Consider the following 288358-nt stretch of genomic DNA (forward strand, 5'->3'; position numbering starts at 1 on the left):
AATTTTTGGCAGAGGAAATTCACAATAGAAATATTAACACAAAGTAGCTGGAATCTCTCTGATAACATTGGCTGAGGTGCCATGTCAGCCTCATGTTCCTGATTCCCATATAGGGAAGAATTCATTCATTTAGGGATGCGAAGGAACTGTTGTCTACCAATGAACTGTCCACTGCAAACACTTGCAATGATAAAAACTGCTCCCTTTTTTTCAAGCTAATTACAATAGTTTTAATAAGTAACCATGTTATTTGATTGCCTCTTCCTGCTGTAAAACTTCCTATTTACCACTTTCAAATTTCAGTCTTTCTTTGACTTGTCAGAGAATTTTTAATGCTGCTCTGTGGTGAATATGTAGGATGAAACTAGGTCACTTCAGTAACCTGGGGCTGTCTTTGCTCTGTCTCAGTGAACATTGTTGGGCCATGGTGAATGAATTATTATTTTCCTTGGCTGACAATAGGATGAATTATTTTAGGAAATTTTATGCCCATTTTAGACAGGTTATATATTGATATGTAGTCCCCTAAGATTTTGGAGAGAGAAGCAGAATACAGTTGGCATTTAACAGTAAAGACTACCTGGGAGAGTCCCAGAAAGATCAATCTTTGCTCTAGTTCTGTTCAGTGTCTACTTTTGTATCATTTTTATGTGAACAAGCAGACATATATGGAGGTAACCCTTGGGTCCTTCTACCTTAACAATGAACAGCTATATGACTGACATCAAGAGGACAAAAGGAAGCAAATGGAGCAAGTTTTTAGTCAGAATGAGCTCTTTGTACTTAACACCCATGAACAACATTATATATTCTGTGCAGAAGAAAAGATGGCATCCTGGGGTACAGAACTGACTTCATCTAGAAAACAATTTTGCTGTGTCCCTGCAGGACTGCAGCATTGCACCATATCTGAAACCAGCAATTTAGGAAACAGCCTCATCTGAAACACTCATGGCAGTGACTACTATGAGCAAAAGTAACTTTATTCCTGATGCTGGTTTCTTTTATGAAGGCACACATTAGGGTTTCACTCCTTACTTTCAAGGTGATTATATTCATAAGATGCTTTTGAATATGAAAGTTCTCAGCCAGACTTAAAACTTTAAGAGAAATTTTCTAGCACCATGGCAAAACCTTAGTGCTCTCTCCTGCATACATTTCTTACAGGCTGACCCAAGATGATGAAAAAGCTTCTACATGGGAGTTCCTCACAAACACTGCCAGCCCACAAGCTAGGGACAGGTCGTTGCACATCACCTGCAGTAAAATGAAAAATTACCTCCAAAGGACCTCTCTGCAGGTGCCACACTGAACTTCGTGCAGCTTGGTTACACAGGGAAAGTGCAGTATCATAATCATAGAATCACAGAATGTTAGGGATTGGAAGGGATCTCAAAAGACCATCTAGTCCAATCCTCCTGCCACAGCAGGAACACCCAGATGAGGTTACACAGGAAGGCGTCCAGGCGGGTTTTGAATGTCTCCAGAGAAGGAGACTCCACAACCTCCCTGGGCAGCCTGTTCCAGTGCTCTGTCACGCTCACCGTGAAGAAGTTTCTTCTCAAATTTAAGTGGAACCTCCTGTGTTCCAGTTTGTACCCATTGCCCCTTGTCTTACCATTGGTTGTCACCAAGAAGAGCCTGGCTCCATCCTTGTGACACTCATCCTTTACATATTTATAAACATTAATGAGGTTACCCCTCAGTCTCCTCCAAGCTAAAGAGACCCAGCTCCCTCAGCCTTTCCTCATAAGGGAGATGCTCCACTCCCTTCATCATCTTTGTGGCCCTGCGCTGGACTCTCTCCAGCAGTTCCCTGTCCTTCTTGAACTGAGGGGCCCAGAACTGGACACAATATTCCAGATGAGGTCTCACCAGGGCAGAGTAGAGGGGAAGGAGAACCTCTCTCGACCTACTAACCACCCCCCTTCTAATACACGCCAGGATGCCATTGGCCTTCTTGGCCACAAGGGCACAGTGCTGGCTCATGGTCATCCTGCTGTCCACCAGGACCCCCAGGTCCCTTTCCCCTACACTGCTCTCTAACAGGTCATTCCCCAACCTATACTGGAACATGGGGTTGTTCCTACCCAGAACATCCCACTCACATTAGCAGTTTCTTTGCACAAAATGCAATTCCAATACCATTTTAAATAAGCCCTTTCTTGTAAGCGTTCGATTTCTCACTGTCGTTTGGTCCCTTCGTGTCCTTTTCTAACGCAGCCCTCTCCAAGAAAGGCCTCGAACAGGAGCGTCCATCTGCCCGAAGCGCGGCCTGCCGCCCCAGCCAGGCGCCGAGCTCCGGCCTCTCCTAGCACGACGACGAGGCACAAACGCAGCCACCCCTTGCCCGTCACGGCGACGGCGAGCTCGGCGATGGAACCAGCCCGCCGAGACGAGGCGGGAGGGAACCCGGAGCCGCAACGCCGCCGGGCTCTGCACCTTCCCCAGGCCCGGGCCTGTCGCTGTGGCCGCCCCCGGTTGCTAGGCTACCGTGGTGCCCCTCCCGTGCCGCCCCTAGTGCGCGCATGCGCCTTGGCTCGCAGAGCGCCACAGCGGAGTGGAGGGGCTGAGAGGGAGCCCCTGCGTGGTCCCGGCCTGCTTATTCCCGCCGTCATTATCGCCAGTCCTTCGCAGCACGTGTCATTTCTAACATGGTTTCATGCCAGGTCTGCCTGAGATCTGAAAGAAGTGGCCAAATAGAGAAGAGAAAGCAAATTTTTATGGATTCCGGACTATCTCTGCCCAGCCTGAGGCAGCCCACACTGTTTTAGCATGAATAGTTGGAGGCTTCCCAAATCTGCGCTTTGATTGCTCGTTGCTGTGCTATGCTACAAATTAGTTTGTTTAGTCATGGCCAAAGCCATCCACCCACTTACAGCTATTCTTACAGAAAATAACGTCTTTTCCCTCTGACGCACATAATTTGTGTCTTCTGATAATTGTACATCTGATGTATAGAGAGAAGACAGCAATGGATAAGGGCTTCGACTTGGTCTCTGACATACTGCTGGAAAAAAGAGACAATGGCTTAAGTCGATGCGTGTATGCATTTTGCCTGAACGATAAATGAACAAATGGAAAGCTTCAATTGCACTATTCTCAGTTCATGAATGGCTGAAATGCCGTTCAAACGGACATAGATATACAATCATAAGTATAATGTTTTTGACTGTAACTAACTTGTAACTTTTGAAAACCAAAAGTTAAAAAGCATGTCAGGCTGTACAGATGCAGTTAAGATGCCCAAATTGCAAAGTAAAATGTGGCATGAAATAGTCTCACTGAATGTATTTTCTTGTTAAAGAGAACATTCATTTCTGCTCAGCAATACTGTGTGACTTCAAAAATTACATGTTACTTGTGCAGTTTAACAGTTTATTCAAACTAATAAAGCACACAGTTTAAAAAAAAAAAAAAGGTTGGTTGTGTGTTTGGAATTCAGATGCTTAGAGAAAGAATGAGCAAACATACAGCTATAAATCACAGGAGTCAGGAGGCCTGGAAGAATTTTCTGAGAACTTTGGGAAATACCTAGGAACTTTTATAAAGTGTATTGAAAATCTGAGGAGCTGAGATACAGGACTTCAAAGTGAAGTCCTATAATGATGGAATTATATATTTATATGTCTACCCGTATCAACGCGAGGTTCTTCTGTGTTTTTTGTTCTGCAGAAAGAGTGGTCTCTGACATGGCTGAAGATCGTGAGAGCCGTGCCGCCCATCTCGCCACACCACCGCCTGACCACCAGCTTGTGGTTCGCGTGGCCATTTATATGTACTTATTTCATAGATATAGTGCAAAATTAGGTACAAAAATTCAGCTCAGCACTGAATTTGCACATCAGGTGTGTGTGCCTGACACTGCGCTGGCTTGTCAGCTGCGTGGAGGTGGCTTCAGTTCCTGCAGGCTGCGGGTAGCTCTGGCCTGTGTGAGTTCACATGCAGGACTTTGGGGTCTACAGAGCCCCTCCTCAGAGCTGCCTTTGGCAACAGGGAAAAAAAGCACCACTGGAAAATCCTTTGCATCAGTGTATGGAAGGACGTAAGTTTTCATATGAAGATATCAAGAAAAGCACGTCCTGTTGTCGCTACGTGTAATCATGCACCCTTTGATTTGTGCACATTCCTGTAAGTAGTATCATACATATCTTCTCTCATATCTGAGACAGAAAGTATAATGTCTTGCGATACTATGTGGGACTGTTTCCTACAGAGTGCTCATGGAAGTCACATAGGTGGGAAGTACAGAACATGTTAAAATTATCTGTGGAGAAAGAAGAGCAATGAAAAATTTTGGGCAAATGTAGGTCACCTATTTGTGCAAGTTAGTTTCACAGTTCACTGCCTAACCTGCTTTTTTACCTAAGGAGGGTTGTATAGCTAACACAATATAAATATGTGGTACATAGATTGTGTTAATGCTATTTAAACACGTTCTTGAGGAATGACATTTCGAGTAATACAGCTAATTAATAGGATATGTACTGGACCATTAAAACAGTTAAATTAGTATAACTATACAGAATTAAGTAATCAGTGTAAAATGCCTCAAGTGTGCTTATAATTTTAGCAAATACTTAGTTGCATTGTTTGATAAATATCATGTGGCCATATCTTTTAATACTGCATTCTAATGTAGAGCTTAAATGGATTTTTGGTTGCTGTTAATTCTAGGAAATGGGTGTTAAAAAAAGTCTTCAAAAGCTATTCCTTGCACATGTCAGTAAGGTACTACTTCTACATGTAGTTTTGTTATCAATTCTAGTCATAGAGTTCTTGCTGCAGAGGCCATTTATATGTACTTATTTCATAGACATAGTGCAAAATTAGGTACAAAAACTCAGCTCAGCACTGAATTTGCACTTTATCATGAAAAATATAGTACAACCTATTCAGAGTTAGTGCTCTTAATCTTGACTGCGCAATTATTTTTCTGAGAATTTGCACGTCTGATCAGAGAACAGATCCAACTGAAAACTCATCTTGGAAAAGCTGGCTTTTTTTACCTCGCTCAGTTCTCTGAGAAGGCTTGCTGGAGGGCAGCACAAATGGCTGTACCAGCATTGGGCAGGGGCTGGGTGGTGGACAGAGCTGCTGCTTTTGGTGGCAGTGCCAACTTCTGCTGGCTTCAGGTGTTCTTTTAACGACAGCTTGGATAAGCAACGCCATAGTGACAAGTCAGGCTAGGCTGGTGCTGCTGCAGTCCCGTGACATTTCCTTCCTTCCCTCAGCCACACACTCGCCATTCTTTGCCACAGGATTTTTACTTGCCTCATTGCGAGCTTGTCTGGGTAGTGAAAGGGACAGAGAAGACTACATTTTTATTTCTGATTTTATTTTTTGTTAAATGCACCTTCCAAACTGACTTGTCAGAAGGTCCATATGAGCACTATGGGCACCAGTATTAGAGAGCAATGCTAAGCTGTGGGCAGGATTGCAGCATCTGACTTGTATTGACTTAAATTATCTTGGAAGTAAAACTGTTTTGCGGCAGTCAAAGCTTACCTAGGCCAAGCTGCTGCAGTCCTGCCTTCTCTTTCCTGGCTGCATATTCTTGCACCTTCTTCCTGTAGGCATTCACATCCATGGGAATTGCACTGGTACAGGGGTCAGCCAAAAACTAACTACTCTTTCTTCTTAAACAAGATTAATTTTCAAATGGCCCAGCTTCTGAAACAGCTCTCTTTCAGCTCACATAAGCATCCGATTGAGGTTGGTTTACACTGCCAAGGAATTGCAGTTCAGGGTGATGTGGTTTATTCAACTGAAGATCTTCTCTGTGGGATGAAAGATTATGGAAGTGAAAGCAGCCAGAGACAAGAGCTCTGCAGTGTGTGAGTTGCTCTGTCCTGTGGCAGATGCACTCAATCCCCCTCCAGCCAGAACCCTAAATTACTCCCCTGTGACATGTCCTGCCTGCTGGGTGGTTTCTCCTCCCAGTGTCTGTAGTTGTGGGCCTCTGGTCCACGTCCACTGGGCTTGAACCCAGGAGAAGCACGTTCCTCAGCTGCCTACCGAAATGTGCAGAAGAAGAGGATTGAACTCTGGGCAGAAATTAACGTTCACACCAAAACCTTGCAGCGTGTTCCTGCCTTTCCCAGCTCTATGACCTCCATCTGCAAGACACCAATGCTGTCAGCCACTGGGCAACGTGACAGGAGGAGGAGAGATTTTGTTGTCCTGGAAGGGAAAGTGTCCTGTGACCTGTGTACCTTCTTATGTACTACAGGTCTGGCTCTATTTCTGACCCACTGTCTATAGGCAAAAACTAGATACAGCCTTGAACATACAAATTCTGACAGCTTTAAATAAGTCAGATTTTTTTCTGAGAATCTATCTTGTGACCAGTGTGGCTTCCTGATCCTGTAAAGCCTCCTTTTAAAAAGTGCCAGCGGACATGCATAAACATGCTTATGCTAAACATAAATAAATTGCATATACAGTAAGTTAACTGTAAATAAGCACAGAACAGGAAGAAAAGGGAAAATCCAGCCTTGTTATCTGTATTTCTGGTATGAAATAACGCTTAAAAGTGAATCCGATTATCTGTGTCTAAGAGAGTTGTGCACTTTGCTTGAAAAGCATATAAGATATACTGAATTTTAAGAGAAAATATTTCTTTGTTTTTATTGTCTCGCACATACTAAAACACCGCTTTCCGTAAGGCTGTGTTATTTATAACTTTGTACTTATAAATAATTTCCATAGAGTTACTCTGAAAAAAATGCAAGATATAGTAAGAATAATTTTTTAAATGCTGACATTTTAACAGGAAATACTGTAAAATAATCCCTGCAATTGCCTTTTAGGCTACTCAGCCTCACAGACTGTATTTAGAATGCAAAATAGTACTGAAATTACAAACGTGGGCATATCAGAATTGATTTTTTTTCAAAACATGTTGCCTGAGGAAGGCATGTGCTGCCCTTCTGTTGCTCTCCACAGTCAGTAATACCTGTGCTTAAACCCATTAATTAGTGTTGTAATGAGTGTCTGATGAAGACCCTGGAGGCTTCAGAAGGAACCAGCTGTTTTGTTTTCAAGGAGCTTTGGGGAACTGCTCTCACAGGTCTGTGGCAACTCAGAAAAAATGTTTTGGCATTTTGAATCTGCAAGGGAGAACCTGTTTTGCATATCCAGAATCTGCTGTATGTGACAAATGTGACATGAATCTGACATCTGTGTGTGTCCTGTGTGTGTCACGAAACCATTTCTTTCATCAGTTCTAAAGGTGGCACTGCTCAATGGTCTCACCAGAGATGTATGCCGTAAATGATGTGACTGAGGGCCAAAAACTAGAGAGAGAAGGACTGACACAGTAAGAGCAAGACTGTAGTTTTTAACACTGTTTCATGTATATTGTTATTTTTGAGGCATAATTCTTTCCTGTCTTGTTAATTCTGGTTAGTTAGGGCGCCCACTGCTTGCGTTTGTGCTCATAGCTGAGGCTATTGCTCAGGGCAGCATGAACGTGGACACACGTTCCCGTCTCCCACTGCTGCTGCTGGAGCAGCATCCCCTGGCACAGGGACAGTGCAGATATCTGAGGATTCAAATTTCCTGACAAGATTTGCCAGAGGACATCTGTCAGAGCCCAAAGAGGTAACAGCTGCAACAGGGCAGGGTGGAAAATTTTGAAAGAGAGCGAGTACTGATAAGGAAAGAGGACAGCAATTTTTATCTGCCTAGGGCTGCAAAAAACCTTGCGTCAGCTCTGCTCAGTTGTAATACAGATTTTATTCTGGTTTTATTTAGTTTTCGCAGGGAATATTGTGATGTGCATGTGGGTTGCATCATTCTTTGTGTTATTATTGGCTCACCTAATTCAGTATAGTGAAAGGCATTCTAAGCAGAATAAATTTTAGAGTTCTTTTTCAAAATGCAAAGCACATCAACCTAATGAATACCCTTTGGAAGAGTCCTGTACCCAAAAAGCCACACAGTTTCACGCACTGGCCCCTAGCAAGTTGAAGACAGTATTTAGAGATGTGGAAAAGGTCATTGGTGCTAAAACACACACCGGAGGAGAGAAAGAAAGATAAAAAATAAAAGTGTTGCCATGATAGACTGAGGGAAAGCTACATAAATAGGTGCTCCCAGGATTCAGTGTGAAGGTTTGATGAAAGTTGTGATAAGTGCTTTTCCTTCCCCAAAGAGCCTTGGGTATTTACTGAATAAGCTCAAGTCTGTAACCTGCAGAACGTTAAAGGCTGTAAAACAAAGTAGTGCAAGTTCAACATAGAGACGACAGTGTTAATGATCCTCAAGAAGCTGTAGTCTCACAGTACCGCCTGGTGAGTTCAAACGGTGGTTTGTGGCCTCTCTAGAGTTCAACCACTTTGTTCAACTCTGCACATACAGAGTTTTTTTCCCAAATGAGCCTTAAAGATGTCATTCAAGATGCAAATTGGGTTGTGCCTGGGGTGTGCCATATCGAACAGTGATGACTGAAGACCAAATGACCTGCAAAGATGCCGGTGAGACTTCAGAGCTTCTTGTTTCTTATTACCCTCTTACTACAAGTGCTTCCTACAACAGCCTTGCTAAGAGTAAGCTCTCCTTGTGTTTCCTCAGAGAGCTCATAAGGAAGCAACATTGCTATTTCTTCATGATCAAATATAAATAGTTTTCACGCTTTTTTCCTGTCAGGGCTCAATGAGAGCTGGTTGATCCTTAGGGGAGGATGAGCTGGGACCCAATGGTGACCCCAGTGTAAGCCATGACCTCGCTGGTGGGTGCATCTGGTTACGGTGGGCAGAGCCAGGCCCTGTAACAGGGTTCATGGGCAGTCCCTGATCTGTAAAGCAAAGAACCAGGGCCAGGGACCATCTTGGGGCTCCTGTCAGGAGCTAAAGCAGAGGAGGCTGGAGACAGGACCAGAGAAAAGGCTACAACGTGGATCTGAAGTTCATCCACGGGGCAGGGCCAGAGGCAGCACTGGAAACAAGCTACAACATATGACCACAGGGGCCACCCAGGAGATGGGCTGCCCACAGCAGAGATCCACATTCTTCCCATCACTCCCGAAGAGAAGAATGCTAACCCCCAATAACCATTTCCAAAAGACGGCTCCTTGTTCACCTTCCTCCTGTTACAGTAGCAGCACAGGAATGTTGGGGTGGCTGCGGGAAGAGCCCTGGGTCAGGTGCGCTCGAACAGAGCTCTTATGTCTCAGTTCCCACTGGGCTTAATCCTCAGCAGTCACACTGAGGCAAGATACCAGCAAGAATTGGATTGAAAGTAGAAAGCTTATTTCGGAAGCAGCAACTCCAAAATCCTGCTGAGTTTCTACCAGCATGCTTTCTTGTCATTTGGGGAAGAAAAAAGAAAAAGTAAGCTGTTACACCCTTCATCAGAGGGTCACTGGGTTGCAGATTTAGTATGAAACCCTCACTCACTCCACTAACTTGACCAGCAGTTTTGGGACTGACTTCAATGTTTCCTTTTTTTTTTCCACCTGGTGTCTTCTTACATATAGCAGGATTTATTTGGTGCTGAGGAACCTACAAAGGAACTGTGCATAAGTGCTAAGAATCAGCCCATAGGCCTCTTTTTCAGCTGATGGATTTAAAACCCTCAGTTATATGATTTCTGGAATCAAACTAGATTTTCAATGCACGACTTGCCTGTTGATAGAGCTTTGCAGCATGGGTAATGTGCTTTGAAATACAGCTCCTATGATCTCCCAGCCATTATGAAAGAAAAGGGAATAAAAGCTAAAGGAAGTTTAAATAGAAATACCCACTGTATTAGGGAAAGGGATAAATGTATACGTAAGAGGTAAAGGTAGGAGCTGAGTTTCAGTGATGGTATCTCTGATACTGTCTCAGGAAAGTACAGAAGCAAAGAGCTGGATGTTTAACTGATGGGGGACAGCTTGTCCTCATAGCCCAAGGCCACTGAACAATTTCAGGCTTACTGGAAATACAGTCTAGAAAAGCATCATTTAGGCTGTATCCTGGGGTGAATCTTTTCCTCGTTCTTCAAGCTCACCTTTTCACTAGTGAAACCATTAAGCTGCTGGGTTCGGATGCATTCGGATCATCCCCCCACTCTGTTTTCAGGGTCCTGCCAGTGCTACTTCTAGCACACTCAAAACTCAGCAATTTAATTACAAGCCCATCTCTCGCTAGGGTGCATACGCTCTGTCACACCATCTGTTTCCTCTGTGAAGGCAGATGTGGATTACCTTTCATAGTTTTTGCTCTTTTGATTTCCTCACCTCCCCTTGGTCTGCTCTTAGTGTGTAGGTGTTGAGGCCAGTCTTCTGGCTGGAAATTTTGCTGGCTCCATTTTGACTGTTATCTGTCTCAATAATAGTGTCCTCAGTGGATGTCCCCTGATTATGTTGAATTAAACTATGAGGCAAGGGCATGTAAGTGTCCTGTTTTACCAGACTTTCTTCCTCCTGCTGCTAACTGCAGAGCTGCAGGGACTGCTAGAGGGCCTGACAGAAGACAAGGAGAATCTACAGCCCATACTCACTGTCATTTTTTCTGGAACTCTTTATGCAAGTGATTGACACCTTCACTGGGGGAGCTGTCACCTCTCATAATCCACTGGCATTTGGATGTTTCTAAAAAATCCTGCATGTTTCTGTGAGCTATGTCACCCTCTAATTTAGCAAATGTGTTCTCATTTTTTAATACAGTTTTATTTTTTTCTAATATGCTAAAGCATGTTTTTTCTGCTTTGTATATGGATCAAAGATTACCTGCGTCAGACTGCAGATATATTTGGGAGTTTGCTGCCCTCTGCAGTTGAAATCTAATATTAATTCCAGTTTACAAGAGCGATCCCTCCTTCCCAGTATTTTCAAAGACCTTTAAATCTCAGACAAGAAACAAGAAATGCGTTAATGACTATCACACTGTCCTGACTACAAAGTTTCTGCTCTAGCAGAAGGGAGGAGAAGTGTTCACATAAAATTATTTAACCTCTGGCTGTAAAGTTCATTGACAATCCACATAGGTAGTAAACCCTCACAGTCACCTCTTCAGCTCTCTTTTTGGTCAGTTCGTTCAGTTTCCAGTCTATAAACACAACACATCTCCCCTGTTCAAAATTTGAGCAGGAACTCTTCAGAAACTTTCCAACCTTAACAGAGAACTTAAGTGATTTGAGAGAGAGAGTTGAACATCTGTGTTTTCTGAACTGGACTATCTCCTTGTTTCATTTCTAAAATAAAGTAAGAGGACAGCTGACGATGTAAGATTGCTCTCCCCATACTACTGTAGTGGGTTTTGTCATTGCAATGTGTGGATCTTAGTACAGAACTGAAAGGCACTAAAACCTGCAAGTATCCGGCTGGTGTAGAACTGAATAAGAAAAGTAATTTTGATTTGATTTACCTCTACAGTACTGCAATCATGCTAGGCACTAAAATATCCAGAAAATTTAGATGCATCAAAGAATGTTTGGGACAGTTTACAAAAAAGTACAGTTAATATATCTATGTATTTTACCATTTTATAGATAACGCATATGAAATAGTAGGAGAGAAATTCATGTAGTTCTTAACACATCCTGCAAATACATACAGAAATCAATAAATAATTACATAAAAGGATAGGAATGGCACAAGGGAAGATAGTACAGATAGTTAAATTTTTTGGCGTGAACATTTTCTAAGTATGACTGGACAGTTTTGTAATTTTTTTTTTCAAATTGATCTAGTCAAGCGACTTTACTGAGGTGTTACAGTAAGAAACTATTTTTGACTGTCTGTGTAAGAAACCAAAATATTAGTTTCTACAATATTTAAAAGTCCTTCCTGCACTCTAGTAAAGGAACTGCATCCCATTTCAGAGGTAGTGGCTCTGACTCCTCTAATACAGCACATTTACAAGCTTTAGCTTTTTAAAGCTCTGTACTTGCAAGGATCTAATACGACAATCTCTTTTGATTTTTCCCATGTCTGCAAAACATACCAAAATGAACAAGTATTGTAAGTCTGATCCTCAGGGACTGTAAATCACTGTTCCTTCACTGAAGGCAATGGAGGAGCACTGATTTGTAGAAACAGAGGATCTAGCCCTAGATTTTAAGTGTTTCATAAACACTTCAACTGAAAAACATACATGATGATTCAAATAATAGTTTACTTTCTGCATATTATAGTTTATGCTCTTTTGCCCAATTTGGAGTACTTAAAGTATCAACAAATATAATAAAAGTACAATATCACAGTGATCAGCATGAAGTGGATCAAATTACTATAGTTTAATCACTCAGTGAACTGCCAGCTTGTTTTTGCCATCACACAAAAGCAATGTCTTAATTTCTTCCGACAAATAGGGATTGTTACTTATGCAGATGGTGCATAGATGAAACATGAGTGGTTAAATTTTGCCAGCTTGTATTTTTCCAAAGAGTGCTTAACACAGCAATCCTAAAGTTCACATAATAAAAAACTGTTTCCGTGCCGAGATCAAGGTCAGAAATTATAGCCACTGTCAATCCAGTTTCAATGGATTGTCTGTACGGTTAAGAATTTGTCATAAGGTATTTCAGGGAATCTTGGAGTCTTTCTGTTCACTAGAGAAATGGACATCATCTTGTTCGCATTTATTTTATCCCCTTCCTGTTCATGGGGAGGCTTCACAATCTCCAGAAGTGCAGAAGTGCTCAGGCTTCTTGCTCAGCATCTGGGAATCATGGAGCTCAGGTTTTGACTGTGCTATTATCCACTGTTAGACCTTGGGCAAGTCACTTCACTTCTTTAGAGTGTTTAAATTTTGGTGTTAATTTTCACTCTAGAAGGTCAGTAATACCTAGGTGACAAGTGTATTAAAAGGTTTACTTCTGAGACTTTTGACTTTGTGTCCTTTAAAAGCCCTTATTATGTATTATGTGATTTGACTAATGATGGGCACATTCAGAATTCATAAAAACTGTAGCTATAAAAATTATCTTCTGTAAAACTATGCTAGTAAATTAAAGTTTTTATTGTAATACATTCAGATTGTATGTTGAAAAAAGGATATTGCAAACCATTTTCCCCAGAATGCATCAGTAGAGAGTATAACCAAACCAAATACTGAAATATACTTTAGTTTGCTTGTTTCTTAAATTACTGTTATACTTCAGAGTTCCCTGCAACAACCTAAAAGAAAGATATGGAGAAATACCTTACATTCTGTATTACACATCTTAGTGACTCAAGCTGATGTTGGTTTTGCTGGTTCTGTACTACAAAATTTGAGTTACACACTTTCTGAGAGATCACAAAGGTTTGATTTGTTACTTGATTCCAGGTAGTGAATTTGCCATAAGCCCAGCATATGTGTTTTAGAAATTCAGTTTCACTTAGATCCAAGGTTCGGGCTTTGGGCATGTTCTCTGTTTTTTGATTTGGGAAAAATTCCTCCCTTAGGGAGTGCTCAGTGCCTGTTCTTTCATATAGGAAAAAGTAGTTAGAGGAAAAGAGTCTTTCTATCCAACACGGTGATATCAGTTAAAAAGTCACCAGCTGTGATAGTGCTAGGGTGTGTTGTAAGCCAGGCAGAAAGTTTCACAGCAGCTTAAAACTAAAGCCTATTAGAATCTGTCTGGTGCTATTTGCAGCTTAGGATAGACAGTGTCTAGAAAATTTCAAGCTTTGCTTCTGTTTGACTCCACTCACCTTTCTTTTGGAAAGCTGTCAGTAAAGACTGCCACAGAAATGAGGCCAAACTCTCCTTTACTCCCTTTATGGTCAGATGCAGTTGACAATGTACATCAGAAGAGGATTATCAGCTCGTTTGAGAAAGAGATGAGCTTGCTCCCATTACTTTAACACTTGACCAAGGAAAAGAAGGGAGTAGAGGAAGGAACAAAAAAGTCCTGAAGTGTCATCTAACTTGGAAGATTAGGAGGGAAAAGTAGTGGGAGCTCTTAAAACTGTCCCTGTGGTCTAGGGAGAAAACACGTAGGTCTGAGTAAACAGATAGAAGTAAGAGCTGGGAAGAATGGAGTGTTGGAGCTTAAAGGCAATGGTAAAGTCCTGTAACATAAGTAATGGTGAGAACTTTTGTATTGGGGGTCATGGCACTTTATTTAATGCCCTGGTAATATAGCAAGGGGAGCTCAAAAAGCAAGAGAAACAGAAAGTATTGATTTTGTTTGAATAACCCCGTGTTTTCAGGGCCTGGGAAGTGGGGACCTGATAGAAGGTCACCCCATATTTGCTTTCTTTGACATTTCTAGAAACCATTTCCAAGTGAAGTCCAAAGACTCCCCATGTAGCCCAGGCCTCCTTGAGACCTGGCAGCTCTCTGAAATAGTAGCTTTGACTGTGTGAAGGGATAACAGGAAACATTTCCTAGGCGTGCAGCACTGCAGCATGTGTTCACCCCATCTGACACCCCTTGAAGCCAGTGTACCTGGTCTACATGTGCTGCACTCAACATCAGGCTCTGCAGTCCATGCTCACCAAATCCAGCATCTTTTGGAAGCATCAGTCTTGCTATGAATCCTAGGAACAGTGGTGGGTGTACTTCTACAGAGATGTGCCAACAAGAATTACAGCAATGATGTTGTGAAGTGGTGGGTGCTGTTGATACCCTCAGGCCTGGATCAAGCACGAGACAAGCACCAGTATGGTGATACCAGGATGCTTGGTCCATCTGTCGGAGTGCTCCCTGGACAGGCTGGGGAAACACCCATTTGGCATTCCTGACCGTGGGAGCAGGCCTGACACTTATAGTATGATCAGCACAGGGTGTTTTTACACAATCGTAGCATGGTTGGAGTTGGAGGGACCTCTGGAGATCATCTAGTCCAACCCACTCACTAAAGCAGGTTCACCTAGATCAGGTTACACAGGAATGCGTCCAGGTGGGTTTCAAATGTCTCCAGAGAAGGAGACTCCACAACCTCTCTGGGCAGCCTGTTCCAGTGCTCTGGCACCTTCAAAGTAAAAAAGTTTCTCCTCACAGTCAGGTGCAACTAACTGTGTTTCAGTCTGTGCCCATTGCCCCTCATCCTGTCTTTGGGCACTACTGAAGAGAGTCTAGCCCCATTCTCTCGACACTCACCCTTAAGAGATTTATAAGCACTGATAAGGACCCCTCTCAGTCTTCTCCAGGCTAAACAGGCCCAGGTCTCTCAGCCTTTCCTTGTAAGAAAGATGCTCCAGTCCCCTCATCATCTTTGCAGCCCTTGGCTAGACTCTTTCCAGTAGTTCCTTGTCTTTCTTGAACTAGGAAGTCCAGAACTGGACACAGGTTTTTTTTAATTGTCCTGCTCCAGATGTGGTGATCAAGTGCAGGGCTGCCTGACAGGTACCCCCTGACAGCAACAGGCACACTGTCAGCACGAGGTATTATCCTTTTCCCTGGTCCCCTGCTTTGCTGTCCTTGCATCCTCCCTTCTCTACCCCCATGTCTTCCTGAAAAAGCAACCTGCCTCTAATTACTTTTCCCACATTGGCCCTTGTTTTGCTATATCTGTACCCAAATTTGGTATTTCTGATACCATTACCCAGGTGATCTTGGCTTTTAATGCAAATATTAATAACAATAACGACCTATGTGATGTTGGCTTTGCAAGATCATACTCCCCAAAATGTCCTCATCATTCCCCTCACACTCCCCAGTTCTCTGTGAAGCCCACCTGTAGCACACACCTCCCTGATATCCCCCTGTGATGTCCCACCATCCACGGTGGCACTGTCCATCATGTATGGCTGTGGCTTGCACTGCCATGGCCACCTCCAGCCCTGTCTCATCAGCAGCTCCCCACCTCCTGGGAGCCCTGTTGGCTTCATGGACCTCCAAGTGGATTAGGCTTGCCCAGCTTGCCTCCTTCTGCTTCTCAGGGTGAGTGGGTGCAGAGAAAAAGGCATGGTGAGCCCAGGAGTCTGCCCGAGGCTTGTCCTGGGTGAGGAAAGAGTCATCCTGGTTCCTCTGGGTGAAGAGAATTTGCCTGTTTGTTGTATGTTGGTGGGATTGTTTGCAATTTAGTTCCCGTTTGGGAGCTATGTCTTGTGAATAAATGGATAACCTTGCAGTCAATGTTATGAGATTTGCTACTTTTGCTGATAGCTCAGAGCTGGCTGCTGAGGGCAAGTGGGGCAGAGCCAGCTGAGGGAAAAGCTTTAGAAAGCCGAACAGCTGGCGGTTACTGAGGTGACTGAGGAATAGAAAGCAGTAAATAAGGATGTTCAGATGAAACTTGTTCTTGCTGAAGAGGTAATTATGTTTTCTAGAGGGTACACTAATTTGTCGATGTGGGTTTTGCTGGGTTCGGTGGTAATTTGCACGCTACTTGAAAGCTGTGCATTGATGTGAAGATGGAGGCTTTGCAGCTGAGGGCATCTGGAGGGATTTTATGTTTGACAATAGTTGCAGGACCTGCTGGGTAAAAAGAAGGGGCAGAGCTGAACTAGGTAAAAGGGATTAAACCTAAACTGTAAATAACTAATGCAGCCTATTAAGTGGACTGACAGTTGGCCAAAAGTTGCTGTAGCTGACTTGCTTTGAAGGAACAGTAAATAATGAGGATGAGGGATGATATAGTGGTACTGTGCAGTAGGAACAGGCTAGCAATTAGAGGTGGTGTTAGTATGGCACCAGAACAAAAGGAGCAGTTTGCCTCAGTTTTCGGTAAAGTAATACAGTTAAGTGCAGTAATGCAGTTAGAACACAGTTAAATGAGGCTAAAATCAAATTTTTCTATGAGGATGTTTGGAAGTGGATGTTTACCAGATTTAAAAAGCTTAGATGTGATCCTAAGATAATGGGAAAATAGCACATATGCTGCTAAACAAAGAAATGTGATTGAGATTGCTACGGACTTGTTTGTCAAAATATAGAAGACTTTATAACCAACTTTAAAATAAGAATGTGCGAGGACTTGCACGTAAATGGAAAACGAGGTAAAATGTGCTGTATGTGTTTACTAACTGTAGATTGGCTGACATGGGTTTTTTTATTAGTCCTCCATAGTTCAGTAAAGCACTTGATATGATGCTATGAAGTCAATCATTACATGAGAAGACATAAATTAGTAGAAAAATGTGGGACTAGTGGAAGGTGGATTTAAGGTGGAGCCAGACTCTTCACAGAGGTGCGCAGCTGTAGGATGAGAGGCAAATGACACATATTGCAACAAGGGAAATTCTAATTAAATGTTATCAGTGTATTTTTGCAAGCATGGATTTTTGGTACTCTTAAAATATTTTCACTGATTCCAGTTGCAGAATACTGAGAAAATTTGGGAAATACTGCTTATGTGTAGTAAGATGACTATATAGATCAGAAACAAATAAAACTGGAGTTATTGCAGTGGAACAATTTTGTTGATGCTGTGTAAAAAACATGGGGACATAAACATTTTGAATGGAATAAAATAATTAAATGAGGGTGTATTAGCTGATTACCACATGACTGGGCCACCAGTGCCGTGGGAAAGGCAGATACAGTTGTAAGATGACTGACAGGCACCTACTGCAGCCATTACCAGGAAAGATGAGTTCAAACCTGAGTAAGTCCCTCAGGAACTCATGAAGAGCTCGTTTCCTTGAAAGGACTTGATTTACTTAGTTTAGGAAAATTAGACTGAAAACCAAAATGTGTAATGTTTTTAAGTGCATCAAGGTAGTAAACTTCATAGTAGAAGAAAGTCTGTTTAAGATACAGGGTATGATGTTTGCACCAGAACAGATGAATATAAGGTTAGTAAACACTGAGGAAGGTTACAAACCATCACAGCATTAAGGTTCAGAAATAGCTTTACAGCAGGAGTAATAGAGCTGAAAAATTATCTAGGCCTTGTCTGGTGCTTGATTTGCTGTTAAAATAAATTATTTGATATGGCTGTGGGGGTGGCAGAGGACAAGAGTTGATGACTTTGGAACATAAGACTGGAAAGGACATTGTCTTTCTAGAAATATAAGCAGAGCAGTGTGATGAAAAGCTACAGTAAATCACTCTGATTCTTAAATGCCATTAATATTAAAAGGTCGTTATTTCTCTGAAGGATCTAAGACATCTTGAGCCACTGAAAAAAGTAAGAGGCGTTTATTATCAAGGAAGCTTAGACTCAAAAACTGTCTGCACCAGCGTCCATACAGCTGTCATGGCCTTCTACCGTGAGAAGTTGCGTGTAAATGGTTGTGTTCTGCCTTGGCCTAAGGGAAAGGTACCTTCAGCTGAAAAATTGCTCTGGTTGCTGCTTTTGACAGGAGGCAGACTGTATACAGGAATCCCTTTATCTGAAGGACAGACTGCATCTGAACTAGACCTGTTTTAACAGTTGACTCAGCCTTGTCCATTTAAAGCCATTACAAAGGTCCCATCCTGCTAAGGAGATAGTGAGCCCTGGTGTGTGTTTCTGCATCTAAGGAAAACAAAAGCACTTTTGAACATTAAAAAGAATTGTCTCCATTTAGTTTAAGCTCTGGGCATCTATCAGAAATTATTCTAAATATTCACTGCATTGAAATTTTCCCTAAACTTAACTGCTCTGCAGTACTCATGTTCTTATATATGTGTCTTGTTTGCAAGGTGTTGCAAGAAAGTAATTTAGGGTTCTGCTTACTGCAGAACAATGTTTAGATCTCTCAAAGAGAAGTGTGATTTAAAAGAGTTTGGTGATGGGTTCAACTCTATTATTTACTGCATGGGGGAAATATGCCAAGCCGAATGCTGCTTGCCTTCTCTCCAGGTGCCTGTACCCACCGCGGTGCAAACTTTCAGGATTCCTCTCTCCCTGACAACCATTTGTTCCGGAGTCTGTATTTTAGAGCTCCAAAGGCAAACTTTCAGGCATTCCCTCCCTGATGACTGTTTGCTCTGCAGTTTATATTTTAGAACTCCAGAGGCAAACTTTCAGGTGAAGCCTGATAACCGTATGCAGAGCAGACTTTCAGGAAACAAAATTCTCAGGAAAAAAAAAAATTAATGGAGTAGAATAGCAGGAGGGCTGGCTCAAGCTGGGTACCTGTGCAGAGGTTCCAACCTGACCGTAGAAAACCACAGACTTTTATATTTCTACAGACTATTCATACCATTATTCAGTCCAATAACAGTATTTCACTTTGGGGTCTTCTTGCTTCTCATTGGATCCTTTTCACTGATCTCACACGTGCATTTGATTTGTTTAGCTGCAGACTTTGTTTATAGTCCATAGCCTTGTAGGTGCTGTTTTCTCTGAATAAATCCTTTTCTTCTCAGAGAACTGCAAAACAGACCTTATCTTGCAAGTGTTCAGTGTAGTTTGTAGCTGCTTTTGGTAAATATGAGCAGAACTTTACAGCTTAAGATTTCAGCAAATCCAGCTTACTAAGTAACATGGAGAGAGTATATTAAAAATCATACAACTTCTAGATGATTCATTATATTTAGTATGCATTTACTTAAGCTAAATGATTGACATGAAACTTAAATTGGGCTCATCCACTGACCTGTGAGTAGTAAAACCATCACCATACAGGCAGCTTATTTGACAGAGACAGTTCAAAATAGGCTCACACAGGCTGTCATATTTATAAAATAAAGTGGTTGACTCGTAGTCAAATCGCACACAGTGTGAAATGTATGCACGAGGCTCCCTGCACCCACAGATTATCGATGTTCAGTGTGCCGTTCTGCTTCCTTGTGGGTTTCCTAAAAGGGGTTCTTGGCCTGGCTGCAGCTCAGGCCTTTACCTCCTCTGGAGCCTGTACCAAACTGCTGCTGGTTTGGCTGGGGAGGGGGGCGAGTGCATCCACCACGCAAGGATGACCTTCACATATCCTGTTCTCTATCTGAACACACAAAAAATTCTTGTTTTGATAGAAAATAAACGATCTATACTATATGTAACTGTACTGGTTTTGAAGCAACAGTCTCATGGGTAGAAATAAAAAATGTTGTTTTATGGAAAATACTGCACTAATAGCCCTAAAATAATAGTTCGCAATAGCTCTGCTTAAGAGTTTGTAGCCACTGCTGTGAAATACTCTTCTTTTTTAATATAAATACGTATGTTACTTGTATGTGGTAGCACTGGAGCCATCTTTGAAAGAGATAAGCATAGAATACAAATATGGACAAAGTGTTAGTCTGACACATTTGAAGTGTCATCTGAATAAAATAGCATAATGCAAGATTTTGGTAAGGGATGTGGTGATATCTTCAGCAGGATTAAATTATATTTATTTTCCTTTCAAAATAAATTATAAATGTCACAGCTCTGCACAGCTGAAAAGACTAAATTAATTAGCCTGTCACCTGAGAGCTTTCGCCCTTTCTGGAAGAGAATGAAGTGCTTTGAAAGAGCGCTGGAAAGGGCCCTCATCCTACTTGACCTTTCCAGAGATGCAGCAGACAGATCGATAGAGAAGTGACTGCAACGAGCTGGCACCTCACAGAGAGGGGATACTTCAGGGGTGCTGAAACAGGTTAGAAATACATGGAGGTCGACTGCTTTGGTTTATGAAGAGGCTCTCCTGTCTTTGTGGCTGCAGCTGAGGTAACTTCAAGCCACTTTGTCTGCCCCTTGACTTTATTTTTTCAGAAATTGTCTGCATATTTATCAAAATCAAACCCTTCTTCATTCTAAAACATTGGTGGCGTGAATTTGTGATAGCTAATCTCAGGGGGTGAACAACCTAAAGCAATCGAAAATGGCTCTCTGGGGCAGAAGTTTTAAAGATAAACCAGTCTTTCTGCAGCTGTTTTCCTAGTCTTTTTTTTTTGGCTCAAAATCAAAACTAAACAGCATCACCTTAGAAACCCCAAATGTGCCTTCACTGATGTTGGTAAGAATTGGTGATGTCTATGAGCACGTTCAGTCAGAGTGGTTCATGCACTGCTGCAAGGTTCATGCTCTCTATGGGATATTAATGCTGCTTTTTGTTCCTGTGCTCCCGGGTCAGATGTTCCCTTGTGGGCAGAGGAGTGTGGAAGAGTACAGAGAGGGGAAATTGCTGTAGTTGAAAGTGTGTGTGCTAGATTCTTGGTTTGAGGGTGAATTCCACCAAATTCATCTCCTCTCTGAGTCCTGTTATGTAACATTTGTCTTTTGACACTGAAGCCCAGTTGTGAGGAGTGATGCCAAATAGGAAATAATGTGTGGGTTGAGAGAGCACCACCTGAGACAGTACTCCTGAATCCCCTCTGATAAGCTTTCATGTTGGGAGCTTTTTAAAGTATTTAGTTATGGTGGAGAAGGAATCCTATTTTCAGAGCCTGCCCTGCCGCCTTCACTCGTTTCCCAACAAGCACATGTATGTATACTGATTTGCTTCAATATTTAGCTTATATCAATAGCCTCTGAAGAGCTAACTAGCCAAGAAAAAAAAAAGCATCAAGAACCGCATGGCGAAGCTGAGTTATTATGTCGATGAGAGCAGCCAAACCAGGTGTATTCCTCATAATCACTCCAAAAAGAGACATGAATACCAAATATGAGTCAATAAGCAACCTTTGCAATGTTTATTGGATTGTTGCTCGACAGCAGAAATACATAACTTGGAGTCACTACCTTTCTAAAATTAAGTCTTTCAGCAGCTCAGAAGCGTGTGTCTGCTGCACCACTCTGTCTTGCGATGTATCTGAATGGCAGATAAATGAGTGAACAAGATTCATAAATTGTGCCTATACCAGCAAATCAAATGGTGTCTGGATGTTGATTTATTAGTATAGTGTCTGGCTCCTTGGGTGGTTCAAACAGTGCTCTCCCAGCAGAAGTGAAGAATCATTCCCAATATGTAGTTTGAATGAGGCACAACTATTCTGGAGGGAAAGAGGTTTAATGCTCTGGATGTGGCTGGTCTGTAACAGCTGCTACCAGGGCCAGAGAATCGGCTTTGGCACTATTTAGCGTTCTGTGTAGACGTAGCCATCATCTCTGGTCAGAGCACTCTTGTAGAAAACAGGAGACAAGCTGAAGCTGATTGCAATTACAAATTCTTCCAGCTGTTTCCTAATGTGTGTAGTGATGAGGTCACTCACTTGCAAGACGATGCTCTAGGCTCTGGTCCTCGCTTTGAGGACTTTTCTGTATTGAAATTAAACAATTAGTATTGAAATAAAACAATTAGTGGAGATGAAGATAATGAATTCTTTCCACTAAAGGACTGTAGCTTACAGCTGATGTAGAGTCACAGTCTTTTGTGCTCTTTTTCTGGCTCAATTAATCTTGATTTTCCTTTAATATACATTGAATGGCTCGACCAGGAATAATGGACTGTCTTTACACCCATCCCCCTACAATTGCCTTGAGGCTAAACTTACTGGGTGTTTAGGCCAAGATTATATTGACCAGTTTAAAAGTTCAGTATTCCATGATTTGATGTAGGACAGAAAGCTGGTACAGGAGGCCTACAGACAGACCCATGTGTTATTTGTATAAGCAAGTACACTGTGAATGACATTTGTTGTGGCAAATCCCACTTCTGGTGTGATGCTGCCAAAAGTTTTCAGTCTTGTCTTTTGAGAAATGATGGTTGATGGCTACTGCCTTTCCAGGCATCAAATACTCCAAGGCAAACAGTGCTCATATTCAGAATAATATAGATACCAAGGGAGAAGGTTTCCCTGCTTTGCTCCTTTTGTGTACCCTCCTTGAGCAGTTTGTGTACAAAGCCCCAGTGGTGCATCGCTGTGATTTTTCACCTGTTCTGTCTTCTGCTTTTCCTTCTAAATAATCACTATAACTTTGAAACCAGCTGAAGGAGGTTTTGTGGGTGCTGCTCCCTAGGAACTTGTCTGACTAATTCATTGTTGTGCTTTCTGCTGTGCTCTTGCCCTTTGTAGGATTGTTCTGGGGGTGAGGAGGGCAGCACTGAATGGTTTTAATCTTCAATTCCTATACCTCTTTAAAAAACAAATGATGAAAAGAATTTTTAGAATTTGTGCCTTTCTTATCAGCCAGCCTTTCTATTTAGATATCTCTTTGGCTCGGACCTATGTTTTTTGAGATGCTGTTTGTTATATCTTTTGTATTAAAACTGAATTTTTACAAATGAATTAAACTTACTCCCTCTATCAGTGGAGGACATGGTCTTCAGTCATCTGTGGAAATTCTTCTGTGGAAACCAGAGTAACTATTAGCGCCCCTAAAGTCTAAGTTATTGCCTTGAAAGAGATCTTGGCAAAGAAAAGCGCTTGGTCGTCTGTGTGAAGACCATTAACTTACTGCATGAAAGTTGTTTAATATACCTGAAAATTCTTGCTATAGAGGTTTGTGCCTTGATCAGGTGAAATGGGAAATAATCTGAACTCCTGTTTTAAGTGTGGAACAGCTTGCAGTTCTGTCTAACATACAGAGTGAAGAAGCAGTGATACTTCCTGACCTGCTAGAGATGAAAACATTTTGTTTTGATTTTTCTGTTGGAACTTGACCCAGTGAAACAAATGATCCAATAAAATGTTAATAACTCCTCTAGGGTAAAATGTAACCAACCTAAAAGTCTAGAAGTTCTGCATGGGAATTGCATGAGTCAGTCACCTTTACTTCACATGGATGCATTTTTAACAGCATCTTCTGTATGTGCTGTTCCAGGTTAATTTTTGAACTAGCCTGGTTTTAACTAGTCTCCGAGAGTGAAAACAAAAGTCATGGTAGACTGTCAGGTTGTGGTTGGTATGCTAATAAAACTGTTGGGTTTTGGATCAAATGATCCAACATACTCAGGAGCTGCTGTTGCATTAGTGAACTTTTGACAAAGACAAAAAAAAAAAGGCAATATTGAACCTGGAGAGAGGTTCCTGGGCTTGCCAGGGGATGCAGGGTGGTCAGGTGCTTAAGAAAGAGATTGTTGGGCACCAGTGGAGTCGGAGAACAAGGCATCAGGAAATGCCAAAGATAAATGGGTACTTGATTCCACATGCAACTCACAGTTGCACATTCTCTCTTGGAAAGAAGGCTGGCTGGTCTCTCTCAGAGCAGAGCAAGAGCAAACTGGGTTCATTGGGGTTCATTGCAGCAAATTTGATAATGCTAAAAGCTTTACCCAGTTGTATGAGAAACAACCCAGAAGAATTTCCTAGATACTGTGAATTCTCACACCAGATGACTGCTCTGTCTTCTGTATTTATGGATTTGTATAAATAAAGTGACTCTCTCCCCCTCCTTCCCCTTCTTTTTTTTTTTTTTTTAATTTTGTTTGTATGAGTGGTGTTTTTTGTCATATCAGACATGTCAGAAATGCTGGACAATAGAAGCAAACTATATGGCTCAGTCCATATAGCTCAGTCCATTTAAAGGGAGAAAATGAGAGAATGCGAGAGGCTAAGGTTTGTATCCTGCTGCAGGTGATACTTACTATTCCCAGCTTGAGTCTGCCATGCCTATTTTCTCACCCAAGTCTCTGAAGTGTCACTTCTCATGGAGCACACAATGACTGTGAGAAAATGGAGGTCTTGGGAGATGCCTGGAACAACCTTTGTGGGCCTAGAAACGCTTTTCTTAATTTGCAAGAACCTTTCGCCATAAATAACTTGCCACAGACATATATTTAGGCATGTGACATACAAATGGATGGATACCTGCCCCACATGCTTGTTTACAAACAGTTAACAAAGCCAACAGGATGTTTAAATTGGATGTACAATTTTTTTTTTCAGGTTTATATACCTGAAGTGAATATGCAGTACTAAGATAACTCCAACAATCCAACAGGTGGTTTTAGATGGAGTATACTTAATTTGCCTCTTAGAATACAGGTCTGATCTTAAAAGCTCTTAAAAGCTATTCTACAAACCAATGTACTAATAAAAGCAGAAGAGTCTCCAAACTATCTGTCCTGATCTTGTGTGTTCATGAACTGGACTTTAACAGCCTGTAGTGTCAATTCTATTAAGCATTTGATAACAAAGTAGGCAGAGCTCGCTATGCAAAAGCTGTTTTCCCAGACAGATAAATTACCAGGCTAAAGTGCAAGTACGCTTATTCCGACAATGAATTAAAATTATTGCCTCTAAAAATTGTGCATCTGTCCAAAGCCGTGAAACATCTGGTTTCTTTTTTTGCAAATGTTCCTGAGCAAAATAAGTCGTGTATGACCATAGTATTACCTACATCTATCCTGGTTTGCTAATTTTTACAGTGTTCCACAAGAAATTGCAGCTCATTCTTCAGCTTCATTTCAGCAGCATAAAAGAAAAATATTTAAGCCCCTTCAGGTATTTAACCTCCTTTAGGAGCTAAAAGGAAGGACAGGCTTGTGGGTAAAGCACTGGTCAGAGAATTGTTCACTTGGCTGTAGCCGTCCTGTGTTACTATGGACAAATTAAACAGATTAAACACTTTTTAAATTTGGATTTCAATAATATTGCTTCCTTTCTGCCTTGCCCAGTAGGCTATAACTTGTTTGAGTCAGAGACCATCTCCTACAGGGTCTATACAAGATATGCTGATGCCAATTTCTAGGCAAGCAACAAACTAGCCTGTTTCTGCTACTGTTCCTTTTCTTGTATTTTTCTCACTGCTCATCATTTAAGATTTGTTTAGGTAAAACCTTTTGAACAGATAGACTTGGTGTAACCTGTTGGAATTCTGTTCATTTTTAGTGAGGAGTCGATTTGCCGGATCCTGGAGAGCTTACCTATGTAAATAGTGAAAAAATACATTTTTTTTTTTCTTTTCTGCAGTGATATGGTCTTTGCCTCTGGGAGAAGTTACACTCACTAGGGGAACTGTCTTCAGTTACCTGCACTCTGAGATTAGTATGGAAATTTGTTTTCTAGTCCTTTTTTTATCTTTTTTCATCTCTCTTCTTTAGAAATGCGTGTAATTTCCTATCCTACCTGTGTAACTCAGAATAAAGGAAACAGAAGATTGCTATGATATCCTCAACCTTTTTGGTTGTAAACCTTTTGAACATAAATGTAAAACCAGGAATGAATAATGAATTAAAGATGAGTGCATACCGGAGGACCTCTCCAACTCTAGAAGTGCAGTGTCTAGATCCTTCCTTCTAATTTCATGTGAAATTGAAACATTCTTTAGATCAACCAAACTTTGGGGCTTCACAAATGATCTCTTAGAAGTCTGACAATCTTAGAGGAAACCATATTTCTTGGGAACTTTGCTGATAACTGAAATCCCTTTCTACCTGATATGACTTTACAAAAAAATTTTTTTGTTACATTTTAAGGTCATAGAATCAGGTACGTAGCTTGTATTTCTTTTCCTGTTGTATTTCTCCTAGTTTTCCTCCTTCCTCTAGCAAAGCAGAACAAAAATCCAGCCAGAACCTTGTTCCAAATTATTCATGTGAGACTTACTAACATGACAAGGACATAGATGCCTTTAGGATTCTATGTTTCCTTTAAAGATCTTTTAAGTGAAGAGCAACAGCGATGTCCGTGAATTGGAGGTATTGCCCAATTTACAACAGTCCTAAATTTTCCTTCAGTCCTTCTTCTAGAAGGGCGTGATCTCCATGATGCCTTTCCACAGCACACTGCTTTTACTGAAGCCTGCCTACAGCGATTTTCCTGCTAGTATTATCAGAAGCAAAAAGAATCTTTAAGAGTATCAGCGGTTGTAATTTGCTTCTACCCATTTAAATTCAGAGGTCCATCTGGGGTTTTCGTAGGCTTAGGGGAAAATACTATTACTCTGCTCTGATTGAGATTTGCGGCGTGAAAGCATCACTCCACTTACACACTCCATACTTGCGTTTTACAGCCATTGTCTTGATTACTGAGCTGCAATTGATTCACTAGACAGCAAATTGAAAAATTATCTCCAGGCTTCTCTGTAATATTACCTCTGATAGCAGGTGCATTAGTCAGTGCTTTAGTACTAACAGAAGGCTGTCAGGCTGTCACCTTCTCTGCCAGCTAACTCTGACTGCTGGGAGAAAATCAAAGCCTGGGCTTAGGAGCTGCAGCCACTGACGGGTTCCTTCCAAACAACGGCAGAGTACAGGCTGGCAGGTTGGGAGGGAGGGAAACACTCATCTTACTACATTCAAGCAACTTGGGTGCCAGATTTGCCATATAAATAATGGTGATTAAAGAGCTCTCATGCCAAAGTTGATTAGAAAGAGGAATGTCCTTTTTATTTCGGCATCTGTGGGTTGCATGTGTATCTCCTGTAGTGAACTGTTGCTCACTTGTGTACCTTTGTCATCTTCATCAGGAGTAAGAGGCACACCAGAAAACTCAGGCAGTAGCTTTAGAGCAGAGGAGGTAGTAGTCTTCCACACAGTGTATGGTGAAGATGGAGGCCTCATTGCTACAGATGTTGTAGAAGCTAAAATGTAGAAGCTAAAAGTACAAATGATTTTGCATAGAACTGTTGTTATTATTATTTTAGTATGTCCATGGAAGATAGGAGGCTGTGAACAGCTTTTTGGACCACAGGGAGGATCATACTCAACTGTCTTGACCAAGTCTGTGCGGATTTGTGATTAAGGATGTAACTGAATTGAAAAATTGAGGCAAGGCAAGATAAGTTATGGTGTAGCAATACAAACTTTGCTAAGAAAGATGCCATCTGGAATTTCAGGAGGGATTTTGGTGCTGAAAGGGATGAAAGCTGAACTGGAAGAAATTAGATAGTGTGATAGAAAACCGGCATTGAGGTGGTAGTTGCAGATAGGTGGTAACCAGGGTAGAATTTCTTTCAGTTCAGTCTCTATTAAGACCTTTTTGAGAACAGTGGAGGCTCAGGCATGCTTCCATTGAGAGCCAGAGGGGAAGGAGTATAAAGTCAAGAGGCCATCTTTGTGCTGGTGGTGTACTTTGTGGTTTAATTTTAAAAACCAACATATTTACAAGGAGGAAAAGTGAAGGAGCAGTTCTGGGTCAGAGGGCTAGAAAGTTCTTGTCTCCTAAGAGCTATTTTGAAGCCACTGTTGAGCAACAGGAGAAAAACAATGTTTGCCTTCCTTCTTAGGGTCAATGAATAGAGGCTCTTTTTTTACAAGGGTATTTTTTTTCCTCTAGGAAAAAGGCTGTCATTGATGTAAGTGAAATTGTTGATTCTCTTGTGCAGTAAATTTTATGTACCAGTGGGCTTGCACGTGAATACATGCATTGCTCACATCTCATGGGGATTTCTAAGCACTGTGATTTCAAGGTGTACAAGTGGAATAAAAAGTCACACCTATTACAGTTTCTACAGTGTCCCTTTAGCCTCAAAGGCCATGCGCAGCTAGAATGTCTTTATTTAGATCTTACCTTTCCCCGTGTATGTGGGTGCGTGCATGTATGCACACAACTGTCTACTGCTCGCTGAGCCTCTTACAGCCACAAGCATCAGCAAAAAGTGACCTTCCTAAATGTAAGATGACATTGTTTTTATACCTCTGCTTGGCATGTCTGGGAGCCGTAACTGTAAAAGAGAGGAATGTCTGCTTTTCTCTCCTTCCCTTCCACTCCCCCGCCCAAAAAGGGCTTAGCAGCCCACTGACGAGAGGCTGGCATTAGCAATTGTGTAGTGACCCCTGGCTAATTTGTCAACTCTCCCCTTCCCTGGAAAGGAGGGGCTGACACGTGCCCTTGTGTTTTCCTCTCCCTCCTTCCACACTTTCTGCTTCCTTTTCTTGCCAGACACTTCGACACCCTGACTTACACTTACAGTGACTTTCTACTGAGAGCTCAACGAGTGCAAAAGGGCACCTATGACTTCCAAACATTGAAAGGCATAAAAGAGCCATGGGGCAGACAATCTAAAAATGAACAGGAACAGCAGAACACTGAAGGGCAAGCAGGATGGTGCAAAGCCATCTAGAAATATCTACATGTCCCAGAATGACTTTGCCTCACCCTGAAGATCTACCTTCCCGCCGCTCACTGTAGCTTGTAGAGCCCTGCCTAGATCTGTAAAGCATGCCTAAAGCCAGGCTTCACAAAGTGTTGGTGCATTGCCAGCACCCTCTGACATCCTTTTCGTGTAAGTTTGCTGCTGTATGGTGGAATATTGTTGTTGTTTGGCAACTTCTTGAGAAATACTCGGCTTTCTCTGGACTCCAGCTTATTTCAGCAGATTATGCTCCTGATTTTTCCAGTGGAAAAAAGCACACAAAAGAGAAAGTCTTATTGGCATTTATCCTTGTTTTCAGCTTCATGTTCTGTTTTATATTTTTCTTTCAGAGCAGATAGAAGCCCTCAAAAGCAGTATTAGCAGTTCTTGTGGAAAGTGGAGATTAACAGACCAAGGACACTTTGGGGCTGTTTATGTTCTGTTCAGGTCTCCTGTGTCACCAGCCACATGGCTCTTTTCCTTGCTTTTATATAGCTAGGCTAGAAATACGTGTATTACTGCTCGAAGTTTATTAATCTAGTCTCTCTGTCCTAACCCTTTATTTCTTGATGGAACCTGCCTAAACATGGGACTGGAAGACTTACTTGGCATAGAGCTGCAGGACAAGCCAGGCACACTCTGGCCAGGAAGGTGGAAGTTGTTTCACCAAGCGCGGCTTTCCCCTTGCTTGTACGATATTGCTCCTCTGCTCTTACGACTGAGAGTCTGTGTTGGTTTTCAGTTCTCCGGCTACATTAAGTGCTCCTTCCTCTCCCACCCAGTGGCAAATGTTCAACCGAAATGTTTAAAGAAGTCCAGTCTGGGAGAGGATTCTGTGGACACAATAATCCTAGTTCTTCACTTCATAGAAAATACCCAGGGCCCATCAGGGCCTGTCAGTGTGATGGGAAAGACCCAGAGTCTCTCTTTGCACTGACAAACCTTGAAAAACAGCCGTCCTTTGGGATGTTTTGGGATGTCCAAGGGAAAGCACATTTCTCCAGTTGTTTCAAACATGAGTAATACTGAATAAACATACTCTGAAACACAGCAAATGTACGTATGTAACAATGCTTAGCTTTATTTGTTTCTAAAGTCTAGCATGCAGTAAATGTGTACTAGTAAGACAGACCTGGTGACCTTAAGAACTTTAAGAAAATCAATACAGCAGGAGTTGTTGGGTCCTTATGAATGTGGGGTCAGCTTCGGGTTTTGTTCCTTTTTTGAAATGCTGAGTGCAGCTGCGGGAATACACAAGATGCTTCACCCAGACTCTTCCTCCAACCTTTTACCACAGGCTTCCCAAATGGTTCTGTAACCACAACGTTACGGATAGCACGAGATGCTCGGTGAGGCTTAATCTGCTTGCGAAGCAAAACAAGCTGTCTCCTACGCTCTGACAACTCAGCAGCTGCTTGTATGATGTAGATTTTAACCTTCATGGATTCCCAGATTAAAGAGAAGTTAATATTGTCCCAAAATTAATTGCTGGTGCTTAGGAGGACTGAGGACAGAGGATGGCAGCACAGCGCTGTCGGAGCTCACCCACACAAATCGTCGAGGTTTTGGCAGCACCAAGTGGGTGTAAAACATTTCACACACAATTGCTTCTAATTAAATGTACATATTTTTTTGTTTTGCTTCACAACAGGGCAAAAATAACTTCTGATTGCCTGGTGTGTTTTGGTATGTTTTAAATTGTATCTTATCGTTTGACTTAAGCTCAGGCAGGGAAGTTTAAAACCATGAGTCATGTGTGTAGTGTATGTATGCAGACAAAACTTGCCTCTAAGAGGTCAGTCACTGATCTTTTGCTTATTAAATACTATAAAATCACTGCTTGTTCTGACAACAACAAACAGGCTGTTTCTTAGTGTAAGGAAGAGTAAACCAGCGACTTTGGTACTGAGGCTCTGACCAGCTCTAGTTTGAGGGGAGAGTGAAGAATCTTTGGTACAAATCACAGTAGGGAGAAACGGACCACACGACTGGAGAGAGAGGAATGCTTCCAGGAGCCCTAAAATGCTTCATTTTGCATTTCCCTTTCCCCATGGAGAAAATGAGATAACAAATTGATTGCTATTTTACTGGAAAGGTTGGAATTTTACGGTGCTGAATCCAGGATGAAAACTTGCAAAACCAACCCAAAACCCACCGGCCCCTAATCCCCCTAAACCAAAAGCAGATCTACATCCCCCATTGAAAAACTGGTACAATCTTTATCCCTCTCCCACATTCCCAATTAAGTGAAATGAAGGTACTAGTCTCTAGGGATATGCATATGTCCAAAACATTATTCACAAACCCTCCTTGGTCTTTGAGGAAAACAATATATAGAATTACTGAAGGATCATCCAGAGTTCTTAGCACCAATAAAAGGTTTCCTGAATGAGTGTCAAAAATCAGCTTTTGTAAAAGAAGCGAGCTGAGCATTGAAAGGAAGCCTTGCCCATTTCCTCCATTAACAGGAGCAGCCTTTGTATCCCGTGTTTTGAGTGAGAGGTCAGCTTTCAGATGGCAGAACAAAGTTTCTGGGGCACATTGGTCAAAGCTCAAACAGAAAGGTTTTGTATTGTTGAAAATTGGTGATGTGATTATATTGTTTATATTGTGATTATTTATTACATATTGTTGTAAACGTGTGACATGATGCATTAATGTGGTAGCTTGAAAATCCCTGTAAATCTGAAATAACAAATGTAACTACCAAATGATTTTTATTGGAACTCTATAGAAGTAAAATATCATTTATTTATGACTTCTGTTATAATAAGAGGTTCTTTGAAAACAGAAAAAACATACACACAAACCCTGGGCCACTTTTGCAAATGCCTTTTTCCTCATTTATTTTATTTAGCACTTCAACAGTTCGCTTAGATGAGATGTTATATCTTGCTTTTACGTCAGTTGGTTTACTTAATCTTGTCTTGCTGTGCTCTTTTGGCTAATCAGGAAATGCATCATAATCTGTTTATTTGTGCAGATGAAATTATTTTATGTCTGATAATCCCAGGAGAGATTATTTAAATTCTGAATCATCTCCAGAAGTCTTAAGCAGTTTACTGGGAAACAGGAGCAATGTTTATACCTATTTCATACTGGTAATGATTTTAGATCAGAACAATACAAAAAGAACATTTCTGAGCTGAAGATGTAATATTCTGGAAACTTTTAAAAGCTTTTTAGATGTGGAAGAATTATTTCCACACTTGAACAGTAGAAGAGCTTGGTAGACTAACTCTACTGAAGTCCAATATGACTCAGAAGAATGGAGAGAAAAGATTGCTTCTTCCAGTTGACCGTCATGTCTATTTCTGATTTTAGTCTTCAGAATTTTTTTCTAGATTCATCACTACTTTTTTTTCCTTTCTCTTTTTTTTCTCAGCAGACAGAGTGTCTGAGTATAAGAAAATAGAAGAAAACGTCTTCCACCTCACCTTCTTTTGGATGGCAGCTACCTAGATGTTTTCATAAACGCAATAAAAATCCATAAAAGGACAAAGATCAGCTTTGAACAAGCTAATTTAAACTAGTAGAAAAGAAAGTAGTATTAAACAAGAAAAGACCTGACTGATAGAAGTCACAGCACACACGTACTGTACTTTATATTTGTGGAAAGAAACGGAAAGATTACTGAGACAGTCTTTCTAGTTTCTCCTTTAAACAGCAATTTGATAATCTCCTGCAACTGTGCTAATGTTATTGCCAGAACTTTATGCAGTTTATTTTGCTGATGTCACTTTTCTTATGAAGTGCTCTCTGATCTTCACAAATCAGATGAGGTGTTGAAAGAAATATTTGTGACGACCCATTTTCAGCAAATGAAGTATTGTGCCCCTTATGAATCCTTGTTTTAGAAAAGCTTTGTCTGCCAGAGGTTGGATGTGGGGTGTGCGAGATGCTTCTCCAAAACACACGTAAGTTGCAAATTGCATATAATGACACACATTATCCTTCCATTTCCACAGGAAAAGGTTACCCAAACTAGGAAAGCACCTGATTTTTGGCAGGTTTGCTTTGTAACAATTTGGTAGTTGTAACGTTGCCCTGGCTCAAAAGGTGGGATCCCCCGACCTGGGGAAGTGACTCTGTGACAGAAGGGGATGCAAGGGACACAGCCGCGGGCTGCGGTGTGATGGCATTGCTGGGGTCGGGCGGACAGGTGAATGTGGCCGCAGCCACCCGCGTTCCTTTGCTGCAAATAAGATTAGTTCCCAGGTGGGTTCGGTTTGTGCTGGGAGCCAGAGCAGCTCCCCAGAATTGAGAGAAGTGGTTTGAGACAAGCTCTGGAAGACTCAAAAATTGTGCCCTTAGGTTCTGAAGAGCAAGAAATGCTTTGAAATCATTATTCCCGGTGGAGGCTGTAATGAGGTTAGGTTAGACACAATGAGTAATTCTAATTCCGTATTGTCTAATGACACAATTTAAAATAGCATTTCAGATGCAGGCCTCCCGGGTAACTGGGTTAGATGAGTAATCCCCTGCTCTGATAGAAACTCTTCTACTCGTTCCCCAGACCCATGTCTTTTTGTGACTGACCAAACATAGATTTTCTGGGTTTCAGTATAGCAATCTGACTATAAGACCTTCCTTTGTTGCTGTATGTATAGACAAGATGTTTATTTGAGGGCAAGGCAGAATACAGTTTTGAAGAAAAATCTTTTGGTTGGGGAAGAAAAACAAAATCTTTGGAAATGATTCAGGGGAGAAAGAACTTTCTGAGCAGCTGTATCAAAAGATAGACAGAATATTTGTAGCATCCTAGCATATTGTCAGTAATGGCCTGGTGGCTTAGTAATTTTTTTTCTTACCAACCATTTGAAATCTTCTTCCTTCAATTAGTGTCTGAAGGGAGATCAATAAATAGTTTTCTCTTCCAAGTGTAAAGATGTGTCTAGACTTTACGATGGAGAAAGTAACGGTCTGTCCACAGCACTGATGAAGTGTCCACTCTTAACTACTGTAATATACACACAGGGCTCCCAGCATGACTGGGTTGTCCTCATACAAGGTGCTTTTACCTACACAAAAAGGCAAGCTTTTCTCTTAAGTCACTTGCAAACAAACCAAAGAAGATTAGTAGAAGCTGTGATGTTGGGGAGAAATATTTTACTGTCTTCAGTCCCAAGATGAGGGTAAACTTTTATATTTGGAAAAGGGAAGTATTTAAAACAAGCAAGTGTATATTTTGTGAGTATATTCTTTTACTTTCACTTAGCCCTAAAGTTCTGTGAAGTTAGCCAGTGAGGTTCTTAAAAACTTGAGCTCCTTCAAGCATTGTTCTGCTGATGCTGGTCATGGACAGTGAGCCCATGAGAGACATTATGTTCTAGCTCCCTCCCTTAGCTGTTCTTGTTTGGGCATCATCTAGAGCTTGTTCCTTACTGCTCTGCAGGGAATGGCTGGCACAGAGGATTAGGAAGACTAAAACTACAAAGAAAAGCTCAGGTGGTAATGGTTCATCCCTCTCCAAAGGAAAACAAGAAAAAGCGAAGGCACCTGGATCACAGATGCAGCTGTGTCATTAGTAAATTACAAAGCTGTGATGGCCTAACCTGTACTTGTTAAGTACATAGTGATGTCCCTTAAAATAGAATCCAGCTTTAAGGTGAGCAGACCTCGTAGTCATCCCTGCTGGAAGAAATTATGGAACCACCTCTGCTAAATTTGAAGGTAGTGCAAAGGTTGTAAAGTAACAGAGCTCTTTGCATGGGCAGAGAAAATTACTTCATATTGCCTCTTGTCCCAAATATTCAGGTAAGCATTTGTTGATGAACTCTTGCCTCTCCTTCCTGCTCTTAATTTCTGTTTGTCAAGTTTGTTTGTACAGGTGAAATTCAGCCAGGTCCTGCACACTGTATCTCTGTAATAACTGACAGGCCTGGCTTGCAGAAGGGAGCAGAGGAGGTGTGTGGTGTGGCCTCTGTTTTGCTGCCTTGGAGGCAAACTTGGTGTCTTCGAGATCAGTAGGTTGCTGCCCAAGGTTGCCCATCAGTTCTGTGGCAGAGTAAAGAGTGTCACATCTTCTGCTTGGAAAGGCAGCATGTTCCTTGGCAGGCTCTCCAGAGGGCTCATCCAGATTTGTGTCTGTGTGTCGTTGCTCTTCTCATCACCTCATGGTTAAAGCAGATGACTGACTTAGCCTACTTTGTGGGGTCAGAGATGGGGAATATTTAAGAGCTCCTTATTCCTCTCTGTTTGCCTTGGTTTTCTCAGCTTCACAGGGGAGATACCAGCAATGCTGAGATAGCCAAATATTTGCTTGCATGAGAACATATCTTAATTAGCAAAGTTCTTTGAAAAACTGTCTGTGGCAAGTGTTCCAACAGCAAGAGGAATCCTTTATGCTATAAAAAGACAGGAATTGTTTCCTCCAGTGTTTAGTCACCTCTCAGGATGTAGCCACTAATTTCTTCTCCTCCTCCTTTAGTACACACATTATGTAAATAATCCTAACAATAAGCTGTCTGGAGTATTTTATTGCTTAATTAATATGGTTTGAATATTATGAATAAATAAGATCACACTCAGATTGTGAGTATAGTAAAGTTAAGGGGATATGATCCAAGAAGGAGTTTCAAATCCCTTCGCATCTGTTCCTCTATTTTGTTGGATTAATTTTATATTCTAAATTAAATTATTCTTCTGAATCTGTTTCCTCTGATGTTCTGCCCTCCTGTCCCCCATCTTTTCGTCACCTGTCTGCTCAACACCTTTGCTGCTCTTTCGCACGGGGAAATAAAAGCCACTTGACAGCCCAGCTGGCTGAGCAGGACTGTGCTGTTCCCCTCTGTCCCTTGTGGGGCTGCTGAATGTGATGGGTTTGGAAAGCTCTGGGTTGGTTGGTCTCTGTTTTCAGATGAATGCAGGCTTTCCAAATGGCATTCACTGTTACTTTGATCCATGTTTTAATTAAAAACTTGGGAATCCAAAGTCCATTGAACTGTAGTAGGCTTACTTTTTACTAAAAGGCCCTTCTCTTCCTCTCAAACCCAAACACCTTCTAGGGACTTGTTTATTTCTGTTTAGTGAAGGAGAAACTGTTGTTAAATGTTCATGTCCTTTAGATGGTTCTTACAAGAATTTTTTTTTTAACTTTTGGCTACAGAAATGCTGATATAGCTACAGTTTCCAAGTCTCCAGGAAAAAATAAACTGCTTCAGAAAAAGGTCACAAGAAAACAATTTGTGTAGGCATATAAAATACTTATTTAGTAATAGAGATTTCATTTTTATTTCCTTGTGTTGTCAAGCTTCAGTGGAAGGAATCGCCCTTCTCTTAAGGCAGGAGAAGGGCCTGGCACATTTTGGACATTCCCACCGGGTGAAGATAACTGGGTTGCAGGTACAGGTGCTAAGGAGCCCCCTGTCCTCTCCTTGGTATAAAGAAGGGAGTCTTTGCTTGAAGCTGCTTCTTTCCTGACCCAACCTCACAAGGTGCAACCAGAGCCCTGACCCCTTCCAGGTGACCTCCTGGCTGCCTCCAAAATGCTGCAGCTCGCGTTGGGGTGCAGTTGCACCCCCCTGCCTCCCTGGTGTCCCCCTTGCTGTGAGCAGCTGTTGGTGCTGGGTCCAGAGGTCCTGGTGTCTGACTGCTTGATCCCTATTTTTCCTAAAATGAGTTGCTCCCTATTCCTAAATGATTTCTGCCCTCCTCCGCCGCCTTTGATAGGATCAAGAGTTTGTGGCTATTGTAAATACCCTCTCCTTTTCTGAGCTATGTATTTTTAAGAACCTACAGGTGTACAATTGTTAATGGGACTCGAGTGTTTCAGTTTAGTTGAAATCAGCCTGGCGGGTTAGAAAGTGCTTGGAGAGGCTCAAACTCATATGGGCAGACTGACTGCTTATAAATGGATTATAGCTAGAAATTTACTGTTTTTACAGAAGCATTGCCAGGCCATGATCGTAGTGCATAGTGAAAGATGAAGACAAGTTTCTCCTGGTATCCTTTTGGGTATTTTTTTGCACCTATTATTTCAATGTTTTTCTTATACTCTTGTGTTGTGGACTCTTGATAGCACGTAACTGCTTGTGGAGCAATCTGCATGGTATATGGCTTTTCCTCCTTCTTCATAGGACCGCCAAGAGAGGATGCAGGAGGCAGCCTGAGTCAGCTCTCACACGTTGAGAGACCTGTGCTGTGGTTGTTACTTCATGGTGATGTCTCTTTGAGTCTGCCTCCTGAACCTGGGATTACTTTTTCCCATTTAAGGCATATTAGCCATAATCTTTGCACTTCATTTTTTTTTTCCCCCCTGCTTGTGCTTATCTCTTCCCCTGCAGTAAAAGAAAGAGCAACGTAATGCGAAGGAAATCAGACCTGATTTATTCATGCTTGTATACACAGCATGTATTTTTTCACATACAGGTAAATGGAATTATAAAGACAAGACTTCGTGAATAAAATTTTGAGAAATGAGAGAGTTCGCTAGTAACTCATTTACCATGACAGGAGATGAATAGAAGTAATTTAGTCTCATAAAAGTAAAATTGGCTCATGTCTTACATGGGGGTGGGAGGAAGAATATTGCTGAGCGGCTGGAAAGCGGACTGCAGTTGAGAATTGGCAGCTGTGCTGAGTGGGTTTGCCTGGCTCTGTAACCTTGGGTGAGTCACTTTGTGTGCCTGGTGTACATGCTCCCTTCTGTAAATACAGATCTAATTCTTGGCTAGTTTGTGGAGGGTTTTCTCCTCTCTATATGAAACACCAGAAAGTAGGACTCCAGTGTGGTGCTGGTCTTTTGCTGTGTTTGAATAAGAGTTTTTTTGTCGTCTTCTTGCTGCTCCTGTGGCTCATGTATTTCGGCCTTCACATCTTTTCTGGGGACAGAAAGAGGGATGTAATCCTGAAAGAAAAGCAAATATCCTTTGGTTTTAAAGACATATAATAGTAAGATAAAAAGATTAGGGCCTGTGGGACTAGGCATTATCAGAGTTGGATGAAGTGTAAGATCATCTAAGGTACCTACTTCCTTGGACAAATAACTGGACTGAAGGCACAAATGAAGTGTGCTTGGGAAGTTTTTCCCAGGACTTCCCTATTACAACTACAAAGCAAAAGAAAGACTGAGTGAAACTATGAAAGAAAAAAAATTCCCCTGTTCCTACTGAAAATATTGTGAATGTCCCTGAGTTAAAGGATGGGTCAGGGCTGATCCGTGGTGCCGGCTGAGCAGCGGCTCCTTCTTGAGATCTAGGGACGGCCTGAAATGAGAGAGACATCTGGCAAGAATGAGGTGCATGACAAAGAATGCATGAAATGACCTAAAGTTCTTGCATAAATTTGCTTTGGAGCAATTTGGTTTCCCCATGGTGAAGGAGAAAGACAACAGGTTTTGTTGTGGTGTGTGTTTTATTTTCGAAGGTGAGGCAGAGAGAGAAAAGGAGGTCTGAGGGTAAGCTGGATTTGCTCTGACATGGCCTCTGGTTTTCCAAGGTTCAGGAGTACGCTTTATAAAAATCTGTGTGGCTATCAAAAATTCATTGGTTCCACATTGCAAAACAATGCTTGTTTAGTGGTGTGAATGGATTAAAAAGCAAAAATGTCTATTTTCTGCCTCACCAGGTCACTTTCGGCATTTTTCAGACTCTTAAGAATGCTAACCAATGAGACCGGCATTTTGGTACGTAAGAAGTCTTTGCTATCAGTCTTTTTGAAGCTGGGATATTATAAACTAAAATGGAGTTACTAAACCTTGTGTTATCAGTAATTAATATAATGACCATGTTTCTGTTTTCATTTTTGTGGGTTTTCTGGTTCCTCTGAGTGGTAATGATGTGCAGGCTGCCCTTTCTTAATGAATTATTTACACATTATTGCTGGTAACTGGAGACAGTAAGAAGACTTCTGCCTCTTTAAAACATTCCCCTAAATTACTCTGAAGATGCTGCTGTGGCTGTACTACCACACACATCCCTTCTGTGCTTTTAATCAGCTCATCATGCTGCAAATCCGTGAATAATGTTGTTTACAACAGTTTGGGGCTCTTCACTAAACACTACAAAGAGCTTTGGCCTGGGACTTGCTGAAGTCCACAGTGATTTCTCTAGACTGAGTACTAATCCTAGTGCTTTGCAGCCTGGGTTGTGATATACCACCGGGATTTAAAAAGCCTATTCAAATTTAGGAAGCTGTAAAAATGCTTGAAGTCTGGGTAGGCAGGAGAGAGATGTATGAGCTCAGGGAAATCTCCTGTCTGTCCTAACCTTTAAAAAGTCTGTGTGAATATCTCTAAGAGATTTACTTGAGGGAGGTCTACAGATACCTACCTCACTGCGCAAGGGCTGAGCTGGGGAGGGGTTCAAGCGGGCTGTGGGGTGTATATGGCTATGCAGAGAGCTGGGGTGATCACTAAAACTGCTGGGTGATATTTGTGTTGATGAGCAGCCAACACCCTGTGACTGTCATCTGTACAACAGGGGGGAAAAATGGTCAACTGGTAGGTTTTTGTCTGTTTCTTTTGTTGTTTTAACACGGAGTAAGACAAAAAGTGGATATGATGCATACTGCATTTTAATAAGCCCGGGAAGGAAAGCTGTGCATGAATATTTTCAGCTTTTCCTGGCAGCTGGGTCCTTTGGCGCTACCAGCACCCGCTTGAGCTGTGGAGAAGCCACAGAGCCCATGGACGCAGCGGGAGGAGGAAGGGCGATTTTGGAGTGGTGAGAGGACAGGAGGCCGGTCTGGAATGCAGGGTCCTTCCAGGTTTATTTTTTCTGGTTGCAGTTAGCAGGTCGTGGTTTCAGTGACGGACTCTTACGTTGGCTTTCCCAAGTTGGTGCCCTGCAGATGCAGAGCGGGTTGCTCTGCCTGCCCCACTTAGTGTGGCTGCTCTGGACACCTCACCCCAAAGAGAAGGAAGCCTCTCAGAGACAGCAGTGCCCTTTTCACCATAATTAGTTCTTGGCATGTCTGAAGATGGACCTTTTTTTTTTTTGAAGTGCGTGTGAGACACACCCGTGTTCTCTGACTCCTCCTCATCCGTTCTGAAGTATCTCACCATCATCACACTTCAATGTGCCTGGTTTAGTAGCTTCTGCTTGTAAAAGTCACATCTTGACCACCTTCCTTTTAACCCAATGCTTCCAGCAACTCATTTTGCCTTATGCTTTCACCACAGATCTCTCTATACCCTTTTCTCATCTGAATAATTGCCCAGAGATTTGCATTTATCTTGTATCCTATTGTAAATATTTTCAGGAAAAGAATGTGTCTGCATAACTTGCTCCACCTTTATTTTGCAATGTATTATTAATAACAACCATTTATACTCTATAATGCCATAGTGTTGTATTTGACAAGTGTACTTTTATTTTAATATATAATATTTATGGCATGCTTGTAAGTGTTCTGCAGCATATTTTATAAAATTAATGGAGTCTCACAAAATGGGAAATCACTGCTATGTCTGGCCATTAAATTTTTGCTGAGAAATGGAAAGAGGCTGCAGGATTTTGTATGCAGATTATGAAAGGTGGAGGTTTGGCTTTATGTATGTTGGCAACCAGTGCTGGGAGAAGGAGAGAAAAAGAGACTGAGATGTGATATATTAAAAGATTTGGGAGTGATGGGAAAAAGAAATCTTCAAATTTTGTTGAAGCTATTCATGTTACTGCATGCACACTTTAATTAAAGAAGCCAAACATCAGCTGAAGTCACTGATCTGTTTTTACTAGGTACAACATAGCTCTGAATGATAAGAAAATGGACAATTTGATTGGAGAGAAGAAATCTAGACATAGTGTTTATTTTCTGAAATAATCACATTTGAAAAATAGATCACCCACAGGATATCCAAAAAAAAAAAAAAAAGGAAAGAAGAGACAGAGCACCTTTGCTTTCTTTTCCTCGAGCATTCCCTAGGCTGCATCTGCTTCATAAATCTCCATGTGAAATTCTATGAAATTGTTTTCTCTGGGTGAAAATTTGACTTCACTAAAACAAATGGGAGTTTTGTTGTCAACTTAAATGGAGTTGGTTTTCTTGCTGCATAAGTTATTTTTAGAAAGAAAAATGCTCATTGATGCAAGAAATTTTCCCCAGTTAGCGCACCTTGGTGATAGTGTGAGTATAAAGAGAAAAGATTTAGTGCCCCAAACAAGTTGTGACCATGAGCAGCCAATTAATTCCCTGGTCAGAAAGTCTTCATACGCTTCAGTGTGAGGGTGTTTCCTCCTCCTTTTTGCCTTGGAACAGAAAGAAATGAGAATTAGATACTGAGATCTATTTTACAGTCTATCAAATCCTACTGGAGAAGTGGATAGTTATAAGGATTGCTTATATCTGTAAAAATATCTTAGTATAGAACACTAATAGAGTCTACATGTACTCTCACTTTTTCTTTTTTATTGAGAAATGTTCGGGTTTTGGATTAAAGTAAGATATGGACAATAGCATTTTACCGGACAAATGTATTCAATTTTAGATCTAAGAAAAAAAATCAGAATACTTCATTGGTTATTCAGTCAGAGATAAATATGAGACAAAGACGGCAAATTGAAAAAGAGCATTACTTTTCTCTATAGCCTCAATTTCCTATAATTTAATGTAGCTTTTCAGGGCTTTAGATGTGGGTGCAACACGAACTGGCTTCACTTGTAAACTTATTTTCTCCAGAGCTCTCAGGGTGGTAAATGTTGATGGTAGCAGCTGAGAGCCCTTGCAGAAATGGTGAGGGACACTCTTGCATTGCTCTGCTCGGGTCCTGCGGGGAGACCCTGGGGAGGTCTCCCAGATAACTGCTCATTATGTAGGTCCTGGCTTATCTTCTCCCCCTTGTTTGCATCTGTGGGTGTCAGGAGAGAGGTGATCAATAAGATGATAAACTCTCTTTTTTTCTCTCTCCATCCCCCCAGACTATGAAGGTGTGTTTTAATTAGTTTTCTATCTATCTGTATTCTTGCAATGACACTTACAGTAGAAAGGTGCTTCATGAGAAAAGGAGGAAATAATAACTTCTTATTTCTTTAGAGAGGTGAGTTTTTGTAGCATCTTTCATTGTAGTTTCTGCTTTCTCAGCCTGCTGAGTGTCCTCTGCTTTTTGTTCTTTTGCTGGTATGGGTTGCACCAGAGTTAAGTCACCAACATTGGTTGCCTGGGCTGTCCATGCAGCAGCTGTGCTGTGCCAAGAGAAATTGCTGCTCCTGCTTTTAGGAACTTCAGTCTTGTGCTTTTCTGTGCTTTTCTGTGCTCTGAGACATGAGGGAGTTTGGCACTGTGGAGATGGGAGCCCTGCTTCCACGGGGGGGGTTGAGTAATGCTCAATTGCTGTTTTATCTCGAGTCCTTGGTGCAGTTAACTGCTAGTGAAGCAGGTTTTGTTTGCATTGGGCAAGTTTTGATTTGTTTGTGCTGCTTCTAGTCTGTGTGGTTGTTCCCAAACACAAGGAACATTACGGTTAGAGTTGGATTTACACCATAACTAGCAGTGGAAAGTGCATGTTTGAAGCTACGTCTTGGAAATTTTCTGCCTGATGCAATCTTTCTTGGGCTGCAGGGTTTTCAGAGAAATGACTGGACTCCAGAAGGAGTCCAGCTGTTCTGATAACCTTGCTTCCCACATGGTGCTGGCATCACTCTATTCTGTAGCATTTCATGGCTGAGGTGCTCTGAGGGATACCTGGATTTGTTGAGCACTTCTGAAGATCTTGGTCCTGTTCTGATATGTCAGTGGGACTGAGGAGTTGTCTGTGGGGTGGAGGAGAGTTCAGTGACCCCATAGGATGGCTTCTGGGGCTCTTCGCAGCTTAGACCAGATACAAAGCAAAAGATGAAGGTCAAGTGGGTACCTGAGCCTCTGGCTGTCTGTATGGCATTTCTGGTCAGCAGGTGACAGTGGTGGTTAGAAAAAACTTCTGTAACTGAAAGATGCATTGAAACTGATGCATAGTTGCAAAGAACTATGGCTTTTCACAACTAGCAAATCTACTCCCCTAATCAGCTCTGCCCTCAGCTTTTCGTGTGGCAGCAGGGAATGGAGGATTTTTTCTTACAACTTGTGCTACGTGTCTCAGTAGGTTTCAGTTCACTCTGGACACAGCAGAAGCCATTTATTGACTAGAAGGTGCCACAGCCTTAAATTCATTGGGGAAGGCTTGGAAATGGTCAAAACCTCTCTTTGTTTTGTGATTCCGGTTTAAAAATCTGAGCCATTAGAGTCAGTGTTCAGCTGGATTACAGGCAAGGGAGCTGGGAGCACAGGCTTTTCGGACACCACCGCTGATCAGTGGGTCTGTTGTGGCACACCCAGAGGTTGGCCTGCAGCACCCAGTCACTGTCATAGTGGCCCATGGGTGGACGGGAGGACTGTGGGGGCGCCTATGCTGAGGGACACTGGTTTTGTAGGGACAGGCAGCAAAGGAGACTGGTGGCAAACTCCTCCTTACACAGAGAAAACATCAGGAACCAGTTGTCTGGTTCCTGAACCATGAAGAAGGAGCTCCGTCATGCTTGAGCTGGTGGTTTGAGTCTCTTCTCCTTCTGCCCTTCCAGGAGACAGCGTAGCAAATGTGTCTGGACATGACTCTTTGTGGCATTTTGAGCTGTTATGTTTTGTTTTCCCTGGATTCCTCCTGTGAAAGTTTTGAAGAGGGGCTTCCAAAGGGAAGGTTGATTATGGTGATTTTAATTACAGGGTGAGTGAGAGCTGGTGCAGATGGAGGAGCAGATACCTGAGAAATGAGGGTCAAACTGCTGGCTTTTGAGGTGCTGTTGAATGCTACCAGCCTGCTGGGCTCCAGCTGGATTCTGCGGCTGTGTGACTTGCTCCATCTACCACTTTGTGCATGTGTGCATGCATAAAACCAGGAGAGACCAAAACCCTGTGTTTTATCTCTTCTCACAGTATTCAGACAGGAACTTTTGAGTCTTGGCCACTGCTTCCTGGGTTTAGCAGGCTGCTTTTTGATGTATAGTCTTTCCTCCTGCATTTGAGATCAACCAGGCCAGACTAATCCCAAGATTATAGTGGATCAGCTGAAGGGCTGTTTCCATAGCAGATGCTGTCATATGAGTGCCGAGTTACTCTTGTGAATAGAGCAAGGCCATAGGGCAATGCAGATGGTGGGGCAAATCCTGTTAGTCTTGACTAATGGTCAACTCAGTCTTAGTTCCTTTTTCTCCTGCAGAAAACAAACCACACCAAGCATCCAATTAAGAGACCAAATTGGTTGAAATTCTAACTCGGGCCTGTTTTTACATCTCCTGTGAATAACGTGCTGCACTAAGGGTTGCATTTGTTCATGTTCAACTTGTTTAGTAGCAGTTTGTGTGGTCTTGGAGCCAGGTACAGGAGGGGGCTGCCTGCGTTTCCCAGGGACTGCACTGTGTGGCTGCACACCCACAACTGCACTGCAAAAATGAGACACCAGATGGAAGAGCTACCCTCAGAAATGACTGACTTAAGCAGGTCCAGTGAGTAAGTCCTTTGACAGATACTACTGAGACTGTTCAAAATCGGGGCTGTTTATTGCACTGTCATCTTTGGATGACACTTTCTACTAAAGAGAGAAAACAAGGTTATTTATGAGGTGTAGCTGTTGTTTCAATATTTACATGGCAGATCTTACCGATGTGTCCTTCTGACACAAAACGTACAGTTCCCATGACAACTGTTCCTCTCTTCTCCGGAGCACGGACTTACGATAGGGTTTCATTACATGATCGTGTAACGCTGGGCACTGTGACGGCCTTGTCATCTCCACTCCGATGTTCGCTCCTAAACGGCATTTAGCTGAAGCTGTTTGTATTGTGCAGAACGTGAACTGGACCGACTGACCTTTGCTGTGCTTACTGCCTGCCACCTCTGGCTTCCCAGCTTCCTGCTTTTCATTAGTAAGCTCACTTTCTACCAAAATACATCTGGTAGGATGAATTTTATGGACAAAAATGTCTAGGAATTTATTTCTGTGGTAGCAATTCTATACACTGACTAACATTTAATTAACAATAGCATCTTAACAAGTACACAGAGTACTAATCCATATCAAACCAATCTGTTGACAAAAATTCATGAGTATAGCAGCCAAACCAGACTATGCAGCAGATTCCTTTAGTTACTTCTGTAACACACTTAAGAAACATTATAACAAGTTGAACAGATATATTAAAAGACTTTATTCACAATAGAGAAATTTTTACAAATATAAGTTCTTAAAAATTAAGCATCTTGATCTATTATGTATTCCATAATTTCAGTTTATATAAAGATGAAAAGACTAAATGTACAACTCCAAAACAATTGAAATGCATGGTAGAAATGGATAATATGTATGATGAAATCACCATAGAAACAGTGAGCCATTGGGCATTGCAAAAATCTGTGTACAACCAACACGTATGCAATACTTACCTCACAAACAATGTGGGTGCCATTTAAAGTGATTTACCCCTTAGGACTTAACATATGCAGATTTAAATGCATTATTGTGCTAGGAAGAAACAGGAAAAATGTAGGCAGTGTGTTTATACAAAGATAATGCCCCCCCCGTCTCATCCCTCCTCCAGCAATTTCAATTGCTCTTATGAATGACTGGGAACACAAAGTGACCAGCACTGGCCACGTTCATGCAGCCAGTTCAGTGAATGGGAAATAAAGCACATGTTATCTCAGCAATCTAACAAGTAGTGGTAAGTACTGACTGTTTCAAAATGATTGTTCTAACTTTGGTGTTTTGGGGTTATTTAAAAAAAAAAAAAAGGAAGAAAAATCAATATATTCTCAGTTTATGAAAAGGTTTTTTTCTTACAGTTGGCAGATCTACATGTTGTACAATCTTCTCGTCTACTTACATTAGTTTACAAAAAGTACAGTATAGTGCAGTTTGTACATACAACCTGAATACCAATACCAGTCACATAAAATTTGTGCTCTTTCAAATCATTGTAACTCCTGAATTAAAAAAAAAAAAAATTTTCATACTAAATGTCTGTATTACAAGGAAACAGTCCTGATGCTTATAGTAAAGTAGATAGGACCCAATGCATATGTGAATTTTGTGTTTGTAGCCTGCTTTTTGAAACATGAAGAAGCTAAGAGGTTCTCTGCTATTTCTCTTCAGCTTGTTAAGTAAATGCACAATCACTAGACACATCTGGGAGAAGCATACTGTGGTTCAGAAAACCCTGTAAAAAGAAGCTTGCAAAACAGCCTTCTGTTTTTGTCTGAGCTGTTGTAGTTATTTAGCTGATATGAGGCCTGTTGCAGCACATGCACAACCATGTGGTAGGCAGCAGCAGATGATCCAATAAGGATAAATAAGACAAGAATCTTAGTTATTACTTTTTGGTTAAAAAGGGAAGAGTGGTGTGTGTGTGTTGTGGTGTGTGTTTGTTTTTTTTTTTTTAATTCTACAACTATAATTTCTGTGTGGTACTTGTAGTAGAAAGAAAAAAGATCCATTTATAAACACTGTTTTACTTTCAAAAAAAAAAGAATAATAAATAGAGTCAAGCAGTAAAGCAAAAAGTCTTAAGCCAATGCGCCGGTCCCATGTAAGCCAGGCTTTATCTGAGGCAGATCCACACACATTTGCATCCCTTCTCCTAGCCCGGGGTTGCCCAGGCTTGGCAGGGCTCCCCTGTTAAATTCCACAAACAAATGCACAACCCTGCCAGGCCCGTGATGGAAGGATCAGCATCACTGAAGATGCTCTTGCCTTGTCCCCTACGTAAATGTCTGTGGCAGCTCACGTGGCACATTCCGTCTTCTGTGCCTGCAGGGGATGCACAGAGGCAGCGCTGTCTTTACACACTCCAGAGGGTCAAGTTTATGGGTCAGCCTCCTGCTGCTCTATGCAATAACATGATCTGTTCTCTTGGCTTCTGCCTAAGAGAACCTACATTGCAGACTTCTGTCAGTGTAGAAGAAAATATTCTCTGCAATACCTAAACCAACAAATGTGCTTCCTCAGCTGTGACTAGCTGTGCTGGACATGTGCGCTATCTTACTATATACCTTTAAAGAAGATTACTGTTCAGAACTGTATTTATTTTGCTGCAGTCCAATCAGTGAATAATGTGCCTTCTTGGAATGGGAAATGAGGCGTTACACCCTACTCAAAACGTATGAAAGTCATCCTGTCACTAAAGAAAAACATAGGTAGACTTAAAAATCATGTAAACCACTCCAAACTACACTTAAGTAGAAGCAGAACTTAATTGTGCCTCTTTTTTTTTTTTTTTTTTTTCTTCCTTTGGTGATGCCACAAAGTAAAACATTTTTGGCAAAGCTGTTACCCTGCTTAGTAAACCAGGCCTCTAATCTGGAGAATATTTTTAAGCACACTGCACTTCTGCCACTTGGAAAAGATTCGGTGCTTTCAGAAACTTTTAGTTCTATGCTGAATAATTTCCTCTCTAAATGATTATCTCCTTTCAAGGAAGTTTTCTTCAAGGCATCTGAACATATACTTTTATTCATGTAGATACATTAAATTGGTTTGTGACAATAAACTACCAAAGTCTGTCATGCCTGAACCTATCTCAATTTTCAGGAAAGTCCCAGAAAACCAGATGAATTGTCTCTGGTATAATTCTCAGCTTCCAGAAAATGTCATTGAGTATTGTTCTGTCTTTTTACCATCCAACCAAATGAAAACTACCAGACTAAATATATCAAGAAGGTAAGACTCCCTTTCTTAGTAAGAAGTGACTACCTTATTTTACTCCATAGTAGCCTGACTAAAGACATGAGAATAACACCACTTAGAAAAGGGAGGAAACAATTTACTCTATTACAATATTCTAATCAAAACCTGAAAAACTAAGGTCTGCTAACTAATGTGCTAAATTCATAGAAACTAGTTTAATCTAACTTCAACGTCTACTGCAGTTTCAGAGTCGTGTCTGCATGAGATGAAAATATTCCTATGTAGACTTCATTGACAATGAAATACATCAGATACTTTACCAAGTAATGATAGACCCGCATAAGAAGAGGCTGTCACAGTCACAAGATTTGTCTTGGATGACACACAAATTAACATAGAACAAAATTAAAAAAAAAAAGCTTTCTATACTTAATTCAATATGGCTTTTTGCAACATGGCAAAATATTACAGCTTAAAGCAGACATCTCCTCACAGAGGAGAAAAGAATTTTGCAGTCAAATTAAAAGCATAACAGGAAACAAGTAATATGCAGACCCTCTGCTCTTTTGGCAAAGATGATACCGCAGCCTAACAAAACCTGGAGAGACGTCCTGTTTCTCTTCTATGAAGTGGTTCAGCTGGATAAGAGGAATGAAGTTTTATCATAATCAGTTGGGGTCCATTCATAAATATTTACTGTTAAAGAAAACAGACTGCAAAAGACTTGATTTAAAAATTTAACGGAGGAATTTAAAACCAAATCATGTGCCCAAGTCCTGGAACAAAACATAAGGAATGAAACAAAGTATAACTTAATTTTCATCTATTTCTGGTTTTCTTCATTATTCCCATCGTCTTTGTGAAGAACAGGGAGAGGATGAGCCTCTGTGTTGAAGACCCAGTGTTCAAATGGAAGAAGATCATCTTCAGAAAACAGTAAATACAAGTACCTGGCAAGAAAAAAACGAGGAAATGTGACCACATCAGGGAAGTGGAACTACAATAGTCTTCAGGAAAACATAAATACCCAGTTTCCCTAGATTAACGTATCAATGGAAACAGGTGACCACAAAACACCAGTAAGTCCCAGCATCACAAGGACTAGCACAGAACTTTGGGGCTACTCAACTCAGATTGGACCCAAGGGCAACAGCAACTGGAGACCAACAAAATAATGCCTCTGTCCTGACAGAGGACAAAGAAGTTTAGGCTATCAAGCTTAAATATCAGTTCACTTCCATTTCATCCTCGGTAATTTTATTACATATTGTTTTCATAATATAACCATGGTATTTTTTTTCCTCCTGAATGTCCACATATGTCAAGGTGTAGGAATGAAAATACTGTAGGCCAATTCTGTCTTACTTCTGAGAACAACCTCTGGCTTAGGATTTTTAAAGAAGAAAACTAGCACTAGACCAGTAGCCTGGGCAGCCATTTACTAAGACAGGGTCTATTAAACCTAGCAGTAACCAATAAACAAAGCCTTTTTATTTATTGACATGATACAAGGTGGTAGCTACAGTAGCATGATTACTGAAGTCTGCTTAGCAAATGAAATGTTATTTTTGCTCAATTAACATCCTTCCCTGAAGGCTTTTCTTGGTCTAATTCTGATAGGCCAATTTAAATACTTGAGTATTACACTTCCTGTTGAAATGGCATGGCTTCTTTCTGGCCTTTGCAACTTTCTCTTGCACAGCAAAAAAAAAAAAGTGAAGAGACTAAGACAAAACTTCCTTTATTCCATTAAAAACTTAGGAAATGGTGATAGATAATTAAAGCTTTTGTTTTTCCTCTTAACAGGCTATGCGAGCTTATCACGCAAGTTGACTTCTTTTTTGCTTTTTAGTTTTAAAATGAAAAGTATGCAATTCAAGCCTGATAGGTCCTCTGTCTAGTCAATTTGTTTCACCAGTGTTGGCATATACAATTAGATGCTATCAATGCCAGGAGATGTAATTTCTCAACAAAGACTATCAGCTACCTTTATCAGAAGTAAACTTAATTTCCAGAAGTTGTAGAATTTAGTTTGTTGATACAGAAGGAAAAAAAAGGCAATTTGGCTTCCCATCACCTAAGAAAACCCCTACTATTTCAGTCAGATTTTGTTACGTGAATGTCAAAGGTGTGAATGATAAATGCATCTGTAAAGATGATACACAGAACTAGTTCATACTAATGAAAGTCAACTTAACTTACTTGAGTGTCTCTGAAAGGAAGAAACTTTGCTGCACATCATCATGGCTTTCAAGATTGTTATAAACATCTCGAATGCCAGAATAGCCACCATCTACTCTGCAATGTTTTTCCAGTGCCTGAAGAGGAGGAAAAAAGAAGACAGTAGGATTAACAAAATGAATCATCTGTCAGTTTTTCTGTGTTTGACAATAAAACCAGCCAAAAAAACAAGTCAGAATTTTTTTAATAAAGAGATGAAAACTAGATAAAGCTCTAGATAGAAAACTCTTTTTAAAAAGACATGTCTAATTTCACATTTAGGAAGAAAAGCAAAATGAGAAATTAATAAAAGAAGTGACCACAAACCGTTTTTCAGAAGGAAAGATACATGCATATATGGATGTAAATACATATGTTTTTTCACTTAATTTTCTTTTCTCTCTCTTCAATAGGAATAACAATTACCTCTCTCCCACGGGCTTGTCAATCACCCATCAGATGGTGTCACATGCACCTTTCTTGGTCATATTTAGTGCTTAAGAATTATTGTGATGGAATTTAATGCCACAATAAGGACCAGCCTATTCCTTACCTCCTGTAAGTAGCTTTGAAAAATGAAAGGCTACTCTCCATTTTCTATGTAAGTTGTTTGGTTTCTCTTTGCAATTATTTCATTTTCCAGTGGGAAAACTCCGATATTGGGCTGTAACTGAATTTCTTTTCTGCGGTAGGTGCTATTTTTCTTTGATACCTTTCCGAAAAAGCTTTGTCTGTTACACAGGAGTAGACAGAAAGCCAGTGTGTGGTGGACATGCAACATGTCTTACAAATAAAAATGTTTTTCTTTAACTAGTTTCCAAACTGTGTATTCAGTTAAAAAGTGTAAACCAGATGATTGATTCCTATTTTACACCTAAAAATATAATTTATTTTCTGCCCACAGCAATGTTCTATAAGATCAGCTAATTTCGAAGGAGAAGAAAGATCCGATGAAGGGTGTATACAGAAGGGCAAAAAACATGTACCAGATGTTGGAAGTGTAGAAGGTATATAAAGTTATACTATTTAATAAACTTTTCTGCTTTTAGGCAGGCATTTGCATTAGAAAGGTGGTACCTATACATATGAGCCATAATTTCTTTAAATAGATGGCTATACAACATTTTACTTGAGCATTAGTTCTCTTATCACTGCTTTGTTTAAAAATCCTAATTTTTTTTCTTTATAATTGACCTATTTAACAAGGTCAAAAGTATTCTTAGCATCTTTGTTTTTCTTATTCCGTTTTATGATAATTCTCTGGTATCATGCAGTATAATAAAGGAGTGAAGAGAGACTAAGGTGATTATATTTAAAACAACTCATTATCCAAAAACAAATCCAGAAAACACTAAATTACTTCTCACAGTGAAAATGATGGTAAGCATGATGGATTACTACATTTACTCAGGACCACACTACTCTGAAACATGGTGCTTGCTGTGGAAACAGGTACTGGAGAATACAGGCAGAAATAACTGAAGTTTTATGAAACCCCTGAAAGAGAGATAGAAGACAACTAGTTCCTCCATTTCTGAAGTTATTACAAACATCACTGAAGTGACTACAGGATGTGTACGTTTTATTCAGGGAAAGCTGCTGCATTTCAAACCACATATGGCAAAAAGCTAGGAAAAGGCAGAAGATATCTAAAAAAAGCAGCCAGGCAGAATAAGCATTTTCTGATGAGAGATGCGACTGAAAGTCACTAATAAGTACTGAGGTATCCATCACCTCCACCTGCTCTAAAGGCTATTCAAGATCTGTGTTTTGCTGTGAGCAGATATCCTAAATGTCCTTGTTTTTGCTGGACTCCCTGTAGCCATCTGCATAAATTTAGCTTGCATGTCAGGCTCTCCATAGTTTTCACAGGAGAGTAAGCTGCCTATTGTATATTTAAAAGGGATTTTTCTCCAGGAGAGTTCCTTTAAAATGTAACAGGCCTATTTGTCTTTTCTTATGTGTCTTTAGGTTCTTTAATTTTCTTGGACATTTTTACTAAGTGACAAATATACTTAAGTTTAAACAAGTAATTTCCCCTGGCTGGTACTCCTTCCCTCTCGTCTACTTCAACCTGCAATGAATTCAAAATGCTGAATCTGTGTCTGGATTTTCAATGTCAAACACAAGATTATGTTTTCCAAGGCAGAGCAGAAGGAGAACTTGAAGGATAAGGCTATTATTCAAGGAAACATCTGCATTCTAAACAGGGTGACATAAAATAAAGGCAAATTGCATTTGGGGTTTATGTGCTCTAACCTGTGGTTACAGCCTTCTTTATGAGTTCAGTGTGGGGTGACGCTGTACAGGCACCCGAACACGCTACTGTGATGGAAACTAGGAGGTTAACTTGCCCCATGACAGCCATCTGGTGGTATCTGCTTGATGCAAACGTGAAGTATCTTACCCCTCAAAGCTACTTTCCACTTAACTAAAGGAACAGGATGTTCACGTGCGGCATTAGTACAATAAAAAGGCTCTTGGTTGTTACCCTCCTTTAATTGGCAGTAACGGCCTTTTGTGCCCATAGCTGCAGTTGCAGAGCACAGCGATGTTCACATTGGCAGTGGGGTAGTGGTGGGTGGGAAGAAACAATCAAACACATTTTAATGAGTAGTTCTCAGAATGTGAGGGTGGCTAAGATCAGTTGTGCTAGAGTGATGGAAAACATCGAGCAGAAAACTGGCTGAGAGTCTCAAAGTATCATAAAGGGGAAAAAAACAAAGGAAGTGCTGTGAATGCAAAGTATGTGCTGCATCTATAATGCAGAAAGGGAGACTTTCAAGAGCTAAGCTCATAATACCTTTCTGATATAACTCTATTTTCTCCAGCTGCTGAAATACATACAGAATGATCTTAGACTCAAAATTAAAGCAGCAAAGCAAGTGTCCAAAGAAAAAATGGAGAGGCTAGAGCATGGTTTTAGTTTGTGAAAGTTGAAGAACGAATTAGTAAATTTGTTTGGGAGTTTAGAAGTCATGTCCTGTAGAGCAGCCTGCTTTTCTGCTACACGGGAACCTGGAAACAAACATAACAGGTTCTGACTGCCAGTCTCATGAGCTGAAAATGGACATGAAACACCAGAAGAACAACTGGTTTTGGGCAACAACAAATGGTCTGCTGTTGCCCCTTTTTTCTTGTTTCAGTCTCAGCTTCCTCTTTGTTCAACAGGTGTTGGTCATTAAACCAACCACAGTCAGTGGTCAAGGACCTCCCCCAGGACACAAGGGTGGAGGGACCTGCTCTCTGGAGCAAGAGGGAGCAGGATTTATGAAGCAGTTGTAGTTAAGTTATGCCACATGCTGGAATAAAAAATAACAGCACCAGGTGGAGCTGTAGAGGCTACGAACATCAGAGAAAAAAAAAAAAAAAAGAAAAAAATATTTGAAACCTACAACGGACTTCTGCAAAGCTGTAAGTTTTTTTTTTTTTTGGTGAAACACACAAGTGCACATTAGGACGGTGGAAGACAGGCCTATACAGAATGGGACCAGCTGCATCTCCCACACATGGGCTCTAATCCACTGCATTAGAGCCAGATGAGAGTAACCACAGGAATGATGAACAAGGAACACATGGGGAGCACTAAGAAGGTAAACGAGTGTACAAACTTGAAATAAACACAAACAAACTGAACCAACAGGGTAAAGAATAATAATAAGCAAAACATTTCAATTGTTTGTAACAATGTTATCAGTGTGGGCAGCAACAATGAGTCAGGAAAAACATCTCCTGAAGAAGGAACACTTGGCATTGCTGAAGCCTGGTGGGATGACTTCCGTAAACAGCTATTGTAAATATTCCAACCATAATCTGCCTGGGAAGACTCCAGTAGTAAAATGTGTGCCTATGGGTGCTGTTAGTGAAGAAGAAAGTAAGGGAACAGCACTCTAAATTAAAGGGTTTGAAAAAAAAAATTGCTTTGGAATCATTAGCTCAGAAGCATATTGTTTCAAGGCTGATAGAGCCAACACCTGAGGGAAGCAAATAAAATGTCCTAAATAACTACAGTCTATCTAGCTGAATACAGTGTTGACTGCAGATATGGAATTGCTGTGAATATTCAAACCAGGAGGAGTTAGAGAGTAGAAGTATAGTTAATGCCAGCAGCTATTCTTTTATGGAAAGCAGATTTTATCATAAATTTCATTCTTCAAGAATATCTAATAACCAAACGTGAAACGCTCTTTTTTCACAACACTCAACAACATTTGTGCAACATTTGAGATACATCCAGTGTCTCACACAGTGAATATTGAATACAATTACAGATCTTGGTTGCTATTGAGGGAGCCAGGTAATGTGCAGATGTCATGTCACAGCCAGGAATACGGACGGAGTCATAGCCCAGTTACAGCTCTATAGTAGGGTCCTTCAGGGATGAGAAACTGCACGACACAAGTCTCCATGTTATTCCCTTAGTACAGAGCAAACTTCTACAACTAGTGGTGTAGGCCCATCCAAGAATGTTATAACTGCTACAAACAAGAGGTGTTGGGCAAACTGACCAACAGGATGTTTTTGAAATCCTGGAAAGCAATAACTCTGCAAAACAGAGGTAGTTGTGGGGTTTTTTTTTGTTTGTTTTTGTTGGTTGCTTGTGGTTTTTTTTCATTTTTCTTAAATATACGGAGCTGCAAAAATAATGCTCTTCAGCTTCCTGTACCTCCTGTAAGATCTCAGTTTACTTAGAAATTTCAAAGTAAGAGTGAAAGGCACACAATCTAGCAAGGACAACATGAACGCGAGGAGAAAATAAGTGAACTCTAGAGGCGTAATAAGGACCCACACCTGGAGGATGAGACATACTAAATCCAAAGGCTCCCATCGCTAACAGTAAGAGTGATTAACCACTAAATAAGGGAAACAATGGATTTGGCAAGCCAGTTTTGGCAGCAGAGACTAGCTGCCCTCTTAGAAGGCTTGTGCTAGACCAACACAAATAGCTGGGTTCAGCATGACTGGTTGAAGCTCACAGGCCAGTGGGACACAGAAATTTAAATCTAGAAGAGACTGTTATCATTAATGGAGTTCAGTCCAGATGACCTATGCTTTTTGAAAGTGACCTGTTTTTCAAACGTTCAGTACTATCTAGTACATCATCTTGGCCTTCATCACCTTAATTAAAATCACCATCATAAAATTATTGTTGAAAATACACTTTCTAAAATTTATTTCCATGTCCAAGGCTCAAATTTGACACACTTCTGCACTTTCCATTCACATGCATCAATACTCAACATCTTGAGCAGTACATCCAAATATGACCCTGATCTGAGAAGTATTTAAGGAGAAATCACAAGGTATTTTTCTAATATACAATACCAGCAATATTTGGTTTTGTCAAAATGACGTTAGTTCATCTGTTTAGTAAATGAATCTCTGTAAGTTTTAGTTGATATTGCTGATTTAAAATAAATATTTACTCTCCAACTGCTAAACCATATCTGGGTAGCATTCAGTAATAGCTCCCTTAACAAGATATTAGGATTTAATAAGAAAAAGGTCCAGAAGAACATCATTACCTCTACAGCTTCCCATCCCCACTGCCTGTACTTTGGGTCATGAGTGAACCGCCACATGTACATGTAGGTCTCTATGACTTCTGGTCGTAGGATGTAGTATTTTTCATTTTGTCTTGTAGCAATGGCCTCAACACCACCGTCAAATCTGAAGGCTTCTGGTCCCAGTTTCATGCCTAACCAATAGAAAAACACGTGCTCAAATTAACGCATTATAAAAGGTTTCAAGTTATGTGACCTACCAAATCAACTATCCTTTCAGCACAAAGCCAGGTTACCCAAAAGGTGTATAGTTTCCAAATGATACTGCAGCACTCACTGTTTTTAATATTTTGTAAATAATTCAGAGTGGGAGAGAGCTGTTCCTCATCAACGCCTTAAACAGCAGCTCCAGTTTGTACAGTGATGCTAACATTTGCATTCTGGAAGAGTTCATATAACTAGCAACATGTGAAATTTTGCTTGGAAGACAAGGATATTTACTTTTCTATATCAAACTGGAAAATACACTCTGGGACCTGAAATGCTGCCAGGGTTATTTTTATGAGAAGATGAAAGAATCCAAAGAAATTTCCTGCACAGAAATCCACTTTCTTTGTGCAATTCTATTCTTTGCAGCATTGTACCAACATAACCGAGAATAAAATAATTTCTTGTGCATAAAACATGATTCATAGCTATATTGATGCACAAATGAACAAGATCCCTCTCATATTTGTATTCGCCTATAAAGAAATTGGCAAAGTGAAAAAAAAAAGCTGTCATGTTAATTACTAGAGTGAGTAGATATGATTCAGCTGCACAGAAATTTTTCACAAAACAGAGCAGCCATTCTTGAAGTCACTCTTAGAGCAAAGCAGCATTTGCTCAGAGAGGATGAAGGGTTCCCACCATCAGACAACTTTCATTCAGCATTACACAAAAATACCGACGGTTGCCTTCACAAAGTCAAACCGTGAAAGTAAACTCCGCAATACGGTGCTTACTTGTACGATCGTAGGATTCATGGCAAGTCCTGGCAATTTCAGCACCCAGCTCGATGTGGTGGCCCGTCTTGTCGTTCGGTGCTCCGTCTGCTCCGAGAGCAAACATGCCTCCGGCAAAACAGGTGAGATGTCCCATCTTGTGTTCAAGCAGCCCACCCTTCCACTCAGCGATGTACATCAGCCCCCCGCTTGATTTGCGAATGAGGTGGGTCTCTATGGCCTGCAAAAGTACATGATTTCAAACCCTTTGGTACCATTTGGTGAAGTATGAAGGACAAAGTTGTGTCATATGTTGGTTGTTTTTTCTCCATATTGCCTTTGCTTATAAAGTAAAATGGATAGTATGAGCCAAGCACAACCAAACTAACGTAGATTAGCATGCATCGGTAGCAATGATTAATTTTGCTACAACTTTGAGCAAATAATACAGTACATTTTATAAAAATATTGGAAAGACCTAAAAAATACAGTTCCATTTTAAAGTCTTTATTTCTTTCCCTTTTGACGTTGAGCAATTTCAGTAATTTCACTTTTAATGGTGATTAGCCACCACTTCAGCTTCCATACTTCCCATTGTAATTCTGACGTAAAGGATGAGGTTATTGATAGAATTTCATGTCAATCATATGCAGACATAACTTGTAGTCAAAACGCCTGACTGAGTGAGGGCACTGAATGATGTTAGGCCTCTGAGTCTACATGGCATTCCCAAAGTCCAGTGAGTTTTCCTCCCTGGACTGAATACTTCTGTAGTTATCAATCAAGAATAGAGTCTGGAAAAAAACCAAACTTAAGCAAGAATAAAACCATACAAATCTCCGAGAGAGAATTAGAAGTTGGTGCCATTAGCAATGTATGGTCACTGATTACAAAATCCAGGAAAACAACCTCCCCTTATGAGAGGAAGAGAATTAAAACAATAGAGGAGATGCAGAAGAGCGCATTCATTGGAAGGCCACACAGAAAGCAAGCTATTATTCTTTACAGGATAATGGAGAGGAGACAAACAGTGCTATCATACATTCAGTTATCTAGCAGTACTCTGGTTTATTCTATTGAAAACCTAAGATCCAGAAACAGTACTCAACATGCATTATACGAGAGAAAAAACATGAATAAAATATCAGTACAGAGAATCGTTAACAAAAAAGCCAGGATTAAAAAAAAGATGTGTTATAAAGAGAAGGTATTGATTGTAGTTAGTTATTCTCATTTAGACATCTATAAAGGTTGTTTTTATAAGTATGAAAATCATCTGTAAACTACAAGCGTCAGCAGAATAATTGTATAAGTTTTACTTACTAAGTAGTTTTTTTTGTGCCAAGAACGTCACATTGAAAACTACACTTTGTTTTCTGCTAATATTAGTGCAAAACACTTAGTAAGGATGTTTTCTGCCCACCTCCAGACCCATTATTGGCTTGAAAAACTCCACCATCTCTTTGTTTCCTCCTTGATTGTGAGTGTTTAGCACTAGATCCCAACTGAAAAGCCTATCTACATTTTAAAGCAGCAAGAAATAATGAAGATTCCTTACTTTAAACAAATCCTGCATAATTTAACCTATAAAAAGAGGAATTAAGTATGAAAGGGGAAAGGTGGGAAAACAGTTTCCTTAAGCATCCAAACCACAGGCCCCACTGTGGAAGATGAAAGAACTACAGAGGCTGAGGAGGTGTCGAGCTAATTGGTGGCTGTGTATTCCAAGTGCATATAAAAAAGCTTTTCTGTCAGCTTGGGAAACTACTAGGGGTACTTTTTTTTTTAAAAAAAATGTTCTTTAAAACATGTCTTTTGTGCTCATTTGGGTATAGAATATTTGAATTTATAATTGAGGAACTGACAGAACAGAGTTCAAAGAACCTGCTACAAAATGTATTAATGTATAAACAGGCAAAATTTATGAGAAGATAGAAATAACTGGAAAACTTCCAGAATAATCTTTTGGAATGCTGTTTGCATTTTTATTAAACAGTTTATATTTTGTAATAGGATGCCTTATTGTGGAAAACACACAAGAGTTTTGTGGGAAATAGCTTTCAAACTACTTAGGCATTCTAAAAAAGAAGCCACCTGAAACCAAGTTCAGAAATGAACAACTTTTCATTTAAGTACATTTCATTAAACCTTTCAGCATGGTATCTCCATCTCACCAAATCACCAATTCTTGCAATTGATGACAACTCTACTGGTCACTTAGCTGTTGAGCCAGAATTCATTTAAAAAAGAAACAAATTTAAAAGTAGATTGATGACTACATTTACCTATATTCCATTTTTTTTTCAGTAAATAATGAAAGATGGAATGAGTATTACAGTACCTGACAGAAATAACAGTGACCATGCACCTTTAGAACTATAGTAACTAGACCAGAGAGAATTCTTGTAGTATGTAAATGGATTTTGTGATACCATTTAGTCTTTCAGAGCTTTTTCCCCCTCTTTTGCCTCAAGATTAAAGTTCAGGCTGAAAAAAGATGACTTCCACTTGGGAAATTTAAAAATTATTCTAACAAACTGGTACTAAGAAACTAAAAAAATTATGTTAGTTGATGCTAAGAATGTCGCAAAATAAAAATGTCTTTCCAAACTATGTCATGTTTAGTAATGCAAATCATCTCGGTTTTATAAATGGGTCCTATTAAGAACTAGTACATATGACTATTAAAAGTTTATTATGTGTCTTATTTAAAGCTATTTTTATTAGGTAATTGATATATGACAGACTCTCAAATTGCCTTGTCATACCTTGTTCAATCATGGGTCCCCGAGGGCTAGATAACACCTATACCAGTGTATATACCTTTATTAATGGTATGCTATGTAACTAATAATTTCTACCTAGACATGAAATCCAAATAAGCTTCAATATGTACAAATAACCTTCAGAAGCCATAAGCTCAAGTGTGCTGCACTTGCAAGCCCATCAGCACTCAACAAACTCTTTATTCTGGAGGACAGGAAAACAAACCCTGTAACTTGGTAAAGCCTAAACTTCAGTTGAAGTTAGATGCTTATGAAGTAATAGTTTGTAGAAGTTACATGATGTAAGCAAACTGGCACCAACCAAGCAGCTTTTGTAAAGTGTGAAAGGCTTGGGGGTTGGACTAGATGACCCTTGCAGGTCCCTTCCAACCCAAACTATTCAATGATTCTGTGATTCCCAGAGGGCTGGTAGCTCTTTTTGTGGCACCGTGTGGTGCAATGGCAGAGCTCACAAAACTGCTGCCAGGGACCTTTGGGCTGCCAAAAGCTTCAACTAAATCAGAAGTTTCTTCATGGGCCATTTTCAGTCTGAGCTAGACAAACTGTTTTGGTCAGGAATAGGTTCCACTTCTCCCATCACTATTCATCTGCCCTCTGACTGAGACTAGAGAGAACAGCCGCTTGCCCTGAAACAATATTCTCCAAAGCCTTGCTAACAAATTTGTAACATCAAAGTTGCATGAAGTTTGGAATAATTCCAGCATTGCATCCAAGTGTCAGACAATAATGAATTTGTTAGGTGCGTTCCAGTTGTTTCAGGAACTCAACATTAAAAAAAAAAAGTTACAAAAAATCAGCTTATTTAGAAGCCTCAGAGATGTAAATGGTTTTGATCTTAAAAAATGTAAAACCTGCATGAATAGAACATCTAAAAGAAACTCCTCAACATTAACTACTGATCAATGTATGCACTGAAATTTTGAACTCCTGTATCGATAACAGTATTTGCAGCATTAAGATGTGGTAAAACCTTCCTTTTCCCCACAAGTCAAAATGAACTATAGTTTAATTTCAGAATTTATTTCTAAACATTGTTAAAGCACTAATTCTGGAATGTATAATTGTGGTATAATGCATTAGTATAATGAAATATTTTCAAAGTAAACAATAACCAAAAATCAATACTCATTCAATTATCCATTCTGAATCTATACCCAAAATGCCAAAGTGCCATCTATCACCCATCTATTGGAAATTCACAAAACTGCTATTTGCATTTTTTTTAAATAATGTAATGGTATGTACTTCTGTAAGCAGCACATCAAAATATTTTTCAGTGAGTTTCGCGAAGGCTCTAAGTGCCATTAGGCTGGACTGAACTTTCTGAAAGACATTAAATTTTTAAATAAGATCGAGGTCCAGAGCAGGACTAAATCACTAGCTGGAAAACATGGACAAATGTTTTAAATGTAAAAAAAAAAAACCTTGAATGCAAAGTTGAGAAAGTACCAGGATGAGGAAGAAACCTCATCAGTTTAAACGAAGGTATAATAAGGGTATCCGAACTTAAGCAGTAGGATGGTAAGGTAGAGTTACAATCCCATAGGGAAATGCGAATGTTTTATCTGCAATGCTGTGGGTACAATTCTGGCAGGGAAATCAGGTTACTAAAAGCAGTTATTATAAAAGGAAAATAGGTAGTATGGTGACAAAGATCCACCCAAGTGAAAAGCTCTGTTTGGTGGAATTAATTCTGAATTTCATACTTAGAATCAATTTACTTTTATTTTGATATAACTATCTCCACACTTTAGAAAGGGATATGTTTATTTGAATTGCAGCTCTATTACAACTTGGTCTCCATCGACAAATAATTCCTTCCTGCACTGCTTGCAGATCAGGTGGTGTCATATTTATCACTACAGAGATTCTTATTTCATTTTACTCTAATGAATATTCTCAACATAAACCAATATACAGTATCTGCAAATAATAAAAAAATCTAGAAGAGGAATGTGGTCTTTGATTAGCTGAAAATACATTATTGATGGATAATTGTTTGGAGCTGGTACAGTTTTTCTCTTAAGGAAATCAAAATTTCATGTTACTGTTTTCCAGAATGTATTTCTGCAACCCAAATAGTAATTTCTTTCTTTCCATCAAGGTAAAGCAGAAAGACATAAAAGGTTGCAAAGATGAAGTGGCTGCAAGTGTATGTTCCCAAAGGGAGCAATAGCAGATGCTACCTGGAAATGACAAAAAAGAGAAACAAAACCCACACCAACCAACCAACCAACACCCCAAACAAATTGACTTTAGACTGTAGTGGACAAAAAAGGAGAGGGAGGAAGGGAAACCAGAGGAAAATAATAAACATTTGCCAGATATTTAAAGAAATAAATTTAATACATGTAAGGCTGATATGGCATATGGTTAGCAGTGTACCTGCAAGCTCTTATAGCCAGACTGACTTTTACGGCTGATACAGTTCCTGGCAATTTGTGTGTGTGTGTGTGTGTACTTTTATGTGAGGCTCTGCTTACAGTCCTCACTGCAATAAAGCCTTTAGCTAAATCACCTTTTTTTCCATCTTGTGGGAAACTATTCCCTCTATACAACAACTGTAAAAATGCTTGAGCACTCAATAAGAAACACTAACAGTCCCTTTTACGGTTTGAATTGTGACTCAAATGCACCTTGTATTATTACTCCTGGCATCTTTCTCATGAGTTTGCATGTTGAAATGACGCCCTTGCCTGTCTGTCACACTGGAAGAACTGCAGTGAATGAGACATTAGGAATTGTTTAGGTTACAGGATTGCACATCGCACGTGTGTGTAATCTCTGTGATTGACAGTACCAAAGAGGAACTCTTCATTTGTTCCCAACCTGATTTCCTCCCCCTCCTGCTCCCTTTCTTAAGCCAATATGTTTTGTATTCTCTGCTTATCGGCCTGTTCCTTAACCTTTACATTGTACTGCCAGACCTTACGCTTGCAAAATTAAGCAGAACTGGACCTTCCTAATAAATAACAGTTTTCCTCCATTCAGTTCTTCACTCCTTGAAGCTTTTCACACAGCTTAAACACCGTTGTCACCACCCTCCTGCCTCAGTCCCCAACTTGTTTTTGTGATTGGGAAGACCTTCATTTCTCCTTTGAGTTGTTTAGGACATTGAATGGGATTGCTTATAGAGAAACACAGAGGATGCAGAACTGGAGTCATCTCACTGTTCAAATGAGTAAAAAAACCCAGTCAACAAGCTTATTTTTAACAGGCAGTATTCTCTTGGTGGATTTGGCTGACAGGTAATAAAAATATTAACAGAGATGCCTACAGAGCACAGATGGAGGCTTCTTGGGAAAAATGTTCCGCATCTCAAAGTTGCTCAACTCAAAATAAACACGTGCCACAAAAGTTAACTCTGCTAAAGGAGCAAGGATCACGAATTACAAACCTCAAAATGCAAGGTAAAACTGCAGTTCTGCTTCCTCTAACACTTAGCCATTTTACTGCTCCTTTTACAGTACCTCTTTAATTATGATTAATCAATTTCAATGACTACTTCTGTTTTAACAACAAAAAACAGGTGTTTCATTTCCCACCTCAAGATGTCTCTGTAGCTGGAGATAAAACTGTCATAGTTACATATTTCCGTACCTTAATAAATCTGAAACTTCAAAAATACGATCCTAGTTCTAAATTTCCAGGGTTTATAATGTTTGTTTTAAGGATAATTACAACTCTGCAGGCTTCTTTACAACAAAGTGCTATAAATTATCTCAGTCCAAACTTTTAATATATTTTTCTTCCCCTAGGAATCATTTTCATAAACAGTATTTTGACAATTTGAAGCAACAGTGAGTATGAAAGAGAATTCTACCATGTGATACCTCCAATAATTCAAATGTATAATGTCAATTGCTTACTTATTTATTTTAGTATTTACAGCTTGTACCAATACATTTTATTGCTTCGAAGCAGCACACAGCAGGCAGGTCAGGATTATTGTGGTTTTGCATGCTGTGAGTTTTTAAGTCAATTGCCTGTTTTCTTGACTTTAAGTTACTTCCCTCATGTTTTCTCTGTTGAGTTCATCTAATGCAATGGATACTTTTCTTCAGCAATCTTCATAATTCACCAAATTTATCATTTATCCAAAATTCCAATGAGTTTATTATGAAAAGTTCAAGATTTGCATTGTTCTATTATTACAGCTGTTTTGGAGATGGCAGAGAAAAATTGCACTTTTTTTTTTTAAATTTCATATTTGTTTGTTGATTCTGTTTTGTTAAATATAATTCATACAGGTTTTAAATACGTATTACAAGATTCATGAATCACACAAAAGCATACAGTCAGAAAAACTAGGATGGAATAAGAAGCTCAAGCCCTTGTTAAAATTTATTAAAATATTTCTGCCAAAGAAAAGTGGCATCTTCTTATGCTGAGGTCGTCACTGCTTATGAAATCATGCTTTAAAAAAATCAAAACTGAATTCTGAATACAGGAGAACTTTCATTTGTATAAACACAATCTGTAAGAAACATTTCAAAAGTAATAAGGCACTTACTCGTTTTGGACTTAGGACATGTTATACATGGAGGTGCCTAAGTTTTTAAATTGGAAACATTAACAAGCATTTAACTACTATGATACCTATCCATCTGACCACTGAAAAGATGGTTAAGTTCTAGGGGAAAGCTGATCATTTACTTTTGTCTCAAAATGCTTCCCCCCCCCGCCCCGTATAGATCTATTAGTGTCTTTAAGAGCAACAATGCTCTTGCAGTAAATGTACTTAATGCTGGCTGCTACCAAAAGACTAGATTTATTCATATTCTTAAAACATTATTAATGGAATGGCATGAATCAAATCAAGTCACTATCAAAATGTTACCATTATGTATTTCCAGAATATGCTAGAATATTTATTGCTCCTGACAAGCTTTTCTGCTGTCAAAAATAGTATAAATAGTAAGGACATGGCTGCTCTGATGACAAGAGCAAATCCACAAGCAAAAAGGAGAAAATTTCTCTCGCAGGACATTTCTAGTTAAAATCTCCTCAAAGAGTTCCAACAACATTGTAGCTTGCTGTTCCTCATGACAGTCCATAAACAAGCAAATATTTTAAGAAGTACTTTCTATAGTCCAAACTACAGGCATCGTGCTGCTTAAAAATCTGCAGAAGCCTGTCTTTACTCTTGCTGCTTTCTGTAAGCAGCTGTAGAAAGTTGCAAGACTCCTGTCAAGAAGAAAAATATAATGAGGAGAATAAAAAGGAGCAGAGAGTCCTCTGGACGTCCTCATCTGTTAAGTGTAATGAATCTTGTGTTCCTACATAATACAGCTATACTATCGCTACGTGCAGAACACCAGTGCAGCTGCGTGATAAATATTTTAAACATGATAGCTGACAAAATATGTAAATAAACTGCCTGTTTATTCATTTTCACACATTTAAGTTACAGACAATACCCCCCCCTCAAAAATGTATACACTAGGAAGGCTGGGTCCATTGCACAGACTGTTTCATCCTGAAGATCTACTTGCCCAGGCAGACTTTTCCTATTATATATTTCCTTGAAAGCCAAGAAGTGCTCGAGTATTGAATATTCAATTCATTAAGAGACTGTTGGCTTTACCCAGTATGACAAATTATTCTAATTGTGTTGTTGCCATTCTGTCATTGTCCACATCAGTTATGTAGTTTTTAAGATCACTACGATCACTAAACAAACCACTTCAAGCAACTTAATGGAAACTGCAATCAGCACAGAGCAGCCACCAGACTGTCACCACCGTTAAACAGACCCTCATGAAAGCCTGGAGATGAAAAGGGCCTCTCTGCCAATATCATGCTTTCAGTTTGCTAACAACACTTTGTTCTCTCTCATTTCAATGAGAAAGGAGTCTACATGGATTTGTTTTATCTCTCTGAAAGGCTGAAATCTTGACAGCTCTGAAAAATATTTGCTACTTAATGCCGACAATTATATATACCAACTCCCTACCCAAACACAATCAAAATCATATAGCTTCCTTTGGCAGAGTACAAACTGAGTAAACAAAGGCTAGTCTCAAAAATTAGCTACGTGCCAAAAAAAAAAAAAATGATCCTATGTGTTTTCTGTCTGAATACTCAAAATCCTGGGGCCAAAAATGACTTTTGATACCCAGAAAAGGTTACTGCATTCCTCAATGGCTCGGTCCAGCCTAGCAGCAAGCTGGCTTTCAGGAGCTGCTGAAATCTGGCAGCAAACAGCTGTGGCATCGCTTCACACCACCTATTCTTCCTTCTGCTCTTCCCATGGTTTCCATTCCCACATGCTAGGTTCTCCAGAGATCACTACTTTTCTTGTTACAATCTTCTGAGCGGTTGTTAGCCAGTAAGAAAAATTAAACAATCTAAACGTCTGAAAGTAAACCACACTGTCTAAAGGTAAAAACTGCGGACTGCACGGGGCCACCATGGGCTGAACTGACCCGAGTTGCTTGGGAAGCGCTGGCGAGGGACTCTCTCTCTGCCTGTGACGTTCTTCTGGGCCAAGTTACGGCTCTATTTGCAGCCTTTAGATACGTCACTTCTCTAGAAATACACTGAGGAGGGGATGAAGGCAGCGTCAGAGAGACAGAGAAGAAAAATTTAAGATGCAGAAAGCTTGCAGCAATGGTCATAAATAAATGGAATGGGAAAATTTGGAAAAGATATCTGACCATCCAGACATCAAGTGTGAGACAAGCTATTAACGGGATTAGTGGGAAAATTGCCCTTCAACTTAGAAAATGAGGGCTGACACATTCAAGCGGGGAGGATTTGATGCAGTTGCTCTGACACCACTGTTGCTAGACTAGACATAAGTGAACCCAGAAGGTTCATTTTTGCTCTAAATTATCACATTCTCTTACTAAACCTACTCGATTGTGTCTTAGAGATCAACTGTGTTAACTGAAAAGAGCGAGATGGTTCCTGTCCTGGATACTTGCAAAGACTGATAGATTATTCTGTGGCCAATTACATCCTCCAAATGACTAAAAGCTAAATACACATTTGTTAAGTAACTGAATGTTGCATGCTATCCACTGAAACCAGTTTAAGAGGATCTCTTACTTCCTGTATTATGTGAAACAGGACATTATATGCATTGGTTTTCAAAAGAGAAAAATAACTTACATTAAAAATACATTCACTTGTCTTTTTGTGCAAATCCTGGAATTTATGAATCCCTCTGATGCCCTTATAAATACATTCATATTATACTCTGGTATACCCTTTTCCCATTAGGAATAAACTCTTCCTTAAATGGCATCAGCAAAATATGCATTTTATTCATGGCAAGCAGAAAAAGTTTTTAAATCTAGTTTGACATCTTAGTTATTGCTTTTAACTTAAGCCATAACACAATCTATAGATGCTACAAAAATTCAAATAGAAAGAACTCTTTGTTTTTAATATGAGTTACAGAACAACGTAAGAAATAACCCCAAAGCTTTATCTAAATGAATTTCAGCTTTTCACAGTGAACTGTAACTCACCATGTATTTTAATTTGTGGTTTCTGGATAGTGGAAGATATTGAATTAGGCATCAAACATTCACATCGCTTTTTCAGAATTTGGTGGGTCTGTGCTGGACCAAATTGCCAGGAATAATCACACCATTCCCTTTGGCATAGTCTTTAAAAGATTCTGAAAGTGTCAGGGGAAATTTATGTAAGAAAATACGAAGCAGACTCAGAATGCCCAAACCATGTAGGCTTAGTCATAAAGAAAGACTGCAGCTTGTGCAGACACTTAAATTAGCTTTAATTTAGATAAGTAAGGGATCGATAGCAATAAAACCCATATCAGGATGGATTTCAAAAGAGGTTAGTTACTCTGGTGAAGAACTTCGCATCTCAGTGGGGCTCAGCCAGTCTGCAGTTCCTGTGAGACGGCATCTTCCCTGCTCTTTTCCAAACAAGCTACATTACAGCATCGAGCTGTACCTCCACATGCTGCATGTACACTTTCAGTTTTGGCATAGAGGTACCTCGGTATAGAAAACAGAGAACACGAATGAAATATAACAAGAGAAAGTCTAGAGTCTTACATCTGGGTGGGAACAAGCCCAGGTTCCAGTATAGGTTGGGGAATGACCTGTTAGAGAGCAGTGTAGGGGAAAGGGACCTGGGGGTCCTGGTGGACAGCAGGATGACCATGAGCCAGCACTGTGCCCTTGTGGCCAAGAAGGCCAATGGCATCCTGGGGTGTATTAGAAGGGGGGTGGTTAGTAGGTCGAGAGAGGTTCTCCTTCCCCTCTACTCTGCCCTGGTGAGACCTCATCTGGAATATTGTGTCCAGTTCTGGGCCCCTCAGTTCAAGAAGGACAGGGAACTGCTGGAGAGAGTCCAGCGCAGGGCAACGAAGATGATGAAGGGAGTGGAGCATCTCCCTTATGAGGAAAGGCTGAGGGAGCTGGGTCTCTTTAGCTTGGAGGAGACTGAGGGGTGACCTCATTAATGTTTATAAGTATGTAAAGGATGAGTGTCACGAGGATGGAGCCAGGCTCTTCTCGGTGACAACCAACAGTAAGACAAGGGGTAATGGGTTCAAGCTGGAACACAAGAGGTTCCACTTAAATTTGAGAAGAAACTTCTTCTCAGTGAGGGTGACAGAACACTGGAACAGGCTGCCCAGGGAGGTTGTGGAGTCTCCTTCTCTGGAGACATTCAAAACCAGCCTGGACGCCTTCGTGTGTAACCTCATCTAGGTGTTCCTGCCCTGGCAGGGGGATTGGACTAGATGATCTTTCGAGGTCCCTTCCAATCCCTAACATTCTGTGATTCTGTGAAGACTGTTGCTCAGAAAATAGTGGAAATAGCATTCAACCAACAGCATGGCGAAATCTGGCACATATTTAGTGATCATTTGGCCCTCCTAAATACTGATAATGCTGGACAGACACGATGCTTGGACTTCTTAAAAGCTGCTAATAACTAAAAAATATTAAGATAATAGGTACTTTAAATCCAGTTACATACAGCAGAGCTCAGACCCTGTCGTTGATATTGCTGCATTCAGTGATGCTGCCGACCAGGTAATTCCGCTCCCACAGCTCAATCCCGTGCAGGGAGAACTGGCCACACAGCCTAGCGGCCATCACCACTTCTGCTCCCTGTCAGGACCTCAGGGTGCCTGTGACAACTTTTGTACCTGAGGAGCTTGTTATCTCAGCACAGCTATGGTGTGAGTTTAAACAAAGCCATGCTGTTGCAACCGCACGCAGACGCCCCTCGGCGCGCTCCTGGCCCTGTCCCCGGTGACCGGCCACCAGCAGCAGCCCTCCACCCCGGCCACGCTGCCGGGCAGGTCGGGCTGGCTCAGCAGTGACCCGACTGACGTGGGATGGCACACACGCTGGTGTGGCCTAAGGCAAGAGAGACTTCCCCACAAACTTTGCTTCAGCTGTGCTCCAGCCAGGGGACAGTGAACCTTCAGCCTTGGTTGGAGCAGCCCAGCACCGGCCACGGAGGCACTGGGCTCTCTCGGGCGCTGTTATCAGCTGGGATCAACGTGTCGCTGCTGCTGCCTGGCAGGACCGGAGACAACGTGCTCATGTGGCAATGTGCTCACGGTCCCACCGACAAGGGTGATGCCCTCACCACTTTTAAGATATTCCACTTGCGGCAGTTTCCAGAACAGCTGTACTAGCAAAAGCACATCTCTTTATCATGTGCGTCTATGCACTAGCACTTAGCTTGTGTAAAAATGTATTTAAAAGAAAAATCTGATGTTATTAAACCAGTGGAAGCAGAAGACTAGAAGCGGATTTGAGGTGCTTCAAAATGCCTTCCCTGGTAAGATGAATTGATACCGTATTATCAGACACTTTGTCCTCTCTTTTTGGCTGCCAATCTAATGGCTGAGCTATTACGCTATCAGTGTTCTTATGTTATAGACTCAAATCCACTCAAACTTAATTTAAAATTCACCTTTTGCTCTGAAGCTGAAACCATGTTAGCAGTGAAAATGAGGCCGACTGCATCCAAATCTGCACTTACAAAATTAAAGGCAGCATTTTCTTAGCAGAGGATACTTGCTCATCAAATTTACTACCACCACAGATCACACCCTCCCTCAAATCATCACGACTATTCTCTCTAATGAAAAAAAAGATAGTTGCAATGAGCCAGGGTTGTATTTTTTTTAATGCCACCACTTTTTGTGATATGGGAAGTAAAAGGAGACTTATGTCTCTTCCCTAGGGAGAGCACATTTCCAGATGTATGAAAGAATACACAGATATTGCTCAGCATCTCGAAGCTGTGTCTGCAGAGGCACTGTACACACATACACTTAATAAGAGATAAAAGTCCTGGCCCTAGAGAGCTCCCAGTCAAAACAGATGAAAGGATGGGGAAAAAAGAAGTAATATTATCCTCTTTTATATATATATATATATATATGAAAGCAAAGAACTGAGAAAGTAGGTCATTTGCCAAAGACTGGAAGGAAAGCCCATAAATACAAATTTAAACTTAATACTTCTCAAGTCTCAATCCGGTGTCACAAAACCATTATTTCTCCCCAAACAGCATATTAAGGAAATACCATAAATAACAAAGAAAACTGCAGACCAGAAGGATCATAAATAAAATACCACATAGAAATTTAAGTATGAACAATTCCTATTTTTGAAAACTTTCTCATGTGTCCAATTTGAATAACTGGCTGTTTCACAGAAGCTGGCAAAGATATGCCTCTTGTAACAAAAAGTCATTGTGCAACAAAACCTTCTACTTTCATTTATAATTATCTACCACAATATATTGATCCCTGTGTTGACCACAATCAAAATACTCTAATGGCTCAAATATGAGGTCAAAACACAAGAAAAGAACTCCCTTCTGGGTATAAGGAAAAAGGACAGAAGAAACATATTTTGAGAAGACTGAGGAAAAAATAATTTAACTTTATCTGAGAGCTACTTGTAGTTGCATTATTATTACATATTTTATACTTTTCTCCTCCATTATCAGAGACAACTGACTGTATTGCAGTTGGAAAAAAACCCCTACACTTCCAAGACTCTCCCCTTTCCCACAGTATCTGTATTCCTCTAGCATTTATATTTTATGAACTCTTTTTAAAAGAGAAACAAATTCTTTAAAAAAAAAAACCCACACTGTGGTGGCAAAGATATAAATCCCTCACATTGCCCCCAAAGCCTGTCTCATTAGGATTGTTATAGATTAGATTACTATGGAAAGGGAGATTTAAATATCTTATTTACCTGAACAGCATCATAATACATTTTCTTGCCTTCTTCATCTGTCTTGTCTGACATCAGCCACGCCTTGAGCAAATATTCATAAAAGCTATCCCCAAGCCCTCCAATGGAGACATGATCTAGAAAGAGATTCAACAGCAATTTCATCTTCAGCCTGGGCAATAAAATACAATTACAGTTTGAAACAATGCCTTTCATGATCTCTTCCTACAACAATCTTTAATAAATTTAAGCCTGGAACCTCAGTAAAAACTTAGCTGGTATATATAGAGAATTATTTCTTTAATTGCTAAATTTTTCATTAAGGTAAAGCACCATAGTTATTTAATGTGCCACAGTGTGCCACAGGAGTTCATGGCAAAGAAACAAGAATTTATATGTTTAACATCTAATTCATGTAGTCTATCCCATACAAAAATGTGGTAATCTAAGTTCTTTTTTATTCTAAAAACAGGGAAAAAAGTAGGAAGTGATCTCTAATAAAGGCTTTCCCCTCTTAGCATGCAGACATTGTTTTTATTTGTTATTTTATTCACTAATGTTTCACTTAAGTCATTTTATAAAAAAGGCCAAAATGTTTTCGCTCCATACTGTAGTGTTTAATTTCAGGTTATTTTATGGTATTTCAAAATGCCGACCCATATGTTTAAAAATAATACTACATTTGTGAACATCTGGCTGCTCTCAGAACTCAGCAGTAGTTCTAGAAGGGAAAAAAAAACCAAACAAAACCAAACCAAAATAAACAAACAACCACCTACTTTTCCACATCTACAGAGGATTATTGTTATCACACTGCTTTATTCTGCCCTGTGCTTACTGTGTGACAAGATCTCGTGCTACAGCTGCTGTGATTATTCAGCCGCACATGCTGAGGACGCGGCCCCGCAAACACTGACGCCACACCAGCCAGCCCGTTCAATACCAGTTGCACCAGTGACGGGAAGGCTGGTGATGCTCTCAGCTGCTTGCACAAGGTCACACTCACCTGCTGTCCAGGAGCCTAAAAGATTCTTGGCAAAATTTTAATGGGCTATCAAGATTTCAGCATAGATCCCCTAGACACAGGAAATACTACAAATACATATACATATATATATATATGTAAAGTGCTTCTCTAAGCTCCACTAAACTAAGAACACTAGATAGAGGTTTTATTTTTTAAGTTGGTTCTCCTGTTAACTATAAGGGATTTGGCATTTATTGAGTCTTCAGCGAAAAGATTTCAAAATGCTTTACCAGGACTACTCCTTCACAACTGCCAATTTTACAGTGAGGAAGGGGTCCGCTAATTCCACCTGAGACATCCAGGATGGAGATGTGGTTAACATGTACCACGCAGCAAGTGTGTGAGTCACACCACAAAATTCTGGGCATGAGAAACGCAAACCGCGCGTGGGGTAATCCGGGCTCGTAAAGCGAGATGTAGAAGGGTTAGTGGTACAGAGCTCACGATTTCCAATGCATAACTCTGATTTTAGCTTCAAAGTTATCCCTCTGTTGGTGGAATTCAAAAGAACACAGAGAATTTGTTTTTAAACTCCCCAGGATCTTCTCTTCATGGAATGCCTCCTCTTTCATCTACTGAACAGGTTGCAAAGCCATGCAAATGTAGAAGATATATCTTTTTTTCTATTCAAACTTTATTAAGTGTCTTTTTCCTTCACTAGCTTGTGACATCCAAAAACTAATTTAGTTTTCCAAGTATATCCTGTCTCTTTGCCTAACAAGTACATTGTACCATCAAATCTAGGTTATAAACGACCTCCCCCCCTCCTCCTCTTTTGAATATATTAAATTTCTGGAAATAATACACCATTTATTTAATTAAATGTTCATGATCCAAAAGGAAAAGAGGCTTCTTAAAAAAAAAAAAAAGCCAACATTTTCTGTGATCAAAGGCTGATCTTTGAACAGCGGCATTTAAATGACCTTTACGGTTTCCTAAATAAATTACCATAGAAACCTCTGACATTTGCAAACTAAATAGCACAAGCGCAGTTTCATCAATAATAAGCCCTGTTATTATATACATTATTGCAGTAGACAAATCCAATTGACGCATGCTGCAGCAAATCACTGTCAGTTTACTGTCAAAATAACAAGGGCTAAATGAATTTACAGGAACAATGGCAGCAATCCAGCAGTGTCCTTCACAGTCACAGCTTTGCTAGAGAAGAAATGTTCAGAAACTATTCCCCTCCCTCCTCACTTGATGTCTGAGAGATAATACTTCTGTCTTGTATCAATCAAGGGTCTAGGCTTTTTTTCCTGCTGTACTTAACTGGAAACAGCCTAGAAAAGCAATCTCACATAAAACATCTCTCAAGTCTTACATTCTGATCTAGTATGGGAAAAAAATAATAAATCAGTGTCTGCAAACGGAGGCAACTGAACTGAAAGAGATGCAACAAGATCGAATTTGCTTTTGCTGCTTCAGCATGCTGGGGGCTGACCCACATCAGCTTCTGAGCCCTTCATTTTCACATGCAGGAAGCTATTTTTTTGTCAATAAAACATGCTATTGTAAAGCAAAGCTGGTGTGAACTGCAAGTTTTCCTGTGCACACCAATAAAAAACGGCATTTAATGTGAATGAGGAGTACATGAGTTTTAATGCTTTACAAAGCTGTGCTAAACCAACACGGGTAACAAGTGGGCACACAGCTCTCAGACCTGTAAGTGGATGTCAAGAGTTTATACCACCACGCTAACTGGAGTCGATGGTTATGGACACTGAGCTGTCACCAGCATTATGGCACGGTCACCTGAGGGAAGCCTCACAGTGCAGTAGAATGGAAGGCTTTCTAAAATGACGGGTGGAGTTCTAATTCATCAAGGAAAACGGGCTTTGCCTCGATGGCACAATACAACTGAGCAGCACAACCTTTTTGGACATCTTTTTAATTTAGAGTGAGATGCAAAGCATTCAAAAATATATTTCATTCAATAAAACACTCACTCTTTGCCATTGTGAAAATTATCTATCCAGAGTGCAGCCAGTGCGATAAAGACTCCAGAACCTCACTTTCACCTTAACTGCACCCTAAACAAACTACTGCATTCAAGAACTTCTCCAGTTCTTTCCAATAGTATAACTAGCTCCAACACTGATAATCTACAGGACCATCTCATCTGCCTGTGTCTTTTGAGACCAAGAGAGCATATCTTGCTTGTTTCCTTTCAGTAACTTACAGAGGAAAAAATAGGACATTGAGTCACATGAACGGGATTGTGGCAGACTGAACCTAAGTAGGAAAAGTGGAAAGAGAAGAAATAGGATCTCTAGATCGTGGTTCTGCACACCATGATGTAGGCTTTGAACATGTTATGAAGGCAACGTACAACAAGAAAAGGCTCAGTCATCATGAAGGAGCTAAGAAGTTCAAATACTTGAAGCATTTTGTTATACTCTTTCCCTTCTAATTTTGGTGTCTCCAGTAATGGTCCCAAGAGGATTAATGCCATGACACAGTTCTGTTTAGTTTGCTCCCTCAGTTGTTGGCAGTAAACTTCAACAGAAGTCACAGCTGGTATTAACTTGAAACACTTTTTTTTTTAATCTTAAGCGAAGCCACACCATTCTAAAAATATGGAATTTGATTCAGATGATATGATAATGTTTCCTTAAACAGCTACTTTAGAGATCACTTTAGACTTTTGAATAAAATGCTTCTGTAGTCTACAAATTTCTTTCCAAAATGATACATATTCAGACATTTCCCCGCTTGCACAAGCAATACTCAAGGATCAAAGAAAAGTACATTAAAACACAGCAAGTAGGATTATTATGTTTATATTTGTAGTATTTTTTACATTGTATGGAACCTCAGATATAATGTGAGTTTTTACATCTTATAAAAGTACTTTATATATATAAAAATCCACATAACAGGGATTGAAAGAAGTTAACAACTGCAAACAGCACACTGATACACAGGTCATAGTAACAAAGAAGTGAATGACTTACGCTGGCCCCACTGGCCACTGCTGGGATTCAGATAGTTGGGGTAAAGGCCCTCTGGTTTATCCAGTCGATTTAGAACTTTTCGAATATTCATTACCTGTTGGAAGGGTACATAACACTGAGCACTGATGCATTTCCTGCTCCCCTCCCCCCCCAATAAAAGTGTCAGTATAAAAGTCTTAAAGTGCAAATATCCCTAAAAATTAAAAAAAAATAGCCTTATTCAACACAAATACCTGAATACCTCTGTGCAATCATGTTACCATTAACAAAGATCCTGACATCATCCCTTTGATGACATCAGCTTAGAACAGGGGTGTCAAACTCATTTTCACTGGGGGCCATATCAGCCTCGCGGTTGCCTTCAAAGGGCAGAATGTAATTTTAGGACTGTATGAATTTATATTCAGCCCTTTGAAGGCAACCGCGAGGCTGATATGGCCCCCAGTGAAAATGAGTTTGACACCCCTGCTCTAAGCTGATATGATCACGTAAATGAGCTCTTCAAAACTCCTGGAATTGCTGTGTCAAGTATCAGTAATGGAACAACACAAGAGAAGCAAGCTCCCAAGTTCAAGCCTTGCCATATCTCACCCATCCACAGGATACTGAAAATCACAGAGGGTGGTTGCTCAGCTACTTCAGCATTATATTCCTCATATACCCAAGTCAGAAATGGTGCTAAATATTAAGCCTCTCACTCAGGTCAGATGCAGAAGGGAACCGCCAGGCAGTTTTGCCTGGAAAGGAGGGCACTGCTGGAGTTGAGCTCCAAACAACCAGCGGGACCCCGCGCAGCCCCGGGCGCTCCACCGGCACCGTTAAGGAGCTGGCTACAAATGAGAGGACCGGGGAGACAATTACCATCCAGATGTTCTGCAGCTGGAGGCTTCCAGCAGCACCATCCATTGCAGAGCACACGAAATAATTTATGCTGAATTTTAACATTCACAGAAAAAGCAAATGTAGCAACTTGGGAGAATGATGATGGTGAGTGCCACAAACCAGAAATTGTAACAAAAAGGTACTGACAGCTTCATTATAACACCCCGAATGCCTAGAGATCAAGTGAACTAGCTGCTGAGAAAGAAGATAAATTAGCTACACCAAGCCACAGAAGGATTTCTGTTGTGGTTCACAAACTGCCTTCTGCATCTTGACATTGCATTGCTAACAGTCATTGCCCAAACGCAGACTGCAACCAGTCCTAGACCTATTTTAATGAATTCTTCTATGAATACTTCCATGCGAAGCTTATTGCAGCGTTTCTTCTTTATCAAGCGTACCAGCCCTGGAACAGCTTGCCTCGAAGGGCTCTGGAATCACAATCTCTAAAGGGTTTTAAGAACAGCTTATACAAGCAAATTTCCAGCATCTTGCAGCTATAGCTCAATGCCACTTTGGAAGAGAACCACAGGTTAGGATTTTTAACATACGCAATTTGATTGTCTTTTAATAGAACAGATGCTACACATTAATTAACCACAAATGTCAAAAGATAATTGAGCTACCTAGTAAGTTTGTTTCTGTCTGTTCCTGGGTGCTGCCACTCCCCACCTCCCCCGTTCATATTTGTTGAAGAGAAATTCTGTCTTTAAATTTATCCCTAAATGCGTTCAAATTGCCAGGAGTTTGTTTCACAAAATTTATTCCAGCGCTGACAATAGTATCACAGCAAAGTCATTCAATCCTTTAAGTTTGGTACAACTAGTATTCATTTTAGATTTGACCATTGCTTTTAAACCTGCTGCTAAACATTTGTCGCCTAATTATTAATTAGATTATTAGATAGATCGTATCAGTTTTAGCTAACATGGGGCAGTTGGAGTAAGAATACAAAATCAAAACAAGTGGAAGTTTTAATGAGAGAAAAAAACTCAAACCAAACCAAACCAAAAGATACAGTGTATTATATAGAACAGGACTTACTATTTATGCACGAAAAACCAAAGCAAAATTGCTTAGGTGGGAACTGGGGAAAGCAGAAGAGCTTCTTTCCATGGCTTAAGTAAATAAAAAGTATCCAGAGACAAAGGTATCAAATTCTGAAAGAATCAGTAAGCATGACAACTTTTGTCAAAGGATGTATTTTTTTTTCTCACCTCAAAGAAAGTTCAAAGGACATTTCTTAAAGGATAGTGCAATTGAAGGGCTTTCTGACCTTACTGATAGTAGTGATATTATACAGCATTTTGAAGACTAAACTTGCTGAGATCACACAAGGTAGCCATGGTGCTTTGCATATAGGCATCACATATTATCCCCAATATAATGTCAATTTTTGTTTTCACCACATTCAGGTGAAGTACTGAAGAAAGCTCTACAGTCTGATTGTTTAATGTGATACTAATTTAGAACATAAGCAGAAATGATATGTTTTATGGGCCTGGGTAAGTGCTATATACAAGAAGATGCATCGCAGTGATTTTGGAACAGATTTTTGACTTTATAGTACAAGAACACTCCAAGGTGATTAGGAAAACATCTACAAAATATCTACCTCCCGTGACAAATGCTTACAACTGAGGAAACCCCAAATCTCTCCCCAGAGATATTAGTCTCCCAATATGTGCTTCGTCTTTTACAACATGACTTTGACTGGACAGTCTAACCTTTTCAGCAAAGACAGGGTTTCCAGATAGGTGGCTCAAGTGTACGAACTCCAGATGCAAAGTCCCAAATTCTGCCAAAATGCTGCTGCCGCCAGACGCCCAAGGCCAATTTCGACCGATTCCACTAAGGTGGGGGGGAAGAGAAATACAGAAAATAACCATGAGCATCTGTAAGACAATGCAAATAAAATATAACTGGTAGTAGAGAAGATAATTCATTTAAAATGCACTTAATATCTATGTAAGAAACCACGCTTCGGCAGCCTTCCATGACTTCAGTGCAAGACCTTGAATTACTTTGGTCTGGTTCTGCTTAGGCTTGTAAAATCACTTACTGCAACAAGTCAGCCTTCTAGCTCATGAATAGCTCCATTACACGTATCACTGTACCAGTGTTTCACTGTATGATATTCAAGTTTAAAGACATTACAAAAACCACTGAGTATGAGAAAACATTCTCATACTTCACCTGTTTTCCCTGTATTTTAACACAACACTCTGCAATTCTAACTCTTCCTTCTACAGTGCAATTGTTTATTAACTTAAAATATCACATATATAGAGCATAGGCTTTAATTTAAAAGTAGTACATGCAGTATATCCTTCTTAATACCTGAGAATTTAATAGAGTAGGATATCTAGGCATTGTCTGTCTGAGCACTCTTACCAGGATGAGTAACTTCAGGTTTAATTAAGACCTAAAGACACTTCACAGCAAAATTAATCCCAGGTTTTGCGCTGAGAGTAGAGAAAAGCACATTTATTGCTAAATCCCCACTAGAAACTAATGCTAGTTGAGATTCAGGCTGAGAAGTCTGCTAAAGTTTCATTCCATAAAAGTGTTTTTTTTCCCTTGAAATTTGCAGCAGCAATATTCAGAAAAACCCTTGAAATTAAAGAAAAGCTAGCCAGCTTTCCAGATCATCTAGGTGAATGATGGTATGTTAGACAAGCATATTATCAGCATGAATGTTAGATATAAATATACTTATTAGGTACTGGAATGCCTTCCTTATTTTCAAGTTGTAAACAGCATTAAACACACATTAATACATATAAATAAAAATTTAATTTTACTTTAACACATGAACAGCCACTACAGTCATTAGTTAGCACTTGCACAATCATGAAAATGGGGTGTCCTTCCTGAGTTAAAATGTAACTCCTATTATGAAAACAAAACAAAACCAACAACAAAAACCAAAAAAACCCAACAAAAACCCAACAAAACAAAGCAAAAAGTCAGGAAACCCCATCTTTAGTTCATCATGACGGAAGTCCTCAGCTGAATTAAAATTTCTTCTACAAAAGGTCAAGTATCTATAACTGAAGTTTAACCAATATAATGAAATGAAGACTCTATGAAATTAATTTCCCCTCTAGCTATATTAACACATTAATTTGACATTTCTGCCACACACATAAAATAAAAACAAGTCATTAAACTTTTAAAGAAGAGTAAAGGCTACAAATAATGAGGACATTGGTGTTCTACTTAAATGCCGTGGCTTTAAACCATGCAACACCTTCGGCTGCCTGGCCTTGAGCTGAAGGCACCACTGGAACTCACTCAAGTGCCACCAAAAATAAACCCAGAACGTTACCTAGTGATAGGTAGACTTACATTGTCTCATTTCTGAAGAGCCATAGCATCTGTCAAATACTCCCTATAGGTATGCTACAGATTTTCCCAGACCACAAAGCACTGAAGTGACTAAGCTTATCTGAGTGCTGAGTGGAGGGAGAACTTGTGGAGCAAAAGGCAAGAGAACAGATGAGGCTCCCCTGGCTGACCATAAGGGTGTGAGGGGCTGGGACACGTGGAAGTCCTCTGATGCAAATGATTGCCCAAAATCCCAAAGGAGAAAAATGTTTCTAATCTTCATAGCTGCAGACAAAATCAATGACATAATGAAATCAGGGTACTGCAAAGAAGTACGCAATCCAACTTGGATATGGTATTTGTACGACAGAAACAGAAGTTTTATGGGATCTGAATATCTCACTTTAAGAGAAATCTTACGAAGATTACTTTTCACATTTGATGAAAAGAAAAGCGAAGAGAAAAACCCAGCTGGCTTACAAGCTGTCTGCACTTCAGTCTACTTTGGGTCAGAATTTTTCCAAATAGTGACATAAAAGCATCAGATACTACAGATCAAGGTGAATGCCGCAGACATGTCTGGAGACCTTTTATCTACAGACTGAAGAGCTGACACTGACACACTAGTTATTCACTCAAGAAACAGGCACCACCTCTGGAACACCCTGACCCAAGTCCTGCCTAACTGCTGATTTCTGGATGAAATTCACTAGAGCCATGAGACTTGAGTAGGGAGCACAGAGATTGTGCCTGGTGCTTCCAGGAGTGCTGAGGGGAGAAGGGAATCTGCCTGGAGAATATAACTTAGGACTGGAATTGGTTGGGCTTACTCCTGTTTTACCAGGGACCCGCAGCCCCAGCTTGCTCGCCTCACCTCACACCACCCGTCAAACCTCTGATGTCCAACAAGGAGAGGGACCTGCCCAAATGGAGGTCAAAGAAAAGAGGGAGGGCAATGCAAAGGCCACATTCCAGCTTTTTTCTTCTTCTTACCCCTCCCAGTTCTCCCAGGACACACTTCATGCTTCTTCACGCTCAACCCCCAAGTTTATGTGCCTTATAAGTGGAAATAAAGTAAAATTATTAGCTTTTTTTGTGAAAGAAAACATCATCCCCAACTGGAAAGGGCACATTTGCAAGGCCACATTATGAAATATTGCAAGATAACTTTCAGCAGATTAAACAAACAAACAAAAATCACCACCAGAACCTTTCTGCAACACTATGACATGAAAAGGATACCTCAAAGTCCAAGAATCTTCTACACCTCGTCAGGCAAAGCCATATAGACAGTGCCACATATTGTGAACTAGTAAAACAAACAAGCTGACACAACGCATTATGTCTAACATTTCTATCATAGATGTAATACACAACAAACGATTATTGGTGTAAGAGCATGTCTTCGCAAGCACTGTAATCGATGTTTTCTTTAATACTTCAAAGATATTTAATGTGTTTTTGTTTTGCCCATACCTGGCAAATCATTCGTACCCGTATTTGACAGAAGAACAGCAGGAACACAGAAATCCCAGGTTTGCCCACACAACTGGTACTCAACTCTTCCACCCACGGCTAGTGGTGAGAGCTGCCAGGACAGCACCTTGTGGGCAAAGCCAGACAGGGGAACCCCGGACAGGGCTGGCACGGCACCTGTGTATTTCCAGTCCCAGTAGCACCACAAACGCCTTCCTGTCCAAGTTCCAATAGAGAACAATTAACTTGTTGCAGGCCTATGTGGTCCCTATCTCCCCCAGGACAGCATCAACCAAGGAAGATAGACTCCTGCTGGAGTTCTGACTTTTCCACAGTGTCCCTTCTTTGAGAAAAGAAAATTATTATAATCTGGTTAAGCATCTCTCACACAATGTCTTGACAGCTGGAGACGGCAGCAAAAGAAACTTAAATCAGCTAGCTAGCCTATGTGGTGGTTTTTGATGTCTGTTTTATTCCTCTTTGTTAGGAGAATCTTTCAGTCAAATGCTAACAGCTGGTTAGTTTTTCAGCTGTGACAATGAACATGTAACTACTGCCCTTGCCTAATCACTGCCCAGCTGGCGGCTTCCCGCTCAGCTGAGCTGCCCTCTCTGAACACTGACTGGTACCAGCAATTACCTGGGGAGGGGATTTCTAGGGATGCTGACTTAGCAGGAGGAGGCAGACAGTGAATTAGTACCATCAGCAACTGCAGCATGAAGACTAAGCAAAAGTGGCCGCTCGAGTTTACAGTACGACAGGGAATAAAAAATACTCTATGCTGCAATGATTTTTTTTTTTTTTACTGTAACAAGTGAGATAATGAAGAGGTATAGCCTCAAGAGCTATTAGTTTGAGAACATTAATTTTGTCTATTTGCCTAGTCATATACAGCGTCAGCATTAATAAATGCTGATCTCCCGGCCACTTGAGTTCTGCCAGTACAGGAGGTGCATCCATTTGTATTGGAGGCACATGCGCATCATCTTCTGGCTTGAAAGTAGGAAAAGTGAGAAGACTGTGACTGACCATTCATTGTGTGAGAAACTATTAATACCAGCACAGCTCCAAAAATTTACTAATATGAAACAGATATTAAAACAAGATCCTAGCTTTTCTCCATGCGGTTCATCAGGTCCTTCAAAGGTAATGCATGTGACACACTTTCCAATCCAAACATCACAGAGATGTCCACCTGTAAAAGGGCAGGAGAAGACCAAACAATCTCCTTGCTCCCCTTGTCAATTTTTGGAAGACAGGACCAGTCCAACTAGTTCTGTGGTTCTTGAAGATTAACAGTCAGTTTGAAACCCTATAGTACCTAGGCACATCAGTTGCAATGTCTGTGGTTAAATTTTTCAAGAACAGAAGTTATTCTCCTCCCAACATTTTTGCCTTTCACCTTTGTAAAGAAACATACCCAGTGACCTTTAAAGCTGTGCTAGAGTGGGCAGTATTTCCTTACTGTACTTGCAGGCAGGAGCTTAAAATGCTCAACAATCATGGAATGCTATCAGGTAGGCTGATCCTTCTCAAGCTGACCATCAGACAAGCAATTTGTCTTGAAACAGGACAGAACAGCAACAGAGACTGAAGAGCACTGTTAATGTAAAAGCAGGAAGGAAACAGAAGGTGCATGAGGTATGAAATTCCCGGTATCACTATGTGCTGTGGCCTCTGCCAGGACAGGTCCCCATCTCCTAGGAGGATCAAGTCAGTGGTGGAAGTGTTGGAGAAGTGTGCAACACACAGAGGAGGCTAGAGAGTTATGTCTAGTTTATGTCCAAATCGTAGTCCATGAAACCCCACCAAGCACTCTCGGCTCAGTAAAAAAGGACACTGTTCAACACCACCTTCAAACTCACTGTCATGGCAACAGGATCAGCCCCTTTGTGGTGAAAACTCTTATACTTGTTCATGATGAGGCCAGAGTGATGATGGTTCCGGGGAAATACTGAAGTGAGTGGACACCGAAGTGAATGGAGCAGAGGGAGCAGGAGGAGTCAAGATGAAGGTGGAGACCAAAATGCCAGAGAGAACCCAGACACAGAGGAGACAATCTCATCTGCCTCTGGAAAGCAGCAGAGAATAAGCAAAGGCCAGTGAAATTGCCTCTGGGAAGATCAAGCTTCACTGTACACATTGAAGTCTGTCAGCTGCTGAGAAAAAAAAAATAAAACACCTCCTCCACAGGCTCTGAACACCACCAGAGACCACAGGATACTTCTTTTGCGATCTGATACATGAGTTTTGAACATCTCGATCTAGCGATACTATGTCTATTGATGCTTAAAATAATCAGAGTATCTTCTTCTCACCAGTCCATTCAGACTGTTGGGCTGCTTTGTTTATGTCAAATTCCTGCAGCATTTCTCTGTGGAAAAATACTGAATTTCTTTAGGACTTTACCGGCAGGGTCCGTACAATCCTTTCCTCACGGCTGTCTGCCCTGTGACACTTTTCACATTACTGCTGCTCTAAAGGGGCATCAGAGCTTGTGGAATCGGCACCCTGGGGCAAAGCGACAGAGCGGTAAGCTCAGGGGTGGGCACTGCCGTGGAGGAGCATGAGACAGGGAGGGACAATTAGCAGCCAAGCAGCTAACGATTTGAAATGTCACCATGAGACATCTCAAGTGTTTAAAGGTAATTTTTAGTGTCACCATCTAAAGCTGTACTAACACTGTACTTGTTATTGTAATCATTTCTGATAAAAAGTTATCTAAGCACAGCACAGATCTACATGCCTCTCACAACACACTAATGAATAAGCTAAACAATTCATGTTTCCTATTACTTTATGCACTAAAGCTTTAATTAATCAATTTCCAAGGGCTAAAAAAGCAAGAGGGAATACAGCACAACAGAGCAAGGCTAGAGATAATAAGTACCAGCACAGACTACTTTTAATCAGCTCCCCAAAGAAAAGCGAAAATAACAGGAAATGAAAAGTCATGAGTAGAAGTCTACAGTTCTGCCATCCATGCGATAATAAGTTAGATGGTGCAAAATAAGAAGGTATTAGAATGAAACTCCCTTCTGTAGCAACTGGTATAGCTCAGTGTTAGGGACAGTCTAAAAAAACTCCCAACACCAAACAAAAAGCCCCTCCACCTCAAAAAAAACCCCAAACCACAAAGCAAGAAAAACTCCAAAACCTCCTGGTTCTGAGAAACCAACAGAAACCACTTTTTTATTTTAAAAGAATCACTGGGGAGAAAAATAACTAAAAATTCTGGAAGAATCCATGAGAAACACCATTTATATATATATCGTCTTCCTCTCTGCCATGCCTTTTAATACTAAAAGACAAACTTCGTTTGTTTAGGTCTAAAGCTCATTTAAGAACTTTACATTTCACATTAGAGTGCTCACTGCCTTAAACTACCACAGACATGGCAATCAGCAATCTTGATCTATTTTGTTCAGCACACCTCTCTCTGAAACTCTGCTCCCAGTTTTGTATCACTTTTCCAACATTCAACTTTAAGGTTATTTATTTTTTTCTTCCTGCTAAGGATTTGCTATACTTACCCCACCCATCCTGATCAGTTCATGGACTTCAGATTTCAGTGATTTTCTATACTACATCAGAATTACTTTACTAATAACTGATATTCCAGCTTTGCTAAATCATTCTTGTGTCAAATCAATTGCATTGCCCAAGTGCAAATAAACATTATTAATTTCCTTTGTCTGTAAAATAATTTGTTACGAGGATGAGTTGTTGAAGGGTTTGCATTTGGAAGTGACTAGGTAACATGGGAACAGTGTGGAGAATTGGTGCTAGAACCCAGAACTTCCCCAGTTATTTCTTCTTTTTGATGCATGTGCTCTTTTCCTTCTGGCCCCACAACTGTCCTCTTGCTCTCCCAGCTGACTCCCATGTTACCAGATATTGTTCTCTCTACTGCTAGTCATTTGACATCTTTAAGTTGTCCCCACACAGCCTCAGGTGGAAAGAAGCAAGATGCTTTTCTAGGATGGAGACCCTGCAACAGCAGTCACCTCCAGTTCAGGTTAAGGACACTCACAACACAATCAAGAATATCAGTGAACTGAAATATTGTGAGAACAGTAGCTTCTCTATCAGAAGAGCAGGAGTCAAATTTTCAAGGAGAGTCACTGCTGTTCTTTTCAACAGGAAAAAATTAAAGTATTTGGTCTTTTCAATCTGATGAGGACTTTTTAGAGAAGGTAAAGATTAAAATCATCAAAGCAATGGATGTCAAGCAACAGGCTATATGAAACTTCCCAGACACTAATTCCCACTTTCCCACTTCCCAACATTACTTTTATAAAACTCTAGATTGTCCTAATCTCAATCTTAGTCCTTTTAAATATATCTGTATCACTTGTTTATCCAGACCACATTCATTCCTTACCACCAGATGGTAACTTTAAAAAGTTTTCAGTCTTTTACTTTTCTGATGTCAATTAGCTTTATTAGCTTCTCATGTCAAGAAAATATTTTAAGTGGATTCACAGTCATTTAAGTTAAAAAGTCTTTCAAAGCATTTAGTCACATTTATTGCGCTTGATATTGCATGTGGTACCATTAAATGTTTGAAGTGAGAATAAAAATCATTACACTAACTGCACAGCTCTGATATTAAAAATAATTGGCTGACAAGTTGCAAAGGTCCATTTTAAGCAGTTTTGTAGCTCCCATTCATTGCAAGAAGCCTATGCCAAAGGCTTTCTGAGTGACAGTCAATTATTTTTCCTTTCAGTACAGCTGTTGTATCAACAGGGGTTTCAGATACTGGACAACTTGTCACAAGACTTGCAGCTGCGATACTCGTCTGATATAACATTTAACTTACAAATGCCATAAATTACACTTGTATATGCATTTACAGATATGTATATCAATCTAAACGTGTACAATACAGAGACATCACTGTTGTTGAGGGAAATCTCTCTCTTCAGTATCTGCTTTCGCAGATGCTGTGACAGCTGTACAAAACACTACTGAAATGGCATTCTGGTTCACTAAAAGGGACAGCTTTTCCAGATAAAAAATCCTTAAGTCTTTTTCAGACTAGTGTTGCTAAAGACATCATCTGTTCTGACAAATGCTTTAAGAAAAGTATAAATGTTCCTTTTTTCCAGTCCGCTTCAATCTTCTCCTTCCTCTTTACCCACACATTGCTGTTTCATACAAATCCATTTGTTCTGGAATCAGATAAACATTTGTTTTTCTCAGTGCTAGTCACTATGGGTTTGATCCTTCCTCATAACTAACAGAAAAACTCCTGGTGGCTTCAACAGGCACTGATCAAGCATTAAAATCCTGTAACTGTCATTAAAATCACTGCAGAGACTACAGGTTAATATGAATACAGGGAATCCCTGCAGCCTGGCTGAAACGCCAGTATCACTGTATAAATCCTTCCCATTAATATCATTCAGATTTGGGAACTGGGAAGTGGTTTCCTTTCTGGAAATCACTACTACAGTGTAGAAAAAATACCGTTCTCATTTCTTTTCCCAGCACAACACATTTGCTTAAGCACAGTTTTATCCTTCAATGCCTATTAACTATTTCAAAAACAAGATTAAAGTAAATTCCTTAAAAAAAGAGAAGTACTTATTTATATACAATTTACAGATTCCTTTTCTCCCACTTTATACATTTATAAAAGATACATGTTATTCAATATAATCCAGTCAATTTAATGATAAAAAGCTATCCCTATTTTTCTCAAATGACATTAGTTTCAGGCATATTGCTAGGCTAGCGGAAGATATCCATGATATTCATCAGTTTCTGATTCTCAATGTTATGCTTGTGCTCCAAACATACTGCGATATGGTTTAATAAACATTAAATGTGACTTCATTGGATCACATATTTATAAATGAACCAGGTCCTTCATTGTTTGTGTGACCAAGGAAAACCAACCAATAGCTAGAATATCATCAAATTCATTAACTAACGTGATTAAATAGGACTATTTTCTGCTGTATAGCAGGCCCATGGAAAACCAAACCAAAACAACACAATCTCACACAGACCTGATTTTCACCTGGGAAAAATATCCCCATTACACTTTTCCTGTGGTAGGGTCTCTATTTTCAGTTATTCAGTTGTATTCCACCAAACCCAGAACTTCACCTTTATTCTACTTATTATTACTTCAAGTAACAAATACTTTTACAAAGGTGCTGCACATCTTATAGATGATATATTTACAAGAAACGAATGATGCTGACTATCTCAGACAGCAAGGCACAGCACAATACAGCTTAATTCTCAGTTATGCACTAAAAATTATGATCTGTGACAATCTGCTTATACCACAAAGAGAAGGAAAAAAAAAAAAGACTCAGTAAAGTTAGATTAGGCAGGAATTGTATTTTTAAAGAAAAAGGAATTTTGTTCCATAATTTTTTTGCAGTAATCCATGTTTTAATTTACCATACAATGCTATAGTAGTTTAAAGCAGTGAATATGATGAAGAAGGAAAGGAGTTTTACATTTAATTACTGAATAATTCAATACAGTTGAAAAAGGCTGAAAGTCTTACTCTACTTTGGCAGAGCAGAAAAATGAGAAGTATCAAACATTTCTTCTAAAAGTTCTTAAAAAAATAACCACAATCCATGCACTAACACTCATGACCACACTTAAGTCATTCCTTGGAGGATTTTGTAAACCAGATTATCAGATAATAAAAGGGCTGGCATCAAGTAGTCAAATAAGCTTTTCTTAACAGTAATGGGATTTTAATCAATACAATGAAAATAAGATAATAAAGGATGAAGTGAAATCCACATGAAAGGATTACTATTTGAAAAGAAAAAAATCCCACTCTTCTAGAATCCTGCTGGAGACAGTATGTGTGCTTTTTGTTCCTGAACCAGCACACACAGTTTCATTAACCGTGTTGAAAAGCTTCTCCTTATTAAACAATGTACACAAGGGAAAGTACCTTGCTATTTTTCTTTTTTTTAAATTATCAATGAAAACAATGAGGCTACAGTTTTATAAAGCATTTAAGAAAGTCAGGTGTCTGTCTCAATTCTAGTAAAACATTTGGTCAAAGTTTCTAAATGTTTTAAAATGCTTTTAATGACTTTAGTGCAAGAATCTGTATTTTAAGCTTTTTTGTCCTTTTTTTTTTTTTTCTTTTTCCATATTTAGAGTTGTAGACTGGAATAGTATAGCGTGGAGTATCTTGCAAGGATCACGATGTAAGAAGTGTCACACTTATTCTTCAATTAAAATGAAGACCTTGTTGGGAATGGAGTATGTCCTGAATAGATATGGCATATTGGTTAATCTTTTTGACAATTTTGAGACATAATCTCAGTCAAAATAAGTATTTTTTGGTAAGGTGACCAATTGTCTTCTGGGTACCAGAGAGACTTTGAACTCAAAAGCCACTAAAATAAACGATTTTTTAATGAGTAACTTAAAACAGAGTCTATCTACTCTATCAAAATTATTTCGTGACTTTTAGTATATTTCAAGTTTGGGAGTATGAGAGCAACACCCTGGCCTAAGTCAAAATGATCGGAATAAACACAAAAGTGGAGATGGCTCCCCTTTCTCACTCCTGTTTCTTTCAGGTAGGCAGATCACGGTGTCTTCAAGGGTCAGCAACCAGAATCCGAATTGTCTTTGATGTGTGGGTGAATGCAGGGATGGAATATAAAAGGCTGGACGCCCTTCTCCTCCCTAACAAAGAAAAACCTCTGCTACAGCTGCTGCCTCTGTGGACAGCAACAGGTTTTCTTCTAATCCTATGGAGTACCTAAGACATGTTTAGTCAATACATGACTGATTACAGAGAAACCAATCTGCCTTGCACAGAAAAAGCTATACAAAGGTTCATAAAAGGAAAAGAAGAAAAAATAAACCAGTTGTTTATTATAAACCAGAGGCTCAAGCAATACTGAAACATAAAGTCTCCCATATCAGAGGATCAAGTACTGATATGGTAGAGAATGACACAAAAAATACATGGAAGTGATGGTGATGCCATGGTTTTGTCCAATGTTTGTTTTCTCTTTCTATTGTGCCTAAGTAAGGGGAAATAAACGTAAGTGACACTGACCATATACCAGAGCTGCTCTGAGAAGACAAGTATTTTGCTGACTCAAAAAATGTGCATGGAAAAGATGTTTGGAGAATTCACAAAGCTACTACCTAGGATTAGAATTTGTTACAGAAGCATTCCAAAAAGCTTGGAGAAGCAGGGGAAGGCTGTTAAGTGGAAATGTAAACAAGGCACATCACAGAGTGTATGACATGGCTTAAATGTGAATTGAGGAATGAGGGTGCTGAAGGGTCTATGTTATTCACTCATAGAAAGGCCTTGACCTGCATCCTGTGCCAGACACTGACTACATTTCAAGAAAGACTGGGCCAAATTGTAGAAAGCTTAGAGAAGAGTAACAAGAATTATCAAGAACAGAGAAAGCATTGCCCCAGGGCTGAGGGGAGAAAGAGTGATCTTGTTAACAGATAATAGATTAGACATGACAATAGTTTTCTTCCAACACACATAAGGGGATAAATCTTGCACTGAAATAGTGAAGTATTTAAGTTCCAGGATAGACGTCAGAGAAAATAACACTCACCCCACAAAACTCCCAGTAGTGAAGACACAGAAGAACTAGAATCAGCTTCCTTGGAAAAGCATGGAATGTCCATGCTGCAGGTCTTGTAGGCAAACAACCCTCTGGGATAACTTAGGCACAGCTTAGGTGCTCAGTATTGGAACATATGGATTGATGACATGACTTCTGCCTTATTTTCTGTGATTAATTCATTTCTGAAACCTCCCAAAAATCTGATAAAGCAATACAAAGCTAAATCGTACATTCTTGATGAATTAAGCTTGTTGAAAAATGGCAATAAAAGTTTTACAGCATCCCGTCCCTGTGAGTTATAGGAGGAGGAGGGAAGCAAGTAAAGCCCATAAAGAGTCATTTTCTAATTTTTAAGGTATGCCTTAAAGTACCTGAGTGTATTATTTAGAAGAACCAGTCTATCATGCAAAAACCAGGCAGTTTAGCCTTCACTGAGTGGAGAAATAGAAGTGAGTTTGAACCACTATCCAAAGTTTATTTACTCAAAAGCAGGCTTGTGAACTTGTACTGCTCATGAAAGCCTTGGGTGCTAGTAAACCTTAACCATACAACAGGCTGAATACTAAAATGACAGATTTAAGCCTTTGAAGACAGATCCAAAAGCTACTGGCTGTTAAAACAATGCTGACTAAAACATAGTTAAGTGAAACTCAATTAATTTACAAAATTAATTCTGGGTAGAAGATAGAGAAAACAGGTTATTTATGGCCTCAGTAGAATATTGTGACATGAGGTAAAACTGCACATTCTAATGTCTGCTAGAAAATATTAATTTCAAATGAATTAAAATAAAAATGAAACACTTTTAAAATCTTCCTTGCTCCAGTAGATTTCATTACCTAGAAAGTATGCTGTATGACATGAAACAGACAACCTGAAAGGTCAACCAGAAAGACCACCAGATTTGCTGCACCAACCATGATTTGCTGGGATACATTTAAAACACAGAGGCCTCAGCAAGGCTAAGGGTTGAATCAAGACATTTACATTAATGGGCCTTTGACAGACTAATACTCAATTTTTTTATACTACACAGAAACCACACAACAGGAGCACCATTACAAGATATATAGCATATGGATACCATTAAAGCTCGACTATAATGAATACTTGCTCATTTATTTCTCTGAGCATTACTGCAAGGAATGTAGCAGCAGTTTCACAGATGTCAGCTGGAAACAGAAGCCTTTCATTTAATTTGCTGAAAGATTGTTCCCTCCTATTAACTTCCTCATAAAGATGTATCAGTGTTGTAACAATAAAAATGTAATTTTAAAGAGAAGTTTAAACCAATGAAGGCAAATTTCTGGAACAAACTGCTTAGCTGGCTCACAAGCCTCTTTTTATTTCCTTCTCAATAGCTCTCAAACTACCCCACCATTGCACAAGTGTCATTTTCTTTACCCTCTGCTACCTGGATTCCTACAGAGACATATACCACTGGGTTTTTATTACTGCTTGTTGGTGGGCAGCAGATTGCCTAATATAGAGCAAACCAACTATTCTGATCAGTCTTTAAAAACGTCATTGTTATACAATATCCCTTAAGCCAGGTCTACTCAGTTAACTTATAGTGTACTACAGTGAGCAAGGTCTGCTCATCAAAAAGCAGTAAACACAAGGTGACTCATTTTTTTAATGTGAGATTAGAGCAAGAACACCATGTATTTCGGATGCTGGCTAGGTGCATCCACCTAACCCAACACCTAGAAGAGAGCCCACATCAGCCCACTGGACTAAGAAGTCAGGTTGTGTGTTTTCCACAAAATGAAGACAAGCATGTGAGCTCATCCCCGTGTCTGCCCTTACACAAGTCAGCCTCACATGAGTTAAAGGTCAGTCACAGCAGAGCATGATCATGGAAGTATTGCTTGTTGCGCCATTCATTCTTAAGGTTGATTAGACAGGCATTAGTTCTACTATAGTAATTCCAAACTATATGGCAATATTAAGGATAAAAAAAAAAAGCAGAGATTCAGCCTACGCAGCATCCAATGATCACCTTAACACTGGCAGGCTTCAGTAGCAAGAGAGACACTTGAAACGCTCACCCAGCCAGAACACTGGTATGATCTGTAGTCCTCAATACAGGAAAGACACGAACCTGTTGGAGTAGGTCCAGAGGAGGCCACAAAAATGATCAAAGGGCTGGAACATCTCTCGTAGAAGGAAACGCTGAGAGAGTTGAGGTTGTTCAGCCTGGAGAAGAGAAGGCTCCAGGGAGACCTTATTGTGGCATTTCAGTACTTAAAAGGGGCCTATGAGAAAGATGGGGACAGACTTTTTAGCAGGGTCTGTTGTGATGGGACAAGGGGTGATGGTTTTAAAGTAGAAGAGGGGAGATCCAGACTAGACATGAGGAAGAAATTTTTTACAATTGAAGTGGTGAAACACTGGCACAAGTTGCCCAGAGAGGTAGTAGATGCCCCATCCCTGGAGAAATTCAAGGCCAGGCTGGATGGGGATCTGAGCAACCTGATCTAGTTGAAGATGTCCCTGCTCATTGCAGGGGGTTGGACTAGATGAGCTTTGAAGGTCCCTTCCAACCCAAACCATTCTATGAGTCCATGATAATGCCATATAGTTAGTTTGAATGCATACAGGATTTTTAGAAACAACTCATTCCAAAATAGCATAGAGAAAATCCAGAACAATCTCAGCAGATACAGAGTCTTTGGCAATCCTTATTTCTCCTGACAGAAAAATTCAGCATTTCTTTTACAGTTTCTTGCTCAATCTGAATATCATGCTGGCCATAATAGCATAAACCCAAAGATAAAACAGATGATCAGCTTTTAAAGTTATCTGTACAGGCAACTGATCATCAATCAGGAGATTAAAAAAAAAAAAACAAAAAAAAAGCTTTTCTTAAAAAAAAAACTGAACAGAAGGATTCAAGTGTTGTGGATAACATTCCATACCTTTTAATACTATGAGGAAAACCCACAGCTACAAAAAGCTTTGAGGCATTCATATATGTGATTGAATTCGCTTTTGGAGGATCTCTCAGACTTCACTACCCACCTCAGTTCTGCATCCATCCATCTTGTCAGGAAAGCTGAATGAATTATACTACTGCATATCACTTAGGGTTATATCTTATCCTACATATATACAAACTAATTCTGTAATGTGTGGTCTTTGTCAGTCGTAATATCTGGTAGTACATGAAAGTACAGAATGAAAGTATAGCTAATCTAACTGAAAGTTACAGCGTGATCAAACTGACTTACAGCACTGGAGTGCCTAATCCACCACAGAATGACTTCAAAGAATACAAAAGACTTCAAAATATCTCTTTCTCCAAACTGCTGCATTTCATGTAACTATTCTTATTTTGCTATGTGCAAACTGAGCTTTATTACTATGAATGCTCATGAATCTTGTGTTACATTGGTGAGTGCACAGAAAACACTTAGCAAATTCAAAAACAAAACAATACAAAAACTTAAGATAATGACAAAATGGTTTGAGGCAGGCAAAAATAATGAAAATATTAACTGTTCACAACCATGTGTCTAAACAGAAAGGAAAAAAACCCCAAATTTGCTATATTCTTTATTCATTTGATTTGTTTCAAAATGAATTGTTCAATATGACTGATGCAATAAACTGCATTGCTGCCCATCTTTTATTTTGAAATAAAGGTAATTTATTCAATGATTTTTTTTTTAATATGGAGAACAATATGGAATATTTCAGGATCCTAAAACCCCTGATATGACAAAGGCTGTGAAACACGAATTAGAAGAAGGCATAAAATGGTGAACACCACCATGTGATTTACAGTCATCAATGTCAGCCAACGAACCTCAGGTGATGTGTATATGCATGCTTGCGGGGTTTTTTTTCTCTTTTTTTGGGGGGGGGGGGGGGGGCAGGGGGAAGGGATAGAGCTTGGTGTCTCCTGGAGTTATGCATAAAGCAAAGTCAGTATCAGATCTGCCTGAATGTTACTCTCTACCTCTAAACCAAAAGAATCTCCTAGTAGGTCTTTCATAAAATTCCAAGGCTTTTATTTGATTAGAGCCTTCCTAACTCCCTTTTCCTCCAATCCCTTATATCTTTTATTATCGTTACGAAACAAGCAAATTTCTGCTCAAAAGCTTTGATTTGGGTGGCTCCCTGCTCAGCTTGAGCTGGATCTAACAAAAGACATCGATGACTTTGCTTTAGACATTTAAGACCAGGTTTGTGATCTCCACATGTCCTGAGAACAAGTAGGTCAAAGGTACTGAGCAAGTATCCACTCTTAGGCACTTCTGTGTTTAACTATAAAACATGGCACAGCAGGTAGGGAAACCCAGGGGAAACACTCAGCAGCTCACTCCTGAGCTGAACTATCCTGCTAATGAAGACGTCCACATTGATCCCTTGATCTTAATTATTCACAAGCCCTTAAGCCATAACATACCAAGCATCCACCTATCAGTAAGATCAGACTAATTTAAATTCTATAGCTAAGGCTTTTTTTTTTTTTTTTTAAAGGAAGCTATAACCCAGGGAGTTAAAGCACATGTGCAAGAAGTGAAAGACTTCTTTCTTCGGTTCAATTCTCCTCCAGCTGAGGAGGTTCAAACCCATGCCTGCTAAATTCCTAGAGAACGTCTTTAGTACTAGGCAAGAGCCTGTTCTGGCAAAGGTTGTCTGTGTTTTCTGCTGTTGAAATTGTGCCAAAGAACAACCAAAAAGACAGATTCACTGGGTTGAAAACTCCTGGCCTTTGGTCTCCCAGAACTCCTTCTCTAACACACTCCTAATGAACACTTCAACAACAACGAAAGCCCTAAAACAAGACAAGTAAACCCCCCAAAAGTCTTATGTAAGTAAAGCAGGTTTTTAAACTATCTGTTCACTGGCAGTGTAAGGATATTGAATACTTTTGGGGAGTTTCCAGAGTCTGATGTACAGAGACGCTTTGTGCTTTTTCCCCTTCGATTGTTAAAAATAATACTAAAGATAAACCTGACTGATGATATTTTGTCCACCAGTGTATTTTAGGAGATCAGATTTGATAGTTTCATAGCAAAATCAGTTAGACTGTTTAAGAGCATTTTCTCTCTTCAATTCCACTGCTAGGATCCCAGTTCTAATTTTTCATCAGTAGTATTTGATTTCCTAATAGACGAGAGGCACTGAGCATGGGGTGCTCCACAATAACCTTCATGCCTCATAAAGAACGCAAGAAGGGCACAAACACTCCCCCACCCAAGTCACTCTGTCATGCTATTCAATACACCCAGGTATTTTCTATTTTCCCTTTGTGTTTCTGAAAAACATTTATGGATAGGTTATGAAAAATGCAAACTAATATGACCATTACAGTAATTGCATTGGTTAGGTTTATTAATCTGTCACAATTAAGTCAATAAGAGTTTTAGTAACACAGTTGTATTACTTGATTAGTTTTGAAAGTGATTATCCTAAGAACTCTATTTAATTGGAAGCATCTCAATTTACAGGGTACATTAAATTCTCGGTAGCATTTTAAGATCATTCAACATATACAGGTCAATTACCAGTAACCACTGTTTCATACAACTGCTTCATGAGACACTTCAGTACAACACTGGAAAAGAATAAAAGAGGGTTCTAAAAAATACAACTGAACTTGAGTCCTGAAAGACACAACTGAACTTCAGTTCACATTATTATAGTGAAAGGCCATATCTAACATTGAAATTGTTAAAACCATTCTGAAATGGAAAAATATAAAAATTCGAGCAAAGATTAAAGAACAGTTGTCTACCTTAAAACAGATGATGATAATTTGTCGGGACTGCCAAATTACTGAATTGCACTAACTGCACTTATGCCCAGCTGCACATTAATTACCAGATTAGAAAGTTATAATTAATTTTCTTAATATCACTACACTGCTTTTCTTCCTTGAGTTAATAAAAACAGATTGCAATCAATCTTTGTTAATTCACACTGCAGAACAGAACTGCTATAGCTGTTTCCATATGCAAAAAGCACCACATGCCTAGTTCTTGCTGTATCTTCTGCCATTTTAATGAAATGTTGTAATAAGGCAAATAAATTATAAATTAGAATTTGAGTTAATATAGTTAGTATAAAAACTCCATAAGCTTAAAAATGAATTTTTAAAGAATCTCCTTAATGACAAAATTCAGAAGCGGATAGTATTTCAACAGATTTTCAACTAGAAAAGAGGTTTTACTTGTAGTTGCATTGTTGAAAGACTCCACTGCTGAGACTTTTTAAATTTCTTTGTCAGCTGACTTTGTCATTAGAAACCAATTAATGTTCTCCATACCCGCCCGGCTTTCACAGAGCACAAACGGAAGAAATTTTAAGAACTAATAAAGGAAAACAACTTTAGAGACACACAGGTTAAAGTTCATCAGAGTTCTGATCAAGACCATTCAGTTATAAATACCACAAAGATAACTAATATAGCATTCGAGCAGCATACATTATCCTGTGTCCATATCTGCATTAGTATCAAAAGGTGTTTTTGGAAGATGGAAAGGATTATTCAAGAGTTCTCATGTGAGGGAAGGAGAACCAAGTAAAATCAGTGCACATTTTTTCATTTTCCATTTATGCCTGAAAGATGTTTTATTTCTACAGCTTCACTGCTGCTTAAAAATTATTTCTTTTATCCCCTTGCTTTCCCTCCTTTGTAAAAGATATGAATGAGTGTAAAAATATGAGAATTATGACATCACGTTTTCCAAAGAGCAGTAACCTATTTTATTCCGGTGTAATAGAAGTCTTCACATGGTCAGCTTAGGTGTCAGAAAGGGAAGACTGAATATTCAATAGCAAATGAAGGCTGAAAATGTTTTTTTTTTTTTTTTAAATGTTTCTAAAGTCTTCCAGGTGATGGTAAAAACCAAGTAATTCTGTATTTGAAAGAACCTGGAGATAAGGGATTTTTAAAGAATATATAGCCTTCAGCAGCAAAGCTAAGTAGAACCTGTTTTTTTACTTTATCCATTCTCCCGAACTGCCCTAAGGGAGCCCAATTTGCCTTACACTGCTAAATGTTATAAACATATATATATATATATATATACACACACACATATAAAACATCTATATGTGTGTATAGATACATACACCCCCCAAATGTATATAAAAAATATGCCTAAGAATAGCTTGATTATCACTCCTTCCAGAATATTCAAGTACATTAACATATTCAAGATGTTAAGGAATGGTGTATTACATGATAGTACACTCGGAGTAATAGGATTTATGGACCAACTCATCCATAACAACTCTAGAATATGTCCCATTGGAGGTACTGCAGAGAGGCAGAGAAGCAGATCAACTACAGAACCTCAAAAACATCAGGAGGGAAGAGAGAAGGGGAAGGGGTTGAAAAACAGCCAGCCCAAAAGTCTCAGAAGACATATGTGGGACAATACCCAGTACAGCTCCCAAACATGAATTTTCACAAGCTATGTAACTGAAACAGCAGAAAATATACTCAGAGAAGTAACTCATAGATCTAGAAAACACAATGCATCCAGGATTCAGATTTGTCTTCATGGAAGACATGCCGACAAGGGCAGAATCACAGTTCAGCAGAAAAAACTTCAGAGGTGAAGATCACCACTGGGTGTGCTTCTCTTCCAAAATAAAAATGTATTAAAAGAGGGCAGCAAGCATGGAAAAGGAATAGCATAGTTAGAAAATACATAAATGAGAACAGCATCAAAGATGGATAACAATAGTTCCTGATTTACAGAAAACACACAAGCAAAAGGCACTGAGTGGTCTCAGAAACTTGTAATAAAAACTTCCAAATTAGGTCTGGATGCTGAAGAGATGCTAAAATAAACAACGTAGCTGTTTTCCAACCAAAACCAGAACGATTACATTGATTAACCTGTGATAATGGCAAGTAACAAGTATAGCACTATCAGTATCTGTATTTAATGCTAAGATTATTGTTTATAAACAAGGATGTGTTCTGTATTCAGCTGGGTGTATGAAGCTGGTCATAAACCTGAGAAAATCCAACTAATGATAAGCAATTATGCAAGCAAGGAAGACAATAATTCTTCCATCATTTTAAGATTCCTGAAAAGAAAGAAAACCCTGCAAATCTCACCAAATGCTAAACATAACAATTAACAAATAATAAACTTTAATTTCTGTTAAAATCTAATGCTAAATATCAGTCTGCATGAATGTTCATATTTTTCTGACATAATGGACTGATTTCTAGAGACAAAGCCTATTTTATGCTGATTTGTTGCTTTAAAGTTACTCTAAAAGATTAAATGGAAAACAGCAATGAAAGAGTATCTGATATGCCATGAATTTCAGAAGAACAAAAGATGCCATTTGTACTTGCAACTAGTCAGCTTAAAATTAAACATGCTTATAAAAATGTCACAAAAAACACTCATCAGCATTGGTATAATGAAACTGAAAACCACAAATTCAAGTTTCACAGTATTAATAAGATTATGAAATACTATAAAGGGAAGTTTAAAATTCAGATAAGTGAAACAGTTATTTGTGATATACATGACACAATGGAACTGCATCAGTTACAGGTAGGGTTTCAGCTGTCCAGCTGGAAGGTTGTAGTTTGGAGGAGGTTAAGGAGAGATCTTCTTATATAAGCCGTAATGAGAAACATATAATGATGAATAAAGATATACTTATATATACACACATATATCTATGTACATATTTGCAATAAAAGATGTACTTTGAGAAGTAACTGCTTGAGAGACTCCAGCGCAGAGCAACGAAGATGATGAAGGGAGTGGAGCATCTCCCTTATGAGGAAAGGCTGAGGGAGCTGGGTCTCTTTAGCTTGGAGGAGACTGAGGGGTAACCTCATTAATGTTTATAAATATATACAGGGTGAGCATCACGAGGATGGAGCCAGGTTCTTCTCGGTGACAAGCAATGATAAGACAAGGGGTAATGGGTGCAAACTGGAACACAGGAGGTTCCACTTAAATATGAGCAGAAACTTCTTCATGGTGAGAGTGACAGAACACTGGAACAGGCTGCCCAGGGCGGTTATGGAGTCTCCTTCTCTGGAGACATTCAAAACCCGCCTGGACGCCTTCCTGTGTAACCTCACCCAGGTGTTCCTGCTGTGGCGGAAGGATTGGACTAGATGATCTTTTGAGGTCCCTTCCAATCCCTAACATTCTGTGATTCTGTGAAGTATTGAAGGGAATTATTTTTTTTCAGTGAGAAAAAAATGTAGTCTTCTGTGAAGATGACAGATGAATCTGTTCGCAGTAATGATTTCAGAAAATATGTACTTAGCAACTCTTCACGCTCATTATTTTAGGACAATAAGAATACAGAGTAACTATAAACATTAGTCACCTATCTAAACTAGTGCTTCTTTTAGAACCTAAAATAGTCCTTACTTTTGATGCTAAGAAAAAATCTTGTTCCTCCAGTCTTGTAATGCTGAACAGGTATCACACCCTTATGCCAACAATTTAGTCAGACAAAGTATGGTGCTTGGTAGGTGTAAGTCCTTAGTATCCACCACATTATCAAGAAGCTTAAAGCAGAGTAATAAACAAACAAACAGAAACAAAACAAACAAAAATCCCAAACCAACCAACAGAAACAAAGTCCCCCCCCCCCAAACAAACAAAACCATAAAAAAAATCCCAAAACAAACCAGAAACAAAACCCATAACTTTCCATTTTGAAATTATTATTTTTAAGAATTAATTACTCAATGTGATAATTTAGCCAGGTAGAAGTATTATCAAGATGCTTAAAGTAGACTAATAAAAACAAACAAACAAACAACCGCCAAAAACCCCCAAAAAGAATTAAGAATGACCTGCTCAATCTGAGAATTTAGCCAGGTAGAAGTATTAAAGTAATTCCCGCTAAAATACACAAACAAAACACTATACAAATGTCTCCTCTCTCCCCTTCTCACGGTCATTTAAAGAGTTCCCTAATGAGAAAGTAGTGATGGGTTTTGCAGGCAAAATCCCACAAATGTACATACATGTATCAAATATACAAAGTGAAAAATTTGTGTCTTTACAATTTGTCCATTAGAAAATTCTTAGGTGAACAATCCCAACACAACTATAATTTTTAGCTGACATGTTTCCCTGGTGGAAGTGACTGAGAACTGCTAGTGCTCATTTATTTAGTCTGGATGAATTGATTCCCTTTCCTCTGAAGGAAGCCTCTTCCAACAATCACACTTGGTCTATTATAAGATTATCATTTACTGGACACAGATTAAAACCAGGACATACACATTACAAGCAATTGCAAGGGAAATTATCTTTAACCAGTGCAAAGATGAATGTGCCTACACTCAGGTGTTGGAGTTCTCATCACAGTCAACACAGCCAAGGAAAGGCAACCCAGCGGGTCAGGCACTGGGTATTTATTTCAGGGCAGGACAAGCTGCTCCTCAAACTACTCAAAGACAACTGCTCCTCAAGCATTGTGGTACCTAGCTCCTAATGTTCGTAACGGGAGCTGGCTCCTGCTGCACCGCTAAAATGTAAAACGTGTCTCATCTTGACCTGAGCCGCACCCTGCACATCTTTATGTACACCTCCAACTCTCAAATGTGCTTGGTAACTCAATACTAAGGGTTCTCTTGCATCTTCTAGGCAGCGGGAAAGTACATCATACAAATAACTTCTTGTTATCTGCTAGTATCAAGGTGATAGCAGCAGTTATCCCGCTAAAGCAAGAGCACAAGCAACACCAACATCTATATACTGATTTATAAAACCCTATTTTCAAGAAATGCCATTTCAAAATCTCACAGGCAGTTTTAACTATCAGGAAGGAAACTAAGGATCTGATGCAGCTTTCCCGTGCTTGTCACTACCCACCCTCTGTCACTGTGTTTCAGCAAGGGCCTGGTTCATTTACAACCAGGCTAGCAGAAAATTTGAAGTGCCTGGTTGGTAGATCCCACCTACTGGTACATGCCACAGGTGACCGGGGTGAACTTCCTGCTCCTGATCTCTCTAGGGCAAAACAGAGAAGAGCGCAACCTGCTTATCCTGACTCAAGTCGTCCCCTCCCACTCTTCCAGCACAGAAAGCTTTCAATAACTCCTTTATAATCAATACTCGCACCATTTCCCATTCTTTTAAAGCCATCAATACAAAAATTTGCGAGAGGAAGGTTTTGATGCTCTGAAGAGAGCATCTGCTGTGGAGGGGGGCAAAACCCACAAAGTGAAGACCAAAACTCTCCAGTAACCAGCTGGCTTCTGTGCGACTGTCTCGCACAAGGGTTGTTCTGTTTTACAAAAGAACACTATCTATTGTTATCATCACAGAGGTCTATAAAGTGTTTGCAATCATAACATTTTATGCTGAGGAATCACATTACTGTTATTCACATAGGGTTTTACACAGACTAGTATGATAGTGATGAACTTGTAAGTATTTATGCTCACATTACAGTGCACTAATAAACAGGGGGCAGTTAGTGTTTAAACTTTGAATCTGGGACCAGAATCTCTTTCCTTTGGCTATAAAGACAGTACTGGAACTGAGAAAGATATTTTGCAGCAGCAATAATAGATCCCAAATTCTTCCTGAGTTATTGCCAGAGGGCAGCCTCCCATGCAAGTTCAGCGTTACAATATTGAATTGAAGTGGCTGGTTGAATAATACAGCTTTACATCATGGGCTATTGCCAAAATAATATTCCCTCCCCACCTGCCGCCAAACAGGTATGTTCTGGAACTATCTTTTGGAATTTTTCTGGTATTTTTATAACAAGATTTTTTTTTCATTGCTTAATGGCAAACCAGACACCACCACAGGTCAAAAGTATCTACCCTGAAAACTGCACTGATGTGTACTGATACCTACAATCAGAAAATCTTAATACCACTCTCAGACCCATTTTTAAAATTTTTTTTGTGTGAACATGGAAGAATTATTTATAGAAAGCCAAAGGAAAAAATGAAAGTTGTTTGTTCTTTTAAAATGAAATATTAATTTACAATAGTTCATTTGATTCTTGCTGAATATAAAGCACTAGTCATGCAATGCAGAACAGGCTACTCATTTCAAACAAGGCAAAGACATGGCAAGCAGTTTGCTCACTGTGATGTTCTAAAACAATTAAATTGGTAATCAGGTGGCATACAACATGGTGATATCAAAATGTCCCAAACACAAAACTATTTTTTCAGGTTTAATTTGCAGCCAGTACTGACTCAAGAAATGCAGAGTTGTTTATGAATCACACAATGAATCAGCGGGTTAACCAGCAACCAAAATGGCAGTACTAAAAAGATGTACCCTTTGCTGAAATCTTTCTTGTCACCGGTTACTTATAAATTAGGACGGAATTCAGTTCCTCAATTCAAAAAGTTACTTATTTCAATTATTTGCCTAAGGTCTTGTTTAGTCAATAGAAAGAGATTAGTATCTCTAGAAGGCAAATTATTCTATCCCAAAACGTATGTCTAACTCCAGATAAATAATTTATAGATAGGTAAAGTTCAGCTAGGACTTCTCTCTTTGCATCCAGTGCTAATATAAATCCACACTGTGATCCAAACGCCTGAAGGACAAAGTCTGGTTTCAGTTGGCCAGTTTTGCTACAAGGGAAATTTCAGTGTTTAACTTAACATCCAAGTCATTCTTGTTACTATTACCACTTAAATTTATGATACCAGTGAAGCATTTACCAAAACTGCACACAAAAAGCCTTTATTAGGCATGCAAACTAGATTACTTTTAGCTTTTTCTTCTAAGGTAGTTTTGATTCCTTCCTCTAAAATTACGCCCAAGTTAGACAGAAGGGATAAAATTAAAGATTCCATCTAAAAACAACTCCTGCATGGCCCTACAATGACAAACTGTGCAGACAATGCAAGACTTTCCTCTTTACAAACCCTTTAAAAACCAAGTTTTTATTTTCCAAAGATAGTCAGAATTGAAGAATAAGCTTTATTTAGGTCTAGTATTTTTGGGTTTTAATTTATTTTAGACACTAGAGTTAGCAGAAAATTTAATTTAGCCATTCTGATGTAGGGCAAATAAAAGCATGAATCACTAACTCTCTTAAAGATAGGATCATACGTATAACTTGATGCTTAGGAAAATTTTGCAAAATAATGTAACATTCACATTTCAGGCATTTCTGATAGTATATGCAGGGGCATTAATTTGTCCAAAAAGGTTTAATGAATTTGTGTTTGGATCCTTTCTTTATATTTTCAAACTTTTCCACTCCATTAGGATTCCTTCACAAACGATAAAGGAATATACTTTTAAGTGCATTGATTATGGTATTTTAGAAGTCCCGGAACTCAAAGAGAACTGTTCTGTTATACGCTGACATCTACATCTTTTAAGAATACTAGAGTTCTTCTAATGAGGCAAGACACTAAAGACATTTTGAAGGCTATCTATTTCTCAGGGCACATGAGACCCTAAACATGTTCTGAAACAGGGAATTACTTTGAAACTTTAAAATATTTTCAAGGAAGTTTTGTTGCCTGAAGATCAACTTTTCATATCTCAGTGGTTGGTTTATCAGTCACATTTCCTCCTAGGTGGAAGGTGCTCACAGATGAGCTCCTTCAAATGCCTGCAACCTAAAATACTGCCTGTGCTCTGAAATACCAGAGCATATGCCCCAGAAGAGAACACCACCTGTGCCTGTGTCACCCGGGCAGACACCGTGTCATTTTAGCATAAAATCCCTTGCAAAAGTCGTCAGGCTCTGGTGGGCAAGCAAGACTGGTGGGGGGGAGCCATCCTGCTTGGTGCAACTGTCATGGAACAGGAATCTCACCTGGTGGTAAAACCTAAAGCATTCAAAATAAAATATTATGGGCATATTTTTCCTTGTTATTCTATTTTTTTCAAGTAACATGTGAGAAAAAAAGACTGTTTTTTGAGGGTGTGCTGTGGGTGTATCTTATTCTGAATCCACACGGTGGCTCTGAGGGCTCAGTAACTCCAAGAAGTGTTTGTTCGTACGTTGAACGCTTTGAGGCATGGAAAGGTCTGTGACATAACTTAAATATTCTATACAAAACGAGATAATGAAAACTCCAATAATTTAGAAAAAAAAAAAATCAAAAGAGGATCTTGCTTTAAAATCATGCTGACAACATCCCAATAGAATAAATACTGCAGTTTTGTCACTTCCATCCTCAGTTACCTACAAATGACTAACTACTTTGTTCATATAACGCAGCAAGTCCTCTATCTCACTTAGTAAAATATATAATATTGAATTCAACTCATGTCCACTGTTTATGTATAATCAATGCTAAAGTATAAAAGGCAAAAAGTCCTAGGCTGATACCTGATACAGTAAATATTTTATGTTTATGTCGAGTAAATCTTATCACACAAATTAATCCAATTTATTTCAAACTCCTCCTTTTTGACTTCTGTTAGGCTCCCCTGCTCTGACCTACTCCACCCATACCTCAGAGCTTTTCCTTCTGTAAGAACTTCCTGTGGTTCCTATATCTATACATTATTTACTTCTGTCACTGAGCCAGTGGAATGAGCACACTATCCCCCTCAGCCACCACAACATTTGAAACTGGCTGGACATCCAAAAACCCCATTTCTAGTTTGTTCTGTTTCCAGAAATAAAAAAAATATTTAGCCCAGTTGAAAACTTTTTCATTAAGGTAAGGCATTGAGTATTTTCCAAAGTTCCAGATGCACTTCAATGTTATATGATACATTGATTCTTCATAAAAAGCCAGGCACCTTAATGTCTACAGTATTGCTACATGGTAGCACACAAGGGATCATAAATAACCTTAAAACAACTATTCAACTGGTCAACATACAGAGAGCAAACATTTTATGGAAAATATATTCATTCATATAAGAATGCTTCTGGGTTGCTTATTAGAAAGTAGCAATGTGGTCTTATTGGAACAAATAGCGACTAAAAAAAAGGGGTGAAAAAGTGACAAAGAGAGACAATTTTCATCCAAAAGAAAAACATTGTACAGGATCTTATACTGAGAAGTTTACTCCTGATCGATCCAGTAGACTAACAACAAACTGGATTCTCCTCTCTATTTCACAGCTGGGTGTCATCCAATAAACACAGTCCCTATACAACTTCCTTTTTACAGGGGTAAAATTAAATAGATACATTAAAAGGGTTACTTGATCCTGCTAACATGATGCAAGCTGGATATCTGTTAAGATTACTGAAATCGATGAGAGAGTTATAATTTCAGATTTTTTAATTTCTATAAATCTGAGAGGTATATTACAGAAGTGCACAAGCAATTTGACCACTCAGTCATAAATTACTTGAAGTTTTTAGAGATAAAGGAAAACGAACATTTTTCCAAGAAGAAGCCACATTGTCATGGCTCACTGAGAAGAAAAATAAAGGATCATGAACTAGTAGTATTTTAAGAAGCTGTTATAGTTCCTGTTTTAGAAGTACTGAAGACAAAATACCTAAACAAAGGATTTGGGTGAGGGGGGAAAATAAATAAACAAATAAATAGATAAAGAAAAGTGGGTTTGCAGCTTGTGCTCCTTATCCCCAAAAGAAGACCAAAAATCTGTCATGCCACCACCGCTTCATACACTTTTTCCCTCTCCAGCCTCTCTTTGTACCAGCGTTTTCAGCCAGAAGAGTCAGTAAGAGCTATACAAACTGGTTACTCAAATAAGCAAGTGAGTCATAAAAGGAACTACAAATTTGGCAGTACAAGCAGAAGTGAGAAATGCTGAAGACAAATTGAAGATACAGAGCAACACCAAGAACACCAAAAATACGGAAATGCAACTGAAATGTTTAGAAAGAAAGAAAAGGAAATCCCAGTACTAACTACTTAAAATGTACCTTGGAGACAAAAGGAAATTTTACGAACGCACTCAAGAACTGGCTAATAATTTTAGCAGAACAATAGTACAGTGAACTTTTTAACATATTTGATAATCAGGGTTCCACAAATAAGACAGTATGTGTCCCACGGTCATTAAGTTGTAAGGAAAGAAGCAGGATGAAGAAAAATTGGAGAAGAGTACAAGACTTTAGGTGGATGCCCTTGGTATATAAGGACATACTCAGGAAAAATCACATATGTATGTCTACACATAGAGGCACCAAGGAGAGAGCAAGTCTGGCTATGATGACACAGGACGAGCAGAGAAAAACTATTTTGCAAAGAATATTTGCATAGTGAAACAAATATCCAGCTCATCTGCTAATCCAAAAATAGTAATTTAAAAATAACCACTGACACCCACAATCTATTGTGAGTGTTCTCCAATTTGAAGCATAAATCAAAATAAAATGAAATAAAATACTAATCAGAAATGAGGCATATTAGATCTGTAATATATGCAGGCTTCAGTAGCTTAGCTTCTCCTAAGCCTGGATGACAGCTTATTTGTTTACACACAGTATTATGGAAGAGTCATCTAGTGAAGGTCAAATCTAGACAGATGTGCAAGGATTCAGAATGAATAACCAAGAACCCAGCTTCTAATGTAACTTCTTCTGCCACAGCACATGAAGTTATCTCGGCAGAGATCCTTTTCCACTTTGGTGCCAGATAAGAAATTAATCCCTTTTGCATCATTACCTTGTAGTGTCTGTGGTTGACATTTGCAGTGCACCACAGCAGTTGTTGTGAGAAGCTGGGAACAAAACCATAAAGACCGATCACAGAATTTGGACTATTTGCAAAAACCATTGACATATTTAGTAAATAAGCAGGGATTTAGGTACGGGCTACACATAAGACAAATTTTCAGCCTAAATACCTTAAATACATTTACATAGACTATATAGAATAAGGTACTGTTGTGTTGCAATTACAAATGTATGCTAGCGTTTCATACTCTGAAGTTTTAGTAATGGCTTAAGAACAAATACCCAACAAACTTCAAGCTGTTTTGCTACTGAACTTCTGCAGAACTCATTAAAGTCTGCTGAGAAGAAATCATTAGCATGTGTGAACGTAACCGAAGTCCAGGGATCATCACTGGTCAGCAGCTAATCAGCCCTTCAACATCGAGAAAGTTCAGGAGGTGCTCACTCCCTCCTGCTCCTGCACACAGAGCTGCTTTTTGCCTCCTGCCTCACTTCTGTTCAAAAGGAAGGCAGATGATAAGCTGGTCTGAACTGACACACCAGGGGTTTCTGTAGGACTGGCTCTGGGGCATTTACTGGGAAGCCTGAAGCAAACGCAGTCAACCAAGCAAACATGCCAGTGTATGTCCCACTCTGGGGAAAAGGTGTACCCATAAATACAGAACAAGCAGAGAACAGTGGAAGATGCTGACTGTCAAGGAGGGAATCACGCAAAAATACACAACACAATGCCAACACACGTCCATGTGAAATTCTTCTTGATCCACTTTCTTGCAACAGGTGGTGCTGGGGTTTATTCGCAGCATGAAGAAAGCTGACGTGTCATTAAAAATACACAAATATACCCTACAGGTCTAAGTTTCAATATTCTTCCCTAGGCACTGCAAAGAAAACATTTTTTTTTTTTACCAGCACAGTATCAGCACCAGCAGGCCTGAGATGGACCAAGTAATTGCTGACATGTGTTTAGAGTCAGATACCAGAGGCCAGGATGACTGCAGGAGAGCACATGTTTCCTGGAGCAAACACACAGCTGCCTTCAAAGCACAGCTGGCCAAAGAAAACCCATTCCCCCAGAGAGGGTGCGAACCAGCAAGTCTCTTTTAGCAGGTATTACTTTCATATCTCGAAATGAAGGACACATTGATACTGCATTTGAGAACAGGTGAAAATAGGAGCACAAAGTGGCTGGAAACATTATCCTTTCAGAGCAGCACATGCCCTTTTGCTTTTAACCTGCCTATAACAATGCTAAAAGCCATGAAGGGCTTCAGGAAAAGTGATGAGCAACATACTGACAAAAAAGCAGTCAGTTCTGAGGTGAATAAATGTATTTCTATGTGCATTCTTGTGCATAAAATGTGTATCTACTTAAATTTTCCAATATAAACTGTAGAACCTAGGATGTTATATCAACTTTTATCTAGCTGGAAAGACAAAAACTGTGCAGCAGTTCTAATAGTTCTGTGGTGAAGATGGTTTCGACGTAACTTTTTATATGAGCTATATTTTATATGAGCTATATAGAAGCAGTTATTTTACCTCTTGATATTAAGCAATGCCCAAGGTATCCCAGTGGGAGTGTTGAAAGCAGGTAGCAATTTCTCTCCAAGCTCCACTGCCTTTTTTCGGAAAACCTGGAAGTTAAGAAGAAACAAAGTGTTGGAAAACGCACTGTTGCTCCCACTAAATTAATTTAGATAATACCATTATTGAGCATATAATATAAGTAATCTCAGCACAATGAAGTGTCCCTGTTTTTTTAGAGTGATGTCAGAGGAACGAAGCTGCGCAATCCATTTTCCCTTACACATGGTAACGGGGAACTCACACAGCAGGATCACACAATGACGATGCCCAGACAATCTGCATGTGGCACGACTAGCATCAAGGCAGAGACATCGGCACGGCCAGACCCACTCCAGTTTGGGCAGAGCTGCTTGTGCACTCCCTGTGGTGCCTGCAACGTGCGCTGGGGTCGGGGAGGGGGGACATTAGCTGGGGATGCTGCTGGGTCCAGGCTGGGTATCAAATACCAGATGGGTATCAATGCCATGATTACTCCAAAAATTGGAATATACCCCTACAGATAACTGAGACTTAACTGGTCTTTAGCAGGTAAAGAGTTTCAGGTTACATCTTAAAAAACAGAAGCGGAAAGACCTCAATTGCTTAACATGTGCCCACAAGAATGACAAACAATTTAACATTAGGAACTTTTACGTTCAGAGTAATGGTTACAAAGCTAGAACAAAGAGTATTTTGCTCTCCTTCAACTGCCAGCTAAACTCAGGTTACATTAACCTGACTTTTCAAGCTCTAGTAAGAGAGTTTTTAATTAGAAGCAATATTGTTCCAGCTTAAATATAGAAACCTATTTAGTGGTTTCAATATGTGGATGTTCAAGGCCTATTTGCTTGGAATTACACTGGGATCCTGTACAACACTGAAAGGGATTATCCCAGGTATAGTAGCCAAAATAGCAAAGTCACCTTTGTCGTTCTTTCTTTCTAATAATGGCTCCCTTCAATTTATTTTTTTCCCCTCAGACATATTTATGATGAATTTTTACTTATTTATGTACATAAATCAACTTGTACATCTGATGTATCTCATGGTATTGCCAAGTACGGTACAGTAAATTTTTGCAGAAGGAAAACAACACATATATGTTTATGTGAATATATAAATAAAGACATTTGCTGGTCAAAACAAGGTAATGAAGAAATCTCTTTCCACACAAATAAAATATGACATCTAAAATTCCATTTTCCAAAAGCCACTTAGAGTAAAGGCTTTTATTATCGAAAAATAAATGATCAGGAGAGAATATAAAACTCCAGAATAATCACATTACCATAAAGAAGCTCCAGACTACCCCACAGTTCATTCATATGACACAGATCTCCAGATTTCTGTGACAACAATCCAAGAGTCAGAATTACAGTACAGATATTTTGAGAAAGGTTAAGTAATTTGAAGTCAAATTATGGTTGGAGTCAGAAAACTTTTTCAAGTGGATTGCATATGAGCGCTGGGAGAAACTTGAAGCAAGGCAACAGGGAAAACCACTTGCTTGGAAATCCCTTCATCATCCATGTTATTTCTGACTTCTCAGTTTATCAGTTGTGTGGATTCTACTGAGACTTAGTTACGGATTTGTGATCTTTATCCATCATAGAATTCAGTCTCCCCAAGGGTTAAAACCTTGAGAGACACTCAGAGACAGCTGGTGCAGAACATAATTATCTCTCAGCAGATCTGCCTGAGAGGAGTGAGGGAAAGCAACCCTAGCAGGAGCAGGAGATTTCCCCTCCTGACCTTACACAGCCACATTTGTTCACCTTGGCCTGTTGAACCCAAACCTACGCTTCGCTCTTTCAGCACGAGAGGCCTCCTCAGCCTTTCACGACATATGGTGCCACCAACTCATCAGCTCACCTTGGTATCCCTGCCCTGAAACACTGAAGTATTAACAGGAGAGCGGCTCTGACGACCCTCCCAAGCAACGGGCACACAAGGACCTCAAGTTTCTGTAAAAGCATCTGCTGCACAGTGTAAAACCCTATCTTTCACCATATGTAAAGGGGGTAGATATTTTATGGATTGTGGTTAGAGGTGCCATACGTACTCATTTTAGATGTGTTTTTAAGGACAAGAGGAGATCTCTCTTTCAAAAAGCACACACGTTTAACCATGGAAGTGGCAGCAAGGCTGAGTAACTGCTGTACCTTACAGGCTGTGTTAATCCTTCCTCATTAAAAAGATCACATGCAAGCTCGGAAAGAGGTCTGTTACAATAATTGCTTCTGGACAAAAATTTGGTGTTTGAATTAAATATTTGAGGTACAGCAATAATGCTTTACTTTCAAATATTTCTACCGTCATATATTTTTTCAATTCTATTGTATTTCTTTTATAAATTAACAACCCAATTTCTTTCAAAATAAAATTGCCTACTTCATGGAAATGTCAAAAATAGTGGTTGTCAAAACATAAACATATCCAATACGAAGCAGCAAGGAAATATCGTTCCACATATGGATATGCAAGGAAAATGTTATTCACTCCTGATAAAGAGAGTCCTCTGAACACCAACAATAGAACACACTGAAGCTGGGCATTCCAACTTCTTTCTTGTCCACAACGAATCTCTTCCAATATAGTAAACTATTTTCTTATTAGGCAACTAGAAAAAGATAATTAAAAAATTATTTTTAAACCACCATGCAATTTTGGAACAAGTCTTGAGGTGAAGATGTGCTTCTCGTTTACAAGATAATTTCAACAGGTTATTACTACTGCATGCTAGTGATTCTCCTTCCCCTCTTAAAGTTAAAAAAAAGAAAAGTCAGCTATGGACACTATCCCATTTTATCTCTAGGGCTAATTTAACATGGCTGAACAAATGACTGGTAAATCACTATCTATTAAGTAGAACAGTATAGGCAAGAATGACAAGACACAATAAATAGCAACTTCATGCGGCAAAGTTATGCTCTTTCAGCAAGGGTAAAATGGTGAAGATTAGTAAAGGAACCATTGTATTTTTCAATTTGCAGCTGTAAAGGTTAAAAATAATACAAAAAGTGGGTGCTGTAATTATTGCACAATGTCCACAATGTTCACTGTATTTGTCTTTTGCAGTAACTTCTAATATTGAACAAGAAATAAATATTGCACAGAGTAAGGTTTTTTGAATAATAAAAGTAAATAAACAATAGAAACTTCTACTTAACATCTCTATTGCTGACATTAATTTCAACTTTTTGCCAAGCCCTAATCTCTCCCCGCTATCACTCAGTAAAGTCAAATTTTTTGTTAAGGAAAAGTATGACAGCTGTTATTGAGATACACAAAGTAAAGGCAGAAACGACAGAGCAGAAAAATGAGAAAACATTATATGTAATAAAGGAAAATATGTACAGCAAAATTTCCCATCAAATGGCTATCTTGAGAGGCTTGAGGACCTTTGCTGGCCTCTCCCATGGATGCTCAGCCAGCAGTAATGAAGGCTCACTTACACAAGGCACTCTGACGGGATCAGAGCTGGCAGAAGCCGTCACGGTCCCACGCCTGCACCCACCCTTCATCTCATGTTCCCACACCCCTGAGTTCTCCTGGCTGAAATTCTCACCTGCTAAAAGTCTACAAACCACTCCCAAGACCTCCACTGCTCTATCATTTCTAGATTGTGTACTTTTTAAGGAAGAGGGACTATGGAGTTATTTCCCTGCCATATCAGCTGTGCCTTTATCAGGTGACACAATGAGTGAGCCACACTATAATCAATCCCTTCTTTTAAATTGAGGATTCAGAGGAAAGCATTGTGGCTAGATTTAAACAGCAACCAAACCACTAAAAATTGCACTGACATTTAACTCGGCTGGATACTACACTACAACAAAGAAAACTACGATAAGTGCAGCATTGTGATTCAGGAAAGAAAATTATAATTGAAACCTGCCAGAAATATATGATCAGTATGTAACACTATAAAGTGATTAGGTAGGACATTGAATGCTTTCTCAAGCATTTCTCTCTAACTTAATTTTTGCCAGAAGACAGATTTTGGATGCAAGATAATCCTTCTTTTTAAACTCAAAGTATTATTAGCATTTTTTAAAACGTTTACATAAGATCTCTAACAAACTTGTATGATACTGATTCTCTCTGTGTGAAGGTCTTGTGTAATAAAGTCTCCTCGATGGAATAAATACACGGACATCTTCACACTCTGCAGTCCTACTCACAATTAAAATTGGCACTAAAGCAAATTAGACACTTACTATAATCATATAATAGATTATACAGAAGATAGAGTTACTACATTTTCTATTAAGATATCTATTTACTGTTGATTATTAGTTAAACTAAACTCAATGCAGCACCTTCATCATCCTTTGAGTTACCATCTCAAGTGCCTTATACAAACACAAGTGTCACACCAAACCCTGTCACCATTGCCCCAAGCCAGCAATACTTCCAACAACATTTGAGTACGCAGCAACACATAAACAAGAAATCCACCTCTCTGTCTGTTCGTTCCACAGGCAGCACACATAGCAAGCCAGGGAGCAAAAAATCATTTTCTCTCTCCATTAGATGCTCTTAATTATTTTTTAAATACATATACATTTTTGGTCTTCATAAGAGAGAACAAACTGACTGGGGAGCTTCCCTCACCCCACCACCACTGCCCAAGCTGCCTTTGCACAGCACCGTACCTGTACGGGTCATGATTCCCAAAACCAAGAGTCATCCACTTCCTCAGGAACTACAATCTGCGTCTTTCATTCTAGTAGGACTGCCAGCACTATTACCAAAAAAGGTAAGGCAAGTAACCACATTCACATACACAGTATGTTCAGTCAGCAGTTTTCCTACAGTAATTGTTTTTCTAATAAAAATTTCCTTATTTCTCTCAAATGTGACCTTAATTCAGTGAGGTACTCCTGCTCAGAAAAGCAGTTTGGGTACGGGTTTTTTCTTGTTCTGCTTACTTTGTGCCATTGATGCAAATGTAGAGGTTTTGGGTGTGAATCGGGACACAGAGACAAACTTTGGATGAAAACCAAGTTGTGAATTTAATGAACCAAGTTTTCCAAATAACCATAATTTAAAGCAGTTACTTGTATTTGCTACACAACCTTGTGTCATGCAGATATCAAAAGTGTATTTTGTAATTTTTTTTAATGGCTCTGGAGAAAAAGTATTTTTCTTTTAAAGGAGATTGTTGAAAGAGATCATACATCCAGAACTCCGTTGCTTGTGTTAGAAGACCCAATCCCACAATCAATCAGACTTTGCAGACTCTTGTGCCTATTATCAATTCTCATTAGGGAAAACAGTGTTCCAACAGAGAAATGAGGATCTGCCTGCAAAGATGCAACCACAGGACTCAGACCAGAGCTATCATTTGGTGAGCACTGGCTTTCATTATAGTGCAAGAATGTTATCTCCTCTGGATAAACAAAAACGTTTCCTCTAGCTGGAATGACAAATCCCTTGGAAAATGCTAGATTGCCCCATCATAGAGTTAATTGCTGTTGCTAATCAGGAAGAAAACACAGGAAACAAAGAAATATCTTAGAATTGCACACGAGGCACCTATAATTAAAAAAGAGCATAACATGCCACATTATAATAAATAAAAGAACAGCCAGAATTCTGCCTTAAAAAGTCTTCCATCCAAGGGAAACCAGAAGTTAAATTTTAACACCAGTGGACACAATCCTATTTTTTTTTTCTATTGACAAAGACATTTTCTCCACATTTCTAATTCTGTCAAATTAAGTGTTTTTCATTTTTGTTTTATATTTACAAATAAAAACTGACAAGCCACTAAGTGAGATTTATTGCTTTCTTTCCTGTACCTGACTGCCCTTCCCAGTAGCGTAAGGAATGAATATTTCAGTGCAAAAGCAGGAAACGAGAGCAGAAAAATGAACAGGGACAGGCTCTTTACTGCTCTTCAGAACACTGAATAGAAATCCTTTCAGTGTAACAAATGTTGATTTAAGTTTAAAGTGATCTGCTAACAAAAGAGAACTCTCTTAAAAGAACTTGTTCCAATATCTTCTTCCCTGAAACACAATCCAGGATTTTTGCTATGTTTGCATTTGTTTTATTTTTACAATGAAAGATTAGAAATGCTACAAAAGTTGGGGCAGTCCACCTGACATACCATAATACCTGAAACAGGGTAAGCTGAATTCTTTCACCACCTTCAAAAGCAAGCGATACGACACTTAGGTGTCATATTATTTGAAATAATTTCCTATAGCATATTTTCAGTGTTTATGACACCTGGATAAGTTACCCAGCTGCTGGCATTAATTCAGCAGCAAATACTGGTTTTGCAATTATGGTAACTTTGACACTAGCAGATGCTTTTGAGTTTAATTTCAGTCAGTCCTCACTCCTGGCTGAGTCAACACAGTTATGAATTATCTATGCTACAAGGTGAGGTGACATTTTATAACATTTCTGGAAACAACCGTTGCCATAAGTCACATCAGTGTGGTAGCCAGTACCAACAGAAGCAGCCCAATGCACTTCATTTTGAACCTTCACAGCTGTAGTAATATTTATTGTACACCCAGATCCAGAGTGCCAAGAGCATGTTCTGAGCACTTCCCCAGGAAACAGACTGGGTTCAAGACCAACTTGCTGCTCCAGGCCAGCCCCGGTCCTGCTGGACCTGAGAGGAGCACACGAAAAATGCAACACCCAACGCGTGAGCTCATCTCCAGCCCAGGGCTGCACCCAACCTCATGTCTTCCTACCAGGATACAGAAGAAGACAGTGCACTAAGAATGAACAGCACCACTCAAGGCTACACCTACAGTGGTCAAAGACAAGCCAGACCTAATCAACACAACTACTCCAGAGTCAGCATCATGTTTACCAGAACTCTAACTTTTGGGAGGGCTTTCTGGTTTGCAAGCATAGCATCAGACCCAAAGCACCTTCCCCCATCTGTACTATGTTGCACAAAGCTAATAAGCTTACCCAGCCCCCCAGACCAGAGGGTCACTGATGGCCGAACGGAGCAGGCATGGCTCTCCTGCGGCTGCACCACCCTGGAGCTCAGAGGCTTGGCTGCATGGGGGAAGTTGCTCTACAAAGGCATGGGGATGCTTCCGTGCTAAACGCCCTAAAACAGGAGTGTCAAACTCATTTTCACCAGGCTCCACATCATCCTCGCAGTTGCCTTCAAAGGGCCGAATGAAATATAAGGACCATATAAATGTAGTTGCCCTAAAGCTCCCACACTTAGTGCTGCCCCAGTCAAACCCCGCAACAGGGGCATCCCAGGCACGGTCAGCCGAGGCAGAGGAAAGCTGATCATGAGCTGGGAATGTAATTCAGCACTGTTTCTGTAAAAGCACAGTAAAGGAAAAAATCCGTGCTTTAGCTCCTTTACAAAGAACGGTTTGTCACACCTTCACACAAGAATTTTGACTGGACAGAGCTGCATTTTATTTTATTGAGAACTGAAACGAGGCCGGCCCCTCCTCCCCAGAGATGAGCAAACCGCAACTAGTGGGGTTTCCATCCCAGCAGGATGCCGGCAGAGGGAGCACAAGTTCAGTTGTTACACAGCACAGCCAAGGGGCATCTTGGGTTTAGGAGATGTCAAACATCCCAGGAAAAGGACTAAATTTTTTTAAAAAAACTTGGGTAAATAATCTCAGGTACTCTCTCACTAAAATTCTCAAAGCAGCACTAGTTTTCATACAAATTCCCCCCTCACACACATAAACAATACGACAGCTGTATAAAGCAGGAGAAACATTACATTTAAAAATAATGACAATCTGCAGCCATTCCCACAATCCTGCTTGACATCTACCATCATACAGTGCTGGGCACGTAACGTGTTAAAAGACAAATGTTTTTCAGTGGAGAGGGCCTGGAAAATACAGGTCCTGTAGTAAAAGGGGACTTTCTATTCCAATCTAAGGCTGAAACAGCCACAGGGTAGTATTTATAATGAGCTCTTCAGTACGGGAATTCAAAGCTTGTATACGACACATCTGTAAGAGCTGTGGGCATCAGGGAGCTCAAACCCTGCGAAAGCTCTTGGCACCCAAGATGATGTGGTGATTCAGGAAGGTGTACAGAAGTTTCCAGCTTTTGAAAACTGTGATTGTAGAAGCATGCAAATAACTCCACTAGAGAGATGCAGGCAGCTGGTGGTGTCTGAGAGCAAAAACTCTATCTCACCTGCAAACTACTAGAGCAGCAGGTGTCTTTTTCACAACATGAAAAAATGGCTAAGCTTTTAGATTTGTACTGCCATTCCCAGAATACTCCAGAATGCTCGTTACCAGCTTGTAGAAGCAAATCTACTTTAAAAAGATGCATATTATAAAAATTAGATTATATTTCTGAAAAGAAAAACCCAAACCCTTGTTTTATTCAATTAGCCTTTTTTGTTTCACTGATGGCAAGAAAATTAATTTTCTTTTCTAGCTGATTGTTGTACCAAAGAAGTCACATAGTACCATCAAGAGTCCCTCTCTGTAGAAAAGACTGTACAAAACTTAATCAAATGGAAGTAACTGGATTAGTGAGAGATTTCCAGATTTAATCCAAATGTACATAGCAACAAGCACAAAACCCCTCAAGTTATCAGCAGTAGCTAACTCATGTAATTACTTCAGTTGCTTTTTAACTAAAGAATTTTTAACTGGATCCATTGTGTTTCAAAATCTTATTTTAAGATGGCCTGTAATGAATGGTACAAACTAGCAGAAAGAAGGCAAGACATGAAACCAAGAAATACTTATACACATCTGACTTGCACTTTAGAATTGGAGTGAAGGAAGAAATTGCTAAATAACTGCAGAACTGAAAAATCATAAAGGAAGAGTTTGTTCCAGTTATATTTAGTTATTTCCTCTTGTGCTATTCATGTGTGTTTTAAGATTGCTCACATAGACATAAACTCCAAGAACTATTTAACAGGAAGAACTTTTAGATCACAAGAGAAAAAGTAGCTGCTAATTTATCTACTAATGTCAAGAAAGCATTAGTTTTTTTTAAAGTTTATGTGTCCTTCCACAATTAGCAGCTTATCTACAATCCAGTAGTACCTGGAAAGCTCATGAACTGACCATTTAATAATATATCTGTTGTGATCATTCAAGAAAATTTGGTCATGAATGTAGTAAACAAATTTTAATGATTACCTGTAATAAAAGAAATGTTATGAAAAAAGGCTTTTGAGAATTCCTCACCCCAAACTCAGAGCAGCCTTAATTTTTCAAGAGGAGCCATACACAGCATGCACAATGAGTAATGAGTTGGATTTGCTGCACATGTGCAGATCAACTGCACACTGGCAGCTGGTGCCTGAGACCCAGACCACAGGTAACAAGTGTCACACCTACAAAAGCTGCGCTCAAATCTTAGAGGTTCTAAAATCCCACACTACCCCAAGCAAATAAATTATGAAACAGCTTGGTGTCAGTAAACCAGTGTCAAAGACTTGGGATGCAAGTCTTGTGTCCTGTCAGCAACAGAAAGCCTGGAGTACCAGGTCTGCAGTCGAATGAAGCGCATGTTTCTAGCAAGGGCAGATAGCAAGCTAGCAGGCATTAAAAATGTCAGCAGCCCATGACAAAAGATCTAGTTGAAGTTTTAAATCTCTGTTTTTACCTGGTATCCACATAACTGGAACAGGATATTAACCCACTATGGTATGTCCTGCTCTGAACAACAAGCAGCACTGTAAGAGGCACCATACAACTGAAAGATGAACAGACACCACCACCACTAAAAATCTCCTTCCCAAGACCCCTCCATCCCTAGCAACAAACAAACAAACCTCAGACCTGCAGAAGTCTGATATTCAAACACTTGGATGCTGTTGAGAGACACTGTCAGCCCTAGAGGCAACTTGTAGACTAACACCAGGCAAGGATGTCAAGAGCACAAAATATGTCATGTATTTAGTGCTCAGGTCTTCTACAGTTAAGGAAGATGATACATGTATTCGAAAATCTATTGGATGTAAGTAAATACAAATGGAATTAAAAATATGGTATATACAATGGAAACTCATTACATTTTGAAGCAATACAGAAAACATCTGGATGTCATCTTAGAGGTTTGTGTTTTTCCTGATTAAGGAAACAGCTGCCTTAGTAAAATTACTCATATCCACCGGTAATGAAGAGTATCTTTTAGCACAATTCCTCTGTTAAGCCACAAGCATCTGCTTCCTAATTTTCTTTTTATTTAATCTTGTGTACACAGCCCAAGTGCTGTAACAACAAATTTAAATAGCTGCCTCGTTTTACATCTTGCAAGCTATCATATCTACACAAAGAACAGTGCTTTCCATATGAAACTCTCCTTTCAAGCAGGTGACCATGGAGAGGTGATTTGCAACACCATCTGTGTAAAAGGAGGGGGTGGAGGAGCCTAATAAACTTTGCATGGTGAATCAATAATTACATCCTTAACGCAGCATAAAGTGCTAACAGAAGATTCATTCCTAGCCTTGTAAATTCAGCGGTATCTTTTAATTCCAATACCATTAAGTGCATCAGAGTGATGCCTTCACTCAAAAGTACAGTCCTAGACCACAGTGGCAGGCACAGAAAAGGCTAAAATCACTCTGTGTACGTAAAGGACATTCTATTTGCTTTTTTAATGTTAACAGCAAATGGAGAGCTGTTTGTTTCAGCCAGCATTACATGATACTTGTAAGTTTGTTCCAGCTGTTAATGGAGTGAGTTTTAAAGGATGCTTATCAAATATACAAGTATAACAACAGGAACAGGATACCAAGAATGCCTACTTCAATTGTTCTTCTGCTCATTTTTATTCTAACTTCATTTATTCATTTTAATATTTTACTCCAACATCAGAATAATGGCTTAATGAAACAACTCTCAACAGTTGGAATCAAAAGGGTCCTTGGACAAAGAGGTCCACAGCTCAGGATCTCCCACATCCTGCCATCTTCCTTGAATGGACCAAATGGGTATCTGCAGAGCAAACCTGGTCAGCTCAACAAGCCAATGGAAAATACCTAATCTGTATTTTTGTTCTGGTCCCCCTCAAAAAGATGGTCTTCCTGAATCACCACATAGTCTCCATCTGACACCATCACAGGTATTTTAAATCAGGTATTTATGACCCTCAGAGGACAGTCCTCAAATGGTTAAAATTTATACTGACAATGTCCTCACACCAGGTAGGACAGATTAGCTCTTTTCCAGCCAATTCAGGGTTTGTGCCTCTTGGAAAGAGTTTCACCTCTTGTTGTAGAGCAATTGTTGCGGGTCTGCATGCAAGGTGCTTCAGACAGCCAAGGGGCTGTGTTTTCATGAAGCTGTGACTGAAAGTTCACAGAGTCACAGAATGGTTGAGGTTGGAAGGGACCTGTGGAAGGACCTCTGCAACTCATCTGGTCCAACCACCCTGCTCCAGCAGGGCCACCTAGAGCCAGTTGCCCAGGACCATGTCCAGAGGGCTTCTGAATATCTCTAAGGATGGAGACTCCACGATCTCTCTGGGCAGCCTGTGCCAGTGCTCAGTCACCCTCGCAGTAAAAACATGTTTCCTGATCTTCATAGTAAACCTCCTGTGACTCAGTTTCTCCTGAAAGTTATATATAAATGTTATACATATATTGTGACACAGCATTTGGGCATGTACAGGGCAGTGTCATAGTGTAGTCCTAAGTGACTTTTGTCCTACAGCTTCAGCAGATGCTGGAACAAACTATTTATCAACAAGAGTCTCCTAAAGTAGCGGTGGCTTGCTTTAGAACAAAGCAAGCAGTAAACTAATAATAACAACAACTAATAACTAGTGAATTACATGCAACACAGGTGACAAAAGGATTAGGGCAAGGAACAGAGCAGGACGAGAATCCAAACGGACAAGTTTGAATACTGAAGTTTTAAAAATAAGTCATAATGTCGGGCACAGAATTACAGTTTCAGGCTTTACACAGTCCTAATTAAACACAAAAAGCTTAAGGGGTATCATCTGCATTGAAGTTTACTCTAACGTCCTTTACCAGAGATCCTCTCTTCCTCTTCACACATAGGCAATTCCACTGACCGTTAATTTGATGTGTTCATCGACACAAGAAGAATAAATTAAAAACTACTCTCAGAGTGTTTCTTCTGTTCTTTAAACGTATATCAAATATTTAATGAGTATCTGCTGAAAATTAATGTTGTGTTTTAAGGCTGTCCCACGTTTAAGCAGTAAAGCACTTGTTTTAATCCTTATACTAGGATTGCAGTCGATAGAAATTTCCTTATTTTAGGATCTGAGATACTGGACATATCATAAATATCTTAAAAAAATAAAACCATCCCAAGTACAAAGACAGTGCCAACTGTCTCTCTGTTAGATTTACAGCATGGATGCAAGGAACTTAGGAACAAGCCATTTGATCCTGAAATTCTCTCATTGATCTTTCTCTGCCACTAGTAGTTACAGACTACTTCTGTTTCACTTTTATATATATATGGAAAAGGAACCAAGAGTTTTATCCATTCCAGCCCTAAAGTTTCAGTGGTTTCTCAGATTACAAGTAAATGTTAATAACTGTCACAACCACTAACATCATAGAAACTACTTCTTTCATTTGTTTTTGTAAATTCCATTAAAAACAATGGGATCGAGAGGTACCATTTGGGAAAATTCAGCTTGGATTTACAACTGTGCAAACACCTTAGCTTTGCTCCATGACAAGGTGAGTTTTGTAACACTAGCAGTTGCATTGGTGATGATTCCTAAGAAGTTATTTTTCAAGGGAGGGGAACATGATAAAATTTAGCACACTCTGCAGGTTCCTTTCTCCACAAGACCTCTGACACAGCATCGAACTGGCTATTTATACAAGTAATGTAACAAGAAAACTTCTTTTGTATAGCAGGAAAAGAAGATGACGGTTTCTTAGCTCAGTGCTTTTTTATTGTTGAGATTTCTCTGAAAGACAATAGTCACTGAATTGCCTGATGAATAACGGGCACGTTCAAAATAAGCCTAGATGAAGTACTTCTGTATTTTTCTTAAGTTCAGCATAAGAAATGTGAACTCTCTTGTAGTTCTTTTTATGTCAGGCAAACAGGAGGCTTCAAGAGAGAACTGTGATTTAAGAAGCTGCTTTTATATTGTAAGTTAAATCATCAGGCAGAGTGATTCAATTCCTTTCTGTTTACTGTAAGACTATTTCTCTTACTGGGCAATCCATAAAACTGAAGTGACTAAAATATAAGGAGGCAAGCAGACATTTCCAATTCCTAAGAGTCAGAAACAAGTGCTCTGACTGAAAAGCAGTGCTGCCTGCAAGTCATAAATTTATGAGCAATTCAACTGTTTCTCTGAATTCCCTGCAGTTAAACTTCAAAATCATTCCTACAGGTAAACAGACATAAGATGTTACCTCTGAAGATTAACATCATTTTTTAATGCAGTGTATATTTGGAGGAAATAATGGTTAGAAGTATTAACAAAGATGTCAGGTATGCATATTAGCATATATAGGTATCATTATACTGCTTTCCAACCCCCCTCTTGAAGCAAGTGGAAAGCAAAAAAGACATTACAGTCATAAAAAAAAAAATCTCGGTTTTTATCAAAACTCATGACATGGCTTTAGTGTTTTATTTTACTGTTTGACTGAACACTTCACACAGCCATTCCTAGAGAGAATACTTTGCAGGTTTCGCTACATTATTTTTATATTTGATAGTATGTAAATCGAAACATTACAGTACTTTAACTGTAATTTCAAGTTGGAACTAGATCTAAAAAGGTCTTAAAAGTATGAGTTAGAAAAGGGGCATCTTAGCACCAGCTCCACTGATGACTTCTATCGCCAACTGTCATAGTTCATCAACAAAAAACTGGTTAAGCCAGGAGGAGTTCCTCGCTATCTCAGTAAATCTTTACTTTTGGCCTAGGGTCAGTTAATAAGCGTATTAACTTAACACACAACCTTCAAGCAAATCCGAAAGGCTGGTGGCATTTAACATCAGAGTAGGTCTGCCTAGACATGCTGAACACCATCCCCATAGTGTCCTGCACCAGTGTGACAATGTTTACCCAGAGAATCTCAGCAGTTACTGATCTTGCCTGGAATCAGGAAGATTATTTGTTCTTCCCTCTAGAATGTAAATGAAAATAAAAGCAACTCTGGAGAGAAAGGACTGAGCAGAGACTGAATGATATTTGTAAGAGATACCCTACAAGTAGCAAATGCTGATGAGAAGGTTTGAGTTATTCATTGGTTTTGCATGATAAAAGGAAAAAGATTGAAATTTGTCTGTACACTATGAATAGTGGTTTTTTTAAGAACAAGTTGGGAAAAATAGCATTCTTTAAGAAATGGCATTGTGAGCTGCTGACTTTGTTCTGCAGCTGTTGGTTTGAAGAAAACAAAAAAGAGTCTTCAAAGAAAAATGGAGGAGAATGAATTTCACAGCATATCCTTTTCACATGATGATCCTGAGGATCTACTGGACTGTAAAATTATCTAGTCATGCTTGCAAAAATTAAGGACAACTTGCCCCTCAAGGGACAACATGACTTCAAATCACTAAACTGGACTGAACCAGCTTCCAAAAACAACTAGTGTGGTTATTTTGCTTAGGCTGCAAAAGCAGATGACTGCCTAAAGGCTGAAGAAAAGAAACAAACCAGACACATCTAGTTCTTCAGATTAGCTAGTTACAGAGCCCTTCTGGTAGTTCAATGCATCTGAATTGCAAGAAACTATGGAAATGGCCCTTGATGCCAGAAGGAAGATTGCTTTTTGTCAATTCAAGGTTGACTCCACTCCAGTAACACTGCTGCTGGAATCATCTTCCTTGTTTGCTCTAGAGTTTTGTTAGTTTTACATAGGGTTGGTTTTTTTGGATGTTAAAACAAACGTTTGAGCCTTCATGTAGCTGAATGACAAGAGTCACTTCCTACTCTACTGTCTAAATTAGCTACTATTTGAAGGAAATATCGAGGTCAGGTGGGGTAACATAAGCAACGAAAGGTGTTTCAGTGAAGAATATCAGAAGTGAACACATCAAGCAAAATCCAAATTCATCAGAATATCTTACCACTTCCTGACCTCTCCTACATCTTATGCTTTACTGGAAAATTAAACAGTAAGATAGCTGACCAGATAACACCTGTGGGAATGCAAAAGTATAATACCTGTTGACAAAAGACTTGCAATGTAAACAGCTAAGAGACTGAACCTGCTGTTTAAATACACCCTAAACTAACTTTCCTTGGGGAAAGCAAATAAGATTTATATAAATGACTGGCACTACGTATTACTCCTCTTTTCCACCTTTCAAATCTTCAAGTGATTTTGTTCATTCTCTTCTCAGTCTTTAGCTTAAGAAGATTTTGCAGTTTGCCCATTTCTGTGTGCTTAGCCCTATGCAACGTAGCACTTATATTCACTGACTTGAGGAAAACCAAGGATTTGTCTTTCAAATGCTTCGTGACAGCTCTGTTTAAGGGCAATCACCTGCCAAAAACCCAAATTCCCCTTGGCATCTGCTGTGCCGGAAGTGGCGCAGGTTTTTTCATGCGAACATCTTTTCCAAATTCCTTCTCAATCATTTGCACATCATGTGCAAATCCAGTCTACGTATGGCAGAGGGAAGCTTTTGGCACAGGAGAGGCAGGAACTGCACTAATTTATCAACCACAACATTTATCAATATTATTCAACTGTTGCATTTTTACAAACAAATGGCACACAAATAGCATGTGGATTCCCGCCACTTCCAAAGGACCTGGTAAAAGCTCCCTTCTTGCCTTTCCTTTCAAATCTTTCGGATTTCTGTTGTTGGAAAAGCACGAGCAACAGATCCTGCCAAAAAAAATACACAGGCCAATTAGCACTCTCCATATATTGATCCCAAGAGTTCACACTAACTTAAAGCCAGTAAATCTAGTTTGTATCTGTTTCAAATTTGATCTGCTGAGCAAGATGTATTGCTAAATCCAAAGGAGACTAAAAGGATATCTGTTTCGTCTGCAGCAAAGATGCCATTATCTGTACCTATTGCTGGAGGCGTGAAGGGCATCCAAGAATACCAATGATGTCTGCTTCTGATTTCAGGCATTCAATTTTTGCAATGATTTTCAGTTAGCTTGAAGCAGCAGGACTTGTATGCGGCACAAAATGGTGTTGTGTAGCAAATCTCTAATGTGATCCTTCAAACAGCAAATTGAATGAGGAACTTTCCCAACTTCATTATGAATTTCTATTCACTTCATCTGTATTTAAAACACTTAGAATTAATTAATGCTTACATATTTTTTAGTAGAAATAATTACAATTTTTGCAAAAAGATATAGAAGTAGAAGGATTCTCTGCCGAAGTCAGATTTGGGAACCTTAGTAGTTGCCAACAGAATTAAAAACACAGAAAACTTCTACTGGATGGTTTATGATTTATCTTTTCTAAGCTAATATGGAGAGGATGTTATCATCTACTGAACTTCCAACTTAATGAAAAACAACCTCTGGATCAGACTCAGTCTACGGAGACAGAGGACAGAATGGAATCTTACAAAAACCAGCTAAATGTTGTGAAAGATTTAGACAAAGAAATGAAGAGTTACTCCATGCTGAGAGTAAAATGCAGGTCCACACTGGTTTTACCTGTACTTTTTTGGGAAAAAAATTCAATATGATGATTCAGTAACATTTATTACTTATCAACTAATTGAACTTTTATGACATATCCACAGAGAGAATATACTTTCCCAAATATTTTATATAGCCTAGAATTAAAGGAGGGTAAATTAATGCTGATCTATTCCTACTGTCAGCACTGAGATATTTTTATGTTGCTTTCATTTGTAGAAATAAGTGAAATTGTTGGCTGTGAAATTATATGTAAGAATTATTCTTTAGATATGGATAGTATATTTGCAACAATCTCAACATTGCTTGCAAACGGCTCCACAGAACCACATATTTAACCATATATTGTACATTTTCTACTAACTTTGCAGAACAGGATAATCTCACTAACTCTTTGGGCAACATGCTTCTACTCCCTTTTTGTTCTGCTTTATTATTGCAATTGCATTTGGTGCTGCTAAATGATAGAACTGAATACTGAGATAAATGAAAGAGATAAATGTCTTGGAGACTGAATTCCTTTGCAGATACACGGTGACTCTGGACAGACTGTTAATAGCATATCATTTCTTCTGTACACATGCAAATAATTCTCTTTCCGCTTCTCAAAAGGAAAGCACCCACACTAGTATTTCTGGTAGGCATGCCCTCTCCAACTGTTCTGTAGAACCACAATCAAGTGAAGCTGTAGGAGCTGGTTGAGAGCCAAATCCTCAGAACAAACAAATCAGCTCCCTCTGCTTAATAATATAGCTCATGAGCTTATGTCAAACACACCGGCTGTTACAATCACAATCAGATATTACTTAGCTCTCATTATCATCCATTCTCCTTTCTAATAGTTTACCAGCTTCAGCATCAGACTACAGTAGGCTGGAGGTGAGCAGGGATTTTTGTTAAAATTAATGTAACGTGCAATAAAGCATTTTGACTTAGTTATTTCTAAAGTCAATGCATGAATGCAAAAAATGGTCAAGTAAGCTTGCCACGGGGAAAACCAATTTTTTTTTGTTGTTTCGAAGAAGCTCCCCAAACAAACTCCTTTCAGTTATGCAAAAGGAAAACCACTAAAAGTGAAGAATGTGGTTACGTACAGGTCAGAGTTCTAAACTCATGTTTCTCAGACCAAAATCAGGGCTCTGGCTCCCGGTTTCATAGTAGGCTTAGTTATGGCAGCTACAGCAGACCATCACCATAGCTGCTCTGTCCCCCTGCTGTAGATATTCACCATGATGACGGACATCTGAAAGAGAAACTGCTGAACTCCAGCAGGTAGCAATTCACTGAATGAATGTAAATTGCCACTATTTTCACTTTACCTTCACTTTAGAGTAGCCCGAGGGACTTTATTATGAGGCACAAAAATTGTTGTTGATGGCAGGTGATTGTGTGCCTGGTATAGAGGCTCCACAGGGCTTCACGTACTTAGAGCTGTGCATTTATACATGGTATCAGTAACTCCAAAGCAGAGAGGGAAGAGAAGGAAAAACAAGAAGCAAAATTTGAAATAAGTGCAAGTCTTAAAATCAGGATCTCTGTTACTATTCTTTGAAGTTTCCACAGCATTAGGTATGGGGCCAGCTTGAGTGGCAGAGTTGCACAGAGCAGCTGAGCATGTAGCATAGTGAGAAAGGGGACAGGAGCATCAGAAACGAGGAAGCTTTTGGACTACAGGGAACCTATTGAAGAGAGATGCACATCAACAGCAACGGTGTAATTGCACTGCAGGAACTTAAGGGACAGAAACAGAAGACTGAAGGGCAGACTGCTTGGAACAGCAGAGGAACAGTCTTCATCAACAAAAATCTTAGGAGTCAAGGTTATCTCCAGAATGGAAATGCATAGGGATTCTGTAGTATATTTTTATGCAGCTAGCACAGAAAGAGAACAGCATTACATCTATTACAGGTGGTGAAGAGACTGAAATACTAATGGAGATTACAGGCTCTGATTGTGGGAAACAGAGGAGATTTTCAATCCTTCTCTGTCCCTGAGTAGGTTGTTAAGTACTACAGAGTAGATATAAACCATTCTTTTATACACTATAATGATAGCTTCTTGCAGAAACTCAAAGTCTATAAGAGAAAAAGTAGCTCTTGACTTAGTTTGGCATATTACTGTCTAACAGGGGCCACATGCCCCAGTTCAACATGCTGTTATAAACAAAAGGTTCACTTTGATAATGTTAAAGTTTGGAAATCGAGAATCGAGAAGACCAGCTGAAACAAGCTTAGAAAGGGAGACCCAAATGAGTAAAATGCTTGGAAGTGACTTGAAGGACAAAAAATGAAGTTTAGAGTCATAAGACTGTCAAATCAAAAAGCTCAGATGACTTCTATTTTCTTTTGGTACAACTGTACAGAAGGTAATTAAAAGTAAATGTATACTAAAACAAATTAAGGAATACAAAAACTGGTAATGTCTGACAAGTTAAATGAAAAACTATTAACTCTATTAACTCAGACTAAAAGTAGTTTTTGAAGAACAATTTTTTAAAATTAAAAACCAAACCAAACCCAAACCAACCGACCAACAAAACCCAAATGAAACAAAAAAGAGAAACAGAAGGCCTGCTAGAGAGCCAGGAGGAACAATTAAGAGATGTCTGTGTAAAAGAGCACAGTGCTTGAAATAAAGCCATTGCAGAAAAGCTAAATTTGCCCCAGTGCTCAGTTTTGAAGAGCCCAGGCAGGTTCCCATGCAAGGACATTCTTAAAAGGACAAGCCTAATGCACTGTCTCTATATTGAGGCTGGACTAGACGACGTCTTGAGGTCCCTTGTAAGCTGAATGACTCCAGGATTTTATGAAATACGGAAGCTAAAAAAAAAATCATAAACTGATAAAAATGAAACAAATCATCAAGATCATTTCAGAGCTCTAAAGGAACTAACACATGACACCACTGAAGTACTGATGTATCACTTAAAGTGGCAACAGATGGATGGTAGGTGGCAAACAGGACCCAAATCCGCCAACAGGGCTGCAGAAAACTACAGGCAATTGCAGTCTGCTAGTTTCTACCAAACACGGAATTCTACTGCCAGTCAGTGAAGATGCTCAAGGAGGAGTTAAGTGGCATTCACACAGAAGTGATCAAGCTGATAACAGTACGCCTGGAGTTTCAAACAGCATTAGAGATCAAGCTTCCAAGACATAAAAGGAAAAGTCCTCTTGTTAATTACTGTCAAGTTAAGTGAAAGGAAGCGGGAGATAAAACATGCGGTCAATTATCACAATGGTGAGATAAGATCCCCAAGGCATCTGCACTGGAGCTTACACTCCTGATTTGCAGAAACAGACCAATACCTTTGTATAGGTGACAAACTTCATCCTCTTCCTATTCAAGATTGCTAAATGATGAATTATAGGGGTTTGATTTATGGAATTTAAATATCCTCTATGGAGGGAGACCTCCACAAGAAAGGTGAGAGAGAGAAAAATAGCTACAGCTAAATTCTGGAGAATGTCTTTGCACTATATGAAGTCAGCAATGTTTTGTGGTCAGCCTGGCAAAGGCAGCTCTAAATCAATAGCATCTGTATCATTATTTCACGTCTGCTCCTCATTAGTAAGACAGCACTACCACCACTGATGGATGGTTGTTTTAAGTGGGCAATGATTAGGTCTGAAGTCAGACAGGAGGCCAAGATCATCAAGTGAGGTTGAACAGTGGTACTGTAACTCCTATTCTAAATGCAAATATAGACTAATTATGTGATACGTCATCACTTTTATTTCCTCCTTTTTTTTCTTTTTCACTTCTAATTAACAGTTGGTAGAGAGTAACAGATGAAACTCACAGACTCCAGCATTTATCATCATGAAGAACAGTTTGTTGTTGGGTTTTTGTTTGTTTGGTTGGTTTTTTTTGTTTTTGTTTTGGTTTGAGAGGGATAGATTTGTTTTCCTTCTCACTGCTAGAATGTAAACAACAACAACAAAAAAGTCACATTTCTGCCTCACGCCATGGAGAGAAATGGCAATACGAACATCATCATCACTTTTTTTTGTCGTCGTCCAGTGAAGACAACTATGTAAAGTCCTAGAAAAGAGAAGGTTATATTATGCAGGAAGAACAGCTGCTGAAAATATTATAGCTCTGGGGAAAAAAAAAAGTTACTCATCCCATTCAAAAAATGGAAAAGCTTCAAAGGAATCTGGGAACTTACCAGCTGGACCTCAAACTCACATGTTCCTTATTCACTTCAGAGCATTTTGGATTTACATCTTTGCTACTCATACAAACACCCTATTTAATGTATTCCCTGACTGTGGAACCAACTTTCATGTAAACCAGTTCCCTAATTAAACACCTGTAGCAGTACCTATAAGAACCATCTATCAGTAAACCAGAAGGGCTAGTCAGATCGGTCTTTAGGCTTGTGTATTCTTTACAAGCAGCACCACACACCAGGACTTTCAGCACCAGGATCACAGTTACTCCCAACAGTGCAGATGACAGTGCTCAGAAATATTGTTTGTCATATCCATGAATTCCAAGAAAGGTCTTAGCTGCTGCTAGAGGACACAGTGTTGTCCTCCTCCAAAAGTTAACAAATTATTTCCTTCTACGACTACATTTGGAAGTGTGCCTTAAGGAAGAGGAAAAAAACCAAAATCATCTGGGTCTGTGAATGGGGATTTGTTCCATGCAATACTCCTGACCCTTGGTATACCAGAATTTTACATCAAACTAGTAAGTACCACAAAGCATTTGTAAAACCAACCTCTCCCTTACTAGATACCTTATTTTCCTGCACAAAACCAAAAAACCAACATGTACCAAGTTGCTTAGAAAAGGAATCACATGTCTACTAATGAATTCAGGTTTAATTTAAACAAAATGATCCAAGAAAGTTTGTAAATAAATCTGTCCTGTTCCTATGGGTTAAACTTACCATATTACAGGCTTGCCAGATGCTTTCATACAAATAAAGAAATGAAAAAAAAAAAAGTCAATACTAGCACTGCTTTAGAGAAGCCAGGTTTATTTTTAATAATGCATTGTAGCCACTGACTCATGGAAAAATACCAAGGAAACATTCACATGTAATATTACTATGAGGGACTTCAAACAAAAAGGTGCAGTCCTTCAAAAATTACCTTGAAATCAAGTTGTATGGTATTTGTAGTTATTTTACAAATGAAGTTGATATTTGACTGGAATTATTTCTACCTTAGGTTTAAATAGCAATCATAAAATACTAAAAAATGTGACTTAAAGTGTATGACACCGTTCTAGCACTTATAGACATTTCTTTTTAATTCTAGTAAGGCAGAAATTCTAGAAAGTTTAACATAGTGCATCTCATAGCTCTATTTGCCAAGTAAGCACCACAGTTATCAAGAGGAAAAGTATTCAATTTGTTCATTTTTAAAATTATTCACATTGGTGCCTTTATCTAAATGAACTATTATGTAAGCAGGATGTTTTAGGAACTACTCAGTAAGACAGGACATTCTTTAATCATGATTAGTTAGACTTATAAATGATTATGGAACATACAATATCTTGCAGCTTTGGATCATTAACCATGGAAATGTAATTCAGAAGTACAAACAATAATTATTTTCATCACTCCTCTAACTGAAACACAGCTTTCTTTAATTAAGATCTTGATAAGTGAGTACAGCTAACATAAGATTTTTAAATAGTTAATCTGATAAAGAATAAAATGAGCTTTTAAACTGGGAGAGCCTAATCCTCCAAACAGCCTGCATAGAGGCTGTTCCTTAGGAACACCCCCTAATATAATGGACTAAAAGATGATGACAGATATATTTTCTATGCGGCCCTCAGTCCTTTCTGCACCTGTCAGCAGCACCGGTGAAGGACAGACCCACACAATGTGGGAAACCTCACGCTGCTGCAGGGATGCTCTGTCCTCAGGGTGGCTGCATCCCGCCCCTTCTATAGGCAGCAGCTGGCTATTGCTTCAGTGTTTGGATTTAGGAGACAAATTGGGAAGTTTCTTCAAATTTGATAAAGGCAGAGTATTTTTAAGAGATCCCCAAGGAAGCACGGTGGCTTGCACTCTCAAAGACACTAGGGACAACTGTTAGTTTAGGAACACCATTCTCTCTCAGACAGCAGATGTCTATCTAATACCATGGACAGTGTCTTCCCTAGCCTACAAGAGGTCAAGACCCTTCTTAGTCATACACGTCATCTTCGTGTTGAGGAGCCCATTTTACTTTCGTTAATGAGTCCATTCATTTTTAGAATGGACATTAGCATCCAGTATCACCAATATTCGACAGCAATGAGTTCCACTTAATTAGGTATTGTGTGAAATACCATTTGTTTTAAATGTTTCCTCATTCCATTTGTACAATAGAGTCTTATTTAAACACCAGTGTTGCTACCAATCTAGTCCAGGGGATGGTGGTAAAACTTCCTCTCTAAAGATGAAGAAGTAGTTGAGAAGCAATGACTACATGTTTAGGAGAAACTATATGAACTGACTGAAAGTGAGACCACACATTAACAGACACAAGATATAAACCATCAACATATATATGAAACCAACAGCACTGATGACAAATGGTTCAGGCATTTCTTAGCACAGAACTGCCGCTTGATGTTATGGCTCACATGCAGTCCTCTACCAGCTCGCTGTCTGCCAAGAAGCATCCTCTGCTTCTGTCAGAAGCAGTTAATTAAAATGCAGCAATAGGTTATACTGGAAAAGTTCATTCCTGTTTGCAAGAAGTAGATCTGCAGTGGAAGATACACAACTATTTAATCGCAGAAGGAAGAGCTTTCAATTCTAGACACCCTTAGATATGCTTATTTCTGGTTGCTGAGTTACTGTAGGAGGACAAGCGATTTCCTTCAAGAGTCAGAGATGAAATGCTAAGTAAAACAATATTTAGTAAAGATCAAGAAGCCAGCTACCAAGCACCTATCAATTTTTTTCATTAAGTATGAATTTGAAATGGGTATAAGTTAAGTATGAATTTGAAATGGGTGTAAGTGCACTTTTTTCCCAGAAAATTATAAGACAGTTAAAATATGAAAAACTGTATATTTTAAAACATTACTGTCTTTTCAATGCCACCTACACTCAGGATAGAACCACAGTAAATAAACAGGTAAGTCTACTTAAAATGTAAAGATTGTCAGAGGAACATTGTCTCCTTATAACTGCTTTGTCAGGCTAATGACCCAATAGTACCTGCTAAGACAGCTTTAACATGATGATAAATTTTAACAAAAACCAACAAGCACACCATAGAATTTAATTTAAAGTGACAAGTTCAAAACAGAGCTTTCGACAGTATTTGGGAAATTTCCATATGAAAGAAAATTATACATCTTCAAGGGTTTGTGGGGTTTCCACCAGTATTTGCTTTGGATTTAAAGAAATCCAATGATAAATTCAACTTACAGTTAAAGAGTATTAACTTACGTTAAGACTACCATAAAATACTAGTATAATCCAGAGACAGGAATAAGACTTTAAATGAGTAAGATTAAAGACTTTTGAAGTGCCTAGCTAAAAAATTTAAAATATCACAGTACCCGTGACTTAGCACAGCCTTCTGCAAATATATTACACAAATAATTGCATTAGTCAAAGCTCTTAGATTACATTGCTTCTTCATCCTCGCCAGAAACCATGACAGACAATAGATATTAATGGGAAATTAATGCTTTAAAGACATTCACATGTATTGGTTTACCAGTTATCTTTTTGCTCTTAACATGTCTTTTCCATGTGAGCTGAAGATTCAGCTCAGGAAGGTCCACAGAAATATAGTTTATAGGAGCTAAAGAATATGCTCCAAAACAGTTTGTGAAGCAGGTACCTGATACACCAAATCTACTACTACCATGGCATAGGAACTCCATAGTTATACACTCCAGCATGAAGCCCAGTAACAATGTCTGGGTATGGTTTCAACTCAGGGGAAAAAAAAAAAAAAAAAAATCATTTAACACTTTAAGATTTATATAAAGCAACAGTAGGAGAAGCAAGAAAATCCATTGGGCAGGTCTCTGCTGTACAAGCCATTTTCAAAGTTCTAAACCACTTTAATTCTGATAAATAAAATTACTAAACTAAAAGTTAACTACTTATTTGGATTATGATATTTCAGATAAACCATGTGGAAATACCTTACCTCTTCTCCTGAGAGATAGTAAGCTGAAAGTAGTCCACCAACAAACCGAATGTTCACTTCAAATACTGAAATTTCAGCGTTCTGTTGAAATACACAAACATAGTTTTATTCCCTGCTACTTTTCTGTACACTTTTGCTTGGTTTTGTCTTTTTTTATATACATGCAGGTATTAAGCTACAACAACTGTAAATGGTAAAACACGGATGTAGGGAAAGCCAACATCAGTGAACTTTAGAGCATTTTAAAGTATTTCCTCTCTTCTTCATGACAACAAAATATGCTCTCCATTACCCTTAGCCTGTTTAACTTCTCATTCCTTCCACTTGGACAAAAGGCATTCTCTAAATCCACATATCTAAGTACGTCCTTGCAGATGATTCAGCGCTCGCACACAAAAAGTGCTCTTGGATGACAAGTCCCACACGACCTCACCTTGCACCATCTCTTGTCACACACTGCATGACAAGTTCTTGATCAGATATGTCATATCAAGAGTTTTCTTACTTCAGTCAAAATGCAGGCATTTAGTTGAAAAGCTGATCTACTTAAGTTTCTTAATTTTTACTTTTTTATGTAATACTACTTTTTACATTTTTGATTTTCTGTAGAAAAATGATACTCAGCAGTCTTCTAAATCTTTGGGTACATAAATAAGTTGTTTGACTTTTGTGTGTTCTGGGTTGTTCTTGCATCTATTGAGTTGTTTTTGCATTTTCTACCTGCTGACATACACTATAGCTATATTCAGTTTAAATCAATGCATGGTGGAGCTGCGGGATTTTCTTCCAAAGGGCTTGCAGGCTTTTCTCATTCAGCTAGTTTTTGTACTTTTCCAGCTTAAATGTTCAGATGTCAGTTTATGTAGGAGGGAAGAACTCGTGGTACTCTGATTAAAGGAAGGTATCTAGACACATTGCAGAGAGTTGTTCAGTGTTTCACCAGTTGTAAAGGTACAGACTTCAAAAAACACTCATAGACTTGCTGCAATACTTATCCACTCACCCTCAGGCATTTAACTTTTCTCCTCCAAAAACTACTCTGCACCACCTCCTCTAAAAAGTGAGGATATAATTTCATTCACATAATTGTTCTGATTAATATACAATTCTTATAGTATATATGTATTTGCACAGTTTTATTATCTACACGAGCACAGTTCAAAGGGGCAGTCAAAGTAAAGCCATCACACATCTGCCTATTGAAAAATCGCATCTGGCATCACGTATTAAGACCGCAAACTGAAAAAGTTATCTTCCTGTCTTACACTGTTCAGAACATCACATTTTTCCAAATTTATTTTAAACTGTACCAAAACTCTTCATTTTCTCCTCACTCACTGCTCTCCCAATACTGGTCTACTCATATTCTTTCTGAAAGAAACTACCAAAGGAAGAAAAGAAAAAAATATATATATAAAAAGGGGGCTGAATTTGTGTTTCCAAAATTAATCTGATATTTCTGCTTTCAAGTGTTCATCCTTGTCCCACTGAATCCAGCAAGAAGGTGAATGAAGTAACTGGAAACAGGTATTCAATTTTAACCAGTGCCATTTCTGTGCATTTTTTATTAAACCATGGAATATGGTTAACCTGGGGAGATGGATATAAAAACACGAGAATCCTCTAAAAATCGGAACTAACCAGACAGTACAGCTGTTCAACTGCTAAGCAGGCTACCTGTGTATGAACTCTACAATAACTAAATAAGTTTACCTTAACTAAATCCAATGCATAAAACAGCTTGTAGAGAACTGATCTGTCTTAAGAAAGGCTGATCTGACTGAAGAAAGGATCATTAAAGGAGAGATAGGGGCAGCTTCTCTTCCCCGGAACTTGAGCTAGCTGAAACTCCTATCAATATTATTTTTACTTGTGAACCTTCTTCAGAGTTCAGGTTCTTTCCATTTCAGCCTTGAGCCTCAGCACACGCCAAGAACTTCTCTTTGATGTGGGAAAGCTGAAGTTGTAAAGAAGTAGGTGTTAGACAAGGAAATGAATTAATCAGATATTCCAGCCACTTTTATTTTCTGTAATCATTGAATTAAATTAGTTTTTGATTTTGAATTGCTTGAAGTAAATTGAAGGATATACGAGTGGAATATTTTGTCTCTAGAACTTTACCTTTTGCCTTTCTGGATTTAATATGCCACTTAACTCACAAACCATTTCTATCTTTCAAGGAATGCAAAGGCCCTTTTAGAAAAGCTCAGTATGTATGTGCTGACATCTACTTCTGGAATTCAGTCAGAGACAAAAAGAATACTTTGAAGTAATGTGAATTAAGATTTTACTATTGAACCGCAAAGATTAATTGCACTGTAATCCTGAACATTTGCTAACGTGGTGATCTTCCATGACATTTCTTGAAGGTAACCATTGTTTTAATGTTATCAGATTTCCAGTACTTCACCTGCAGACATTTTAAACCTTTGTTCAAAACCCTCCTCTCTTACTAAAATGTTTAGACAAATCACTGAAGCAGATGTAATTAATGGAATGGACAGCCATTTCATTAACAGTAGATTTGGAAGCTATATGCTTAGTTATTCTTAAACACTTTATACCAGGCTAGTAGTATCTGCAGAAAGCACAGAAATGATAGTAATTTGCAAAACAGTTAAAGAATTTTTATAATTTCATGTCAAAAGAAACATTCATCTCCACATGGAAAGTTCATGTGAAGTAGTCTGTCAAGAAAACTGAACTTGTCCTAAAGTAGCAGATTTCTGCTACACCACTTTACCCTTCTTTCTAGTTTGATTTCTAATTTTTTTTCATTGTTTTTATTACATATTTAAGATGCCATACCCTGATCATTACCCTCTCTTCATATTTTTAATCATCATCCATATACGGTTTGCATAAATAAGTCTGCATATTTCTACTCAGCTGTCAAATCCTAAGTAAGCAACGTTATTTTTTGTTTTGCCTTCTGATCCAGCTGTACAGGAATACCTTATGATCCATTTAATGCTGCCAAAATAGATAGGGAAAATCTTTATCTGCACTTACAAAAGTTTCTACTTCACCAGCTGAAGAGGCCAGAATTCATTTTTTATTTCAAGTTTAGCCTTCTCTTTCAAACCATCACTGTATCATTACACAGCAGGTCTGAGAAGTGCTTGAATTAATTCTATTATACCTAATGGAACTTCTGTAAAGAGAAGTGACTAGATGTACTTATTTTTAAAATATTATTATGTTCCTTTTCTAAGATCCCAAGTATATAAGAAAGCTCTGGCCAACTGGATAGATATAATTTCTAATTTTACAGTCTTTTCATTAGTATTTCACTTAAACTGTGCGGCCATGTGCTGTGTATGACAATATCTGAAAATACCTTTGTTAGTACATGTCTGTGCTAAGCTCTTTTTGTTCCTATGCAATACCATCTTGCTCTAGCTGCTAATTTTGGAGGCCGTGCTTTTATAAGGCATTCTGAAAATATGTAGATACTTGGGAAACTGATACATGTATTGGGAACAACAGATTTTTGTTTTACTTCCAAGGGTTTTATGCTAATTGAAGTATGCGAGTAATTTGGTCCTTCATCTTACATTTGATTGATAATTTATCACTCATTATTTGATCGTCTGATAAGTGAATCATAAATGGGATAGTCCAAGTACCATACAAATTGTGACTGCTGCTCACTATACTTCGAGAAATAGAAAACCAAAAGCAATGTATGTATCCATTACACGGTGCAAGAGCAAAACTGTGACAACTTTATGGAATTTCCTCTGGTTTTCTTGATTAGCTTCTAAAGACAAAACTTTTTTAACAAATAGATGCGACAGCCTTTACACTGCTGGCTAGAGACAGACCGAAGTGAACCTATTTACATATAGAAAGACCGCTCTTTCAAACTCAGGCTATGCAAATAAGGAAGCTTCCATAATCAAAGGACGAAACAGCCCAGTTTTACCACATTTTGTCTTGACAAGAAACATGCTGAAAGAAGGGTTTTTTTAAGCAAGAGAAGAACCAATTGCTCAATACTCAGAAACACTCTACAAGCTGCAGAATCTGGTGGTTTTAACTAGGAAGCCTGTTAAACTATCTCCTTTTAAAGAAAGGGAGGCTGACTACCATAGGAATCTCCATCTTCAAATACCAACAAATACTAACAAACGGGGGTGGGGTGGAAATAATAAAGCAGTACCAAGAGTTACGCTGATTCATGTTACTCTACATTTGTATTTTATTTGCAAACTTATGACAGGGCCAATCCGATCTTATCTGCACCTCACCACATCACTTCCCTCATCCTTCCGTAAACTGGAGGAATAAGTCTACAACTGGCAAACTGCTGAAGCTTCAACCAGCTGTGGTTGAATTCAATGTTGAAAGCACTATTCAGACACCAAAACTACTGTCAGCTGGGCTCTCCTGAAGCCCTTGTTCTATTGGAGTCCAGCTTCCCAAAAATCAGTATTCACATCCTGGATCATTTCCTTAATGCATCTCTTTCCTGAAAGTCGTCCTCTCCACAAATTTGTAGATCAAGGCCAAAACAATTTCTGTCTATGTTTTCTTATGGGAAGTCAGCCTCACTTATAAACACAACATTTGAAATACAAACCAATTTTATTTATCTAGTATCAGCTTCCACCTGGCACTCATCAGCTCTGCTACTTGCTCTGCCATTCATCATTCAATTGGAGAAAATACTGTGCGCTCTTTATGTGGATGAACGTATTCACAATAATCAAGTCACCTTAATTTTTATTTGATAAAGAGCTTACTCTCTTAGTTTCCATAAAGATCCAAATACAGCCACAAATCCTACCAAATAATTTGTTTCAATCTTCTTTATTGCAGACTCTTTCCAAAACTTCAGTTCTCCTGTTCTTGTTTCATCGAGAGTATAATAAAACTTCGGTCACCTCATCAACATTTCCATCTATTGCTCCTATGTACAGGGAATACAGTGATTCCCCCCACACCTACACACCATACTGCAAACAGCCCATGTCCTGCAGGTTAACGAGCTGTGCAAGAGAAGGCCAGGGACCCTACACTGAACAATGATGAATATGATTCTCAGTATAATTCTGTAGATCATTCTAGACTAAAAAATGGACACAAAGGGCCCACATTTCAAGTGAAATGAGAGGGACTTGTAATTATTATGACTATTAAATAGTAATATCCCCCTGTCGAAGCACAAAGGTTGGAAACAACAACAAATCTTGGCATTTTTAAGCAGTCCAGAAAGTATAATAGAGATACGAAGAATACTACAATATCTCACTTAAAGCTACTGTAACTGCAAAGCAGTTTAACTACTTGCAATTGTGGAGAAAAAGTTTCATTGCTGTTCCACAGATGAAATCTAGTGGCAGCTTGCTAGCATACTCAGCTCCCATAGACAACAGAAACCATTTTAGCAGCCTTTTTATTGCAAGTGTCAAGGCCTGATTATTGCATAACCTGCTATTTAACCTTGCTCAAGTCTCCACATGGCAAACTGTAAGATCTTAAACAGGCACAAAAATAGAGTGTTGCTGAAGGCATTAACAAACTCTAGTAGCAAAAGAACTGTATTTAATAATACATTTCCAGGATCTCCTTTTAGCCCATCAAAATAACTTCTTATTCATAATCAAAACAAAATCAAGACACATTGAAGTCTGGCATTTAGAGCATACTAACAAGTTATGCTGAAAACTAATAAACGAATAGTCTAACAAACCAATGAACCATTTTCAACTGCTGGCTTTCTTAACCTGCCTCACAGACCCATTATACATTTATTTGAAGTCCATTTACTCACATATCCCGCATGCCTTTTTCTTTTTTTTTTTAATAGGGAAGCTATCCTGTTTCATATTGGAAACTTTCTAATTTTCTCACTTAAAGAGAAAAAAAACCCACTAAGAATAAAGCACCAAAAAATCATCTGCCTCCAAGCCAGAACATTAGGTGATGGAATGTTAAATATAATTACAAGTCAATTGTAATACCTACACTTTCAGAGCAGTAGCAACTGCCATGGGCCCGGACACATTCCACTAGACAAGGTTGCTCAGAGCCCCATCCAACCTGGCCTTGAACACTTCCAGGGATGGGGCACCCACAGCTTCTCTGGGCAGCCTGTTCCAGTGCCTCACCACCTTCATGAGGAAGAATCCCTTCCTTATGTCTCATTTAAATCTATTCTCTCTCACTTTAAAGCCATTACCCCTTGTCCTGTCACTACATGCCCTGATAAAAAGTCCCTCTCCAGCTTCTTGTAGGTCCCCTTACGGAACTGGAAGGCTGCTAGAAGGTCTCCCCAGAGCCTTCTCTTCTCCAGTCTGAACAACCCCAATTCTCTCAGCCTGTCCTCACAGGAGAGATGCTCCAGCCCTCTGATCATTTCTGTGACCCTCCTCTGGCCCCTCTCCAACAGTTCCATGTCTTTCCTGTGCTGAGGGCTCCAGAGCTGGATGCAGAATTCCAGGTGTGGTTTCACCAGAGCACTAGGGCAGAATGACTTCCCTTGACCTGCTGGCTATGCTTCTTTTGATGCAGCCCAGGATACAGGATTCTAAAAGTCTGTCCTGTTACTGACTGCCACACCACAGATAGTTTTGAGCTAAAGATAAATGCTGGAAGCATTAATAATTAGATTCAAATAATATTTGCTATTCTGGGATCTTGGAAAAGGGGTATATTAATCTATACATGGCATCAGAGATAAACGTAATTTCAAGTTTCTGTACTTCTTCCACTCTTTTCCGCTTCCCAAAATAGTAGACATATTACACACAAAACTTGTACACTGCATGAAGCTGCACACAAAGTTTCTTTAAAAGATAACCAAATGTGCAAAGCTAAGTACAAGGACTAAAATTAGAACTGGTAAGTAAGCCTTCAAGCTTCAGGGTGGCTTATAAAATCAGATACATTGACTGACTGACCTCTGTAAACAGCTTTGCTTAAGAGTGCTGGCAGGACACAAGACTGAATGCTTCTTTGCTGTCTTACTCATTCCCTTCTCTTTGTGCAGTTCCTCAACTCATTTTAGTACCTATCTTTGAGAGCAAATAACAAAACGCTCTTCATACTTGCCCCACAGGACAATGGCAACTCTTTCCTAGGTTGATCCATTGTGTGCAGTTAACAAGGAGAGGTATCTCTGATGAGACAGATGATGCACAATGAGTCAATGCTCACACAAAATGTCAACTAAAGTCAACTGAATTATATCCACATAGATAGAGCCATTGCACAGACTGCTGCCACTTTTCATCTGAAGGAGCAATCGTAACTTCCTGCCATCCTTCATTTTGACCAAAAATAGAGAAGGCTGAGGCAAACAAAGCAAAATCCACGAACAGCCAACATGAAGGCTATTTTAGGCTGGATTCAAATTCACCTTTGAGAAATCCTCTGGCAGAAGAAACCATGTTTCTCTTCTCCCAACAAGTTTATGGCTTCCTGCTCCCTACCTTGTTCCCATTCTTGTCCTGCCTAACTACACACACACCAGACAGCTGGTCCATGGGTCAGGGTATGAATTCAAGGACTATCCCACATACTATTTAATTGTTAGCACCTTGTGTTCTGGTTTGGGCCCCTGTTGTTCCAGCCAATGTCTAGGCACACTGTAGGCCACCACGTAGGCCAAGGACTGTTCCCAGTATGCAGTATGGCCAAGACTGTCCTTTTGATGGAAGGAGTTTAGCAGGGCTGAAGAAGAGGGGGGCAGATCAGTTAGTCTTTCAACCTAAAGAAGTTGGGGTGTGTTGGATGTAGAAGCGAAGCACCATCAATTCCAGTACTTAACAACTCCCAAGCCTTCACTGCTGTGCCAGGTGGCTCAGCTCCTCCACCATTACTCCCTGACTCTTGACTCCTTCATCTGCCTCATTACTCTACTAATCTCTCTTCCCAAGCATGCGTTCACTGTGGTTCACTCCTTGTGCTGCAGGGACCAATCGCTTTTTCCTTTCCAGTGTGAAGCAGAAACTGGGTGGTGGTACAGAAACTCTTTCAGAAAGCTGTGTGTGTGCAGGTCTTAAAGCAAATAATGAAAAAATAAAAACAGAGAAGCATGCAGTAGTGTGCAGTTGTAGCTAGGAAACAGCCAAGCTCCCTAGGGATCCTGTGAAAGACTGGCTCCTTTTTCCTTCATTGCAATGTGCTGATATATAACCCGGCCCAGGGCAGGCCTGGGCAGGACCACGCACAATTACTGCAAAAAGGGTGTGCAAACAGCAGCATGCATGCAGAGGTCAGACCAAATCCTCAGCTATATTAACGGAAGAGCAAACATACACCCCCACGGAGATGAAGTGATTTAACAGAAAACAGAACACACATCTATGATGCAAAGACCATGGATTTAGCCCCTGCTAAATGTCAACTCTTTCCAGAGGTATGAGTACATTTAAATCTCTTAAAATATTGACAGAATCAGAAAATGCAACTTAATTCATGAAGGACTACTCAGTTCTTCAGCAACGTATCAAACACAAGGAATTTCAGCAGTTATGAAAGAAAAAACTCCAAGCATTTTATATCTCAGTTATAAAATCACAAGACTACAAGCTCCAGCTATAATAAAAATAGCCTATGTGTGTTGTGCTCCAAAAGGGGAGGCTTCCAAACGTGTCCACTCACAAGCTTACCAAAATTCACAAGTTTGTTTAGAAAGGTGATTTTTACTTATCTAGAACTTTCCTTTGAAATCAAGAGTTTGCTTTCTTCAAAGGTAAACAAGAGTAACCCTGACAACTAATTAATTGATTGAGAGACTGAAATCTAACATGTGAAGAGATTATGCTATTTCCCATTAAGTCATCTTTATTTCATAAATCCTTTTATATGGATAAACTATTGCCTACTTTACAAAGTCACATTTGGAAACTTTCATGATCATGTGATGAGAATGATTGAGTGCTGGCCAAGTAGTTGAACACATACAACGAGGATCTGACATATTACAAACTTCTAGAGGAAAACTTGCTTTATCCAGTTGCATTGATGTAGAATATAAAAAGATTCTGCCACAGAACGCAGTCACAGCTGTTTTTGTAAAGAACAACTTAAAGGAAAATTAAGATTTAAAAAGCATAGTTCTAAGATTAAATGGAGAGAAAAACTAATCCTACTTATACAAATAAAGGCCAAACATGCTTCGTCAAAAGCTGATTAAGCAGTCACTGCCCAGGAAATTACCAGAAACATTAAATAGAAACATGTTTTATTCTACTCACAAGAAACAACACATAAGGATACATCAGTGCATCAGTTATTAAAAACTAAATCACTTTCATGGGAGCAAAGTTTTGAAAACAGGAGCAAGTAAGAGTGTACAAAACATTAATGCAGAAAATGTCAAGTAATGCCTGATACACGATAAATGCTTGAACACAAAAGAGAGGGCCCTGCTGTTCTTTGTGCTGAGTAATTTCCATCTTTATAACATACAAATAAAAAGCAGCATTTGAAACTAGAACTCATTTAAAGTGGAAAACTAAACAAGAGTACAAGTTGAGTAGCTTCAAACAATTCCGCCATTATACAAACTGACGTCAATTATTAAAGTTGGTGTTGCAGTTATTATTTTCATTTCCTCATTCCACTTTGGGAAAATTCACCTACTCATTACTGGTGCCAATGTAAAATTCAATTCTATATGACTATGAAGTATTATGAAAATAATTTTGTGAAGTGTTGAACTCAAGGCATCTATTTACAGGAATATCAGGAAAAATATATTGCTCCTGACGCATATCAGTATTATCTGCTGGATTGCTGCATTGACTGACTAACACGATACAAAATTTCAGGCCTTTTGAAAGACTTCATTGTTTTAAGCATTACTGAGAAAAAAATCAGTGCTACGTAATTTTTAAAAGTACATAAATTAACAGGAGGAGTTGGAAATTGTAAGCGATACCATCTAGAAGTTTCCAGTACAAAGTATATTAAGATTTATGTAAAACCAAAGATTTTAATGTTATTAACGTAAATCACTCTACAGTGCTTTATGATGTTCCTCTAAATGGAGCTCAGCTCTTCTTTTAAAGACAAGTTTGCTATTTTCTATGTTTTGTTCTCAAATTTTAAAACATCTTAATAATGCTAAGCTAATAGGACAGGAATTTAATATTATAAAAATTCCTTTAGGAAAAAAAAAAATCTCATGCACAATATAGCATGTCATTCAGACATCTGAAGCTACTCAGAAGCAGTTTAATATCCTGTATTTACATTATTAATGTAAACATAAATGCACACTAAATTGCTGCTTATATCAACTATATAACATCTACTCTCGTTAACTCCTCCTTCTTAAAATGATAATTAATTCTCAAGCATGTAAGAGAAGTTAATTAATCCTGAATTTTGCATAACATATTAGAAAGAGTACTTTGTTTTCAGAAAGTGTTTCTACCATTATGCCTGTCAACTACAAGAACTTTTAAGTGCTCAGTGTACCATGCCTACAAGGCTTTCCTACTTTACTACGCTAATCAGCAGAGGTTCTCCATTAGCCCTCTGTACCCAGCAATTACTATGCATACTCTGGCCCACAAAAAGACCAAAACCAGGACTGCTCAATTTAATTGAAGTTTTAGAGAGGTTCTTGCCTTTCTAGAATAAAGAATTTAATAATGAACATTGCTCTCAGCTGCATATTTGCCAATTAATGGGATGATTTGTACATGCAGTTGTGATGACCTGGTGCCTCATAAGACGAAAGCAGCTCAGTTTGTGCCAAGAGTTCAGTCTAACTCATGGGATTCAACTTTACTAGAATACACAAAGGAACTTAAATGGCATGTATGGCGTGTAGCTTTCTTTAAATGCAAGTATAATTTGTTAAAAATTTCACAAAGCAAAAATGTAAAGTGCTTACATAACTAAAAAGTTAATCCTAGAAGTGTCCTGATTTTTCTATCCAAAACAGCTGACAAGTTTGTTGTTTACTTTACAGTGGTAAATATCCTATTCCTTTTTCCTTCCTTCCTGCTCGTTGTCTCCTATCTATCTAAATATCTCAGATTGAAAAACTTTGTTTATTATGTTTCTGCTTCCTGTCTTGTTTTACCTATCAATGATCTAAATTCTGTAGCCTTGTATCATGCTTGCAATATTAGAACCCAGTCCTCAATTGGCCACTGAAGACTAAACAGAGAACTAAATGTTAATCAGCAACACTACTTACCACATTGAAATCTAAGTTTTCTTCAACCCACTCCTTGGCTTCCTTGAATTCCTCTTTCATTTCCATGATGTATAGTGTATCAAGGGCATCCACTATTGTTGCTCCCTGAATGTTACCTGAAATACATGAAGAGCCAGTAATTACTTTCCAACAGGAGGCTTTTCAGTTAGATCTCATTAATTTAAATTAATTCCAACTTCAAAATCCAGTTTCAATTAATCTAATTGAAAATTGGGCATATAATCAGCCAAGTGGGCATCTAGTAATTCACAGCCTTAGCTTTGATTCCTATGCCACAACACAGCATCATAATATTTAAGTATTTCTTCCACTAATTAAGTCTTGAGGTGTGGCTCTGATGCACTGCACTTTTAGCCATGATTTTGCATTTCTAAACACTGATGGAACAGTTCACCATAAAAAGTAATTCATAGGAGACAATAAACCTCTATAAATGGAGAAATGACTGTTTCTTCCAGTTTGAAGTGAAAAAAATCAGTTGTTTTTATACTCAATAATATACATAAAGTTTAAGAAACTGATAAGGAGTGATCACATTTCGGTTAAGCAAGCCCTTAAAGAAGTAGCCTCTCTGAAAAACCATTTTTTTGATACTGTGCATCACCATATAACCTGCACAAGACAGCACTGGGGGAGCAAAGGCAAAGTTGCACACAACTCAATTTTTCAGCTCAGGACAGACTGACAGACATTGCTTTCCAGAGCAAGTTCTGGTTGTTTGGAGAAGTTGCTTCCTTCTGCATCTGTTTTGGAGACAGATAAGTCAGTTTACTAGCTTTCACCTAAGGTTGTAAGATGAAATATCATCAGTATGTTCACTTTGGCATGGACTAAATGTTCATGATCCTGTACTGAAAGGGTAAGGTGGAGAGTCTGGGAGAAAATAAAGCCACTCAAATGACCTTCCCATGCTTCCTTCAAATTTACAATCACCTTTTTAAAACACCATTTTTGTCTAAGAAGAGTTTGAATTCCTATTTACTGAATAGTGTCAAAAACTCAATTTTGGCCACTTTACTCAATTTTGTATTTATGAATTTGACCACAGCAATCTTCATTATGAATGCGAGTTACTGTTAAGATATCCTTTAGAGAAGATGCTAGATACAAAAGTAAATATTTAGAATCGCAGAACAATTTAGGTTGCAAGGGACAGAGGAAGTCATTAGGTCCAATCTCTCACTCCCCGAGAAGGGCTAATGACTGGGGTGGAGAGTTGACTACGCATTCCAGAATTGATTGCACTGCGTGAATAACAAGACAGTAGCTACAACTAACAGTTACAGATCTTGATTATCATCTTGCCTCCGAAATACCTGATGAAAAAGTAAAATTAGTTTTGTGTACTTGTCAAGTATCAGAACTGAGTTATTCATATTGAAGTAGGAAATCCACTATTTCAGTCAACTCTTGTGTTTACTACCCTCAAGGTTTTCTGCTTCCTCATGGAATGGAGGAGTGATGGGAGACCTCCATATAGCAGGATTGACATCACTTTCTTAAGCTTCCAGATAGAAAATAATTTTCCATTTGTATCATCTTAAATAAAAGAATCTTGAGATTATTATAACACTTACTTGGTACATTTAACAGAACCAGATGCTCTCTCTGTTTTAGCAGCGGCTAATTGCATATACCATCCTTTTTAGAATGTCCCTTTCCTACTTTGATGGGAGTAATCTATATGTTTTCCCCCATATATTCCACTAATAAAACTGCAGCATACTTTGCTAAGAACATCGTATCTTCCCAGGGCTTATTTGGAGCTTGGCTGCCCTTCTCTCATATTAAAGGAAAAGTATTCCTTTAAACCTGGCTAAGTAGCCTGGTTTTTTTTCCTAAGCTCATGAGAAAGAGAGAATGATTGTGGAAAACTGCTGGAGGACATGTGCTCAAGAGCCCTACTACAAAGGCTCTGGAGATGTTTAGTAACTCTGTACAACAAAAGCAGCTCCTGGTGAACTTTTACAACTGAGCTTTACTTACGGAAAAATCATCTATAACCTGATTTGCTTGAGTGGATTGTGATAGGCTCACCATGCAATGACATTCTTTGTGATAATCCTCTTGTAATACAGCTAACACCACCTCTAAACAGCTGAGCTTTCAATTTTAAGGATTACTACTTGAGCTGCAACTCACTACTGAGTCAGAAGAAAAAGAGAAGAATTCAACCTTATTGAGAAATCGCCCTGGAGTCACCCACTTCCTATGATTTTTTGTCGTTGTTGTTGTTTTTCTGAATCTGGCCTGGACAGAACCAGAATCTGGCCTGCTTAGAGCATTGACCTCTCCCTGCAGGCAGACGAAAGGAAATGGGAGAATTTCAAGTAGATCTTTCTTTATTTGAGACAAATTTTGCTATCATTCCAATGGCTCCAGAAAACAGAAGAAATCAATTAATGTGACAATTAAATAATCAAGTTTGTCTCAAATAGTTACACTTCAGAGTCTTGATAAAAGATAAAACAACACAGAAGGCATTTTTAAAGGGTTGGTTTAGAGGCCAGAATTATGAATTGTGAAAAGTTGTTGTTTACAGTAAGTTAGCCAACAGGATAATCCAAACTTGAGAGTGTTAAGGAAATTGTGTAGCTGAACAGCTCATTTGTAACAAGTCAGACAAACAAAGGGAGGGGAAAAAAGGAAAGAAAAAAGAATTCTAATAAGTTAAATGAACATTTCTTATTATGGAATAAGATCAAATATTTCACAAGCCTAAACATACTATGCTTCTCAAAGCACAAGCACACCACAAAAATTATTAAATACAGTTATCATTCCTGTTAGTTCCTACACAATATTCCCAAGGAATTACACAGCATAGTCTACAAAATGCAAAGATTATTGCTAGGCAATTACAATACACACTCATATGACACAGAATATTTTGGCAGAAGGACTGTTTTGCTATACACCTGAGGTACTGCTCTAAATTTGATTAACAGTGAGCACTGGGTTATAAAAAGTGCCAGCAAAGTTGCAGTCACCATGGTAAAGTTTCATAGTTGCCCTAGGTAAAAGGAAGATATCACAAATAATACTGAATTCATACACTTCAGGTAATTACAGATATATTTTGCAGATAATACAAAACCCAGTATATTTAAGGTAGAGAAAACTGATTGAAATTTGTAGCATACAAGCTTGAAATGAGTAATTCTCATTATATAAGAGATAACCAGATGTACAAGCCTACCAAAGTGAAACATTACACGTGTCTACCAAAACCTCCAGACCAAATACTCATATATGTTCCATTTTACTTCCATTGTTAAACCTGCCTGTTTCTCGCTCTTCTTTACCAACAGCATTATTTATTCCATGTAAATGATTAGTAGAGAACGCATAAAATAACCTACAAGCTAGTTAACTGAAGAGAAAGCAAAAGAAATCAGTCAACCTGAAACTTCAAGTAAACTATCTAGCAGCATCTACAGAGCATCCTTTCCAGTTTAACACTTGAAACCTTCAGCAATGATCTGGAAAAAAAATAAAAATAACCTACTGCTAAAAAGATTTGTGGATGATTAACAAAGATGGCTGATTACTCAGCATTTCAGAATAGCGTTATATACAGCACAGAGCAGTCTAGATCACCCCTGGGCAGTACGCAGTGGTTCCATTTAAGCAACATGCTTTATAATATCTAACAATGCAAAGGTATGTGCACACAAATAAAAAAAGGAGATTACATCAGAGAATACGAGTAGCGCCTCAGGGGTGTGGGTGCAGAGCAGAATAAAAAAAGTGATCAGAGGATTAATAACTTTTTATGAGTTTCCAGGATGTCACTGCAGGGAGAACTGCTATGGATGACAAGCTTATTAGCACAGTGCTGTGACTGAGCTTATGTGGCCATAAGGGTTAATAATCACAACTGGCTTACAGCCAAACTGTTTGGAGGATGGGTAAAAAGAAATTTTTATTTGTCTAGCCCAGGCTTTTAGACACAACTTATATTTTTGCCAAAAGAGTCTCAAATAGAATACAGCCAGGATGCCAGAATCAATGTGTGTTGATGCACTTAATAGTTTATTTACAACTTTCCTCTCATCCCTTGTATACCAAGTGTGGTTCTCCAGAACATCTACATTCTTTGCCATTAAATACATTTGGAGATATATATACACACACATACATGCACACATATATGTGAAAGAGATGAAGATTTCTGATCTGCAAGCATATTATACAGAACATTAAATGGAGAAAAGTTTCAGATGTGTCTTAATACACTCTATAACAGGATGGAAGCCAGGCACCTTACTCTTTTTGAGTTCAACTCCTTTTCTTTTTCTGACCCTGTGTCATATTCTGACTTGAAGGAAACTGTGGGAAAGTATATGACAAAAATGGAAGATAAGGAAAGATGAACTATGAAGTGGCCTCAGGTCATGCTATACATCAGCTCCCTTGCTATAAGAGTTCACCATCCAACAAGCATCACAAACTAGCATTTCTTGTTTGTACATTACTGTAGAAGACGAGTAGAACGTTGGTTTTTTCTCCCAAAAACCAGTTAAAGTTTTGTGTTTCTGATATGAAGTATGAAAATGAATATAGGACATTCATATTTGTAATTTTTTAATGTGATGGAAAGTCAGCACATACAAATAATAATCGATATTCCTTCAAAAAAGTGCAAATGTTCAAAAATATATTTCTTCTATTATTGTCAGAAGTGCTTTTTAGGGCTACTTTGTACTATTGTGGAAAAAAAAAAATTATTCATAGCTGTGTTTGAATTGCACACAGCCCCACCCTGATCTTCTTAGACTCTTCATTGTTTCCAGCCAGTGAGGCAAACTTGTCTTTGTCACCTTCCAGTTATTTTGAGTTGAAGAAGCTCAGTCAAAGCAGATGCATTTTATAAGATCTTCCTCCAGTTTGTCAGTTCAGACTCAAAATTACAGCCAAAAATACAGATATATAAGCTGTCACAATCTTTTTTCTTAATCTGGGCATTATGCACAGTTCAGATTTTCTTAACATTAGGAATAAGACCAGATCCTTTGTAACACTACATACGCAAATTTAAAAAAAAAATTAAGCATCCATTTATTTTTCATCTCTATACACATATATATTGTAAAGTAGCGACTCTGAACTACATTATTCTCAACATATGCAAGAATACATACAGGTTTGACAAAATTAACATTTTGATTAGACCTGTAGGTTTCTTAGAGCATTGTTTCAAAAGCTGATTCAGATTTTAAAATAGTGTTTTCCTTTAAATAAAGTTCACTGAAAAGGTTCCTATTGAATATCATTAGCAATTTAAAGTGTCAAGAGTGATTAATTATCAAAGCGTGCTCTGCTAAAACATGAAACTCTTACTCAAGTACTGGCAAACCCTCAACGACACTAACATTTTTAATTTCAGTCCCTATTACCAGCTGGTAAGAGTGGGAAAAGAAACAATACTTTCAATTTTTTACAGATTTAGCTTTCCATATGTGTAACAAGAAACAATGCTGTGATATTTCTAGAATACTCTTTTATTCTCTATTATTTTGTACATTTGTGCATGTTAGATCCAGCTCTGGTGCCTTTGTATTTAATAGACCTTGATGAATTTTTCCTCTGTTGCTTGCCTCTGCTTTCCATGGAAGCCTTTGGCACCTGCCACACTTCTGGCACCCACACAGCTCAGCTACACATTTTGTTATGAACCACCTTCTTTTGTTTGAACATGCTGCCTACGGATTTGATATTTCCACCCCTTACAAAGGGTATTGTTCCCCACTAGGAACAATAAATCCTTGTTCACCCAATCTATGCCACCTTCTGTGCACCTCCATATATTATACTGAAAAGTTTTCAGTCTTTACTACCTTGAGTTCAAGTCCCCTGGTTCTGTGTATTAACTTAGAAACATATCCCCCATGCCATTATGTGCCAGTTTAAATTTAGGTATGTTAGACCTCATTTTATATTTTCAAGAGAATTTATCATCTGTCAGGGAATCCTTCTGGGTTCATGGAATCGCCGGCAGTCGGCCATTGCTGTAGCTACCTTGAGTAACTTGTTAGCGCTGCCAAACTGGCACTCTGGTCATTTGATTTTCCAGCGCTGTGATAAATAATCCCAGAGCATGGCCTCGACAGCAATGGATCCCTGCAAGAGGCCAGCAATAAGCCCTCCAAAATGCTTTTTTTGAAATTTAGAAAGACAATAAACTTACTTGTCTCCATACTGACCAGTTTTGAAAAAACAGCAGCTGTACAGCATGACCCTCTCACAAATGCTGTGTTGAGTCATCCATCTGCGTATCTACTAATGTTATTCTTTAGACAAGCTTCTATTAATTTAGTTTGGAAACATGTCAGGGTTACTTCTAAAACTAAGATCACATACTGGAATCCAAAATTCCAAGGAATCCAGCAGCAAACGTGAAAAGAAACAAGATGGGGGGAAAATTTTGAATTTAAATTAACCTATTGTTTAAATACAAGTACAATTAATTTTCTGGACCTATATTAATAAACTTAGTTTAAAAATACACATTGGTGTACACTGCAATACAGTTTTGAATATGTATTTTGGCAAGCTTTAAATGTCTTCATACATTTCAATACTCCGCAAAAGAAATTACAAAAATCAGTTCAAAGTGGGAGGAACAGGATCTTGATAAATTATAGTACTTCAGCTTTGCAGATTGTGAGTATTTATTAAATTCTTCCCATTTCCACTCCAGAAAAGGCCCTTTTTCCCCTTGCAAAGACCAATTATACAATGGCCACAAGTTACAATATTATTAAACTTGCAATACTGCACATGAAAGACAGTTACAGATAATTGAAAAAGCCCTTTAGTAACACTCAGTGCAGGAACCACTTCTAGGAAAAGCTCTCCAGCAGTGTAGCAATGCTCATTAGCTTTAAAATTAGCACAGAAGGCTTGGCAAGGAATAGCTCCTGGGTTAGGGGGCTGGTGGTGTGGTGCTGTAAAAAAAATAAATGGCAAAATTGCGATTTTGCCACTTTCTTTCACACTAGGAAGGTAGATCGATAAAGCTCCATTTTCACAACCATTATTAACGGCAATCTGAAACTTTAACCTTTAAAGTATTAAAAAATAACAGTACTTACTACTATTTTCTACCAAATATGGGCAGAGAACAATTAGTACTCACAGAAGAAGTCATACCAACATAGGAGACATGCCCTGTTTTGCTGATGCACAGGTATGGTGCAGATGTTTAGCTATTCCAACTTACTTGGTTAGTCTAGAAACAGTTGTACACTTCTTAGAATTACACTAATAAGAATGCTACAGAGATAACAACTGATGACTTTTCACTCTTGCCTTTTCAAAGAGTTATTGTAACCAAATCCTTTGTAGCTGGAGTAAACTAGAAAAAACTTACTTGCCAAGACAACATGGTAAAAGCTAATGTGGTAAATAAAAAGGAAATCAAAACATTACATGAGCGTGTTAAAAAGACTTTGCAATGGTCAGAGGCAAGCATGCGGCTTTGACTTGAAACAGAAATATTTCAGTTTACACGTTTCAGCCTTTCTCTAAAAGTGAATTATTTTCAGTGTGTACATGTGAGAGGAAGCAACTTTTGCTATTAACATGACTATGTCTACAGTCTACCAGTCTAAAGACTCCCTCAATTTATGAAATACACCCTCCACACATGGCTCACAGAATATCAGTAAGATCAAGGCAGGTCCTTGTCTTCAAAATTGTTTTCATGACCTTGGTTTAGGACAAATAAAATGCCATTTCAAAGAAGTTCCTCTTCCCCCAGCCTAACAATAATGTCAGTATAGCTGCCAAATTCAGGATGGTATTGCCTAACAGTCACATCTATGTGTAACTACACTTCTAAAAAGCCCATCTTATTTTTGTGTTTCAGAGGAACACATCATTACGGTTGTGTCTTGCCTTCAAGACAGCTGTCACTATAATCCATCTGCAAAATGCCTTATCATGCTAGCAAAGACTGAAGTATTTATACTTTCAAAATTAAGCTTAGAAGCAATATAATTTGAAAACAACTCTCCCCTTCTGTGTCAGGAGAGCTATAGTGTCTGTAGCCTACACAACATTAAGCACCACTGAGCCACAGCACTGGAACCTGCTGTTCCCAACAGTGAGGTACTTAAAGTCTCTATCCCATAGCAGACACTCCCAATAGAAGTACCGTAACTGCACAAAATAATTCATAGGAGGGGAAAGTGTTCAAAATTAAACAGCTGGCTAGTGAAATATGTTATATGTTACTGCTATTAGTACAGTCAGAAACTCGTATTTTTGAAAAACTGAGACCTGCAAGCAAGAAGAAAAGACAATCATGGCAAACTAGAGACAGTTATGATGCATAACAGTGAACTGAAGGTCTCACTTGATTTCTGAAGGTTGTGAGGAGATTTGTGGGACACAGAGCTGGAAGTAACCTATTCTCAACTAATTTAATTCAGAATTACCTTAAAAGCAGTTAACCTTCTGCATTTTTTGCTAAAATGCAACCTTTGCATTATTTTAAAAACATTAGAACCAGAAAAAAATATGATAAGTAAACGTGTTTGTCCTTTCACAAGGAAAAAGATGTTCGGGTATTTGACTCCCTCAAAAAACAAACAAATAAACGAAACATACAAAACCCCACACACACGAAAAAAAGGCAAAACCAGATCATCTTTTTATTGCTTTAGGCAAAAGAAGACATTTGTTGAATTCAAACATGAAGGAATACTTCAGATCTAATGATATACAGACACTATTACAGAAACAAGGATTTGTTTCTAAAAAGCAAAAGGAGATTATGGATTTTGGAAAGTGTAGCTTGTGAGACAGAACTGCTTGCAGATATACTGCTCTTTCATATTCTGTAAAGCAATTTGGCAGAAAGAGACCTAATGCTTATTTTGATTTGCCACCAAATTCAATAAGTGAAGATGTTTCTAAGGAAATCTCCTCAGCAATAAGATCTTATACTAGATGACGATGATGAGAAAGTGCTCTGCATTTAGACTGACTCTGCTTTTTACTCCTTTAAATGCAGTTTTATTTTCAAATTCAACACTTGTCCTGTTTCACACTGAATAACACCTGCAGTAACTTATTCTTATGCAACATCCACAGAACTCTGCTTAGCATTTCCAAAGTCAATACATCTACAGCTTTTTCTGCAAATCCATGCAATATCATTAAGAACTCAAACCTTGCAAATTTTTATACCATTTCTGATTCCAAATGGAACTAGGTTAAGCATTTTAATTTAAGATGTGCCATTTTGTTGTCCCCCAAAAAAACAAAACTGCACTAAATAGTTCTCCAAATATTCTTAAATTGCACAACTATCAGTCATCTCAATTAAGATAATTAAAAAAAAATATAGTTTTCAAGAAAACAGAAGCCTGACAACCCTGAAGTTCACCCATGCTACTTTGGTTTCATGTTAGAAGTCCAATGACTAACTATATAATAATTACCTAGTAATATTTTTGATGTTAAGCTGGATAGACAAACAGTGCAGCGAGATCAATGTAGACGTTGTATTTTCAAAATTATTTTTGTAATCACAACTGCTGTCTCTTAGCAACTTCCAAATATAGTTGAGGATTTGATAAGTGCTCTATTTACGCTGGTTTAGGAACTGTTTCCACTTCAAACTATCTTTTCCAAACATTCAACAAAATAAGTTCCTGTTAAAATCAAAATAATGTATTGATTTTGTCTCAGCTATATAAATTAGTTCATTTTTTCAGCTTTCTGTTTGGAAAACAGAAGCTATTTGAATATGAAGATTGCTGTCAAACAATTTAACTCTTAATTTTTCTGCAAAATTGAAGGTGATGACAGTCCATAGGACTGCTTTCACTTGCTTCCCTCAGAACACTGTTGCTCTTCAGCTGCTATTTATCCAGCCCTATGTTCCACTTAGACATTGAAAAAGTCTTGCCTCATTACACTGGATTTCTGCAGTTGTGTCTCTCCTACTAGAACTTTTCAGCTGCATATTTGTTTTACACTGTTAACTTGGGTGTTACTTAAGCATCTCCTGTGCAACCCTTAGAGCTGCAAATAATGGTTACGCTCATTAAAGAGAGTGCTTGATAAAGGAATCTGGCTGATATAGATTAACAAGTTTTTTTAAGGAATGGAAATAAAATCCTGAGAACTGTAGCCACCTTCAGCTACCTTCATGACTCGTAGAGAGTATCTTTTGTTCCTTGTACAGGATTTATTCCCTCCCCCCTTTATAGTTTTTGTTTCCTGCTTATTGAATGTGGTGTCAATGAGTTCCACTTCATAGGAAAAGTTTAAGGCAGGGCAGTATTTAATGCAACAAAACTAAATCTTTATCATGCAGCAATGACACGCGTCATTTATTGGCATTCAGAAGAGAATAAATAGAAGACATAGAAAGCATCACCTTCGTTTACTGTTACTTTTTATGATTAATATAACCAAGAAGCACCACACTGCATGACAGAGGGTAGAAAGAACATGTTTATCACCTCTAAGCTTTTCAGCTGATTTACTGTTTTATGCTAACGTCACTAAGCATGAAAATACCTTCTACTCACCAAATAAATTGCTTGAATGTCCTTGCTTAGATATGGGTTTCAGTTCATTTAATCCCCATGCGTAGCGCTTATAATTATCCCAGGCATGTTTCATCATCTGTAAGGAAAAGAAAGCAGGATTATAATGTTGATTTAGCAAGAAGTCACGGCAAATACTGACTGGCAAATATTCTCAATATTAAACATATTTAATTCAATGTTTAATTAATTTCATATTGTATGCATTAGAACTATGAAATACTCAATACAGAATAACACTGGCACTGTTTTCTGGGTGGCAGTGGGATGGTTACCATAAGAATTCCACGCCTGTCCCATCCACCTCTACCATTATCTGCACACTTATGATCAGGACACGCTCAAAAATAACTAAATTTTAAGAAGGGAATTTATTGTCATATATCAATTCAAGTAAGATTTTATTTCCCTTAAGCATACACCTCTGAAACAGAAGGAAGTAAACATTTTTAAAGAGGATTTTTCTCCTAGAGCATGAATTTTTAAGATCAAAATCAGGCTCACAGTAATTTTCAGATTCTGGCACACTTTCTTACCTAAAACTAGCTGGCTGAAACAAAAAATATGGCTAATAACAGAAGAAGGAAGCTAAAGTGGGCAGGCAGGACAGTTAGGAGACATTTTGAGGTTATGATGATATAATCTTCTATGACTCTAAATGCTACGGTATGCATCTGTAGCTACTTACACATGTCATTTTGCACAAACAGCCAAGAACTTCTACGACTAAACATATCAGTACCAAAACACATTTTGCATAAAGAGGTGCATTGCAAACAAATTCTGCTTTGGGAAACCGCCTTGGGGAGCCCAGCGCAGCAGCTCCGCGGTAAGAGCAGAGGACATCCACGTCAGAAGCCAGGACAGGGGATTGACTCAAGGATACCTCACATACTACCACCACCATCAGCCAGAAAGGGCCCAAAAACTCCTTTTTGGGAGTGGTCCAGGTGTGCAGCCAGGAGCCCACCTGTCCCTCCCCAAGCATGTGGCAAGGACAACGCACAGAGCTCTGCAGGCCTGGTGAAGAACCAGAACCACTCCAGCAGGCCCAACACCTCCCGTTACCAACCACCACCTCTAATGCCAGCTCAGGAAGGGCACTTCTCTAAGGGCCACCACAAGCTTCCTGACTTCACGTAACAGAAGGAAAGATTTTTGCCTCCACGGTGTCCCTCCTCCCCTCTTCCACAAGGCAGAGCAGCGCCAGGAATGCCAGAGGTCATCTTCTAGACAAAAAGTGACCATTTTAGACCTTTCCAAAGATATTGCTTCAGGCTGTCAGCTGGCAACACTGTTCTGCCCTTGCTTTAAGACCTCTTCTTGAGGCCATGTGTGTCAAGGATAATTCTGTTAAATAACAGTTATAATCCTAAATTTAAAAGCAACAGCCTTAGGACTCACTGATAATAGTAATCCTGCACTTTCTTCCTTCTTCTTTCCTTTGCTCAAATCACATAGAGAAATCATGTCAATTAAAAATCTGCATTAAGCCAGACTATAATAAATGACAACAGATTTCCTAGAGCACTGCTACATTTGTGAGAATAGATGTTTCTTTGCTATTTACAGAAGCATAAATGCACATCTATCCTGCAGGAAAGTTCAGGGATGTTAATCTGCTCTAGAGCCTTTACAGGCCCAGCTTCACAAACGCAAAGTTTGGTATCTGCATTTAATAAATAACTATTTTCAACCAGAGGGTTAGCAGCAGATCTTGGCTGAAAGGCAGTAAGCTGTGTGGGAATGCTCTTTGGCCATGGATGGCACCCACACACTGGATGGTAGAAGCAGTGTCCCCTGCTTGACTTCATTGCAAAATGGCTTAGGAACTCTCCAAGGACAGGGTATTTTATCCCAATGCAGAACTGGTAAGAGGCAGCCAAGTGGTAGACTTCATGTCTATGGGGCATCCCCAATCCCTGGCGACCGGGATCAAGATCATGTGAAACTGCTCATTTGGCCACAGTGTATTTTCTAATTTACCAACCAAAGTTTTCCAGTAATTTTGTGTATTATACAAGAATGATTTATTCTGCCTGGCCGTCATGTGTCAGACCTGCAAGCTCAGCTTTAGATATTAAAGCACAAATTCTCACAGATTTCAGCAGGCTAAATCACACCTGCATTGAACCTGACATTTGCTATGCTTTGTCAAAGCTTATTTTCTCATAAAATCACATCACAGTCTTTTATATTGTTTAAACTGGGAACAGCACACAGAAGGGGTATTTTAAAAATAATAAAATAATAAAAAGTTGTAATTAAGTGGTCTGGATCAAAGTGCCTAAAGGTGCATTATTACAACAAAATTAAAATTGCACAAGCCAGTACTGCCATGCTCCTTCCCTTCTCTACTCCTTTTTCTCCTAGCACTTCCCTGCTCCTTTTCTTGCATAAAAGATGCAGTGCTCATTTATCCCCACACAAAGTCAGTTCAGGAAACAGAAACTTGCAAATAAAAGTTTTGTTTTGAGGATCATTTTTGACCTCGTTCCCCAAGTCAGATTGCCACAAGTACCAGTTACCAAGTGGGAGAGGCAGGAACAGCTCCAGACCCAGTTCAACTCAACCCAAAACAGTCACAAAGTGCACAACACTACAAAAAGTCCCATATGTACTCAGTTGCCTTTAGTTGTTCCAACTGATAGATATTTTGATCATATTTCATCGTACATGCATGTGTGTGTTCTTAATTTCTGTTAAGAATCACTCCGATTACCTTATTGTTAAGTCAACCCCTAGACAGTAAGACAGGAAACTAACCCACAAACAAGACACACTATTATTACATGTTAATGAACAACCTTTTTTTTTGTTTGCTTGTTTTCCAAAATGTCCTCCCATTTTGCTGAGTCTAACTACACGGATACATTTGCCTAAATGCTTCCTAGGAAATTATAATGTGTGACTCCAAAAAGCCGAGAACACAAAACGTGTAACTCATTTGAAAAAAAATCTGAAGCGTTAAAGAAATACTTCAGTGGGAAAACCCCCCCACCAGAATCTACTGAGCAAAAGAGTAATCTATTTTGGTTAATCAAAGTTCTAATTTAAAACTCTTCCACAAAGTCTAAATTTAGATAAATACGCCAAGCCTAGCACATAAGTTTCCTCCAAAGAAAATGCACCTTTAGAACATCCTTGCTTTAGACATTTGAAGGTTTATGAATATAACATTGAACACACAATGCAACTCCAAAAGCAGTCAGTGAGCCCTCTAGTGTTTTCAAAGGACAGGAGTTATTCCAACACAAATATCAATGGCTATAAAAAAATTACTAGGATTCAGTGTTAACAGTACTTACTGTGCAAATAGCCCATAGATATGGTAGCCTAAAAAACCCACTTTCATCAGCACTACCTGCTGGACAAGTGAGTTTGTGCTTCTAACCTAGCAAGAAGCCTCAATTTCTAGAATTCAATACATCAGAAGTAATCTACATGCTCTCCCTCTGTGGATATTATTAAACTATATTAAATTTCTCACTAAATGAATTTCCTATTTGTTAACAGCTTTATTTTCTATGCAAGAATGAAAAAGTTCTAAAATAATGAGTAGCAATTTGAATAGATCCAGCCCACTGATAATTAAGCCTTTGCTTAGACAAAACTGGCACTGGTAGTTCAGGAATGAATTTTAACAGGTTTTTTGAGAAATCCAACTATCTTTGCAGTTTTCACCTTTCTGTTTGCATGAGACATCCCCAAATCAGTATCTCTACATTTTTTTTATTTCACAAAGGCCCTTCTGATCACGTCTCTGACTACTACAGTACAAGCACTGTTGACGAAATGTCTAAATAAAGATCGTAGCTACGGAGAACATCTGTATTTCAGCACAACATTACAGATCCTGTTAAAAAGATACATTCCTACTGATGAAGAGTCTAACAGCTTTTGACCAGATGGTTCCAGATACTCTCAAACTCCTCTACAGTTGAACTAATAAAATTATTTCTGTCATAGGCAGAATTACATTTGCATAGACATATTCCTCAGTCCTTCTAGTTTTACTAAGATATGTTCATTGAACTTCAAATCCTAGAGAAGCCTGACAGCTGACTGGGAAGCCCCATGTCCACATTAGCAAAGTCCATTTCCAACAGAGCTCTTCCTCAGGTCACCCACGATCAGAAGCAGCAGCTGAAAGCTTGACTAGCTAGCACTGCCTCCTTAGTAAGCTGGCTGCTTTTACATCTTCAGAAAAAAATTGGGGCACTGATTTTTACTTATAAAGTCAGAAAACACCAAAATATTACCCCACCTCTGTTGACAAATAACATAAGTGTGCGATGGTAATTGATATCAGCAAAGTCACTTAGAAGAAAAAGGTGAACGTCTGACATTGTGCACAAAAGGATCTGTGCATTTCTTTAACTCTACAGAAAGAATTTCAAATATAATTTTAAAATCCTTCTCAAGCCAGTGAACATTAAAAACAAACAAACACAAACAAACAAATTTGTTCTCCAGAAGCAGAAACAAAGATCTTTTCTACAGCTACAGTGCTGGTCAACCAGAAGATGATGATAATGCACCCCCATTTCTTGGTATTTTAGTTACTGCCGTTTTGCAAAGCACTCCAACACAATGTCTACAGAGGACACATAAGCCACTTGAAATGTGCAAAATTCAGTTCTGTTCACACAGGATTACCCAAGAGTTCAGGCATAAAACATTGCCAGAAAACAACAGTGATGCTGAATCAGCACAGTAATAGTGGTATTTAGATGGAAACTACTGCAGTACCAGGTGGAATGATAATAATAAGAACTTAATAAGGTTTATTTTTAGTGGTTACATACAAGCTGGGGAGACGTCAAAGATGACGTCAGGAAAGGAATTCAAGCACATTCCGTAACTGTGATATTAAAGGAAAAAAATTAATTGCATGAAATAGTACCATCCTGGCCTTCAACATGGTCATTTAAACCACTCAAAGACAAAGGAGGAAGGCAGAAGACTAAGCTACTGGCAGCCCAAGAAATGAAGAGAAAGTTTAAAAAAAAAAAAAAAGAAAACTGAAGAAAACCTAACAGTTTGCTAGTCTAATCTCTAGTAAACGCTCATTGCTAGATTAAATAATTTTCTCTTTCTCATTTTACACTGCTTTTTACACATTTAAGTTATTCTCACCTTTTAAACTTCTCCTACCAGAACTGTTCACTAAGTCTAGTCTCCCTGAATCCTTTCTCCTTCCTGTTGCTGGAACTAAAAATTCATTCTTTCACAGAATCAGCAAGGGAAATGAAGGAAGTCCCTAGAATTAGTAAGAAACCTCTATAGACATCCCACTTAAACTTTCCTCCTGTACCCATGAACTTTCATGGTTGATGACTATACTGGGTCTGGCCAGGATGAAGTCAGCATCAGCAGCCCATTTGGTGTGTTGAATTGGTGGCTGAAATAACGCTGGTAACACAGCAATGTTTTGGCTATTGCTGAACAGCACTTGTACAACACCAAGACTTTCTTCTTTTCCATCCTGACCCTTTCCTGCTTTCCCCTACAAGTAGGATGGGGGGGGTGGCCAAGAGGTTGGGAAGGGACACAGCTGGGACAGCTGACCCCAGCTGGCCAAAGGGATATTCCATACCATGTAACATCATGTTCAGCAATGAAAACTGGGGCAGGGGAAGGAGGAGGCGATTTCTTCGGTGGCTGTTGCAGCGACTGGGCACCAGTCTGCTTGTGGGAGGTGGTGAGTGATTGCCTTTGTTTCATTTCTCCCTGCCCCCTTCTCCCTTCACTTAATCAACTATGTTTATTTTAACTCACCAGTTTTCTCACTTTTGTTCTTCCCATTCTGTTGCTGGCCCACCAGGTGGGCCAACAGCTGTGTGGACATTGGCTGCTGGCCTAGGTGAACCCACAACAATGTCTCATAGGATCTCCGGGGCAGGAAGCTTGTGCCTACAACAAAACCCCCAGCTGGTTTCTTTGCTCTGATGACAATATTATATTAACCATTAGCAAAACCTCAAGCTTTAGAAAGCCTTACTTTCCATTCCCATCCCCATCACTGTTAACCAATAACTGAACCCAAATGAGACTCAGTGAATCAGAATCACAGAAGGGTTGAGGTTGGAAGGGACTCTGGAGGTCATCTTGTCCAATCCACATTGAAAGACCTATCCCGAACTGTTTTCACAGTCCCCAAGTACCAGGCAAATTGTAGTACAGCTGAAAAACTTCACAACAATTCCAGAAATCTGTTATTAGTAAATGTAACAGTACCTTTGAAGGCACTGTCACCAATCAGGATTTCTCTGTGAAAAATTGTATGATCTCCTTCAGGTGATTCACTATCTGTTTTGATAAAATCATGCTGCATATATAAGAGTTCTGTTTAATATGTTCTTACAGAATCTACTGCCTATCACAGTAAGTAATTTTTGGCAATACAGTCTGTCTTTTTTATTTTAGTTACCAAAAGTATTACATCTGTGTTCACCATCTTTGTAATGGTATTTAGTATAATATTGCGCTTCTAAAGAAGTATAAGTTATTAACTGAGTTTATTGATCTTGTATTGAATAATTTGCATCTTGGGAACATGAAATATTAGATGAATTTTTCTCTAGATCTCAATCCATAACACTTTTTTTTCTAGGATTAGGAAACACAACTATACTGTGAAATCATTTGACAAGTTCCCTTGTTTCGGAGCATGATCTTTGTTACTTTTGTCATTATTCACTATTATTGCTTTGGTAGTACTTCAAAATCTTTAATCTTTTATTGCAGTTCTGCATGTAATCACAACACATTCAGAAGTCGTTTCCATCTGGAAGTGTTTCAATCACTAATAACTACCTTGAATTGCCTTAAAAAATAAATTGGATTTTAAAAATATTTTTTATCAGTATATGCAGCTTTTTACTCTGTTCAAACTTGCTCTGTAGTAGAAATTCCAGGTAAAGATGTAGGGTGTTCTACTGCAGTTACTTTTTCACTGATTAGTTCATAAACTTATCTAAGCAGACATACAAATGTGACTAAGAGTGATACACATCTGCTTCTGTTTTTTCCAGTTACAGTCTACTGTTATGCTAGACTGCTGAAAACTTTAGTTTTAAGCAACTTTAAAAAACAAAGAAACAAAAAAAATCAGAAGACCAAGATTTACTAGAAAACTACATAAAACTAGTTTATTTTCCGATCAGGTTTTCTGTAGGTAGAATTGTATCTTGAGTTTTATTTCAAATTAACAAGTAGTAATTACAGTCAACAGAATTTTATACTAAGCTCTTCATTTTCAGTTACTATTTCATATTCCAGAGACAAAGCTATTAAAAAAATAATCTCAAATATCCAAAGAATGTTTACCACACTGGGTACTATTTACTTTTTTTCCCCTTGAATCCGACAGAAGAAGATACAAATGACAACATACTCTCTTTTTCTTTTGGCAACATAAATCTGTTTATCCCCTTCAAGACACATAAAATAAATCCCGTTGCTATGAACCTTCATATATATATACACACACACACATATGTTTATATATAATATAAATATATAACCACTTCTTATCTGTCAGCAAGAAGGTTACTGCAAATCAGGATATTGACAGATTTCTAGTGTTTATAACCTCATTTCCTAATGGCATTATCCCAAGTTAAAAGGCAGCTACACACTGTCAATGTTTGCTTAACAGTCACTGCCAAAGTGTCACCGTTTCTCATTTAGCAGGTAGATGACAACCACGCTCTGAAGCACACCCAGGCTGGAGGGTTCCTGTGGGTGCTTCTGACAGGGCTTCCACTCAGCCAAGTAAACCCCTCGTGGAGACTTTTGTATTTGTTAATGGGCCAGCCACAAGAATTCCCAGTTCCTGTTTTCCACTAAGCTGCAGCTAGAGATTTTGGGAACATTTAGGCATTTGCCATTTAGCACATGGCTTTGTTTTGCATTGTTGTGGGAAGGAAGGGCTCGTAACAACTCAGAAGTTCGTCTGAGAGCGATACCCACAGCACAGGGCACTGCTGCACGCTGAGCAGGGGAAATCCCTACCACTCTTAAAATGACAATAGAGCTAAGGCAGCCAAACTGATTTACAGGATTCTCCATTAATATTAAACATACACATCATATAATGAAATATTTGATATGGTTCTGTATTTAATGCTCTGTATTAAAGGGATATATGAGCAAACTCCTGCTACTCCTCAGCATTTCAGGATCCTACATATAATTTATTTCTTGCCTACAAAAACAAATTAAACCAGAAATTTAAGGTCTGCATATATAAAAGGAACTAAGAGGGAAAATAAAAACATTAAGGACTATTCTGAGGATTAATTCATCGTTTGTAATGCAAAGCACTTCAAAATCCTCAAACAGAAAGCCTGACAGAAATGCTAAATATCATTCCCAAAATGTTAAGTTACAGAAAAGGTTCTATTATATTTTCTACTCCTCACAGTAGCTTATAAGCCTCTTTAGTAGTGTATTAAACTATCCAACTAATATACATCATATGCGGTTCTGGGCATAATTTGTTAACCAGGGACAGATGTTGCATAGCACTTCATTCTGTTACACATTTTAAAAGGAATACATTATCCTATTAATTCTGTAACAAGAATTCTAATTAAAAGGTAACTAAAAAGAACAGGAAATTTGCAGGTAAGGTATTTTCTACACTTATCCTATTATTGCATATTTAATGCGCAAGCACACTGGAAAAATCAGACTACTTCAAGTAAGAAATAATTAATAAGAACAGCAGCCCTGATGCTTTGATATGTCTGCATCAAAAAGAAAAAAGAGCTCATTTGAAAATTATTGTATAAGATAAAAAAACTACTCAATGATAACAAGCTACATTTTACCCATTTTTCAGTCAGATCGTGTTGCTAAACAGTAAAGCACTTCTAAAAGTACAGTTTACTGAAAAACTGGAGATACCAGAATGCTTTACAGTTAGTTTCTAAGTGAGAGCTCGGCCATGGCGCTTTAACAGTTCATTTCTGTAGAAGCCACAGGGTGATAAGGCAAAGAAACTTGAAGGAAGACCAGAGTTCACCTCCATACTCCAAATACATTCAGCATAAGCTGATGTCTACAGTTTGCTTCTTACCTGGCCATCCCAACACCACCGATATAAGAAAAACAAACTATTTGTGCAGCACAGCAGCACCCTAGCTGAGGCCCTTTCCTTGGCTAAACAAAAACTAGGAAGGCAAAAGCAACACGTGAACCTCCTCAGAAAGAACGCACTTGCATTATCTGAAGCTGAAGGTCTAGCAAATGAAATTACCAATTTCAGGGAAAGAAAAATAATATGTTTCAAAAATCTTGCTCATATAGTTACCCAAATCTGTTATAACAGCATTCATACTACCTTGAACCATTCAAAACAGAAAAGTTTTATTTCAGTTTCAGATTCATTTGCTCAACTTCAGCTGTCTTTTCACCCAATGCATAGAAAGAAAAGAGATATGAAAGAAATCACTATTTCCTTTTAAAACTGAGCAGCTTGGATTATATATTTGTTTCTCACCCCAAGTAAGCTAGGATTTGAAAGTAAGCTAGGCATTTTAAGAGTTTTTCCTGAAAACATCTGCCTTGAAAGCATCAATTAAGGTGGTCTTGAACTGCTTTGGCCTCCAACTCTTAGTTACTAGTCGGGGAACCAACAAGTTCTTAGTAACTACACCAGTGGAAAAAAATGAAAATATAGCACTGAAGTATAGCATTATGGAATTGAACATAGCTGACATTAATGCTGAAGATGCTCTATTTTCAACTTGTTTCAGCTGCCAATGATATCTGTATACATACACGAGATGGAAATCTTAAAAGAACCATCCAAGTCATCAAGCTACAAACCAAAGTGCATTCTGAAGAATAAGCCATACAGCCCCCTCTTACAACTTAGCAACTGTTACCAAGATCTGCATTTCAGAAAAAAAAAAATGAAGCCTACAGCTTGTCACTCAAGACCAAAGCTAAAACCTCTTCAAACACTTAACAAAAAAGTGAGATGGACTCTTTAACAGAGAGACTGAAAAATTATTTCCTTATTACTAGTATTAGAGATAGATTACATTTCTTCATACAACCTAGGATTTCAGCAGTTTGGATTTTTTTTTCTTTTTTTTTAAATCTCAGTGATGTGACAAATTCATGATGTTCCAAATTCATGATGTTCCAGTGGGTTTTTTCTAAGGAGAGTCACTGATGGCTAATTCTTAGAGAACCAAATCACACAGATGTTTCACATTAGTGAAACACCCATTGAAAGAGAAACATATCGCATCATACGGTAATGTGCAAGAACTCAGGTCATTGTTCATTACTGACAGTAACCAGAAAGAAAGCTGAAGTATTTTCACTTCAAGCAGAAAAGCATAGCAGAGTTGTACAGAAAACTAATGTATTTCTTTGATCTCATGCAGAATTAGTAGCAGACTCTGAAGTTCATGCATAATTTGACTAATGTCATAAATGAGAAAGAAAAAAGAAAGCAATTTGTGGAAGTACTACTTTTATGAAGAATAATGGTATACATAGACTCATCCCACTCAGTGTCATTTTTTTTCCTGTCTACTTATGACTTGCTACGGTTTCCAAGAACTCCCAAGCTGAACAGTGTGAACAGTGAGGCTCCCACAACTGCATGATACAATCACGCTTTTGTTCTCTATTTTTTTCCTACTGTTCTTTAAACAGTTATTTGATAAGGTTTGCTTCTAATTAGATTATAAATTATTCATGGCACAGATTGTATCTCCTACTTGTTCGCTGGGTACCTGGCACTACATAGCTGTGCTGCTGCTGAAGTTCCCAATCTCAGCAGGGGTAATGTAAATAAAAAATAAGCACAGTGCTATGCAGTACGACACATCCAGATAAAGTGATTAACATCAAGGTTATTCAAGATACTGTTTCTAAGCACGATTAAAATGCACAAAAAGGAAGTAAGGTGGATTTAAGGAACCTGTATATTTTTCTTTCCCACGTTTTGAACTCGCTATCTCCTCTCCCATGCTTGAAAGTTTTATTCTGCCACTGAAGTCAGTAACAAACTTTTGTCCACCTTATTGTATGGAAAGTGTCAGTGTATCCAGGCCTATCCAGAATGTCTTTCAAAACAAAAACCAAACAGGAACAACAATGAAAAACAAACCAAAACAAAAACCAAAACAAAACCAAAACAACCCACCAGAAGTTTTTCTCTTGCAGAATGAGCCTTCATTCATCCCACAATCCTGCTTCCCTACTAGGGCACAGGTCCAGAAACTAAGAGGGACAAGAGAATATCCTTGCTGGTAAGAAGTTTTAGTAGTGATAGGAATGCCTGACTTGCAAAATTTCAGATGTATTTTCTAAATGCAATTTCTCTTTAATTGTATTTCCTTTTATTTAACTGCATTCTTTCGAAGCAATTACTTTTAAACATTTTTTTCACAGCAGGTTTTTTTTTTTTTGTTTAAAGAGAAACTTAAACAGTGAGCCATACATTATTAGTAGATTTGGGACTAACACCAACCTAGTTAAGTAGCTAGTAACAGTAAGTAAAAACACAAACCAGTTACATAAACTATTAGATATCAGTTAATGAGGAACTTACTAAGCTTGACATTATCACTGAATTCGCAAAGCACAGAGCATTTTGAACTTTCCAGAATACTGAGAACCCACAATAAATACCTTCCCCACCTTCAGGCCATGAGCTTTAGACAAGAGGTCAGACCAGACCTTATCAAATCCTTATCCATGTGACACTAATTGTCAGCTGTTAGTATTTTTCTCCTCTTCCCCTGCCCCAACTGAGTTGTTCCTTTCCACCACCCTCTCCAGCAGCCAATTAAAGAAGATGAAGTACTCCACTGCTAAAGCTCATTATTGTGGTGATGGTGAAACTGCACTTTCAGAAGTCAGAGAGCCTGTTCACTGAGAAGTATTTACATAGATTAAACTGATACGTGGTTGTTGCATGGATCAAGGGCTAAGTCTGCATCATTACTCCTACCCTCACAGAAGTTATCTTCAGCCTAATAGCCTGAAATTAGAGCAAAGGGATTGGATTGTTTCCCAACAGCTGAAAACTAGTTATACAGAGGTCAAAAGCAGATGACACTGATTTCTGACTTCTCCCTTCAACATCTTTTATCAGATGCAATGCAATGCACCCTTAACAAGCTCACAGGTGACACCACATTAGGTTGGGGAAGAGAAATCCCATCTGAGAGTCAGGGCTACCATTCACAGTGGCTGGAGGAACAGACCAGTAAGAACTTAATGAAATTCAGTGGGGACAAAGGCGAAGTCCACAGCCCCTGGGGACGGTACAGGCTGGTGAGGGCTGGGCAGGGGAACAGCTCTGCGGGGAAAGTGCTGGGGCTCTGGTGCACAGGGAGATGTACACATGCCAGCAGTGACCAGGCAAGAGGACTACAGCCTGTCCATCAAGGCATGGGATTATCCCCCTATTCTCAGTGCTCAGGAGACCACATCTAGATACTGTGTCCAGTTCTGGGCTTCCCAGAAAGATATCAATAAACTGGTATGAGTCCAGCGGAGGAGCCCAAGCTGGTTATGGGGGAGCAGCTGCCCCGTGAGGAGAGGCCAAGGGACGGGGCTGGCTCGGCCCGGGCAGAGGCGGCTCTGGAGGGCTGAGAGCCGCCCCCTGTACCTACATAGAAGTGGTGGAGGGGGCCAGAGAGACAAAGGGCATCAGCTGGAGCAAGCAAGAGAGGTTCAGATGGTGACAAGCAGAAGGCTTTTCCCCGTCGGCCAGTGGGGCAGAGGCACAGGCTGTCTGGGGAGGCTGTGCCGGCTCCATCCTTGGGTTTCCAGCCCTGAGGGGACACAGCCCTGAGCAGCCCAGTCTGAGCCAGCGCTGAGCCGGCTGCTGCAAGAACAGGGACCTCCTCAGACCTCCAGACCGAGTTATCTTGTGATCCCATTAAATACAGTGTGGATTGCACATATTTACCTAAATTTTATAGAGCAAGTAAATTGACCTGCTTCTCCCCATTGGCAACAAGGATGCAACTCAAATTCCAGCCCAAGATTGTGGCTGTCTAAAATATTCCAGATAAGAATTGAGTTGTTAAAGGTTTTTTTCCCAGCCTTCAGAAATATTTCAAGGTATTTTCTATATTGCATAAACTACTTCAGCTATGCAAAACACTACCAACTCATTTCTGACAGAAAGTTAAGAGCCAACTACTTATTGCCTTAGTATAGAAAGATTCAAGAGCAACAATTAAGATAATCAGACCTTGGTGAAAATGATGAAGACCCAGTGTCCTGTAGAAATTAATGATTTCTGCCCATTTCACATTTACATCTACTTATCTTGGTCAGGACTATCAAACAGGTTACCCAGGGCCGCATTTGATTTCAGAAGGAAATTATTTTAAGAAAGATTTCTTCAGCCCTCAAACTATATCCAGGAAACACGGGCTGTATTGTAGCAAATTTTTTGAGGCAAAAATTTGTTGTTGTAAATTAGTCATCACTCTCTGTACAAATGGTTAAAGAACCACTGCAACAGAAAACACGTATCAGTTATTTTCCTTTAGCCATATTTGAAATTGATATCGTAAACCTCAATATTATCATTCTTTGTGTGGCATGTGTTTTCTTCTTGAAATATTTATGTGATTTCCTGGACTGTGGATCCTGACACAACCAGTGCTGGTAAAGTTCCCAAATCCATGACACTCAGACCTTACACAGGGGTAAGGTCTAAGGTCTGCAACTACTCCTAGATTTATACAGTCCTAAAATTACATTCAGACCTTTGAAGGCAACCACGAGGCTGATGTGGGCTCTGGCGAAAATGAGCTTGACACCCCTGCCTTACACCTTTTGCTTAACCACTATCAGTTTATATGTGTTACAGAACAGTGACCAGATTTGTAAGTTAGCTTTCCAGTTCACATAAACACATCTGCAAAGAAGTAAATAAGACACTTGTCTTCATGCCCAACAGATGAAATGTACCTACTGGTATCTATAATTTGCTTCATTCAAGCTTGAGTTAAGGATGACAGCTTGGAAATGACACCTTTATACTGAAAGGTATACATATGCAGTGAATCCTTTTGTGGAAGGATAAAACTTAAAAACAACCTTAAAAATCTAAACAAATCTACTTCTATGTAGTAGAAGTAATTTAACCCTTAGCATCTCTTCCAGTGCTATACATAGCATATTAATGCTTTGCACAATATTTTTCTTACATATCCAAATGTTCCTCAGCAAGAAGCCTTTATAAATGAGATAGCAAATTGTACTAGTGTTAATATTTTATCAGCTCTACATGGATTTGAGAAGAGCTGTCACAGGCTTATGGAGAATGTCTGTGTTCATGCTCTCACGACAGGCAGAAGAAGTGAGATGCTCAGTTATACAAGGAAACAAATGGAACACCATAAAACTGGTATGCAATTAAAACAGCCAAGATGAATACTAGTGGTCTGTTCCAATCACCTCCTGGCAGTAGAGGATGCAGAAGAAAAAGAATTCAATTAAGAGGCATGGAGATATTTTCCTCAATGCAAAGGCTGAAAAACCAGCTCTACTTATTTGTAAGTGATCAAAAAGAGAACAAGATAAAAGTAAAGGCATACAGAAAGTAAGGGTTCCTCCTGAACAACTCTGTACAAGAAAAAAAAGAGAAAATTAAACACATGAATGTTAGGTTTGTTACTGAGAAGGCAAACACTCAGGAATCATTGCCAGAAGATACAGACAGTGACAACTTAATGGGATACTGAAGGATATGAGAAAGCGGATGGTCATAGTGGCCCAAATTTCATACTGCACTTCCTAAGCTGTTAACAAAAAGCGCTTCAAATGTCTTAAAGCTTTCACAGCACAAATGGAGCATAATTCTTTTGCGCAATCTGTAACATAGCTGATGGTATGACGACTTTCATGCAGTGCAGTGAGACACCTTTCACCCCAGCCACCCTGTAGAGACTTATTCCCACAATGGGAACAGTGAAGCCAGCTATAGAGTTAACTGACCTGCAAGCCTGAAAGGTAAGACTGTGGATGGGACTTATTTTCCAGCACACCTTATTCCTCTCTTTTAATTCTCTTGCTTTTTTTCTGGCAGGTATGTAAAACCATGTAAGTTTCCCAGATCAGCTCTGTTGATTCCACACTTTATTTCAAGTTCCCTAAAGGAGATCAATCAAAGTCTTTATTGCACTTAAAACTACAATGCAGAAGAGACAAAGTCTTTGCTCTCCCTCAAACTGTTTTGGATAGTTCAGCCTAAACTATCCAAAATAATCTAGGGAGTTTGCTGCAGCTGATTCTAAGAAATACCTCAAAGATAAGCCAAATTACGTAGCAAAAATGAAAACAAAACATCCAAATTGTCATATTAATTTCAAAGAAATAATACCTATGTCAAGTCACTGAGCTACAAAGACAGCTGGTGGGGAAGTTCCCTGTTGAAAATCCAACTGTCCATATTTAAAAAACAGCTCCCCCTCACCTCACCAAAAACAAACAAAAACCCCAAAACATATCAGTTTCACTTGTTGTGGATAGAAAGCTGAATTTGAGGAATCTTTCCCAGGAAGGCTGATGGGTGAGAAGAGCAGGCAGGGACTGAGCTCCCCTAGCAGCCTGCTTGACAGGTCCTGTCAATTTTCGTTTCTGGTTTACTTGCTGTTCCATGAGCAAATTTTGTAAATTCTGAAGATTTTACTTTTGGGTGAAACATTTTTCGAAAATAAACAAACTGTTCTTTTGTCTCACATTTCTTCTCTAAATTTCAAAATTTTCCACAAGAAATGTTCTCTGTCCAGGTTTGGGCTTGACCCTTTTTCCAAGTCTATCCTTTTCCAGCTACCAAATCCCCTAATCTCCAATGCAAGTGGCTGTGGTTATCACAATAAAAAGACTTTAGGAAAACCCCAGCCACATTTCTACTTATGTAAACATACAGGTATATATAAACTATATTATTCTGCAATCTTTTCTGGGGCACAGACGCAAAGAGTTACAGACTACAAGACTTTCTGTATGTCAGGGTAGCGTGTGAATGGCACGCCCAGGCTTGTGGTGACTCTAACAAGATAACTCCACCACCAAGTGCGAGATGCTGCAGATAACAGAGGAGGAGTAGTGTGTATGCAGATGGCTCACCCTGTCCTGTGGCACCACTAATGAGACAGTAACATGAGAAAAGGCAGGCAGGCACTAGAGATAACAGAAGGGGAGCACCAGCTTAACAGAATTTACCAGTCAAGAGAACTGAGGCCAGCAGGGAAAGGGAAACAGTGGGGAAAGGGAAACAGGGCTGAGATATTTAATTGGGAAGCAACAAGGATGATGAAAAGAACTCAGAAAGGGAAAAATGGGAGAAGGAAATATGAAGGCAAACAAATCAGGTGTTTGAGGGCACACTGTCAACACATCTTGGAAGAGGACAATAGATCTGTTGATGGTGGAACCTGGGTGCTCTCCCTTCTGCCGGTGAGGGAACAGCTAGAGGGGACCTCCTGAGGTCCTGAAAACGTAGGGGATAGAACAGACCTTTCCCCACATTTATAGCTCATTAACAGAGCATTTGGGGTAATACTAATGTAATTCTATTTAAGACGCATAGGAATTCTGTTTGTGCCACTCTGAAATAACTCCAGCATCTATCTTCAGAGCCTTTTTTTGGTGGTTGTTCCTCTCTCAAAAACAGATTTCCCTCAGTACAAGCCAGACAACAACTATTCCAGTTCTCGTAAGATTCCCAACACAAAAAATAACTGCTAGATTAGTGTCTAAAACTACAGCTTCCTATCCCTAACAAAAGTTTAGCAACAGGACAAGCAAACAGAAATACTTTCTATGACTAATGTGAGTGTTCAGAGTTTGAGAGTCAGGGACTTTCAGAGCCAGATGTGATGCTTGTATGATTAATAATTCCTGGTAGAGTTTTCTTTCATAAAATTACTCAACTGTTTTCTGAACTTGTGTCAACTTTCGATATTCACAACATCCTGCAGAACGGGCTCTACAATATGTGTAAAGAACAGATTTGTTCTGATTTTGCCACCTAGTAGTTTCATTTGCTGTGCCCTGTATTTGACAAATGGGAATATTTCTCAGAATAGGCTTAAGTAACACCATAAATACACCATAAAAATCCATGTTTTATTATTACCTCTTTCCCCCAATTACATTACTTTCCTAGAGAACACTGAACCTATATAATCCTAAAATTTTGAAACAAAGTATGCTTTTCTTATGTATTTTTGTAAAGACTGTTGTAGTGGAGAATAGACTGACTGTCAGAGATGTGTAATTTAACATCCTTCTAAATATCTACTATTCATGTATTAGAAGGAACTAAAGTACTTTAAATCTGCCTTAGTTCCTGCATCCTAAAATGAGGAAGCAGTTCTGATCTTCTCTGAAATGCTTCATAAAATCCATCCATAAAAATCCTACATAAAATAGCCATGTGTTACGATAGCATCCAGTTTCTACACCATGTTCATGGGCAGCAATCTTTTACTCATACTGACATGGAGGTTACTGGCCTATGATCTGTCTCCATACACTTATTGATTACACAATCACATTACAGAAATCCAGAGCTTTTAAGGCTTCAGATATAATATTTAGCATGTTAAACTAACATCCCTTAGAGATGACAGTTTAGGACAGAGGTTTCAGTCCTTCTAAGGATATTGTCTTTCTCCAGAAACATAAAGTTCCCTTTTTGAGCACAGAAGTTGAACATAAAATCTATTTAAAGAGCTTCTCACAGTCTTCTCAAAACTGCAATATGTTTAATTCCTAGAACTTACTCTTTCATAAGCTCCTCCTTTGAAAACAAAAGGGGAAGAAATAGTTGTCCTGTAGTGACCACTTGAAAAGAAAACCACAACAACCACCACAACAAAACCTCCTGACACATCCATAAGTCTGTCTTGTTTGCACACTTTCACAAAATGCTGAATTATATTTTCCACATGCACAGGAGATGATTGACCACACATAGAGAGCTCATTGGCACATCATGACTTGGTTCCATCATGGCATTTTTTTTTTTTTTTTTTCCTTTGATTGTTTAAAACCAGGACCATTTGGAAGGTCTTGGCATCACTTGTTTACAGTAGAACACAATGTATCTTAGTTGTATTCTTTCCTGATTTGAAGCATGTCCTTAATAGCTACTTAGTAGCTTCCTCTTAGCTACTTAAAAATACTGTAAAATACCTCACTGCTCTTAATTTTTAGCACTGAAGTATTGCTGGGACATATCTAGATATACACCATTTTGGAGAAGTAAAATGAAGTATTTTTCTTTAAAAGGCATGGTATTAATTTAGAACCCAAGCAACCTAGAGTTCACTGTGGACAGACATTAGGAGATTTAATTTAAGAGACCACTGACTTTCACTTCTATGTAGTTCATACACTTATCTGACAAGTGAAGACGTAACAAGGTGGATTGACGATGGCAGAGCAGTGGATGTGGTCTACCTTGACTTCAGCAAAGCATTTGACACCGTCTCCCACAGCATCCTCACGGCAAAACTGAGGAACTGTGGACTGGATGATCGGGTAGTGAGGTGGACTGCAAACTGGCTGAAGGAGAGAAGCCAGAGAGTCGTGGTCAATGGGGCAGAGTCTGGTTGGAGGCCTGTATCTAGTGGAGTGCCTCAAGGGTCAGTTCTGGGACCAATACTATTCAATATATTCATCAATGACTTGGATGAGGGAATTGAGTGAACTGTCAGCAAGTTTGCTGATGACACCAAGCTGGGAGGAGTGGCTGACACGCCAGAGGGCTGTGCTGCCATCCAGCGAGACCTGGACAGGCTAGAGAGTTGGGCGGGGAAAAATTTAATGAAATATAACAAGGGGAAATGTAGAGTCTTGCATCTGGGCAGGAACAACCCCAGGTTCCAGTATAGGTTGGGGAATGACCTGTTAGAGAGCAGTGTAGGGGAAAGGGACCTGGGGGTCCTGGTGGACAGCAGGATGACCATGAGCCAGCACTGTGCCCTTGTGGCCAAGAAGGCCAATGGCATCCTGGGGTGTATTAGAAGGGGGGTGGTTAGTAGGTCGAGAGAGGTTCTTCCCCTCTACTCTGCCCTGGTGAGACCTCATCTGGAATATTGTGTCCAGTTCTGGGCCCCTCAGTTCAAGAAGGACAGGGAACTGCTGGAGAGAGTCCAGCGCAGGGCCACAAAGATGATGAAGGGAGTGGAGCATCTCTCTTATGAGGAAAGGCTGAGGGAGCTGGGTCTCTTTAGCTTGGAGAAGAGGAGACTGAGGGGTGACCTCATCAATGTTTATAAATATATAAAGGGTGGGTGTCATGAGGATGGAGCCAGGCTCTTCTCGGTGACAACCAACAGTAAGACAAGGGGTAATGGGTTCAAGCTGGAACACAAGAGGTTCCACTTAAATTTGAGAAGAAACTTCTTCTCAGTGAGGGTGACGGAACACTGGAACAGGCTGCCCAGGGAGGTTGTGGAGTCTCCTTCTCTGGAGACATTCAAAACCCGCCTGGACGCCTTCCTGTGTAACCTCACCTAGGTGTTCCTGCCCTGGCAGGGGGATTGGACTAGATGATCTTTCGAGGTCCCTTCCAATCCCTAACATTCTGTGATTCTGTGAAGTGTTTCGTGAAATAGCAAACCTCTGTGTATTTGAAATATGAACTGAGGGCTAGTACAAAGAAATGTGTGTCAAAATCTAAATTTGACTCCTCTACACAATTAAGGTGCTACTCTCTAAAAGGGAAGTGGAACTTGTTCTAACAAGTAAATTACCTTCTAAAATAGCAGTTAAAACACAGGATGCTATGTGGCCAGGGGATGCAGATTGGACAGAATTAGCTTGACACTTAAATAAAAAGCTACTGGTCTAAAACATCTTAAAAAAAAATCAGTTCTGTGAGATCAGTTAAGTGAAAGTTAAGCCTATCACTACAGGTGGAAACTTCACTAAGTTATGAGTGATCAGCATACCTAAGGATGGGAAGATTTGCTTTGTATCTACAAGAGAACTCTGTACCTGGAAATAAAACCCTGTGCCCCACACTAGTACAACTATCATGGATTTTGCTGCCACAATAACAGCTCTTAACCAGTAATGGCTAGTCCCACCCCCCCCACATTTCCATGTAGTTACCAGCATGTCAGGTTAAGCCTGTTTACAAACTTTTAGCTGGCATGGTTAACTGAGAGTTAAAAATTTACCTGCACTAGCTAAGGAAGGCAATGAAATGCTGATGTGGATATTGAAGGGGAAATCTTATTGTCCCATCTGTCACTCATAAAAACAAACACACCAAACCTACCAGTGCCTCACCCTGCTGAACAGAAGAGACTTATTTCCTTGTATTCTACTTGTACTCACTAATGTCCTGTATTCTTTTAAGGCTGTCATTTCTTTAAGGAGAAATCAGCTTTGAGCCTAGTCCTTTTACACGCACTAGCACAGTAGCTTTGAGGAAAGCTGCTAGGCAGTGTTTTCATCTGCTACTGACTCTGAAATAGGTCACTAACCATTGCTCCAGCTAAATTAAAGCAGAACCCTCTAGAAGTGTCACACGAGTCAGAGCCCACAGCTGAAGTGCTGAAGCCTGGAGCTCTTCATGTCCTATCCAAGAGCAGTGAGACATGGCACGAAAGCCTCTGGGCTGTGCAATCCAGGAGGAGAGAAGGCTTTGCTCTGGTGCATGGTGCTACTGGAGCTGGTCTCATATCAGAGCCTCTGGCCAACTACTGAAAGCCAGAGAGCAGGCCTGTGGTTGGGCTCACAAACACATCAGTGTAATTAAAATATGCCGCAGCTCAGACTTTCAATTTTTCCATGCCTACACAGAATCACAGAATGTTACCTTCTACCTGATGCCACCACTACTTGCTCACAGATAATAACCAGAAGCCACAGCAAGAAACTATCAAGTTTAAATACTGAGAAAATATTTCACATTTTTTGAGGAAGTTTTGAAGTCAGCATCAAATGTACATACCTGCTTCTAAAAGTCAATAATGCCTGTTGGTGCAAACCAGTGCTGTAATCAGACTGCAAACTAAACCCAAGGAGGTGTCAAGCAAAACAAAAAAAGAAGGGTCTGCAGGAGAGGCAACACATCAGAAATACATCTGCATTTGAAGATTCCCAGCAGTATCAAATAAATTCAAATTCAAAAGTTACGGTCCTCCAAAACTCATGCCCTAAAAAACTTGTTTAATATTTGCAGTCTGGCGTTTTTTTCATTGATTTTAAGAGAAGTTGCTTACTGCAGTCCTCAAGAAGAGCAATCCCTGTGGAGTAGCATTTGCCTTGTTTGCAACTGACAGATGTGGCCATAAACTGCAGTGCCCCAGTTCTTACCTGCTTCCATGCTCAGTACTGAAGAAGAAATATTAGAAAGCTTTAAGAAAGCATTGGAAAAGCCAGTTTCATGTCATCATGTCACAGGTATCCTCAAAAGGTAGACAGTGGGAGAGTTTAATCCCTCATCCCAGGTGGAGGGATCCGCTGGTGATTCCCTATGTGTACTTGGGATCCCCTATTCTTCTTGGGAGCAAACCACTGTAATCAATTTGTTCATGCAAGGTATAGTTTTTAAAGATCAAAGTGAAATATTGTTTTAGTCCACTTTATAAAGCAAATAAAGGAGTACAGTTCATCATATGATGAAAGCTTCAAGAAAAAGTACAAATATTCCAGTCTGCATTCATTTCCAGAAACATTTGGCCCCTGCAGCCCGAAAGGCCTGGCACCAAGTGCACATACATCTCTCCTACAACCAACACCAGCACATGTGCTCTGCCTTCAGGGAAGAGGATTTTTCAGTGGCAAAGTGTGTGCTGAAAAAAAACACTGGGTTTTTGGTAAATTTGTCTCTAGCTCTGATTTGGCAGAGCCACGGCTGGCTAGATTTTTAAGTGTACTGCCTAAACCCAAGGGAGAACAAAAGAAACATGGGTTTGTGCTGATTTAGGGAAAGTGACTGTATATATCTTCCAAAGTTATAAAGACATAAAAATTATTTGGTTTTCCTCACAATACATATTTTCAGTATTTGTCTGTAAAAACAGAATCAAGGAGGTTTAGGGACAGATGCTAAAAGAAATGAAAATTCTGCTAGGAAAAAAAAAAAAATTCTAAATTCACCCAGAAGTACCATTGAGGTCATAGCCACTTCAGTAACAGTAACCACATCACAAAAGCTGGAGAGCATGAATGAAACTGAGTGGTGTCACAATGTTAGAGGAAGTAACTATGTGGATTAACTGTACAAATTGTTATCAAATTCCTTGTATAAAAAGCTGATCGAGAACTGCTGATAAGGGTTTCCAGTAAGCTATAAAACAGTGAGTACAATTTATTTTAAAACATGTTGTGACTTGCAAGCAAATGCTGTTCTTATCCAAAGAGGTCTCTATTTAATTAGTAGTAGCAGTTCTGAAGATCAAAAATGTTATTTCTGCCCAGCAGCCCAAAGGGTAAAAGGTAAAATATATGAATAATAAAACATTTAATCAGACTTCATATGATAAAGTCATTAGTACACCCTCATATACAGCTATATAGTATGTTTCAAGAAGTACTTTTCATCATCTGAGCTGCAAAACACTTCCTCCTTACCCGCCAAAATGAGGCCTTTCTCAGGTTTCAGACTCATGTACAAGCCATAATGGCTGTGAAACATCCCTGCTAATTGCAGTAAGAACAAATACAGACAAAAAAGTGTGCTACAACCCTATCTTTACCATGTTTAAAAATATGGTAAAACTATAGTTTGGCTCTACTTCTTTGGCAATAATTCCACCTATTAAGGTATGAGCTTTATCTTTGGTCTTTTTTCATTAACACATGTATGTATATATACATACGCACACACAAAGCTTCCTCTACTTCATTCCAAACACTCTTCTATATGCTAGTTTCTTTACTGGCAGATCTGTGATGTTCCCAGTTATTAGTTTTCAATGAAAGATGAGCAAGTTTTCCTTCACATACTTTCATTGTTCCTTATCCTGTCAGAAAACCCACAAAGTTTCTCTCCTCCTTCTATATAACATTTTTGGGGAATTCAGTCAAGTCCTTTGCAATTTTAAGGAAAAGATAAACGATGAAATTTAAGTGGAGTGTTTTTTGGAGGGTGGGGGCATGATGGTGATAGAAAAGATAACACATAAGTTCCCAGTTTTGACTTAAGCATGTACAATGCCACTCAGGATGTTTCCTGTAAACAGCATATTTGAAACTGGATATTAAAGCACAGCAGGAATATCCAAGAGAAATTATGAATAAGTTATTTTTTTTCTGATTAGAGCACATTCACAGCTCTTTTTACAGCCTGCAGAAGTTCCCCACATAACACAGGACTAACAGCAACGTGAAGTTACCAAGTACAAGAGAATCATTATTGGTGAAGCTGCAGTAAAACCAGCCAGTTCGTAGGAAAGTGTTTCTCCATGTGGACATAAGGTAGGGCTGGTAAAACAGACACTAGGTGTGTTTGACATTGAGGTAGTGGATCAGTGTGTTTATTTGCACTGCACTGTTCACACAAACATAGGGGGCTTTTAAAGATGTTTTTGAGATGTCTTCAGTATCAGCCGCTGGCCTTGTTCTTTCCTCAGAAAACAGAATATAAACATTTTTCAAACAGTGGCATGAATCTGAAGTGGATAAGACTTCTCGTGGCAAATAAAGAATAAAATAGGCATCACAAAAATACAGTGTTCAGAAGGGAATAGAAAAAACAGAAGGGAAGAAAAAACATTAAAAAATCCCCCCATCCCAGAACACACTAATGAGTAATTAGCACAGCAGAAAGCTACTATAAAGTCACTCTGAACACATGTAACATCTTGCAGCACTATTATGTTTTTAAAACAACTTTGTAATAGTTGTGTCCTTCTAGGTTCTCATGATCAAGACTACGGCACACAAAGAAAAAGCTTTCTCAGTGTCCAGCACATACAGATCAGAATACTATTCAGCTGAAGTTTCTTTACATGTGCAAGAGACCCAAATGGTGCGATCTTCAATAGCCGAGACTACAGAACCTGCTTTACATCAGAAAATGAAATGCCGAACTTTTACTTCAAGTCACAGATCAAAAATGTAAACGTGGAGATGCGGCCACTGGTCAAGCTTTGGATTGCTCAACAAGATTCCAAATAACTTACTTTCTTGATTAAATGAAACCTCCATACACAAACTTAGTACAATATTTAGGGAAAAAACCCACTAATTAAAGTTAAAACAAGCTTGACTCCTTTCCTAAACTTAAAGGCCCTTTCCACAAGCTTATTCAGCTCCCACCAAAAGTACTCGTGTAGATTTTATGGCTACCTTTTCATGTTTTTGCTTTAAGGGCCAAATAAAAACTATGGGTGACCACTGTTCCCATAACAAACTATCGTAAAGTTGGGGCAAAAGGAAGGTTATATAGTCCCTGCTATAGCTGGAAAGAGCTTTGCTTCTCACATCACAAAATCAGAGTAGGCATGTCAAATTGAAGAGATACTCATGTATCACTACCATATGGGAAACCTACTCTTTTAGGAGTGACTAGCCAGTTTGGATGCTGACGATGAAGCAGTATAAAGAAAGATTTCATTTTCAAAACCAAGCTTCTGTAAAGCCAGGCCTCTTTGTGATGTCAAAAGTGACAGAAAATCAAATGCTGAAGAGCTGGATTCTCATGAATTGGTAGTGCAGTGCAACAGTACAAGCCTACTGTAAAAATATTTATATAGTGCTGCTGTAAATAAGTCACACAAAACAGATGGAAATTTAATCAAAAACCACAAGTTTGTAAACTAGCAATAAGTATTTACTAATTTTAAGTGCTTACAAATGAAGCTAGGCCCTTAAGAAAAAAATTAAACAAACTCTCTACAACTACCGGAAAGGAGGTTGTAGCATGGAGGGTGTTGGTCTCTTCTCCCAAGTAGCAAGTGACAGGACAAGAGGAAAGGGCCTCAAGTTGCACCAGGGGAGGTTTAGATTAGATATTACGAAAAAATTCTTCAAAGAAAGGGTTGTCAGGCATTGGAACCGGCTGTCCAGAGAACTGGTTGAGTCACCATCTCTGGAGGGGGTTAAAAGACACATAGATGAGGTTCTTGGGGACATGGTTTAGTGCTAGATTTAGGTTATAGCTGGACTTGAAGATCTTGAGGGTGTCTTCCAACCAAAATGATTCTGTGATTCTAAACCTAATTCAGTGGTACCTATTTGAGTTATAAGCAAACTTTGAACTTCTCAACTTTGACACTATATTAGCTTTCATGTCCTTAATTTTGTGTTTGCAATGTATAAACATCAGATTATTTATATTTTGATCAGAAGTACGCAGAGTAAAGATGCTTTAAAGCAGCACATGATTCTCCAATGGCAGGTCTCCTAGCCCATCTCAGTACACTAGTAACCCATTTACATCCACTAAAGTGTCAAAAGCTGCAACTATAAGTTTTGTTTTCCATCAATAGCTTGTGTTTCCAAAATTCTAATTGGAATTCCCTATATTAAACATAACTGCTTGTCCAGTAAACATTTCCTCATTTTTAAAGATTTCAAAATACCCACTGGGCTAACGTGCAGTTGTCTGCTGGGCTTCCCTACTGAAACTGAGAGAAGTAGCACTGATGCAAATCAGCCAGGAAAGGCTACGTGCCATTTTCCTCCACCACCCCACCTCTCACAATAAAATGCATGAATGAGAAATGTCTAAACCTCAAGTCTATTTAAATGCTAGACAGGGGAATTAAAGATCCTGAAGGAAATTAGTAATAAATACCCCAGACTTTAGGGGAACAAGCTTGGTTTGTTCAGGGACCTGGTCTGCAGGATCCCATGTGAGAGTTCCCCATAGGGCAAAGGTACCCAGGAGACCTCACTGATCTTCAAGCATGAGAATGGCCCACAGCAGGAGACCAGGGTGGCTGCACGGGGAGCAGCCAGCTGAGCCGGAGACCAAACCCTCAGGAAAGCTGACGGAGGGGCAGCAGCAGGCGCTGCCCCATGGCAGTGCAGAAGTGCTGCCATGCGCGAGAGAAGGTCAAAGCTTGGCTGGAAGCTGCCACGGGACAGGAGTGGCCTCTACAGGTACATCAGCAGCAAAAGAAGGATCAAACAGAAAAGGGACCTGCTGCTCGACAGGTTGAAAAAAACAGTGTCAAAGGATAGGTCAAAAAAAGGCTCAACCACTTGGTCTTTTTTGCTTTGGTCATTATTGGCCAGGCATACTCACGGGGCTTAGTGTCAGGGGCCTGGGGAAAGGTGTCAGGTAAATGAAAACAAAGTTTGGGATGAAGTACTTAAGCACAATGGACATACACAAGTCCATGGGACTAGATAAAATGCTTCTGATGGTGCTGAGGGATTTGGCTGATGTCATTGCAAGGCCTCTCCAGATCACTTTTGAAAGGCCATAGCGACCAAGGGAGGTCCCTGGTAACTGAGGAAAAAAAAGCAAGAAGGAAGATCCAGGGACCTACAGGCCAGTCAGGTTTATTCCAAATCCCGAGAAGAAAATGGAGCAAATCCTCCTTGAATCTATTTCCAGGAACATGAAGGACAGAAACACCTTTGTGAACAGCAAGCATAATTTCCCAAAGGCAAAATGTGCTCAACCAACCCAGTTACTTATTATGATGAAGCCACTGCCTCAGGATAAGGACAGAGCAGCAGGCACCATTTACCTTGACTTTGTAAAGCACGCTTTTTGATGCAGTCCCTCTTAGCATTATGGCAGCTGAAAAGGTATGGACCAGATGGCTGGTCAACGAGGTTGATGAAAAAAAGTGGCTGTACTGACAAGCTCAAGCCAGCAGTAAACAGGTCAAAGTCCAGCTAATGGCTAGCTATGAATGACATTTCTCTGGAGTTAATCTGAACAACAGAGCAGAATACACCCTCACCAACTTTATGGGTGACACCAAACTCCAGCAATCAAGAAGCTGGAAGGTAGAGTTCTCACCTGAAGGACCTCAACAAGCTGGAGGAGTTAGCTGACAAGCTTTGTGAAGCCCAAAAAAAGCAAATGCAAAAATCTTATACCTAATGTGGAATAATTCCATGCCACAGTACATGATAGGAACTTATTACAGGCTAGAAAACAGCTTTGCAGCAAATGTCCTAGGGGTGCTGGTGAACAACCTGTTGAACACAAGTAAGCGAGGCATCCTTGCAGTGATGAAGGCTAACTAGAGTGGGCTCCATTACCAAAAGTGCTTGCTAGTGATGGAGAGCAATGAACACTTTCTATGTGGCATTCCTGATGCCTCAAATGGGGGCCCTGTTCTTGATTTTCAGCTCTGTAGTACCAATTAGAGATTAAAAAAAAAAAATTGAGAACACATGACATACAAGAAGAGATAGATGGAGTTGGGTTTAAGACTAGGGAAGAGAAGGCTTCTTAACGACTTAGTTGGTACCCAAAGAGAAAAGGTGGCCAAGTTCTTCTCAGTGGTGTGCAATGAAAGGAGAAAAGCCAGTGGTCATGAGTTGCTTCAAGAGAAATTCTAACTAGATAAAATAATAATTAAAAACTACAATAAGGGTCTTCAGACAGTGGAATATATTTGTCCAGAGGAGCTGCAAAACCTCCTTCCACAGAGATTTTCCACACTTGAGTGCACTAGACTCTGAGCAACCTGATTTAATTTTGAAGTTAGCCCTGCTCTAAGCAAAAGATCAAGCCTTCAGAGGTCCAGCAGTGTGAATCTCTTTCCTTCTCAACAAGAACATCATAAGATAAGCAGAAGGTTGGGAGAAAGAACAAACAGGACTACAGTGTGCATAAATGCAGACCAACCATGTCTCCATAATGCTTTCGGATGGCCAGGCTGCATATGAAAACTGTTTCCATGAAGTCTGAAAACATTCTCACAGAGCATCAACTTTCTGCAAGGTTTAGATTTATATAATAAAATATAACTAGAGCAAAACTGATTATTGAAATACAAGGATTTATTTGCTCCATCCTAATGTTTTTTATTTTGCTTGCAGCATATGTATAATTATATTTTCAATTTTCAATTTAGATGACTATTTGTAAAAAACAAGCAAGCAACCAACCAATGTCTTCTTTTTATTTTTTTCTAGGTTTTTATTCAGATGAGAGCTTGCCCCCCAAAAACTACAACTCCAGTTACAGGCAACAGAATTTACCATTTACCAACTGTACAATATATTGGGCCCTCATGTAAAAACTATATGGAGAGAGATATGGATACATCTCTGTCTCAATATAGGAATCCAGTGATTTTTTTAAAAGAAACTGCATGAAGACATTTACAGGTTTTTCTTCAGAAAGGTTATTTTTTTAAATGCTCTTCTTGATCTGTGATGTCACTTCAGCCCTTGACAAGATCACACACACTTCTGTGAAAAGTCATTTCAGGTTCAGTACCATGCTTACTCTAGAGCTTTACAGAATAAGACATAAAAATATCTGTCAACTTGCAGTTTGTCTTTACACAGCATAGTTTTCCCCGTGGTGATTCTTCAGACAATCTCACCAGAAAAAAAAGAAAGCAGCATGCAGCTTTGAAGTATTATGACTTTTAAAATATGCCATGTGTATAACTCTTCTACTCTTTAAATGGTAATAAGGTTTTCTGTTCCATGATGACGGGGGAGAGGAGGAGAAGAAATCCATCACTGCAAATGATTAACATCTATTTCTGTTCTTTAAGCTTTAGTTTGAAGAATCTAGTATTGCTATTTAGGTCCAAAGCAACATTTAAAGTGCAATTCTCAAAATCGCAGATGGGTGGAGAACTATAACCACAATAAAAAGCAGCAGATTTCCCTACAGACAGCAGTATGGGTAAAGCTTTATCATTAATATCACCATTCAGTGCATCACCAGATGTCAGTGCTCAAAGGCAGTGAGAAAACTGACAGTGCAGTTAAAGACTGGGTCTGCATCTGTGTGTGTGTATCAGTGAACAGTAAAATTACCATCTCCTTAAGCACTACACTTTGAAAGCAAACTGTTTTTTTAGCTTGGTATTCTTTTACACAAGCTACTTCCTATTTCCTTGGAGAAAGCAGTCCCTGAACAAAAGAAATTTCAAAAGGCACAGAGATGTTTATTATGCAGTTGACTAAGCGAAAGAAAAATACACAGATACTTTAAAAAAAAAAAAATAGCCTCGCAGTGGTCTGAATACTAATTAAAGAAAACAAGCCACCCTGATCTAATGCAATGTTTTAAAAGCACATACCGACTTTGAATAAATAATTGAAAAAGAGGGTTTATGTTGCCAAGCAATAAGATCACCCCTGGAAAAAAGTAACAGACATTTGTTCCTTTCTACTTTATTCATTTCACCAACACACAGTACAGTCTCTAGCCTAAGTGCCAGCAATATATATACTCACATAAGTGCAAAGCTGCATATTTTAACATTAAAATTGCAACTTCTGTTTCTGCCCAGCATTAGAGAAAAAAGTTGACTCTTCTGAAATAATTTTTGAGATGTGCACAGGAAGTCTTGTAATAGCCAGATGTTCCACAGTCATCAGCTCTTCCACTGCACGGCATCATTTTAGTTCTCTGCTCAAGATAGCCTACTGTCTCTTCTGATCTTCATGTCTTTTCTTATTAGAGATTTGCATTAAAAAAAGGCCCAAGTTTCTTAAAAGCCAGACTTCCATTCATTTGCTTTATCTCTAAGACAATTTAAAAGCCAAGGTACATATAGTTTCCAAGAGGGAGTGGGAGGACAAATTAAAGTATATTTTACGCTTGTAGTTACCTTTGCACAAGAGACTGCATATCTCACTGCTCCCACAAGGGCTGTGAATGTTTAACTTTAACAGTTATAAGCATGTAACATCAGGTTATGTGCTCATCCAATCTGTTTGGAAAGACTTTGAAATTAGAGGCATCAGAATGAGCAATACCTGTATCTTTGTAAACACCAGCTATAAAATCCAATCAGCTTACTGCAGAGAGTTATAGCAAGTTGTCATATTATTCTGTACAAGCATTTCTTGGTTACAACAGAGTTCAAACTGAAGATTTCAAGATGCAAGAAAGGCAAAATGGGAATTTTACTACTGTACTTGCCTTCCTTCAAAACAGCACTGGACCAGAGCAGTTCATTTCACTATTGCTTAAAAAGCTGACAGCTCATGACCTAAGCACAGAAGCAGGGAGTCTCAGGTTTAGCCTCCCCCTGTAATAAACAGTGTGATTCACAGCAGTTCAGTGGCAAACCACAGCTGCCCATGTGCAGCCATGAACCAGGCTCCAAAACCAGGGTTTGAACTGACCTTAGTGAGCTGACATGCCCAGGCTGGAGACCGGCAGTGTGGGTAGGAGTGAAGATAGCCTTCATCCAGCACACAGCAGCAGCCCTGGTTTAGTGGGGAAAAAAACAAATCCAAGCCAGGTAGCCAAGCTCCGCTCTTTACCATCACACACTGTGATCTTGTGCGAGTCACTAGACCCCTCTCACCCCTGGAAAACCAAACTGCTTTCTCACAACGATGAAGGCTTCTGGACTCTGCAGGAAAGGCCACCGAGCACTGTGATACAACAGCGGCTTAACCACAGTTCTGTAAAAGGTTTCATTTAATCTGGCTCGGGCAAGCATGTGCTTTATTACTCACCAATTATGTTTTCATGACAGACTTACAGACTCGATTATAAAAGTCATGGAAAGCAGAGAAAGAGATACTTCTTAGAAGTATGCACACATTCTTTATATCCCGTGCTTAAAAACCAACAAAACAAACCCAAAACACATACAAAAAACCCCCACCAAACCAAACAAGTAAAAACAACCCTAAACAAGTTTTGTGGATAAAGGAGATTTTCACACAAAACAAGGAACTGGTACATTGAGTGTCTGGTATATTGCGTATCTGGTACGTTGCCCATATTGCTTAATTTATAGTTCCACCTAAATAATTATTTTCTTCATTTGTAAAATTACAGTTCTAGAAATAACTTAGAAACGGATGACAAAATCCTTCAAAACCGAATGTCTGAAACATAGTTTACACAGAGATGCATCTGAGTAGTGGAGATTGTTACCAAAAAAAGTGTTTTATTATCTTTGTACCATCTCAGGCAGCAGTTTTATGCCAGAGAAGTATTGCACTGTTAGACAGCAGCAAACACTGTAAAGACACTTTCCTGAAGTATTAGACTCTTATTCTGCCAAATAAATTAGGAAGACAATTTTTTTATTAGTAAATAAAGGAACTACTTGTTAAGATATTCTATTTAAGATGAAAACCACAGAAATGTACACCTATGCCGGCTCCTCAAGCCAGTAGTTTTTTTAAAAACCAAAACCAACCAAACAGAAAGTTAACACGCTGAACAACTCTTACAGCGGCATGCTTCAGACAGCTTTAAGAAAAGGTCTGTCCATACAACAGTCATGTATGTGCTTCTGTAATGACACGAATTACCTTCCACAAGAAGTGCTCCCTCCTGTCTATCCATGATTTCCTTCTCATAGTCCTGTGCCTTCATTAGCATTCAAAGAAGCTATCAGAGCCTGGCTGTCTACCACTCTTATTTTCCCTCGAATGAGATAAGACATTTTTTGGCCTTAGCGGTAGATTTTAATAAACAAGTGGAAATTTTCTGCTTCAGTTTGCCCACAGAACTACAGCCTTAAGCTACTGTGCTCACCAACAGTATGATTTACTCTGTTCCTTTATATTAAATGGTTGCCATAGGCTGCAATACTAACATTAAATACGAAATCATCACCATGAGAATATAACTTTTGCCAAAACGCAGGAGACATTCCATTTTAAGCTTTACCTTACATCTTTACATCACCTTATTTAGCTTTCACGAAAAGAGCCCTATGTGTCTGGAATTTAGGTTTTGCCTTTACATAAAAGGCGCATGTGGGTTTACAGTTAAAGAATTAATCGTGTGCTTGATTTTTCTATGAAAGCCAGATGTTTTCCACTGAACATTTAAAGCCTTTTCATTTTCCCCATAATTCTGAGGATCCAGTTACATAGGAAATTCAGTTAGTTTTGGTAAATTTACCTGTTGAGAACGTAGACCAAGTTTGAACATAATTAAATATTCTTCTTAGCTCACAAAAAATAGGTGTAAGGCTGAAAAACCCCATGATCTAGCAATGGGAACACACCCTATTCTGGTCAAATGTGCACACGGTCGCACACTGAGACATCCCTCCATCTCATGACCAGTGTTCAAATCAGACTGGCATTAGCCTGCATGGCAGAAATTTCAAGTCACTTGACTAAGAACAGGCTACCAGGTTCTCAAAAAAAGGCAGCTGAAGCAACTCACCTGGAACAATGTCCTCCCCTAAAAAGACCTGAAGGGCTCCCAGCAGAAAGAACATTAATTTGGCAAAGGCATATCCTGTTTTGTGTCTTGCAGACAAAGAGATGCCTCAGACCCATTCTCCTCCACTTTGCTCTCCTTTCAAAAGCAGTGGCTCAACGGGGGTCCACTGCTTCCACTGTGCTCAGACCTCCACTAAGCCATTTTGGCTCCCTACCCCACCAGGCCATGATCCCAACAAAAGCAGGGGTAGCTTTTCTGCCTGGTTGGCAGGTTGAACTGGCTCTGCAGAGGGTCTGGCAAGTGACACAAACAAGAGGTTGCTTAATAGAGTCACTGAATCATACTCTTAGTAATTCAAGATGAAGATTCTCTGGGGGTTGGACTAGATGACCTTTAAAGGTCCCTTCCAACCCAAACCATTCTATGATTCTGTGCATCTTGCAGTGCCATTATCCCTACATAAGCAATTTAACTTACTGTTTTGTGACATTTTAGATGCCATAAGATAACCTGTGCCACTTCACAAGAGCACAGGTCTCCCAAACCCAGGGAGAACATCTGAAAGCTCTGTAAGGATGCCCTTAGGGGTATAAGATACCAACCTGTCTACCATATTCGATTCCCTGTATTTAGGCATTTAATTCATCTCCTTCCTATCTTTTATAAAACAATTTAAAATAATTAACTAAATATATTTAACCAACAGTATTTATCAGGAAGGAAAGGACTGCAAAAAACTCAAAAATAACTAGAGAGACGAAAATACTGAAGATTATAGGTAGGTAAATAAAACTTGAGGGGCAGGGGGCAGCCAAGATTAATTTTAAACTCCTTTGACAAACAGAATGACAGCTACAAGATGCCAGCATTAAGGACACAAAGTGCTTTCAGAAAACTTCTTTCAAAATGCATAGCATCATCAGAATGTTGCAAGGAATCACCACATTGCTTACTCATTACATGTCAATTTTTTTCCTTTCACTGTATCTTGTTCTTAAAGAAATGTACCGTCAGGGAAGGTGGCTTTTTCTGTTTGAAACTAAAACCACTCAATACTTCCACAGCTGCATTTTAACTCTTTCCCTCCCCCTCCTATGAAGGCTCCCACAGGCTTTCTCCCAGTAAAAGCACTTTGAATGTTGGTCTACAGGAGCTGGGGCTTCAGTAATTCCTGCCACTGTGTTTCTTTTCCCTTTTTGTGTTCTGAGAAAAGGTACTGGGAGGTAATAGTTTCCTGAAGCGCAGCACCTCAGCCTGCTAGAGAAGGTTATTACAGTACATTGAACCTTTGCTCTGCAAATGCCACATTGTGGAGATTCAATTTTAATGGAGTAGCTAGGCCGGAAGATCAGATACAAGCTTCTAAAACAAGGATACTGAAAGAAGTTTTGTACCTCCTTCATCCACATAATACTGTTCCCTCACCACATCCAAAACTAGCACCAAGTCAACCCTTCCATTAAGGTCTTCAGCTCACCAACTTGACAGAAGATTTGTCAGAAAACTATCCAGTTATTTTGCTCTGGCAGTCTTCTGCTGGTTTAATAAGCTGAAGAAGCGGACAGAGGGCTACAGTGGAATTAATGCAAAGTAGGCAGTGGAAGAAGGCAATCAGAAGTTGTAAGAAGAGACCTCCCCTCCTCTTTTGACAGCAACAAGTATCAGTGAGTGCACCTTGTCTCATAAAAATCACCAAAAGGGAAATAAATCTCCCCCCAATCTGGCCCTGGCATCCCCTGAACCACAGCATCAGGATACCAGGCGGTAAGAAAGCAAGCAGTGGAAATGTGCAGGAAGGTACAAGGGGCCAACCACTCTTCTTCAGCAGTGAGCCACCCCCTGTAATTTTGCCATCACTCCTCCTCATTACTGGAGAGTTCTGATTATGCCCAAGTGCTGCTACGTCAAGTACATATCAGATCTCTGAACAGCGCTTTATTTCCATGCTCACAAGCTTGCTTTCCTCCAGATACTTCTGAACTTCCCTGCAACATTACCGAGACTTCTTGCTTAACCTAATGGCTTACAACTAAACTGCATAAAAGCCACCACAGAAAACAATTTAAAAAACCGAAATGAACACTGAGGACTTCAGAAGCTCCAGAATTCACACTGCCAACCCCGATTCAGTTCTTTATAGGAAGACAGTGTGAAGTAATATTCAGCTGTAGAGTCTGTTTCACTGACTTGAGACCACTGGCCTGTTGAGCTCAAAGGACCAGTGCTCAGGAATGACCGTAGAATCAATGAATAAAAGTTTCCTCTCCAGGACCTCCCATAGATGACTGCAACAGTTGAGAGCTGTACAACCGCATGTTCTTCAGACATCGATTGTGGTTTACCAAGGAGGCTTTTATCCTGAAAATGTGTCCAAACAGCTCCAAACAATAACGTGCACAGTTTCCAAGCTAGCCACCTTGTACAAGAGCAGCATAGTTGCATTAGTATGGTGCTCCACCAACACCAATAGCGAGCTGTTCAGTAGGATTAATTAGCCTGGGCAGAGCACTGCACTAATGTAATTATATTGCTTCTAGTACCTGAGCTAGCTCATTCATCGTTTTCTACTCTTTTCCTCTGAAATAAAGAGTTCAATTTTTGCTATTTTCTTAACACCTAAATAATTCAATCACTTTTTTTTGAGAGAGAGAGAGAGAGGAATGAGACTTGGAAAATATTCAAAGTCAGTTTCCCCTAATCAAAACAGTGCACCTCCTGCCTTCATAGCTTGTCCCCACTATTGCCATCCTCTTCTAATCACTTCTTTTGTTCATATCAAGCTGCCACCTTTTTCAAACTGCCTATGCACCAGCAAGTCTTCCCTGGACATGAGAAATAATGATGCCCAGCCACAATCAACAGTGACAAGAGCAGAGACTGGAAAACTTTGAACTTATTTGAGTGGAAAAGAGTCATCATTGCCTTCCGCTCACCCTTTTTTTACAGATGGGGAACAGATACCACAGGAGGTACTTGCTCAAAAAAGGGGTCACCTCTCAAATCAGTGAGTGGAAGAGTAGGAATATAAACCACAACCTCCTCATTCACAGTCTGGGGCTCCTATCAAGACACAGAAACAAGAGACCAGTGTGAGATGTACCAGGTACCCAGACTCTGCCTCAGCTCATGGAGACACCAGAGCATCAGTGGAACTGCCCGAAGAACTCCTCTTCTGACAAAACACAAGCATGCTGGTATGCTCAAAAGCGGCTGTGCCTCTTTGCTCAAGCGTTCCTGAAGCATCCAGCATGAGCGAGATGCTCAGAGCAGGCAACACAAGGTCAGCCAGTAAAAAAATTCAGCAACCACAAGCAACTGACAGCGGTTTTACAACAGGAAGCGCCTCGCTGCCAGCAGTACCACCAGACCCTCTTTCTTTTGAGTTTGTGTATAACTCATCATCAGGAGAGAAACAGAGGAACATCGCAGCACTCATCAGTATCTCTGGTCTTAAGCCCACACCCCTCACCCGTACAGGCACACCTGCACACAGGCAGGCCCTGCGGGTGTTACATGGTGAGACTGTTACCACACACACACCTGGAGAACAACGGTGTCATTCTGGCAGAGTGGAAGGCAGTGACAGCAACATGACCTCCACTTCTCCGTGGTTCCACAAGTCTTCTGCTTGCTTTATACGCTTCTAGCAACTTATTTTTTCTAGTTATTTGTCATACTATGTTGGTTTTGATACTAAATAAAGCCCAAGAATCTTTATATTCCCACTTTGTTTCACCTTTTTTTAAATACAAAATGTATGCCATAGAAAGAATTATTAACATTTCTATAACAAAGCTCTGTTAAGAAATGCTAGAGTCATGGCATTTTATTGTTTTGTGATCGTAAATGTATTAGTACAGCTAGACTTCTAAACACTGATTTCAACTTGAAATTTAAAACAGGTAAATGAACAAAATATCTCTAAGCTCTCTCTTCCCTCAAATTTATATCGGCATGCTCATGATACACAGCTCTTCCAGGACAGAAATACAGGGAAGAACAACCCTATTTCTTGGCATTCATTTCCTTTAAAGTAGCCCACTTTGTCTGTCAGAAAGATGCACAGGAATAGCTTCAAATTTTGAGTTCTAGGTATACAAGGGCAGACTCAAATTCCAGGCTTAGGGTATGAAAGCAGAAAGATTTTTTTGTTTGCAGCTCCAGCATGCAACCACCAGGCACAAGGAGAGGAGCTTTAAGGAATAATTCCAGTTTCTGTGCATGTACAGGGTAGTACAAAAGTTAACACTTCAAAAAGTTACAATTTAAAACTAGTTCTAAAAAGACTGCAGATTAGAATTCCAGCTTGACAGTAAATTATCAACATCAAAAAAGTGGATAAGAGTTTGCAAAGACAGAGAGAGAAGCAACAAAAGCCAACACATGAGACAATGTGAAGCAAGTTAACACAGAATAGGAAACACCATTTTACAGTCAGAGAGAATAAAAAAAAAAAAAAGGAAGCATTTTTTAAAAAAAGAAAAGTCAAACCAATCAAGGTTCTGCAAAAATGCAAGAGCAATTAAGTAAACAACATGTTACAGTCACATACTGAATCAGGAGGAAAGGAAACTACCAGAAACAACACATTGTACTGAGGAATTATACTGAGATATGAAGGAAAAATAAAGATCTAGGAACTAACTGCAGTGTCTCTGTCATCTCCTACACTTACACGGCCAAAAATCTGGTTTGGAGAGTTACTGTGTTGTCAGTGGCTCCCCTATAGCAGCTGAAGAGAAAGAAGAGGGATGGAACGGAAAGAGAAAGAAAAATCGAAGAGATACTGGGGTATGTTTGTATATACAAGTACATACATATACAAGCATACAAATACATGCTCATGTACCCATATGTAATAAAAGATAACTCGGACTAGCTGGCACGGAGCGGGACCAGCAAGAGCAGTATACTTAAGTTTTATCTTCTTCCTCCTGCTTATTTACTTGTTGCAGTCTTCTGTACTACAGAACCATGTACATCAGGTCTGGAGCCTCATTACTTCTAAATACTTCTACACGGCAATTCAAGAAGGCTGGGAAAAGAGTTTGCTGGTATTTGTAATTGTTCTGTATGCTTCAGGGAGGCTCTGTGACTAAAACAGAAGAGAACATAGTCTCTGCACACCAAGATGCGGTCTATACCATGCACTCCTCAGAGTTTCTCCCCGCAAAATACCTTTGTATTGGTATTTACTGCTTATGACCGCTGCACATTTTGCTAAAATAGTTAGACTGATGCAAGGACTCCAGAGCACAGAACACAACTTGAGATTTGTGACAGCTTATCATCTGCTGCTCCGTGTGATGTCAAGGCTCACTTTTCAGACCGCTCCACACAAACATGCAATAAAAATAAATCAGCTCAAATAAAGCTACCAATGTTTCACAAACACGAAAATACTCAGTAGTTAAAGGCTCACCCCATCTCATTTCCATCACTACAGAACAGGAAATATATACTACTAATTAATTCATAAACCCTAATCTCTGAAGGCAGCTGAAATTGTCAGTTTGATAAATAAACTAGACAGTAATGATGGGAAATTAAACTATATTATCAAGGAAATTCTTCTGTCAGAGGACGCTGTCAAGCTCTATTCACGACAATCTTACCTATACAGAGTTCGGATAATTTCTGTAAGGAAGGACTTAGAAACAATACCTGAACCAATAAGCAGCACAAGCAAACAAGACAGTTCAGGGAATTTGCCAAAATCCATACAGCTCAGATGCCTCACCGCTATTACCTAAATCGACCGCATTTTGCCAAACGCCCTCAACCCTTTAGACGGCTGATATCGCAGAGCAGTGAACCACGCGAATCCGAGACCGATCGCGACATTTCTGAAGCGCTGCAGAACCTGCACACCCGCACCTCGCACTTGGAAACGCACCCGGTCGCCCAGCGCAGGACGTACCGGGGTAACTCCTCCTCGGCCACCAGCGCGGCACCGGCTCTCGCCGCCTCTCGCATCCCGGGAAGACACTCGCCGCTCACCGACCGGCGGAAGACCGTGGGATGCCCCACGGAGCCCGCAGGCGGACCCGCGTCTCGATGGGGCCCCCGGACGCCACTTCTCCTCCCTGGCGCCGCTACTTCCAGCCCTCGCCCGGCTCCCCCGGCGCCTGCCGGCGCTCGCCGGGCTTTGCTTCCTCTCCGCGTTTCGGTGCAACAGCTGGAGGAGACCGGTAACGTCGTGGGGGAGGCGCAACCGGCATGGAGCGCGTTCGGCGCCGGCACCGCGGGGACCGCAGACAGCGCTCGCAGCCGCGCAGGGGCGCGGAACGCACCGTGGGCTGCGAGGATGCAACCGCGGGAGACGCAACCGACCTCCACGGCGGCTGCCGAGCAAGGACCGGCCGGAAAGACCCCCTTCCGCAGGGAGGAGCAGGAGACACGGCTCCCCGCCATCCCGCCGCCAGCCCGAGCAGCGACCTGTTGCCCCGCGCGGGGGTGCCGAGGCGCGTCCCCGAGAGCGGGAGCGGGACCCGCCGCCGCCACTCACCTCTTTGATTTTGTCCCTCCTCTGCCGGACGGTGGGGTCGGCGGGCTCCTGCCCCACGGCTCCGACGGGCTGGCGGAAGAGGCGCTGGGGCAGCCCGGGGGCGCCCGCCTCCTTCCTGCCGCGGGCGTCCTGCAGAAGTTTCTCCTTGTCCTGGCGGATGTCCCTGCGGATCTCCTCGGGCAGCTTCTGCAGCGTCTCCTTGGCCTCCCGGAGAGCCCGCTCGTGGTCCGCGCGGATCCGCTCCAGGCTGCCCGCCCCGCCCGCGGCCGCCGCCGCCGCCCCCGAGCCGCCGCCGAGCTGCGGCGGGGCGCGGGGCTGCCCGCCGGGCGGCGGCGGCGGCGGCTGCAGGGCGGCCGAGTGGAAGAAGACGCCGCTGAGGAGCTTGGAGGAGTCGGGCAGGAAGAAGATGGCCCCGAAGCAAAGGGTGATGAAGGCGCTGAACACCAGCAGCAGCACGAACTTCTCCGTCAGCCGGAACGCGCCGGGGCCCGCCGCCTTCCTGCCCCCACCGCCCGCGCCGCCGCCCGCGGGGCCGCCCAGCGCCCCCGGCCCCGCCGCGCTACCGAAGAGCGGCAGCAGGCTGGCGGCGGGCATGGCCCCCGCGCCGCCTCAGCGCAGAGCAGCGCGCCCCGCCGCCGCCGCGCAGGGACCGGACCGCACCGCACCGGACGGCTCGGCTCGGCTCCGCCGCCTCCCCGCCTCGGCGGCAGAAAGTTTCCCCGGGCGGACGCGGCAACTTTTCGCGTTCCCGCCGCTCCGCCGCTCCCCCGCCGGCAGCGCTCGGCGTGTGCGGGGCGGGCGCTGTCAGCTCCAGCCCATGCTGCCGGGTGCCGCCGCGGGTGCCGCTCCCCGCTCCGCCCGCGCGGAACTGCCGGGCAGCCGGGGGCGGAGCGGGGCGGGCCGGGGCCGCCGCTGGCCCAATGGCGGAGGGGGCGGGGCGCGGGCGGGGCGGGCCGGGCCGGGGGCGGGGTGCGGGCACGCCGCTCCACCTCCCACCCGCGCTGCCGGACCTCCGCGGCTCCCAGGGGTCAGACGCGGGGGGCGCTGCCCGGGCGGCGCCCGCCCTGCAGAGGGGGGAGGCGGCGGCGGGCCCCGCCCGGCCGGGGCGGCGAGTGCGGCCCCTTCGTCCCAGCGGGCGGCGGCGGCAGCCCGAGGCGGGCGCGCGGCCCCGGCACGTGCCGGCAGGGCAGGCACGCGCGCACACGCGCACCCACGTGCACGCTTGTGCACACACAGGGGCGTGCGTGCACACACGGGCACGCACGGCGACACGCGTGTGCCCCCACGGCGGCGCGCGCGGGTGCTTGCACGTCGCGGGCGCGCACACACACATGCGGTCACAGGCGCTCACGCGTGCACACGGCTGGGGACGTGCGAGGAGAGGCGGCAGCACCGCACCTACCCCGGTGAGCGGGACGGGCGCAGCGCGGCCGGGTGTAATTCCCGACCCGCCGTTGTAGGAGGAGCCGTATTCTTTGTAAGAGAAACAGGGGTTTTAATTTAATTCTGGGTTTTTTTGTGCAGGTAAAAGGTACATCTTTTGCAAGGAAGTAGGGGGAATGTACCTTTGTGAGCGTGACAATTCGACTTTTTGTCTAGGCTAGTGCAAATGTAAAAAACAATCTGTTGGTGCACAGACGTGTCGTATTTGATAGCTGCATCGAGCTCCTCAAGCCTTCTGTGAAAGGAAAAGTTTTTTTTTAAAAAAAAAGCTACCAATTTATGATTTTGCTCGTGTTACACAGCAATGCAATAAACAGTGGGGATGGAAGAAGCAGGGAAGAAATAAAATGCTGGATCACTTTAACTGAAGAAGGGAATCCAGCCAACGCTCAGGGGTTTATCTCCAACTTTTTTGGAACACACTTGGAGCCTACCTAGACTTTGACAGCAGCTCAGCACCGTAAACTTAAACATTTCCTCCAAAATGTGAACTGCAGAGTCTGAAAGAAAACAGTGAGGTGTGTTATTCCCAGAAGTTGCAATGCTGAGGTTGGTTTGTTTGTGTATTTACATGACTTTATTTTGCAAGGGAAAAAAAAAACGGTAGAGGGAAGTCTGTGCTTTAAAGAACGGCAGGGAGAAGGCATTGCATAAGCTGTAAAGATGGGATTTTGAAAATGGGCTTGGCATGGGCCTAATTCTGGTCCCAGTGGAATTAAGGAGAGTTTTACTGTTGACTTAATAGGAATAAAGTAAGGCTGCTGCCCAGAGCTTTTCTAAATCCCATTCTTTAGAAGTTAGAATATGTAATAGATTAATTAAAAACAGGTTTAGAGAAGACAGTTACATAGAAATGTTGGATTGAGTCCTGCAAAGCTCCCATAAGTATATGGGCAAATGCTTCTGTAAAATTTCAGGATTATCTGTGAAACTGAAGGATCAGGAGCCCAATTTTGCATCCAGTGAAATCAGTAATTTCCTTTAGTTTTCACTCTGGTTTTCTTTTAAATCCTATTCTTTCCTGAGTTGCATTTCCACACATTTAGATGTGAAACTGTTCCTTAAACTAAACAATAAGCACTCCGATTTTGACACACATTTCCCAGAAATGTGCAATGTAGCTTGATAGCTGTGCCAAGATAAAAACTGTTTAGGACTGAAGAACTCAGCCTCCTTGGAAAAGATAAGAATCTATGCTGCTATTTTTTTTTTTTAAAGCAACTTTTAAGGTAGCAAATACGGAGTTTAGCTATTATTGAAAGACAGTTGACTAATGACAAAGCTTCCTAAATGGTGAAATACCACTCTCAGCATCAGCAAGCATATTCTGCTTCAATCGCTGTGTATGTGGGCGTACAATATTTTTCACAAATTGTCCTCAAAACTCATCACTACTTATGCGATAATATTTTGAGGCGGAATTTATTGCTGGAAGAAGTGCATTTCTTCAGTATCCTGAAGTGATTCCTGAGGTTGCCATATTTCTATAGCACTTCATGAACAGATGCAAGAGTTGAAAATACCATCACACGGGGTTCTGCTCCTGTGTCTCCAAAACTGAAGCCCTCTGAACTCACCAGCCTCTTGCCTTCTTTTGGTGTCCATTTGGTGTGGTAGGAAAGGGTTAAATGTGAATCCATGCCAGGAATTTCACTGCCACACTCATCACTGGTTTTGGGACATCCTGCTCATTTCCTGAGCATGAGGGAAGCAACAACCAGTATTTTCTGCGTGAAGGCAGAAAGTGTTACATTCTCTAGCCTCTGTGATGAGATGATCATTCCAAGGTCAATAATCTAGGCTCTAAAATGGAACTCCTCATCTGAACAAGACCCTAAATTCTGTATGCAGAGCTTCCCTGTTGTTAACACCTAATGTTACAGTTACCAGTAAAATCGTATGGGAAGTATGCAGTGGAACTATTGATGTGTGTAAATTACTGGTGTGCAGAGCTGTTCACAAGATGAGGGCTCTTTTTTTTTGGTCAATAACTTACACAATACAGAACTGTACAAGATATTCCAAAGAACATGAAAATACAGGAAGTATCTGAAAAAAATCCCTTCAAATGCAAATAGTAGAACCAAGGGTCGTACATGCTCAGTTTCAACTGGCTGTGTCCAACAGGCAATGCAGCTGTAAAGTTAAACCATGTTGATAGGTGCTTGAATAGTGTCAAAAAATCCAAATAAAGCACAAAACGTGAAGCCTGGTGTTTGCAATAATCTAGCTCACCCACCTGTATGAGCGCTTGCACTGGAAGAGCCTCTTTTGGTACAGCTTTGTCAGCACATCCACCCAGTGGAACCATTGAGCAGACTGACGCTTCGGGTTGTTTCTTTTTTGTTTTTCTCCTGTTTGAGCTGCGTTACTTCCTGGATGACATCAGCTAAATGGGAAAAATACCCAAGTCCTCAGGCAGTTGTTTTGCTACGCTGGACAAGGCTGGGTCAGGTCCAATCCAGTTTGGCTATACCAACAAAACACCAGTCTGCATCTCTCCCACAGAGTGAAATGCTTCTTCTGTGGGTTCAGCTGCAGGATCAAGAATCATTTTCCAGCAATCATGCACAGGTCAGGCATTTATAGAAAGGAGGAACTGATACATGAAGGGTGGTGAGAGGGAGATTTTCATAATCAAGAGATAAAGCTCTTTTCTGTAATAAATGTTCTGAATGTGCAAATTTGCTGCATATTGACTGAAAGGCCTGGAAAAAAAACAAACGAACAAACAAAACCCAAAAAAACCCCAAACTCTGCTATTTGTTGGGTTTTGCCTTCTTTTTTTTTTTTTTTTTTTTTTTTTTTTTTAAATCAGCTACACCTAATTTGCCAGGTTTCTAGCTTTACATCTTGCCTACTGACAGAGAATTAGCCTGCATGGTTTAAAAGATACATGTAACAGGTAAGGAGAGTATTAACAGTTGGCCCCTTTTTAGGCACATTCAACTGAAGCAGAGATAATGACCCATACATCTTTTTGGATAGTGAGTTTGTAACAATACCACTCCCTTACAAGGGATTCCCAATGTTACCTTCTGGTTAAGGCTACTGTAAAAAATTACTTGACAACTTCCTTTTGAAATGCAATGCTTTTGTCCAGCTGTCCAGAGATACTTTTAACTGGCTTGCCTTTGGGAATGTCATTCACAAACCCAAGTTAGACATCCCGCTCTTGGTAGAGTTAAGTAAGTAATGTGACAGACTTAGGGTTCCAGGGCTTACAAGCTGGATTTATAACACTCAGCATGCTGTTTGGAAATAAGCTTTGGCCTTTTGAGGACCAGATGTGTATGAAATGTTCTCTGTCTTTCCAATTTTGTTACTTGGCTGCAGTTCTCAGTTCAGTATGTGAGGAAAGTGTGATTCACAGCTGCAAAAACTTTGCTTCATCTCCAGTGCTATGAGGATAAGGGACTACCTCATGCTTTTCTTTAAGAGCTCAGAAGAGAGAAGTGTTGACCACTTACTTAAGAGTCCTGTGGCTAGAGCACTTGCTCAGGAAGTTGGAGATCTGTGTTCAGCATGTTTTGTAGTCTCAGGGGATTCAAATTATCCTCTTTTCCCTTGCAGTAATATCCTGGAGAACAGGTACAGTACCCATCACCTTTCTTTTTGCCGTAGTAGTGCTATGACTCAGGAGTGCAGGACTCTGAAGGCAAAGAGAAGAAAAGTTTTGCGTAAGGAGCGTTGCTCAACAGCCCTGAAGTGAGAACACTTCACTACCAGGGAAGCCTACAGCTTAAGAGCTAGGGCACTAATCTGAGAAGTGGGAGACATCAGTTTATTCCCTCCACAGTGAGATGGGTGTTGAAGATTGATCTCCTACTTGAACATGAAAAACAGAAGAAATGAAATTAAATTTTATTGCAGCCTTTCTCAAATATTTCCTCTAGTTAAACACATGAGATGAATGTGGCTAATATCCAAACTTTATAAATACTGTAGAAATGTACCGGGAATATGAAGCTGTAAGCTTGCAGAACTTCTTACTCCACTCCTCCAAGTCTTTTTCTGGCATGGCCCATCAATGCTAGCAAAGGTCTCTTTCCTACCAGTATCTTTGGAATTATTCTTCCTAACTCCTTCCATCTCCACCTGAGGGAGGGGATCATTCATGTCTCAAAATGAAGGCTCTGTAGTGCAGGCGGCTTTCAGTGCCTATTGGGAAGGTTCGCTGAAGTGTCCAGTTAAGTGTTCAGCTAATCATGCAGCTAAGGGCAGAAAAGCTCTGCCCTTTCTCTCTTCTCCAAGACTTCAGAAGATGCAGAGGACGAACTGCAAGAAATGCTGCCTGAAGAAAATATTTGACTCCCATTCTGTACAAATATGAAAGATTAAAAGCATTTTCTTCAATGTTGCAAGAAGCCTGAGTCTAGAATTTGAACTCTGACCACTTGGAGGATCGTGTTCAGTACTAGCATGAAGCTATCATAGTCAACCCCAGATGGCATCTTTGAGAATATCTCACTGAAGTTACTCCTTGATTTTAATCTTTTTTTTTTTCTTTTTTTTTTTTTTCTGTTATAGACTCTTTACAGTCCCTCAGAGCAAGCAAACAAGACCATGGTGTTATGTGTGCAAGGGGGAGGTAGGAAAATAAAGGAAAAAAATAGAGCCGCAAACTTTTATCCCTCTTTCCGGAATAGTTTATCAATGCTGACATCCTTGGAGATAATTTGAGCTACGGAGCTAAGAAGCAGAAGTTACCGTTTGTGGTATTTCACCATATAAGATTGACATAGACATCTCATATAATTATTCTCATAGCAATTAAGGATTAAGTTGTTTTGAGAGATCTCATGAAATTCCATCTGGACCTTAGATCTTTAAGAGTTTATTAAAAATCATGCCAGGTACCTCTGTTCTCTTCCGTTGTCCCTCAGAATTGAAGAGGCTGCTGTTACATAGAGTTGATACATTCTTTTACTTCCAGTCTCCCATTTCTATGTGCACAAGCCCCAGAAAAGGTAGAAGGCCACCAGACACGCCATGTATTGAAGCGACAAAGCTCAGTGGATTATGAGTGACTGAAAGCAATTTACTACTGTGCTTTCCTTTCGTCTTAATTATCTCCAATAGCAGTAAAATATCTTGCACCAGCACTATGACTGTAGCAACTGCTTTCTCCCAGCAGTGCTTTCTTCACTGTCATCACGTTTGATTACTGCACTTACAGGTATGAACTTAGAGTTTATTCTTATAAGATTAAACTAAGACAAGGAGGCAAAATTTTGTGAGAGTGCCCTTGGAAAACAGACTTAATTTCCTTTCCAAGGTGGCATCATTTTTCTGAAACAGAGGAGAGATGTGCTGGCTGAAAACCAGACACGGCCGTTGGAACTGGATTTTGCAGCCATTCAGCAGCTGTATTTAGCAGCCAGATGATGGGAAAAACTGGACATCTTGGTTGCAAACCAGAACTAGCTCTTTTAGTATATAGCCCCAAGGAAAGGTGGGTCGAGCAGAGATTGTTCACTCAATAACCCTGCTACGGGATAAAAATATGCTATAATAGATCACTGAAATTATCAAGACATCTTAAAACCAAAGAACACTGTGAATTACTAATTTATTTCTTTATATTAGGAGTGCTTAGTTTGTACAATATTTTAATTCCATATTTAATGGCTCCTTGGCTATTTCATAAAAAACAAAGCTGAAAATGTTCCTGAGCTTTTATCACCCCAACCACATGTGATGCCATGTGGATTATGTAAATTGCCCTCATGTAACAGCTGAAGTGGTGTCCTTGTGCCTCTCTTCCCAATGGTTATTTCCCTAACCAGATGAATTAATTCTGCTCAACAGCACATTTTAATAGAATGAGTACAGAGGTGGCTTACTGACTGTACCCTGACTGACTGAGGCATTACTCCAAATTTATTTTTGAGTCTATTTTAAAGCTGCTTTCTCTTTCTGTAGGTCTTACATAGCTTTGGAGTTATAAGCAACAGAGGTTATGTATTTAGTTATTTTCTTAGTTGATCTTTCCTATTGAAAATATTCCACTGTTTACCGGCTCTGTGGTGCACCTTTTTCTGGTGGTTCTAATTAGGACCATTACACCTTTCCCCTTCATGGACTTTTGTCCAAAATTTTTGTGGCTAGTTCCATCATTCCTTGATGGATTCTCTTACTTCAAGCCACAGAAGCTTTTTGGTGATGGAGAGTTAATCTTTTTTTGTTTTCCTGTCTGTGCCGTGTGTGTTCTGACTCACCTTGACATGTAGTGCTAATGGGTCAGATGTGTCCAGCTACCACCTGACTGACTGTGTGAACTTTTTTTTTGGTAAAATCACTCCCAGAGCAGTGGCTCTCAGACGCATACAGCCAGCTGGTGTGTGTGCGCACAACACACACGTGTCTGCTCAGATCTTACACAGTTGTGAATTATTTGTCTTCTCTAAATGAAATGCAGGAGTTTCAGCCTTGGTTGAAATCTGGTCTTTTATCCTACTAAAACTCCCTTGTTTGATTTATTGCTTGGGCTAAATGATGCAGAAAAAATTGGAGCTAATCTGACCTTTGTTCTTGCTGTTTGGCTAAACCAGGATCTTATTGAAAATCTAGATAAGAAAAATGACTTTGCCATTTTTGTCTCTATGATGGTGAGCCTTAGTTTCCTCATCTGTAAAATAAAAGCTAACCTGTTTCACAGTGAGACCTAATGTATGGAGTTCGCTTTGATATCCTTAGATGAAATGTTGTTTTGGGGTGAAAAGTTTTGCTTTATTTTCCTTAGAAGTTAAAGTCTTCCTAGTTTTCAATGTTCGGTTACTAATCCAATGACTTATAGTATACCACTGGCAATCTGTCCTAGGCCAGTTCTGGTTCATTTAACTTTTTTGGCTGTCTTCCTGAAGCACAGGTCTCCTTTCTCCTCCACATATGTCCGATTGTCCCTGAGCCTTCTGCTTTATTGACAGCTGTGTTCCTTCAATGTCATCTGATGCTCTGGTCCATTGCTGCGAGCTGAGCTTACAGAGTGTGATGCTTTCCTGAATTCGAGGCATCTTTGAGTGCTTTATGTCCCTCAAAAGCACCAGGCAGTATGGAATCCCAGACTCAAGAATGACAAGAGTGAATTAGCAGCAGGCAGCTTTTGGACAGGTAGAATTCTATTTAAGATGAAACTCAGGAAAATATCCAAGGCTGAAAATGAAATATAATTATCGAGTCAGAAGGAAATGTTTCTTAGGGGTAACCCTCCTGACTCAAAGAAGATTCTGAAGACTGAAGAATGTATTTTTTGCTTTCGAACTGGTCTCTGTGGCATGAAGGTCTTCATGCATGTGGAGTATTTTCCTAAGAAAAGGATAAATATATGTAAATCAAATCTACAAAGTGGGGTACAAGTGGGATAAGGTCTTCCAAGCTTTTCATAGTTTCATACCTCTTTGTATGTTTCTCTAGCTCCCTTTTATACAGTCTCTTCCTTTAATGTCCCTGGGACCTGACTTTGTCTTGAATAAACTTACAGGGCAGCTGCAAACATGGAAAGTGAATAGTTAGTTTTCGTGACAATGGTTGAATATCAATATGTTTAGATAATATATCTACCTACCGTGAGAGGTAACTATCTGGTATTTTCTCAAGTTAACTAGTAACTGGCTACATCTGAAAAATATTCATGGTCTGTTCCTTATTTTTGGCTCATCATTGGCATCAGCTACTTTACTCAAATGAAAACAGTTTGGCATGTCTTTCCGCTTATGTATTTGAATCAACAGATGAGAGGCGGCAAAATAAGTTAATTGTTAACGTATGTACATGAACACAGAGGACAAATTCCAAACAGAGCAGAATGAGGCATCTGGGTAAGGTTGTCATGCTCCTAGAATCACCCATTAAATATAGGTTTGCCTTGTTCCACCTTTTTTTCTCCAAAGGTGAGTGCAGAGGCAGTTTCTTTTCATGGGCATATACCTTACTGTTTGATCTGTATTAAGAAGACATCGATTTGCAAACTGCTCTGAAACAGACCTTTAAAATTAGGATATCTTTTTTTTCTTTTTCAGTAAGGAGTATTTCCTGATAAACAACAAAATTTACCACATAGCATTTAAGCAGCTGCAAGTAATTAATTCTTCTGTCTAGTTGGAGTGGAAGAATAAATTCATCCTACCCAGCAGGCAGGGAGAAGTCATGTTTCTCTTAAGGGTTTGGGCTGGCATGACCTGTCCTGTGCCTTCTGCGAGAATTGGAATGTATTGCTTTTGAAAAAACAGATGGGGTTGTCTTTAGAGATGTTTATCAGAAGCGGTTTGGTGTCATGCTGTCTTTTACTACAACATCGCCATCTCTCTTCAAAGATTTTCTGTCTTGTGTTACTACATGTTTACTTCTCTGTTTCAGTTCATAGTGACGATTTGATAGTGCAGAATTCAGGTGGCTGGAAAAATTAATAGTCAAGTGTTTGCCTCAGAATGTTAGTGGAAAACCATTTATATAACACTATTAAAAGGTAACACTCTATTTGCCAAAGTTGTATCAGAATGTTTGAAAAAGTTGAAGAGCTCTGAATATAGTGGAAAGAAACTTGAGAAATGACTTTCTGACCAAGGCTGTGCTGCTTTGTTCTGTTTCTCAAAAGAGTTGTTGTCCTGGGGAAGGCTCATGCTGACTTGTCCTCTCACCAGCCCTATCCTGTTAACAGTTCTACTGGTGCTGTAGAGAGGCCTCCACAAGGCATCTCAGGGACCACATCTTTACCACAAAGGTCTGTTTGAACCTTTGGCTGTTCACTCCATCACTGATGTGTTTGTGCCACATGTAGCCATCCTGTGGTCTTACAGGAAGGTGACAGCTTCATATGAGCCATTGCCCATCAGCATCTCATAGCAAAAGCGGGAGATTAGGAGCATGGGCTGGTTCCAGACTTTCAAGCTGCAGCCTTGCCTACAGCGTGTCCCTATATTCAACTGTCCTGAAGGACCAACCAACTGGAACTCTCCCATTCTTTTGTAGCCTGCACAGAAGACAACATCCCCCCCAGCCTGGAGCTGGACCTATTGACATATCCTGCAAGGTTCATTGGTCCAGTAGTTCTCTTCAATGAGGGGAAAACAGAGGCCTGACCCAGAATAATTCAAGATTGACAAAACAAATATGGATGATCGGTCCATGGAATATGGACCATATGGTACGTGGACTGCTGGAAGAATGACAGTAGAGAGCAGTTCTTAGGGCTGCATGTGTGTGAAAGGCAGAGTAGGGAGTAGAAAGCAGGCATTTAGGAACCAGATATTGTCACGAGACATTATTTATTGCCAGCAAGAGTCACAACCTATCGTTATTGTCTGGGACAATACATCTTTGTAGTTGTCTCTTGCACTAGCCAGAGGCAAGAAGTAGACCTTAGAACAGCTATCCCTCACCTCCTCTACACACCAGCATTTCTTAGCTCTAATGACCTGCAATCACCCAGATGTTGACCAGGATGGTGCACAATGACCAGGGAAAATACAGACATGGTACAAGCCTGTCAAAATTATGGGTGAGGTCTTTCATAGAGCCAGTTCTGTTACCATTACTGCTGTTACACACTGCCTAATTCCATCCTGTTTTAGTCAATGGGATTACTTACCGTGATGTGGAAATAATCTGCGTAATGGAGAGTCAACTGTGTGCTCTGAAACCCTGACTGACAAGCTCTGCATAGGAGCTGTGCTTCTCCCTGCAGCTCAATCTGTTGACAAGCATGGCTTGGAGTTTAAGCCACCAGGGCAGCAGGTTTGCTGCCATGTTTGTCTGTGAAGTGGCTCATGAGTGGTTAATGCAGTGAACTAAATACTAAAATGCATGCCTAAATACATAACTAAAGCAGACAATGTTAAGAACTAAGAAATGTGAATGAGTTGCTTTAGGCTAATACACTAGCCTAAAATGAGTTACTCTACTGTCCTTCCCAAAACAGGATGGGTGGATATGGAAAGTGGATCCATAAATAGAAGTTGCTGAGCTGTGTCCTGTGTCAGACCTGTCTAGTGCTCCTTATCCTTTGCTTTCCTTTAATTTTTAGCTGTGGAGATTTAATCTGAGCTGCCCATCACTGAGATGGAGAACTAGACAGGGTACCAAAGAGAGCCTAAGCATTTGGGAATAAGGGAAGTAACCAGCTTTAAACTGAAAGAATTCCAGCCAGATATTTTAATAATAAAATAATATATTAATAATCTTTTAAATAATTAGAAAGATAGACTTCTCTTGAACATCTGTTACTAACCCAGTCATACGGTATTTCAAATGTTTACCACTCCATTGCCAGTTTTTTTTCCTTTACTGTGGGTTAGATTGATACTGATGAGACTCGTGAGGTGGTAACTGGCCGGTACTAAAATTTCTCTCTCATGCTATCCGTACAAACCTGACAGAGATAATATGTCCTGCCTGAACATTTCCCACAGGAACAAACCAAAAGTAGTAGGAAAGAACATAGTTCCCTGATGGAACTGTTGCTCAGCAAGGTATCACTAAAGAGACTTAAATGAGTTTTGGTTCAGTTTAGGCTCTTCCTTAAAACAGCTTTTCAGGATTAAATAAACAAGCCTTGCATAATTGTAAGTAAAGTACACCAGATTGCCTTGTCTCCAAGCAGGGTACTGGCCTCTCATAAGGTATCCTTTTTACTCACTTTTTTCTTTTCTCCTCCCACACATCCAACCATAAAGCAATAAACTGCAAAAATTTTTTTTCATTTGGTTTTGTTTGCTTTTAATGAAAAAAATAAAGAATTTAAATAAGTTAAACTATACAGAAATCTCTTAGTTATAACTTATCACTAAACACTCTGCTGTGGACACTATTCAAAGGTATAAAACTGTAATGAATGGACAAGCAAATATGCTTGTATTTTTCTTTTTTTAAGTGCAGAACTCAGATGTTTACAAACATAAATCTAATCCTGCAATCAATTATACTCAGGTTGATTATAGTCATCAAAAGGGATCCTGAGGTCAGGCTGTAGTGCTCTGCAGACTGAAAAATTGTGTCTCAGTTTCACTTAATCTCAAGTACTGAGTCAGAGGCATCTGGCTCCGTTTGGGTCTTGATGAAGATGAATTTTCAGGATGTAGTGCAATACAGGACTGAAATAATGTTGAAAATTGAAGAAACACATGAAGAAGAGGAAAATTTATGCTTGACCCTTTTCTGAGTGGTTCTTAACCAAGTCCTGACCTGTGATCCCACTAAATCTCCAGCTTCTTCCTTGTGCTACTGCAAAACCTCAGTCAATGTGGGATGCAGTCAAATCTAGGTCTCAGAAAGTATTCTACGCTACTTCTGGCTATTTTTAGGTTGGTATGGACTCCTTGATTCCATAAAGGATCTGAACCTTAGTGTCTTAGAAAAATCTGTCTTCTAAGGTGATATTACCAGTTTTTAATATGGATGTTAAAATCAGTTCATGCTTCTTTTCTTTAGTTGTTGTTTGTTGTTCTTCTTGCCTATAATTTAGGAGGTCAAGACACTAAGTAGTCCAGTAAATATGTGTTTAAAATATTTTGTTAACAGAATTTTTTGCTAATAAATGTTGCAAAAAACCCCCTACAAAGCAAGATAAATTCTAGGTAGTCAAGCTTTCTCTTTCCTCTTCTGACTGCTTGTAAACAAAGACAATTAAAGTAATGGGAAAGGATACACCCTCGAGGAAGGCTACCCTGAGTTAAGTGAGGGCCATTTCCATGGACTCCTCTGTAGTCAGTGTAGAAAGATAAGCCCTTTCAGACTGATAAAGTACAGCTACTTTGGGCTCTTGTTCTGAATCTCTTCTGAAAGAAACGATCTCTCTCCATCAGCAACAGAGAAAACTCCTGGAGCTTATAGAGTAATGCCTGTGATAATCACCCAGGAGCAGCAGACAAGCACCAGTGGTTTCTTCCAGAGGTGTAGGAAAACTCTAGAGATTTTAGTTTTTTTGAATCAGACGGGGAAGCAGGCAAGTGAATGAGCTGGTATATAATATCAAGAGAAAGACCACTCTTGCCTGACAGCAGAATGTGCTAGTAGCTCTCTATCCTTGTGCGTGAGGCATGAACTATTAGTGAAAAGAGGCTTTCCTCTCTTACAGTCCTCTCACAAGCACTAACTAAAATATTAGGACTTGTATGCAGTTTCTAGTCACTGCATTAATGAAAAGTAACTGAATTGCACTGTGACAGGTTCCTGTCACAGCACTGGTGTAAAAGCTGTGGTGAGATGCACTGAGCTGCAGTTTGTTATCAGTGTCCTTGTCTGTAGTGCTGGTGGTTGATCTTTTTCTTTCCCCAACGGTATATATCTGTCCCTTATTGGGGATGAAACCTATAGCCCTGACCATCCTTTGCCTTTCACCTTTGCAAGGATTTTTTACCTGCGAAGTGGTAACAGATTATCCATACTCTCGTCTGGCAGTGCCCATGCCTGCTCAAATGTTCACGCTAGGTACTGAAAGCCTGCGCAGTTAGGCTTTTTTAAAACTGATGTTAGAAAAAATAGAGTTAGCCACCTGATGCCTTGCATGTTTTCCTTTCCCCTCAAGCCGCTGCTTGTTATATTACCCTCACGGAATAATTTCTTTCTTACAAAAGCCATCTCCATGTGACTCAGGCAATCAAAAGCATTGTATGTGGAGAAGCTCTTTCCGTGTGGATCACTGTGAAGAACTGGCATAATTTAACACAACCAAAGACAAAAACTTCCTAGCTTACTGAATTATAATATTTTTGTAGTTTTCACATGAGTGTGGGGGAAAATCGTGATGTGTTGCGGCTGGCATTAACACAAGTGTCTTTTCTTTCAAATGAGTGGATTTGCAATCGAAGGCCTCCCACTGTCCTTGGGCTTCCTTTAAGGCTACCCTTAAACACCCTCTCTTTGCTTGTTCAGGAAGCTGTCATTAAACAGCAATAACCTTTTATTACTGAATTTAGCTGGATTTGAATTGGTGACCTAGAGATTAAAATTTCAGACTCTGTTACTAATTAATGGAGTAATTTGAATCCCTGATGGACTTATTATTTAGTACCTGGACTTTGATATTTTCTTCTTTCATTTCACAAAGGTGATTTTCACATGTCTTTTGTAATTCGAAAGCTACCATTTATTGCAGAGCAAATTTAGTATGTTTATTCATCACTTTGCTGTGATAAGCACTAGTCTTCTCAGCCTTTATTCCTGCAAACCTTCAGTCATGTTCTTGAGAGTTAAGTGTGTTCCTAAAGGCCGTGTTGAGGCAGGAATTTATCAAGCTAAGCTCCCTCTCCCAAGTTTTCCCTTGAGGAAGTACTATATTCTGGTCTTGCATTAGGTGTGAAAAGGTAGAATAGATATTAGTAAAATATGTCTTTGCTTATTTGTAATTATAACAGCTTTATATGGAACACAATGTGTAATTTTCAGTTGAACAAATTATTTTTCTAGCATATGAGATGCTCAAACTGCAGGAAACTAAGAATATCTGACACTGTTTCATTGGAAACCAGTGAACAGCTAAAGAGGTTTGGACTGAAAATTGGATTTAAATGTAAATAACTCCACCTATAGTATAATAAGTAAGCTCAGGCATCTGAAGGTCAGTGGCCTAAGTAATTAGAAAATAGTATTTGGAGTTTGAAAGTAGATTACTAGAACTGTGCAATTTCTTCTTCTGCATATCAACAGTGACTGAAAGAACCAGACAGCTGAATCTCTGAGGACTGAACTGTGAACCCATGTAAACATTGCATTGACAAAGTTCAGCCCAATTGCACTCTTTAACAAAATCTTTATTTTGTAGTGTAAATTTTTTTATATATATTATAATAAATGCAATGTTTGTGAAGTAATATATTTTAAAATATTATTTTAAAATAATACTTTTAAAACTCAGAAATTCTTTAGGAATAAATGTTGAGCCTTGTGTGAAGTTTCTAAATACCATATTAATGAAAAGTAACTTAATTTCATCCTGGTAGGCTCTAAGCAGAAGACAGCTTTGCAGAGTCAATTCTGCAGCTGAGATGATGCACTGGGAACAAAACCCAAGGGCAATTCTGATGTCAGTTTTGAAACTTGTAGCTAATCAGTCAATCTGTTTTTCTCTTGCATTATAGGTTTGTGGGAAGAAAACAGACTTTTATTAGAAAGGCTTTTGGTGGGTGTTTTACTTTAAGACTTCACCAGCTCTGTCTTCTGTTTATTTTGATTTACCTTTCATTACACTACCATTCTGAATGAATCATAAGGAAGCTTCTTGTTACCAAAGTATTCTAGTAAGTCTTAGGTCACAGCTTTCAGGTAAGGAAAGTTAGATCTTTTACAGTTTACATATCTGCAATTACAGGGACCAGATCTTTCGCTGTCAGGCTTAATATAGCCTGAACAATATCACAATATCACAGAGGTTAAAAAAAGCTTTACCGGATAAATTATTGTTTAATTTTCCTTGCTATCCTAAATGACTGTGAAACGTGGAAAGAGCAAGCCCAGGTACATCCCTGGAGCTCTTCCCAGCTCACTGATTCAGGTGTGAGCTGCAGGACGTGATGCTTTTGCTCACAGTTCACTTCTCTTTTCTGAGGTTTAGTTTCCAAGGAAATCACAGCATCTTTGATGCAACACTAGCCAAGAAGCAGCACCACTACGAGAGCTGTTATCTGTATCTTTAATGACACATACATCTGTATATAGAGGTGTGTGGTTTAAATGCAACCTTGCAGTAAACAGAAGTCCTGTCTGAGCCAAGTCTTTTTTTTTTTTTTTTTTAAATTTTGGAGTGGACTCTTGAGGGTTTTTCAGCTGTTCTGTGACAATGTAATTAAAAGCAGAGCATTGTTTAGGGCAAATGAGACTGTCTTCGTGAATAACTTATATTCCACAAGAGCTGACTTTGTGTCAGCACATATAGAACACTCAGAAAATAGAGTGATGGATGCCTCATTTGCACAGTTTAAGATTAGTGGATATTCTCTTTTTTTTCACATGGGTTCCTTAACAGGAAAAATATGTCTGACCAGATGGCTAAAAAAGAGATACTTCAAAGGAACAGAGCACAAGGGAAACAAGATGGCACCAGAAGTGAAATGAGAAAGCACTTGCTGGTCTAGAAGCAGTAGAGTGGAATTGTTTTGTGCCTTTCCTATGTGTCTTCCAGATTTTTTCACCTATATTTCATGGATTTTGTTTACTATGTTGCCACTGTACGAATCCCTCCAGTAGTAGCACAACCCCCTTCAAGTCAGAAAATAATAATTTCTTAAATAAAAACACATTTCCTATTTTCCTAACATGTTTTGAATGCATTTTTTATTTTTATGAAAGTAAAATCTGTTGCCAGATTAATTTTTCAACCTTTCCAACCTGCCAGAAATATAAAAGTCCTAGAGGACAATGGAAGATGACAGAATGTCTTTATATCTTTTTTTGGAAGGAGACAGAAGTTGGAATACATAGCATTTTTTAACAAATTTGAATGAGATTATATAATGCCCTTTGGATTTTCGATCTACATTTTAACACAAATTTTGGAGCAACTTAAGAGAGATTTTCATTCAGAGCAGCTTTCCTTCATGTTAGGTTGACTCCAGTGCATGAGGGGACATGATCTGGAGGGCCTTGTAGGTGCTATGCTCCTACCCAGTATGGGCATGTTCCATGCAGAGCATAGTCATGTTCCTTACTCCTGAGTCTCGAGGTTTTAATATAAGAAGGTATTAGTAATTGAGACTACAAAGCAATTATGCTTTACTTTTTGCAGGTTGAAGGGACACCATGCCTTTTTGCTGTAAAAAAACCCATATGCTTTTAGCTATATGACATAACTCTGCTTTCCAATAATTGCTTTATTTCCAGCAGCACTGCAGGAGGAACAGAATCCTCTTTTCTAAACTGTAAGAATGATTTATTTCTTACAGCTACAGATCAGAAAATAAGGCAGGAAGCCACGTCTTCATTTCTGTCTGCCCACAGGTCAACAACAGCGTGTTAGTGAATGCATTTGTCAATGCATTATGGCATAGCTACCCCATCGTGTGGGTCGGCTGCTTCATCTCTCCATCCCCACCTTATCACATATCTGATTATAGGGTAGACAGTATGGAACACCCCATGGTTCGCCTTGTGGCCTCTCAGTGCCTGCGAACAGTGCTGTGGGTCAGTCTGTGTGCTTGCAGGCTGCAGGAGGAAACGGGAAGGTGCGACAGGAGCAGGTCTCCTTCTCCCAAGTGAGAAGAAGCAGGCAAAGCAGTATGTCTTTTGCTCCTCCAGCTGCCTCCTTGTTGAAAGACCTGTGCAGAAGTTGGCTACAGACCACCTGATTTCCATCGCCAGGACAGCATTCGCCTTCTTCTCTCATCCTGATAGTGAAGCAGGATCGGGGCCACGAAGAGGAGCTCTTCTCTATCTGTGTGAAGGGAATTTTTCTGCATCTTTAGCAGACAGCTGGGTTAGTGACAGGTAAAAATGACAAATTACAAGGCTAGTACAAGGAGACTAGTCTTAACAAGAAATTGCAGAGATCACCTATAATTTTTACTGAGCAAAACACGTGCTATTTTATCACTTTCCAGTAATGGATCAAACTAATCTCAGTTTCTTTTTGGGAGAGGGAGACTTAGATGAAATGGTATTTGGGTAGAAGTGCATTTAATAACATTTTATGGCATATTATTTTTTACAACAAGCATAAAGCTTGTTACTTTTGCTTCTTCACCATAAGAAAAATGACATTCTCTTTGAACACTAAGTCTACAATTCCGGCACAATATTTTTACCTCTGTTCGTCTGCATTTTTGAAGCAGGGATGAGGTGAGGGAAGCAGACAGCTACGGTTGAGCTGACAATGTACCATTTGAGCACTTGGGAAGTTCCAACTGAAATTAGAGCAGTAGCTACTCCTACATTTATACAGTCCTAAAATTACATTTGGTCTTTTGAAGGCAACCACGAGGCTGATGTGGCCCTCAGTGAAAATGCGTTTGACACCCCTGAATTAGAGGGCAAAACTTCACCCAGATCTTTCATAATAATACCTTGCCCTGCTAATAGGCTTAGCACTCTCTTCATTGCCCCATGCAGATCACTGCATGTACTCTGAGTCAATCGGTCCAAGGAGAAGCGGTCGTGATTCGGAGGTATGGATCCCTCTGAGATGAGTGTTGTCACTTTCTGGACTGAAAAGGGGATGAAGCATGTCTGCTCACCCCTGAGGTCTGCACATGTGCTCCTGAACTTGCCAATGAGTTTGTGCATGTGTGCCTGGAGCTTTGCTCAGAAGCTGGATCACTATATGGATGTCAGGGCAGATTCGGGTCCCCCTTTTTTGCCATTGGCCTCCCATGCCCTCAGTGTGCATGCCTGATGTTTTCTGGTCTGTCCGGCCCTGTGACCAGGCAGTAGTTAGTGAGGTGCACTGCTGTACTCTGAGGATGTAACTGGGGCTTTTTGAATACCTCTTCCCAAAGCTGTAGTGAGAACCGAGTCTGAGCCCTGGGCCAGGTGGCCACAGGATGGGCTGCTGGGAGCTACGGCACAGCATTGAGCAAAACGTAGGGCTGAAGCCAGAAACCTTCCAAGCAAAGTGGGATGGAGGAGGCTGAGGAAGGATGTGAGCAGGCAGATTATTTGCAGCCGGAGGTGAGAACAGTAGTGAAAGTGTGGCAACACAGAGGCAGGAGTGTGGAGGTGACTAGGATGAGGGCCGTGAGTGATTGCGAGCGTTTGCTTGTGGTAACAGGCTTTGCACCATGGTCACCTTGGCTGTGCAGTGCTCAGTGTAAGCTAGCTCCAGTCTGCCCTATACTGCTCCACGTTACAGATGGATCACTGTTTGATGAAGGCATAGATGTGTGAAAGCAGGGTGTGATGTGGGGAAAACCTGCAGCTGAAGGGAAGTGAGTATGCAGAGAGGAGACAGCCAAAATATCCCTATTTCCAGTGATCTCTGAAGTTGTCCCCAGACACTTTTAGGTTAAAGAACTGCCATTTACTTGGCAGATAACCCATGGAGGTACCAAACTTGACAGAATTAGGAATTACCTGTTCCAAGGATGACATGTCCTTGTACAGGTTTTGGGAGGCATTACATACACAAGTGCCATCCCTAAGGATCATTCATGCATGCCTGCTTGTTCGACTGACAGAGCACTAAGACAAATATGTTGTTGTGGTCAATATGAGAGAACACCGACACTCAATTTCCAGCTGAGTTCTTCCATACCATTTTTAAAGCAGAACATACCGTTGATTGAGTGTAGTGGCGTGTCGCATAGATGTGTTTTTCTTTTTCTTTTTCTTTTTTTTCCAGATTTCTCCCTTGAGAGTCCAGTAACAGAAGCAACAAGTAGTTTACTGAACCCTGCACCAATTTTTCCAGCTTTTAAGCACTGAAAACTTTTTACAGACAGTATTAACTTAGTTTAAATGGAGCTGGTATTCCGTGATTTAATTAAACCAGTTCCCATATCTCTGTCACTCTTAGCTTAATCTTGTTAGGAAAAAGTTTATGCTAACCCTAGTGGCTTTTAGCCACTTGCAAGAAGTTTAATTTTTAAGTTGTATAGGGAGATAATTATTTAGGGAGACCATATAAACATTCTTGAATTAGAGGCTTGCCCAGACAAGGAAGAACATAGAGAACCATTTAGGCTGCACCTTTAAAAATATAATAGCTATTACATTTTTAGCTGGATGCCCTGTGTGGACATTCAACATTATTTGTAGGAAGGGGCAACAGAAATTTGGAGCAGACCATCAAGTTTCTGCTGCAGGATATCTTAATTCACTAGATTTATGGAAAATTCTTAGCAACATGTGGCTAGGTTGTAGGCAGATTTTTTTTGTGAGTCTCAATAGGCTTCAGGTGAGAAAGAAAAAGGCAGTGGCCCTTTGCCTGTGCTGGAAATCTCGGAGAAAATGACTATACCAGGTCTGGACCTCTGAGATTCCCAGCAAGGACTTTGTTTCTGGTTTAATATGTGTTTCCTTTCTTTCCTAGGCCATTTCATACTGATTTACAAATGCAGTGGGACTTTCTTAAGGAGATTTTTACAGGAACATCACAGCATGTCAGCTTTTTTTGTATACATGTCAGTTGTTGCATTATTCTGGTGAGTCTGGAAAATTCTGAGGGCTTGATTCACAAAAAAACCTCACTGGTGTCCATCACTGTGATGATGGTAGCAGCTGGTAGCAGCTCCTTCATCTTCAGGTGTGTTGCAGCACAGCACAAGGACTCTGCACACTGTGTTAGAGCCACAAGATGGGCCAGCAGAGTCTTACAACTGGGAGGTGTTGAGTCAAGGTTTCCAGACACGGTGATTTAATGTATCTATCATCAGCAAGCACAAATTTCAACCCACCTGCTGTAAAAAAATCACCAACAAGGGCATTAATGCCAACTTCTTTATGCTTCTTGCTCTTCCTTGAGCACATCAGCCTTTAGTAGGCATTAAGATTTTTCAGTTTCTATCTCTCGTGCCCATGGATGTGAATTACAGCACTGTAATTTAAAATAACAAACACGCAGTATGCAGTCTAAAATAATGAGAAATCTAGCACAACTGTACGGGCAGATGGTTTTATAGCCCAGCATTCAAAAGAAGATAGAATGCTATTCAGTCTTGAATTAAAAAAGGCAGGGATCCTTTGAGTTCATCCAGCTATTGGGCAGTCCTCATTACAAACAATGAGGTCCGTATCTTTGCCAAAGTATTCATGTCTTTCTTCAAAACAGATGAAATTAAATTAACACAAAGATTTATGAGTTTTGAAGAAAACTACTTCCACAAAACCATACAGCAAAAATTGATGCTAAGAGAGTGACTAGATCTCTTATTTGTGATAACTGAAAATACATATGACTGCATCATTTGGAGGTGTTACACTAATTTTGCTTTAGATAGACCTTTGTTCAATAAAATAATTGTAGAACAGCGTGTAGCATCTGATTAGTTCCAAGAAAATTAACTTTTTCATTATCATTTCAAAAGAGTGAGCAGCCAGCAGTGTTTCTCCTGTCCTTAAGAGGATACCAGGAACTGAGAAGCAACAAGAAATTAGAAATCAAAAACCATCCCTTGAATTTCCAATGAGCCTTAGCCTTTCAGTTATGCAGAGGACAGTTACTGCATTTTTTTACCCTCAGCGAAGTGCAGGTGAATCATAACACTAAAGAACTTGTATCTTTTTCTGCATTATTCTGCCAGGCCTGAGCTCTTGATTTGCAATATCATAGCCATCAGGCCTTTTGGCTGAAGGCTGAGGGAAACTGCTGATTAAAACTTACCTTCCCCAGGACAGATTGTCTTGCTTACATAATTGATTAATTGTCAGAATTCAATTTCTGTTCTCTTTTTGTGATAACACTGAGGTAGTGACACGTGAGTAGTCTAGGTGTTACAATGCTGAATGCTGGCTGGGGAGGCACGAGTTTCTCAGTTCTGCTCCAGATTTCCCGTGTTGCCTTGTGCAAGTCATTTAATCAGTCTGTGCTTTACTTGTTTGTCTAAGAAACCTGGATGGTAAGCAGCCCCTGGCTTGTAGCTCTTGTCCAGAAAAATACCTGGCAATTTAGGATCCTCTAAAAGCTGTGGCCAAACAGAAAACAATGGACCTGAACAGGCCCATTAAGCTCCTTTCATTCTACTGAACTGGAAAACAGGAAAAGGCAAACGATTAAAAGGAAGGTGATCAGATTTTTTTTTTTTTTAGCGATAGGCAGTAGCACATTTTATTTGCTTTTCTGTGGTCACATATAACCCAACTTTATTCAAATGACTCCATATTGCTTTTTAATCAGCCTTTACAAATGAATTATTCAGCTTTTTTAGGCATTGTTCTACTGAAAGCTTTGAGAAGAAATCAGCAAGTAGAAGAAAAGGTCTGACCTCTTCCTATTTACAGTACTATCTGTTCATTCTTCCTGGTGTATTTCTTATGCTGAATGTGTTTTCCTTTTACCTTTAAAACTAAATTTGAAAGTCTTCATTGTCAGAAAATATGGATTTATTGCCAATATGCACAGCAATCAAGGAATATAGCTTCTCTCCTCAGTAACAATTTGCTCTCTTGCACAAGCGTAGCACATTCCTACCAGCCTCAGCAGTGCCGGGGCCCTTGGTGAGTTAGGTCAGTGCCCCATCACGAGGGGCACTGTAATGCCAAATGGTTGAATTCCTTCTGTAGCTCTTAATCGCATTAAGAAATGTAGAAACCTTTCTTCCTAAATACATTTTCCTCTCAGGAATTCTGATGTGCTGGATGTATTCCTACTGCCTTATGGCCTGATCTGTAGTTCAGTGGGAGACAGACTTGGTGGGAGTTTTTCCACTGATTTCATTATTTACTTTGTTTTACTTTGCATTATTGACTCATATACACTTCAGCTCAGAGCCTTAGGCTAAATGGTTCTAAAATGTGAAACATCTTCCATCAGGAGCACCACATCTTCAAGGAGAGAGGAGATTTCTGAGACCAAGAATATTACTGTGGACCTGAATGAAGGGAAAACAACAATCTATACTTTTCCTGCTTATTCTGCACATTTTATACCTTCCAGAAAAGGCATATGAACCCAGATTTACATTTTTATTTAGCCATCCCTTAATTTAATCTCTCCATTCCTCAGTAAGTTAAGCACAGAAGCTTTTCTCATGTTTTTCTGCTACTTGAGCCTTCCCTCCCCTGTTTCTCCTCAATCTCTGCAGCAAGCTAAACATTGGCATCTGCTGCTCCAGGAAATGTTTTGTGGTTTTCCTAGTATCTGCAGGTGGCTGCACTTGGCTGCATCTCCCAGCCCTACTGCTTCTGTGTTTCTCTGATAAAAAGATATAGAAGTAATAGCGTTCAGAAGTAGCATGGTTTGGAGAAAGAAATACCTGTTTGGGAGTTCATAGCTGCCAGACGTTTTACCTCCCATGAAAATTTTTGAGATTTTTTTCTTTTTTTCTGGTTTGTACTGAGAGAAAAATGAGACCTTTTTTTGTTCATTTACTTTATTTATTTATGGAGTGGAAGCGCTAGCACTGAGTAGTAGCTGAGTATTTGAGGCATTCACACTGGGTATTGAAAACCCTAATAACCTACTTTAGCTGAGGGACAAGACCCTTTCCTACCCACACAGAACTATTTAGTCATTCTGGAGCAGAGCTCTCTTCTATCTCTAAAAATGACAATGAAAAACCTGCCCTCACCTCCTCCTCCACACCATGGGAGACACTGGGAGATCTTTCCCAGTATGTTTCTGCAGCAATTATGCAGTTCTGATAAATCAAAGCAATCAGGCCTCTGAATTTGTTTTCTGCCTCTAACGCTGGTTCATCCTATGCCTATGGACTGTTGCTTGACACATTTCTGTCTTTGCTGCCCAGCTGCCTATAAAGCAGGGCTAAGACATCCTCAGTTTCCCTGGGATCATTGTAATAACTGAATTTTGATATAAACATATAAATAGATGGGAGAATGCTAAATATTACTCAAATGAAGAGTACAGCTGCAGGTATGACAACAGGTTCTGGGCTGAATGTAATTCCATTTTAAATAAACATGTATTTATTGCTTTTCATTACTTTGTTTTCCGTAGTGGAGTAAAGATGGTAAAACTCTTCATATATCATATGGGTAGATAGAGGTAGATATATAGATTCAAGTATGTGTTTGTGTGTATTTGTTCAACTTGTGATGGTTCCTTGTGGGGTTTGAGCAACTGTTTTTTTTCATCCAAAAAGTGCAATGGATTATTTTAGACTGGGAAAAATAAATACTCTCAATCTTATGTATTTATTTCCTGGACAGCATACTATGAAGCTGTTATCAGCTAAGGTCTAAATATTCCTGCAGTTTATAAATCTAGGTATTAAGTTTCTGTTGGTCTTTCACATTCTGTTTGCAGTTCAGCTTAGAGATATTGTCATTTACTCGTAGTTACAAATCTAGACACGACTTTAGGATGTGATTTTTAAGGCTGGGTTGTACAAAAAGTAAATAGTAACAAAGTCTGTGTAAATTACAATGCATCTGTGTAAATTACACAGGCATTAGGTATTTCTCTTTTCATGCAGTTTTGTTGCATTTGGAGGCTTTATATTGTACTTTGCACTAAAAGCAGAGAGAAAGTTAAGGCAGTTTCTGACTCTTGTGTGATCAAACATGCTGTGAAGCTTTTACGAGATGAACCATTAATACTTCGTTTTTACAGTTCCATTTCCTGAGAGAGAAAATGTATTTGTTTCAGGAGTCTGTGCATCGTCTGTGCTATTACACCTAAGGAGGGTGGCCAGATCCCCAGGTGATACCAAGGAACACCTTCACTCTGATATTGCACCACTGGAGTTGTCAGGAGTTTTGCCTTTGAAGAAATACAGGCATGGAGGTGGCAGTAAGCACAGACTGTGCTCCACTGGTCCACTGGCCATGCCTTCTGGCCGAAGAGCCTCCTAAACTCATGGGGTATAGCTTTACAACAGGTGAAGGGAACTGAGATGCCAGGATATTACCATGTTTTCCCTGGCTTTACTTACTGCATTGAGGATGTCAGCTGAGCTGCTGCGGAGGTCTCAGGTCAACTCACACATTGTGTTTCCCATGTGTGAATTCATGTTGGTGATTTACACTGGCAGGCAACTGAAGGCACCCAAATATCTGGTGCATGGTAAAATACTCCCAAGCATATTGCCTTTACCCTGTGATTTTCCCCAAGGAAGACAATGAGCTCAGAATGAGATGCTAAAGCCACTGTAGCTGTAGCTTCTCATAATGCAGTTTGGTGGCTTGTCTCCTTCCCACAGTGCTTCTGAGCTGCTCACGAGCTGTGCATTGATGAAAAAGAGCTTCACCCGTGTTCCCACCCAGAAGCATTGTGCAAAGACAGTTCTGGTAATGCAATGAATTGCTTCTTCCAGTAGACCCAAGTGGGTATTGGCAGACAGGTTTGACCATACAGTTGGCCAGTTTGGACGCACTGGTTTGTTGTGCTTTTTGAACAAGTTGCTGCAGTGTGATTAGCCCCAGAGGTATCATGAATTACAGCGTCTGGTTCTGCTTGGCAAAATAAAGGTGGCCAATGGTTTGGATTACAGATTCCAGAATTAAATATGTTAAACTTTTTGTCTCCTTTTGATAATCTGACAATCCTCACACGCTTTTCATACTGTGTTTTTTTGCTGACCCACCTTCTTTCAGCATCCCCTTTTGGCCTCTGAAATGCTTAGGGCAGGAGAAAGTGAGTAATAAATAGAGCAAGACTCTTTAGTATTGTAAAGATGTGAAACTCTTTCCATGTTCTCATGAGGGCATCATACCCCATGATTCATAAAAAATTCCTGTGGTTAGTTCAAGTACTTAGGAGTTTACTTCGTTCCTGTTAAAAGTCAAAGGCATGTCTTTAACACCTCCAGTGATTTTAATGGAGGCGGCTTCAAAACTTAATAAAATACTGTATTATTTCAAAATTTCAGAGTATCTGGTTCTGATTATGAAAGGTTAATAACATTTTAAATTGGAACTACAAAATATTAATCGTGCTTCCTCCTTAAGTCAAATGCACTTTATGTCTGTTTCTATGGTGATGATAATTAATACAGAGGGAACGGTAATGAGCCCAAACAGACTGGATCCTGCAGTGAGGTGAGCAACTCCTAGGAGGACTGAGGGTCCTTAGCTCCCGTTGGCAATAGAGAAGAACGTCTCAAAGGAAATACACTGCATTTTGCAGGGTCACGTCTTGCAACCTTTGCCAATTAGGAGTAGAGTCTGTTGTACAGTATGGAATAATCCTATTAAAAGCAACCAGATGTGACTCCACAGCAAGTGGCAGCACCAAAAGTAAAACATCAGTCCTGTGAGGTACAACATTATCTTGGTTCCTACTGGAGTTTGCACATTTAGTGCTTGCCAGCTTAGATGCTTACCCATATAGCACCCAAACTGCTTTTCGAAGTATCGCTAAATGATCCCCACAAAAGCATTCCAATGTTAGTGGCAGAGAAGTAAAAATAAGCAGGATAGGAAATACAGCTAAAGTGCCATTCAGGAAGCCAGGGAGGAAAAGTGGGTTTTACTTCTGTTTTCAAACAACTGATAAGTGAAGATACTTCATGAATTTGTTCTCTACCCTATTCCTTCCCTTCTCTTCCCCCTTTGTCTAGCCATGGCTAGAATTTGTTTTCAATCAAGTCTGAACTAATCTCCTAACAACAACAACAAAAAATCAAATAGGAAATAATATTTCCTATTTGAGTGGATCCAGGAAGTTTGGGAGGACATACAAACAAACTCACTCCAAATATTTTTATATGTCTTAGATACATATCTGCTAGAAGCTCATTTCTTCTTCCTCAGAAAACAGAAAAAGGGTGTTGGATAGTAGATGTTCAGAGGACCTTGCCTTAGGAGTACTTTTACTTTAGTTCTCTGTTAAATGAAACCGTGAGGTTTTTAATATGTTGATGATAACTGTGTATATGCTATTTAAATCTAATTTATGTATGTTGTATTTTTGACAAATCACTTTGTTATATGTGTCTTTCAGACATAAATGGACCAAGGGCACAATTTAATCAAAAGTGAAATCTGATTTATTTAAGAAAACGCTGCACAGAAAATCATTCATTAGAGATTTTAATCCTTGTGTGGCTGGAGAGTTCCTCCTATTTCCTGCGAGAGAAGCCTTGTGCCCCAGGTCTACCCTTCAAACAAGTGTGAACATAGCTCTTTTATGTCAAAGATGAGACTCCTTACGTGGATCTGTTGATGGGACAGAGTAGAATATATAGCTGGAGGTGCAATTTTAGAAAATTATGTTTCTCTTCTGCGCTTCTGCTGTAGAGTACAAGCAGTAGGAAGTGGCTCTGTTATTCACAAGGGTAGGTTAAACTTAATTCATCAAAAGAACTTAATAGAACCACCAGAAATATTAAGAAAGCTTGTTACCTATTAAAATGAAAAAGACTCATGTTTTATTTGCTCTTTTAAATTTTGGTGTAAAAATACAGGTATAAAGATATGTGATGGTCGGAAAATATATTTTTTCCTTAAACAGACATTTACCACCTCAGTGAAAAGGAGGATGGGCATTTAAAAGCATTTAAGCAGGGTGTTTATCACGGGCACTGAAACAAAAGTCTGCTGAATTCTAAACTATAAACCTGGTCAGGAATTGACTATCGGACTGTGCCTTTTTAACACTCCTTCAAGTGATACAGTCTGCCTTTGTGACTATCCATGTCTCACAGAAATAAAAAATGACATAGGCAGCTCTGTAAGGTTCTTGCACAGGAAAAACAAACACACAGTTAAAACCTTTTAAACACGGTGACATCTTTGTTAGCTGCATAACCTCTGCTAACAGAACTACTCAACACTGGTTTTGCAATTGCCTCAAACCTTCGGTTTCTCGATGGAAAGATCCAGAACAGAAATCCGTGCTTCCACATGTCGTGGGAAGCCAGGGCTGGGACATTGGTGGTGCTGGCAGTCGTTGAGCGATGGCATTACCAGTGACAGGTAAAGGAGACAACAGCATACCAATTTGCTTGTTCTTTTCTTTATTTTATTATTTTTTTTACAAGCCTCTAAACTCCATATGTAATTAAAGAGACTTTTCATATTTAATAGTATTTGTCGTGTGTGTCAGATAACACTTGTTAAAAGTCATCAGCTTTTCATTACCAAGATCATTAGTATTATTGGAGATACCATGCCTTGAATAGCTCTTCACTTGTTTATCACTACTGCAAATTGACTTTCTAATGACTGATTCAGTTATAAATTCACCTTTTCAAGAACAAACCCAGAAGTATCTGACTTGTTGCTTACCTTCTGCTCTCTTCTGGAAGGTCATATTTTCAAATACGTACCATGCTGCACGATGTAGCAGCTTTTTTGAGCATCCAAATTTTGCTGATTTTCCTATCTGTTCCCCCTGCTGTGATAGGACACCTGGCAAAAGAACCAGATCCTGTTTTTTCCTGCATGTGCACACTTTGACCTGCTAACCTTTGCATTGCTACCACTCTGTGTGATGGAAAGGACAAAATTGTGCTGGGCTGGCAGGCAGGAAACCGGTCTGCTCTGTACTTTCACTTTTAATTGCAGACTAAGCCAACGAGTTAGTAGGAGGCACCAGAGTGGACTCCACTGCTCTTTCAGAGCACAAGGGCAGGTTAAGGAGTTTGCTTAGTTTTTGCATCTTCATATACAAAAAGCCATCAATATGAATTTGATCTTACACAAGGCTTTAGGACAGACAGTCTTAGATCTTAAAAACAAAAGTAAACCAGTAGGTCATTTAGTTTCACCTCTTATGAAAGCCAATGTATGAGCTTCTTCCAGTTCTTTAACCACACTCACATCTTAGACTAATGCATAACTTCCAGAAGATATCAAGGAATGGAGGGCACAGTGTTTTCCTTTTAATTTGTTGCCATTACTCATTACCTTAACGCTATTTATTTTTGCTGGTGTAATTATTGCTCTATAGTTTCTGGACTTGAGAGAGCACCTCTGCACTGAGAGACTGATTCAGTCACTATTCTTATGTGTGCCAAGTAAGTGCAATGTTCCCATCACCTGCCAGTGTAGACAGAAACGGCTTAAAGAAATACTTTGACTTTCAGGTCTACTCCATCAGATTTATTGCTTATACTTTCTTAGATTGTGAATTGTTTGTGATAGGCCTGTGTAGGCTTCATTTAACAAACAAAAACCCCAAACCAAACGACCACCACCACCACCAAAACACACACAAAAAAACCCCAAACTGGAAATTCAGAACCCCTGTTATGATACAAGATATTACAGATACTCGCTGTACTCACTGTGTTTGCAGTGAGTGCCCAGGTTGGAATGTAGGGGCAGGGGAATTGCCACATGAGGCATGACATGAAGAATAAATCATTAGTAGGAGCCTCTGGTTGGTACAGCTATGCCAATGTATTGTAGATGCAAAGTGTGTCCTCAAATTTGGCTACACTAGATGACAGTTTAATGACAGTACTGAGCCAGCTTTAATTTTTGTTGTGTTGTCAGCAGGGACAAGGTTATCTACAGGCAGAAGACTACTTTTGAGGGAGAGGGTCAATTCAGAAAAAACCCCAGAACTTCACCAAAGCAACACTGTAGTCAGAAGGTGATTGTTAGAGGCAAAATAATTCAACTTGGATGTTCAGCCCATTTCCTTGGTGTGACTGTGAACTGGAGCTGAAACTTCCTGGAGGCATCCTTGCTCAAGGTGAGAGCCAAGGCAGAGACATCAGCCAGGCTTGTAGCTGAATCCAGCACAGTGCTAAGCACTATGGTCCTGACCCAGTAAAACTGTCAGTACCAGACTTATATTTATGGACCTTGGTAGTCCTCTGACTGTGCAGGGCAGGGCTATGAGCTTTGACTATGTCAATGTTTGCTGAGGTTGTGTTGGTGCTGCCATCACTTTCACCTTTCACAGGGGGTCTAGGAAGGGAAGGGACTGAGGGAACCTTCCCCCAGCACATCAGAAGCAAGTCAGTTTGGGGGAAAGCTGTAGGGAATAAGGTCTGCTAGTTAGTTTGCTCACCAAGAGGGCTGGGCATTTGGTTTATGCAGTCGTAATCTTGGCAGTACAGAAGAAATTTCTTTCTCCCTTTGTTGCCAAGATGTAGTCTAACTTATGCACAAAGACTCTCCCCCTTCAAAGGACTTTGCATTCAAATCCAGGTGAACATCATTTGGACATGAATTGCATTGGATGATCAGGTAAGCTGTTATCTCACACTGCTGTTAAATTATCTCATTTGGTTTTGTGTTTAAACCAAACTCTGTGGAGAACTCTGGTATACTTCCTATATCCCTACTTCATATATTTCATGGTGAAGTGAGATATTAAGACTGTTCCAGGAAGATCTGTGTGCAGGTAAGGTTTTGCTGTATGTAAGCAGATGGAACTATACGAATCCCCTGAGGATATAAAAGCTTGAGAGTAAGCTATCAGTGCAATCCAGAGTGATTTGACAGGCATCTCCTGCATGAGGACTGAGTGTTCAGTGTAGGGAAATGGAGGTGCATTGGTGGATTTTCAGTCAAAGGGCACATAGAGTGGGAAGGTTACCTGCTTTGTTGGGTTACATTAAAAGAATCACAGGAGTTAGTAGTCACTGAGGTAATTGGCCCACAGAAAATGATAAAACAGTATGAAAACTTCGGCCTTTGCAGTGAGAGCAGTGATTGTTCCCTTTTACAGGCAGCAATTACTCTGTATGGAAGAAGAGAGTGCTATGTTTCCTCCTAACAATACAAAATAAGATGTGGAAAAGTTACATGACCCTGGTAATTTTCCTTGGAAAAATACAAATGATTTCCTTAGTATCAAATAGTGAACATGTAAATAGCTAGTAATCAGAAGAGTGCTTTAATAATAACAGCCAGTTTAGATAGAATGAAATAAAATACCTCTGACAGTGATAAATCAACCTGTTACAAGCTTGCTTTTAGTGGTGCCAGTGGCTTTTTGCAAGAAAGATGGCAACAGACATCCATGACAAGGATAAAAATGCACAGGCAGAATGTGGCAACTGAAAACAAAAAGCTGTAATGCCATAGCGAAGGTATCTACTACCACCATTTGCTTCCGTGGGTGGAAATAACTTGTACAACCTTGATTAGTTTTATTATCACAGGGGAAAGAACTGATACCCTCTAGGGTGCGTATGTACTTGTGTACGATCACCATGCCATGCGCAGCTTCATATGCACTTGTGTACAATTGCCTTCTACAACAACAACAACAACAACAACAACAAAAAAGGAATTGCTGGCATTTGCCATGCATACTGTTGAAGTCCCATGTAATCCCAGTAGCAAAGGTTGAGAGTGGGATTCAGCTCCAGAGTAAGATACCTAACTGAAGGTGTCAACATGTGAACTTGGTGGGTAAAATACCTATATTTAGGTGTCTTAACCTGGAGACAAATCCTGCCCCTTCAGTTCTGACACAAAGCAACCAAAGCTTGATCCTCAGTGTTACTAAGAAGCTCCAAGTAACAGTCATGATATTTTAGAAAGCAGACACAGTTGCATGGATCTTTGTTTATAAACTGATGGAAACTGAGAGGATGATGGGGCAGCTTAAAAACATGGCAGCTAATAAAAAAAATTAACAATAATGAAATGGAACTTTTGTTGCTAACTCCTCATTTCTTAAATACCGTGAAAAAAGAAGTTATGTTGATGAGAATTTGCTCCATATTATAGTCTTAACAAGTAAAATGCTACAATAATGCTGGGAAATGGAAGATTTTAGCTCCCATTTTATGAGTCATCTGAGCTTTCAGAGTAATGAGTGTATATTAACATCTACATTGCTTAGGGCTGGATGGAAGTTTAGATAAGTGACCTTCATATCTCATGCTTTAATGCTGATGATTCTCAACTGTACACTCATAGTACCATCTGTAAGAAGATGTAAAGGTCTTTTTGTCCATATCCCTGCCTTTGTTTGGAGTTGAGGAAACTTATTTCCCCTTTGACTTGTTATCTTTGTTCTCTTCTTGTGCAGGGTAGGTCTCTAGTTTCTTTCTGTGCTTCGGAATTCTTGTTTGCAACACATTATCCCAGATGCCAAAGTCTCCTCTTATAAATCTGCTATGACTGCCTCATTCCCCTCTGCCTTCCACCTTGCATACTAATTTACCTTTGTGTGACCAGAGTAAGAAAAACAGCAGGAAAAAAACCGAAGAGTTGCGAGGGCATTTCTGTAGGGATAACTCATACACTCCGTGCCGGAGGGAAAGCAGAACACACTGTCTCTTGCTGAAGAACGAAAAATCAAGAAATATTTGATTTCTGTAGGATGGCCTCACTTCCTCTTTTGGAAGGAAGGAAAGAAGGAAAGAAACTCTCCTTCGACTCCCTCCAGGAGCTCTCTGGGGCTAGTACATCCTCCATGCTTTCTCTCTTTGAGGGACGAAGCCTCGGGGCTTGTGGCAGAAAGCCCCGGGGGATCCCACTGCCTGGCCTGGCCTGGTGCAGGGTCCCCAGCCTCAGCCACACTCAGAGCTCAGGGGCCGCCCCCTCGCCCCTCCTCGAAGCAAGGCATCGCCTGTGCGAGTGGCAAGGTCTTGCTTGTCCTGCTGAGTGGTTTTTCATTTTCACTCGTAACCCAGCTCTTGCTCAACTGCTCTCTTTCATCTTTCCTGCTGGGAGCGTGCTGGTATTTGTGACTGTGCAAAGAGCAACACACTGGTTCATTTCTTCTACAGATTACTAGATGACATTACATTCCCCACACTTCCATCATTTTCCATACAGCAGCATACATGTAATGGTACATCCCTTTGCACACATATGTGCAGATGATCATAATCTCTCCTGCATGATCAGATGATTTTGCTTCCCATTTTTCATGTCAAATTTACTCTTCCTGCTTCGAAATCTCTCAGTTTCAGATATGTCTCTCTTCCCCTTGTGCTCTTTTTCCTCGTTCTCTCCACCCATTTTTTTTTTTTTCTGTTTGTAAAATACTGTCAACATGTACAAACTGACTAGTGTGAGTTTATAGTAAACTGAACTATTCTGGAATAACTTCCTTCACAAACAGCCTTCCAGACTATTACAGAATAATTGTCCTTTTTCCAAGGCTGCACACTATGTCCTCAAATCTTGAAGAAAGCTTTGGGCAGGATTCTCATTGATTTGTCTCCAGTTTAATTACAAGGAAACCCAGAAATGTCTCTGTTGGATAATATGCTTATCCTGATGTGAAGCTTGTGCAACACTGGAGAAGATGAATTCCCCATTACTCTCTGTCAAAAGGATCATCCCAATTATTTCTGATTTTGCCAACTCTTGGCCTGTATGTATTGATTTCTGTATCTTCTCACTGTCATTTAATTTTGTCGTTAAAAATGTAATAGCCTTCATAAATTTGGAGGTGTTTAATCTCTCATAAAAATAGCTATATTGTAAATGCTACAAGTCAGTGAAAACAATAACATTTTGTTATACTAGCACAACTGCATCCTTAAATGATCATAAATTGACTTGAAATTAGCATAATAATTCTATAAAAGCAATAAGAATTTATAAAATGAATGTGAAAGAGGCTTAAGTTAAGCATAAAGCAGGAAACAGATCCTACAGCAGAACTGGAAAATGCTTGGTGGCATGTTAAACAGTAGCCGATAAAGTAATGACTAGAAAATCCAGGATGTGTTAATGCAATGAATGACTGTTGGCTGAAAACTTAATACTATGTGAAGGATTAGTGGAAACCATCCTAGCATACCAAGAGCATATTAAACACATTACTTTTCTGTTAGGATGATTTGGATCTGTTTGATATACACATTTGATTAAGGCGTTCTTTCTTGTAAGCAGCAACAGGCAGGCAGGCTGAGGCACACAGCGTTCCTTTAGAAACCATCACACTCCTCCTCCTCAGTGCTCATTTCTGTGTGATCTGTGCTGCCCTGCTGGGCTCCCTCTGTGAAGTTCCTTTGGTACCGTACCTGACGGGATGTGCATGGAGACACAGCAAAGGAGATCGTGTATCTCTAGTAACTGGGAACATGCACTGGGTTCAGGGACCATCACTGCATCTCCATCAGCTTTCATTCCAGCGACACAAACCAGAGTTTTGCTCTAACATCTGGAAATCTCAAGAAGCTGGTGCTCCTCAGAGGCTGCTGCCCAACACTCCGGTGAAACTGCCTGTGTGGTGGCTGACTATGAGCAGCACCCTCAGTCAGCCCATCCCAGCCCAATGCCTGAGGGGGAGCTCCTGGGGGAGCCTTTCTGCCAGACCAGGACACTTCTGTGCCAGGGCAGACAGTCCCTTGGGAGCTGTTGAGGCAAGTTTGGGGGAGCAATGAGGCAGCTCAAGTAGGGAAACTGCTTCCATCCTCAGCTTTTCCACTGTGAGGAACATCAGATATGCGAGACATGGCAATTGGGAAGGAAAAAAGGAACCAAGAAGATAGGAGAGTGAGGATGAAGTGTGAACTACGAGGAAAGGAAGGGGAAAGTACTGACAGAAATGGGAAAGGGAGGAGGATAAGCATAAGGCAAAGGAACATGGGAATAAAGGGTCTTCACTGGTTCCCATTCTTCTGCCAATGAGGAAGGTCCCTCCTGTGACGGATCCCTCATCTTCGGTCAGCTCCCTGCCACAGGGCTTTTCTTCTCTCCCTGCCATTTTCCTAAACCTAGTCTATTTTTTCACTTATAAAATTCATTGTTCTACTCATTGCTATTAACATTATCAGCAATACCTCTTTTGACTAAGGTGGCACTTAGCAACCATACACAGGTTGAGGTCTCCTGTGGTAAAAGTTGCCCTCTGACGTCTGCCTGAGGCAGAAAGGCATCTGAGGAGGAGGGGAGGAGAGGGAGCGATCAGAGATGGTGGGGAAAGCAGAAAGAGGACTAATGTGGTATGAGGAGCTGAAAACACCAGGTATACTATGTTTTTGCCAAGCTAACTCAACACTCTGAGTTTGACCCTTTTGGAGTGTTATCCTGCGAGTGTCAGGGATGCTTGATCAACCACTCAGAAACAACGGCCATGGCCACACGAGGCTGGTCCTGCGGGTGACCCTACTAGCCTGACTCGGGGCGTCCGCCCTGCAAGGCAAAGCGCTGCCCTCCTGAGGGGGGCGCAGGTCTCCTTCCAGGGCTGTCTCCTCACTGACTTGACTACTAGGCTTGCTAGCAAAGACATCCATTGTGAGGAAAAGATTCGGGTTTTCTTTTTATTAAAAATGATTAAAAATGTAGACCCTCTGCTTTCAGACCCATTGCTCATGTTGATCTGCACTGGACTGCTGACGCGAAAAGCAGATGCACTGCTTGCTGTAGGCACATCTGAAAACAGAGGCTGTGTGCTTTGCCCAGGCAATCCCATGAAGGAAACTCAAAGGGTAAAGCTTTTTAAATTTTTATTTTCCTTTTGTGTTTGCTGCTCTTTTACATCAAATGATTTTGCAGCTTAGATTTTAGCGAACGCTGTTCAAGTTGGTTGCCAATGACATCAGATTTAATCTAAGCATCAACTGGAATTTTCTAAACCAGCTAACTTTATGATACAGTGATTTTTGTTTTTCCCCCCAGGAGTTGTGAATGTTGTCAAATAAGGGAATATTTTACAAATGAGTTTGGGTAGAATAGGAGATATATTTATTGCAATGTTCTTTTTGTAATAAAATGTAAATAGAAATTATAGCTAGAGTGCTTTTGAAATGGTTTTAGGAGTCCACTCTTGACAAGCAAAGATTTTAATACATATTTTTTTTTTCATGGTGGTGAAACATATGCATCAATCACAGTCCATTGAGAGCAAGACAATGGCTTTATTTGGGATCAGAACATTACATTCGTAAGCAGGCTGTACTTAGTTTCATATTGGAAAATATTACTGGAAAATCAGAAAATCTTCATTTTTGAAAATTGTATCTGAGTTTTAGCAAATCCAATCTTACATTTTGTGGAAAAAACCCAGATCCGGCAGAGGTGATTTAATGTTCCTGACACTTGACTTGCTGCTTTCAGAAATTATACAGATTTACAATATGGGGAAAGCCACAGTTGCTCTTGGCTGTGCCAGTTTAGCCCACTCCTTCTCAGAGTTTCTCACCCCCCTTGATGGATGGCTCTGCCGTTTGCTTGGCTCCCATTGATTGTAGCCTGTTGCACTGAGTCAATGTGAAATGAGTCCCAGCTTCCCTTGGTACATCCTACATAGCCTCAACATGAACATCTTTGTCACCCGTAGAGGGGAGGAAGAGATGGGGAGCAGGGACCTGGAAGTTGGAACCATGTTTGTCCCCCCAAGGTAGACAGTCCTCATTCATCCGTCAGAGCCCTGAATCCCAGGTACCTGGCACAGCTATGGATCTGCCTCAGGCAGCTCTAATCCAGATGAAAAATGGTATCTGGAGGTTTTTGTCCTTGAAATTTAGTCAGCTCTAGATGATAGAGATATATTGATTGCTATCATAATGAGGACAGAACAGCTACATGAAATGTAAGAAATGAAAACGTGACAGTGCCTGGGGAGGATGAATCTCTGTGGCAGAAAGCAGGATATGCTTGCCCCGATGAGTGCCTCTCAGTAGCATCCAGTAAGTCATTTCAGCACAGAGTGGGCTGGAAGGGGACACTTGCGGCAGCCGAAGGTCGTGTGGGTTCTTCATACCTGGCCCTGGGCTGCTCCTCTGAGAGTTTCCCTGCAGTTGGGGCTCTGCTCCCCCTCCCCAGGCAGGTTTGTGCTTACTGGGCATGATTTAGTGTGGGTATGGAACTGAGACAGGTTTAATTTGGGGGTTCACTGCCAAACCTGAACCAATTTTTAAGCCAGCTGTACAGAACTGATTAAACAAGAAATGGAAACCATTCAAAGCTCTGTGAATTTGGCAGAAATTAGCAACTTTGGCTGAGGGTTACAGTGGGGTTTGGTCTAATTCAAACCTAAAGCTCACAGTGAAATTCAGGAGGCTTGAATCTATGCCGAGGGAAAGGTTTGCATAGGTCTCTGCAAATTGGAAGTGTCAAGGTTTCAACAGCTCTGCTTGATAGGTGAGTAAGGAGAGATTTCCCTCTGAAGTCTGCATCTCTCCTGGAATCCAGAATGAATGTGTCATAGCAACATACCACACTTGATAACATATCTTGGTTAAGCAGCTTTATCTGAATGGGTTGCTAATGACATAAACAATAGCAATTCTAAGTATTGATATTATATTGACAGGCTGTGAAACGGTTTGGTGATTCATTCTCCTCAATTAGCTATTTTCTGCTATGCACTGTAAATACTGCTATTGCTGATAGCAAACCAAAAATAACTTAAGAAATAAGAACCGTCTTGGAGGAACTATATTTGGGGCAAATATTTGTGGTTGGAGCTAGGTATTGTACTACTTGCAAATAAGTTAAGGCTAAAACTGGTCTTTTCCGTGTAGGAATTGTGTTTTCATTTCTGTGCAAGTATTTGTTAGTTATAATTAGTTGCCAAATTGCTTGAATAGTTGTTAGGTACAACAGTTGTTTGCGATTTCTTGCAATGAATATTTATGATGTGCAAAAATTTCTATCATATGGTATTGAATTCAGCCTTTAATAGAGTAACTGAGACAAAGTAAGCAGAGGAGAAAAAAACAAACAACAAAACCCAAACAACAAGATTTTGAGAAGTGCAAAACAAATATTGTTCACACACTGATAGTCATGCATGCAGATAGCAGTAGGTATTTGTGTGTAAAGCAACCACTTTCCAAACATTCAAGTTTACCAAGAATTATTTTCAGGATTTTTTGTGAAAATGGTACCATAGGTAGCATGAGTCATTTATAAAAACTGTTTAAATTATGAAGAGATGAACACAAATATAAATCTGAGTTACTGAGGTGGCACTTGCATTGAAGAATTAGAGCTTTGGGTTTTCACACCAATATTGAAAGGCCAACACTCAAAAAAAAAAAAAAAGATATTTCAGAACATACCCATAGACTCCCATTTTTTTAAATTAAGATTTCCACTTCATCTGCAAAGAACTCTGTTCTGTAGCTACTAATGTACCACTGGAAAATACTAGTGCATGGAAGAGAGGCTATGGGAAGGAGAAGAATTTATTGTCAGTGAGATTAATGGAGTACAACTCAGTACAGTTTTATTGTTCTGTAACACCAGATTTTAACACCTGATCTGAGCAACAGTCACAAATGGCTGGTTGACTTATCTTAGAGTAATTTGTGGTACTCTTTTAATATTTATCTTGGTCACGTAATGTTTATTACCACAGTCCTATCTTTCCTTTTCTTATTTTTGGTGCACTTACCTGCAATGTTTCAGTGTAGCTGGTGAGCACTCACTGAGCCACGGCGCACTGTGGCAGGACAGCAGGTATCACCACATCCTCTCATTCTGATCTGGGCCTCACACCTGCACATTAATCTCGGTTACACTTCACAGACATTAATAATGACAATTTAAATAGTTTAAAACTGAGTAATGAGCTCACCTGAGCACCTTTGTAAGAATGTTTATCAGTCATTAGAGAAATAGTCAAAAAAGTGAAAAATTAGCATGCCATAAGCTGTGTAATAAACCCTGTAAGACTAGATATTAGGAAGATGAAGCTGCTCTTTCACTACGGCAATATATATCTATAATGAGATGCAATTGCTTCTTAGAAATGTGCCACAGATTAATTAGTTTCAGAATAGTGCAGCTTGGTCACAGTACCTTAAAGGCTCTTGAAACCCATGATAGCAAAGTAAAGCGAGCATACAGGAGAGATACGGAGAAAAGCAAATAAACTTGGCACTTAATATTCTCATATTATTGGGGGACGATTTATCTTTAATAACTTTTCACTCAAAAATCCTGATAGGGTGTTACACATGTGACCTTCACCTGTAACTTTGAAATTCAAACAAATAAGTTGGCAGAATACGTATTTCTCAAAAAAATATGTGCAGTGTCTGAAGACCCTGGATGGAGTAAAGATTGTTTTCATTTGTCCTTCTCCTGCTTTATGTATAATGTTTAAAGTCGTTCCAATGTTTTAAACCAGATGTTCTGGGCCAGAATTATTCAGCTGTTGCGCAACTTAAGTTAAAGAGAACATGTGCTGTGTGTGCCTGCATAAGTAAGTGCTATAGTGTGCCAACACTTTCTCTTTTTTGTTCTTGTATTTTTTTCAAACCATCTCCCTCAGGAAAACAGAAATGCACGGGACTATGTATAAAACACATGACAAAAAAACCCCAAACCATGCATGATGCATTATATAATGGGAAGACATGGTGGTGTAATATAAGGAGTTTATCAGTATGAGATGCCTGCATTACTCAAGAGAAGCAAAAGCCAAAGCTAAGTTATGTAGGTCATCCCAAAAGATATGAAAAAACCTTTATTCGGAGACTGTCCTTTGTTACGTGATACATGAAAATAAAAAGATCTCTAGATGCAACCTGAAATTATCTTTAGATCACATAAACAATAATGTAGATCCAAACCCCCACATATGCCATGATGTGGGAGAACGAGAATATTGGAATTCAAGGCCAAAGGAGACAGAAGAATTCATTGGGAGTGAGGCAGAAAGACAATGCCTAGCAGAACAACTGGATTTTTGGATCATTAGATATCTGTATATCTCAGAAATTTGTAACTGATCCAGAATGATTCTGTCCTGGAAGAAATGTATGCTTCAAGGGAATAAGAAGGAAGTATTTCATTGTCAGATCCTTTAATTTTTTTTTTTTTTTTTTTTTTTTTAATGTAACCGTGCTTTTTTTTTCCTGAGTGATTAATAAAAAGAGTGCAGGTGGTATCACAGGCACTAAGTGAAATTATGTCCTGGCTATTGCTTTTATGCATGCTTATATTATTGTTCGAAATCTAATTTTTATGCAATCCTGAGTAACTACAAGATCATTTTCCTTTACCTTCAGCTGTGATATTTATTGACCTATAAATTACTCCTATAATTTTGTTTCTCTAGTTATGCTGTTGTGACAGCACCTTTTGGTTACAATAATCTCACTAATAGCTGACAGTAATGTGTATTGTGTACATGTGAACTTGAGGCAAAAGCATGACTTGCATCAGAAGTGATGACATATTAAATCCTGGTAAAATCAGTGGAGATAATTACATAGACTTTTCCTCACAAGGATTTCTCAATACTTCTCTGGGATAGATTGAGATGTGTATTACCTGCTCCACCCTTGCAAAAGAGTTGCAATAGGAGATTCCAGTGGCTGTGGGGGTTCAGTGGCTGCTCCGGAATTTATGTAGGGGAACACCCCCTTAACTGTATGCGTGCAAATGCACATAGCCAGGGAAACAAGCAGGAGCATCTTGAGCACCATGTGCTGTCACAAACCTACAATGTTGTTGGAGTAGCTGAGATGTGGTAGGACAACTTGAACATCTGGAGTGTGGTGGTTAGTGGATTTTATTTTGCCTGGAGGCTGGTAACAGATGGGGTACTGCAGTGGTCTGTCCTGGGACCTGTCCCATGTAGTATCTTTGTCAGTGATCTGGAGACGATGGACTGCACTCTCATCAAGTCTGCAGGTGACAGAAAATAGGGGGATCAGCTAATGAGCTCAAGATCAGGGCTACCATTTGCAGGGGCCAAGACAGGCTGGAGAAACAGGCCATCATGAGCTTTATGAAATTGAGTGGGGACAACTGCAATAGTCAATAACCCCTGGAGACAGGTGGCCCTGTGAGTAGAGGCTGAGGGACTGGGCCTGTCTTGGCCTCAGGAAGAGACACCTCTGGGCAGACTAACAGCAACTCTCCAGCACCTATGGGGAGGTTGTTGAGAAGAAGGAGTTGGACAGACAAGAGGCATTGGCTGAAACAAGCAAGAGAGGTTCAGTTGGGGTAGGAGGAAAAGGCTTTTCCCCATTGAGCCAGTGGGGCCCCATCCAGCCTGAGTTATCCCATGATAATTGACTCTTGACTCTCTTGTTATATGCATGATGCAATCACAGTCCTGTCAGCTCTTGCTTTGTAATCACAAATAATATGTTGCTGACTGCCCTCTTGTTGGATGACTTAAATAAGATTTCAGTGCTGTTCTGCTGGTTACTATGTGTACTTTCAGGTCTAGGCTCAGTAAGGTCCCTGAACTTTAGAGCCAGGGCCATGGCACACTCATATCTTAGGTGCCTTGGAGCCTGTAACACAGTGTTGTTGAAGGATTCACTACTGAGCTCCCACTAGTTGGATAGTCACTTGGTTAACCAAGAAACCTGGTGTAGGACAGGTAGTGCTGCACATGCATACATATATACATGCATGTGCACCACTTAGAATTAATCAGTGGTAATGTTATTTTACACTTTATAAGGACTTTAGCAATCTACTTATGTCTGATGTTAGAATACACTAGATCCTAGCAGCAGATCTTCCAACTGATTTCAGCTATCAAATCTTGAATCATGGCTAAAACTGTGTAGGTTTGAAACTTCTCAGCTATTTGCTCTTCAGTGTTCTTCCCTATTGATATACCCATGTTTCAGTGAATGCTCTTGTCACAAATTGAGAGCTCAATAAAATATAATGCCCTATAAGAGTACAGATTATATGAAACAAAAATTTATTCCATGAGCCCAAGGGGATAATTTGCATTTCTTCTCTTCCTTCTTTCTCAAAATATAGAGCTACCAATAAATGGTATGTAAAGGAGACTAGAGCAAACTGAAGATTTAAAAGTTTGCAATTTATTAACTTGAGCATGAAAGTACAGAAAATAGGCAGGACTCAAGTTAGTTGAGAAAGAAGTCTCAAGCTATTGCATTAAAACATGGTTTGCACTAGTCTAATGAGTTTTCTACTAAATGAGGCATGAAACATACTGCCAGAATATAAAATCAGTAAAATACCCAAATTACCGTACAATGTCATTATATGTTTTATTTTATTGGGGAGCTGGTACAGAACACATTATCTTTAAATTTACACAATCTGCAAAATCAAAAAAGAACTTTTAAAAAAATGAATATACCATTTAGATAAATTGCTAATAAAAAAGAGATCAAAACCTACTGAAAACCAGAAGAAAAATATACAAATACAACATTTGCAAGAACACATGAAAATAATTGTTCAGTGAAGATGTCAGTTCAGTGTTCTATTTACAGTTCTGGTTTATTCAGACTTACAGAATAACACACACAAAAGTTGGATGTATAACATCGCACAGAAAATACTTTTTCTAAAACCGTTCCAAATAATTAAGAACCGCAATATCATTAATGTTAGTATATGTCAAATACTATGCATAGATTTGTTTCAAAGATGAATCTTGATTATTTTAGAATGCTATGTCTTGTAAATATTTAAAGAAGGAAGACTGCTTTCCTCTAGTAAGGAATTGTGCTAAGTTGCAAGTGGTATTTTCACATGACTAAAGGAGCTGGTGATTAAAATAAATTAAAAAAAAAAAAAAAAGAAGAGAAAAATAATCTCAAGTTGTTTGTTCAGAGTCCTATTTCTGTTTCTATCCCTAAGGGACCTCTTTGTAACTCTAAGACAATTGGATGCTTTCAAAATAAATGGGATTTCTACTACATCTCATGAGGCTGGAATTCTTTTGCTCCAGTCTCCTCAGACACAAGGGTAGATTGTCTGCTGAAGTGTTCTACCTTTGACTACTCCTGAATTCCATTTTTCAGTGGTTTCATTACAAACTACACCCAGAAGCTTCCTAGAATTGACTACCAGTCAGTGTACTGCATCAGTTACTGCAATGTGATGAATTTAATCTTCATTTATCCTAAATGCCAATAGGCAGCTCTGAATCTTTCCTACATGCCCAAACATTGCTCTAAGCACAGGCAAAGCTCTGCCTGTCTAGGCTGGTTCACCCTTTTGCATAGTTTTGCTGTTATCTGTTGTTAAAACAGTTGTGTTTCTTCTCAACTCACTGTTTAACAGATGACTGTCCATCGCCTCCTCAGCATCCCTTTATCTGCCCAATGATACACTGACATTGACAGACTCTGCATTCGTTTTTAATATGTCCCAGGTGTCTTCCTTCTAGATACCTTTGGAAATAGAGTGCTGTTGAACTCTGTGGCCAGCTATAACATCCTTTAAAAATTAATTTCCTGCTTGCCTGGTATTTTCCTGATTTATGTGCTTCTGAAGGCATTTTGATGCCTTCTTGTTCATAGGTAGTTTTCCAGGTTTCACATCAGTATGTTAAATTGGAAATAGGATTGAGGGTCTGTAGTTTGGCCTTACCAATTAGTAATGTTTTTCCCTTCTGGGGAAAAAAAATATCCTGTCACTTTCAAAGTCTGTAATCTGATTTTTTCTGTTATATGGGTTTGTCTTAATGGAACACTTTATCTTGGGAGAGGATGCCGGAGCCGAAGAGCTGGGCAAGGACTAGGGCTTCTCTTCTCTGTGAGGGGATTCCAGAGAGTGAGGGAGCTGCCCTCTTCTGGGCTGGGAAGAGGGAGGAGGATTATTTGGGTTAAATTATGAGGGGCCTGGCAAAATGTCCCCTCAGGGAAAGAAGAGAAGGGAAAATGTGTTCTTGTGAACCTTCGTGGAGCTTTTAAATTAAATTTTGTTGCAGCTTTAGCCCTATCTTATTTTTGGCTGCAGCTTGCAAATCAGGTCCTGTGTTACTGGAAAGAGCAATGTTTTTATTTAATATCTAATTATTCTAATGTGCAGTTAATATAGGTAGTGCCAGTGTTGTATCTGCTGACCCCATGTACATGCTTTTGCTAACAGTGCAGTTCGTGTCAGTGCCACCCTCATTTGACACCATTTTAAGAAATTATCAAGTCTGCATTTTCTTTGACTACACAAACTGCACCTTAACATAAAATCCTGATAATGGTAATTGTTTTTATTGGCACCCTATTTTACTTCAAGGTGGTCCAGAGTCAACCACAGCACAGACTGCCAAATATTTTTCAAAATCTTTGACATTTGTGGCATGTGGTTATTGCTATTGGACATTCTCTCCTATATTTATTTTTAGAGCAAAAATGTGATTGGCACATAATCTTTTGAGTCTAAAACCAGCCTGCTTTTCTCTTCGGTTTGCCTCAATTACTTCCTTTGTTCTATTCATGAACTAACTGCAGAAGGCTTTGTTTATCACTGATAAGAGAGTAATACCTCAGCAGACACAGGAATCTCTTAACGCATATTTCTTTGGTCTTCTGTTTCTGCATTCTCTTACATAAATTGCAGTCTCTTCTAGTGTCAGAGTTTCTTTTTTCTCTGACCTTCTGGAGATGATACAGATGTCCATCCAATACAAAAATGATCAATGTGGCTCTGGGGGAAACCACACTGGAAAATGTAAGCAACTTCTCAGATACCTCAGTGCAGGAAAAGCATCTGTAGGGATGAGCCAGTGCTCTCTGAGCACAATGATTTCCATGCCCCATTGGTTTTGATCTCAGACTTTCCATAAAAGACCTTTATAACTGAGCATATGTTGAAGAATATTGTCAGTGCTACAGTTCGCTGGACTTTCAGTTCTGATGAGGCCATCATAGCTGACTGTTGATATTTAACAGTGCAGATTCATCATTTTCATTTATTTTGTTTGAGATGTAGCTAAAAGCGACTGACTGTTTCTCAGTGTGAATAACTTCTCTCTGCTTTGGAAGTCCTCAAGAAGCATCATATCACAGCATCTCACCTCCTTGGGCATGTGCTGTTTGTATTTGTGAAATGCTGTTGTTCACTAAATATAAGGAGTTCTGAAATTTGATTTGTCTAGTTCTTCCATCAGCTGTACTGCAGCCATTGTTTCTGAGAAATGGAAAGCTGTTTTCATAATTTATTTTTATAGTTTTACAGAAATTCTTGACTCAGAGACTCCCCAGAACCTTGTCCAGCTTTTGTTATTCTTATTGGAATAAAGTTTATTGATTTTATGTGCAATATGCAAAAGCTGTGACTTTGCTTTGTTCCTTTTACTGAAGTCTTATGGTGCTCATCTCTCAATCCTTGAACTTTGCCTGTGCAAACGCAGGGTCTTTCAGACAGACCTCTTCTCTATGCCGGAGAAGAGGTCTGGCAACAAATGCCCAGGCTCCGCAGACTTTGTGCCTGTGGGGGAAATGGCTCAGAGAGCTGGCCGTGCTGGGTAGTAGGGACTAAATCTCTTGCCCTACAGCTTCTTCCTTCTGTACTTCCCCCAGTGAGATATGAAAGGAGATAGCCTACTGTTTACCAGAAGTAATTTTGCTCAGGTATAAGGGTTTGGACCAGTGAAAGAAGGTATCCCCTCACTTGGCCAAGTGGTGGGGTGTCTGGCTCAGTGGGTTTAAGAACACTGTCCTGCATGAAGCCTTCTTACTTCTCTGTGTAGCAGCAGGACTTTGTCGTCTACTAGCCAAAATCCTAATGGGACTACTCCAGATATGACCTCCTACATCTTATTCTTCCCTCAGAAGCCGCTCAACAACAATTTAGGAAGGAGTTCATCCATTTGTCTTTCCAACCCTGGCAGCTATTAAAATGTGGGATGCAAAAGGAAAACTCCATTAAAGTGTTCTTTGTACATTGATTAAAAAAAAAATTTGCAAGTTTGGGAAGATTATTTTTTGAAATTAGCTCCTCCAGCAGAAGTCCTTTTATTTTTTTGTATGCAGGTGTCTTAGATGGTAGATAAGGCTGGTTCACTTTTGCAAAAATGTTCAAGATTAGTTAAGCTGGTCCTGGTGCAGGTTAATGGATTTCAAATACAAAGCCTCAAATTTAAAGAGCCTCCAGGCTTTTCCTGCACTGTGGTTTAGAACCAAACTTGTTTTTCACAAAAGCTTAATTTTGAAAGATAACTTTCTATTCAGCAAAATGTAAATTGCACTAGGTAATAACAATAATTGTCTATGAAAAATGCTTCTTCATTTGGCACTGTTTAGCACATTCTAATGAATTGTGGTAATAAAGGCATCTTTCTTGTGCTTTATAGTATATGAAACTAATGCCTTGAAGGGACAATACAAAGCTGGTTGCAAGCAGTATCTTCTGTAAACATTTTTAAGGTAATTACATAGCAGACCATAATGAATATCAATCAAAAAGACAGATACTATGTTTTTCCTCTTAGGTAAGATTAAGACATGTTTAGGTTCTAAATAACTATAAGCATTTTAAAGGAAATATTTTTTATTGGTGTAAGGTTAAAGTTGAGTAGCTAATGGTACTGAGCATTTCTCCAAAGGATTAAAATTAATCATAAGTCAAATTTTGTAGTTAACCATTAATGGGAACACAGGGGAGACTACAAATACACAGGTTATAATATTTTTTGCTCCCCTGCTGTATATTGTAGTGGGAAATGGTAATTGGTGGGGAGAAGTATACATGACCTAGAAATCAACATTTGTCTCTGCAGGCTGAAAGGGCATTAAAAGCATAATGAGAGAGGAGAAGCAAATGGATGGGAGCAGGATCTCACTCTATTTCTGCACTATTCTTTTACCAGTAGACAGTATTCCATGGTGTAGTGAAATACAGCTGGAGTCAACACCATGGGAATATGCAAGTTGCTTGTTTATAAAGTTCTGTGCATTGCACAGTTAAAAAGTTACTGCAAGTATTCTAAGAGCCTTGAAGTTATTTCTGGTGATTTTAACAGTGTAAAGACTTAAAACGAATTTACAAACCCAGAGTATGCTCAATGGGTGTGTGTGTTCATAATATATCATTGGTAGGATATTATTCAGTGAACAAAATAGAATAATGTTATTCTCTTCCAAATGAGAAAATAGAAATATGGGAATTGCCTCAGGGGATCAGACCATCAGTCTAGCATTTTGCCTAGGAGTTGTCAGTGCTAGCTGATTAAATGCCTAATCCTCTCTCTGCCAACAATGAAACAAATTCTTAAAGAAAAACTTGACTATTCTTATAGAATCATAGAATAATATTTTTGTGTAATTATCATTACATAAAAATTGCCTTAAAATATATGTAAAATTGGTATTATATTCATGGCACTGTCAGGAAATCCCACAGAGGAGTTAAGAGAGGATCTTTTGGAGGATGATTAGATTCAGTGGTGAAACAGAAGCGAGGAACGGAGCAGCGATGGGTGCTGGAGCTGCCTCCGCATTTGTGGGGAGGCATGAGTGGCCTGTGGGAGAAGTAGGAGCAAGGAGTGTGAGGGAAGCAGCCTGCATTACTCTCAAATTACTCCTGTGTTATGATTGATTTCTTTTGAAGAAGTGTATCAGGAAGCTGTTCTGAGGAATAATGCATGCATAGTGACCGCTGCTTCATTATCGCTTGTTTAACAGTGGGCTTCAAACCAATGAAGACCTACAAAAATGAAAGCTATTTTGAAATAGGATGTGAAATCTGCACTACAGGAATATTATTCATCTTTACAGAAGTTCCTGGCAACTCTGAAGTATGTTCCTATATATTAATAAACTAGCAAAGAAGTAGAACTAAATGAACACCACGCTTTCCTGAGTTTGAACATGGAATCTTTTTCTTTTCTCAAGGTCATTTCCATTACTGACATTTTAGCTTAATGCAGAATTGACTGTGTCCCACCAAAAATTCTATATTTTGTAATTAAATCACCAGCAGGCACAGTGGTGTTTGGATATATTTGGCAAGGAGTATTGATGCGGATTTCTTGCTGCAACAACATGCATGTGTATAAAGTTCAGCAACATGAGTTCTTTGTCTCTGAACATTGTACAATCAATATTCTATTACTGCAGCGTGAGCTCTGCTGCATTGTAGCTAAACTAGTGTGTAAGACTCAAGAATGCAATGATGGAAAGAATCCTAGTTTCTATATGTAAAATGCATGTAAGTTCTTTATTTTAGGTGTAACAGCTCTGTTCCAGTACCTGTTGCTTCAGGTACTACTTATGTACTTTCATTAAATAGGAGTTTGTGAAGTTTAATTTGTTTTCCTTGGGATTTTTGTCAGTAATAACTTCAAATAAGCATCATATTCTTCTTGACGATTTTGTTCTTTCTGTTTGTTTTGTTTTGTATGATGAAGATGTCTACAGCATCAGGTGGTCCATCATACAGGCTTTGCTACAGACTGAAACTCTTTTCTGGCTAAAAAACCAAATAACCTCAAATGAAGAGGTTTGGGGATGAGAGGGTTGAGATGCTCCCTAAGAACAAGGGGAAGGGTGCAAAGCTGTTAGAACACAGATTATTTAGGTGGCAGGCACTGCTGTGCATTATCCCCATGGACAAGCCAGGATGGGCTTTCTATAAATTCAACGTAGGCAGCTGCCTGCAGGAGCAGAGTGCTAAAGGCAGCAACTTCTTTCCTCATTTCTTTCCTCACCTGATGACCTCTGCTGCTGCTGTTGCTGCCACTGCTGGGATGGTGCAAGGGAGAGACCCCTGTGAGCAGCAGAGATTGTCCTGGTGCCCCTTCCCGTGCCTCCTGCTTCCAACAGGGACCATGCCAGTCCCTGCCCAGCCTCCCAAAGGTGCATGGGGGGCCCATCCAAAAAGCCAGGGGTGGAGTTAGAAGGGCTGCATATGTAGGTGATGCTGGGGTTCAGTCTTTCCTGGAGAAGGTATACGGGGGTCTGCTGGGAGGGAGCATAAAGTGGGGGAGGCAGAGATAGAAAGAGAAAAGCCTTCACCTGGAGTGCCCTGGGACTTCCCACAACCCTTGTGACCTCTTTTGTCCAAACTCTCTAAAATCTCTAATCCATCCAACTCCTTCTGCCACTATTATTGAATTGAATTTTGAATTTATTTTGTTGTTTCTTTGGGATGGAAGTCAAGCCTGTTCAGACAAGTCCTGATTTGATTCTGCTTGCTTTAACCACCTCATTTGTGAGGGTGTTTCATTGATGTCTCTGAACGGGTGCCATGCTCCCTCCCAAATCCTGAAACAAAAATTCAAGGAAAGTGTTTGTTTGTTTTTTTAAATTAGTAGGGAATCAGCCTATACATGCCTGTCACTCAGCTTCAAAGTGTCAAAGCACTACACCATAGGCTTAGTATTTTAGTGGAGTCCCCTTCTAAAACCAGAGCCTGCAGAGAGGGGGAAAAGGGTTGGTTTACTGTGTGTGCCATTTAGAAGACAGCATTCAGTGCTCACTGCTGCCCTTCTAACGCCAGGCAAGTATTGCTGAAGGCAGCACTGCTGCTGCAATGTTCAGCTGCTGGAGAGTTTCACTGATGACAGAACTCGTAAGTGGTAAGGCTGAGACAACCTTGAAAGGCCGTGGAGTCCAATCGCCTGCCCAAAGGCAGGATCAGCCATAGCTGGACAGTTCCCGACAGGAGCTTGTCTAACTTATGCTTAAAGCCTCCAATGGGAAGACATGACAAGGTCCTCCCCTATGCTGCACTTGTGCTTTACTGTACCGCTGTGGCTCAGCAGAAGCATTCGCTTATGCTGATAGCTGATAGTCATGCTTATAGATCTTATTTGCCAATAGTTTATACACGCTATTTGCCTTTTTTCGTGACTTTGTGACATTGTTGACCCAAGTTCAGATTGTAATTCATAACACCAAATCTTTTTCTCTACGATGACTGCTGAAGTGGTTATTGTGCACTCTGTATTTATGCAGTGGATTATTCCTACTTAAGCACAGACCTTTATTTATTTGTCCTGACCGCAATGCATCTTTTTCTTTCTGGCCATTTTCATATTTGGTAAGAGGCTTTAGAATTCTAATCCTGTCCTCTGGTGTGTTTGCAACCCTTCTTGTGGCACACCTAGCATGTATTCCTTCATCCAAACCACTGGTGCAAGCATTAAATTGTGCAAGCACAAGGCTGAGGGCAGACCCCTAGGGAATCCATTAGATTTACCTCTTTGGTGTGGTAGCACACCTTCTAATCTGTGTTTGCTTATGAGAGTCATGCGAGGCAGTGTCAACAGCCTTACTGAAATCAAAGTATTTCAAAGGTAGTGTTTCTCCCTTGTCACAGGAAGAAAGGATATTATATTGATTTGATTTGTTCTTGACTGCTATTTATTTCATTGTTATTTTCTAGGGGTTTACACACTGATTATTTCCTTCAGTTTTTTTTCTAAGAAAGATGAATGTCAGCATTGCATTTGCTTTATTTTCTGTAATATCTCTCTGTCCTCCATGAGCTCTCAGTGACAACTGCTAATGCTTCTGAGATTGTTTAGATATTTCTTTTTCACACATGAGAGTCAAATTCATTAGGTCCAACTGATGTGAAACCAGCTAATTTATCAAAGTATTTTCTAGTCTGTTCTTCTCCTGCTGCATCTGAGTTCTTACTCCTTTGTTACTGATGCTAGTTATACTAACTGCCTGACACGAGAGTGGCATTTTTTTCTTTCTTGACAACAGTGGGCCGTAAGTGCCTCCTTGCCATAGATCAGGAAAGCTTTCCCTGGGCTTCCATTTCGATATGCTTGTCTTGTCTTGCTTGTGATATCTCATTCTGGACCTTGGTCTTTAACATTTTCCTTTTGTCTACATATGTTCTTTCAAACTCCTTTGTATCAGTTCTGCCTTCCTTATATCTTATCTGAATCTACCTTCTTTTAGTTTAAAACCATTACCATTTGTCCTGTCGCTACAGGCCCTGCTAAAAAGTCTGTCCCCACCTTTTTTATAGGCCATTTTTAAGTACTGAAAGGCTGCAATAGAGTTTCCCCAGAACCTTCTTTTCTCCAGACTGAAAAATCCCAAGTCTCTCAGTCTACCCTCACAGGAGAGGTGTTCCATCCCTGTGATTATTTTTGTGACCCTCCTCTGGCCCGTCTCCAAAAGGTCCATGTCTTTTGTGTCCTGAGGGCTCCAGAGCCAGACACAGTACTCCAGGTGGGGTCTCACCAGGGAGGAGTAGAAGGGCAGAATCACCTCCCTTGACCTGCTGGCCATGCTCCTTTTGATGCAGCCCAGCATATGGTTGGCTTTTTGGACTGCAAGTGTGCATTGCTGACTCATGTCCAGTTTTTCATCCACCAGGACTCTCAAGTCCTTCTCTGCAGGGCTGCTCTCAATCATTTATCCATGCTTGTGTTCTAGTCAAGTGAACTAGTTCACTAGATCTTGTGCAGCAATTAAATCAGAATTATAATAATTTTAAGACTTCCTTCTCCTGCCTATTCACTACATGTATTACTATATGGACAGCAAAACTCATTCCTTGTAGCTTCACAATAAATAAACCCATTCCCTAGATCATGAGCCCTTCTCCTGATTTCCTCTATGAAGTACTTGTTCATAAGTGTTCTTGGAGCTGTGAACTCCTTTCTTTTTGCCTCCTTTTCTTTGGAAAGGAACATGGCACAGTGTTTCTATGCTCTTCACAAATGTGAATCCTAGAGCCTTTTCCCCTAATGCAAGGTGAGATTTCCATGAAATGACATGACCAAGGCTCCAAGAAACCTGCTACCCTGGTGAGAACTGCACTGACCTCATGGATCTCAGTGGCTCTCTGAGGCTGTCATGAGAGTAGCTAGGTTTATGAATATAGAAAACTAAAACATAGGTTACCAAAGGATCCTAAAAATTGTGAACACGTTTTTAAAATCCTGAGACTCTGCTGTCTTACAGCACAGAATTACTAACATTTAAATAGGCAGGAAAGGTATTAAAAGTTTTGTTAGCACTTGTTTGATGTGATCTACCTAAATAAGTTCATTTCACCCCTCCCGTGCTCACGCTGCAGATAATGCTTTTCTACCATACTGTCGTCTTTTTATTTTTATTGATTCTCTCACTTTGCAGAATCACTGGGTGAGAGAAAAATACCTATTTGCAATCTCATCAAGCAAACAAATATAATTATAGCTATCTGGTGTTTTCTTACTTGCAGTTGTCTTATCTGTCTTTGCCTTGATTATTTTCTTGTTTGCTAAACATAAGTTTAAGAAAGTGAACTTTAGGTGGGAACTGCGCCCCCCCCGCCCCCCAGCAGATGTTAGACTAAATGCTTAAAACAAATAAATTATAACAACAGGAAGATCAAGACCCCAAAACTCTACAATTTTTAGCTGGAGATGACCTTTATGTTATATGTCTGTACTATCTGCCACAGTGCACAGGCTAGTCTGCAAGGGCCACTGCAGTGAAGTTATTTGTTTTATGTAGGTTTCAAGCAACTATCAATGAGCACAGTGGTAGTTTTTCAAAATACTTCCCAAGGACACTATGGCCACTTGTAATGTATTTAATGAAAGAGGCCAAGGATTGCTCTCTGTCCCTCACAGAGTGGTTCTTCTCACCATATCTAACCTCACTTCTGCCCCAAGATGTGTTTGTTGTGTTCAAAGTATCTACATGGACTAGTCCCAAGCATCTTCCAAATGATGCCTGTGTATTAGCTAGGAGAATACTGGCTGGTATGAGACACAGCCGTGCCAGGAGCACTCAAAATAGTTAAACAGAACAGACATATGGGTTAGGAAACTACTTCTATACCGACTGCTTTTTTTTGCATATACAAATCCAATAAAATGTACCTCATCAAGATGCTGTTAGTTATTCAGTGGCTTTCTTGCTGAATGGGAAAGCTGCTTTCATTGTTACAAATGAAAACTTCATTTTAGATAACTTTTAAAGCTCTGGTTTTCCAAAAGTTTTACCTGATGCATAATTGGAAGACGATTTTCCTAGAAAGTGAAAAATTTAATGACAAGTTTCTATTTTTTTAATAAAATTCAACAGTAACAAATGTATATTTCATGACAGCAGACAAATAAATGTTCGAAGAACCATTGATGTTTAGAACAACAGCTGAATATCAAGAGAAAAATGGAGACAGCTGCCAGCTTCTTCCCAGGCCATGTTTTAAATGAGAATAGACAAAACACTAAAAAATATGCTGTTTTGTTTATGCAAGGCAGTGGAATAAAAATGGCACATTAGATTTTGCATTTCTATCTCTTTAACCTGAGTGATTCAACTCCCAGATTTGGGCCAAAAAATAAGTTTATGTGTAGACTTAAATGAACAGATGAGGTATTTTTCTGGATTAAAAAAAAATATATTTAGCATTTCATATTTTTAGTTTGAACAAATTTAAGTTTTTGCCATGGTACCACTGAGAAGGACATTTTCTTGTTGCAGAAGGGCATGGAAGATACAGACCAGAGCTATGTATTGCCTGGTGCAGCATTTTGTTCTCAGCAGTTGTTTTGATTATGTGGGACTAAAGCTTAACAATATTGGTGGAAATGAGTGCAAGCCTGAAATGAAGGACCAGCAATTAAAACAACTTCTTCCCCAGCTGTGACTTTTTCTCTTGTGGCATATCAAGCCCATCCATTTGTGTAGATCAAAAATGTTCTCTCCTGTTTGGTACTACTCAGCCTTTCTCTCCTGCCAACGTGACTTTGGGCCCTGCCTTGTTCTGTTGGTGATGATAGTCTTGATCATCTGCTGTCCTGCATCTCCCTGGACATGAATATCTGTGTATATTGTGCTGCACTGTCCTTGTGCTTAAAGAAGAAAACTCACATTGTTGTTTCATTTTTCCAGTGGTGCATTCTCCTTCATCTGTGACTGAGAATCTAATTTTTGCCACCTGTTTATGCCTGAGGGTATTATGAATTACGGTTGCTGGTTGCTAAAGTTAAAGCTATGTGATGGGGCTTGAGCCAGTCTGGAGGTTCAGCAATGCCTTCAGGGCAGTTTGACCCCCTTATGCTCTGTCCTATTTTCCTCCCTATTACCTACAGCTCTACACCTTGTGATCCTGACCTCTCTGTTGAACTGGCTCTGTGCTTCTTCTCATCTTGCTCCAAGCCAATGCAAACTTGCTCAACTAGTAGAAAATCAACCTAGTGAAGAAAAAAAAGGCATTTTTTTTTCTTCTTTGTTAGTGCATTGGTTACTTCTTGTTCAGATGTGCTCTAGAGATAGCATGGTAGGAGAAGGAAAGATGAGGGGGGCAGGAATGTGTGTTTGCGTAGGGACTTGGACTTCCTTTTTGATCACAACAAATATTAAATGGCCTCATCTGCATCATGTAACCCCATATTCAGAACTGACTCAGACATATGCACAATTTACTTAAGAGTAAGACATTACAGTGCATCAGCTGAATGTCAGTAAGATAAAATAAACTGAGACCTTTGTACTATCTCCAGCTATTTGAATAATAACTCCCTGATAAACACAACACTTGAACTTTGATCAAATTCCCTTGTTCAGTAGGTTATTTGGAGTTGTAGCCTTCAATCAGCAGAAAAATCGATGGATGAATTCCAGCCTGCGTAATTCGGCTAACAACCTTGTGCTTTAACTTAGATGCCCCTCATACTTAGTCAGATAAAATTTGTCACTGGAGACATTAGCCTCTTTCCATTGATTTGGGAAGGAACTTTGACCTTTACATCTGGACCACTGAAGGCTGTGCAAATTAGGTGCCTAAGGCTGGGTGATTGGATCCTACTCATTGAGCATTCAAATAAAGAGAGTTCACAGAAACAGAGAAAAGTTGAAGTTGGAAGGCACCTCTGGAGATTGCTTAGTCCAAAATTGCTGCTCAGGGCAGGGTCATCTAGAGCAGGTCAGGGCTGTATCCAGTCAAGTTTTGAATATCTCCAAGGAGGGTGAGTCAACCACCTCCCTGAGTAATCTTTTCCAGCATTCAATCACTCTTACAATTAAGAAGTTTTTTCTTATTTTTGAATATCCTTTCTTGTATTTCAGTGTGTGTCAATTGCCTCATGTCCTTTTACCGGGCATCACTGAGAAGAGTCTGGCCCTGTTTTTTTTTACTCGTTCCCATCAGTTATTTATATACCTCATTCATAGGATCTCCCTGAGCCTTCTCTTCTCCAGGGTAAACAGTTCCAGTTCTCTCAGTATCTACTTGTATGACAGATGCTCCAGTTGTTTAGTCACCTTTGTCACCCTTCACTGGACTTGCTCCAGTATGTCCATGTCTCTCCTGTACTGGGGAGCCCAGAACTGGACCCAGTGCTCCAGATGTGTCTCACAAGTGCTGAGTAGAGGGGAAGGATCACCTCTCTCAACCAGCTGGTGATGCACCTCCTCAAGCAGCCTGGGGAGGATCTTGACCTTCTTTGCTGTAGGGACACTTTGCTAGCTCATTGTCCTGGTTTAAGCCCAGCAACAAAGACCACAATAGCTGCTCACTCACTCTCCTCAAGCGGGACAGGGGAGAGAATTGAAAGTGAAGGGAGCAATTCAGGAGCTGAGCTAAGAACAGTTTAATAAGACAACAACAAAAATGACAACAACAAAAATTACAATTATAATGACAAATATGTATATATAAAATAAGTGATACTCAATGTTGTTGCTCACAAACTCTGATTGCACCAAACAGCCAGCCCCAGAAAGGAGATAACACTCGGATCTCAAACAGCTGATCCCAGCAGAAGAGCAAAACAGCAAATGGCAGAAAGGCCAAAGGCTAACTGCAAAATGGTAGAACGGCAAAAGACTGAACTGCAAACAGAATGGAACTGAACTGGACTCCCAAATCGAACTAACTGAACTAACTAGCCTAAAGAGCCTGATCCTGCTGTGTACCATACATGACACTAATGGTAGGGAATATGACCAACCTGGATGTGACCAACCAGCCAAAACATCAGGAGGTTCTTACATTCTTTTCATGCCAACTGCAAAACATGGCTAGCTACTGGAAAGAGAGGTTAGCTCTTGTCAGGTAAAGCATGGGAAACCCAGCATGTTATCATGTTATTCTCATACTAAATCCAAAACAAAAGACCATGCTAGCTACTAAGAAGAAAAGATTCTAAGTGCATGGGAAATTATCTTGACTTCAGCTAACCCAGCACACTAATGTTCAACTTGTTGTCCACCAGGACCCCAAGACCCTTCTCTGCAAAGCTGCTTTCCAGCCAATTGGTCCCCAGCAGGTGCTGATGCACAGGGTCCAGTAAAGTCCCTCTTCTATGTCAGGAAGTTATTATTGATGCACTCCAGGAACGTCCTGGATTGCTTGTTTCCTGCTGTACTGTCCCTCCAGCAGATGTTGTGGTTCAAGTCCCCCATGAGGACAAGGGCCTGTGAGGCTTCTTCCAGTAGCCTGAAGAAGGCCTCATCTACTACTTCTTTATGATCACATGGTTTGTACCAGAACATCAATAACTTAGCTGAGATAATAATTTTAAAAAAGGTAATTTCATTGTGGTATGAAAACATTTTAGATGTTTCCAAAAAGAATAATTCTTTGCTAGTCATAAAAAAAAATTATAAAAGAAAAACCGAAGAATGAAATATGAGTGGAAAACTGGTCCTAAGAAGCTATGTCATTATAATATATCCTTAGTATATCCTAACAACATTGTTGGCTAATAATTAAGAAGAAAACTTTCCAGGGCAAGAAACAAGTCTTCCTTTGTGTTTTGTATGGGAATTGTATTGATAATGTAAACTATTAACAACTGTTCGGTTAGCTCAGCAAAAATGACTGACTCTACAGAGTAACTTTGTGTAGACTCTACTCGTCCTTGAATTTTTTCACATTTAAATATTCTGTGTATGCAAGATCATCTACAGAGGACAATGCAAATACATGTGCAGTGCATAAACAGTGTGACATGATAGAAATGAAAGGCAGGGAACTCGGATAAAACCCATCAACTCTGATAAAGATGGTAAGCAATATAACACAGGACAATAGAATTAGGCTGGTGAAATACTGTCTAGGAAGATAAAATTATTTGATAGGTGGGACGTGGTTAATGAGCCAAGGCTTTATCATTGCAAAACTAAAATATTAGGACAGGGCAATGGATAGCAGAAAGTAGGACAGCAGTGACTGAGAAATCCTAGCAGCAAGGTTTTTAATTCTTCCCTGTGGCCCTAATAATTCTTGATAGATGTTGCTTTGAGATTCATGCAGATTTGAAAACTTTAGCTCTAATTGCCTGGTTTGTGTGGCTTTCTTTTATTTTAGTCTCCAGAGCAGTGACATTCTGTCAAACAGGGAGCTCAGTGCTGTGATGGATTGGCTGGGGCAGACCTAGTTGCTGTGGTTTGAGACATCACTGTCGCCAGCCCCGCCCCTACTCTGCGAGCTGTTCTTCACCCGTCTGAGGTATGGGAGCACCAAATGTAGGTAAAAACAGTCGTTTTGTGTCTGACTAGAGGTCTGGCTGTCTCCACATCCTGCTCTCATCCACAGCCAAGCGCTGGGATGGATATGTGACAGAGCCTCACTGTCGCTGGTCACGTCCCAGGAGGGACAAGTTTGCACTGGCATGTCAGGCTCAGCTGCAGCCAGGGCTCCTTCATGCCACACCGTGGGCAGGGATGTGCCAAGGATGGGCAGGCAGCGCAATGGGAGATATTCTAGTCTTTAAAACTCATGAGCTTTAGTTTAAAACTAATGAGAGATTCAAAACCAGCCTCCCTGAGGAGAGCAGACCATGAAAGGAGATATTGCTGCAAATGAAATGGCATGAGTGACATCCTGTCACTGCAGAAGTCAGTGATAAATGGCCATCTCCTTACCTATAAAATCTCAAAAGAGCACATGTTAGTGTGTGGCTAACAACCTGGGTCTAAACACATGCAGGGAGGAGGTTTTAAGTACCTCATTTCTTCCATATAATTAAAGAAAACTGTTTTTCTTAGGTGTGTAAAAGTTAGTGGGACTGAAGACAAACAGTTTATTGTATGGGATGTGTGTTAAATTGGTAGAACTGTGCATTTAATTTTACACATATTAATCTCTGTTATGGAAGTGTAGGAGGCCTGTGTTTCTTTAAAGACAAAAGCGGTATGAGTACCATAATACTGTGTAATGATGAAAAAAGCTGCATATGAGTTGATTAGGGCTCCAGTTAAACATGAAGGTATCTATTTTGGTAAAGCCTAAATGTCAAAAGCATTGAAAGTTCAGTTTGGAAAAACACCTAAAGAATATGAATATGCTTTCCAGCCACCGAAGCTGACTGCAAACCCGAATTCTTGGGACTTCTTGTTTCCAAAAGTGCTAAGCATGTCATTAGGACCAGCTCTTTCTTTATTTTGGCTCTAATCTTGGGTATTTTTCCAACACCAAAAAATACTGGAAATCAGTAGGAGCTTTTTGAAAAATAGAAGCCAATCCCAAAGCTCTTTCTCAGTTTTGGATGAAGACTTAAGCTTGTCATTTTGCGTGCTCTCAATCTCTAGCTCACTTTCCTATGTTGTCACATTGTATTGCTCTCATTATGAAATTATGGAAGATTTACAGGGAAGTAGTTTGCGGGTTTGGGTCTAGGAGACATTTTCTCACATGGTGAGAAAAATGGAGGACAACTGGGGAAGTGGACACTGGAAGTACCGCTTCTGGTAGCATTTAGAAATATAATAGATGTTAGTATACATGGGGAAATTCTTTAGGAAAGAAATTATAAAAAGCAATGGTAATGATTTGTGTAATCATTATATACTTATTTGGAAATAACCGGGTAGTGATTACGCAAGTCCTTTATTTCTGTTTTGATAATACTTCTCAGTGAGAGTATAGAGAATGACATAATATAGAAAAATAAGTGCCTGGCTGTGATTTAGCCACAGTATCAAGTCCCTCCATGCAACCCAGTTCAGGAAATGTCAGTCATTAGAGGACTTGGTGAACGTGAAGCACAAGGACATTCCCGTTTGTAATTCCGTGACACAGACAGTGTTTCACAGCAGCCCCTTATAGCTACAGCATCATGCCCAGAGCAGATGGACAACAACACAGCCAGCTCAGGTGCCTCGGCATTGGCTGACTGGTTCATAAGTTTTAGCTTTGCTTTTGTCTACTGCAAATTAGGGACACCTATAAAATTACCATAGTCTTCTCCAGTATAAGTCTACAGAGCATCAGGTAAAACTCTGAGCTGCACAACCTGGCCCTTGGTGTCTGCCTGATTACAGAACTATCCTTGAGTTTAGAGAATATGGCAACAGGAAAAAAGGCAGAGGCTGTGTGTTATCATATGTAAATGATTATCGCAGCTATAACCCATGTACATGGTGTAAGGGCTGAACATTTCTTAAAAGTAGGGATCAACGTAACTATTTCCTCTGCCCTCTCTTTGGTAAGTAAATTAGGATTTCTATGTCCTCTGATTTCCAAACTAAGTCTTACACAACACTGGGAAAGGTTTGCTGTTATGCTGACAAAATGTTCTAATGCGAGTGCAGATTTATCAGCAAAGGGAGATCACTTATACTGCTTATACCAATTCCCTGAAGAAAATAACACTGGCAACCTATCCTGTATCCATGTTTTTGTTACTATAATTAAGCTTGTGCTTGGAATTTTTTTTTTGGCATAGGAATGAGCACAAAATAACACAGCTTCAACTGATAATCTATACTGACATTTAAGTTCTGCCTTGGAGGAAAGTACTTCTTGCCCTCCTACCTTGACTTCTTAATCTAAATTTCTTACAAATGTAGCGTGAGTTACCACTGCTTCCTTGCAACTTTATTTTTGGTGATGGGTGCTGACTTTTCTCATTTTAACCTTCAGTAAATGGGAAGTGAACAGAAGTTAGGTCTATAGGGACAGGAAGGAAGCATCATTTTGCCTTATTCCTCTGTACTACCAGTCCTAACATTTTCTGTCTTTCTGCTGCTTGTCTCAGCTGTGATTAGGAACATAAGATTATTACAATGTCTGCGAAGCAGAAATAGAGGAGGCATATTTAGAGGCAAAAATGTTTCAGAATAAAGAAGCAGCAGCTTAAAGATACTTACTTTAACCTGCCAGTAACTTTTATTTGAATGAATAACTTCTCAGTCTTCTATTACCAATAAGGAGACTGTTAGAGAAAGTAGCAGGACTCCATCTAGCAAAATCAGGACAGCATGTTCTCCTGCCCTTTAAGATCAAACATAGATTAGTCTCCTGCATTTGCTTCACCCCTCTGTGTAAATATGTAAAAACACAGACTGGATTATTAAGTTTACCTTGTTCAGTCACTCTGGTGACACTGATCATATGCCAGCCTCCTGGAGTTCTGTAAAAGATAAGATTAGTAAGGAAATAAAGTTCAAGGGTGAGAGCTTTGGTAAACAACCAAAGCCAAAGGAAGTCCATTGAGGTGAAATTGCTTAAAACAGACATGTCAAATAACCATTTAAATTTCAGACCTTGTATTTATAATGCAAATAGGCAAAGAGGAAAAACAAGCCAGGCAATGTGTCCCTAATTCAGATATCCTAGTGAATGAGAAGAACTTTCATGAGACTTCTCCTAAGCTTTCCAACTACTGTGCCCTTGAGACCTTGATCTGTCCTTCAGCTGGCATTCTGCCTCTGGGCTTGGGCTTTTGATCACTTGGACAACTTTTACCTTACATAGGACTGGCTTGGGCAGGGTGCTTGCTCCTATCCTTATTGATAATCCTCTCTAAAAAGATAATGCTAATGCTATTGCATTAAGGAGAAGTGAGACTGCATCCTTCCCAAGATAGGAATAGATGGTCTTTCAGCCTTTTGCTTGTGCATAACCTTTTGCAGAAGTCAAAGGAGTTGCAGGGAGAATGACCATGACTGCAAGAGCTGTGGGAGCACTATGAGTTGTAGCTGAGTCCCTGGAATTAAGGGAGAGAAAAAAACAATCTGGCACCTTGACTGGGACTTGGCTTTAGCAACTGCCACGCTCCCTCATTCACTTTGCTCCTAGTTACCTTCCCCATGAGTTGCTTTTCTCTTGAGTAGTTAAGTGCTTTGCCCATTGACTAGGTTTAACTTTAAGAACATTGTGTATATACAGATTTCTCAGGACTGTATAGATTCTGAATTTTGAGAGTAGCTTGGTTTTGGATCTCAGGAGCACAGACAGAACCAGCTCTTGTTGCTGGCAAGAGTCTTCCAGAATTCCTACTGGTTTAAAAGGAATTGGGGATCACTGGAGGCAAAGAGGAAAGAAATCTGGTCTTCCTTTCCAAGCTATAAATCTGTAATTCCCTTTGATCTTTTGCTCAGCATTTGATTAAATGTTTGGATGTAGACTGGACTACCTAATCAGAGGAGGTTTGCAGCAGCTCCGTGGTGGTGCTATGTGCTTCAGTCTACCTCTGTAAACTTGCAGACCAGGATACAAGGACTTGGTGGTGTTATCATTCACAAGCAAGAAGCTATTTAAAGTCAGTTTCATCCTTTTACAATTTTCAGAGGCAGTTCTCCAGGTTCAATAAATTCTGTATCAGTTCATTGTACCGAAGCAACACTGTAAAAATAGTCTCTCAGAATTAATATTTACAGTTGTGGTTACAAGGGGGAAGTACCTTATACTCATTACTTGATTTTTGTCAGCAGATTGTTTCAGTCTGAGATGTACTTTAACCACAATCTCAGACCTAGATAACCTAGATGTGAACATTTCTCAAACGTCAGGATGTTGAATCCCACTGTGACTTTCACAGTGAGTCTCCTTTTCATAATGAGTCAGACACTCATCTTAAAGATATTCCCATATATGAAAAGTCCCAGATCTAACTCCCTGCCTTGCTGTTACTTGTACAGATTCAAATCTAGCTCTTATAACTGAGAATTAGGATGCACCTATGCTGCTGAATTAACCCCACAGCGTTCCCAGGCACTTGCTGAAATAGTCCCTGGCACTCTTTTCTTAACTAGCATTTTCTCAAATGGTTTCCAGGCGCAGTGTGGGGCTTAGCACACACCAGGGACTGCACTTGCTATGGAAGTTCAGATGACACTGTTTTGGAGGCTAAGAGAAGTTAGTAGAAGAGACATGGCTGCATTATGCCAGCTGATTTCAGAGCCAGAAAACAAGCCCTGGCACATTTCCTTTACTGGTATAGATACAGATATAGATAGATACAGATATAGCCTCAGGGTTTTCAACTTTAGCTCTGTGATTTGTTAAAAGTTTTTTCCTTTGGATAAGACAGCAAGATGAATCACTTTATCTGTTCATTTATGACTTGGAACCGGGTAGAAGCTAAAGATCTCATGATAGTTTCCAACAGAAAAACAGGAAGAACCCACATGTCCCAGGTAATGTTTTCTGTCTTGGTTGGTAGTATTTGAAATGCAAACTACTTTTCTTTAATCACAGTGTTATTACTGCTGGGTTCTCTACATTTTAGAGCAATATGTCATGTTAGAAGGGTGGCAGGCCAATGAAAAATTCTATTTGATTATCTTTTGTTCAAATCTGTGCCCACTATTATTTTATTGCTGTTTTTCTTTTGTTTGTTTTTCATAGTATATTTGTTTCCAAAACTAATATAACCATGTTTCTGAATGATCTCATGAAAGAACTGTTCTTAATGCCCATTACCCACTGATGTTAAGCAAGAGGTGAAGACAGTTTCTTTCTCATAAAGAGATACTGTTGAAACACTGGAGGAGGTATCTGCATTTGTACCTCTGAGGGATCACAGGGCCAAGCAGAAAGTTTTAGTATTTATGTCGATGAAGTAGGGCAGGCAAATTGAAATTCACCTTTGTTATTCCACTGCAAATTTGGATTGTTTTATGTAGTATCAAGTGGATATTTGGAGAGACATGTCAATCTCAGCAACCTGTGGGCAGCTCAGGACCATCTCCCTGAAGGCACTGGAGAGGTTTGTCCCTGTTGCTTGAAGCTGATGAGGAGCGTGCCAGGAGGGTGACACTTCGGTGTAGCTCATTCCACAGTGGAGGGAGAGCTGTGGCAGGCTGATGTGAGCCCACGGTATGAGTCCTAGGAGAATCTCAGCTGATCAGATTACAAGGCCCCCTTCTCCTCAGTTACAACAGTGTCAATCTGAACTTTCAGGACATTTATACTAGTGAATAGAGGGGAAAAAACTGGCCCATAGCAAACAGGAAAGTTTTAGGTCATGTAGTCCATTTCTCTGTCAATGCAACATTATAGCTCTTGAACATCAGTCTTGAGCAGACGAACTGGCTCAAGGAGGAGTTAGAAACCTGCGTTCGGTCGGGAGATTATGATCTGGTGGCATTAACAGAGACATGGTGGGACAGCTCACATGACTGGAATGTGGTCATGGATGGCTATGTCCTTTTCAGGAAAGACAGGCCAGCCAGGCGTGGTGGTGGAGTTGCTCTTTATGTGAGAGAGCAGCTACAATGTATAGAGTACTGTCCAGGTGCGGTTGAGGAGCAAGTTGAGAGTCTGTGGGTGAGAATTAAGGGGCAGGCTGGCAGGGGTGACACTGTTGTGGGAGTCTATTACAGGCCACCAGATCAGAGTGAGGATGTTGATGAGGCCTTCTACGGGCAGCTGAGCGTGGCCTCACAGTCACAGGCTCTGGTTGTTATGGCGGATTTTAACTACCCTGATGTTTGCTGGAAGGACTACTCAGCCAGCCAGCCTCAGTCTAGGAGGTTCGTCCAGTGCACTGACGATAACTTTCTGATGCAAATTGTGGAGGAGCCGACTAGGAGAGGTGCGCTGCTGGATCTCGTCCTCGCTAACAAGGAGGGTCTGGTTGAAGCAGTAAAGGTGGGAGGCTGCCTTGGTTGCAGTGACCATGAGATGGTGGAGTTCAGAATCTCCTGTGGTGGGAGCAGAATACCGAGCAGAATTGCAACCCTGGACTTCAGCAGGGCCGACTTTGGCCTTTTCGAACAATTGCTGGAGGAAATCCCGTGGGCAAGGCTGCATGAAGGTAAAGGGGCCCAAGATAGTTGGTTAGCATTCAGGGACTGCTTCTACCAAGCTCAAGATCAGTGCATCCCGACGCGCAGGAAGTCAAGGAGGGGAGCCAGGAGACCTGCGTGGTTAAACAGGGAACTGCTGGGCAAACTCAAGTGGAAGAGGAGAGTTTACAAATCATGGAAGGAGGGGCTGGCCACTTGGGAAGAATATAAGGCTGTTGTCAGAGGATGTAGGGAGGCAACTAGGGAAGCTAAGGCCTCCTTAGAGTTAAACCTGGCGAGAGGGGTCAAGGACAACAGGAAGAGCTTCTTCAAATACATGGCAGATAAAACTAACACCAGAGGCAATGTAGGCCCACTGATGAATGGGGTGGGTGCCCTGGTGACAGAAGATACAGAGAAGGCAGAGTTACTGAATGCCTTCTTTGTCTCTGTCTACTCTGCCGGAGGCTGTCCTGAGGAGCCCCGTACCCCTGAGGCCCCAGAGGAAGGCAGGGCAATGGAGGAGTTTGCCTCAGTTGATGAGGACTGGGTTAGGGACCAGTTAAGCAATCTGGACATCCATAAATCCATGGGTCCAGATGGGATACACCCGCGGGTGCTGAGGGAGCTGGCTGAAGTCATTGCTGGACCGCACTCCATCATCTTTGCCAAGTCTTGGGAAATGGGAGAAGTGCCTGAGGACTGGAGGAAAGCAAATGTCACTCCGGTCTTCAAAAAGGGCAAGAAGGAGGACCCGGGCAACTATAGACCGGTCAGCCTCACCTCCATCCCTGGGAAAGTGATGGAACACCTTATCCTTGGTGCCATCTTAAGACATATCAAGGATAAGAGGGTCATCAGGGACAGTCAACATGGCTTCACCAAGGGGAAGTCGTGTTTGACCAACCTCATAGCCTTTTATGAAGACGTAACAAGGTGGATTGACGATGGCAGAGCAGTGGATGTGGTCTACCTTGACTTCAGTAAAGCATTTGACACCGTCTCCCACAGCATCCTCACGGCAAAACTGAGCAAGTGTGGACTGGATGATCGGGTAGTGAGGTGGACTGCAAACTGGCTGAGGGAGAGAAGCCAGAGAGTCGTGGTCAATGGGGCAGAGTCTGGTTGGAGGCCTGTATCTAGTGGAGTGCCTCAAGGGTCAGTTCTGGGACCAATACTATTCAATATATTCATCAATGACTTGGATGAGGGAATTGAGTGTACTATCAGCAAGTTTGCTGATGACACCAAGCTGGGAGGAGTGGCTGACACGCCAGAGGGCTGTGCTGCCATCCAGTGAGACCTGGACAGGCTAGAGAGTTGGGCGGGGAAAAATTTAATGAAATATAACAAGGGGAAATGTAGAGTCTTGCACCTGGGCAGGAACAACCCCAGGTTCCAGTACAGGTTGGGGAATGACCTATTAGAGAGCAGTGTAGGGGAAAGGGACCTGGGGGTCCTGGTGGACAGCAGGATGACCATGAGCCAGCACTGTGCCCTTGTGGCCAAGAAGGCCAATGGCATCCTGGGGTGTATTAGAAGGGGGTTGGTTAGTAGGTCGAGAGAGGTTCTCCTTCCCCTCTACTCTGCCCTGGTGAGACCTCGTCTGGAATGTTGTGTCCAGTTCTGGGCCCCTCAGTTCAAGAAGGACGGGGAACTGCTGGAGAGAGTCCAGCGCAGGGCCACAAAGATGATGAAGGGAGTGGAGCATCTCCCTTATGAGGAAAGGCTGAGGGAGCTGGGTCTCTTTAGCTTGGAGAAGAGGAGCCTGAGGGGTGACCTCATTAATGTTTATAAATATATAAAGGGTGGGTGTCACGAGGATGGAGCCAGGCTCTTCTTGGTGACAACCAACAGTAAGACAAGGGGTAATGGGTTCAAGCTGGAACACAAGAGGTTCCACTTAAATTTGAGAAGAAACTTCTTCTCAGTGAGGGTGACGGAACACTGGAACAGGCTGCCCAGGGAGGTTGTGGAGTCTCCTTCTCTGGAGACATTCAAAACCCGCCTGGACGCCTTCCTGTGTAACCTCACCTAGGTGTTCCTGCCCTGGCAGGCGGATTGGACTAGATGATCTTTTGAGGTCCCTTCCAATCCCTAACATTCTGTGATTCTGTGATTCTGTGAAATAAAAGGCCTTCTACTCCTTCTATTTGGAGGATTTTCCATTGTCAGAAGTAACTTTAATTTGATATTTTTAAAAAAGTTGACTTCATTTTCTTATTTGCCCTCGTGTTATCCTGGAGCATTGGAGTGTGTCCAATGAAGCGCAACAAAACTGGTGAAGGGTCTGGAGCACAAGTCTTATGAGGAATGACTGAGGGAACTGGGGCTGTTTAGCCTGGAGAAAAGGAGGGTCTCAGGGGAGACCTTATTGCTGTCTACAACTACATGGAAGGAGGTTGCAGTGAGGAGAGTGTTGGTCTCTCCTCCCAGGTAACAAGCAATAGGACAAAAGAAAATTGCCTCAAGTTGTGCCAGGGGAGTTTAGATTGGATATTATGAAAAATTTCTTCACTGAAAAGGTTAGCAAGCACTTGAATAGGCTACCCAGGGATGTGGTTGAGTCACCATAAAAGCTGTGTAGATGTGATGTTTAGGGACATGGTTTAGAGGCAAACCTGGTAGTGTTAGGTTAATGTTTGGACTTGATGATCTCAAAGGTCTTTTCCAACCTAACTGATCCTATGATTCCATGGTTCCATAACTCTTTCTGCACCATGCTGTCGAAAAAGGAGACAATGGATCCCAAACCTACTACATCTCAAATCTGTATTCAGTGCAAGATCCAGATTTCACAGGCTAGTCTGAAGTGTTGGGATGCAACCATGTCCTAACTGTGTCATTATGCAGCTTGTCAACACATAGTTAGCTCTTTCTCATCTTCCTATTCTTTTTCAGTTCCCTATCACGTAGAATAAGAACATAGAACACACAGGATGTCAGACCTCCTCAAGCAAGGTAAGTGGTATTTTAATTTGACTCTGTTTATTGAGGAAGAAAACACAATGGTTTAAATCATGAGATTAATAAGAATATTTACAGAAGTTTTCAAATTTGGATTACAAACATTCTCCCTTTCATTCTGACATTCTTCTTTATTCTGAGTGCATATTTCTGAATGGCAAAGACAGTAATAAACGAATCTGTACTCAGCTGGCAAGGTAAGCAGGATGTTATCAGAGAAATGACCAGTGTAAACTAACATGCGAGGATAGTGGAAAGGCAGAGTTCTTCACTGTATATTATCAAGTCGTCCACCTTGAACATCAAGGAAGGTTTGCACTGAGCAATGCCAATACCATTGCAGAGCCCAGAGCTTCAGTTTTCACCAGCAGTCTGATGACAGAAGATGGGACTTGAACAACAAAAGCATTTAACATTTCTCTTCTGAGAAATAGTCAATCTCTTTTAAGTATTGTGCTTAATTTGCTCAGTCTACTTTACAGTATTTGCAGACACCCAGTGGCAAGCCAGAGGTGCTCCATGTTGAGCCATGTATTGATAAAAGCATGGTAATGAGCTGTGGATATCTGCTTTTTTTTTTTTTTTATAACCAACAGGTCTTGAAAAGCAGTCTTGTACTAAATGCTAAATGCCCATTTTAAAAGAAGTGTCAGTGGGTACCAAGTCTCTGGGTGCTGGCACACATGATGCTCTCGCCTACTGTCATTGCATGCTTGGGCACCTAGAGATAATTGGTTTACTACCATGCTGTGGAAGAAGCACTTAGACATGTTTGTGTTTTCAGTGTTGTATCCCTGTTGCCTTTCTGTAGTCTTGTCTGCACATCTGAAAAGGTGTTTGTTATTTTTAACTTGCACTCTAGTTATGCTAAGATAAAAATCCAACCCAAACCAGGCCCCTTGCTTTCATCTCCAGGACAAGTATGTAAGGTTATTGCTGTACCTCAAGTAGTTCCTCACATCCTATATTTCCAACTAGGTTTCAGGCAACTGCAATTCCTCGCTTCTGAAGCCCTGTGATATTTGACCAGCATCCTTCTTCATACAGAGCCATTGTCATTAGCAATAGAGAAAAGCAGTAGAGAAAGGTTTTTGAAATAGCCATGTGAATTATTTTGTCTAATCTAATCTCACACTTCACTGCGAGCAAACCTAGATAAGCTTCCCTCAAAGCAGTAGAGCAGAACCCATTGCCAGCCACTGTGAAAGGGTGTCAGTGTGGGTGCAACAGCCTGATTGACAGTCCTGGGGCTCTTTGAAAGACGCTGTGTCCTTCCATCCTTTGCCCTCCAACTATATTTCTAAATATTGTCTTGCTCCATTTACCCATGTGCTGGCTCCTCTTGTTGAGTTGGCTTTGGTGCTGTCAGGGCCCTAATGAACTGTATGAAAGAGGCTCTGGCTTTTCACATCAGGTTCTGCTAAATAAGGTCCCTGCACAGCCCATATGCAGCTCTGAAAGCTGTATGGCTACTGATTAATCCCAACATTACTTCTTCATCTCTGATTCAGTTGTCTCCCAGTGCTGAAGCTTTCAGGTTGTTATGGAGGGAGGTTAGACATTCAGAAAAGTGTCCAAGGTGAAGCACAAAGCACTAGTTTCAGTGTTGCACAAGACACGCACACGTACAGTTTTCAGGAACACCTCCCAAAGCATTCGGTGAGCCATACATTGGCAGTGCAGGTGACTCTGGACTCCACCAACCTAGTTTCGTGAAGTCAGATGCTGAGGTTCTCCCTTAGATCATGCCACTGGGTGAAAAGAGAGAGCAATTTGCTCATATTTTCATCTGTCTTCTTTTGTTTGTTTGCTTTTCCTCCTCTTCAGTGACATAAATTGATGGTCTCTGGCAGGTAGGTAATAGCATCAGGTAGAAGTAGTATCATCTGATGCTCCCAAATCCTTTGATTATCTGGCAGTAGTTCAAAGTGCAGCTCTATGCTGAAAAATGATTCTAAAAATGGCACTGCGGGGTTCCGTGCCTATCATCTCTAAATTATTTCCATATCAAGTGTCTTCTGTGAGCAATGAAAAAGACACTTAATTTTGTTCCTGCCTGTCATCCCCCATGAACATAACCTGAACTTTAAGTTCACACTGGATTCTTTTTTTCTTCCATGTAGTTGACAGTAATGGAGCACTCAATGGGCCAAATTAAGCCCTCGGTTATCACAGTTATACTATAACAAGTCTAGTGTCCTAGAACTGGACCTTCACTGCCACCTGTAAAACACTGTATTTCTGCAGTTTTGCTCAGGTGACTGGAGCCTATTAAACAGCTCTATTGATGCAGGACAACAAGAAATACAAATCAGCTCCCTGTTTCTTTGCTGCTTTTGGTATGTAAACAGAAGTGAAAAGCACACATTTTTATTTTTTTCCTCTCTAAAGTGGAATGCACAGTGTGCAGGTTTGTGGGGGGAAAATTTCATAATTTTTATGCAGTATTTTTCAGATCAAAATTGTACTCTGAAGAAGAATAATGATACTTCCCATATGACACAGTCTTAACTAATTTGCTTTCCTTTTTCATGTTTTGTGTGTCATTCTTGCTCAGTTTGAACTACTTGTTCTTGTTTTTCTTGTTATTCTTGTTCTTTTGTACTCTTTTTGTACTCTTGTCACAGAATATACACTCCATTTATGAATACACCTCTCATCTCTCTGTAGGTTGAAGAACATTTGCTGTTCAAACTGTTTTGCAGTTTATTTCTTTACTTAAAGTACTAAAATGTGTTTTATAGATACATACATACAGCAATGTATATATTATAGATGTAGCAAAAGTGTGCATGCTGCAACACCTTTTTCAAATAGTTGCTTTCACAAATTGAATTTCCAATATTCAGAAATGGTGAAACTGGTAGCAGATCCCATTAGTAGTACTTCAGCAGTCAAAGAGGAAGTGCATGCCATTCAAAATAGTCTTTTTTAAGTTGTGGATAGTTTGATCAGATTGTGGAGAAGAAAGAATACAAAACTCTTAAAAATCAAGTAAATCCTTGTTTTGAAAAAAGAGTCTGGTTGACCTCGTCTGGTTGCTGACTTGCCCCATTCATGATGGCCAGCTAGACTAATATGTGCTGACTAGGTCTGCCGAATTGCCTATACCTAAGGATGCATAGAGGAAACAGCAAAATGCATCCTGAACTCTGGCCCCAGAGACGTCCACCAGTATGCTTGTATACAAGAGAGACAAATGCAACATACAAGCATAAAAGAATAAATGAAGTAATTTCAGAAAATCATGCTTGCTTTGAATTCTAGAGGTTTAGTTTTGTTTGCTTCAAATAATCCACTGCAGACCTTCCATGGTGGCCTCCAAACTGTCTAACTTCCCAAGCACTTCTTTGAAGGTGGGTCCGGGCTCCCTTTAAAGCCAAGAGATGAATTCCTGGGTATATTTAGCAGCATTTCCTTTCAAGCAGATCTCTGAGGAAGTGGCTGTTGGATAACATTGCCCAGCGTAAGGGGGGGAAGAGGACAGAGATTGATTGCCTTCTATTAAGGTCGCTGTGTAGCTATGGGGCCCAAATTTGTACAGGGGCAATGTTATCAGAGGGACTGTGCTGCATATTGGCTGGACAACTTGATGTGTAGAAAACCCACAGAGTTTGTCAAAAGGAATGCAGAGGAACGGTTCAGGCTTCATTCTGCAATGTGTTCACAGTGGTTTAGAGACTACAGAAGAAGAGGGATGTTAAGTCTGCTGTCTTCCTTACTCTGCCCGAGCACATGTCCATCACATCTGTGGTGATGACAATAGTATAGGCATCTGTACGTCACATTTCAACTATAGAAACTAAACTGACAGGACTTTGTTATATAAATGGCTGCTGAGGGATGTTGTTGATGGAAATTAGTTCTGCCACTCCTCATGTAACATTCTTTGTAATCATTGCTCTTCCAACTGGCGCAAAAAAGAAAAGTAAAAGGGAAACTGAAAGGGTCTATCCCCAAGTTACTACAGGAGATGGTGTGGAGTGTTATGAAAATGTTTATGTTCTATGCCACTCCTCTGGCAAAGACTTGCATAACTCACTGGTGTCCCTATCACCCATGAGCAAAGCACTCATCCCAAATGCATGGCCATAAAATCTTTATAGTGCCTTGAAAAATGTGGTGTGCTATAAAGTTTTTATAACCATGCATTTGGGATGACCACATTAGATCATCACATATTTTCCCCATAAAGATTTTGGCTTACTGATGCTCTATGCCAACTAACCTTTACAGATGGTTCCTAGAATAGCTAAAAGATCCCTGCTTTGCTTTTTGTTGTCAGCACAAATTTAATGTACTCCTTTTGTTTCATTAAGTCCCAGAGTTAGGCTGCAGGGGAAGTGGAATAGTGCAGTCAATACACGACTGGATTTGCTTTCTTGTTATGTCAATCACATTGTCTCACTCCATTATTAAACATTTATGCTGTGGTAATGTTTGCATAGTACAGCTGATATACAAGCCCAGGCACAGCAGCAGTGTGCATGGGGTGCATATCATGGGATCTGGCTTGTACACTATCAGCCCTTGGGAAATCTATATCTCTTAGAGGTTTCATTGTGTAAAGTGCTAATATATACTAAAAAGATACTTCCTATCTCAATTTTTGTTCACTCTTAGTTGTTTCCTTGGCTACTTTTCAGACAGATGAGTTTGCAATGCTGCCCCTCTGTGACCCTCTGAAGCCAGGGCTATGCAACCTGGAGTGAAAAAAGAAATGAAGGAGCCCTCTGTTCATGGGTAGCATGAATTTAACTTAACAAGTTATTACACTGCACCCTCTGACCATATTCCACTATCTATAAAAGGGGAATAACAATGCTGAGTCGTTTTAAAAATTGGGTTGAGAAAAGTTGCAAAAGTGCTTCTTACTAGATTGAATGCAGGGGTATATATGTAAGTTTAAGATCAGGCAAGGCTTTTGGACAGTAAGATGGTGTAGAATATATGAAGAGGTTAAGAATTACGTGAAGAAATGTGCCTATTTTAGTAAGCAGGACATGCTTAAAAGTTCTCTTAATGTCTGAATCACTTTGAAAAATATGAGCGAGGAGGTGTGCTGAACATGATGATTTTTAAACCAGTAGTCTGGATTAAGGTATGAAACCTTGAAATATAACAACCTTTAAAGAATATCTCTGTGTTTAAAATCAAAATTACTTCAAAAGCAAATTAGGGTTAGTATTTTTTTAACAAATAACAGTTTCAGAACGAGAATAACTAAATTATTAAATAAAGAGAGGAAGGCACTGCAAATCTAGAACAAAACTGCTGGAAAAACAGTTTTCAGATTCAAGGCAGGTTATGTCGGGGACAAAACAATATCTGTATGAAAAGTATCTGAACCAGTCTTTTGGTCCAAATAATGAGCACTCCTCAGCTTTTACCCATAGCTTAATGGATTATATTGCTTTAAATATTAGTGTTGACTGAGGAGACAGGGCTATAAATCAGTGCCAAAGTGCTTTAACTAAACAGGGTAGAATAAAGTTTCAATCCAGACTTCTAATATTTTCTTAGGTTTTTAAAAACCATTATTTGTTTAAAACATTTTTTTCTTGCTTATTTATCCCCAGGTTTGGTCCCCTGCTAGTAGGCAATTCAGTCCACAAAGAATTGGTTACTCCTTGTCTCTAGAGCACTCATTTAAAGCAGGTTTCAGCAGTTTTTTAGAAGTCCCAGATTAACCACAATTTGTGATTTTATGCTTGATGATCATCAGTATGCAAGAAAAGGAAAATAATGGCATCGATTGTCACCAATTCATTCATTGTCATCTGTTTCTGACAGCAGGAAGGATCTGAGTTACTTCTATACGTTTTCAGCTGCTGAACAAATGGGAAAACTTTGACACTCCGCAGTGCTAACTTACATATGCAAATGGTGTCGGTGTAGTCCATTGGGTGGAATACAGAGTAGAGGAATATTTATGCATGATGTATTAAATGATTATCACTTTCTCATGTGGCATAGGTCCAGTCACCAGGTAGCTAACATTTGGCTGTGTTTGAATGAGTTACAGAAGTGAAAATTTGAGACTTCATAGATTTTAGGCAGGGGACTTCAAAACTTTCACAGAATTAATAAAATGGAAGAGAACGTCATCCATTGCTGTATGTCTAATGCTGTCTGGTGCTAAGGACTGTCTGTAATCGATGTTGGAGTCTTAATGAGTAGCCCCTCTGCATGTTTATTTATGCTTTCAATCTACTGTTTATATGCATCTGGTAATGGTGAAAAATGTCTTCCAGGTGCAGCATAATGTAAATGTGGAAGACGAAGCTGTGTGGGCCAGAACAGAGTTTTGCAGCTGACAGCTGCACATGTGATGTCCCCTGCTAGAGTAGTTTAATACAGTCCACAATCAATTAATTACATTTACAGTTTGTGGAGAACACTGCAAAGACTGTCAGGTGCAGTAAAAAAGTAGTTTTGGAAAGACATAGAGGGAAATGTGTATATTGCATTCTTAAAATAGCTGCTACCTGTATTGTTGGTATCTTAAATTAGCAGAATGAAAAAATATATGTGACATCATGTGCTCTTTTGCATCTTCCTTCTTTTGGCATTTGTGTTAACCCAAACAGTGAAAATAATTTGGGTGCAGTTCTTCTCTGAACAATATCTGGAAGAAAAGAGCATTTTAGAGTTCACTGCTTGTGTCAGTGAATTCCAGATCAAATCTGATCCAATTTACACAGAACATTTAAAGACTACCTAATCTGATGTAGGTTTTTATTATGTATTTTTAGATGGACATGACGTTACACATCACTGGAAATTGAAGAACCTGAATTCTGAACCTGGCAAAAAAAAAGAATTAATATGTGGAGTAATATTCTTCCTTTTCCCACCATATTATTTTTTGCTTATCCATCAACATCCTTTAATAAGGAGTTTTGCAGACAAAATGCCTTGATCATTCTGCTTTGACTTAGTTAACTTTACTGGCTGCTTTGAAAGGAAGAGGACACTTTCTCCTACAGAGAGCTAGTTCTAATGTTAAAAGAGAAGTTTAAATCAGGACAAACAGCAGACAGTTTTCAGGCTTTGCAAGAATGCAGCTGAGCAACTAATCTCTAAACACGTGTAGATTTATGCCTCCTTTTTAAACAATTTCCAGCTATGCAGCTTGATCTGGCAATGGATAGTATCTCTCAAATCATTTCAGTGTTGACCTATACATAAGAATGATGGGTTTGAGATTCACTCTAGGACTTCCAAATACATTGAAATCAACCCCCAGTCTGCAACATTTCCAGAATTACCTTGTTTGTGCGTGGGGAGTGCAGGGATGCAGCACAGGGAACCACTGCACCACGCAGGGACCCTGGATTTCTCTATTCCAGCCCAAGCAAGGCAGAGAGCAGGGTGTGCCAGAGCCTGGCTCAACTGGCCGACTTGGATATTGGCTGCTTTGTCAACAGTTGTTTTGGCTAAACTGTCTCCAGTAGAGATCTGGCCTTGAACAGCTATTGTGGAATGACTTCTTTCAATTAGCTCTCCAAAGAGATGCTTCATCCCACAGTGAGAGCCCATTTGTGTGGTTTTAGAGCAGCCTGAACTGTCCCTCTCCCAACACTTCCAGTGTAGGAAATGCCCAGAAATAGCCTAGAGAAGCTGTTGTGCCTATAATTCAAACCCAAACTTATTTCATTCTAACTTCCAGACTCGACAATCTCCCGGCTTAATCTGATGAAAGATGGGACAAAGAAAATCAAGTGTTTAATACTGTTCTAATGGTTTTTGAAGTTCGCATTTGAAATACAGTTTGAATCAATATCAAAACAATGAAAAAAATAAACAAATCTCCAAACTTCCAAACCCTTCTGAATCTCTGTTTTACACTAACTCATGGTCAGTCTTCAGGCTTGTTGTGGGCTACAGGGTCTAAATCCTCTCGGTTTAAGCCAGTCTAACATTTTCCTCATTCCTCTTTTATGTTTCCTCCATTCATGCTCCTTCCTGTGCCATGGCTTTTACTTTTGTTTTTTTAAGATATTAGCCTTGGTACTCAGTTATATTCAGGGACATAACAACACTTTCATCCACTCAGACCTATGACAAACAGAAATGAAAAAATGCCCCCTAGCAACTAGCTGCAATTTGCCATTTACTGTGCACTGCAATAATACATTCCTGTCACTGTGTAGCATTTTGTGTGATTCTAAATTAAACCAATTAATGCGATTGAAGGTGATGTCTGTTTATAAAGCAATTATTCATAGTTTGCTTCTCTTATCTGTCTCCAGGAGTCTTTTTTGCAGGTAAGAGCATCTCTTGTTGCAAGGAGGGCTCCTCCCTGTGCTTTTCATAGCTGGCATTTGGGGAGAAGGCGGCAGTTTATTGCTCTTAGTGCATCTGATGTAAACATGCCTTCAGAATCTGGGATGGCCTGGATGCAAAAGCAATATGTAAGCAAAGACCCTTTCTTAGTGGTTTCTGGTTGCCAGGGCTCCATAAAAGCTCATTTCTTGGGGTTAGTAGCCTAATAAATTAGATAGGCCAGTTCAGCTTCTTGGGAGCTATTGAACTGAGAGGCCTCCAGGCACATGTTTTATTTGTACCTGTTTAGCTGTGGGTTTTTTTTTCAGGTATTTTTGGAAGAACCAGGAGCTAAAAATTCCTTCACAGTTTACTCTCATCTCCTCAGATAAAAGCTGTGTTTCCATAACAATCATGTTTCCTTGGTCCAGCCTTGTTGATAACAATTCGTCCTTCTGATTCTTCCCTAGAGTTCTTTGTTAACTTTTTTTGGGGTGCCCTGGATATTATTTTTTGCTTAACTTTTTAACACTCTCCCCATTTTGGTTATCCTTTCCTCCATGGGAGTTCAATATATTTATTTCTGCAATTTGGGATATAGAACAAAAGTGTCCTGGATAATCTCAAGGCACTGCCAAGCGCTAGATTATTTTCCTTCATGTAGACTGTTTTCCTTGTCTACATTCTATTTTGAAGATCTACAGGATGAGAAATTAACCCATCTGCAAAGTACTGTGCTCATCAATGCTTCCCCTTAAAGAGTAGCAACTTCACTAATCCATTTGGTTTCTTGAGGTTCTTGTATTAAGCAGAAACTTGTTATATATGGATTTTTGAACATCCTCCAAATGAATATTTCTATTGGGAACCCCTCTGATGTTATTATATGGGTGACAAATCAAGAAATTGCTTTCTGTAACACGTTAAAAATAGAAATGGATGCAAGAACTGCCTTAGTTTGAGCAGCAAGGTGAAGGGAAGTGTGTAAGAGAAAAGCAAGCACAATGTAATAGTTCCCTAGATCATGCTCTAACACATTCCAGCTCATAGACTTCCTGAACACATCATGTCTTTGGTATTTTCTTCTTTGCCCAATCCCTCTCTAAACCTATGTGAACTTATTAGCTTTGTGTATTCTGCTGCAAGTAATTTCCCATCTCTCTTCCTCTTTCACAGGGAGTGTTTCTACCACGCTTACTTTTAACCTGCCACCAGTTCTGAGCATTTGTTCCTTGTTCGCTTCTTCACAGTTTCACAGATCTCTGTTGCAATGCACCCTCAGCTGGACTCTGGATATAAGACTAGTGATTGCAATTGTTCCTTGTAATGGGAACTATTCTGAAACTGACTTCAGGCAACTTCTGTGACTGGCTTCTTGTTGTTTTGCTTCTCTGCTATCTTTTCTCAGCTCCTTTTTGATATGGGGAGTGGGACAAGAACAGCACACGTTATTCATGAAGATATATATATGCGGTGGCACACCAGCGTTAACCCTGGTAGGCAGCTCTGCCTCACGCAGCCTCTTGCTCACTTCCTTGCAGTGTGATGGAGAAGAGAATCAGAAGGGTAACAGTGAGAAAATTAATGGGTGGAGATAAAGGCAGTTTAATAAATGAAGCAAAAGCCATGTGTGCAAGCAAAGCAAAACAAGGGATTCATTCACTACTGCCCATGGGCAGGCAGATGTTCAGACATCTCCAGGAAATCCAGGCTCCATCACGTGTAACAGTGACTTGGGAAGACAAACACCATCACTCCAAACTTCCTCCCCTTCCTTCCTCTTCCCCCAGCTTTATATGCTGAACATGACCTCACATGATATGGAATATCCCTTTGTCCAGCTGGGGTCAGCTGTCCCAGCTGTGTCACCTCCCAGCTTCTTGTGCACCCAGAGCCTACTTGCTGGTGGGGTGATGTGAGAAGCAGAAAAGGCCTTGACTGTGTGTAAGCCCTGCTCAGCAATAGCTAAAACATCTCTGTGTTATCAACACTATTTTCATCACAACCCAAAACATAGCATGATACAAGCTACAATGAAGAAAAGTAAGTCTATTCCAGCCAAACCCAGCACAGTTCTCTAGTACTTTACTCATAAATCTGAACATTTGATTTGTTTATTTGGCTCCTGCTCAGTGTCAGGTTGATGTTTTCTTTAAATTATTTATTATAAGCTGAAGATCTCAATCTGCTTGGGAGTCAGCTCTGAGCCCTCTCCTGCAGATGTAAAACTTAGATTGTTTTTCCCTGCTTGCATCCTTCTGCATTTATCTATATTGAATTTCATTGTCAGTGTTTACTAGAAGCTGTATTAAAACACCATGAACAGCTGTTAACTATTAAACCTGTAAGTGTGTGCACCTTTCCATATCAGAACCTATCTTTCATGGTGGAACCTGCTTTTATATCAGATTGACTAAAGTGACCTGAAAAATGTAGAGTACTTAGATAAATTGTTCTGAGTTGCATAATAATAATGTTGGGCTCCATGAGGGATTAAGGTGGCAGAAACTGTGGAAAAGAATATAGGTACAAGAGCCATTATAGGAGAGTTGTGATACTAGGAATATGGACTTGTCATAGGAGTATGGAGTATATGGCCATGCAGTTTTCTGGAGATCTGGATGCCTTATACGTTATTAGAAGAAAACATAGCACTGGTTTTGTGTTGTGTTTTTTTCTCTTATTAATCCTGTCTGTTCATACTCCCTCATTATGTGACTCAACGTGGATGTGAAGGTGGCTCATTGCCCATAGACATGGAGTAGTGCTATGGGATGTTGAGGTTCTGTGATTAGCACTCCTGAATGCATTGTAGGCACGTTTGCAGGCTCTGCTAGTTAAGTCAAACAAACGCTGCATAAGCATGCATGCCTAGGAGATTAGCGGCCTCCCACTTTGTTGGACAAAAGCTCCTATAAACACCAAGATGTTAAAAACTCTGTCTGTGTGGCTCAGCTTTCCCATACACCTGAGAATACCTCCGATCATAGCAGAGTGGCATTTGGCCTTGAAAACGTGCACAATAAATTGGAGTTTGTATTACTGACATGGTAAGAGCTTGACTGTACAGACTGACATGGTTTGTTGCTAAGTTCTCAGAAGGAGATGCTGCAGATATTGTGCTCAGACCTACTTATTAACCTGTGTCTCTTGTTGACATGATGCACAATAAGCAGTTATGGCATCTCATCTTAGGGCCTCTGACGCCATGCAGTCTTTCCATCTCAGTCTGCAGTCCTGTGATTTGGGAGTGTATGCAGATGAAATGAAATCTGCAGTGCTGTGGTGGATCTTCAAGCACAAGAACATGCAGTAGAGTAGTGAGTTTGAACAGAGGGGGAATAGGGCGTTTGAGCATCTCTGACTTGTGTGTAGTGCTGTGGATTCACCTGCTTTCACATGACTATTAGAATAAAAGTGTTAAATAATTTGGTTTTAAAACAGTAGATTGCCCTAAACTGAAAAGAAAAAATGATCACAGCTGCCAGGATATTCTCTAATACTCTGGTGTCTAGTCACTACTGCACAAGAAAAATCATAGAAGTATGTAATAAAGAGGATAAAACTGGCCACCTGTGGGTGCCATCTGGTGGTGAATACTCTGATCCTAATCCAACAAAGCTTTTGAATGCGTGCTTGTCTCTAAAGCATGAATTCCTCTCCAAAAAGTGTGGGTGTGTTACTAAGCCCCACACGGACGGGTGGGCATGTTGGAAGAATGAATCCTCATGCAGATCCTCCAATGGTCATTCTCTAAATATTTGTGCTTCAAATGAACTGAGGTTGGTAACAACCCTGAGGAGGATAGAGCACTTCTTGCGTATGGGGGGACTGAGGAAGCCCTATTGTAAAGTCCCAGGACATACAGGAAAGTATGGAAGTGCTGCAAATAGAGCTCAGCTGTTTTCTTTCTGGTACTGTTGCCACAAATACGTATCTCTGTTCTTGTGAAAACTCAAAATAAAATTTGAAAGTGTTTGGGTTGTAATTGCACAGATGTGTGCAGAGGGGGCCATGCTCAGAGCTGCGTTAGCACAGCACTGTGCCTGGGTTCATACGTTCTTCTGCAGCCCATGAGCTCAGACACCTACTAGCAGGGGCTCCTGGTTTTGATCATAGGTAGTAAAGCTCAGAGCTCTCCACATCTGTTTGTGGAGACCTGAAAGTCTAAAGAAATACCCAAAGCCTACAGCTAGCCATCTCACATCTGTGCTCAAATGGTAAGGAATAGAGCAGACAGGAAATGCTGGTGCTTCTTGTTTCTCATCAGCATCCAGTCGAGGAGGGACTCCACTTTCATAAGGCTGCCCAGGGAGGAGGTGAGACACAATCTGCAGCTGTATAAGATAACTTACTGGCTTTGCCTGAAGCTACTGTCCACCCCTTCTGCTGGAAAACATTGGGAACAACAACCTCTGTCATCTGGAGTGGTCTGGAGTTGGCTTCCCACCTCCCTCATCCGTTGCCTGCAAACTCAAAGGCAGCTTTAAAGTGCTACCACAGAGGCTCTAATGGAGAGCTTTACAGCAAGGCATGAGATTTCTTACCTCATATAAACCAAGCAGAAAACTATGATAAGATTAAAGCTGAGGAAAAGACTCAGAATTTCCTTTCTTTCTCTACCAGTAAAACAAAGTTTTATCTTAATTTCAGCCCTACGTGCACAAGTTTAGTATTCAGGTGAACAGTTCTCCTGAACTGTATTATCTTGGTACTGTTCAAAATCCCATAAACCAGAAAGTACTAGATATCATTCCCCCACAGAAAGCACAGTGGGGAATAAGCAAATAAAGTTGAAACAGATAAAGATCTGAGTATTGATCTCTGCTTGTGCTGCCTAATAGAGTGTAACTACAAAGGAATATTGTAGTCACTGATGGACGAGAAATTGAAATAATCTGGCTATCACTTTACATGTCTCTGTATTAGGAGGGTCACGTAGGCTAAGGAGTGCTAGGGATTTACCCAAAATAACAACAGATTTTCATGAGGTATATAGATTTACTGCAGTCTCCAGGAACATGCTATAAGAAGCACTTTAGGTCCCTTAGCAGTGACTTCAAATGGGCTGGCACAGCTGCAGGTTTGTTGTGAACTCACGGCATCTCCCCCACGCTTCTCTGCCTCCCTGAAATGTCTGTTATCTCACAGCTGCCGGATGTGGGGTGTCCCTCCAAATGATTGCACTGAAGTTAGCACCAGGATTTTTCTGCTTATTTTTACTGTGAAATTAGTACCAGAGGCCACATGTGAAAGGTAGTATTTTTCTAACATGACCATTTCACTGTATTTTCAAAGCTTATTTGAAAATGTTTGGGAAGACCACCTTTATTATGCGATTAATTCATGCTAGTCCCTGGAATTGCAGATGTATCTGAGAAATAAGAATAGAAATGACATTTTCTGACTCAGCAGTGATGGTTATCACTCTCACGGATAAAAGGGTTTTATTACAGCTTTACTTCTGCTCAAATCACAGAACCTGTAGTTATAGGAAGGCAAAATGGATTCCATCTGGCTCGTACATTATCAACAATTGTTAACGGACCTTCAGTTGCAAGGACAAATTGCCAAGGCAGAAATGAAGACCTTGAGGACAAATGCAGTTTCATACCTGTAATTTAGAGTGCAGCTGGGCTCACAAAATCTTTGCAATGTGCGATAAATGGAAGCCTTGCCTGACTTTCAGATCAACTTTCAGCTGAAGTTTTCAGAGCCAGCAGTTAGGAAAAAAATAATTTTGTGCTTGTAAACTGAAAAAGTTCTTATCTGATAGCCCTCTGGACACTTTGAATACACAGCAGCATGATGTGGTTACTTTTCACTGTGCACAGATATCACCCCATGGTTTACATTATTAATGCAAACAAGATGCTGGAAATGCTGTCTTCTCCAGAGCCTCTTAGAGAGGAGGCTCCAGTCATGCCTTGGAAACCCTGCAGGCTCTCCTCTTGGATTTGATTTACAAGGAAATACTAAGAGGCTGCTTTGGTGTTTTGATGAGTGAAGATGTACTCCTACAGCCACTTGTAGGAGCCTTGCTGAAGGCATAGGAAATCTGTGTGGGCATGGACTACTACCTACATGTATTGGAACAGCACTTCAGGACCTAAAAATATGTTCAGCCTTACAGCCACAGAGGCTGTCTGTGGAACAGTGATGAATGCCTTCTCGTCTTCAGAGAAAAACTCACGTTTTATAAACTGAAACAGGTAACAAGTGCAGCAGGCTAAAGGTATACATGGTCAATGTGCTACAAGCTGGTCATACTGAAATCCTATATATTTATTAATCTGTAATTCAGTTAGAGCATTGGAGTGACACATCTATTCTGAAAACTGTACTTTCTAAGTTGATCGTGTGGTGGGAGGGGCAGGTGGGGGAAGCAGATGGAGCAAACAGGCAAAGGTTAAGGATGATTGAGTTGCAAGGTAGGAATAAATTCCAACATCAAATCTCAGGTCAAGTCCTTTAACACAAAAATTCTTCCTGCCTGTCCTCTCACTTTTTTTTTTTTTTGGTGTAAATAGCAACACTATTGCCCTGTCACTTTAGCAGCCCTATGATCCCTGACGATCTTCATACCAAGAACTGTGGCCATAATACCTCCCTCTTAGTATTTTTCTGAATAGGAGAAAGCAGTGGGCCTTGAAGAAGTGATTACTGAAAAAAACATTAGTGCGACTGAGTGACCAGGTACCTGAGGAAACACTTTACTTAACTGTCAATTTCTGCTTAAACCCCATTGTTTTAACACGCTTTAAACTAGGAGTGCACTGAGTGTTTCCCTGCTTCTGGCCCTATAGAACAGCCTGTTGCTCCAGCAGCCCTTTTCTCGCTTCTCACAAACGACATGCACTGCGAGAAACTGAAGTCTATTTTTTTCCTGAACTGATATTGAAACATAGGTTATGGAATAACCAACTTTCAAATTGTATTTCATACACCATTGACTAGAAATTCTCAAGGCTTCATTGCAATCCAGATCTCTTTTATTAAAAGGCATTCTTTCAGTCCCAGTGTGAGATCCTTCCATACTGTGAGTTATTATACACTAAATATGTGTGCTAATCCAAATGAAACTAACTTCCCTTGAGTATTTTTATAGCATACAGTCAGTTGAATATGGGCAGAAGCTACAGAACCTGGATAAATGTACCACTCTGTTTTTGACTGACATAAATAATTTAATCATTCTGCTTCAAACCAAAAAGATTTATCCTTAAGGACAGACTGGAAAGGATTGCTTTTAATGAAGCTGCTACTTTTTTCCTAGTTTCCATTTAAGAAAATAATGACTAAATATTTGTGAACATTAACTTACATTCTGTGAAGTGATGGTACACTTTTGTCTTTTACACAGTGTAGTGAGATTTCTGTACCTAATCAAAGCCATTAAAATGTTATGGGCACTAAATTTGTGTTAATGAGGTGTTCATGAATGCAAGGAAGAACAATAGCCCGTCACTTCTTCATGAACTGATCTGACAATTATTAGGTACTTGGGGTATGAAAAAAAAAGCTGTAGAGATGTTGTCATTAGTAAGATTTATAGCAGTAAAGGCTATGGTGACATAGGCCTGTTAGGATTACAATTAGATGTAAAAGATCATCCAAAAGAGTACAATTGCAGGCAATTTATCTAATCAAGCATGTGGAAGTGGCAGTTTTCAGAGACACACCAGGGGAAAAAAATCCTCTTTTCCTGTGATGTTGTTTACATACGGTGCTAGTGGTCTTAGTGCTGCTTCCATAGACGTAGATACATTTGTTTCTCTGTAGCATATTATTTCTCCCATGTTGTTTTCGCTTTTTTTCTTCCTTCAGCCTATAAATACAATGACTGTGTATATGTTGTGTGTGAGAATTAGTCTACGCTGTCACTTCATTTCAAGATATCTTTGTCTCATACTGGCCTTGAGTCCTTGACCAAATAAAAGAGTTCTTATTCAACTAAATGTTTTTTTAGAGTAGTTTTACAGAGTGTTTCTTATCTTGCTTTTGTTCATAAAGGATGCTCTATGGCCAAAATTATGGGTTCTAGCATGCTGAGTGACAGTCCACTTCCCTGAGAGCTTTTCAAAAAGGAAATACATTTGCACTCTAGATGTAGCCCAATCTGAGCATCTGGTTGTCACTGAATATTGAATATTGAAATAAATATTGTAATCCAAGAAGATTAGTTGCTTCTGTGAGTAAACAAATAACAAAGCTCATGTTAGAAAAGATCATGGGGATTATCTTCTTTGTGCTTTAGGGCACAGGCTAATCAGTTGGGGGGAAAAAAAATCATCCAGCGACATATTGATTCATAACTGGTCTCACTTAGGGTAGTTTATTTTTTTTCCTTGTAAACACTCGATAATGATCAATACTGGAAACAATAGTCTATTTAAACTACTGATTTATTCTGGTCTGCTTATGTATTTTTTTATATTTATGTTTTGAAATAACTTTTCTAATAAATAATTCTATGGATTTATATTCTTCTTAGATGAAAACAGGAAAAAAGAAAGAAAGAAAGAAGAAAAAAAAAGAAGGCATTCTCTACCAAAATCCAAAGACTGTGTAGTAAGTGACTGGAAAGTGTAACATGGGATTATGAGCTAAATCAGTTTAAATTGTAGCGAGTAAAAGTTTTTCACTGTCTTATTGCTATTACCTTCAGCTACTGAAGATATTTCTGAGTGAAGTACCGCAGCCTGTGTTAAATGGGACACCAGACTCCTTTTGCATTCTTAAACTATGAAAGTGTGAAAAAATAATATACATTCCAGTCAAAACTGGGAAAATGAAGATGTGCAGGTCTGTCTTCTCACCCAGCAATAAAATTCTGGGGACACCATCTATATCCTTTATTCAAAGTACTGTATAAGACTGTGCATAAAACTGCATCCCTTGAGGGTATAGATTACTCATAATGAAGAAACCTCTTGAGGCATCTACTAGGAGTTCTAGTCTTTGAGAGCTTAAAGTTATCTTAGAAAATGAGTGCAAATGTGATAAACTGTCATTCATCTCCTTTGAGCTGCTCTGTAATTCCTCCCATCTTTCCTTCCGATCTATTTTTTTTCCAAAGAGTTATGCCAGTATCTTTTGATTCCTTGTGTGGATGCCCATACTTTTATATAAATGTCTTCTTTTTTGGTGTCATTTAAACCCCTTTCCAAGTTGCGTAAGTTGTGAATAAAATCAGTTGATTATATTTTTGAAAAACTGCCTATATATTCACATCTTAGTTCTTCTGGTTTATCAGCAAACTCACAAATAAGAAAAGTATTAGAAACTTTGGCTGCTGGAAAATCTTTTAATCACAGAGCATCATATTTCAGAATTAAAGTCATACCTGTAACTCTGTGGACCCTGCAGACAATGAAGGCAAGTTTTTTCTCATCTGCCAGTAGCCATTTAAATGTTTGGAGATGAATGATTCTTTTTAAACTTAACTGTGCAGAGGTTGGGTGTGCCTTCTCTAAGGTTATCTTGAGGGTTATTTTTATAGGCAGTGGAGAAATATCGGGTGATTCCAGATGGATGTTTATCCCACTTATTTTCTGATGAAATGAATCACCCTTGGGAACAGACTAGCTTTCCCCTTTCTAAATCATAGAGAGTCCATTAGTGTCAACCATATGCCTACGTTTTAGATTACAAAAGCGAGATGGGAGAAATCTCACACAGAGTCTATATACTTCCTAAGGCACTCAGTAGGCATACTGACTAGATCTTGTTTACCTTAGGGTTAATACTGCTTCAAGACTGTAATTTTAAATAAGGGTTTTGGATTGCCTAAAAGCAAAGTCAATGCAGCTAAAATTGTTCTCTTAAGGTATCACCTGTCCTCAGTGGAAATGTGTGGGAATCACAGGCAACATAAACTAATACAGATCCGAGTATTTCATTTCAAAATCTAACTTGAACATCTTGCTTTTATGCCCTACATGGAAATATCCTTTTGAAAGATGTCTTTCTATTATGTGCAAGTACCTCTTTTGACAGTGATAATAGACTGTGACCACCAACTTAAATATCTTACTTCTGTCTACATTATTTTATGGTTCATGTTGTTACATATAATATTTAAGAGTGCTACAGAGAAGTGATGAGAGAGGGATTCTTCCCCGTTTCCTGGCACCCCCTGTCCTTGTTTTGTTCTTTAGTCCATGTTTCCATTACCTGTCTCATGCCTGTTATCATGGTCAGTTATATCCTAAATCTGTCCCGAACACCCTGTAGTCCTAGGGATTCGTCTGTGTAAAGGTTTGTTTGCAGAACAGGCCATCTAGGGCTCAAACTGCTGGGTTCTGTTTGATTTAGAAGGTGACGCCTGAACCCACTGTTATTAAATGTGACAGGGCCTGACAGAGCCTTAATCAGCTCCCCCTCTTGTCTTCTTCCACAGTGATCAGTGAAAAGTGAAAGAGAAAAAAAAAATAATTGAAAGCTGTGGTCATAAAACCCACGGAAAGTGGCAAAATGAAATATAGACTATAAGCAGTACATTAAATTTGTTTTATTCCCTGTTTTTATGTGTAGGAATAATCAAACTTCAGGTCAAAAATGGTCCTTTAGCATTATTTCCACTGTGTGAGTAAAAAATAATATCAAAGCCATGGCCTTTAAATGTTCTGTATTATGAAATATAACCCTTTTTATATAAAGATAATTTGATAAGTAATATACCCACATAAAAATGTTGTGCATTGTAATACAGTTCTTCATCTGTCCAAGTTATTTACTTTATGAAACAAAGTGTTTGAATTTGGAAATAAATATTTTCTGTAAGGAAATTATCAACAGCTTCCAGCCTGACTAACACTGATTAAGCCCATGTGAGAAATTATGACTGGCAGGTAGGATTTTTTTTAACATAAACATATATGTAAGGGACACGGGTTGTATATTTGCAAAGTACCTGGCTATGGGACCAAGTGGTGAAGCATCATCCCGTGTAAATTTTGTGTGAGAGTCAGCAGAGGCTGATTTTCTCATCTTTGGTCACTGTGCAGGTGTCAGGGTTGCTTCCTCATTGACTAACTCATGAACTTGTATGCCTTTCTTCTAGGGGTGCACTTGGTAGTCCCCAGCTGTCTGCCAGAAAAGGAAGCTCACACCTCTCAGGGAAGGTTCCTGGTTTTCTCTGATTGCCTTTATGACAGATGCAGTTCTTTACCCTGCCTGAAAGCACCAGAAATTTCTAGACCAAGGGACCACTATGGTCATGTACATGCCCCTTGGTTGACAGACAGGGCCCTTGACCAATGAAATGCCTTGATTGAGAGATGTGTCTAGATCTCTGCCGTAAATGACCACAGCTCAGCTTCAACTAGGGTATGCCTGGAGACTGCTGGATGTCCCTGCTGTGTTGATCTTTCTTAGTGCAGCAGGTCTGTAGTTGAAGACTCTCCTCCTTAGACTGGGATACCATCTAAGGAAAGTTCCTTAAGGACTGAGAAACTTGCCTTATTGGTAAGCAACCTTCTGGGTACCCTTGGGAGTCCTCACTTTCTATGAGTGGGAAGATGCACTTTTTGAATAATCGTTCTAGAGTTTTGGGATCCCTTGAGTCTGAATTGGCTGTGTACTAATTGAACTCCTTACCGGTATCCAAATTTGTGTATTATAATATTGTTGGAGTGCTGAATAATTTTTTGGTAAACTCAATTTCTAGTTGGTTTTCTGCTAAACAGTTCTGGTTAGAATAAAGTCTGTTTGGAGCTTACTGCCTGCCTAAATTGGCTTTTGGAGTGCATCCCTGACAACCTTTTCTGTATGCATCTGTTCCAGACATGGGCACAGGTTGTTCTTTTTCTGTCTGGAGTATCCTAATTTATCTTCTTGCATTCATTGTTGGCTACAGGTCCTTCTTGGAGTACCAAAGTTGTAGACAGAGAATGGTATAAGGAGATGATCTTACTGTTTCAATGGCATTCAGTTATATGTACAGTATGTGAATGGGATTGTGGTATTTATGAGTTTAATCTAAATTAATACTCTGCATTTGACTTGTGCCTCTCTGCCCACAAGCACTTCCCTGCCAGATTTATTGGCACATTCCCTGAGCAACTTCCAGTGCCTGTGGTAGGACAAGACCATTAACAATGCTGAAGTTGGGATGTTTGGCTGTGAGCTGGCAATGTCAAACCTCAAGAATGAACTGAACTGCAAGATAACTGCTTAAAATAGTAACACTTGCCACAGGAAGGAGCAATTCTAAGAGTGGTATAAACCCACTTTTACCTAGTGCTCCAAACTTCTCTGGGCCAGAAGATCATTAGGTAGGTGAGATTCCCAGCAGACGTTACTTCCAGAACCAAATGGTGTTTGGTTTGAGTTAGGTTCTGGTTTAGGAGTTACAATTTCATTTTCTTCTGAGGAAGAAGTTAGACCTATGGCACTGAGGAAACGCAGCAATACAGGTGGAGAGATGCAAAAGGTATTGGTGTCTTGGGGCATGGAAGTTTAATTGACACTTCTTACGACCTGTAGAAGTCTCCTTGAGCTTTTCTCACTTGTGAATAATGTAAGCCATTTTGAAACCAAGTCTTCCAATTTTTTTATATGCATAATGGGTCTTTATTTTTTATGCTTAGCTTCTGTTGTTTCCCTGAGCAATTAACCTCTTCTTCTCCTAGAAAGGTTTTGATGCTGCTTATTGAACAGTTGTTTTAAAGAGAACTGGAAATAAGCATTTGTTATACAAACTTTTAAGGATCTTTTTCTTCTTTGCCTTTACTCATTCTAAGCTAACAAGTTTTTATCAAAAACACAATATCAAATTCATTTTTTTCTGAAGTGCAACATGTCAGTAAGTATAGTCTGTTTCTGTAGTTGGCATATTTTGATATGTCCCCCAGGTGTAACTCAGATGTTTAGTATCCTTTGAGTGTTTCTGTCAGATTGTCTTAGCAGCAGCATCTCATCTCTCCTCAAATTGGAAAGGCTCCTCCATGGAAATGTGAAAAGGCTGGAAGGCTGATGCTTAAAATAAAGAAGACAGAACAATCTTTTTGTAATGATTGCAGTCCCCATCAGTGCTGTGTGAATGAGAGCAGCATGACTAACAGCAGTACTGAAGGTTTGCTCTAAGGACACAGTTCGTGGCAGGCAGCTGAGTGACTCTGCAGATGGATAATGTAAGGTTAGGCACACTTGTTGGTTACTTCTCCCCTCACCTCTTCTTTCATCATAAGGATAATATTTTCCAAAGCTTTCCTGAGAATAATTCAGCTAAGCTTGTGCCATGCTTGAGGCAGAAAGGAGTTCCAGTAAAGCGTGTGTAATGCACTGGTGAAATCCAGTAATTTCTCCTTTGTGCCATAATAAAAGTTAAGCAACTGGTCAGGAAATAGGCAAAGAAAATTTACTGGTAATTATGGCTGTTTTTCCCAGCTTTAATTCTGAGGAATAGGTTGGCTGATGTTCACAACTCAGCAGTTAAAACTTTCCTGTCTCTACTGATAATAGCTACAAACTGTAACAAATGCAGCAGGAAGATGCCTCTCTTTGGCTGCAATACTTCTGCAAAATTGCTTGTTTGTAGCTGGGCTATATTCTAAAGCATCAATATCAGCTTTAAAGAAAGGAGGTGTCTCTGATCTCCTTCGAAAAGTCTTTTGTTTTCATTGTTTGAGGAAAATGATCTCAAAGTTGTGCATCAAGGCTTCAGCTTTTGTGTAGAGCCTAGCAGCGCAAAACAAAGCTTATGTCAGGTACAGCCTCAGTGACAGAAGATGTCCCTGGTTAAGCTTCATAAATATTAGTCTTAAAAGTCTTAATAATAATTATGTCCCCAGCTAACATCAACGACAAACCCCACATCTGTGCACTTTCAAATGAAATAGAGTAAAACAACTAACTTCTGTGTAAATATTTCAGGATTCGTGAGAAGGTGAATGTGTGGTCTGTACTGTTCAGGTGGCCTTGGCGGGGTTGCTCAAAATTCGTTCTCAGCTCACCTGGGTGCACATGGACTAATCACTGACAGGAGTGAGTGTAGAATGAAGTGCAGGAGCTATGGATATTTCATTGAAAAATATAGAAGATGAGAAGAAAGAGTAATGGTGCTCTGCTACATAAAACCTTTTATCCTTGGAAACGTGAGATATCAGTCAATTCCTTCCATAGCCTGGCAGTGTGCCATGAGCAGTGGGGTGGGATGGTCATGTGAGAGTTCCCCAAAAGTTGAGTTCTCTTAAAGGTTTCTGTCTCTTTGAATACAAGATGAAGCCTGACTTGGCTGGCATTTGTGTCTGAATTTGTGCAGCCACGTTTGCAAGATCCATGACACAAGAGAGAGAAAGCAGAGGGAGCATCCTTCAGCCTGGTGCCAAGGATGCTGAGGGAGGGAGAGGAGTGTTTGCAGATCCTGCTCCCACTGCTGCTTCATCGTTTACCAGTGACTAGTGCACAGGCTGACTTGGGCTGTGATCTACAGGTGCACAGCACTGCCACCTTACCACTGTTACTCCTTTTTCTCCTTCCAAGAAAGCAAAGAGGGAAGCATTCATTGCACGTGACAGGGGTGGCTCAGAGCAGGAAACTGGTCCTGGCCAGAGGTTCCCTGAGCTCCTGAGGGCATGTTCCTCCAGCACCAGGGCATGATCAGCCCGGTGGGGATGTGAGCACAGCAAATGGCCATGGCAGCCCATGGAGTGCTAGCAGTGAGACTCATCCCTCCAAACGATTTCTGGTACCATGAGAGCTTTTGAACCACTTTGTAGCAGGAATAATCTTTTAATGAGGAAACTATCTCTTGAACTACGAGTCCTTCTCTTTTCAGCCATGTAGCTCATGTCTCTCTGTTTGGATTAACATAGCTTTTTTGTGATAGCATAACAATTGCTTACAAGTAAAACAAACATTAGGAAGACAAGACCGATAATACGAGTACTCTGTGGTTACACATTTCTGTGCCTACAGATATGGTCCAGTATTTAGGATTTTAGTCCTTTGATTTAATAACGTTTAAGAACACAGTTAATACTACGATGTATGCAAGCAATGGGAGCACAGTTTTGGCTGATCACATTTGTCATGTTATGTAATGAAATTTCCTGTTCTTCTAAAGACCTTATTATCTGCATCAGCATTAAGCATGTGTAACATTATTACTTAATGCTTGTAATGTTAGTTGCCCAGGGGCCCCAGTCAAGATTGGGATCCCCACTGTGCTAAGTGCTGTGTAAACATGCACAAGTTAAGGAAAGATGTGACCTTAAAAGAGAAACAAAGGAGACAATAAAATAAATCTGTTTTGAGATGATACACATTTGTACTGTTTAATTGTTGTCATAAGTTGGTAGATGGCCTCATTTGTGCCTCAAGCCATCATTAATTATCTGACTCTTCTTTTTAGAGGCAAAACAGCAAAGATGGATTTTGAGCAGTGATTTGGATTAAAGGATATGTGTGTTGATATTGATTAGGGAATTCAGTGTTGAAGTAGCTTCTGGGCAGGAAGCTCAGACTTCTGGAGCATCTGGGAACATGGTCTGCTGGTAGAACAGGAAAGTGAGGGAGAAACACGGCAGGATGCAAGAGTCAGGTATCCACGGAAAATACTGATTTGATTTACACAACCACTGGGACTCAGTGGAAGATTTAAGGGATTAATTCCAGTGTGTTGTAATTAGAATCATAGAATGCTTTGGGTTGGAAGGCACTTTCAAAGGTCATTTAGTTCAAGTCTCCTGCAATGAGCAGGGACGTCTTCAACTAGATCAGGTTGCTCAGAGCACCGTCCAGCCTGGCCTTGAATGTTTCCAGGAATGGGGCATCTACAACCTCAATTGATAGGATGGGTTAGAAAAATGAGTTTGAAAGGTGATAATTTCCCTTGATTGGAGAAATACTGCCCAACACATACAGATCTCTCCCAGGGGAGTGGATGAGTGAAGGCCTCACAAGGCTGCTGTTGCTCAGTGCTTGTCTGGTAGGAGTGAAGACCCAGTGATGCCACCTGCAGCAGCAATAAGAGAGGCAGGGAGTGTGGTCTTGAATTTTTAGCAGTGTTAGATAGTGTGGGGACCACTGAGGTTTCTGCTTTGGCTGCTTGTAGCTGATGATGAGTTGTCCAAGGGAAGGTGTGCAGCAGGTAGGTAAATGCAAGACAGCAAGGTATGGTGATGGTCAGAAACAGCCATCACAGTAATTGGGAGCTGGTATTGTATCAAAAAGAAAAATGGAAATTACTGACAATTTGAATGCAGACAAAGCCACCAGATTATTGGTACCATTTAAGATATTTTTTCTAATGCTCCAAGTGTAAGAAAACTAATTAAGTTTGAGAGGTTGTTTTGTTACTTGATTTCAAAACTTTTGAATGCTTTATTTAGTTAGATTATGGATATGAAAGTAGTTGCAGACCCATATTGACTGAAAGCAGGGACCAAAAACTTGAGTGCAGAATTTGGAAGGTTTTTGCAAGAGTGTTTGTCACTACAATAACTGTACTATTACAAAAAGACAGTGGTTGTTTTGTCAGTGTGACTTGATTTTTCAGTGCTAACATACCCCACAATTTAATTTCTGTGTTTTCCGGCAGCAACAGAGACTAGTTAATTTTTTTTGTTCCATCTTTCCTTCTGGCAACAAATACATCTCAGAGGGGCTGACAAAGTTTAAATGATCATGGCGTTGATAGTGATTTCTTATTTATGGATGGTTTTTCTTTTCCATTTGTCTACCCATTTCATTTAACAAATTTGTTTTTTTGACTCATTTGTTCATTTGTCTCAGAGACAGGAGCATAAATAAGGGGAGAACACAAAACTCAGCTCTTTGAAACAGAAAACTGTGTGTCTTTCTAGAACTGTGGGAGAGAGTCTGAGATAGGACACCAAATCTTATCAGTCTGATAGTTGTTCCAACTAAAGAAATAAGGCTGACTGACATACAGAACTTGTAAGAGAAGACACCCTTCTGTTTGTTTTACTATTTAATAAGGGTACATCAGTCTGAGATAGGAAAAAGAAGAATTTTCCTGTTAAATCTACAATATTGCTGAAAACTTAGACTAGAAGTAGCAAGGCAGAGAGCCACTGGTGAGGGAAGAGTTGTGCTATGACTAAAGTATTAATTCTTCCTTTATCTGATCTGTGGCACCTTGTGGAGTAGATAATTAGCGTTATGTATGGAAAGAATAACTTTTTTCTGGAAAATATTAGGAACTTCATCTTCTGTTATTTTAGATGAGGAAGCAAAGAGCATTTCTCTGACAGTGTTGGTGTGTGAGGAATCAACAGTATGTTTGAAATATTAATAATGAAAAATGTACAAATGTAGTACTATATCAGTATCAGTTCATATGGATCTCACCCAGTTACCTTTAGGAGTTTAATATATGGGAATGGACTTGAAAAAACAACATTCTAATATTTTTAAAATATTATTTGAAGTGTTATCTGAAATTTTTAAATGAAAATTAGGTGCATAAAGAAGTTACTTCACTTTTTAAAATGGTGAGGAAATTTAACTCCTCTTGACCCCTGGATATTAATATAAAGGATTTATTCAGAATTTCAAAGGCCTTTGGCATAGTGTCTCATTGAGCTGTTAAAAAGCTGCTCACCTGAAATGCCATAATGGATTGCAAATTAAAGACAAATGAGGATTAAAAGATTGATTTTCAACATAAAAACCCAGTATCAATTGTTTGTCCTGGGTGTCTCTGAGGACAAATCGGAAGTGACCAAAAATAAAATATAAAACATGGTGTTCTGAAAAGAGTAGTACAGAGAATCAATGCAAGTGATAGTAATGCATTACCTTTCATTGCTAGTAATACTGTGTTTGGCTCTGGTATCCTTATTTTTATAAAGAAGTAGGAATGTGAGAAGGAGGTGATAAGAGGTAGGTGATAAGCTTTATGAGCTATGAGAGAAGACGGTATTTTCTTCTTGTGGTTTAGACATCTAAAACAAGAAAGAAATGTTCTTGTAGTTTAGAAAGGAAACAAACAGTGTGGTAGAAATAGCATTGAAGAAGCATATCCAGTAATTGATGCTACAGGGAAGATAAATTTGTAGCTCAAAATGAAAATCCAGATGGGATTCACTGGTGTAAGTCATCACTGAACAAAATGAACAAAATCCTTCTCTTCTCAGATACATCTCGTGAAGCTTTTGTCTTTCATTTCCTCCATGAGGAGCGACCTCTTTCCAAACCTGATATTGCTGAAATATATTTCAAGGCACGGTCAGCCTTTGGAGCTTGTTTATCGGAGAGTCATTTAATCTGCTTTTAGCTGTAGATTTTGTCCATCTGATCACAGCAAGTTCTGGCATATTCACCCATACAGGGTGTCTTGTTTCCCTGAAGCATCTGGTATTGGCCACAGCTGGAGGTGAGATCAATGTTTCTCAGACTCAGCTTTGATGCTTTTGAGCTGACAAGAGGTGGTGAAGCGGGGAGCTTGTGGTGCCTTAGATGACAATAGTCAGCAAGAAGTCGGTTGTCCCTGGTTTGGCAGCGTCTCAGCTCCTGCAGGATATTGGGCCAGCTGTGGTGACTGGCTGCACCTGTGCAGGGTAGCCAACAATTGCAAAATGTACACCAAGCACTGGTGGACATGGACAGCAGGGATGACCTAGTTTTACAGAAGGATCAAAATACAGAGATTTGGGCAGAGAGCTGAAGAAAAGGATTTGTGGTGAGCAGGGAAGGTCAGAGAAAAAGTAGTGCATGGAGTAAAATCCAGAGGGGCAAGTTTTAGAGAGAAGGAAAAAGAGAACTACAGAACTGAGGGATTAGGCAGTCCTAAGGAAAACAGCACAGAAAGGCAGAAGGACAGACAAGAAGAACATCAGCCACTTTCACGGTAAGTGATTCACTTTCCGTGAATGCCTTGTTTCCCCAAACTCTCTCCAATTTCCTAGGACTCTCTGGCTGAGTGCTTTGAACATGTTTGTGTAAGGTCAGGAGATGAAACATGACCTAAGCTTCTGTTCAGATAGACTTTAAAAATGTTAAAACCACTCAGTCTGTTGGGTCTTAATTGATTTGTCAATAGCTTGTGGCTCATGCTTAGTTCAGTAACAATCAGTAGTTCAAGGTCTAAATCTCAGACAGACTGTTCCTGAGATTAGTTCATGAAATGTACTTTATTTTGTCTGTTACTCAAGAAGCCCCAATATCCAGCTTCCCTGATGAGAGCCCTCAGGGTCACAAGGCTGTTCTTGAGATGATGGCTGATCTGCCCACCTGTATGGTGGTACTTTCAGATAATTTTTCATTTTGTAGGTATGAGTGAATCAAGTGGATAGCTGAATTGGTGTATGCTGTCTCTGAAAATGTGTCTTGCACTATTATTCACTTTGCAGTGATGGCAAATAACGGTGCTCAAAACCTGCAAATGGCTGCATCATATACACCTTTTCAGTTGGCAAAGCAGATAACAGCAGCAGTATTTGGTACAGACAGATGTCATGGAGGACAATTAGACTGTAATACTTGGTCTGTTTCTGATACTGACAACTCAGTCATAGCTTTGAGGGAGTGCTTCCTGTTTAACCTCGTGCCTACAAGCACTTCAGATGTAGTTGTTGACATATTTTTGGTGGTGTTTGGCAGATATATCTGCATGGGAAGATCTGTAGTTGTAAGGGGGAGGGAGAGAGACACACTTTCTGAATAGCTGATATGATGAGAGGTGAATAGCTGCTCAATGTCTTTTTTCCATTTCTTCAGGATGATGCCTAAGCTTCCTCTAAAAGACTGTAGAACAAGAAGCCATTAGACCATCATTGCAAATTAAAAGTTTACCATTGCAAAAATGCAGAAGAATATTCAAATTGACAGAGACTGTGGAAATCTTTTCCCATTTGCATTATATTTTGCATAATCCCCAATTTCCTGAGCAAGGGCTTCATCTCTTTGTTTTGACTTTTGTTATAGGAAAAAAATATAGAGGTAAAGAAATTTCACTGGTATAAAACCTATAAAAGTGCAGGCAGATGTGTTGACTCCTGTGGTTGGAATGGAGCGATAGCACAAGCTGGTATCCCCACATGTGGAGGAACAGGGAGGGATATAAACTGGCTGCCTCGTTAAGTGCAGCAAGTCCCTTGTGGTGCCTACAGCTCATGAGCAGTTAGTTCACTGCCATAGCAGTGCTAGCTCGATTTTTAAAACTAGCAACGATTATATGTGCTGTATAATCATAGTTCCAACTGTAGGGTAAACCCTCTAGTTTATCAAGACAATTTCTAACTCATGTAATTGGTCTTAGAAATTATTCTTTTTGCATTGATGGTGTCCTTCCGAATGACCAGCCTCATTTCAGAGTATTGCTTTTTGTGGCTTAATGAACTGCATCCATTTGATTCAAATGTTTTCCTCAAACTCTGCACTTTATATTGATGCTTATCTTTTGATGTATTAAAATGGGCCCTTTTCATTGTTTTCCTCAGAGTCATAAAGAATAGCTTCGTATTGTTTTACATTACAATAAAGGGTGTGCAAAGTTTAGACTCCTCTGTATTTCTGCAGCGTTAGTAAAAAGAAGGTCTTGAGAATGTTTCATCAGCAGACTCTTGACAGCGTGCAGTCTGCTCCTGATTGTGTGTCCCCATTAGCTCTGGGTGTTTGGGTCACCAGCAGTTTACTCATGAGAAGTTTCATATGTTTTCACCTGAGGAAGTTTTCAAGTTACAAATTTGTACCTGAGGAATGTTTTCTGTTGACTTGCATTCCCTGCATTGTTTTTTTTCCTGATGCATAAATGATGTGTACTACAGGCCACCAATCACAACTTTAAGTGAAAAATAGGCAATAGTGAATTGTTTTCTGACTGACCAGTACATTGAAATCTGTATTTGAATTTGTTAAAGAACTCACTGGTAGATCTGCAGTAATCATGACCAATTTGCAAAGGGTTCATGAACAAAACTGGACTTTCATCATCAGGAGTCTTATAATGAATGAGTCAATCAGCTCTAGTATTGTGAGGCAACTTGTACTGAGTATTATATTCAAGAAGTAGTTTGCACTGGTTTGAATGACTTTTTGCCTGCTTAAACCTGTGTGAATGAATACCGTCTATGTAGCTGTAGTTATATTCATACTTTACAAGAACAACTTAGTAGAGGGAGAAGCTTAAATAGGAATAATAGGCTAAACTGAGCAAAAGAAAACCAAGGATGAATACCTGCAAGTAATTACCAACAATAATTTCTGAAGATTACAGTTATCTCCAAGAGAAGTAGCTTGCATAGCTTGGTTTAGACTGAACAAGTAATTAACGAGAAGTAAAACTGCATTAGCAGAAGAGTAGGGAAGATAGACCATTCTCGTAATTATTCAGGACAATCTTAAACATATATTGCTGGTCTAAACATTATATGCATTTTCCGGTTTTGAATTACTCTTTCTGTACAGGCATCGGTTTCTTCTATAGGTAACTTAAAGGTAAATGTTAGAAATACATATTTCAAGAAGGCCAGTTCAAGTATCTAGATGATCATAGAATCATTTTAGTTGGAAGAGACCCTCAAGATCAGCAAGTGCAACCATAACCTAACTCTGACACTAAACCGTGTCCCTACGAACCTCGTCTAAACGCCTTTTAAACACCTTCAGGGATGGTGACTCCACCGCTTCCCTGGGCAGCCTGTTCCCATGTTTCACAAACCTTTCTGTGAAGAAATTTTTCCTAATATCCAATCTGAACCTTCCCTGGTGCAACTTGACACCATTTCCTCTTGTCCCATTGCTTGCTACTTGAGAGAAGAGTCTGATACCCACCTTGCTACAACCTCCTTCCAGGTATCTGTAGAGAGTGGTAAGGTGTCCCCTCCACCTCTTTTTCTTCAGGCTAAACAGCCCCAGTTCCCTCAGCTGTTCCTCATCAGATTTGTGCTCCAGACCCCTCACCAGCTTTGTTGCCCTTCTCTGAACTCCCTCTGGCACCTCAATGTCTTTCCAGTAGTGAGGGGACCAAAACTGAATACTATTCAAAGTGGGGCCTCAGCAGCACAGTGGGATTATCACTTCCCTAGTCCTGCTGGCTGCACTATTCTTGATGCACACCAGGATACTACTGGCCTTTTTGGCCAGCTGGGCACACTGCTGGCTGGCGTTCAGCTCATGATAGAACTGTTCAA

General features: G+C 39.9%; 1 protein-coding gene across 1 annotated transcript; it reads right to left on the reverse strand.

The window, feature by feature from the left end:
* Nucleotides 1-44914: 44914 nt before the first annotated feature.
* Nucleotides 44915-192239, reverse strand: MAN1A1 (mannosidase alpha class 1A member 1). Its single transcript, XM_065630753.1, has 12 exons — nt 191614-192239; nt 152810-152906; nt 142239-142354; nt 131072-131152; nt 106341-106435; nt 76545-76668; nt 73936-74029; nt 69970-70085; nt 55989-56208; nt 55006-55178; nt 49463-49578; nt 44915-48210 (listed from the first exon to the last, which is right to left on the reverse strand). The coding sequence occupies exons 1-12, from the start codon at nt 192205-192207 to the stop codon at nt 48084-48086; spliced, it is 1953 nt and encodes a 650-aa protein (XP_065486825.1). The 5' UTR covers nt 192208-192239; the 3' UTR covers nt 44915-48083.
* Nucleotides 192240-288358: the final 96119 nt, after the last annotated feature.

The sequence above is a fragment of the Caloenas nicobarica genome, chromosome 3, assembly GCF_036013445.1.
Source record: "Caloenas nicobarica isolate bCalNic1 chromosome 3, bCalNic1.hap1, whole genome shotgun sequence".
NCBI classification, from domain to species: Eukaryota; Metazoa; Chordata; class Aves; order Columbiformes; family Columbidae; genus Caloenas; species Caloenas nicobarica.

Excerpts from the sequence above, each read along its gene's own strand:
- MAN1A1 (XM_065630753.1), bottom strand. The coding sequence starts at position 192,207 with ATGCCCGCCGCCAGCCTGCTGCCGCTCTTCGGTAGCGCGGCGGGGCCG. Across the intron at positions 131,153-142,238 it reads AAAACTTAGATTTCAATGTG|AACGCTGAAATTTCAGTATT; the intron begins GTAAGTAGTGTT and ends GTATTTCAACAG. Across the intron at positions 55,179-55,988 it reads TGAATCCTACGATCGTACAA|GCATGAAACTGGGACCAGAA; the intron begins GTAAGCACCGTA and ends TCTATTGGTTAG.